The sequence below is a fragment of the Rhyacophila brunnea genome, unplaced genomic scaffold (assembly GCF_057557595.1).
Source record: "Rhyacophila brunnea isolate RB1 unplaced genomic scaffold, BYU_Rbru_1.0 scaffold_1, whole genome shotgun sequence".
Taxonomy (NCBI): domain Eukaryota; kingdom Metazoa; phylum Arthropoda; class Insecta; order Trichoptera; family Rhyacophilidae; genus Rhyacophila; species Rhyacophila brunnea.
The window spans coordinates 61,727,527-61,947,221 of record NW_028232751.1 but is presented as its reverse complement, the minus strand read 5'-3'; the positions used below and the strand labels follow the sequence as shown (position 1 = coordinate 61,947,221).

At 33.2% G+C, this 219,695-nt stretch overlaps 1 long non-coding RNA gene and 1 other non-coding gene across 2 annotated transcripts; both read right to left on the bottom strand.

The window, feature by feature from the left end:
- Window positions 1-16,307: 16,307 nt before the first annotated feature.
- Window positions 16,308-16,382, bottom strand: LOC147080035 (small nucleolar RNA SNORD36). The gene has a single exon (XR_015070837.1). It is a non-coding gene; the product is annotated as a small nucleolar RNA SNORD36 (small nucleolar RNA).
- A 59,090-nt stretch (window positions 16,383-75,472) lies between these two features.
- LOC147080034 (uncharacterized) lies at window positions 75,473-205,055 on the bottom strand. The gene is made up of 3 exons (XR_015071795.1): window positions 203,405-205,055; window positions 194,782-194,871; window positions 75,473-76,045 (listed from the first exon to the last, which is right to left on the bottom strand). It is a non-coding gene; the product is annotated as an uncharacterized LOC147080034 (long non-coding RNA).
- Window positions 205,056-219,695: the final 14,640 nt, after the last annotated feature.

Genomic DNA, 219,695 nt, shown 5'->3' with positions numbered 1-219,695 from the left:
TTGTCAGATACATCATAATTTTGCTTTCAATTGTTTGTCATAAATGTTGTATATTATTTTTTATTGTTAATACAAGTACTATCTAAAAAATCTACATTATACTTATTTTAATTTTCTAGTGACAACTACTACTTTTACGAATTTGTCACAAAAAAACAAGTTGAATGGTACCCAAAATAAGAAGGAAATTAGATGTAGCCAGCATCTCAATGGACTTGCCAATTAATGAAGATAGTTTGTTGGATGATATCCAAATACAGGTTTTTACAATGATGGAATCATTTGTAGACTTTAGTGACGATGACATTGCTGTTGAAGATTACATTCCAAGCCCATCTGATTCTTTGGATCCTTTATTGGCATAGAAAACAATATTCTGGAAATGCTATTATTCAACCTGACAAACAACAGCATGATACTTATGTCTATGATTTATACTGCTGAAGATAATAATTCTAGTGATCCGTCTATCCAACCTCAGCATATAGGTAATACTACAATAGATAAATATACCATTGAAATGTGTCCGAAAGAAATTGCTCGTTGGCGTAAATCTAAGCCAAGTACGTGGAAGGTAAATGTGGAGAAAAAAACGAGATGATTGCCTACCATATTTGGGAAAGCATAATATCTTAAGACAAGCAAAGCTCCCTAAATCAATCGATTGTGCTAAATGCCGCCATCAGTGTTCTGCTAATTTTTCAGAAAATGAGCGTCTGAATGTATGTAAAATGTATTGGGTAATTGGATCTCACGAGAGAAAAAAAGATTTCATTTTACAAAACTTTTCTCTTGAACAAACATGTATAAAAAATATTGCTAATAGGGAGAAATATGTTTTTTTTCTGATTTTTATACTTTTGATAAAATATGTTTGTGAAACCATTGTAAATATTGCAAAATTGTATGAAAAAAAATAATGATATAGCCACCATATCTGTGTTTTCTCTTTTTGTACTTTAATTTGTCACCGAAAATGCACTAAGTCAAGTATTACCTTCGTATTTTTTCCAAAAAGTAGCAAACCTGCGGTTATTTTTTAGTACCACATTAAGAAATTTGTAGCCAATAAAACGATCTGTAATTTGAAATGCATAACTACATGACCTTTTATATATATAAAAAAAGTTAAGACCATGCAAACTTTCAAACTCGATTATCTCAAAACTAATATTTTTGACTTAATGCCTTTTCGCAGTATACCCACGATATATACCTAATAAGAGACCACGGAGCACTGAGAGCCTATCTAAACAGGTTTTAGGAAACGAAGACGGGACGATGACTGCTGTTCATATGACGTCTACACGTCTCAAACAGTGTGGCATGTCATCAACGACTGACAAATATAAGACAAATTGCGATGGGCTCACGTAGCTCTGTGTATACAGCATAATAGATTCACTAAAATAAGTAGGTAGTCTCATTTGGATATAATAATTATCAACGTAAGCTGCCAATCATTTTTGAGAGGTGTTTGGCAGTGGATTAATTGATTCGAGCTGATATGATGATATTATGTGCTCAGAGAATGGCTAACGATTGATTTTTGTAAAAATATGCTGTTATTATATCTCTCTAATGGTATTTAGAAGAAATTTTAACTTTACCACGTTTTATATCGTCGCCTCAATACAACAACTAGATAACTCTGATTTGGTCTTTGTTGGGAAAATGAAATTTAAACTTTACTTGATTAACATAAATCTAGGCTATAATTATTATAAAAAAAAGAAAAATTGTGTTTGTCTATTTGAGAACGATTAAATAATGTTTAAGTAAAAAAATATTGGGACAAGGAAGTGTGGCACTAAAATCTTTTCATTCTGACACGTTTATAGCGTCATGAAAGGCAGCCGCGATTTGGGAAAACTCAAATCATTGTAGATAAGTATATTATTTTATTTATTTAATGCATTTATGGTTTTAAAGTTATCTAATATTTTCAAACACAAAATTAATACAGTTTCCATTAAATTCTGACTTACCTAGTTTTATCATTTTGTAGAGAAGGAAATGTAGAATCACATTCAATAGCTATCTCAAAAACAATGAAAATCAAGTTATCTTGTAATATTGAGGTGACAATAATACGATATTAAACAAAGGAAATCGGAACAAATAATTTATTTAAACTATGCATATAATATTATGACAATAATATTCTGTTATCTAATAACATAAACGTATAAGATTATTTTTTTCAAGGGTTAAGGTTGAATGAAGGACCCATTATTCCGATATGCCACACAGGTAGATTGAATTGACTGTTTTTTACTCTCATTTTATTTGAGCGCTGAGCGGGTTGGTCAAATGCATTGATATTTTATCTCGTAAGAGTGGGTGGATTTTGTTATAATATACTGTGACCATTATTATATTATGTGGAATCGGGCCATTTGGATTGGATGTAAAACATTTCATGTCATCATTCCTATCACCAGTGGCTATTTCCCAAGAAGCGCGTCGTGAACAGTGGTGTAGTTCTTTAACACTTTTTAAAAGCACAGTTTTACATATTATTTCGATGGATAGATTCGGATAAGAAATATGGAACTAATAAAACGGTAAGTAAAACAGGCAATAGGACATATTATTATATTTTTTACCAAAAATCACTTTGAAATCGAACTTATAAATCAATCAGTTCTCTTGAATTTTTACGCCCAATTTACTGGACATAAATAATTTGAATTTTAGATTTTTTTGCAAGTTAAAACCACTTCTCACAAAAATTATTACACACATTTGGTGTGCCGCGGAACAAATCCCATTCACCAGTGTGCCGTGAAGTGAAAAAGTTTGGCAGACACTGGTTTAGAGAGATACCAGAGCACGACCCACTACACTACTGCAGATGAAGCGATTGCTTCGTAAAGAAGTAGATACCAACACATTAAAGGATGCATATTTTTATAATTTGAAAATAAAAATCAAAGTATAAACAAATCCTATTTTTTTATTCAACGAAATAGTAATAATTATTCACAAGATTCAAGAATGTTACATGCTTTCTATTAAAAATACATAATTTAAAAAAACCTCAGATAATGTACACCTGCTAGCTTTTTTTGCTTTAAAAAATACGACGCAAGACGGGACTTATCTCATATCCGCTAGATTCGCATCAATATACTTTATCTATTAAGCCACAAAAGCCGATAGCCAAAAATGTATAAATAAGCATTTCAAGATGTAAAAACTATTAGTTACTTTCGTCGTAATTAGATATGAAGCCCGCCCGTTCAGCATAAAAATCCTCACACAAACATTCAACGAATATTTATCGCATTGACAAAACTTTCGCAATAGGGTCTCCGAACCATTCAATGCATCAGGGGAGCTTTTAAAATTAGCAGTGGCTTGGCCTCTATTTACCACGCGTACCATGGGTTCGCCACCGCTGAGTTAAGAGAAGATTTAACGCCTCCCGATTTAACAAATATTATTAATATAATTTGTCTGCAATTTATCTTTTGTGTAGGTGCTTAATGTAAGAATTTATTGTGGTTTTAATATTATAATCTATAACTTTGTTAAAGAAACTGACGTGCCTTGTGTGATGTTATACCGTACCACACTCGCCGAGACTACTCGAGCCTGAGCGCGAGAGTGTGGTAAGCTTGCTTGGCCTCCCTCGTCTACCAAATAGTATTTATTAGGGAATGTTTCGCATTGATTTGTGTGAGCCTTAATTAGGTAGGTACCTAGTTATATTTTATGATATAATAAAAATATTTTAAGGCATCCGTCTGCCATATTTTTAAGCGGGCTCCTTCTGTGCCTGTTTAGTAAACCAGCAATATTTTAACCCTATAACACTGGCTTCTTTGATAAGGTTATACTAAAAACCGTCAAACCTCTTTGGGTCGTATAGTAGGTACTGACATAAAATTCATGTCTAAATGAAACACAGTTCTTGTCGGTTTACACTTTAGGCAGGAAGCCAGCAGCAAACAAATTATGAAAATTACCGATATACTGGATTATTTGTTAGGTTAGATTTTCATTATTGAATTTATGAATTATGCCAAAATCACCCATGAAAATTGAATTAATGTTCATATTGAATCTAATAAAATTGTAGACCGTATAGTAAAGACATTTTAAGTCCCGCTTACTATCTCGTCGAACTAAAAGCACACTTTACAAGACACTTGTAAAGCCAGTGCTCACCTACGCATCGGAAACCTGGACATTAACTCTGCGAAATGAACGAGCCCTGAACATCTTTGAAAGAAAAATTCTCCGCCGTATATATGGACCGATCAGGGATGGCACCAATTGGAGGAGAAGATATAATGCTGAGCTCTACGGGCTGTACGAAGATTGCAGCGCAGTTCAATCAATTAAGATTGGGAGACTGCGATGGCTAGGTCATGTGCACCGTATGAATGACAATGAACCGGCAAAGAGAGTGATGTCCAGCAATCCAATAGGACGTAGAAGAAGAGGGAGGCCAAAGATTCGCTGGTTAGATGGAGCTGCCAGTGACTGCCGTATTCTGGGGGTACCAAATTGGAAAGCGGCCACACTGGATAGGGACAGGTGGAGGGAGCTGTTGGAGGAGGCCAGGACCCACACCGGGTTGTCGCGCCACTGATGATGATGATGATAGTATACGGGCATTTCTTTCCGATAAGAAAGCTCATGGCACGGCGAACTTTACCACGGTGAAATGTTTAACGTACAATTTACAAGTATCTAACCTTATTAATCAAAAGATCGTGAGTATTAAGTTTATTCAAATCCAATGTGACAGTGGTCACACTTTTGAATAAGTCCGACATAAAAAAATAATGAAAGGTACGACGCGTCAGAAGATCATTGTCGAAATTTGTTTCCCGGGCCATTGTCTCGTCGGGACCCTGCTTTTTTCATTCTATAAACATTTTATTATATGTCTTGCCAGGTCACCATAAATACAACTCCGACGAGTCCATAAAGGATCGATTAATTATACGGTTAACCGTACAGGAATTGCATAATTACGGGGTGTGACAAAACCGATCGATTCATGCGAATGCATCAATGGAGTATTATTTTACCACGTTTTTATTAGCTCGTATCCTTGTTCGTCCGGTACAGATTTTTTCTTGTGCAGTACAAATTTTTTCTTGTTTGCCCAAGATTTTTATCATAAGGTATACTTATCATATAAATATTATTTACTCTGTAGATAACGTCGTCAAAATGTTAATTAATAAAATATTTATTCCAGTGTTCTGTTTTATTAAAATAAATTAGAAAACATTTGCATATAAATCCAATCAGTGTAATAAATACTCTATTAAATGAACATTTTAAATTTGAATAAGTAGGTATATCTATTTTTAAGTTAAATCTAATTGTAATTAATTGGCATTACAAATTTTTTAGGTAATTATTTGGTATTCATAATGAGATTGGCGCGACAATAGGGCGCGCAAACAGAAAAATGGTTTGGGTGGGTGCATTAAAAAAAAATAATCCAATATATTTTATTGATTCTTAATGCGAAGGGAGGGGGTGAGGTTAAGGCTATAACTTCAGTTGAGGCATGGTCTAAAAAGATCGTGGCTAGGTGATGCGCGGATTGGGCAAATGACGCGTGCCGAACGAAATATAATTTGTCATAAAAAACCAACATGCGTCCATTTAATGTTATGTTTATTGTAATATTACTAATAATAATAGTATATTCATTGACTTGTTGTACATACGTAAAGTTTTTTTAGTAATCTTTACACGATTTAAGAATATTTTCATCCGACGCCATGACAAAACAAATCGATGTGCGGAGACCTCGACTGTCTGTCTCCGCTTGGCGAATAGTGAGAAATTTCGTCTCACCTACTGTTGAAAATTATTTGCCGTTTCTCTGAAGTACGCTCTTAACGAAATCTAGCAGGCCACTGACTACCACATTTACCCCACCCACTACTTATAGATTCTTGTCACTTCAACCACAGAAAATCGCACTTTTTCAGGGACATTCTTCATAGCCAGACACTCTACAATTTGAAACTAGCGATATACACCTGGCCTGCAGGCTACGGGTGTTCACCTACGTATTATTGCAAATTGTCGCATCAACAGGTGTCTATTTGATGTGCAAGGCTTAACAGTCATATTTATTAGGATCATTAGTCTCTATTTGTGTCATTCGCGATGTCTTGTCTTTTATACATGCCACATCGGAATATTAAAGCAAACATTGGATACCCCAGATAGTTGGGAAATTTATGAGTGCCACGGGTCTTTCAAGAGGTCACAAGCCGGTCCCGAAAATCTACCTCTTATGTGCACACAAAGCAGTTTTGTGTGTAAAGAGTTATTGTCTCGATAGTTTAATGTACACGCTTTTGCTGGCAGTAAATCCATGCACCTGTACAAGCACTAAAAATCAAGAAAATTTCCTTTTTGGATTTGTATTCAAAATCATATTACAGGAGACACTCCGATCCATACAACAATATGGTCAAAATTGGTTCAAATTTTATATTGTTATGGCGATTATTAATTTTCTTTAATATGACAGTGAACTGGTAATATACTTATTATGTTTTTTAATAAGCTAGCGTGCAATTGTCCGCACGGTTAATAATTGTCCGGGTACGATCTATTTTGAATCCTAGAATTTCTACGCAATGGCATCGGTATGCATTCTGACGTCTCGACCTTTAGCCATCGAGCGCCTTTCTATTTCAATTCACGGCCAATAAAGTACTGATTTGTGATTAATGATTTGCAAAAACACTAGCATTGCAATGTGTAAAATATAAATCAATGGAAGTTCGGACTATATAGTATAGTTAGCTAGCTACAATACTTATTAATTAGACGGCGCCTATATGTTTTTATGATGTAACTAAAGCGTGACATGCTGAACATAATTGGGTAATACTAAATCCAATAACGGAACACACACGGGTATACGATGTAATTAAAAATGTAACCTATAACTCGTTAATACATTTTTTTTTACATAATATAGTAAACTGTACCTGTCCTGATCCAGATTTCCTTCTGGATAAACATCGAGAGCATCGACAGCTTCAAATACCTGGGGGTACATATCACGTGATATGGAATTTTGTAAACAGAGCTCGCTTGTCGAATGAGAATAGCTGAAGCAACATTCAATTCGATGCAAAGTGTCTGGGACTCGGTACTGTACTCAGTCATAAATCAATACCGCCTATTCGACGCTTGAATTCTGACGGTGCTTATTTACGGTAGTGAATCATGACAGGGCCAGAGCAACCGAATACTGAGCTTTGAGAACAGATGTTTGCGACGGATATTGGGTGTGCGGTGTTGTTATGACTTATGACTTAACGATGAGATAAGAAAACGCACCCTCCACCCTCTCATCACGCTGAGTGAAGAGGCGACGTTGGACCTGGCTCGGCCACGTGCTGCGAATGCCATTGAGATTGATGAGATTCAGAGGCGCCGTCTGGTGTTCATAATATGTTCCAGCTAACGGTCGGACGTGGCCGAAAAAAGAAGAAGAAAGTTTACAAATTATAAAAGCAAGACGTTCATAACATGACATGGGGGGGGGGGATAAACAAAGACATATGTAACAGTATTAATCATATTTATACAAAAAACAATAATTATAAAACTTAACAGAAACATCATTAAAATAGACACTGAATGAGCTAAGTAAAGTAGACCATATTTAAAATATATATTATACCTATAAAACCACGACCATCCTCATGCAAGTAAAATATCTATATCAATATGGGAAGCGATTTGGTTGAACACAGCTACTGCCCTCCCAATTGGTATTACCAATGGAGAGTTAGTTCTGCACCTTTGGAGAACAAAAAATAACTATTACCCCCGGTATCGAAGGATCAAAATAATATTCTGAAGCATATTCATAAAATAACGGTTCCATCACAAAAAAGATCAGTGACAAAACAGAACAACGATAAATACAACTATGACCTTTCAGGAAAAATATAAGTTTAATATTGAAATTGTCCTATCTCTATTATGTTGATAGATTTTTAATAGCACAGATTTTCAATACGCCGTAATAAATCAAATTATATACCTAATTCTGCATTCCTAATCGCTAGAAAGCCTCAAATGAACGGGGCTTACCTCGGTGTTGCCGGAAAGCTTAGGATATCTCATCTTAATCAATATAATATGTTCAAAATGATTGGTGACTAGGTACAACAAAATAATGACCTAACCTAACCTAAATAGATTCCACAAAAAATAATGTTTCATTTTTCCCCTGGCTGTTCTGTTATCAAGTAGGTAGTGAATTTTTATATAGATTTGTAATACTAATAATCTGAGCTTGTAACAAAGTTGTGACTTGCCTTGACATGATATCCCGCGATCATAATACGCTTGTTTCGATGACAATATCGTCACATTCCATCCAGAATATCACAATACCCAACTTCTAATACAATATAACACTACGTTTCTACGTTTCTACTTACTACATTTCTACGTATATAGTACAATATTACGTAATATAAACTTTTTTTATGACATTTAATCAAATATGTTCATATCATATCTTTATCCATTGGAAGCAAAATAACAAATAAGTACAACATAAATGGTGCTAAATTGTCAAATATTTAACTGATTTAAAAGAATAATGCTCAGAGTATTTTAATTTGAATGACCTCAAATAAATACATACATTAAGAAACCAAAAATGTCTGGAAAGTTGTACGCATACAGTTGACGGTATTACAGTTCACCGCCAGATATTGTATCGAAAAATGATGGCCGTATAACATTGAAACAAAATTCCGGTCCAAATGAATTACTTAAAAATACGTAATAAAACCCACCGAAATACAATATACTTGTATTAATTTATCTAAATTTTTGAATGATTCAAAAGTAGGTTAGCAAGTAGGTACCCGTATATATCAAGTCGTACTACTTATCGAATATATTATAATATGACATCGTTATTATCAGATATTTGCTACCAGTCAAGGTTAAATCTATGTTCTTAGACAGCTCACGGTGAACTTTAATATGTACAATTTACCAGCGCTCGAAATGGAAAAGTTTACGAACCGGAGCGCTCGACAAATTTTCTGAAGATACTTACATAGTCATCAAATCGTATGTGTATTTTATAAAGATAAGTGTGTCAGATTTTCTATTCTATGGCCTATCTAGCTCAGACGGTCAACATATTTTTTCCACGAGACGGAGCGATAATTTTACAAATTTCACGAGCCGCAACGGCGCTCCGGTGCGTTCCGTTTCATTTCGAGCCCTGCAATTTACGTGTAATGTTACGGTAACCGTAATCCAGGCGGTGCGGTGCGTTTTATCAATGAAATTTAAAAAAAAAAAAAAAAAGGTAGTTTGTTTGAGGTATTCCAGGTTATATAGGGAATCTATTTAGGTTAGGTAAGGTCATTATTTCGTTGTACCCAGTCACTCAATCTTTTGAACATATTATATTGATTAAGATGAGATATCCTAAGCTTGCCGGCAACACCGAGTTAAGTCCCGTTTGTTTATTTTAGGCTTTCTAGCGATTAGCTATGCAAAAATTAGGTATACCTATAATTTGATTTATTATGGCGTATTGAAAATCTGTGCTATTAAAAATCTATCAACATAATAGTGATAGGACAATTTCAATATTAAATTTATATTATTCCTGAAATGTCATAGTTATATTTATCGTTGTTCTGTTTTGTCATGGAACCCAATATTTTATAGCACGTGCCAGTGCTGGTCTCCAAGGGCGTTTAAGGGCAACGAAAGTAAACCTGACATCGCGTAACCCGACAATAATAGAGTAATGTTAAACCTTCTACGTTAATTAATACATTTTATATCCACTTTCAATACCGAATACTTACATAGGTATTATTTGATTATTTGAAAACTGTTATTTCGGTATGGAAAAATACTGGGATACCGGTATTGTAATCCCTACCACTATCTAATCTAATATTGTCTTATTTCAAAATTTTCTCCAAAAAATGTTGAGAGCCTCTGCTCTAGAGAAAGCGTATATTTAAAACTTATCAATCCTGAAATCCGAGAATGACGGATGGGTAGTTGGTGAAGACATTCACACGAAGTACCTACATGTAGTTAATATTATTATCTCCATTGACGAACATCGATTTGATTATCAATTAATAGCTTTGATCGTCACCCATTTAAATCGGCGTTCCAAAATATGGGTTAACCTTTTAAAAGCTATACAATTAAAAAAAATAGTTAATATTATTTTTAAAAAGCTAATACAGCTCCCCCTGTGAGCGTATCTTTTAAATATTATGATCAGCAAGTCGACTGACGACTTTATCCAGAAGGTCAGGGGATAAAATAATTTATTTAAGTAAATCATTGTGTAAGCGCTTATTACGTCAAGTAAATTGACTTTTGTAAATGCATTCATGCGGTACACATCAATTACTTTATCTCACATTAGATATTATATAGCATTGAGCTAATATAATAATATCATTACCTAGGTATAACATGCTTCATGTATTAAACACAGGACCGTACTAATGAATTCTATATTCTCTACAGTCTACAGTGTTCTGCATTCATTATCAACATTATTAAATTTCTATGCCAGTACGAATTGGTGTCTGAGAAAATCATAAAAATAAATACGTCTTCCAAAGAATGAATGAGTCAATAATAAATTGTACATATTTTGTATTACAAATTTGTTGGCGATTTCAGAATGGTTTTAGTATGGTTGAATTAGTAAGGAGTAGTAAGTGAGATAGTAACAATGGAGAAATTAATATTATTGAATAATAATTCTGCTTCATTGTTTGCATCTAAAAATACAACGTATTGTCAAACTTTTACCGATAAAAAATAATAATAATCGAATATTGGAAGTAATTATTAATTGGAAAGATTTGTAAACACAACTATTTCGTAAATAGGTAATTAAATGTAGAATATGGTTTATACAATAAACATAAAGTATAAACTCGTTGTCTTATGCCGTTAACCTGTTTACTTAAATATTGCCTTTAATTATTCATTGTAACACATACTTCATATGTCATATAACTGCGTTAAACTATTTGACTTGTGTGTTTCGCAGATGGCCAAACAAAAATGAAGAATTAAATCATCAGTGAACTTTGGATTTAAGACGCCCTCTTGGGTTTTCCTGTACCAGTTTCTCCAATTTGGCCATATAACCCGCAGGAAGATGCCAATCAGGGAACACAGAATTAATGGAACTGTAGTATCTTACGGGTATGGAGTAACAGGCAATCGATCTCGAGTGTGGAATAATATGGGATGAACTTAAACACGTATCAAAAATACGTCTTTCTAAGCTTGTCCTTCGTTCTGATAACTACTCCCAGTTTATGCACTGACACTCATTCAATATTGGTGTATTTGAAGGTTGCAACACAGTATTACACGTCTATAATTGTGTGTTTTATTTTAGTAGGACACTCATATATTCAAAACCCTGCTTCAAAATGTAGTCTATTGGGGTATAGCTAGAGTTGGGTATTTCCCGAGAAAATCTCAATCTCGAGATTCGGGATTTCCCGAAATGATGAAATTTTGAATTCCCGTGATTTGGGATTTCCAGAAAAGAATTCTCGAAATATCAAGAAAATTCAAACAAGTGAAAAATCCTAAAATCAGTGTAAAAACAGAAAAAATCCAAAAAAATATTTTTTTTATTTAAGTAAGAAGACATACAAAATATAGAAGTAGGAAAACAAACATAATTCAAAACATTACTTATTAAAATAGGATTTCATAAAACACAGATTGTCAATGGCTGCGACGGACAATCGCGTACGCTTTTGAGACACAAAATTCCCAGATGTTGAAAAATTGCGCTCATTTTAAGTCGACGATGGCTTAATTGTGTTGAACTAAAATCACACGATCGCACACTCGCACACACTTGAACTCAAGTTTTGTTAATTTATTTCAATTAATTTTTGAAATTCCGAAACCCGAGAAAAGATTCTCGAGATCCGGGATTTCCCGAAATGTTACAAATTTTAATTCTCGAAATTCCCGAAACCCAACTCTAGGTATAGCCTATCTGAATAAAATTTATAAATTTGTTATGGATGCCAATCTAGACAAATTCAGGATATATAGTCCGCTTAAATACTGGAGAAAAATTCTCAAGACGATTTGAATGTTTGGTAAGGTAAGTGTTGGTTTCCCATATTTTAAAAGTTTGCTCATTTGCGCTAATTTCTTAACTCATTCACTAACTCACGAATTTCGTGGATTTCGTCAATTTATTTTTCAAACCCCTGATCTATAACTCCTTTAGACGTATGGTAAATTCGGTCCTGCTCGGGCTATAGTCTATGTGGCCCCGCCTTCAGCCATCACTGGCTCAGCCATAGTAGATGCTAAGCTTATTATTATCCATTTCGCGTCCTTTCGATTGACCTTTCACTCCGCGGAATTCTTTACAGATTGTATCGTGACGTATCATTTTTTATACCCTCACAATTTTAATAGCAATACAATTCTAGCACATAATATATTATTATATGCACATTGGCATACTTGCAATCCCATACGCATTCGAAACAGGGATCAACCCTCATTAAAAGAGACATTCAGAATTATAGAGTAGCATAACATGGTATGGAACAGTGGTTCCGGGGTATAACATAGGCAGGGTTTAATTGAGTTTTAAAAACTAACCGGCACCAATTATTTTCTTAGTTTTATGAAAATAAATAAGTAAAACTGACAAAATTTACTGTGCAGCCTACCTCCACCCCTCGTCACTGGTACCTACTTAATTCAATGGTGAAGGTTGGAGGTAGGCTGTCAAGATCCGATATAAATAGTGCATAATAAACTTTGTCAGTTATACGTATATGTTTTCATTGAACTAAGACTACAATTTACAGATGGTATTGGTTAGTTTTTAAAATTTAATTAAACCCTTCGAAAACCAAGGTATAATAGATAATAGTTAAAAAATACTCGTCTATCTATAAAATATCTATAATTATGACATCATACTTTTGGAAATTTTATTAATAGAATAATATTTTTATATATTGTGAATTTAAAAAAATCTGTCCAATAACATGTTTAATATTATGTATTTATTAATCCAACGAAAACAATTAAGTACCTATAAGTGAAAAAGAGTGCACAATTTTGTCGGATCGCCCAAACCATAGCAAAACTATTATGGTTTGGTTTAGGCAGGGTATAATTGTTTTTTTTTTATATTAACCAACTCCATCTGTAAATAATTATTGTAGTCTTAATTAAATAAAAACAAATACATATGACTGACAAAGTTTAATGTGCACTATTTACATCGGATCTTAATAGCCTACCTTCACCCTTCGCCATTGCAGTACCTCCTTACATATAAAGTATACTATTTTATAATGCATAATATATTGTATGTAATATTATAATATTGTAGTAGATAATTTTATTATTGTACATTGGATAATATCGTCACTGCAGAAGACACTAATTCGAAAAAATGACATAATGAGTTAGTTACACCAAAATGTTCCTTATTTCAAACTTTACCGTCTGGAAACCTTCTTAATAAATAAACCGTCTTTATTTTAAAGTCATCCTTTTGTCGATTACTTAATAAACTCACATGATAGACCATTTCAAACATTTTAACAACTTCAAAGTCAAATTACTAAAACTAGTATTCTCCAGTTAGTGTGTTCTGCCAGAACAGAGACGATATATTAATATTAGACCAATGTAGGTATATGTATTTGCTGTAGGTAGTTGATAAGTTGACGTGAACATTATTGGTTGATTGAACAATGCTGATTGCTTTTCAGTCCCTTGACAATGCGCCTGATTGAGGATATTAATTTCCGGCCAATAAATTTTGTTTGCGACACACAAATAAACCAACGTAGACGCGATGTTCTCGTAACAATAAAAAACCATCAGAGCAAACAAAGTTAATAGCATTTTCTGTATATTTTACGTTTATAATAAGCAACAAGCGTTTTATGAAGCATAAGCACTCTTGCTACAGTGGTTAAAACTTACAAAGAATATTTCGGTACTTTATATTTTTTTCGATTTTGTTATTATTAGGTAATACCTAATCCTATATTACGGGAATGGGACAACTGGACGCCAGGACAATTGGACGCCGCACTATCGTAGACAAGTATACAGAATGTAGACGAGGAATTTTAATCAGTTTCTATCTACTACTTAGTAGTTTTAATTCATTTTACTCTTAACATAATGTTTTTTTTATTGCAGATTGAGAATTACCTTGCCTAAAGCTTCATATAAAATAAATTTTAATTTTAAATTCGTTGGAACTTAAACATATGCACGATTAAATCATTATTTACATGTGCATATTTAAATTCTCACCAACTATTAAATCGTAATATAATAATTTAAATGTAAATAATAATATAAAATATTTTTTTTAAAGTACCTATAAGTTTTTTTTAAAGTACCTAACGTCTATTTAATTTCGAATTCCGTGGCGTCCAGTTGTCCCGGCGCCAAATCGTCCTAGACCCTATATTACCTACCTAGCTTGCAAAAACTATGTACCTACAGAGATAATTTTAAAGAATTCAAAATGAAAAATTTTCAAAAATAAAATAGGTACTCATCTGCAAAGTCTTCTTGGCTACCCTTCTAGGCGCTGTTGTCTACTAAATGAGAGGAGCTTATTAGTTTATAATGGAAGTGCGGTTAAAAATTAGCGGAACATGTTAGTTCACAGTTTTAATATGTAGCCAAGAACATGTTGCTGATGAGAATATATTATGTACTGATTTTTTACACCTTCTTATAGCATAGAAAAGGGTGGCTACACTGACGAACTTACATTTTTGCGAACAAGCATTTTCTCTCATAATATTTCTTCATAACTTACTGACGAGTGCATGCTTATATTAAAATTTCACATATTATGGTAATGTGGTGGTGGATATAGATAATTTGGCTAAATTAAAACAGTCACATAAAGCGAGGACTCAGGCAGTAATGTCAGATTTTTCTTCTTTAGAAGACGACACAGTTTTATCACATATTTTATGTAAATTAAAAAAAAATCGGTGTGTACTTATGTACGCGCGTTAGAAGTTATACTTTGGCGTAACAAAACAAAAACAAAACTAGTGATAAACTAGATTCTTTGACTAGCTCTTAATTATCTTGTTAACACACTCAAGAAAAAGGACCGCTTATTGGAACGCCGTTGGTTTATTTCTATACAATTTAACTTTTATTACTAAATTTTATAATGGTTTCTCGTTGTTTGACGTTTAATCGTTTGCAAGGAATTGCAAATGGTCGACAATAATAAATTCGCTGCCTAGGCAACGGAACAATTCTAAACTATAATACTGTATAATCGGCATGATTGCAGTATAATACTGTGGCGTAAAGATAGTGCGTTCGGCTGATAACCGAACAATCGGTCGTTCGAATCCAATCGAGTGCGTTTTTTTCGTGTCAAAAATTAAATTATGTGTTACATGTCACACGCCAAAAATACACTCTTATCTGATTTCCCAAACGCGCCAAAAGAAGTATAACTTCAAAAATTATCGTAATTGTAACGAAAACAAATATTTTTAATATTTCAGATACTTATTGTTTTATTAAAATTATAGTAATTATCATTTAAATGTATTAAATTGCATTTAAGTCGCACTACGACCATCCTTAAATTATTTATGTTTTTTCATTATCTATTGTTGCGTACTCTTCCGTTTGTTTCTTAAGTTCTAATTCCAAGTTAAGTTTGGAGAAGTAAAATGAATATTAATAAGTATAAAAAGGTACAATAAATATTATACATAATACGTTAAGCTGAGATTATGTATTAAATATTATATGGCAACTGTGCAATACATTATGTACGCAGACATAGCACCCGCTGAGATGGTTGGCGTTCAACAGGACAGAACCCGTTTGCTTTACTTTGCTCAGGATAGAAAATCGAAACTAAATTCTAAATTTATTAGCCTACAAACGGTCAGTATTTTAACATAGTAATAGTAATTGATACAGGGATTTTATGAAGAATGCAATACTTATAATAATATAATGTTTGAGACATAGAATTTCATGGCTGTTTATTATCGTAATAGATTTTGTTGTCACCGTGTTTCTTCCTCATTCTTTTTTCGACATTTCGAGATCGGTGAACAGACCATTCTCGCGAAATGTCGATGAACGGAGCAAGTGAAGACAACCCATAAATTCATTACGATAATGCAATACTTTACTGGCTTAATTTAATAAAATAAGTTTATAATAAAAGTATTCACTGCATATTAAAAAAATGTGACAACGGTTTTGCTCAGTTTTAAAGCTTATTATATGAGCTATATACGTGTCGTCAGACAATGTTTAACATACATCATTTGCAAATACCTCAGAAACATACATAATAGAAAAAAATCTTGGGAAAATATGACACCGGACAGGACTTGAATTTGAATCCATCGGATTTCGGCCAATGTGCTTTACCAATTACCAACCACCTACGACCTATCTAAATTTTTTACCATGGTCGATCCTAAGAAGATCATAAATACCTATGAGCGTTTACAGAGTGGATGTAGTTTGTATTATCAGATTTTTTGTTTTTACGAGATTTGGGTGTTAGCTACTTGCTCAACCTATTAAGTACATACTCTTGGGTCCAAATACACATTGAAAAAATACAATATATTATATTTTTTACTATCTAATTACGTCTACATTAAATAGATAAATATTAGGCACATATTGTAAATGGGTGCGTCCCAGGTTCGAATCCTGGGTCTGGCAAGTAAACATATTGTTTTTCAATTTGTGTATGAGTCAGAGATGGACCTAATAGGTTGAGCAAGTGGCTGACATCCATTTCTCGTAAAAACAAAATCTGTCAATACAAACCTCCACTCCGTGGAGGTCCATATGATCCTATTAGGATCGGACATGGTCGGAAGAATTGTATATATGTATATAATTTTCTGTCATTTTTTTAATCCACGAATAATTCAACGTGTCAAAGTACCAGACATTCGCATATAACTTTTTTCAATATGTATTTAGGATGACCAATTATAAAATAATGTATGAACATTTTTGTAGTATTAGATACTTTAATGTTTAAATGATAAGTATTTAAATAAATAAAAATATTACAAAATTAGAATATAATAATTACGACATGCAGTTTTCCATGTCATTCATAATTTTTAGGTAGGTAGGTGTGTTGCTAATTTTAGCTAAAAGAATGAATACATATTTTCGTAGCGGTTTCAATTAGTGCTAAAAGTAGAGCTTCCATATGGTTGAATCCTCCTACAATTTTCCTAATCGCATTTTGATCGCCAATTTTCCGTGGAAGATGGTACTAAGAAATAATACGTAGTTACCTCATATAACATCTCTGTGTCAGCATGCACCCGTGAAGTTATACATGATGAAAATATTAATATTCTGGAAACAGTTATTTTACATTAAGAGCACCCTGTGTTTACATGTAAGGCTATCGACTGATTATGCGACGCATTTGACCTTTCGGACAATGATTTAATGTGCGAACTAGTTTTTGGCTACGTTTCTGCATGAGGTTAGATTCGCTGAAGCATTGAAGTACTATATAACGGGAAAATAGGGGCTGTATTCTTAAAAATATGACATTCAAGCTACAATAATCTGCTTGACATATAGTTGATCGGTATATATTGATTATTATTTAAAGTATTATGTATATTGAAATTTATATTTGAGCTAATTTAGACAGGAGAAGGGGGTAAAAGATATTATTATGACGTGTGATGGTGGGGAGTTTAAAATAACTAAAATCGTGTGACGTATTTAACGGACTAAATGAGGACAAAGGTTAGTCGTTGAGTTAAACATCACCTGCATGAAAAATGAATCAACCAAATAGTTTGAACTATAATTATTATGAGTTTCCACAACATTTTAAATGCGCTTGAATTAGTTACTAGGCACAGCAAAATTATAATTTGTACATTGGCGCATTGAGAAAGCAAGAATTTATAAACTCCAAATTTGTTGACCTGTTTTGAAGTTACCTGTTAGAAAAAATGGTCAATGAGTATAGATAATTGTATAGCCTAACAAAAAAAATACCATTCATTCTTAACAAATTCAAACTTCAGTGTGAACCTAAAATGCTAAATGGCTTGTAACTATGTAGGTTTATTATAAGCCATAACCGTTGTTTTTCAAGTATTTTTTTTAATATATTATTTAGGCTCCGTGGTTCAGTGACGTGGGGGAAGGCAGATTGAGCGTCGCTTAGGGGCGGCAGTTACTCGAAGGGCGGCAAATCGGGGAGAAATAGACACCTAAATTTAGTAATAACGAAAATATCTTTCCATTAAAAATTTTGCTTACTGGTTGGAAACACAATGTATTAATTAACATAGAAGGTTCGACAGGATTGTAATTTTTTTGTTGGGTTCGCGATGTCTAGTTTCTTCCGTTGCCCTTCGGTGTCCTTGGTGACCAGAAACGACACGACCAAATTTTCGAATAAGTAAGTTTTCAAAACAGCATATTTCTTAGACATTGGAGTCATGGAAGCATGATAAAAATACTGTATAAAGAATGAGGCGGCATTTTGTCTAGGGACGTCACTGCCGTTGTTAGAGTAATATGGATCATTTTTATATATATGACAAACTACCATCGATAGCCGCAGATAGCCGCCTTGTGTATAGAATAGAATCAATGATTGGATTTAGCTATGTAACAAAATGTTTATCAAAATTTAAATTACATACCTAAAGTCAGTAATGACTCTTATTTAGTATTGCAAATAAAATTCCTACCGACGGAAAAAAATACAAGTGCACCAATGCTGTAGGTACATAGTGAATTTGTTAAAATTAAATATCATAATGTACCTACCTATGTTAAATTATAAACATAAAATTTATAAATTATTACCGAGTACAACATGGCATTATCTGCATTTTAAAATCAAAATGCAGCGATAAAAAAGTTTTATCGATTAAGTGATTTACAACAAAATCACATTAGCAGACTGATACCATATAGGTACCTATGTTATCAGTAGTAATATACAATCTACATCGAGTAGGTATAGGTAACTACATACTTAATATAAATAAAATATACTATTTTAAATAAGTACCTACGGAGTTAGGTAAACTTATTTTAAGTTGTAATATTAAATTTCACTTTTCAATATATAAATAAGGCATCTATTTCCTATTTTATATCTTTAGTAAAAAACGTTTTGGTGTTTCAAGCTTAAATTATTATTGGTTGTAACTTTACAGCGCGCTATGCAGAACCATACTAAGGCGCGTAAGTCCTTAAGATAGGCACATAACTCTAAGGGGTCGATTTCGACGTACTAAGTTCAATAAGAAAAATATATATAATTCTTATTATAACACATAAGTGGAAGAGAGAAAGAACATGTAACGTGCTAGGTGACATATCCTAGCGAACGGACGCACACTATACTATCGCAATGGCCACGGCTTCGCGCCTCGCTACGTGATTATTAGTCACCTCGTGAGTCTCCCGGCGAAAAAACGTGTTGGTAATTTTTATTGTGTCACCTAGTGATTTTGCAAGATGGCGGATGTTTCTTCAGTATGACAAACGTCAAACACCGTATATTTTGAGGTTATGAATAATGACGCATGGGATGAATAATTGACAGTATGCACCCGAAAAATTCGAACTTGATACTTTCGAAATTTTAAACTTAAATTCTCTGTGAGAAGTAGCTTTCTGGTTAGTTTTGAGAGTGACATATCGTTGTTGAGTTGAGCGCTCCAAATGTCAAATGAATTTGTACCTAAGCACGTAGCGTGCAATGTGGCAGTGTTGTTTTTAGTAGACAAGTATATCACCTAGCTTAGCACTAGCAAAGCACCTACCTATGTGGCCGAAGCCTTAACGTTAACGGTTATGCATTGCGCTTTTAGTTTCTTTTTTCCATCGTATTTATTTTTTAAGATTAAAACAATATGCCCATTTTGACCGGTCAATCGACCCTTAACTGTGATAAATATCTAAATAAATAAATACCACTAAATATTATTTAGTAAATACCCACAAGGTATACAATATATAGGTACGGCGGAGTTATGGGATTCTGGAAGCACCGTGTGGTCTCCATATGCTCTAACTAAGAAGTGGTCATGGAAGTCCTGGATTATTAACTCCGCATGCTCTAGTCCTAGTGCATGCCATTCAAGATAATGATTTATTGATTTAACAAACTATTGTCTGGAATCATCCTAGAACAATATTGAAAGCACTTGTTCTTTTACGCCACGGTTTACGGACAAATGGATATTTTTTTATTTTCATATAGAGTTTAATGGAAGAAGATACGTGATAATGTGTGACTGGTTCTACTGGATTGACGCCAAGCAAGAATTTGTAGCAAACCTCATTGCAGCGATGATCGCGTTTATATGTCGGAAGATACGGGCTACAGTAGTTTGGTATCAGAGATTGGCAGTAAACTGCAGACGACAGACGCGAGAGACCAAGGCCTATAGCACTGCTTTGGTGATGAGAGGTTAAAAAATCTTGTCAACAGATTTACAGGCAGTTCACCACAATAGATAGGCATATAAGAATATTGTTATTTCTGAGTATATAATATAAATATACGTAATCACTGTCCAAGCTATGAATAATAGGGGTAGGTACTTATATTATAATGTGTGTTAATTTTTGTAGAATTCAATTTGTGTATTTCAATGACAGATTAATTATTGTGTTGGAGACAGCGATGGACGTGTAGTCCTACCTAAAGTGACCGCTTATGAAGTCATGAAACCCGCGTCTGGAAAATTCTCGTTGTTTTTCAATGCGTGTTTGGCCCATAGGTGTTAAAGAAAACTTTATTTTATGCTATGAAAATAAGACAAAAAAAAATCAACTGATTTACTAATCTATATCAACTCTTAAATTGGAAAATACCTACCTACAATATATATTTTTTTACAACAATAACACTGGATAATTATAAAATATCTTTGGTTTGAACTAAGTTTTGTAGAGCCAATGAAAATAAAGATTCATTAAATATAAGATTACGTAGATATATCTTTGCAAATTCTTTGATAGAATGAGTGTTAAATAAATTTTAATTAAGTGTAAAATCTGGTTTAATTAAGTTTTTTTTAAATAAAATAAATTGAAAGTTTGTCCAGCAATTTCGTTGGCATACAAAAATAGTTGAACTAAATAATTAATTGCTTAATACAGATTCGTTGTAATATGGAGTTGAACACATCTCACTGAATTCCAAGCAACAAGTTTGACTAGTTTCAGCCGTTCGCCCGTACGGCTGCTTCATTAATAAGTATTAACTGGGGCGCGGAATTCTGACTCTGATAACAGATTACATTGGCTCCGAGTGATCAATATGTTAAAACATGTTTTTTTTTTTTTTTTTTTTTTAAATAATAACACAATATGACAAAAATTTATAGGTATTCAGGGAGTCGATTTCTATACTCGCAGATGATTACTTTTGGACAGTGTAACTCTACGCTGCAATCGTTCTAGCAATGATCATCCTATATGACCTGATTATCAGCGTGGTCAGGATATAGTGATTTTTTTATCCATTATTTTGCATACACTCCAATCACTTGTATAACCAGAATACCATTGTAATCAAATGCGTAACACAATGGCTTCTCATCTAGGGGACATAAAAGGGAACTGCCCTAAAATAGCAACATATATTAGTTTCCCCACTGATATTACTGTATGTGTCATTCTCGCCCTATTTAAAATGTATGTATGATTTAAAATGGTTAAAACTACGGGCCTGGGTTCCATGTTCGATTACAATACATCTATCAAGGCGTTAGTGTTCTGTTCACTACTACTATTGGGTACACTACTGTCATTGTGCCTCATGACTTATTGTAATGTTAAAATTTAAAATTAGAAAGCTCGGTGTTCATTTCAGGGATGGTTTGGACGTGGGAATATTATGCGGCGACACGCTGGAGTGCCGCACGCGCATCAATCCGCGAAAGCGCTGCAAGCACATGTCACGCCACCACAGAACAGATAATAAATAGAATTCCGATAGGATATATTCAATACGCTACATTTTGATGCAGGGTTTTAAATGCGTGAGTGTCCTACGAAAATGAAACACGCATTATGCACGTGCAATAGTGTGTGTGTGTGTGTGTAATACACCAATATTAAATGAGCGTCAATGCATAAACCGAGAGCAGTTGTCAGTATTCGATGTATGACGTATTTTTGACACGTGTTTAAGTTTATACCGGATTCTTCCTTACGTAGGGGAAGCTGTTGTACCTTGGACAGGGTTGTACCTCGAACACATGCATGTTTTTGTATATTGGCGCCATTTTATCTTAAAATTTACAATAGTAGTTTGAACACCTTCATCTTGGTGGATAATTAACGCTAGTTTCAGATGGCAAGCGGCACGCGTGTTTATGTGAAGTGAGTTTGAAAATTTTCGTTCGTAAAAGTAAGTTTTTTTCATTTTTTTTTTTGCAAATATATGCCATACTATGTTTCTTGTGTGAATAAGTAATAGTGTAATTGAATTAAATTTCCTATATCCATAACATTGGGTTATTATAGATTTTGTATTCCTTACCTAAAAAAAACTATTAATTGTTTTTGTCATTTTGGCGTGGTGTTGTACCTTGGACATAAAAAATGCGTTGTACCTCGAACATGTCCAAGGTACAACGCGTTTGCCACCCATATTGTGTATGACTATGATTATTATTGTTCATTCATTTAAACATTCAATTTAATTCAAACTATTGTTTAAACTTGTTCCAGGTGTTTACTTAATATGCCGGATATCGTAAAAATACACAGTGCGATCCGTTTAAAACCGTTCCGAAACTAAACAGGTTACTCAGAAGCACAATAAGAAAGTATATTCATCATTTTGAAAATACTGAAAAGCCTGCACCCTTTATGAAAATCTAGCTTTAAAGAAAATTTTCAGTGAAGAAGCAGAACATAATATGTTGCTGCTATACATTACAGAAGCTGCATCTTTGCAGTATGCCTTCTATGATAAGACCTCATCCCAAAGCTGCCCCGCGGAAAAATAATCGCCAGGGGCGATAAAAGGGTCGATCTCGTAGTCTGACTGATACACCGGAGAAATTAAGAATCGAGGATAAGAAGAAAACCAAGCTGGCGAAGACTTAAAATATTATTCCATCGAAAAAAACTAATTATGTTATTAAAAAAGTTTCTGCTGTTCGAATCTTCATCAGCAGAGTCATCGGCTGATAATTTTGCACTTTAAGACTCCAGCGATTCAGAAGGACCTCAAGAATTTCCAGATGAATTTTAATCTACACTGAATTTAGAATATCAAGTGGGGGATTTTATAATTTTTCTTTATGAAAGAGAATAATTATTTTCTAGGAAAGATCCTAGAAATATGCAAGGATGGAGCCAAGATTAGCTCAATGCGAAAATCGCTAAAGGATTGAAAAAGGTCGGAGAACATCGACTCGAAGAATTATCCTTGAGGTGACGTAATCCAGAAAATTCTACTACCTGAAAAATGCCAATCTAAATTTACTTAATTTACTAAATTTTAAATCTACATTTATCGAGTTGAGGAAATGGTCAAGTATTAGGGTGATAAGGAAGAGATAATTGAGGTTTTATTATTAAATACGATTCATTTTATGTGTTATAATATCTACCTAATTCTAATTAAGATAATTATGGTTTATAATTAAGTATAACTGTTATGAAAAAATGTTCTTCTGTTCCATAAAATATATTTGTAAAAAGCTTATTTTCTTTTGTCGTAATAAACAAGCGAATGCGAATTTAATAAATCTGTGTTTTTATTTAGCATAGGTACCTAAATATCCCCTTATTAGGATTTTTAAATGTATGTCCAAGGTACAACCTTCATATGTTCGAAGTACAACACCCCTGTTGTACCTTGGACCTAAATCCACATTTTTTTATATGGCCTAAAATCACCATAAATATCAAGATATTTAATTTGATACATGTATCAAAGCATGCGCAACAGATGCTAAAATCAAACCAACAAAAGTTGGCAATTTTACCTATAACCAGTAATTTATGAAAAATCAAAAACAGAAAATAGGTCCGAGGTACAACAGGTTCCCCTACTCGAGATCGGTTACCTGCTACTCCTTACCCGTTTAGTATTTAAGTTCCCTTTATTTCCGAGTTCCCTGAGCGCCACAGAGAGAGCCATATAAGTATTATATTTTTTTTTATAAAAAATATTAATAACCATGTCTTTGCTTTTTCGTACAAGGTGGTTGTTAGTAATTTTGAACAATCACAAACACCCAGGCTTTGATAAATTCACATAAATAAATTGTGTCCTCACTGGGAATCGAACCCAGAGCTCCCGGATGGAATGCCAGCGCCTTACGCACAGCACCACGAGAGCTATTATTAATAATATAATTAAACACTACTATCTGCAAATTGTACTCTTAGTTAAATGAAAACAAATAATTATTATCTAGGACTGACAAAGTTTATTGTGCACTATTTATGTCGGATATTAACAGCCTACCTCCACCCTTTGCCACTGCCTTATAATATATATTATTATGTACCTACCTATTTATATAGTAGGCTCGCGTTATATTGCACTAGGTAGCTAACTAAAATGATATTCGCTCGCACATAATATAAATCATCTGAGTCGATATATTATAATTTTACGTAATATCTTGTCCAGGTAATAAATTCAATATTGCAAAAAATATTAGCATAATATAAGTAAATTCACTTCTAAGTTCAACATTCACTTCTTACGTGTGTATGTTTTAAAGTGGATAAAAAAAACAAAACACAGGTAGGTACCGATCAGTTGTTTGGATGTTTTATAAGTGAAACCTTTCACGCTCGTTATGGCTATAATATAGTAAATCCCTCTGATAAATTATGTACTTAAGACGATGTCTTTACCTACCAGAGGCACCTACCGGAATAAATACGAAGCTTGCAATTTGAGACATTTTTTGATAATTTACAATTTCAACTGTATTAATTAATAAATATGTATCTGAAAACATTAAAAAGAAAAATATTTTTTCAAATATTTAAAGATAAACTTACAATTATTGTAAAAAAACGTGAATTTGTCAAAGGACCCCATATTATTATTGCATATATTTTATGGTGATATTTATTATTAAAATTTAGTTTATTAGGTTTCTAAGGATCGCCTGAGAGATTTTTGACTAATTCATAGTTTTATTATTTTTATATCTATTTTAAAAAACATTGATTTTATAAAAATATAAATGTGTATAACTTGAAATCCTTTTTATTTATATCAAATCGAGCTTCAATATTGGGACCATACCTAAATAAAATTTGAAATAATAGGAAATGTTATAACTAGCCAACATTTCGATCTGTAGTTTAATGATCTGCCACTGAGCCACAACCACAAGATCAGATTAACGAAAATAACTATTATATCCTGTTATACCCAATTATTTATTAGTTAAATATTTTTAAAAAATCACCCTCGATTGGTATCGTACTATCAAACTTTTTGTTTACAGTCTAACGCGCTACCAATAACGCCGAGGCTGTGGCAAAAACAACATTATTAGAGAACACTACGTGCACACAACTACTTTACAAATGCGTGTGATTCCTTGTCTTATTCAAAAATGTACGTATGTAGGTTAGCTAAATGGACGTGTATAAAATGTGTGAATAATTAAAGGTACCATACTCCAATCACTTATTAAACCTACTAGAGTCCATTCTTACACATCAATTCTTTCGTAAATGATAAACACAGATGAAAGTGTTTAAAAAATTATCTCTACATTTACTATACTGTTTTTTTCCCTTTTATTATGTTAACTGTCAATTCATGGTGAAAACATATTGTATTATTAATTTAATTTAATAAAATGCAATTTTTTATAGTACCTTTTCCACTTTTATTAATTATTATATCCGGACCGGTTTCGTCTGCCTCACAGGCACATTTTCAACTAAATAATCTTTATACAACAGGCATTTATCAACATAAATTCAAAATGTGGCACAAATAATCAACCAATCCATTAAATTATCCATCTAATAATATTATAATATTAAATTTAAATTAATGAAATAATTGGATATTTCATAATACCTCATTAAGGACACTAAGCCAACTTGAAAATGTCCATCTGATCGAACGAAACTGGTCCAGATTTATTTATTAAAAGTGGAAAAAATACTAAAAAAATGCATTTTATTAAATTAAATCAATAATACTGTACTGTTGTAGTGAGAGTAATAGCGAAGGTTGGAGATAGGCTGTTAAGATCAGTGCATCGTGAATTGATCTACGAGGGCCGCCATCGCCAATTTTTTCGAGATAGTAATTAATTTAAATACATAAAAATAAACCTAGTTGTGGCACTGACTTGCATATTAAGTAGGCACAAATAAACCATCGCTCGAAATGAAAAGTTTTACCTACCGGAGCGCTCGATAATTTTACGAAACTATTTACATACCTAGATAAATATATAAATACATAGTTAGGTATCTAATTTTGTGTGTACTTATTTTATAAAAATAAGTGTGTTAGATTCTTTGTTATATGGCTTATCTATGTAAGATGGACAAGACGGAGCGATAATTTTGGGAATTTAATGAACCGGAACGGTGATCCGGCGCGCTCCGGTCAATTAGCATTACAGTCCTGAATTAAATTAAATAATATATTCACAAGACAGGGTAAACTTAAAATAAGGGTTTAGTACTGATACTCTACCACCGGTACAATACAAGTACGAAGGTCTCAATTTTTTTTCAATACCGTCACTAAATGCCTCTTTAAATCGTTCCGGCATTCGCACGCTTAATCCAATCATTAGTTTTCAATTATTGTATATGGTTCCAAAATGGATTCCACGTTTAAATTAATGCTAACGTTATTATACCTAACAATAGTGGTATACCTATATAACGGTAGTCAACAATAGTCATTTATTATATTATATATAAAGCAAACTGAATAGCCGCCAATGAAAGTCGCTACATTTATCAATTGGTTTGACGAATAATATTAATACGGCAGTTATCTATATTAGATAATGTAATTGACAGAGAAGTGGATGTCAGTTGTGAGGTTTATGGAACCGCCCACTCAATTAACCAATCTATTTGCCTACCGCACACCATGTCACAAGAATAATAATTAATATGATTCGAGCATTATTTCCAGTTGGGATGCAATGACTGCAAACTTTGATTTTAAGGGGGATCATATAATATTATATGCCAACAGAGAACCTAGCGGAAAAATACGAAGCTTGCAATTTGAGATTTTTTTTTGTTGATAATTTACAATTTCAACTGTATTAATTAATAAATATGTATCTGAAAACATTAAAAAGTTTTTTTTTAATTCAAAGATAAACTTACAATTGTAAAAAATGTAATAAAATGTGAAATCTATTGCAGGGTCCCATCAGTTTTCAAATGTTCGCCGTTTAGATTTTTGACTATTATTTCATAGTTTTATAATTTTTTATATCTATTTTAAAAAACATCGATTTTTATAAAAAATATTAATGTGTATAACTTGAAATCCTTCAATTCACATTTTTTTACAATTGTAAGTTTATCTTTTAATTAAAAAAAAATCTTTTTGAGTTTTCAGATACATATTTATTAATTAATACAGTTGAAATTGTAAATTATCAAAAAAAAATCTCAAATTGCAAGCTTCGTATTTTCCGTTAGGTTCTCTGCTGGCATAATGGAAAAGGGCATGGTCAACAATGAATGATGTGAGCAGGTAGATAGATATATTATCAAATTCGCGAATTTGAAGATTACCTAGTATGTTGTAGGTGGTGAAACTATATTTTAGTGTATTGGTCATCCATCCATCCACTCGGTGAAGTAAACCAGCGCGACAACACTAAAAAAGTGTAAGTAGATTTTTTTTCAATGTGCGATCTTCTCAATTTTCCCATAAGGTGTTGAATTTGATGTGAAAAGAATCGACGTGCTTGAGATGTGATGTTGTAGCATGGTATGCATTCATTAGAGAACCATGTGCATAAATGTTGTTATATTGGAAGAGCTTAGAATCAAAGGATATCTTTCAGTCAGAAATCTTTCGACCAAATTGCTAGAAGACATCTGAGCAGCATTTAAATGAAGATTGTGTCAAAGGAAGGATATTTCGAGGGCTTTATGATAAAGTTAGACTATGAACGTATTACCTTGTTGACCAGCTAACCGTCGGTAGATTCTACAAATTGCAACGACTGCGATTTGTGGTCCATTTTCAAAGCATGCTAGACGATAAGACATAAAGATCCTTGTTTTTTGGATACTCCAGTGAAAGTTATCTAAAGAGAGATGAAGATTGACGTGTGGTAGAAGACTGGAGCATGATAGAAAGGACAGAAACTACAAATAAAATAGTGCCGACATAATCTTTTTGGCGGCCTGCTGGCGTGAATGCTTTTTTTAATTTAAAATGTATAATTTAGCCTTACCACGCGCCAGGCATTTTTTAAATTTCAATTTATTTATTTTTAACATATTGTGGACATTACAAATTATAAGTTTAAGACTTTCACAACATGACATTTAGAAATAGAGAAATATAAAACAGTATCACATAAAAAAAGAGATAGATCAGTATTAAGTTATTAAACAGTAGAAATGTGTAAATACAAAAAAAATAGATACGTTTCAAGGAAGTAGGTACACCGGATGAGTTAAGCAGACTCTATTTTAAGAATTTATAAAACAACGTCCACCTATACTCATCCTCACGTAAGTGGAATATATCAACACCCGAAGCAATTTTGTTGAGAATAGTTATCGCTCTCCCAATTGGCATAACCAGTGGCAGGTTGGTTCTGCACCTTGGGAGAATAAACAACTGATGCTCTCTATTTCTAAGATAGTTATCAGGGACACACAGGTCAACACTGCCCAGAATGGCAGAGTTCTCATTTATACCTCGTATAAGTCGAAAAAAATACGTAGCTAAATAAAGATTTCTTCTTAATGACGTGTGTCCGGGTTCGAATCCTGGGCCTGGCAACTGCACGTATTATTTTACAGTGACTGTTTGAACCCATAGTATGGAACTAATATTATGTTGAGCAAGTGGCTAACATCCATTTCTCGAAAAAAAAAAAAAACTGTTAAATACAACTTCCACTATGTGAAGGCCCATATGATTTTCTTAGGATCAGATACGGTTAAAAAATAATTAAAATTATTGTAATACAAATTAATTATACATTTATTAAAAATAGATATATTCAAATTTAAAATGTTCACTTAATAGAGTATTTATTACACTGATTCTATTTATATGCAAATGTTTTCTAATTTATTTTAATAAAACAGAACATTGGAATATATTTTATTAATTAACATTTTGACGACGTTATCGACAGAGTAAATAATATATATGATATACCTACCTACGTATATATTTTTATTTGAAATCATTTTGATTATACCCCACGTATAATAAATTTAATACCGGCTATCTATATTTAAAAAAAATGATATAATGAATGTAGTCGTGAAACTCATCGATTAGCATCCTACGCAGCGGCATTGTTAGTTCCCAAAGTCGGATTAAAACTAAGTGAATCAATTAGTGAACACGTTCCGCTACTGACAATGGATTATTTCCACATTCTACCGTACATAAACGCTATTTAAAAAACATAAAACACACACAACTGTAAGTACAGATCAGAGCGAAGCGTCGAACATAGACGACTTTTGCACCACTATATTCGAAGATTAATTTGGTAAGCAGGTTAATAAATAGCTGTGTGATTCACGAGATGTGTACCGAGAATAAAATATTAGGCAATCGATAAAAAAAAAAATCAGTCGGTGTGTAGAGGCTTACTCAACCCTACAACTGACGCATTATTGTCTATGCTCATTTATGTAGCATAGACAATAATACGAACAGGAAATGACACGCAATAAATCAGATGCATTCCGGCCCTTCAACGGTACCTATAGTCAAATTAATGCGCGCAACTCCGCATAACGTTCAACTTAAAATCAAATTCCAAAATACAATGTAAACATATCAACTCAACATAAAAACTAATGTGACAGTCCTGTATATTTCTGTGTGTATCCAAACTTGTTATCTACAATACAAAACCAAGAAATACCAACACCATGTATTATTCAACTGTGTCCCGAATATACCATGTCACGCATTACACACCAGGCAACCTTCAACAATACGAACATAACATCGGGGCTACATCTGTATCTTCGAGATACCCCCGATAATTGGTGACAGCCATTGACTTGTACTTTACATAGAAAATTTCATTCATAAAATTAATTCATTAGCAGAATAAGATAGAAACATTAAAGCGAATTTATTGCAATGTAAACTACAAAATGGAGAGAGGGAGAGACGATTGGCGACTACCGGATGTAATATGCATATTGAATAATTGGTAATATGGATATTGCATACACACATAAACTGAAATGTCCCTGGCATCTGAGAAAAAGGTAAATTCTCTTTTTCTCTTATATAAACTCTTTTAAACAGATTTTAAGGGATGGCCTGAATAGTGTATGCTCACACGGATGATAACATCCGATTATATAACATAGTCGCATTTAAAACCTTGTGAAATTTAATATTAATAATAAAATAATAGGGAATAGTTGGGAAAATGAGGAATCAGATTACTCGCGCTGTCATTCTAAGACAGCGATTTCCAAACTAGGAGGCGCGCCTGCCTGGGGACGCGCGGTGTGTTGCAAAGGGATGCGCGAAAAGTTTAACACAATTAATGTAGCCAAAGGTTTGCAGTTTGCAAATGCATAGCTTATAAAACAGCCGCTAGTTATTAACTACATAAAAAAACAGTCCTACAAAATGTTTTTTGCAAACCTGTCTGAAAAAATGGAGACTAATATTTTATAATACCTCACTTCTATACTATTGTGAAGCGCGCTGGCTATCTCGTGAAAAATTGAAATAAAAGGGTCAAATCATAATGTTGAAATTTGAGGCAAATTTTCTTAGGAACGATAATTTTGTTGTTAAACTTGTCTATTTGGTTGAATTTAAAAAAAATGAGTGAATAAATCAATTCAAGGACCACTAATGCATTCACTGATTTAAAAAGACAAAGTGAAGGCATTCATAAAAAATTGGAGCTTTAGAATTAAGGAAACACTACATTATAACACCACACTACCCTTAACCTCGGCGATAGGTAGGTGGGCCCGCTTCAGGATGTGGGGCCCATGTTAGAATCCATTTATCAAGGAACGATGATGAATTTGGATTGACTAAGTACTATTGAAATTGTTTGTGCTGTTGCGTTGCAGCACATTCATCGCAAGAAAAACAAATTACGTAATTTAAAAATGAATATAATATACTTAAGTAGGAAAAACCCTGTTTATTTTTATATTGTTTTTTCATTTTTGTATTAGTACATTGTTAGCTATTTTAAAAGGTGTCTGTATTATTTAATGAAATAAAGGAGGGGGGGGAGGTGCAAAGATTATGTTTTTTAAAAGGGAGGCGTAGTAACGTAATGTTTGGAAACCACTGTTCTAAGACATCTGATTCAATGGCAAATCGCGCATGTTTGTCGCTTCGCTACACTCTGTACATATACAAAAGAATCACATACACTCGACAATAATTAAAAGCATTAAGTAGGCAGAATAATTATTCATTCATTAGGCCATTAAAAATTAGCAGGGGCGGCGCGGTATTGGGCATAAGAATTCTACTAATTAACGAGATATGGCAATTAAATTGATCTACGCTAACAAATTGTCGCAGGTTCAGTAGTATGCACACCTTTCTGGTATTAATAATAAAGGTATACAGTTAAAATAGAAATAATGCAGTGTAATATAATATAATGTTAGTAAGTATGGCTGATCTTTAAAAAATAAAAAAATTAAATTAAATGAAACATAGAATTTCGATTTAAACGGTTCATGTACCTACCTACCTACAAATTATGTTTTAATAATGATACTGTTTTGTGAAAAATTTTATCGCGCAGCTATTGCACAATAAAGGTGAGTACCAACTCATCTATGTATGCTGTGGTGTTTTTTGCCTGTTAGTTTGTAGGGTATCGTTTATTTTGTTTAGATATTGTAAACTAATGACTTCAGATAAAATTATTAAAACAGCGGTCGGGCAAGATTTGTTAGAGAGGGTGGGTTTGATGAATTCAAAAACCAATCTCGGTGGCGCTCGGTGGCGAAGACTTTAAGCGATTATTTAAAGCCTACCTTCTTAAAAGAAATAAAATAATTTAATTTTCCAACGGCCGTGTAATGTATAAATGTATTATAAATATAATACTTACACAAAACCAGCGGTTAAAGCTTAAAAAATATGCCATAGCTCCATCTGTTTTTCACTATTGTATCGGATTATTCATCGAGGAATGATAATTTTTTTGTATGGATTTTACCTCACGTGACCTCAGCCTGTCTATCGTAATGTATGCAATACGGTAGGCTCTAAAGACGAATCCTAAATCCCTTTTTCATAATATTATTATCTACGACTGCAGTTTTGTCCAAAAATAAATAATAATAAGATAATTTCTATCGCATTAAATCACATATAAATAAATATAGATTGTTTTTATAAATAAAAATAAATTTTATGTAATAATTTTAGTGCATATAGTTCAGCAAACTACATTATTTAAATTCATCGCTCAATTTTATATCGTCAGTGAACTATTGAAATTTCATCAAATTAGTGTAGGCATCATTATCATTAGTGTGTACCTATTCACCCACGGTGGCCGCGCGGCTTAAGCGTTGGACTATAACGCTGTGGGTCCCAGGTTCGAATCCTGGGTCTGGCAAGTACACATATTGTTTTTCAATTTGTGTGTGAGTCAGGGTATGGATCTAATAGGTTGAGCAAGTGGCTGACATCCATTTCTCGTAAAAAAACAAAATCTGCTAATATAAACCTCTACTTTGTGGAGGCCCATATTATGATCATATTAGGATCGGACATGGTCGAAAAAAAAGTCATCAGTGGTAATATCGTATTATCTTTTTATTTTCCGTACATAAACTAAAAACTACAGAATAAGAATCCCGTATTACTTTGTATTCGTTTTTTAAACGTTTAATATTTGAGGTAAATATTAATTCATGTAAATATTGGATATGTGGTCTTATGTATTAATTTGTAAACGTAGAAACGGCCACAATGATTGATTAATTAAGATGTATCTATGTGGTTATAGTAAATATCATTACAATACCATTAGTATTAATTAATATTTAATACTAAGATAAGTTCTGACAGAAGTCATGAGATGATAATAATTGATAATGATATGATACGTAACTTCGTGACGATGGTCCACACCTTTCTGACGCCACAATCAATTAGAAGCTGAACATAACACTTATAAATAATATTTAAAAGAAAAATAATGGTGTGCCAAGAGTTTTAGATTGCACTGGGTCAGCAAGCCCGCTCATATGTTTTTACTATTAGAGAGAATTTGTGATGTGTGTTTATCTCACTTATCTGGTCGACTCTCGGGCCCCTTCTGAGCCCGGGCCCGCAGGCTAGAGCCCTATCAGCCCCCCCTTTGTGGGGGCCATGGTCCCTGGGTATGATTTGCACGAAAGCGGAAAAGTTTAGAGGGTGGCCAAAATATTTGTAATTATCTTCAGTTAATATTAAGCATTAATACCATGCCCCCACAAGACGGGCGGACAATGCTCCAGCCTGAGGGCCCGGGCTAAGAGGGGCTTGGCGTGGCGGGTCGACTAGTTGTGAGATAAACATTCACCACAATTTTGTTCTATTATTAAAAAAAAAAAAAAAAAAAAAAAAAAAATCGCCCACGGTGCTATTTCACTTAATCAATATTAACATTTTAAGCTAAGCATGTAGTCGTATAATGCAATTTGGTAAGTATGGTATGATCATATTATATATTCATCTACTAACTAAACTAAATGATAATTCACGCGTATAATTTTATATTATAATTATTTGTAATAATTCCTGAATAATAAAAATGGCTATTATTTATAAAATATCTAAGTCTCCTATGTTACTTAGCTACCACAAGAGTACCAGTGGTTCATAATAATATTATGCCCGAGTGCCGACAAATCAATAATTCAAGGAGATTAATTTAAAAATTTAAGTAGGTTAATCACGAAAAAATCTAAAATACTTATTTGTACATTATATAGCTACATAAAATTGATAATGTATTTCGAGCGCTGCATGATATGAATTAAAACTGCCATAAAACTATACTCGATACAAAATAATGCACCACACACGTAAACATCTGAATTAGCCAATTTGCGATATTGAGGTATATGGTACAACTGAAATATTTTATATGATTGTTAGAGAAAGGAAGATGGCGATAAGTTTTAAAAATTGAAAAATTAGTCAAATACCTATATCCAGGGAACTCAGAAATAATGTGAACTGAAATACCCAACGGGTAAAGCGATAGCAGGTAACCGTCTCGAGTAAGGAAGAATCCGGGTTAAACTTACACATGTGTCAAGAATACGTTGTACGTCTAATACTGAAAACTGCCCTCGGTTTATGCATTTACGCTCATTTAATGTTGGTGTATTACACACACTATTGTAAGTGCATAATGCGTGCTTCATTTTCGTAGGACACTCACACATTCAAAAACCCTGCTTCAGCGTGCGGCGTATTGAATATAGCCCATCGGTATTCTATTTATTATCTGTTCTGTGCCTATATCAAATCAACCATAATAATTATATAGATATGCACAAATGAGAAAAAGGATGAATCTAACCAACGCCTATGAATTTATTGAATTCCACACAGAAAAATTGGATTTTCAATACATACATTTACATACTTTTCGCACACATACAATCCACATGTCCAATAATAAGTATGTATTAATTATTAGTGTTAGCTAATGTCCGTATAGTTTAAAAAATATAACTATACTAGAATGGGCGAGACTGATGTGGCTGAAATGCAACACAGGAAACTTGAAGATATTCGGCTAAAATTATTGAAGATGGTCCGGGAAGGAGAAAGTTTATGTCGAAGACAAAGCCCTACCAAGTATTGGAGAGCCGAAAATGATCATGGTCGTTAGATTATTGTATTGTCAAAAGCTCAAAACGGAAGTGCTGTCGATATAACCATGTTGTCTTTAAATCTGCCATAAATTCTCAATTTGAACAAGAAAGACACAGCTTGTCTGTGAAAGTAAGTATGTTTTCATTATTGTCGGTACAGTCCCTATTATAATTATATACCTAACTGAGATATCAAAGCAAAGCAATCGATATATCATGAATAATTTATTGACTCTGTATAATGAATGATCAAAGTATCATTCGTAGCCCGAATGGAGATTTGATCATACTCATTATTTCCTTCAATGCTTATGTACAGCAAGCACAAAACTGATGAAATAGTTATCTGCCAGCAAAGTAAACGATAAATAGATTTTCTCGAAACAAATTAATTTATATATTACAAACCCAGTGGCGTGGTGAATTAGTTAAAAAAACTTTTTAAATAAATAAATTGTTATAATATTAAGAGTGGCCTCTTCTTTCCGAGGACATGTGAATGTGATACGTCTACTTATAAAACGGATAAACCCACATACCACGTACGGTCAAAATGCATAAAAAATTACACAGGTTATAATATTATGATATGTATTTTTTATCATATGCTAACTTCCAAAACCCGCCAAAAGCGTACGAATATGTTTTTAAAACTTAATGACTACAAAATGTCGAATAGCCAATTTGAAACGTCGTTTAACAGATAACTATATTGAATTATGGACTTATCCGTTTTTGAAAATAGTTCCATAAAAGTTCTCCTTTGTCTAATTTCATGTTTATAATAATATCGGTTAAAATTTAAAATTTAAAAGAAAGTGTCTATGGCAGAAGTAAAACTTGATGTTTTTCTCTCCATTTTCAGACACACTGTCGCCCTTTGTCAGGAATTTCCACAGACGTTTGAGAGTTTTTCGTTATTCGTGGCACTTTTTTACGGAATTTAGCGACTACGTCATTGAGACCTGCATCTTGGATATGACCTTTTTGGGAAACTTTCTGCCATCCACTAAGTCGATGAGAACGCGCTAACATGTAGGTATTTAGGGATTGCAATACTGAATAAAAATATCAATACCGGTATTTCTTATTGAATACCGGTATTCGTTAAAACATCAAAAAATATAAGAAGGTGCTTATCAGTAAATGTGGCTATCAAAACATTATTTTATTGCAAAAACCTACCTACCTAGGTACATTTATTATGTTGTCATTTAAATATGTGTATTAATCGTAATATTGTAGAACTGGTGATTTTAATTTACAAATAATATATTGATAGTTTTAACTAATGTTAACTAGTTCATCAATGCAAATAAGTCCTGCTGCAGGAAAAGTTTCTTAAATTCAATAATAGAACATAATATAAAATTATGATAATTCATCGCGATAATTACATAAATATATTTGATGACTTTTGATTTATTATTATTTCACCTCTGTTGGATTCAGTGGATATATTAATTTGAATTTTAGAAGCACATAACTTATAATTTATTTTAAAAAACGTAAACGAGTGTGCTTTTTAAATACCGAAAATTCCGGTATTTTTGATTTTTAAAAACGGTATTTCGATATTGATAAATACTGCAATACCGGTATTGCAATCCCTACATGTATTAAGGCTTTGTCGGTGAATTTATAGAAGAAAGAAACTAATTATTAGTAATGTGATTTTGTGTTGGTGACTGTGGTATGTTTATGGCTCTTTCTATTTTATCTACACCCTGCTGCCATATAAGTAAATGAAAGCAATCGGCACTCGACAGCACACCACTGTATTCACCTGTGCTTTGGAATTGTTTACTGGCGTCAGAATAATAGAATGGGTAAATGTCGAAGCTTGGGGGCATTTGGAGCGCAGGCCAGGGCTCCGTTGTGCAAAGTCGTGCCCGATGACTTAGATGAGATTGATTACAATATGTCAATTGGCGAGCTTTGTGGCTGTCTCCCGAGACTACTCGCATGTCATGAGATAATTAAACTAATTATGGAGCTCTTGGCATTCATGTCCACGTAATTTGTTTCAATTGATGATCGCATATCATTTCTATTCAACACTTATTTGATCATTATAAATAGTGATCGTTAATAAAATCGTTAATCAAATGGCAATCATCATCTGTTACCCTAAACATATTGGTGGGACTGCACTCGTGCTAATCACGATATTTCTTATTCCACGAAAAATGGTGTCAACGTCACATTTATACCGTTGATCTTTCCTTGAACATTAAATTAAAGGAGTGCTATACTTTTGTTTTCCCATGTGGCCAAGGGACTGTAGTTTTCTGGTGTTGATACTACACAAATCTTCGCAGTCCTCTAATATTTTGTTTGAGGAAACCAACATTAATTGTCATTCTGTTAAACGTTGGAATTTTAATGATCTGATTATACAGCCACATCCCAAAAACCTGACATCTCCCCGTGATATCTCTAGGTTTAGTGTCACTTATATTCCTCTGAAAAAGATTGGGAGAACACAATAAAACCAACAACCAATATTAACCAAAATTGAAAAACGTTTCGGTCGCTTAACCATCAGTTAATTCCGTTATAATAAGGTATGGTGCAGGTTCAACTTCTCGACTAGCTAGACATTTGAAACTTTTAGAATATATCAAAACACGACGACAATGCATTATTTTAATACTTTTGACCATCTTTAAGCAGAATTGAACATTTGACATTTTCAGTTCATTCTGTTTTGTATGTTTCGGAAAAAATTCTTTAAAAGTAATATTTACCTACTACTACTCACTATTATTAGTTGCTAAGTGGGTCCTAGAAACTAAATTATTAATATATACGTGCGTTACTATGGAAATCAATATGAAATGTAAAATAAATGACATTTCTGTATTCTATAATATTTATTCAGTATTTCTATCAAGTACAATAAACAGTTTTTATTAATACATAGAATAGACAAGTTTAGATTATGATTCAACAGAAAATTTAAAAACGTGATATATAAAAAGTTCTTTTTATCTTGTAATTATTATTTTATTATTTTAAAACAATCGATCTATCATTGATTCAGTTAAAGGCGATCAAGTTAATATTACCTACATGGTACAATGTATCAAACATAAACGGTTCGTATGTTCTAAAAGTGATGTATCAACTTGTCGATCTACTGCTCGGTGATACCATCTTTCTTACTTGTTATTCAGACGATAATGATCTGGTACAACATCTCAGAATGTTAGATCTCGGACCGTTTAGTTCGGTAAATGTGTAGGCATTTGCGCTTGGGAAAACATGCCGAACTAGATAAAAAATAAATTAGTCGAAAAAGAACACGGTGCCGTTTTGCAATCAATCATTTGGATTGAGAGCGTTCAAGAAATTTTGATAATAACGCCATTTCTTTTAACACGGTGAGACAGGTAACGTAATCAACAGTGAGCAACGTGCGAAAAGCATATAATATGTAGGTAAAGCGCGAACCAAACTGAGGTGCATGTAACGGACTATCACGTGACGTCACAGTAAGCTGCCGCTACGGGAAAAAAGTGTGTGATGTCGTTTTTCTTGCCGTTTAAAATGTTATCAGACTGATGCTCCCATCCCGTAACACATTTTGAACCTTTAAACTAGCATTGTCAGTTGGCAAAATCTGCCGAAATCACCAGAACAACAATGAGGTCACCTCACGTTGAACTGCACTGCATCGACACCTGCATGACTCAATATACGTTTTTATCATCTTCTACATGCCTACACTTTTCAACTATCATGTCAAAATCACGTTTTTTTGTTTTTAGCGGTTGGCACTATGTATTTTCTATAAGATTACTGTCTATGATCTATGGTCTGCAGGTTGGGTTCTGTTCAAAATATTATCTATGGATGTCATGTCGGAAGTCATTTTAGCGTACGCACATGTAGAAACTATTAACATTAATTGAAATTAGCATGAATAATTATTAAAAATTCAAATTACTGATACATTGTTGGCACTCTTGATCAGTGTCATTCTTCAATGAATTTACGGAGATGGTGCTCGTTCAAAATATTCTGCAAAATGACGAAACTATAGACTAAATTTGTCGCCGCGACGGCGTGACAGTAGGCGATATGCACCTCAATTTGATTCGCGCTTAAATATAAACTCTTGATAATATGTAGCTTTCTGCATGATTTGGCCATCCGACGGCTCTATGCTGTAACTCGGGACATTGAAGCCACTCGAAAAATGTCATTCCATAAATAAATATAAAAAGTCTTTTAAAAACTTTTTAAAACTTATATAAAAAAACAGATCAGTATGTTTAATTATACAAAAAAAATATGAATTAGATAGGTAGAAGGAAGTACACCGAATGAGCTAAGCAGACCCTATTTTAAGAATTTATAAAACAACGTCCACCTATACTCATCCTCACGTAGGTGGAATATATCAACATCCGACATAGTCATCTCAGATACGCCCCAATCTTTAAGGCCTTTTCCAGATGGCGCGTGTCTCACCGCGCGCTACGCGCGAGTACCAGAAATGTGCTGCGCCCATATAACGCGTTTCATTTGGCAGTGAACAAGCTAGGTGACGTAATTCACTTTTGAATGAGCATAAAAAACAAACACGAGTGCCAGAAGAAAGACTGCAACTCAGTCGTGACACACGGTTCCTGAGATTCTCGGCATTGTACAACCTACATGACGTAATTTATTTTGAAATGGCCATAAAACTGTTATTTGGATGGCGTTGTCGACAAACTAGCGAGTGCTTGCGCTTGTCGCGCGACAGATGATACGCCGCGAGAGCATGTGGACGGCTCAATGAGGTCACATGTACCAGGAATGCACGCGAGTTTTTACGCGCGAGTCTAATCGCGCTATATGGACAAGGCCTAAGAGGCCAATATTGGCAACTTAGATTGCGTCGCCTACAATGTCCATTATGTCTCACTCACCCTGAAGCGGGCCCCCAGGCCAGGATCTTTGGTAAGCCCCCTACCTATCACTAAGATTAAAGGCAGTATGGCGCTTTACAGTAACCTTTTACAAATCGTGTTCAAGGTAAAATTAAGAGTATTTAGTATATTTTTGCGATGGCCGCGCGGCTTAAGCGTTGGACTATAACGCCGTGGGTCCCAGGTTCGAATCCTGGGTCTGGCAAGTACACATATTGTTTTTCAATTTGTGTGTGTCAGGGTATGGACCTAATAGGTTGAGCAAGTGCCTGACATCCATTTCTCGTAAAAAACAAAATCTGTCAATACAAACCTCTACTCTGAGGAAGCCCATATTATTATGATCCTATTAGAATCGGACATGGTCGAAAGACGTATATTTTTTAGCGATTTTTAGTATTTATTAATACATCCACTTGAAATATTCAATTGTCGAGTATCGACAAACATCAAAAATTGCATCGCATTACCACATGTTTTAAAACCATAATCATAATTAATTTTAAGTAAATTAGCACCACAGGCGACCTTTTTACTATTAGGGTCAATTTGTGATGTTTGTTAATCTCACTTATTTGGTTAACCCACAACGCCGGGGCCCCGGCTAGACCCCTTTCAGCTCCCCCCCCCCCCCATTGTGAGGGCCATTGTGTCCATACATAATAATACGTCATATATTATATAGCAAGTAGTACATCTACGGAAAAAAACGGCAGTAGCCCAGAACACAGCCATTAAAAATACAGTCACGCCTAAATCGAGTTAAATTAGCAACTCTGGGTGGTGTTTATTCAAGTTTATTGCCAAGTTAATCCTGATGGCTCTGCATCGGGCTCTAAGTAAATTCTTACATAGGCCTCGTTTGTTCACATTTTATTTGGTACCTTTTTATCTCAAACCTAATGGAAATAATTTATTATTGCGATAAAAAATAACGGTTCATTGATATACACTAGAAATATTTGATGGATTAAATATGTTCATTAATATCGTAAAATTTTATTGTTTTTCTTTAACACGTTTCTCGTAGGAAAAGTATTTATACTTTAAATTAATAATGAACATAACTCACGCAAAGATTGTTTCGAAATGAAAAGTTTAATAAAGCGTTTGATGAATTTAGTGGTTTTTTTTTATTCTTGTGAGATAAATAATAAACTAAACAATGTTCGAAAACCGGTTTATGACGCCTGAAAGGTTTACCAACTTATTACTAATGCATACTGAGCAATATTACAGATACCTAGGTACATAATAGTAATATTATATCATACAGTGGAAATAAATCAATATTATATACTACCAACCTATTTCATAACGTTAATTTAAGGAGGTTTGCATCTTTTTTTCACTGTCTATTTGAAGAAAAAGTTTATCTACCAAGCATAGTTAAATTAAACTGAATCATATTAATGGATTTGTAACAAAGTTTTTTTATTAAATTATACATAGATCTTAGAAGATGCGTATTTCTTACAAATTAATTAAAAAAAAATATTACCCAAACCATAACAAAATCGTATAACCATAAATAACATTATTATTACATGTAACCTCTGTCACATTTTTAAATTACAGTTTGTGATTTTAGAAAAAAGTGTAGGTAGGTACCTACATTAATATTTTTACTGGCTAGATAAGATGTTTTGATCGAAGGAATTTATGGATTTTAGTTTATTTTAGGGGCCTCTAAACCGGTCAGTCCCTCGGACCTCCACGCCCCTAAGCCCACCACTGGCAATAATACAATATATATAAAAAATCTAACATAGATACGAACTTAATGGTAAATGATGATTGATAAAAACGTTGATGCTGTGGATTGGATGAGTCATTACCTCCGTGACTCACTTTATATAGAGAATATTAAATGTATTGATTAAAGTATTCATAATCAACATGGCGGTATTTTTATATTGGTATAAACCTGCATTTACATGAATTAATATAATATTATTATAATCAAAACGAAGCACCCAATTAATTGAATTAATAATATTTGAAAATAACAACATTTATAACACATACTTATTACTTTATTTATATGAATGACGAAAAAGGCGAAAATTTATAATGGGAGTGAGTAATTAAGGAAATATGACGTTTGGAGAGGTAACATTTTTATTGGTTACATATAGTTCCTTTCTATTTAAGTAATAAGCCCCCACGAGGTAGCGTAGCGATGTGTGGATTTCGTTAAAGGTATCTAAGATATTGGTAAGCGAGTTTGTTAATTGTTATCTCGAAAAGTAAATCGACTAGGCCTGAGTGATGTTACCTTTTTATTTTCTAAAACTCTTTCTTTAAGCACTAAGGTGCATGGTTGCTACATCAGTCCCGTACAGCATCGCTTCGGGACAAGGAAGTGTGACATTAAAATCATTTCATTCTGACACGTTTATAGCGTCATGGAAGGCGGCCGTGCACACCCGCGGTTGCATATAAATGGCGGGTGGAGATGAGGCAACTACTTACTGACCAAACAAAGGCGTTAACGTCATCGTTTCGAAGCTTCCTGTGAACATATCACATAAAATAAAAGGAAACAAACTGTATCAAGGACGTAGTTTTAACTCTGTCCAAGGGTTAAGTTTGTTTAGGGACGTCACTGTTCATTTAATCACCGGTGTAATTACCCAGATAATTACATCGGGGGAAAATTGACGATTCACAAGTTTATTCAAAATACTATAACCTATTCACTGTGAAATTTTAATATAATATATTACAATATCGAGCAATCATTTGATGCGTAAAAATAACATTTAATAATAGGTACACGGATAAGAGTGTCTCCTTTATGCTTTTAAATACATCGTGTTCACAACTTAATTATGTTGCACAGGTGCATTTTTATTTTATCCTCACTTGAATAATGCAGCAAGCACACAATAAACAAATCCTGCAAACAATACATTAAATTAGCCCCTTACCTTAGGACATTTATTATGACGTCACACGATGTTGGCTATTTTAAAGCCCCTCCCCCTCGTCACACAACCTTCTACCTCCGTCAATTTTTTACAAATTACGTCACATTACCGTACGTCACATTTTTGACAAATATTTTTTATTAATATTTATCCTCCGATCCACAATATTTTTTTGTTTACTTTGTGACGTTTTTTTTGGACCCCCCTCCCCTCTAGTGTGACGTCATATATGGACGGCCCCTAACTTAGCTATCGTCTACAATAGTGTTGCCAACTGTACTATATTTATTGTACAATACTAAAATGTGAAATAGTACGTAAGTTAAAATACTAAAATTTTGAAGAATTCAATACGAAAATTGTTGTTTCCGTGGTATTTTTTTTTCATAAATATAATGTTTTATGATCAGCATTGAAGCAGATTATTGAGCACTGGTTTGAAATTAATTTTTCCGTGAAATACAAATTATGTGTTAGATTAGGTTAGGTTACTTTGTTTCAAAGCCAATATAACGCACAATAATATTGTACAACCCAACAGTTAAGGCTATACTTCAGTTGAGGCATGGTCTAAAAATATCGTGACTAGGCGATGCGCAGATTGTGCAAATGACGCGAGCCGAACGAAATATAATTTGTCACAAAAATTCAACATGCGTCCATTTAATGTTATGTTATTGTTAAATATATTAATAATAATAGTATATTCATTGACATGTTTTCTTTTTCAAGTAAATGGGTAACGTTTTTTAGTAATCTTTAGACGATTTAAGAATATATTCCTCCGACGCCATCACAAAACAAGTCTCCGATTGGCGACGAGTGAAACATTTCGACCCACCTACTGTTGAAAATTATTTGCGTTTCACTTATGTATGCTCCTAAGTAATATCGAATAACTGCAGCTTTCTTTTGCGGTGCAATGAATTTTCAATCTCTGAAATCAACATGTACCTATACATAATATTATTATTCCGAGTTTTAGATATTCATATCACATCGCATTCCTCTCACAAATAAGTCGATTGAAAATGCAAATTAGTTATATGAACTACATTGTAACACAGGTATTCATGTTTTTGGCACATTCACGCATGTTAAATCGATTATGCTCTCATTCTACTCCCAATGTATTTCCAACTCTTATCTAATCGTTTTGATCATTTTTTTTTTATTTATTTATTTAAAAAATATACATTGATCACATCAGAAATTATTAATTCAAGACGTTTACAACAATACATTTAGAATAAAAGTACAGGTAAATAAAATTAGTAGAGAACAAAACAAACCAAAAAAATATTATAGTTAAAGAAATAAAATAATTCAATTTATTTTATTGTGTTAACTGTCAATTCATAGTGGAACTGCATTGTATTATTTTAATTTAATATTGTCCCTCTAAGGCGGACGAAACCGGTCCAAATTTATTAAATAATAAATGTGGAATAAGTACGTACTAAAAATGCGTTTTATTAAATTAATCAATAATAAAATAATTCAAGAAAAATACAAATTAAACAATAAAATAGAATTTTTAAGACAAAATATATAGTACATCTCTAGGGAGTGCATTGATCAGCCGCACAACCTTCGCTATTGGTGTCTGGTGAGCCTGATATGAGGAAACATTTTTTTACGCAAAATTGGTCATGGACCACGCATGTAATTGACGGGTGCATAGAAATTCTAATTTTCCAGAATATCAGGATTGGAAATTATACCATGTGAGAGCAGGGAAAAATGCTTTTAGAGCAGAAGTGACCTACGAGCTACAAGAGAATAAAATGCGAGCATGCATTGAATAAAGCTAGTCGGAATATTCTCATTTGAGAAACTGTCAAAAGGAAAATATTTATAAAAGTAAGTAGGTACATTAAAATAAAGATGTCGAAAAAAATTCTTCTGAACACGCTCTAAAACAAGCTTATAGGAAACCTCATAAGGACTCCAGATAATGGACCCATATTCAAGAATACTCAGTACCAACGACACACAGAGTTTACGTAAAACATTTGGATTTTTGAATGGCTTGGCTTGTCTTATGACGAATCCTAGAAGCTTGCTCGCACGCAAAGCATGAGCTTATGTACTGAGTGGAATGAAAAACCAATAATCTTTATAATATTTTGTTAATTAGTTAATAGTAACGATAAACAAGTACAATAAATGTAAAATTTCACCAACCGGCACGCATGCTAGTTTCCATTATTTTCCTTATAATATACTTTTATAGTGTACACATTTTTTTTGCTTCAAAGTCTTACAAAAATCAATCGGCGATTTTCTTTGACGCCGATGATGCAATAGATTCGTCTGACGATTTAAAAGGGGACCTCGAAATAGTTAAAACCATTCATACAGTTATTAAATTATACCAAAACTGTCTACCCATGCTAGTTTCGAACACATTGAATATGTACCTACCTACATATAAAATTAGCCAAAGTATATCAAAATAATATCAAATATATAAAACAATTATTTAAACAGACGAAAATCTACTTACGAAAATCATCACTGCAATCTTATATAATAATTAGATAGGGAAGAGATACCTACATTGCTATTTTTACTAGGTTGATTTTTGAAATGTAAGTAGGTACCTATGTCTTTTATTTTATTGTTTTTCGTGAAGGTGCTCAATACCAGTCAGTGTATTTTGCTTCCAAGTCTCTAACTAAGCCCACCACTGTCTATTATGTAGAGTGGCCATATTTCTCGGCCAGCTTCTTAAGGCGAAAGGCATAAAGCACATAACGTAGAAGCACTCTAAAGCCTAAACCATACGAGGCTACTGGAAGCAAAGACAACAATGTCAGATGTAGCCTTATGAAACATTTTTTTTTAATATTAATTAAAATACGTATTCTTCTCTATATTCTCAATTATTATCACCCACCTGTGTATCTGGATAGGTAACTACTGGAATGCTGCATTATAAATCCACAATTTATCTTTAATAATTATTTAATTGTAATTTGGGCGACCACATAAAATTTTCAACCAACGTTGTATTGCAGATAATATTATGATAATACTTTGAGTTCCTCAGTCTCCACCCGCCATGTAACGTGTCAGAATGAAAAGATTTTAGTGTCACACTTACTTGTCCCGACAATCCGGACTAAATCCAAATGCAAACCATATTTTCATCATATCGACTCCAAGGTATTTTTAGTAACAACTTGCATTTTATAGATATGTAAGTGATCGTGTGTACTCAATAAGTATGTAGGTTATAAATCAAGAAGTCACACTATAACCTCCCATATGGCGTAAGCTGCATATTATTTACCTGTCAAAAATATAACACTGTATCGATACATATTAGTTACCAATTCATTTTGTAATCGGTAGTGATCTGAGAAAGTAAATAATATCAAACAATAATAATAATTGTATCTGGAACATTTTTTTAGCGAATCGCCAGATACCCATTGTATACCTACAACGTGTATTAAATCATTTATATCACACGCGCTTTTATATAAAATTTATATAATACGTATTGTTATAAACATAATATATATTATCGATTAACGTGAAAATATTTATCATCTAAAATACGTTAATAATATTATAAACACCTACAATCTATGTTCAGAGTGAAAATAGTACCTAATTTTATGTTTTTACTTACCTTTTGCAAATTTTGTTTTTTAGTGTCTAAACGTGATCAACAAAATGAAATTAATTACCTATTTCAGATTTCAAATTCAAATTCAAATTAAAATTTATTTATTTTACGTATAATGAACATAACAAATTATAAATTCAAAGCGTTCACGACATGACATACAATAAGCGTTACTTAACAATTTTCCAAATAAAAATACTTGGCAATGTGAATTAATAATATAACAATAAAAGTACATAAATGTGCAGTGGTGTTAATATTTTTTACATTTATTAATTTTTAAACGCATTTGTAAAACCATCAGTATAATTTATATCGACATTATTTTGGTGAAATATTTACGATAAAAAATTATATTGATAATCTCTGTGATCCCAAATTTGACAAGAATTAGGCATTTTATTATTCAAAAAATGGGCAAGATTAACACATTTGAAGAAAATTCTAAAGATACTCATTATAAGCTATGTCTTTGACCATTCAAGCGTGATAAACATTCTACGAATAATGATTGCATTTAGTGGTATAAGTCTTGTTAGTAATGTATTCATACAACACATTTCTTAGATATTGGAGTCATGAAAGTATGATAAAAATATTGTACTTATAAAAAAATGTGGCGGTATTTTGGCGCTGCCTAGGGGCGGCATTTTGTCTAGGGACGTCACTGGTCAAATTTGACTGTTTGGAATCAAAGATTGTGTAAGCAAATTCACTCGAGACTAGTGTTTCGTATGCGGGTGGGTTAACAAATCATAACAGAGTAACCTGTATCTGTTAATCAAGCCGCGAGATGTGAAGCGGTAAGCGATAACGTGTTCACGTAATAATTACTGGTGTCAGTAAAATTCGGGAAACCGTTAACGACGCGACGTTCAAAACATATAATTACTAAACTTATACAAGTCAATGTCTATCAATTCTCAACCATTGAAGGTAGAGACGGTTTCACAAGAGGACTACATTTACTCATTAACTCCAATTTAACCTCAGTATTTTATTTTATTTAATAATAATAATTGAATAGATGCAGATTAAAATGACCAATGTGCATACCTACTTATATTTAAATATTCGATTAAACGTATGTTGTTATCAGATGTCTGCAAGCTCAGGGGGTGCGCAAAGCGGGGTGTTGGGATGCGAACCATAAATGAGACAAGATTTAGGAGGCGGCAAAAGTTAAAAAAAAACATTTCTATTGTACGACAACATCATCTTGGCTACATGAAGGAGGGCGCTGTTGTCGACTAAATGGGAGGAGCTTGTTAGTTTATAATGGAAGTGTGGTTAAAAATGGGAGGAGTATAGGGAGGGATATAAAAAATATCATATTATGTTATTCAATGACATAAAATTAATTTCATAATGAAAAAACTCGCCTGTGGCACAATTTTCACACACGTCATTAAATATACTTTTATAAATAATTAGTGTGCTTCCGTGCTTCATTCAATACATATCTATCGATTTAAGAAGCTCTACATTATAATGCCGTCGTCATAATGCAAAAGCTGAATATAATTGTACTTAATTAAGTACCTAATATATAAATTATGTCATAATTTTGATGATAATAATAAAAAAATATTTGTTTTATTTTAAGGGGTCGCGGCAATTGTTGACTGGCACCGGGCGGCAGTCACCCTTTTAGCGTCCTTGTGCGAACTCATCTGAATGCTATACTAGAAACGCATGACGATCACTTCACGTGATTACATGTGAGCTCGCGGCAAACTCACGACACAGGAAAAAAGTTTGCAACGTTGTTTTACTTCGTATTTAAAATGATAACTGCTGCCATCCAGTAGCACATTTTAAGCCGAAAATGAATTGTGTCAGTTAGACAAATCTGCCAAAATTAATCAGAACCACATTAAGGCCACCTCACGCGTATCACGTTACACCACCAAACTCACGTGATATATTTTTCAGTCACGTGCACTCATGTATATTTGATTTTAGTGGTTTGGAAGGGGCTATAAATGACAGATAATTGACACAATGTTTTCGCAAGTTGACAGTTTTATTATTATTATAGCACGTGTGCTCACATGACGTGATGGTGATGTGTTTCTAGCATGATTTTGGCACATATTGATTTTTTCAAATTGTGAAAAAGGAGCGTCTTTTTAATATGTTGAAAGAAGCGCTAATATAAATAGAAAGAATTTCATGTTATACACATTTATATTTTTATAAAAATCGATGTTTTTTAAAATTAATATAAAAATATTAAAACTATGAATTAGTCAAAAATCTTTCCGAAGAAAAATTGAAAACGTAATAAACTAAATTTTAATAATAAATTATGACCATAAAATCAATGTTGTAATAAGATGGGTACGTAAACAAAATTCACATTTTATAACTTTTTTTTAAATTGTAGGTTTATCTTTGACTTCAAATAAAAATAGAAAATCTAGTTTTAAGATACATATTATTTATTAAATACAGTTCAAACTGTAAATTATCAAAAAATGTCTCAAATTGCAAGCTTCGTATTTTTCCGCTAGGTGCCTCCTAAGGGCTCAGTAAAGACTTCAGCTTAATAACTGCCACTAACTAGATAATTAATGTAGCCTTTTTATAATATGATTATTATTTTTTAATAAAATATAATTAAATCATCTATTGGAATAACGCCATGAAACAGAGTCTACGCAATAATTATAACACTCGAACAAATTCACCATGTTCAGTTCCTAAAATACGAGTCTTAGAGGCAGTAGATTTAATAATACTTAATACTACTAAACTAACCGCTTTGAGTAACACTATCAACAGGTTTTAATGGGTTAACGGTATGTACCTATATTATTTTGATTGCAAATTACAATGGCAAATTTCTCAGAACACATACAGCAAAGTAAGTAAATTACCATGCCCGATCCAAAGCGAAGCATATGGGCCTCCACAGAGTAGAGGCTGTATTAACCAGTGGCGAAGGGTGACTTTTGGAAAGAGGTAGGCTGTTGATAAAAAGAACACACTTGTCAGGTATATACGATACTATACAATACGATATCACTAATAATGAATAGGTACACACTAATGACAACGACACACTAATTTAATGAAACTTCAAAAACTCACTGACGACATAAAATTAAGCAATCAGCTGTTTAAATTATGTATTTTTTCAAAACATTTATACACATCAAAAATCATTAGATAAAAGTTCTTTTTATTTTTAAAAACAATCTATATTTATTAATATTCGATTAAACACCATAGAATTTTTTTTTTTTTAATTATCTAATTATTAATTATTTAGTTTTACGCTCTGCGATCGGAGCTTACCTTAGTTCATACAATTCGATAGACTGGGTGGGGCTACGTGACGTAAAGTCCATATGAAAAAAATTGAGAATTATTTGAAATAAAATCCGACCTTTATTTACATCAAGACAGATGGCGAGCTGTGGTATATTTTTAAAACCTTTGCAGATTGTTTTATAATTATGTGTGTAATACATTCCTACACATACACATCGTTGGCAAAATAAATTATTTTATAGAATATGTAATCAAGTGATTATATAAATAAGTCAATATGCAATTAAAAAATATTTTTCTTAAGAAGGTAGGCTTCAAATAATCGCAAAAAAACTGCTCCCTCCAAACGTAGGACCTCGTGATACGCTCGATTAAGACCGAATCGTTTGGGTGGATCTATGTTTGTATTGTTCGTCAAATCTGTCGGATCACGATCCTCTGTTCTCACGAAGAGAAAACACGTTCAGACGAAGAAACGGGAGAAGCTATATTTTTATTTATTGACCGGCATGCTTAATACATAGATATGGAAAAAATGTTGTGTGATAATAATTGTTCCACATAGATAATAATATGTGAATTTTTATGATCACATCATTTATGATTTGTGTGCGTTGTACCCACTATCTGAGATGCGATTTCCGGAAACTTGTACGTACTTATGAAGTTCGCCGTATCACACTTCACCGTGAAATGTTGTATCGGAAATATATGACCGTATATTAAAGACCGTCCAACCTCTTTGGGTTGTATAGTACTGACATAAAATTCATGTCTAAATAAAACACTGTTTTTGTCGGTTTACGTTTAAAAGAAGCCGGCAGCAAACAAATTTTGAAAATAGCCGATTATATTGGATTATTTGTTAGGTTAGGTTAGGTTAGGTTTTCATTCTTAAATTCATGAATTTTGCCATACCAGCTATGAAAATTGAATTAATGGTCATATTGAATCTAATAAAATTGGAGACCGTATAGTATACGGTCATCTCTTTCCGATAAGAAAGCTCACGGCGAACTGTGCCACGGTGAAATGATTTACGTACGATTTACATGTAACCCATTTTAATATGACCTCAATGCAGTTTTACCTACGCAGTGCTTGGCATACACGGGTAACTATTGAAAAAGAATAATTAATTACAAATATATACTTTTGTCTTTTTCTGGGAGCAACAAAGTAGGTAGGTTTTGTTTAATACCCGGTACATGGCGTTTATTATAATATATCTTCGGTACATAATATAAATCTCTTATTAATTGCCTTTTTTTTTTACATATTAGAAAGTGAAATTCCAAGCTTTATACAACCTACTCGAATCCTTGAAAAGTTATGTTGTATCCTATTATTAAACAAAAGGTCAAGTAATGTGAACGAGATTAGCAATATGCAATAGGATGAACTGTACTGGTTAAAAAAATATTATCTATTTTATTTTGATAACATTTAGAAAATAACATTCATTACTCTGCTTCCAGGTCTGAACGGATGGCCCGGTAGCAATGACATTAATATGGACGACGCATCTGGAAAGAAAAATGACACTCACTTTTTTGTCGGGTCTGCCGAATGGCATAATCTATTCTAACGCCATTACAATAAAGGTGATATTGCTATAAATTCCCGATGCTTTGTGTCGGGTCTGCCGAATGGTTCGGTTCGAACGGGTTCGCTCAAATGATGATTGTCATTAGAAACACTGTTCTAACGCCATTACAATAAAGGTGATATTGCTATAAATTCCCGATGCGTGATGTCGCATAATGGAAATTGCGTGACGTCTACCTATACATGTGCGAATGTCGCTATGCGTGAATTTATTTGCTAACTACTGTATTGAGTGAGTTGTCCATTAATAATGTCATTGCCCGGTAGCCATATTGTTGGTTTCCATATTCGTTCTCGGCTCGAACCCGTGCCCCATAAACGTAATTATATCACAACTGAGTCGTTGACTCGCATAAACCGCTCTGGAAATTTTGCAAAATCCGATCAGGACATTTTTGAAACAAGCTTTTTTTTTAAATTACACGACGCTTCCTTGCAAATTGCTGAATAAATAGTATCATCATCCAGTGATACACATGAGATGATCAATTTTGGCGAAAGTACATGACAATTAAAAATTAACTACCAAGAAGAGTGAATACAACAGGGAGATGCCTTCATCTATAATAGCAGTAGATCGAGAGTGACTAAGATGATAATGACAATAACATGATTGGATATTTGTTTTTTTATTTGTGTTGTCATCATAGCGTTTATGTTTCTTCTATAATTATTGACAACCTGCCGCCTTACTAATGAGTTTATATAGGTATCATGGCCCTCACATTCTAAAGCGGGCTCCCAGGCCAGGATTATTGTCCGGCCGACCTACTTATCACTGAGGTTAAGGGCAGTGTGATGCTCTAAATTATACACGGTCATTATCATTAATTTAATTGCAATGCACAGCCAAATATTTAATATATTTGATAGATGTAACTTGTTTTTTTAAACTTTTGGAGTAAATTTGTTAATCTCACTTAGCTGATCGACCTGCCACGCCGGGCCCCTGCTATGCCCGGGGGTCTAGGCTAGAGTTTTGTTAGCCCCCTTTGTGGGAACCATGCTATACATACTTCATCTGTAATGAATATGGTGATCAAAAATATGATAATTGCTGCAAACACAGTCACGTATTTTAAAAGTGTACACCAAAATGTTTTTTTCTTCTATTGTTATTAATTTTATGTTCAGATATGAGTAGGTAAATTAAGTCGGAGCTAAACATTATGGTAAATACCTATTGATAACCGCTTTTTTATTGCACGAATCGAGTTTTTTTTTCGAACATAAAAATTCCGGTATTTGTTAATGAAAATCCGTCACCTTTTACGATAAAAAAGCATTGCCGAAATGTGATTGGTCCGAATTATTGTTTGCGTTGAGGAAAAACGTGAAATGTATTTTTTATTCAAAGCATGAAGATACGTTTGTTCATTCATAAAATTGTGGTGGTTTTACATAATATTGCAATTAATTATTACGTTTAAATTTACATAAAAAAATATTTTATGAGAAACGTAATATTACCAAATTGGATGGACAAGATACAGTACAAACCAGCGTTTCTATTTTTTTCAAATATCAATAGATTCGGTAAACTACTTGCGACAGTGAAAATCCTTGTTTTGTTTTAGACATTGTCATTTTAATATTCCACTGAAAATTCGTGGAAGGTATTATAGATATTATTAATTGATAGTATAATATTTAACGGTCGAGTAGGTATACTAAATGAAAATGACGTTAATAATAATTTGTAATTTTCACTTACAGCATGCTAGAACGGGAATAACTTTATTAAAATATCTAGAGTCAACCATATTGACAATCTGCAACTTTACATTTAAACAATTTTAAATAATATACCTAGATCTCGTCAATAAGCATATTTAAATGATAACCCCACGAAAGAATAGTTGTATTTTTGTGATTTTCACTGTCAACTCATGCACTTTTGATACTCATTCCAAATTACTTAATTATTATCTGGACAGATTTAGTATTGTTATCATGATCAGTTTAAAATGTAATGTCATGTGGAAGAAACTAATCCTGATGTTTATTAAATAATTATGAATAAGAATCAGGTATATTGCGTTTAATTTTAATGAATAGTAATATATCTACTAGCAATGTAATTCGAAAACCTTACCCGAAATTTATAGCGAATTATATATTTAACCTACCTATATAATTTTTATGATCTAATATTTTTAAAAAGTATCACTGCTAAGTAAAATTAATACAAACACTTGACCTCAAAATATTACATACATTACAATCATGGCCTCCATATCCTGAAGCGGGTTTCCGGCTAGGATCTTTGGCGGGCCCCCCTCTATTTTTATTTTTATTTTAGGGTAATTAAGGGTAGTACCAATTCGGTGTAATATTAGCGATTTTTTTGTATTTTTGATACATCTACTTTAATTATGGAGTTATCGAGTATCGACACACAATAGGTACAGTACTCTCAGTAATTCGCCACCCCCAAAACCATAAAAGTGCCCAATTAGTGAAAGCGCCGGATTATAGTTCATATATACAAAATATGGTAAAAATTAAAACAGATAAGTATTTCGTAAAAATAGTTTTTTTTTTTAGGAATTTGTACTAGCAAATTACGGTTTTATTTATGATCAAAATCAAGTATTTACGAAATTATACATATTTATAAACGCAGGCGACTTTTTTTACTATTAAAACAAATTTATATTGTGTTTTATATCATTTATATGGTGAATCCGCCACGCTGGGCCACTAGGCTAGAGTAGAGACCTGTCTGCCCCCCCTTGTGTGGGCCATGATTCCAATCACACTTGATAGTCTTTATTAACATCTCCAAAATGCAAAACAGTGAAAATAGCATACGCTCTCTCCAAGATGTCCATTATGAAAAGACGTATGTATAATATTATAGTAGATTCGTACTTAGTTGTCCGCCTAAATATCGTCACATTTCAACGCATCCGGTTAAACGACATCGTACCTTTCTGAATGATTTTACAGCAGATTAATCATTCATAAATTCATTGTCATATTTTGATCTACAAATTCATTTTTTTTAATTTAGTAATAATTATTAATATTAAAAAATAGACTATTGTTAAGCTTGTTGTGAATATAGTGTATAACAATAATATATTTTAACTGACTGGTGTTTATCATTGAGAGTGGTGATGTAACATTTACATTATTTGGTTTGTTTTGTTTTAAACATAATTAATATCGGAAGTACAAGGTCGCCCGGATGATAGATGAAAGCTTCGCCTCTGAGTTCTACAATAAATCTACCAGAGTGAAACAATTTAAATTTATAAGACAAAATTCTCATTTCGTCAGAGAGAATTTATTGTTATTTTTACACAATAAAAGTGACAAAATGTCAAGGCTGTGAAATTGTTTTTTTTTGTTTTGTTCAATGCACCAAAACCTTTCTAAGCTATTTTTAAATTAACGTAATCATAAAGTTTACAATGCCATTAAAATCTTTATCCGCCGAGCAGTTTGAGAAATAATGAAACAAATAGTAAACTAATAATATTTATTCCAAAATAAAATAAAATATAATACATACTATATGTTTTAAGATATACATAATAATATATTATGTATATCTTATGACTGGCATTTAAATAACCAACTGGATTGGAATAATTAATAATAAAGTTTTTATACTCTCGTTTCACAATTCTACAAAATATACCACAATTAATGAGTATAATTAATTACTTATGATATTAATATAAATAACTTACAATACATTATTATCATATAATGTATATTATTTTTCCAATCAAGAATATATTTTTTTCGACAATACACTGACGGGCTCTCATTATTAATAAATTATGTGATTTCCAGTATCGAAGAGTATAGTTTGAGGCAGGTAAACTTTATATAGTCTGGTCCTATCAGTTATTGTCAAGGGACAAAGGTTTTATTGACTGAATTTGAATCCATTTTTCAGCTGACTACAATTATTCTGCTGGGTGCCACTTCACTACCACGGAGACATCGACGACTAATTGGTAAAGTAAAATGACGACCAAAAACGGTTTTTGGGTAATAATTTTCATTAACGTTATCCTTACAGAAATTGTATTCAGAAATAAATTTTACTTAAAAAAGTATGTTATATATTTTTAGTAAGTAGTTTTACCATGCTGTTTTCTCGTTATTTCAACCTCTATTGCTAAAATAAAGCATACAATCTGTTATATTTATTGTATTATTATCAGTCTGTTTCTACACACTACTAGATGAAAACTTAGTAAAAAGCCCTTTCCATCCGACAATACCAGGTCACGCTACGTTCGTATGATCTGGCCGAGGGCGCGCCAATCTGGGGTGTTAGGGGTGCGAAACACCCGGGGTTTAGAGTTTAGGGGGCGGAAACAAATTGAGAATATCATATAATAAGTATTATAAAAAAATAGATGTTATTCAATTACATATAGTACAAGTCATACAAAAAGTCGCCTGCGGCGCATTTTTATTTTGATTTTTGTTTATTTTATTGAAATGAAAATTGATTTTTCTTTTGAAAGCGTCATTTATCAGTACATACTACATAAGAAGGTACAAAAATTTATCGTTAAAATTTATGTAATATTATACTATTTATTCATTAACTCTTATGGCGATAGGGTGTTAGCGACACATATAGATATTCAAAGAAATACATAGTCACAGTAACACAAAATTATATTGTCAAAACAACAGCACTACAGAGGCACCGGTAAAACCTCGTTTCATTTCATCGGCTTGGTGGATGACAAAGACTCCCTCAGGGGAGGCATGGAGGGTCTTATTGTCAATAATGTGAAGGTATGATCAATGAAAGGAAAAGTTTTTGCAATAGATATGACAAATTATCAGAAATATTATGAATTTATATCAAGTAAGCCCTGAATCAGTTGAATAGATGAGAAATATTATTTTAAATAGTGTCTTTGTAAAATACCATGTCAACGTTTTTCAGGGGAAGTAGATTAGATTAGTAGATATTTAAAAAACTGCCAATATAATATACAGTATACAGTATAGAATAAAGATAGTGGATATTATTATGTATGCCATATCGTCGTCACAGTTGATCAGAGTATTAGCATAATTACAGTCATTAAAGACGTATTATATTAAAAAAAACTTATTAAAAAAGTATTGCATACATTATAAAAATGTTATAATAAAAAGCGATTGTTTGGTTGCACCATATAAAAAAACATAACTTAAAAGCTTCTAAAATAATTTCGCTTCGTAGATTGGTGCGCAGATAGTATCAAAATATTGTGTCAGAGTTATTTATTATGGCAACAATACATATTCTACAATAATATTATATTAAAATATACATTTAATATTATATACTATGTTGTGAAAGGATTAAAGAACATTATGAATCAAAAATAGTCACCGGTCGTCAAATGTGACTGCAAATTAATTGCGTCGGCTGGATTTACAATGAAAAATGGTTAAGACTCGAAAATGCTCCTCAGTGTCGTGAGAACGGTATGCAATGATCAAATAATATCTCTCAATGATTTCTAACGCTTTAGTCTATCTAAGCTAGTCATATATTTTACAATAGGTACAAGATTTAAAAAAAATTATGTATATTTTAAATTATTGTACTTTCAACCAGAGTTTATAAAACAATGCTGTTGAAACCACCAATGTTTTCAAAGGTTCGCCTCAAGTAAAAAATTCAAATGCGGTTAGGTTCCATTCAGTGCTCGAAATGGACCGGAGCGCCGTTCTGGTTCATAAAATCCCCAAAATTTTCGCTCCGTCTCACGAAAAAAAAATGATTTAACCGTCTGAGCTAGATATGCCATAAAAAATCTAGCACACTTATTTATATAAAATACACATACAATTAGATAGGTACTTAACTATGTTAATATTTTCGTAAAATTAACGAGCGTTCCGGTTCGTAAAATTTTCGATTTCTAGCGCTGGATCCATTAATGATTAAATCAAGAATTAGAACCCCGATTCTGGGATTCGGTTGTGGTTCCGGTTCTTTTAAAAAAAACCTTATACGTAGCTATCTAATACTTTCCTCCCTAGTTATAGATACGTCATTTTGGATATTTTAATTTAATTTTAAAATTCAAAAAGGTTTGTTTACTATTTTTCAAGATTTTCTTATCAATTAGAGCACAATATCTAGGCGGGTAATACCTAAAATAAATTTAATAAGTAAAAAGAATAAACAATATAACCTATGTAACCCCGTCACTTTTAACGGGTTCCGATTACGGTTGGAAGTTCTTAAGGATCGAAATGAACGGTTTCGGTTCCAAAATAATAAAGAGATTCTCAGGGTTCGATTCCGATGCAATTTCCAACTCTTATTAAACGCTCCGCAACTTAAGTTAAATATATAATATTAATAGTAAAAATCATTGCTTTGCAGGTCTATTTATTACAGAGTTATTTTAGTTTTGCAAAAAGTCCATTAATAATAAATTATCATAAAAATATTGAGGATAATAAAATAAATTAATAATAGCTCATTGACAGTGCCTGACGCAAAGTTTTGCTGTATCGAATAACATTTCACCCATCAAAATGCATCCATCGACAAGACATGATTATTAACAAGTCAGTTGACAATGGTTCACCACGCCGATAAAATCGGTTCCGAAAATTAATTGTTAAATAATTCCTATCTATTTCACCACGTTTTTATTGGCTCGTATTCTTGTTTGTCCGGTACAGATTTTTTCTTGTGTGTCCAGTATAATTTTTTTCTCGTTCGTCCAAGATTTTTATTGGACGATTGAAGATTTTTAACTAACTTCCCGACTAGCTAGACATTTCAAACTTTTAGAATATATCAGAACACGACGACAATGCATTCTTCTAATACTTTTAGCCATTTTTAAGCAGAATTAAATTCATTTTCAGTTAATTCTGTTTTCTATGTTTCGGAAAAAAATCGTTAAAAGTAATATTTACTACTCACTATTATTGGTTGCTAAGGGGGTCCTAGCAACTAAATTATTAATATATACGTGCGTTACTATGGAAATCAATATGAAATGTCAAAATGACATATCTATATTCTATATTTATTCAGTATTTCTATCAAGTAGAATAAAAAGTATTTATTAATACATAGAATAGTCAAGTTTATAATATGATTCAACAGAAAATTTAAAAACGTGGTAAGTATATAAAAAGTTCGTTTTATCTTGTAATTATTTATTAAATTTAAATTATTGTATCATTCCTCTTGGGTAGTATATTTCGATAATTAACATTATGCAAATAATACGAAAAAAATATACTTAGATAAATACATGTAACAATAATAATAATGCTCAATAAAAATGTAGGTACGTACCTACTACAACAATAGATCACGAAGTAACTTCGGTGTTATAAATTTCTAATAGAACAATAAACTTGCTTTGGTGAGTTTAGTTCATCAATATAAATTTATGGGCCCATTGACATAAGTACTTGCATATAAGTCGAAATTGATAAAATGTTCGTTTTATTTCGTTACCAGGTGTACTATATAAAAAATAATAATAATTAAACTGGCACATTGTAAAACTTTTGTATCAGATGCAAAACAGTTCGCCCAACAGTATTTGTATATTATATATGTTACGCCGAATGTGCAAAATTGACTATTACATGAAAAGGGAAAATTTTTGCCTAATTCATGTAATAGTCGAGCCTGTTGCCTTATTCATGAATTAGGTAAATTATCTGCCGAGTGCATGAATTCGTCAGGGTATGGAAATCTTAAGCTGTCAACATGATAGTAGAAAAAGTAAATTTAACACGGATGGTTTTATTAGTTATAATTGGACATAATATAATAATTATAACATATATTATTAATATTATTAATATAATATAACAGTTTTAGTAAATTTTCTGCATGTGGTGACATTTAGGTAAGTAAATATGAACTAATTGTGATATACAATTTTGAGGCTAGATTAGGTTAGGTTAGGTTTTGTAATTCTGAATTCAACTGAATGTCCATTTTGAGGTTATCTTACAACTGTCAACATACTATCAGATCATACTATCACAAACAAACAATTGACCATTGATTGATACCCAAGCACGAATCAAATCGCGAAAATAATTTTTAATAAAATTCTTCCGTTATCATATTATAGTTCTAGATTTTTTTTTGGGCATAGTAAATGAAAATGAACGTCATTGTAGTTATTGATTGGTATGTTTGATATAATCAATGACATTTGACACATTTGGTTAGTTTGATTAGTTGTAAAAAACACCACCGGAGCAGCCTCTATCTATTTTGGCCAATGCATGAGCATTTGACACATTTGGTTTAGTTGTAAAAAACACCACCGGAGCGCTACTATCTAATTTGCCCAATGCATGAACTAAGCAGAAAAATTACTGACGAATTCATGAATAAGACAACGGGCTTGCATTTTTCATGATTTAGTCAAAATTTTGCCCATTTCATGTAATAGTCAGTTTCGCACATTCGGCGTAACATATATAAACTTATGGAAATAATATATAGATTTTTAAAATACAACAATGCACGAACATCTAAAAGTCTGATTGTAAATACACATACGCATTTGCAAACATACAAAAAATGTCATATTAAATTATCATATTCCGCTGAAAATTTGCTACAATAAACGAGATTTAACAAATATACACAATACTCGCAGTATGGGGTGTAGTTGTTATTTGTTTGTCAACTACCCCCGTTATTATTTTATATTCCGACGGTTGCTTTTGCGTGTGATATGTGATATTATATAGGCAGTGTTGAAGGAAAATACGAGTTGGTATTTTTTGTATCGTTTATATGCATGGCCCCCACATCCTGAACCGGGCCCCAGGCTAGGATCTTTGGCGGGCCCCCCTACCTATCACTAAGGACAAAGACAGTTTGACGCTCTACGTAGCGGTTTCCAAATGGTGTACGCGGTAAAATTAATATGTATATTTATTGTATTATTTTTGCATATTTTATTGCATACATTTGAATCATGGAGTTGTCGAGTATCAATACACTATTAAAAAAATATCGTACAACCACATAATTTTAAATAATAACATTATTGAAAGAAGCAGGCGACTTTTTTTTACTATTAAAGCAAATTTGTTATGTGTGTTTATCTCACTTATCTGGTGGACTCGCCTTGCCCCCCCCCCCTGAACCCGGGCCCCTAAGCTAGAGCCCTGTCTCACCCTCCCTTGTGGGAGCCATATGTATATGGCACAAACACATTAGTGGTTATTACACGGCAGATAGCATGAAGTTCTATTAAACTATGCCTTAAGTGTAAATGTTTATAATGACTACTCTAACTTGATAATTTGGAAATACAATTAAAAGATTAAATCCGTGGTCGACTTGTCCGTGATCTAGAGAAAACAGCGTGATTTGATAAAGGTAGAAACTGATGGGTAGGCGCGGGCGGGGGAAGGGAGAGAAGTTGTACAGGTGGGCGGATTACTCTGGTGATGCCTACTATCACTGCAATGCGCTGTCTGTAACACAATACGATATTATCACAGCAATACCGATAATTAAATAAAACAGAGACAGAAGACAACACATAGTGAAACGCTTTACTTTCACTTCACTCAAATTAGCGACAACGTGATTCTTTATTTAATTTTGAATATACCATTGGGCCATTTCATATACAATTAGGTATGGTATAAGAAAACTACCCCAACATTAATTACCTAGATCGGTACTTTTTATATATTTTATAAGTGAGTTTTTGGAACTATTCACATTCAAATATTATTAATATTTATCATCGTGATAGTTTTACATGCTACAATTTTTTATGTAAATATTTTGATTGGAATTTTACTGTTTCAAATAATCTATTCTTTAAAATGTAAAATGTAAATGCCAGTAGGTACCTACAATAGTAATATAATCGTTCTACATAAATAATGATCTGCAACCAAACTTATTTTAAATTAAATATTCATTTTATAAAAGTTATCTCTGAATTTTATTAATCATATTATGTGTAGGAAAAAAAATCTATCTAAAACAGTTGAAAATCTTCTTTCTATGGTTTTTTTTATGTGTTGCGTTTATAGTAACTTTATTGGAGAAGTACTTAATTAGATACACGATGGCCATGCGGCTTAAGCATCGGCCGATAACGTCGTGGGTCCCAGGTTCGAATCCACGATGTGGCAAGTACACATATTGTTTTTCAATTTGTGTATGAGTCAGCATATGGACCTAATAGGTTGAGCAAGTGGCTAACATCCATTTCTCGTAAAAACAAAAATCTGTTAATACAAACTTCTACTCTGTGGAGGCCCTTATGATCATTTTAGGATAGAACATGGTCGAAAGAATAAAAAGAAAGAAGGTAATATGTTTTAAGTGACATCATTAAACTTTGGTTGTGACTATTATACATACTTATGTATGTACATATACGTCTTACGTATCTATGTATTATTATTACCTTTAATCTAGGCTACGGAGCTTGCATATTTTGATAGTTGCATCCACCGTACCGAAGTGATAATATCACAATGTTCCCAAGAGTCACGACCGGAGGGCGATTCTAAGTCAAGAATAAAATTATTAGTTGGGTACATTTTTTTAAAAGATTCACCTCGTTTAGTTCCGGCTGTGTTCGGCATCATTCGGCGGACCACAAGCGATGCGAGTTTTGACGATTTTTCATTCAAAACTTCTCCTTATCGCACATTAATCGTGAGAATGCCGTTTATAAATTGGCATTCGATAGCTGAGTGCTGGATTAAGTTTCAATAGCTTCAAATATAATTTATCACCTCGTTGCATTAACTTGACTTTACCCCGCACAGAGAAAAACCTGTTCTGAGACTGGCGAATTCTTGCTCAAATGTAATTGAAAATTCTTGTATCCTATGATGTCCCTCTAGGAAAACTAGTCGAAATATCACATATTATAAGTACCACTACGTTCGAATATAAATAAGCATAGATGTTGCTATATTCCCAGACAGTGCTGCAGGCGATATTTTTCATTGTTCGTAAGCAATCCTACGAAAACTTCATTTGAAAAACAAAGTTTGTTTTTGTAATATTTTGATGAAAATCTTTTCAAAAAATACACAATTTTAAAAAATATCAGAAACAGACGTAACAGACCCGTGATTTTTTTTAACCTAGTGGGATTCGATCTCACATCTCTAAACTCTTAAATATTGCCAAATACCATATACATTATAGGTACCTATAATATGGTATTTGCTTGAAAAATTAATTCCATCTGCAATAAGGGTGATTGGAAAATAGTTTGCGTCTATGTACCCAATTGATTTATTTTGCCAACATGTTCACCTTAATTGAGATTTGTAAGTACTCGTAAATAAGAGTGTTAGACATGGGCCCCACATCTTGAAGCGGGCCCCCGGGATAGAATCTTTGGCGCCCCCCCTACCTATAGCTAATGAGAAAGGCAGTGTCACGCTCTAAGGTATACATCCATTTGAATTATGGAGCTGTCGAGTATTGATACGCAATTAAAAATTGTATCTTACAACCACATAATTTAAAATAATAATATTGCCGGAAGGAAAATTGCGCCGCAGCCGACTATTTTAACTATTAAAGCAAATTTGTAATGTGTGTTTACCTCACTTATCTAGTCGACTCGACTCGCCGGGCCCCAAGGCTAGAGCCCTCTCAGCCCCCCTTGTGGGGGCCATTGTGTTAGGTATAAACCATAGATCATATACTATAATGTGGACGGCTCTCGTGTGGAGCTACGTTGAGGACACAATATATTTATGTGATTTGAGGTGTTTATGATCGTTTAAATCACTACTAGGAAAAAGCAAAGGCATAGTTAATAATAAAAAAATAGTATAATGTGGAAAGTACTAATTACTAATCTATTTGTTTGTACAATGTTATCCTCGTTCAACATAACTATCTTTATTTTACTAGAATAACTATAATTATTTATATATGCAGTAATTCGAATACCAAATACAACGACTTACTTACTATGTTATATAAAATAAATGTTCAAACAATATTTGAAAAAAAAACAACTGTTTACAATTTGGTAAATAATCAATTTTAATCTAATTATTAAAATGACGTGAGCGGCCTTGTCATAAATATTTGAAGCCCTTAGGACCTGTTTCTTTGTTTTATTTATATTATAAATTCGACCCTGATCTCTATATTATATATTATTTTGCTTTCCCGATGGGTATTAGAATCTGTTTAAAAATTAAATTAAAAAATTGCACCATTGAATACTGCTAAGCTTGAGATACCAGGGTTGGACTTTATTTTGTATTTGGTCTTATTGTTTAATTTTATTATGTAAACGTGAATTTAATGATATTTTTAGTCTTCTGTGTATAAACATCGCATGTGTGTATTATGTGTACAGTTTTCTAGAAAGGAAAAAAGAAATGAATTTTTATTAGGTATATATGAATACTTAGAATTATTCTTCAGATTGCATTTTTCGTAATAACTAAAATAAGATAAATTGAATTTATGGTATGATAATTTATTTTAATCGTTTTGCTAACGCTGCGATACTAATATACAATAAAAAATAGTGAATCCAAAATTATGTTGGTTATGTCCAGATAGTTTACGGCTCATATACTTAGCACCTACTTCTAAAAAAAAAATATCGGTCCAGTAACAATGAAGTAAAGACGTAGTCTTGTCTATATATTAATATGTAACGATGAACGATAGCGTGAAAAGACGCCTTTATTCGAGTAAACGCACAACGGAAGACTTTCGTAGTTTTGTTAATAAATTCACCTATCCCTTCCCTGATCTAGCTGACCCGCCGGCTTCGTTACGTGTGATGCATATCGGTTCAGTGTTTTTAACATTTTTCTGATATTACAACATGTTTTTTTTTATTTTTATAGATTTATGGAATTGAATGATTGAATCTACAATTATTGTGTTGAAATACTTGCTGATTTTGACAAATGCAGGTGATAACAATAAAGTTGGTTGCACCAGAATCTGCAATGTGAAATGACTTGCAACATATTTGATAGTAAGTATTTGTTTTCTTCTTAACTTTCATTCATCTATTAAAGCTTCGTATATTATAGAGAGAGCTTCATTTAACGTTTTTGGCTTTTATAAATATGTGTTTTTTCAATACCAAAATACCGGTTTTCACCCTACCTACCGATATATTCGGTATTGAAAGTGGAAAAAAAATGTATTAATTAACATAAAAGGTGTAACAGTACTGTATTTTTGTCGGGTTACGCGATGTCTGGTTTACTTCCGTTTCCCTTTAACAATGGCACGTGCTATACGTTATTAATATTTTAAAGAGTTATATACTTATATAATATCGTCACTGTTCTGACAGAAAACACTAATTCGAAAAAATGACATATTGAGTTAGTACCAAAATGTTCTTAATTTAATTGAAAAACCTTCTTAATAAATAAACAGTCTTTATTTTAAAGTCATCCTTTTTACGATTATTTAATAAACTCACATGAAAGACCATTATTTCAAACATTTTAACAACTTCAAAGTCAAATTACTCAAAACTAGTATTCTCCAGTTAGTGTGTTCTGCCAGAACAGAGACGATATATTATGGTCGATACTACTGTTTTCTATATATTTTACGAATACCGGTATTCGGTATTGCAATCCTAGCCACTTATACCTAACCTACGGTCAATGCATGACATTTTTTTTATTATTTAATATTAAACCAACCAATGGTGACTATGATTAGATTCAAACGAACGAAAATTTGAGTTTGGTTCTACTTGTCTTATTATAAATCTTAGCCCATCTGGACAAAGACCGGGCACGAGCGAGATTTAAAAAAAAACACAACACAAAAAAACCAATGAACTTCCTTCTGCCTTCAAACAACATTTTTTCAAGAGTTAAATTGCGGACCCGATGAAGAATGAGCTATCACCCTTCACAATAATAATTAATCGTGAATATTATAATAATATTATTATTTTCTAGTTACTTCTTGCGTGAGCATAAAGATTAAGAGAATACATAATATTATTATAGCAGGTTTTGTAAGAATCAAAATTATTAATGAATATTATTTATTTTTTTAAAATGATTTCATTATCCACCACTGTGTAGATATTATAATCGTGTTATCATGATATGAACTTTTTTTCTGTATTTTAATAACAACTATGATGTGTAAATTGAATTGATATTAAAATTATCTAAAAAAGCAAGATTTCTTTTTATTCAACGAATAACACTTATATAAATATGTTACATACAAAAATCTTAAATAATTCGTTGAAAAAAAAAAGTTAACTAATTAAATCATTAGCAAGTGCATGTAACGTAAGGCATAAAGCCCACCAAAAAAGCGTTCGGTGCGCTCACTACTGAGTAGGCCCCCTCCCACCCGCGCATTACCCTTCACCTATGTAATAAGGGGCTCAAGAAGCACAAAATAATTATTGTTATCAGCGTCTCTCATAACAAAGCAATAAAAATATTATTAAATTTCTCGGGGCTTGTAATTAATATCGGACACGCAATAACTAAACAAAGAGTTCACTGTTCTTAAATAATGGCTTCTCGCCCGTCTATCAACGACGCTTCGAGGAGCGTGATTTTGCTTGCCGTGTTCAATGAATCGATTACGTTGTATTTTCGTTAAGTCGTATCGCTGAGAAGCCAAAAAACGGTGACTCATGGGGCAGGCGGGTACAATGCGTCGACAAACCCAGTGTGCGCTGGCGTATTTGATTACGATGTATTTTCGATGATTTACACGCCACTTGTGAAATTTTGCTCGAGAGCCCCGTTAAGTGGGTTTTACGCCTAAAGATTAAGTTTTGGAGAGATCCTAAGGTGACCTAGGAATCAAGGTAAGAAATATTGGTATCCTGATTTAAACCACAAAATCGGTTGCAAATATGAAAGCAATTTAATAAACACTCCATTTGTATATTGGTACTATTAATTAATTTCGTCGTAATTAGGTAGGGCGCAGTGACTCAATTAGTAAAATCGCATTGGCTAAGATGCCGTGGATTAATGGTTAAAATTGGAATCCAATGGATGTGGGATCGAGTCCTGCTCGGTATCGTTTGTTTTACGGGAACAAATTATATTGAAAGAGAATCATGCCATTTGATCACAAATTAAATCATAGAGACGTTTAATTTCTTAGTTATATATTAATATGTTATAAGATGTCGAAAACACTAGATTTAACGTCATATGCCAAATGCGTATTTTTCAAGTATTCAAAAATTCTAGATCTGGCAAGAAAATGCAATGTTGGCAACGCTGGATGACAATCCATAATACCGCAATTTATAACGCATAATATTTACCGATAACTGTATCATAATAACTGGAAAATATTGGGAAATTTATTACTAATTTCGTAGGTACTTACCTACTTAAGTTCAATGTTAGTTTTAATTTGAAATTATTCCATGATTCACTGTCATATAAAAAGTATTTTTTATCATTTAAAAAATATAGCACGAAAAAATCGTAGATCACGATTTTTTATCAAGAACGTAGTGATTAATGAAGAATGATTTTCATTCATAAGAATAACATTATAAGACGGTATCGAATAAAAGTATCGTTCCTCTAAAGTGGACGCTTTTTGGCTTCAATGAATGGTTATCGTTGTTTATTTTATCTGAGTGTATAATTTAAAACTTAAATCTTATAATACAATGTGTAAACTTACTACAGAAGTTACTATTGGGCATCTGGTTTTAAATTTAAACCAATTCAAGTAAAGTGTTAAGTAAATTATAAAAGTAAAGTAATTGTTTAAATTATTAATATTGTCTTTATATATAATAATTTATTATATTATCACACATCCATAATGATTAAGAGACTCTTATTTACCTTTGTACGTAGGTATAATATTATGATATTGATTTTACCTTTCCCTTTCTTAATGACGTCTTGTCCAGACCACGAACATGTATCTATAATCCGTGTATCATACGAATTTTAATGAAAATGTATTAAGTAGCTACAGATTTTATAGCTAAATATATTTTAAGGTCAATATAACAGTACCTATATATTTTATAACAGAAAACAGAAACATGAAAATTCCAAAATCAAAGAGCCGAAAGTCCATAGACATCAAATACGTGGCTAAAAAATCTTCAATTGCGTTTTTGGTCATCTGTCACGTACAAAATGTTATAATATAAAAAAAATCTTACTATGAATATAAATCATTAAATTTAATCCAAATTATTTTAGAAGAAATATTAAATTTTTTTTGCAACTAAGAAATAAAATAATATGTAAGCAATAATAAAAGGCATTACTGGAATATTATACAATCGTGTTGCATAAATCTAATTTCTCATAAACTATAATTTTGCCTCACGGATTCGCTATTCACAGATTGATTAAATATGTTTATTGTTTTTTTTTGTTGTATATTGCAGGTACAGATTATTATTGTCTATTGCATGTGCAACTCTATCCTATAGTGATAGTATCTCTATCTATAAAACATTATTAATAAAATAAGCGATCAATCTATTTATTAGTAGTATGCTCTCATGAGAATTGAACCTACGCAAATTTAAAAATTATACTATTCATCGGATTGTCTGCATATAACTAAAGCCATTGGCTGTCAATTCCTACCAATATTTTCCAATTTAATATTTCCCAATTCAATATTAGTAAAAACGTCTGTAAAACAATTTACATATATTTAAAAATTTCTCTTGCCTCCTTAAACTTATATTTTGAGGGGTCTAGGACGATTTGGCACCGGACAACTGGACGCCACGGAATTCGAAAATAAATAGACGTTAGGTACTTATAGGTACTTTAAAAAAAACATTCAATATTATTATTTATATTTCAATGATTATAATATTATGATTTAATAGTTGGTGAGAATGTAAATATGCAGACGTAAACAATGATTTAATCGTGCATATGTATAAGTTCCAACGAAAAAAGAGTTTTTTATTATATATAAAGCCTTAGGCATGGTAATTCTCAATCTGCGATAAAGAATACTTTATGTTAAGAGTAAAATGAATTCAAACTAATTAGTAGTAGATAGAAACTGATTAAAATACCTCGTCTACACGTGTCTACGACAGTGCGGCGTTCAATTGTCCGGAGGCCAGTCGTCCCATTCCCATTTTGAGAGCTTTTTGTCAAAACGTCACCTACAGTTTTTAATGTTGCTTCTACGTACTCCTCTCTCTCGTGGACACTCTTAATATTATTAGGGTTAATAGGATTATGTAAATTCAGTTAAAGCACACTTGAGTGGATGGTGGCCTCAGACTTGAATAACTGCTTCTGAGATATTTTCAGTCTATACTGGTGCTTCACATCAAGGGTAAGTTCCTGTTATTCGCCTGATGGTGTGGTTCGGGGCGTATGTGATTTGGTGGGGCCATTAACTACAATATTAATTCTCTTGTGAGCTGTATACTTCTATGTGCACACGCATATATTACGTAGTGCAAGCGAAATATCTCAATCATTCAATTTATCTTTAAAGTTGTGTACATACTTTAAATAAAAAGAAAATTACGGTACAAATCGGTTATGTGGAATACAGCGGCAAACACATTTTGAAAATAGCCGATATACTGGATTATTTGTTAGGTTGGGTTAACCAAATCTAACCTAACCTAACCTTACCTAAACTAACCCAAACTAACAAATAATCCAGTATATAGGGTATTTTCAAAATGTGTTTGCCGCTGTATTCCACATAACCAACTACAACCAAAATTACATTCTTAATAGGCATAATAATATAGTCAATAAAAAATGTGTTTGATCAGATCACAATATGCAGTTGAAATATTTTAAACTACATATGTGAAACGTTTTAAAATCTCATGTCAAACGCATCAAAAAATCTATTTTTTAAAGAAAATTATATAATGTAACCTTTTGTGGATTTCAAATCGAAGGAAGGACTTCAAAATCGCTTTCTTCTCAAGCCAAAGAAACATTTACATACCTACTAAATAATATATGCATTTATTGAACATACATAATTTTAAAACACCTCAGATATATTTATATAATAATATGTACTATTAGAAATAATTTGACTATCTGAGATGTTTCACATTATGTATGTTCGATATAAAACATTTTACATTTTCGAATATTCTGCATTATTCGTTGCATAAAAATTGTAATTATGAGTATTTATGTATGTTACAAAAATTCAGGAAAGAAAAATTCATTTGACATCTTTCTAATTATCTATATTTAAAAATTCTGTTCATTTAATTCAGGGTTAAACATCGTCTGTAATTTTCTACAAACAAGTATCTCAATAATCACAACTTGTCAGCAGAGGCAAATAACAACTTTATTCTCTTAGTTTTTAATTTAGAAATAAAATTTCTTCTATGAAATATCCATTTATTATAGTTACACATATTTTCATGAAAAAAAATGTAATGTTTCTTCAATTTATCGCACTATACTTTCAACCGATCAGTCATATTGTCGGAGATACGAGAATGCGTTGCAACTTTACTGTGACTATTACTGCAGCAAACACGTATCTTGACTTACGAGAAAGAGCTTCAGTACAATTATCTGTCGAAGTTTAGTATTCTGTATACTTACAAACACGTAACTCAAGAAACGAGTTTATAATATTTTTAAAAGTCTTTAATTGTGATACTAGTTTTTGTTAATGCTTAAATCTAATATGTTGTAAAGTATGTTTTGAGATACGTGTTAGCGTATTCAAATTCATTACATCAAACAACTCAAAACTGATAAAAATTGAGATACGTGTTTGTGGAAAATTAGCGACGATATCCTGACATATTCATGCTATTCTGATACTTGATAAAATTTCGTTACAAATTTCGGTCTCATTTTCCAATTATTTTCTCTTAGGTACTTCAAAAAATATAGTTTAATAGATTGTCCGCAGTCAACCGTTTGGACAGCCGCGTCTTCTTGCAGCATCGCATAATAAATTTACCGCAGCGGTTTAAGATCGAAACTGTATTTGCCTTACGAGTAATTTATTGCGTTTTATCCGATTGAAACGATTGGTAATAGAATTATTACAAATCATAGAATAGATGGCGAATATTTTAAACTATGTAAGTGTACATGGTATCGAGACGCGTAAAAAAACTAGGTTAGCTTTTCTTTCTATAATGAGCAATTATTATTATAATGCGATGAATATTATTTTTTAGACAGTCGTAACTATTACAAAAATATTAAACATTTTAAAAGTATCAATTTCAAAATAAAAACAAAAAATTCTGCAGACAAGATAATAAATTATTTATTTAACTTGTGATTGCTGTATGCTGTTATTATTACTTACGCAAAAAGCAAAACAAAAGAAAATAATTACAAGATAAAAGAACTTTTATATACAACGTTTTTAAATTTTCTGTTGAATTATTATGCTAAATATGCTCAAACTTGTACTTGATATGAAGTAAATAAAAAACAAACAAATATAGAATACTGAAATGTCATTTTGACATTTCATTTTGATTTCCATAGTAATGCACGTATATATTAATAATTTAGTTGCTAGGACCACCCCCTTAGCAACCAATAATAGTCTTTTACTTTTTACGGATTTTTCTGAAATAACTTTCCATACAAAACAGAATTAACTGAAAATGAATTCAATTCTGCTTAAAGATGGCTAAAAGCATTAAAAGAATACATTGGCATCGTGTTCTGATGTATTCTAAAAGTTTCAAATGTCTAGCTAGTCGGGAAGTTAGTTAAAAATCGATTGCAAGATTTGTACTGGATAAACAACCACCGGACAAACAAGAATATGAGCTAAGGAAAACGTGGTAAATTATATGAAGAGACCAATAAATTCGTATTTCAAATCAGTCTCCTGTAAAATTTCAAGTTACATACACAGTAGCCGAGCTCAAAAATACATGTTATTTTTCAACCAGTAAATTTGTTTATATTATTTAATATCTACTCTAGGTCCCCGAATATTAAAGACACGTAGCTTGAAAAGCTTACCACTGCCTCATATAAAGTTTTCTTATCCCAAAGGACGTATGTAACAAATTGCAATTTTAAAGTAAATTTGGTAAATTGTGGTGATTTTCATATGTCGAGTTGAACATATGTAGGGATCCCAATATTTTTCGATACCTAAATACCGGTTTTAAAAATCAGACGATACCGATATATTATATATTGGAAGTGGAAAGAAAATGTATTAGGTAACATAAAAGTTTAACAGCACTATATTTTTGTGCCAGGTCATGCGATGTTTTGTTTGCTTCGCGGGTTTTAGAAATTGTCAAATGTATTTTTTAAGTAAATATATCTAAAATCCCGGTTAAATACTGTTCGTTTGTATTATCATGAAGAAATTTCAAACACTAGGTTTTTGTAAACATCAGCATCTCTACCAGTAGCGAAGGGTGGAGGTAGGCTGTTAAGATCCGCCATAAATAGTGCACATTAAACTTTGTTAGTCATACGTATTTGATTATATTGAACTAAGACTAAACTTTACAGACGGTGTTGGTTAGTTTTTTTAAATCAATTAAGCCCTGTGTAGCCCAAACCATAATATAGTGTTGGCAAACTTTGGGCGATACGACAAAATTGTGCACACTTATTCATTCATACTTATTTGTTTTCATTGGATTAAGAATACATATTACACATATTGTTGGCTCTTTTTTTAAAATTCATTATGCCCTGCCTAAAACAAACTATAATAGATAACAAATAATATTCTATCTATAAAATATCCAAAGTTATGTATGATTTAATTGCATAATTTTAGATACTTTGTTGATATATGAGTAGTTTTTGATTATTATTATTTATTTTTGCTTAGTTTTGCAGGGTTGAACTGAGTTTTAAAAACTAACCCACACCGTCTATAAATTATTGTAGTCTTATTTCAGTGAAAAAAATACGTATGACTGACAATGTTTAGTGTGCACTATTTATGGCTGACCTTAACAGCCTGCCTCCACCCTTCAACACTGATCTCTACCATATCTTACCTTTATCTATTTTTAAAAGTTTTCATATTATAAAACAGGTATTATATAAATATTTATTGGTAGATACTTCTGTTTTTTTCCCATATATTTCACGAATACCGGTATTCAATAGGAAATACAGAAATGCCGATATTGCTATTATTTTCTTTCGATATTGCAATCCCTAAACATATGATTATAGATCACAGTGTTGAAAATCTTTTAAAAATATTATGGAATATGATATAAATTAATTATAGGATGTAATATCGCATATTTAATTCAAATAAGTATGTTAATTCTTTAAATTAATTAGGGATTTGGAAAGGCGTATGTAACAAATCGTAGTTTGTTACATACGCCCTTTTGCGTTTGCGTACTTCATATGAGGCAGCGGTAAGATTACAAGGAATGTTCCTTTGATATTCGTACAAAGTAATAATATATTTTATTGGAGTGCTTCAGTCATTACCATCGTATTAACGACATTTCGGCTTAATTTCCTTTATCCGTCAACGCGGGGATTATGTGGTTATAATAATATTGATGTCGCACTTCATTTCGACATCGGAAATACGATGATGAAACAATTTTACTGATAAAAAATAGTTTCAATTTGTAACCTAAATATGACATTTTAACTTATCGTCAGGCCCGCCCTAAGAAACAGGGCCGCTCTCATGTGAAATCTCAAAAATCCGCGCCCTTATCTAAAAAACATGATATAAAAAAATTGCAGATATGAAAATTAATGTGAACGGGCTACGTATCTCGAGTGTGAAACAATATGGCATAAACTTTTACACGTATTAAAGAATATCTTTTTTTTTTTACTACGTTTTTATTAGCTCGTATTCTTGTTTGTCCGGTACAGGTTTTTTCTTGTGTGTCCAGTACAATTTTTTTCTTGTTTGTGTAAGATTTGTATTGGACGATTGAAGATTTTTAACTAACTTCCCGACTAGCTAGACATTTGAAACTCTTAGAATATATCAGAACACGACGAAAATGCATTCTTTTAATACTTTTCCCATCTTTAAGCAGAATTGAATTCATTTTCAGTTAATTCTGTTTTGTATGTTTTGGAAAAAAATCGTTAATAGTAAAACACAATTATTGGTAGCTAAGAGGGTCAGCAACTAAATTATTAATATATACGTACGTTACTATGGAAATCAATATGAGATGTCAAAATGACATTTCAGTGTTCTATATTTATTCAGTATTTCTATCAAGTACAAAAAAAGTATTTATTAATACATTGATTTGTCAAGTTTATATGATTCAACAGAAAATTGTAAACTGTAAACTTGTAATTATTTAATTATTACGTCTGTATCATCATATGCATTACGATTAAAGTGTCATGTAAATAGCGCGCATTCAATTTTTCAAGACATTCGGCGTGCTTTGTGTTGTTTGGGTTATGTGAGCTGACCGTAGTAAAATAATAAATCTTTGTCTTTGGCAACTGGCATTTTATTTATCTGTGCATTCCGTAAGAAAATTGCTTAGTACATGTTCGGAAAAAGGTGATATAAGTTTTAAAAAGCCGTAGATAGTTATAAAAAAAATTCGATCTATTCAACTTTATTAATAAAAATGAACATATTTTATCTACTCGTATTGTTCTAATTTGAAAATACCAACAATAAGATTGAAAAAATATATAATAATCAGGGAAATAGCTGGTAAAGGTCAATACCATCGAGGATGATACAGTTATCATTGAGAAAGATTGAAGATGTTGATTTTTTGGTTGATTTGATTTTGTGGTTTGATTTCTTCGTACTTGATGTTTATTGGAAAATAAAAGTATAATTGAATCAGTAGCAGCCGCATTTCATGGCTTAAAAACTATATTATTATCAGTAAAATATAAAAGAATACAAAAAAAGAATTTAATTTTCAGGTAGGAATATAATATAATATAATGTCGAGGGTCCCAGAGTCGAATCCTGGGTCTGGCAAGTACATACATTGTTTTTCAATTTGTGTATGAGTCAGAGTATGGACCTAATAGGTTGAGCAAGTGGCTGACATCCATTTCTCGTATAAATAAAATCTGTTAATACAAACGTCCACTCTGTGGAGGCCCATATTATCCTATTAGGATTGGACATGGTCAAAAAAAAAAAGATATCGCTAGTAGGAATACGTAGATAGGTAGCCAGATAGAGTAAAATATAACGCGATTTGCAACAAATGTGTAATACAAATTTAAACTTGTAAACAGTTTTTATACTTACAATGTTTGAAATATATTTACAAAAAACATAATTTTGAAAAACTTTAGGTAGGTACCTACATAACAGAAAAATTTAGAGTGGGGCCCGATCTCACATTCGGATGAGTGCTCTACGCATGAAATACCTCTGAAAAACGTAGTCATTATAATTAATTCAATCAATATCATAAATGCTAGAGCACCCACCGGGAAAGTGAAAGATATGAGTCCAACCATTTCTAAATTTTTGTATATATCTACTTATATGTTTCTGAGGTTGTTCCTACAATAAATATCCAACATTCTTAAATCTTGTAATATTGAATAGGTAGATGTATGTGGTCCTCAAACTTTGTCGACTCACGTAACCCTCAATAAGTTTTTTTCGGGGAACCCCATCCCATCCTTAGAAATATATATCTTGAAATAATTACATTGTTTTACACAATATGTCGAAGTCTAGGTCTATTTATCGATTTTGATTAACCCCCAGAGAGGTGCCCCGGAACACAGTTTGGAGACCACTGCTATATAGCAAACAGAAAGAATATATTTTCTTACTAAAGCTTAGTCGAGACCAAGAGCGTCTGTATATTAACATGGAACATGTTCTACTCATTATCTCCGACGCAAAAGCGTTATGAAAAACAAACGTAGAATAACTATAGACGCGCAGTCCGCCCGCGCGCTGATTATTTTCATTTTACGTTCAGTAGCCTACATTCTATTTTTAATTTCAATTTATTTTTATTTTCTTTGACCAATAATTTTCTTTCGAATTTGGGAAACCAGCATTTAGAGAATCATTAAACAAAGCATGTTCCATGTTTAATAATTTTAGCAGTCATAGCTTAAATAACCATCATCTGAGGGGCCCAGGGGGGCGAAGCCTCCCCGCGTGGTGCAAAGAGCCGAGTTATGTTCAATGCTTCCCATCCGTGTTGGGAAACAAAAATCAAAAATTGAGAACATATTAAATGTTCGGAAATAATTTTGATACAAGTTTTGAACAGTTTGTATACAATGTTCAATGTTCAACGATCTGATGTATTTTGATCTGAACTTCAGGGAACACAATTTTCAGTTTCTGTTCAGAGCACAAAAAAGTACTGCGCTGACTCTGTGAACTGTTTAAACAAGCACAATATTAATTTGTAATCACACTAATATTTTATATAATTTTGACTTGGTCTCGTTTTTATTGGCACCGTAGATATTTAAGAAAATATATAATTATTTGAAAAAATACGACTTACACATCGGCAGGCTGTTGGCTATATAATATGTCAGATAACATTGTGATCACCACGGAATGGGTTTGAAGGTCTTACCTGCAAAAGAAGAGAGCATAATATAAATAAACCAGATTATCTTCTTATATAAAGTAGACATACATACACGATGAAAAAATAGACCAACTCGATTTGATAGACAACGCACGTCCAGTCAGTGACTTTAGACATGTTCATTAGTACCTATAATATTCAAGTGAACCTGCGTGATTGACAACGGCTGTATGTAGGCGCTTCTCTATCCGTATCTCATGTCATTACTTCACCCCTTTAATTTGGCTACTATATCTAATGATGAATTGTTGCAAGTGCATTATTTTAGAGAAGTCTTATGTTAACTTAGGGACAATCTCGACGTGAAAATCTACTAAATCGAATAATGCGAATTCCACAATATTGGTACATAATTATAGTATTTTTTAGCTTCAACAGATCAAGGGAATAGATACAACCTTTGTTATTGAAACAGTCAGAACTCATTCAGATCAAAGAAATTTACTATCCCTCGCAAATCCAATAAGTCCCGTGTTTCGATAAATTCAATCAACAACTATGAGCTCTACGATGAGATTTGTAGTAGATTTTTTATTAACATAAGTAATTACTACCTATGTCTCTCTCGACCATGTCCGATCCTAATAAGATCGTATTAATGGGCCTCCACAAAGTGGAAGTTTGTATTAACAGATTTTGTTTTTACGAGAAATTGATGTCAGCACCTTGCTCCACCTATTAGACCCATACTCTAACTCTAACAAATGCACAAATTGAAAAACGATATACCTATGTACTTGCTAGACCCAGGATTTGAACCTGGGACCCACGACGCTGTCTCTACCATTTTTTTAGTAATATTTAACTTGTTATCGTCTAATTCTTAAAACGTTGGTATGACATGATATGTTCATATTACAGCTCATCACTATTATCTAGCCAGGGATTCCCAAACAATGTTCCGCGGAACTTGAATAAGTGATCCGTAAATAGTAGGCCAGTGTGTCAAAACAAGCTAATATTGTTTTAGTTCCGTTTACTACGACATATTCATGCGAAGCAGGATTTTTAGCATAATTATGCTAAAAATGAAGTCAAGTCTATGAACAGGCTCGACGCCACACCAGATAGTATGAGAATCAATTTTCTAATATTGTGCCTGATATCAAGATGAATCGCAATTTAATAAAACCAAAATCATCGAACTTATTAAGAATTTTATTCACTTATATTGTTATGTGTTGTTTTAAAAATAATTATTGATTTTCCACATTTTTTTAAATTTATTGATTATGTACCTATTATTTACCCAAGATCGTTTATTATAAGTTATATTAAAATGTCAGGATTTACAAAGTGTTCTATTGCAGAAAAAGTTTTAAGAATTCTTGTAAACAAATTATCTTCTTTTTTTTAAAATTGTTTTAATTTAGCCTATCAATAAAATCATATTTTAATATTAAGAAAAAAAGGATTTTCAGAGCGGTAGAGCCTTATCTCTTGTTTGCGGACCCAAGAATAAGGTCGTTTGTTAAGTTGGGACACTCAGAATGAGCAGATTGAGTAAGATTACTGCATACTACTGACAACAAATACTTGGTGAAGAATATAAATTGTAAGACTAGGTAATTGTCGTGATTGTGTTAATAGAGACGCGACTATACTGGATAAAGATATGAATACTTGGAGAGATATGTGATACTGGGGAGATTTCTGCACGATTCAAGATTATATAATAGCCAATAATGATTCATGAAACCAACGGGATCGATACTGACCATAAAAAAATATACAAAATTAAAAATATTATCTAAAACGGACTTCATTCTTTAATAATACAAATAGTAACTTGAGCGCGGTCTAACTTGTGTACTGTATTATTAATGGCAAAATAGTGAGCTCATCCCCCTTCGTTTGGATGGTTGAAATATTGAAGGTGTAATAATTTCAAGTTAAACATTAAAGTCACCCCTTCGGAGTCACGGGTCACCCGATCCCCCCCCTGGTGTTTTTACGCTAGGTCGTAAACGGAACAAAAATATCAATTTGATCCTAATTACGGGAAAACATTTAGGGGGCTAATACGAAACGTGCGCAGGGCTACATTAGGCAAATTTATTTTTATTAAGAAGTAAAAAGTAAAATATTACAATATTTTTTTATAAAATATGCTTACCATTCACCATATTTATTATACGAACTTATAATAATTTATAAGTATTATTAAACAGATTGCAATTTTAAATTTTGGTGAGTACCTACATACTCATACGTTTTAATAAAAAAAATAAGGACCCATTCATATGATATTTTCGTGTTGCTTGATTCGAACCCGCTACCCACAGAATCAAATTAGTGCATTTTATAAGTACACCACCGTGGCATATTACTAGCTTGATTCGAAAAAATAAAATAGAAGATTAAGACTGTACTTCAGTGAAACGGCAAATAATTTTCAACTATAGGTGCGACTAAATTTCGGACTGGCTGGCAATCGCAGAGCGAAAGTCGAGCTGTGAATACGTCAATTTGTTTTGTGATGGCGACGGGGGAATTAATTCTTATATCGTGTAAATATAACTAAAAAACGTTACCCATTTACTTGAAAAAGAAAACATGTCAATGAATATAATATTATTATTAGTAATAGAACAATAAAGATAACATTAAATGGACGCATGTTGACTTTTTATGACAAATTATGTTTTGTTCTGCACGCGTCATTTGCACAATCTTTGCTTCACGTAGTCACGATCGTTTTAGACCGTACCCCAGCTGAAGTATAAGCCAAGGACGAATGTCTCTGTTCTGGAAGAAATAATGGTAAATTTGGTGTAAAAGTAAAATGAGTCTCTATTAAGTTCTGCAATTCCTTGGTCACATGGCCAGATGCCAAAATGATACTTAATTTAGAAATGCTCATTGAAACAAAAAAAAAATGTGAGAAATTGCAAATATGCATAAGATCGTCGGTATCAATAAAATTTGAAATAACATCTCAATTGCATCTTAATTGTTAGAGCATTTCGTCGTACATAAGTAGCTAAAAATGGTAAACATCAGCGCCTGGAATGCGATGGTTATGAAGGTATTTTTATTATTTATATATATTATATTACTAATAATTATATATTTTATGTATATGCATTAATTCAGTGCATTATACAGGGGAGATATATAAGTAAAATACGCATATGTTGGTCTGTCGTTCAATCAAATCAGAGCCGCAATAAATTAGAGTGAGTAGGTAAACGATACGGACATTAAAATAATAATGCCCAACTAGAACTGTATCCATAATTCGATGAATAGCGTGTCCGAAAACTAGTACAAGTGCAGTTCGCCGTATCACACTTCACCGGATAATATATTTGGCCGTATATTAAAGACCGTCCAACTTCTTTGGGTCGTATAATACTGACATAAAATTCATATCTAAATAAAACACGGTTCTTGTCGGTTCACACTTTACAGGAAGCCAGCAGCAAACAAATTTTGAAAATAGCCGATATACTGGAGTATTTGTTAGGTTAGGTTAGGTTTTCATTCTTGAATTCATGAATTTTACCAAAATTAGTTATGAAAATTGAATTAATGTTCATATTGAATCTAATAAAATTGGAGACCGTATAGTATACGGTCATCTTTTTCTGTGCCTCGGTGAAATTCACGTACAATTTACATATTGTAAACCGATGAATAGTATTTTTAAGTTCCGTGAATAAAGTAGACTTAGCGGCGACTTTCTTGCTATCTAAATTAGTATATTTCGGATAATCTGAGTCAAAGTAACATTCTCACGATATTCAGAGTAATAATATTATCATCTTATCAGTCGACTAGTTAAGTACAAGGATAACTGATAAGCTTAGTGCTTATCAAATTGTAACTTGTTACTTACCGTGAATTCATTGGCAAAACGTTTCTCGTAAATTGTATGATATCATTCATTATATATATATATACTAGGGATTTAGAATAGGCGGCATTTGAAAATGCCGCCTATTCGATAATTGCATTTTGACGATGCGGTTTTATGGTAGCACAACTTGGCATCTTACAAATAGTAAGGGCAACCGTATACTAAGCTTCTATGTAAAATCAGCTATGAAAATTGAATTAATGTTATACATATCAAATCTATTAAAATTGGAGACCGTATAGTATAAATGGTCATCTCTTTCCGATAGAAAACTCACGGCGAACTGTGCCACGGTGAAATGTTTTACGTACAATTTACATGTAACCCCACCGTACGGTTGCCAAATATTAATTTATTCGAATTTTTTCAACAGAAATTAATCGCCGCATGTTTTAAAATTCGTCAATTTTCTTTTAGTCTGAATGCGTTACTGCCAGTATTTGTGATTTAACCTGGTAATTTCGGTCAATATTCATTCGCACAAGTGTTTTCATCCAAATTACTGGTTGTGTCGATTCCATATAATATCCTTAATTTATATTCCGGCTCTGTTGAAGGGTAAAAATGTTATTACTTATAATAACATTAGTGTAGTATCATTTCGTTAGGGGAAGGTGGCGTTAAATCGACGACTCACGGGGTCACTAGCTTTTTATACTGATTGGGGTTAGTTTTAATACTTACTTGTAAATATGCGACTCTTTCATATACACAAATTCATTTGTTCGGTTCTTACTGTGATAGGAAGTGCTTACGTATGGCAATGGGACATTACATTTTTATGCATATTAGCAGAACCAGAAAAAGCACTAGTTTAAAGCTCGTTGTAGAGCAGGGATTCTTAAAACCGCGTGCCTGCGGGCGCCCCGCGCACCTTTTTCCATGCGCTCCCGGCAAAGCATTAAATAACGAGAAAAGAAAATATTTTAATAAAATTATTTATTGAAATCGCAACAAAATAATCATATTTTTGAGATTTGAGATATTTTAATTTTATAACATTCGAACAATTAGATAACCATCATTGGCTGATGGACTTGGCTGATATTTATGAAAAATTAAACAATTTAAATCTTGAACTTCAGGGAAAAAATAAAGATATAGCAGAAATGATTAGTTCTAGAAAAGCCTTCAAAACTAAAATTTTTGTAAAACTTTTTAAAGTTTTGGATAAATATTTTTTCGAAAAATTCTCTTGTAGATTTTCCAAGAATGTAAAAAGTGATTAGTGAAAATACTTTTGACGTAAAATTATTTACTACTCATCTTAAGACGCTTTTAGAGTAATTTGAAAATAGATTCCAGCAATTTTCCAATATCGAACCGATGGTTACATTTTTTTTAAATCCTTTAATACACATTGCCATTGCTAATTCCATAGCGGAAATTCATCAAAAAGACACACCAAAAATTGAAGAAGAAATTTTAGATACCTATTCAAGATAATGTTTTGTCGAATTTTTAGAAATCCGATGTGCGCCCGCCACTATTATCCCAAATCTCAAATGCTCCCACCACTACATGTACAATGTAATGTGGTGGTATTAGTATGTAATCATTTTGATTGTCATTCATCGCAATCAATTACTATAGATTTTTGCAATGTAATTAACAGACCACTTGAATAAACCAAAAGCTTTTAATGAAATAACACAACCAAAAACAAAAGCTCATAATTCTTACAATAGTAACATAAAATATTTAAGAATACTTGAAACCAATTATGAACGAGCAAATAGGTAAATAATGTTCTTACACTGTACCTAGTTAATAGAAGTTGATTGGTACGATAGCGTATTTCCTGTTGATCAATGGCATATAATAATATTATACTGTACAGTCCAGAGCTTCCCAACCTTGTTCGCGTCACGGCATTCCGTTGAAAGAATAAATTCTTCGTAGCATACTGAACAACACTTTTTTATATGGTATAACATCATCATCATTTATGGCACTATAACCGTTGACGGGTTTTGGCCTCCTATCAAAACTTCCTCTATCCGACTATTCATCTAGCCGTCTAGCCCATATGATTTTATTAGGATCGGACATGGTAAAAAAAACATTGAATAAAAATAATTTAATAAAAAATATCAAATTCAAAAATCTTTGTGGCGGTCCAGCAGCGCACAACCCCCCCCCCCCCCCCAACCCCTCTCGACCACACCCGTGTGAGGGAAAGGTTCGAAAGAGTACGTTCGTTTACGCAAGCCAGTGACTTGCATGTAATGCGTTTCGCAAATGTTGTAAACAGTGCAAATTAATCTTTATAAAGGCTGGCAAATAATAAAAGCTAAACGGCGGGCAATTCCGAGCACGCGGATGGCCTATGGATGCAATGTCAGAACACAGAAGCGACGCTCAACAATGACCGTAAGTGTTCACTTTTACTATGATAATATTATTTACATCACAATGGTGAAATGTAAATTGTAGATGTTCAACATTAAGAATAGCAGCAGATCTGCGCCAGAAATGGAAAATTATACGAACTGGAGAGCTCGATAATTTTCAGGAAATACCTATAAAAATTATTTACCTATCTAATTTTATGTACCTATAGTATGTACAAATAAAGTGGTTTAGATGTATTCTCTAGTTTAAACGGTCATATGGAATAACAGTATTTAAACCTTTGTCATGCAAAACGGGGTTTAATACACGTCATAATGAGTAATTTAATTCAATTACTTTTTCATATTTCACGAACCGGAGCTGCGTTCCGGTGCGCTCCGGTCATTCCTCTAAACCAGTACGGGTTTTCCATGTAGCAGGCGGGGCAGTCGCTTGGTCGGTAAGTAGGTATAACAATATTAAAGAGATGCATATTGTTACCAATAGGTATAATATATAACACATTCATAGTGTAAAATCAGACAAATCTTGCTTATTTGTGGCGTTTATCGCATAGGCAAAATATATGCAAGGGTGCCTCCAAACCTATCATTGCCGTCAAGTCAATACATAAATACCTACGTTGAGTAAGTCAACTTTAAAATTAAGTTTAAGATTATTAATTAATTGTCGATACGCCATGACGAATTCTTCTCTAATGATCTATTAGTACTATTTCAATAAAAATATATTTAATTTAGGATTTTAATACTTTAGTATCTACAATTATTTATATCAGACAAATACATTCAACTTAGATAAGTTTACTATCGCAATAAAAACATGCATTTTTAATTAATCTTCACATAAAAATAAATGGGAAGCTGTAATATGATAGCTACAATGGCCGACCGGTAGCGTCTCGGCTTATAATATTGAGGATTCCTGGTTTTAATCCCGGGTCTGGGAAATTCACAGGTTGTTTAAGGATCTAATAGGTTGAGCAAGTGGCTAATATCAATAATTTATCGTAAAAACAAAAATCTGTTTTTACAACCTCCACTCTGTGGAGGCCCATATGATCCGCTTAGGATCGGGCCAAGGCCGACTATATTCAGGCCGGGGCACGAAACTGTGAATTTCGATCGTAGTGCTAATAGAAAACTGATTGTTGGGAAATGGTAATAAATTAATTGACTTGAAAGAAATATTCAATTTAATGTAACTGTTACCGCATTGCATTTGAAGATAATCGATAACTACAATCGTAACTCGCAATTCAGTGCCTCGACCTTACTATGATCGAATATGATGATATAATGCAATTCTTTTGCAACGTGTTATCGGTTGCAAAGTTAATATGAAATACATACAGACAGTACCAGAGGACACTTCATGTCATTAAAGACAAATGACGGCAGAGCAAGTCAAGATTCTTTTTATTTTCTAAAACTCTTTCTTTAAGCACTAATGTGCATGGTTGCTCATCAGTCCCATGCAGCATAACTTCGGGACAAGGAAGGGTGGCACTAAAATCGTTCACGTTTATGAGTTTACGTGCATAAACCGCGGCTGCATATACATGGTGGGTGGAGATGGGGCAACTCAAATCAATCAGTACCTAATTAAAAATGTACCTACCTACATTACAATAGGAGTGATTATAGCGCATTCTCGGTTATGTATTTGACTTATTCTGGCACATCGTATTTCCACTTTATTATTGGGATGTTATATAGCAGAGTATTCAAAAATTATTAAATAGGTACCTATTCCATTTTTAATAAAATATTTTTTATTCAACGAATAATTTTATTATATTATTTATTATTATTATTATATTTCAAAGAAGAAATTTCTAAGAAGTGTTTTAAAATTATGTATATTCCATTTTTATTTTCACCTGTTGAAAATGTTAGCGATCTCTTTCATAGAGAGTTGGTCCGCCGTGCTGGTTACTTTTCCCGGACAGCAGATACCTTATGTTTTACCCGATGCACTTTGGAGATACCGATAAGGTGAAATATGCCCGACGGTGTCGATTGCACCACTGCACTATGGTGCATTCGCTAGTTGCCAATTATTACAAACGGCGAGAGTGAATAGACCTCTAGACCAGACAGACTTAAAGATTACAATTTAAATACAATAATCAAGGACTGCTTCTTGAATCGCCCATCTTTTAATTCGATGACACTACCCCACAGTGAGCACTGGCCTCCTCAATACTTTGTCTCTACGACACTCAGTCATACTATTATGATGTTCTCATCCAGATGATCAACAGTAACAGCTCCATGCCATCCATCTATGTGGGGCTGTGTGGGACTTCTGATGACTCGATGTTTGTCGTATCGAAATGGAAAGTAACCAATTTGTCATAAGGATAGATGAAAACAGAAGTAGGAGAAAGTGGTGTGATCAAAAAATCTCGTATCGAGAATTCTCGAGAAATAACCATAAATAGCGATTCTCGATTCTCAAGAAATTAATTATCCGAAATCATCAATGAGATTCTTGAGAATTTGAGAAATTGTTAACCAAAATAAATAAAAATAAGTCAAAACGGAGGAAAAAAACCTGCCGAAAAACTAAAAAAGAATTCTCAAATCACGAAAAAAAAAATTGAATATCCCCAAGCTCTATTATGACTTATGTAAAAGGAAGCCAGGATTTACCTAAGGTTGTCGGGATAATGATAGTGATATTTTAGCATCTCATATTATTTATTGTGGGTGTGATGCAATACCTCATTTAACTCTGACTTGTAATGTGCCGAAGAACGCTTCATAGTTATCCGCCTATAGGTACAATATATCGCGTTGCACTTATTGTCCTAGTGATGAAATTGTATTTCATTGCGTCATAGAAACGAAGTAAAATTATTGTTGTATTTGCGATGCGTACTATTATCGTTTAGAATCCTTGCAACACCAGTTTCTGTGTAACAATCACTAAATTTGCTTGTCTTCTAGAATCTAGACAAATAAAAATGTCAATGTGACTCCAAAAATCCTTGTGAAACTTCACTTGGTGTCCATCTTCCTTTAACGAGTGAACGTGGAAGAAAAGTAGGTATAAGTAAAAAGTATTACCTTATTTATATTCAGACCTGGACCTAAAAGAGCTCCAAATCCGCAGGACCCTCGATACTTGAAGAATAATATTTTAATTGTCATGAATAAAAGTAGTTTTCGAGATTTCCATGAATTAAAAGTCATCAAAAATAATTACAAGATAAAAATAACTTTTTATATACCACGTTTTTTTAATTTTCTGTTGAATCATATAAACTTGACAATTCTATGTATTAATAAATACTTTTTTTGTACTTGATAGAAATCCTGAATAAATATAGAATACTGAAATGTTATTTTGATATTTCATATTGATTTCCATAGTAACGCACGTATATATTAAAAATTTAGTTGCTAGGACCACACCCTTAACAACCAATAATATTGGTATTGTTGTTTTAATTTAATAAAACGCAATTTTTTTTGGATTACTTATTCCACTTTTAATCAATAGATTAGGACCGGTTTCGTCCGCCTCAGAGGGACATTTTCAACAATTTTTAGTTGAAAATGTCCATCTGAGGCGGACGAAACCGGTCCTAATCTATTGAAGAAAAGTGGAATAAGTACTACAAAAAAAATTGCGTTTTATAAAATTAAAACAACAATACAATGCAGTTCCACCATGAATTGACAGTTAACAAAATAAGAAAAATCAATATTAGTGGATTGGATTACGGATTTCTTCCAAAAAAACTTTTCATACAAAACAGAATTAAATGAAAATGAATTCAATTCTACTTAAAGATGGCTAAAAGTATTAAAAGAATGCACTGGCATCATGTTCTGATATATTCTAAAAGTTTCAAATGTCTAACTAATCGGGAAGTTAGTTAAAAATCGATTGCAAGATTTGTACTGGATAAACAACCACATGACAAACAAGAATATGAGCTAAGAAAAACGTAGTAAAAATGGTTTCGCCTCCCGATATCTGATACAAATATTAAACCAGACCCCCTATAAAAGTACCTAAATCAGAACTGTAGATTATAAGTAACCACTTTGTATCCTTATTTTAATTATGAGAAATTTCTCTGTACATATTTTCATGTCATATATTAATTGTCAACAATTATATTGGGCAAGTATATCAAAAGTTTCTCAGTTCTGTTCCTGAACTGAGATCATATTTAATTTGTTGACTTTTCGTGAAAATGTAGGTATAAAATGCGCTCATCATAAAAGGTTGTGTTGGCCGAAAGAGCTAAAAAACTTTCGCTTTGATTATTAACAAAAATTACGAAATACATTTTTAAAAAAAATGCTCGCAATTTTGATTCTGAACGTAATTTATTAAATATCCCGATCAAAAATTTTCTTAACTGGAATCGCTAAAAACATTCTTGATTTCAAAAATTCTCGGATCTCGAGAAATGAAAAAAAGTAGTGAAAACTCACACCACCAAACATGCTAGGACTGATGACTAGCCATTGATGTGCATAATATATTATTTTTATTATCTCGTCATTTATTTCGTCCAACAGGTACTCTTCGCCACTGTCAATCGGTACTGTTGAGAACCGGGAAGTTCTATAGGTAGTGGATAGCGCGAGAGATACATGCTATACGTTTCACTTCACGTCACTCGTTGTTCACATTGCACCAGAACTGCATTCTGCATTTCGTTATCGAAACTTTAATGTTACCTTCGGTTTATTTTATACTTCCTTGCTTATGCACATTATCAATGCACCTAGATGCAACTACAAGTACGATAATAATCATTATAATAGTGTGAACTTGACATTACTATTTTAAAATATAATTTATTAAAACTACATAATTCCTGTCAAATATTCGGAGAGCATTAAACGACCTCAAATTATTTAAACTAATGTTTATGTACATTCATAATTTTGAAAACACTTCTGAGAAAATATATTATAACTTCACTATATTTATTTACTACATTATGACGTCACGGATCACTCCAAGATTTTTTGTCGTAACCTACTTGAACTTGCTAATAATTTTTAATTAACTATATTTTTTATTCAACGAATAATTCGCAAGATTTAAGAATGTAACATTCTAATTATTGAACATGGTCACGCGCCAAAAGAAGTATAACTTCAAAAAATTAACTTTATAAGGAAATAGATTCAAATAACTTATGACAGATCAAAAAAATATTGCATTACCTATTACATTGGTTTTATACTCTCTTTTCGTTATCTAATTGCTAATTTAATATAATTTGTGTATAAAACTTAACTGTACTATAAATAATATTATATTATTACACTTAATGTGTTCACCTTTTCACTTTATTTACATTTAACTGTGTAATAAATAAATTTTATATTAGGAGTAACACCTCATTTCCTGCAATATGTAAACACTGTCGAATATTATTTATTATAGTTACCAATTGTCTTGATTGATAAATAACCAATATTAATTATAATCTGTCAGGTATCACTCAGTTTAAACCGCATTATTAATCAAATACCTAGGTATATCTAGTTATAATACTCTACTGACTATAATTAAAGTGGACATTTACTGTAACCATAGATATTTTTTTCTGCGATATCAAGGCTCGATATTTCTATACACTAAGGCACTGTGTAATTATTAATACTTAGCTAATATTGACATTTAAATACAAAAGCATGAATCGTGCAATTAAACAGAATCAACTGATATAAGTTATGCGTGAGTCTTGGTCGCTCAGTAGTTCAGAGTGGTCACGATCCTCAGCCATGAGGGAACAACCGAGAAAAGATAAAATATATTATAGAGTGTTTCGATTTATCAATATGTATCGAAAAAAACATTAAAAATAAATGGTATTTATTAATTAACAAACCTACGAGTCAATGGCGAAGGGTGGAGGTAGCCTGTTAAGATCCAACATAAGTAGTGCTCACTAAGCTTTGTCTGTAAAACGTATTTGTTTTCATTGCACTAAGACTACAATGTGTAGATGGTGTTTGTTATTATTTTTTAAATTTAATTATACCTTGCCTAATCCAAGCCATAGTAGATAATGGTCAAAAAATATTCAACAAAATATCTAAAAATATGGCATTAAACCATACATAATTTTAGATATTTTATAGATAGAAGAATATTTTTTATCGATTGTAGTTTAGAGTAGGCAGGGGTTAAAAAAAATCGGTGTGTGTACTTATGTACGCGCGTTAAAAGTTATACTTCTTTGGCGTAACGAGTACAATAAGTACACACACCGATTTTTGTTTTATATTATTAAATTAAAAAAATACTTAAACAAAATTTTATTTTGAATATGAAAATTTTAGAAATTTCTTTTTCATTTAAGTATTATCTTTTTATCCATTCGAGCAACGCCGAAAAATTCAGATCGTACTATACCTATAAATAATAGGTTCTTGTCGTTTTAAGGGAAGCCAGCGGCAAAGAAATTTTGAAAATAGCCGATATAAGTACTCGATTATTTGTTAAGTTCAGTTAGGTTAGGTTAGGTTTTCATTATTGAATTCATGAATTTTGGCAAAATCGGCTATGAAAATTGGCGCGGTTCCCGCCTGGCTTCCCGTAAACCGATTTGTACCAAATAGCATTTTTTATTTCTGCGTTAGCGGTCCGCAAAACGTTTCTCCTATTTACAGTGGTCCGCACGTATAAAACAAAACTTTAAAGACAACGACCTAAATTTCTTTACAACGCAGTGCGACTGGTTTTGAAAACACATTATATTATTTTAATGAAGTGCAGAGAAATTCCAAAAACAGACATAGTAAATAATCATGCACTATCAAAATGTACAGCGCTCGGAATGGAAAAGTTTACGAACCGGAGCGCTCGACAAATTTTCTGAAGATATTGACATAGTTATGAAATCGTATGTGTATTTTATAAAAATAAGTCTATCAGATTTTTTATTCTATGGCCTATCTAGCTCAGACGGTCAACATATTTTTTCCACGAGACGGAGCGATAGCTTTACAAATTTCACGAGCCGGAACGGCGCTCCGGTGCGTTCCGTTCCATTTCGTGCCCTGAAAATGTATCGATCTGTGATGAAATGAGCGATTAATTGCTATCACCGGGAGCAGGATTTTATGCGAAGTGACGGCGAGGGGGAGCTGCATTCGGTCGGCGGGGGGGTGTGACGACCAATCAGGTGGCAGAACTAAGTTGCGCACGCGCGTTGCTAACTTTTACGCTTACAATAATCAAATATCCAGTTTTGAGCGAGGAATGCCAACTATTCTCCCAGCAGTGCCGTGCCACTGTTTTTAGTGGGTACTTAGTGTTTTGGTATTTGAATATTGTTTACTTTATAGCTGCTGCACCATTCAGGAATGGACAAAAGGAAAAATTAAAAGCAAGTGTCCGAGAATAGTTGAACGACCGTGGGGAGATATAACGTTATTCTTGTGGTGAAACAAACACACAATCATTCTTGTTTTGGTATGGTGATTATAAAAAAATACTCAATACGCAGTGAGTATGTCAGTAGGTACTAGTTGTTTGAATAACCATTTGAATCTGTCGCGATTGATTGTCTGAATAAGAAATTTAGTGCATTCTACAGAATGGGATATTTGTACCCATTCAATAGACGAAGAAAATATTGTAAATTATTATTTTCGCTCCTAGGCTGATTATTGGGTATCCACAGAATAAAAATAGTTTTAAAAGATTATTTAAGATAAAATTAAGTATGTAGGTACTTGCTCTGAATCACACACATACTTATAAGCTATTTACCATTTTCGCTCCCAAGTTGAGTTTATTCAAAGGTCGATAGAATAATGGTTCTATTAACAGAGTTTGTATTGTGAATAGTTAATATCCTTTCGTCTAACCCTAACCTTACCCAGTATGTATGTGAGTTCTCTGAACTGCACAACAATATGAAATTTTTACCAAATGTACGATTCGAACCCACAGTTTCAAGTGCGAACGCTTTGCCACTAGGTACTACAGAAAGAAAACAGTTTACAGTAAATTGAATAAAAGATCGAAAAGTATCCAGTACCTACCTAGTGAAGTATGCAGTCGAAGAACACCTGCCTTAAATACCGTGGGGAGCAGGTTCTAATACCGTGGCTGATTCATATGCAAATGCTTTTGGATGTTGATCAAAATTTATAATATCGCATTCGAGCTGTATGCAGAAGTAGGTACATGAAACTGTTTTGTGAATACCAACGAAATCACATCGACATATTCGACGTGTTGCAGTCGGACGAGTATGTGCGATCCGGCTAACAACCACTAGTTATATATTTTAATATGAAAAAATAATATGATTTTCTTTCAAACGACCTTGTTATACCTACGCAGTGACGTCCCTAGACAAAATGCCGCCCCTGCGTAGGGCCATAATGCCGCCCTATTTTTTATCATCCGTGCTCGTGTCGTTTCTGGTCACCAAGGTCATCGAAGGGCAACGGAAGTAAACTAGACATCGTAAACCCGACGAAAAAAATACAGTCCTGTTAAACCTTTTATGTTAATTAATACATTTTGTTTCCAACCAATGAGTTAATTTTTGAAAAGGAAAGATTATCTTCGTTATTAACTAGGTACTCAGCTTATTTAGCTATTTCTATATATACCGAATGATTCTCCTCGATTTGCCGCCCTTCGAGTAACTGCCGCCCCCAAGCGACGCTCAATCTGCCTACCCCCACGAGACGTCACTGGTTATACGACCTCATAAGTATGTAGGTATATAGGCGTGCGGGTAGTGAATGGAAAATCCACGTATGTATAATAATTAATAGAAATTGAATAAAAATAAAAACTCTGAAAATGTTTGTGTTGGGGAATCTTCATGACTGTTGCACGCCCTTTTGTTGATATGTACTATACGTTTTGAATGCACACCATAATATATGGGGAAATAGTATTATTGTGTGTGGTAACACTGTGCAAGCATTTATTTTAATACATCCAACTAATCGTTGAATCCGATTGATTTCAATTTGAATTGCAGGCGATCGATATGATAGTTAGTCTCGCTCCATGGTCAATACAAATTCGTGATTGATTAAATTATTCAGAAATCGAATAACATCCATGAAATTACATCTAACCGAACAACATAATTTTATTGTCAGTACAACGAGAAAGTACCTAGTGTCATCTCCCGTCAAGTCGAGAATGAGAAGACGCATTCCTCTCCTCGCTCAGTACGCTGGTTGCTGGTCATCGTCTGTCATTAGGACTTGGGAGTCAACAAATTAATAACGCCTCAGAATTGTCGAAAATGGCGATTTTTTAAATTTAGTTACTACTATTTGGTTACATTTTATATAGTTTTAATAATTTTTGCGGAAGACGAAATGTATCTGTTTACAATGTCGATATCTGGAAGCGTCTGCCCGCCAAAATCATGTTTTCGCTTTCGACCGCTTTCAGTGAAAAAGTGCTTTTAGATATCGCTCGAAGCGAAAAAGCACTTTAGCGCTGCAAGCGATCTCTCACCACAAAAGCGGTATACACTTGCCTTTTTTGACATTCGGACAAACAACGTTGCCAGGTATTTTTATTTTCTCGTAATCGACCATTACTATAAGTCAGCTCAAAAATGGTTCCGGCCTCTCTAGACCCCCAGAGGACATCCCGTAATTGGTGACAATTGGGGGGGGGGGGGTGACACTAGGTACCTACTGTAAACTATTTTTTCAGGAGCTTCCTATCAATCAATGGCGAAGACTCCATACTAGGCGATTATTTAAAGCCTACCTTCTTAAGAAAAATAATTTTTAATTACATATTAATCTAATCACTTGATTATTTTATATTATATATACAAATAGTTTAATTTGCCAACAACATCAGCTGTCGTATAATATGTAGGGATGTATTATACAAATTACAGAACAATCTGAAAAGGTTTCAGAAATATATACCATAGCTCGCCATCTGTCTTAATACTTTGGACGCTGAAGACGCACATGCGCGTAATGACCAGGCATCCGATCGATGTAATTAACGTGCATTTTAAAGGTGCTAATTAAAATCTCATTATCTACTCAGCAGCGAATGCGTTAACGTAAATAAATTTAGGATTATTGGTCAAGGAATGGTGATGTTTTTCGTATGGACCACAAAATAGATAATAAAATGGACTTAACGTCACATGATTTCAGTCAGTCTATTGCATTGTATGAAATATGGTAGGCTAGTAGACGAGGATAAAATACTTGGCCGTGGTGCCTCATATTATACCTATATATTACAATAAAATAAGACAGTTCGAAAAATAGATATCGCTAGACCTAGTGGAATAAAACGTTCAAAGGGTAGAGATAGAGATTGGTAGTTCGACGAAAATCAGTTCTGCGGAAAATTCCAACATGACAACGGAATGGACATTCTAGAGAGTCGAGAGTAATAGAAACAGCTTGGAAAGAGCTTTGAAGAAGAAGGTTAGGGCTATCTGTTAATCACTGCAGCGTATTTTAATAACAAGTACTATATAAATCTTCCTGCTTTAGAGACAGTATTATGACTGACGATTATTGATTCACTTGCCGCTCTCGAAACAATTTGGCCTGTTGCCAATTTATTATAAAGTAGGTAGGTGGCTACAGCGAAGCGAGTTTATTGTCTTCAGTGGAAAGCATTTATTGCGAAATCTAAATGCAGATAGCGACCTATTGCCCAACTCGTTCTGTAATTTGCGAAATATGTTCGACGTGAATAAATTATCATCCAAAAAATTACACTTCGACGGCTGTAACTAGTCGGGACGACTAACAAAAAGTGGATCGTATTATTGAATAATAAAATTGTATGATGTAAGTATATCTAACGTGGACCGTGGGCATCGCCTGTTGTGTCGCCTTATCTCGCTCGATAACACTTTCACTTTTTCTTGTTTTCTATCAAAACTATTGAACCTTACTGGTAATTATGTGCGTTTATAAATAACTACAAATTGACCGTCGGGAACAATAACATTGCACCTGCGGACAGATTAAAAAGCATACACTACTCACTTTTATGTGGAAGAAAGCTAAAACTCACTATTACATACATCACATAGTTTTTCGTAAATAAAGATTTTTTTTACGATGCCCTGAATAATTTTCCGTATGCCGTTCGCACTTCACCGTGAAATATTGTATCGTATGTTTTGTTAGTAACTTGGTATATTTAACTAAAAAACTTCAAAATTGCAAAATATGAGTTATGGCTCTAGGGCCTAGGCGACTCAATTGTAGAGCCAGTTTAAAAAAGAATAAATACAAACCCAGGGAACTCAGAAATAATTTGTGGACAAATCATTGTGGCCACGTATAATGTTGCTTTCTACCATACTCTCAATTTTCCTGGATTACCAGTTGACCATACCTAGAGTTTGGAGGTAATTTCTACCCCGTCTAGCCACCTAGTCATGATGTCACAGAGATGTCACGGAGACTTGAAGCTTTCGAGATGTGGCTGTATAGACGCATCCTCAAAATTCCTTGGACTGACCGGGTGACAAATCTTGAAGTTCTCAATCGAATGGGGAAGGACCGAGAAGTTCTACGTAGTATCAAAACCAGGAAACTACAATACCTCGGCCACATTATGAGAGGACAAAAATACAGCATTCCCCAACTTGTCATTCAAGGAAAGATCAGAGGACGGCGCCGCATTTCGTGGCTTAAGAACCTCCGTGATTGGTACGAGTGCAGCTCCACCGAACTGTTCCGGGTAGCAGACGACAAATATAAGATCGCCTTGATGGTGGCCGACCTCCGCTAGGGGATGGCACAATAAGAAGAAGCCACTTAGTCGGTAGTCAGTCAATGAAAATAAATGTAAAATCATGATTCAAAATTAAATTAATTCTATTTTATATATAAAATTTAATTGTCACTTGGTATTCAGAACATCAGTATAAAAGATTGGGTGTTTCATGTTTAGCTGATAAGAAGAACTTTGTCAAGAGCATTAGGGCCGTATGTATGAGATTCCCCAATTCTTTATAAGCTATCTAACCGATGTTCCATCATATAACGTATAACACTGTTTGTTACGTAAGCAATCTGACGTCACGCGAAATTCAAAATGGCTGCTTCAATCTGTCACTTTCACGTCAAGCTTTACCGGCAAAAACTGTATGTATTGCCATATGGAAATGTTTACTGGTAAAACTGTATCCTTTCGTACAGTAGAATTATAAAATAAATGTGATAAAATAACTGATAAATTATTTAAAGTTCATAATACTTATTCATTTATAATTATTAAATTTATATGGTACTGTTCGCACACTTTCAGACACATTTACAATTTCAAAATTTTGAATTATTCATCGGGGAATGAAATTTTATAAGATTGCCATAATACGAACACCATGACACATGAGATATCCCATTCGTGACGTCACTTAACAGCTAATTACGTTTGTACTCATGCATACAAACGTGCAGTATATAGCCTATAAGGTTTTTGGGAATCTCATGCATACGACCCTTAGAACCGAAATTTCACAGAAATAACACTATAATAATTAATAACATTTTCAACCACAATAATTGCTTTCTACTCCTTACGATTTCCTCATTGAAAACTTTCAACCCTTTTATTCAATTAATACTTTTGAATTTTATCATCCTTTTTTTATATTACATACATAGCTCTTTTTCTATCCCCACCACATAGTAGGTATGTATTGACCTTACATAATGTATTAATTGAATTTTTTGCATCTTGGAACTCCAATATAATGCTTTTGTTAATTCTACAGTACTAATGAGTCGCCTAATCATAACTCACATTTTACAATTTTTTTTTAATTTTTTAGTTATATATACTGTGATTCTAAAGTAATTAATTAATCTATTTTGCTATCAAAAGTCACATTACACCATGTGAAAATCGTTGACAAAGTTGACTGTTGGTGTGAACAATGTGAGTTCTGTCATCAAGGCTTTTCTAACCAATAAAAGATCTCTATTTCTCATAGTTTGCTATGTGTCTGCAGCTTTAGGAGTATTATATATATATTTTTAAAAAAATAATGAAAATCGACTCACTGATTCAATTCAAGGAATTGAGTTCAATACTTTACTTCTAATTACAAGAAACAGTGCTCTGGTCGGTTTTTTTTTTGCGATTATCTTAAATCTCGATTTTTTGGAATATGTGAGTTATGTTATAACTCTAGGCGACTCACTTAAGTTATTGTCCGACATATAAAACCATCTTTAAAACGATAATAAACTAGATAACAAGTAATTTCAGAAAGAAATAGCTGCGTTGTGCTCTTTCTTTACGAAACTCTACGAAAGCAATACTGTTATTGTTTTGTGCCAAATTTTACAATTCTAATAAAAACTGAATGAACTGGCTATACCCGTCGGTCTATACAAACGTGTGCAGCGTTTTTTTCATCTAGATCAGGCGTTAGATTTTGTTTTCTCACTATCATTATTATTATATTTTAACCAAGCTATCGGATTAATGATGGCTTACTGGGTGTACGATTATTATGCCATAAAACTTAAACAAGTATTCCTTGACACTTAATATTAATAGATAATGTATTAGCTATTATATTATTATTTTATAATATGCAAAACGTTGCACTGCGAAGGAAATTTATTTTTACTACATAATATTACGATGTATTTACATGGCGAATATGATTGGAACTTATATTATAATTATAGAAATGGGAAAATATACGTATTTTCAAAGAAGTAAACGTCAGTTGAATATAAGATAAAATTACTACATACCTACTCGATGTAATTTTTTAAATTTATTTTTAAATTCATTCAAATTATTTCATCGGCAAAGAGCTCAACGATGAAAATTCAATTTGGGTGAATACTATTCTGCCATTTGTAAATCAGCGTTCTGGTTTCGAACAATCTTCTTTCGTACAAATGACAACATGTAAACGAAATCCACATAATCTATTGACATCAACCAAAGTGGACCGGAACCAGACACGTGATACTGAGCATATTCATTATTTTTGTTGATAAATAATAATTTATTCAGAATAATAAGAATAAAATTCTGAAATTTTCAAGTGAAGCCGAAAGTGATATAGGTACAAAACAAATTCCCGTTCGTTACGAAATACGAACGTCGTACATACATACATCACCATGTTCAACAGATGATCATAATATATTATGTGCCTTCACAGAGTGGGGTTGTAATATTTTTGTTTTTACGGGAAATGGATCTTAGAAACTTGCTCAATCCACTAGGTTCATACTCTGACCCCTAGCGCACATTGAAAAGCAATAAATGTTAATTTGCTAGATCTTGAATTCGAACCCATTAAAAACTGACATGTTACCGCTCGGATATCCTGGGTAAATCGGTACGATATAGGTACTGTAAAATGTAGATATACATATTATTATACTATAATATAACGCATAAGGGTCTTCCATAATTAATAAAATTATAAAGCTCTATTTTCGTAAATAACAGAAAATTAAAGAAAATATTATCTTTTAGCAGAATTTTCACGATTAAATTTCAAGAAAGCTGATAAATTTGATGTTGCGATATTGATCTAACAATTGTGTAAGAAAAATCGGTGTTACCTCAAATAATAGAATGGTCCATTCCAGACACCCGCAATGTAAGTTTCGAGAAACTGTATAATTAAGCAACCTAGATTTCATATCATCATCATCGGCCGGGGGCAATCCATTGCTGGATGAAGGCCTCTCCTCGCTCCCTCGATTCTTCTCGATCCCTAGTTAGAATTTATGTAATTTAATTTAAGTACACAAAAAAACGTAATATTTGCAAAAAAAATGTCCTCCCCATTGAATTACGAAATGCCTCACAGTCAAATAATATACAGTCACCACTCATCACTCATCACTCATCACTACCGGTGCATTTATATTCTGTCTGGAGTGTCTTGTGATTATTAGAGGTGGTGATAGAAAAATAATCAGAATTGTGAACCCCAAAAAATATTTTCCGAAATTTCGAGAATTCTCATTTCCAAACCAGGGAACTCAGAAATAATGGGAACTGAAATACCCAACGGGTAAGACGATAGCAGGTAACCGACTCGAGTAAGGAAGAATCCGGGTTAAACTTACACACGTGTCAAGAATACGGTGTACGTCTAATACTGAAAACTGCTCTCGGTTTATGCATTTACGCTCATTTAATGTGGGTGTATTACAGTTGTATTGTGTTGTATTCATTTTCGTAGGACACTCACACATTCAAAAACCCTGCTTCAACGTGCGGCGTATTGAATATAGCCAATCGGTATTCTATTTATTATCTGTTTTGTGGTTCAAACACTTCTGGAAATCAATAAATAGTTAGTAATTAATATCGACGCGTCTGAACCGTGGCACAATACCGGTCTCAACAGTGTTTTTATATAGGTACATTACGATTATAATATACTCAATCTATAAAATACCGCTTTGGCAAAATGCTTATCGATAAAAATTCCACTCGGCTTGATGATTTTAGCTAATTTTCTTTCCAGTAAATTACCTGACACCATCTTATCTGAACGTCACAGTTTAGAATGAACAAGCAGTTTAGCGTGGGGCCAGATAGAATTTTGGGAATATTCGTAGGCAGGCAATGTTGGCAGCCACTAGCCAGCCTGTCGTCGGAGAGTAGTCAAGTAGTGCAATGTGTCACCTCGCATAACTTCGCGCCGGTCGCGGAATGCACCGCTCGCGTACCTATGCCTTTCTCTTCCCAATTGCACGTCCCCATGAAACGACATAACATTATGAGAAAAAAGTGCATTCATTTAATAAAACTGCACTTTTAGATCTCGTATCATTTTTATAACGTTTGGTACAAGTCGGTTATGTGGAATACAGCGGCAAACACATTTTGAAAATAGCCGACATACCGGATTATTTGTTAGGTTAATCTAACCAAACCTAACCTAACCTAACCTAAGCTAACCTAAACTAACCCAAACTAACATATAATCCAGTATATAGGGTATTTTCAAAATGTGTTTTCCGCTGTATTCCACATAACCGACTAGAACCTAATGTTTTATTACATTACATGATGTCCGGTGATCTAAAAAAATGACAAATGCATATATTTCGAATGATGATTTACTCCTCAAAATGTCATCAGCAGCGCATCTATTCTATACACCAGACTGCTATAGGCTGTTATCGGCAGCTATCGAAGGTATTTTTTCATATTTTGTATCGAAGTATTAGCACATATTGTAACAATTACAATAAGTTAGCCGTTTAAACTGTCAAAACTGTCTATCTCGCTCAAAAATTTAACACAGCTAAGAGATGTGCTGTTAAAAAATAGCATTTATTGTATCAATAATTACAACTAGCTTACTGTAATTGTTAAAATAAGTGATAATACTCCTAATCCTCGATAGCTGCCGATAACGGTCTATAGCAGTCTTGTGTATAGAATAGATGCACTGGTCTATTCTTAACGGTTATCACTTATCAGTACGTTTCCGTTATTTTCATCGGGAAAAATTAACACGGACGGCATTCTATAAACAAAACAGTTATCGGCCGCTATCTCTAATTCATAATACGGCAAAAAATTAAGTTGGTAGACATGTCGGTCAAATTCGGTTAGGTTCGTGATGCCGAACCCAAGCGGAAAAGACCGAATACAAGCGGATAAAGCCGAACGAGCGCTATCTAGTTGGCAATGAGCCGAACACAAGAATGTTGTATTGACACGTCAGACATTTAACATAACTTACAATTTTCTTAGTCATGTTATTGCGATTGCAGCAAAACAATTGGATCTTGCGTCTCAATTCTCAATATGTAAAATTGTCATCCTCTGTCTCGTTCTCAAAGTTAGCTCGGCTAAGCGAGGGCTGTTAAAAGATATCACCTTTTGACAGCTCAGACGGTTAACTTTTTTACGTAATTAACCACCAGAATACGTAAAGTACAGAGCCAAGAACTTACAAAAAGAGTAGGTACTTCAACAATGATTACACTGGCAAAAAAATCCTACTACGGTTTACAGAGGCATTTTAGAATTTAGATCAAGACTCGTCTCCAGGGACGCGCTAGGATGGTGTCAGCCGCCCGAGTGTCAACCCTAAACTGAAATATAATGCAAAGCGACATGGAACGATTGTTATGTTTTATCGATGGAGCACGGAAAACCTAATTTATAAAATAATCTTTAATGATATGCAAGAAAATTGCACTATTTTTTACTATCTGTGAAATAAGCTGATGAGACAAATTGACTAGTGACTGGTTTTTGGAACTTTTGCCATCGCCTGCGAACTCCTAATGCCTGGAGCGCCTTTTCTCCACTTAAAGAAAATTAAAATAAATCTATACAACACTCTCATATTGAATTACATATCAAAACGCGATGCAGAACCATCTGAATGAACATGAAATAAACACCATCCAGAGATGCTAATTTAGCTCGAGTTAGTTAAAAGTGTCTTGACATACCTATTATAAATGATTTCGTTCTGAACCAGTGCCTTTTTATCATGTATTTACCACGTATATGACGTTTATGACGTAGATATTATTATGTATGGGTAATTACTGTAGGCGACGAAATTTAATATGCCGAAATTGGCCTCCTAAAAATAGGTGCATATCGTAATGACTTACAGTGTGTATTTCCCGTGTGAAACATGGACCCTCAAAACCTCAAATTGAAAAAGATTGAATACTTGGCTCGAAGTAGGGATAATCGTAGAAGTAAAAAATATCTGAAATTATCGAATAAATCGTTAAATTTTGCGGAAGTACAAGGCGGAGAAGTGTGGAATCAGCTTAGACAGGCTTTCATCCATCAGTGGATGTATCCATCTGTTGTTGAGATACCTAGTTAATAAGCTAATGGTCACAGTAATCGAAACGACCGTTCACAGGCAATATTTCATGACGTGCGAACGACATATTCTGAGCTGTAGTGTGTAGTAAAACTGGTTTAGAGGGAGATCACACAACGGCTGCTCGCGGAACAAAAAAGCGGGACAGTGCTAGCGAATCGATGAATGAAGCTGCGTACAGTCATGGGAACGCCTTGTAAATCAATGGAGTACAGTTAGGAAATACCGTTTTGGACGATCGAGAGGTTGCGACATACCACAGCTGGTCAGCTGGCATCGGACTAGTGTGATAATAGGCTGTCCAGACAGGAAAATAACATCGGAAAATAATAGACATAAAAATAGGACGCCGACTTCTACAAGTGCGCCTTACGATGCGTTATTTACTATTAACCAATGCGATGGCCAAATTAAACTGTGTTCATTTATTAACTTATCAAGTGATATATGTATAGGTACATAAAAATAAATTATAATCGATTTAAGTTTTATAATTAACTATTTCTTTTATTCAACGAATAATTCAAAAGATTTAAGAATGTAACATTCTGATTATTGAACAAACATAATTTTGAAAAACACTATCTGAGAAAATATATTATAATCAATAGAAAAAATCTTTTTGAAAAAAGTAAGCCACCCCGGCAGGGAATCGAACCCTGCATCTCCTGGGTTTACGCCCCCCCGTTCGTCGCATTTACCTCTATGCTACAAGACGACGTGGTTTTTTAGTTTAATTTTAAGTTGATTTAAGTTTTGTTCATTTGAGTATATTTTTGCGATCCAGGTTTGCCTTTCGGCATCTTCAGTTACTATCCGCATTTTCATGCACATTAACACACTAATATGATACAGTTAATTCTCATTTAAGTACGAGTATATACTTAACAAATTAGGTACTTAATACCATCACAGAAAGTGAAAACCTTATTACTAATTACATAAGCAAATATAAAAAAAACTAATGTTGTAAATTTCATGTATTTGGAAAAACCGTACAACATACAATAGATACCTACTCACTATTAATATAATATTCAGAAAGCACATTAAAAATTACTATCAACCATGCGTCGTAAAAAGTTTCTTGAGATCACCTTCACTCTGCGGAGATGCTTACATGCTCAGCTTAGGGGCGAATTTTTTTTTATATGTCGGCTCACAATAATCTGTCAATAATTCTCGAGAAAGAATGAGAGAAGTTGATTCTCGTTTCTCAAGATTTTTTTCAGAAATTTCGAGGTTCTTATTTTGCGAGAAATCATCGATGAGAACCTCGATAATTTTATAAAGTTTTACCAAGGTTTAAAAGAATAGAGGTTTGAAAGTTCGGATTGAATTTAACTTAAGTACATAAATATTGTTGAAGGAACAGCTTAAATATTTTGGAATTTATTAAAATCGCAAGTGATATTTTTTATGGCTGGAAGAGCTAAAAAACTCTCGATTGTGAGTGCAGATGGAATTTTTAATGCGTTTGCGAGAAGAATTTTCAAAAAAGCTCTCAACATCAGTCTCGGAAATCAGAAAAAGTCGCCGATTTTGAATCTGGTTACATTTTTATAAGGAGTAATTTTACAATACCTATAAACCTGCGTAGTAGATAAGTAGGTATCTACATTAGAAAAAACCTCGAGAATTCTCGAGAAATCAATACTAATTAGACAAATCTTAAATTATTGAGAAAGAAAAATATTCTTGAGTTCGAGAATATTTGAATCTCGAGCAATCACAAATTCTACTCGGGATGCGGTCCACTGAGTTAGCTGTGCGGTCCAGGCGGGTGGCTCAGTGTGATATTTGCCATAGACTAAGCGATAAGTGCGCGTTTAGTGCGCTATTTAGTGCGCGCGGTAATCGCGAAACTGAATGACCCCGTCTCGAGCGTTTGGTCGGAGCTCGCCGGACCGGTCAGTCGAGTTTTGTCAACTTTCAACCGAAAATCTATCCGCGTGAAGCCAGTTGCCGAGAGGTGCCCACTTCCTTATACTGGATATACTTATAACTTAAAACCAAACTTGGTAATGTTTACAGCCTAAGCGAAACACGTTTCATATAAAATCGAAACGATTTCACTTGTAATACAGTAATACCACAACGTTCAAATATTTGTAAGTAGGTAAATAATAATATATCCGCAAATGTCAGATGACTTGTGAGTTGCATAACTTACTTATTGTCATAACTTACATATTATTCCAAAAAACAACCAGTCATATTTATTTGTTTTCGTTGGATTAAGAATACATATTACACATATTGTTGGTTCAATTTTTTTAAATTCATTAAGCTCTCCCTAAACCAAACTATAATAGATACAAAATATTATGATATCTATAAAATATTAAAATGTATATTTGATTTAATTGTATAATTTAAATATTTTATAGATAGGCGAGTATTTTTTTTCCTATTATCTATTATGGCTAAATTTTTGCAAGGTTTAATTGAATTTTAATAACTAACCAACACACCATCTGTAAATTATGCTATCGAGTGTATTGTTATTGATAAGATAGGGTTTTTACTAATTAGATTTTTTACCTGACAATTCATATTTTTTTTTATTGTATTTTTATAACCTTTGACTTGATAGGTAGGTAATGGAGTTTTTACCAACTTTATTATATTGATTTCTTATATAAGCTAGAGTTAAGAGTGTTCGTTGTCAGTGTGTGTTTACTTTTGGTGAGTGTACACGGCGCCTGAAGATGCCGAAAGGCGAAACCCGAGTCGCAAAAAACGACTTAAATGGAATAGTACAGAGCTTGAATCCATTAGAATTATAGTATTATTTCAATGAAAACAAATACGTTTACGAAAAAAAATTGTGTGTACCGTTTATGACGGATCTTAACAGCCTATCTCCACCCTTCGCCACTGCCACACACAATATTACTTTATCGGCCAAGATTCAATTAGTTACAAAACTTATGTACTTAATGATGTAGCAAATAGTACCAATGTAATATTTTTAAACATAACTTCTAAAGTCACCACAATCAAAAGTCACCACATGCGACTACTATTAGGTATGTAGGTAGGATATGTCTTATGAATTTACAGACGAATCGATCTCCTGAAATTCAATTTGTAGAAAATTTGGTGTTCAATACCTACTGACTAAGTAGAGACTAAGACTTTTAAGTGGAATAAGTACTACAAAACAATGCGTTTTATTAAATTAAACAACAATATAATAATTATAACTTTAATAAAAATTAAAAAACAACTCACCTTCTGTAAGTCTACATTAATACAACGATAATAAAATAACACGCACAATGTATTTGTTTCTCAGTTTGATTCTGAAACAATTTTTGATTCAAAAATATTGCCTGTATATTAATTTCATTACAAACTTTGCATTCATTCATATAATTTAAATAATTATTGTCCATTGACATTAATTATTGTTATTTAAAAAATTCAAAACATGTTAGTCAAGAATACAAAAAAAAAGATTAAATTTATAGATTATAGAATATGGAAGGGACGTTTTCTTAAAATTGCTTTGACTAACATGGTAATAAATTAAATGTTGACGTTTTCAAACGAATCTAAAAGGACCGAGAAGTTTCGTATAGTATTAAAACCTAAAAATTACAGTAGGTACGCCAGCCGGTTACATGTAAATTGTACGGAAAGCATTTCACCGTGGCACACTTCGACGTGAGCTTTCTTATCGGAAAGAGATGGCAGAAAACTATATGGTCTCCAATTTTATTACATTCAATATGAAAATAAATTCAATTTTCATAGTTGGTTTTTGGCAAAATTCATGAATAACTCAAGAATTAAAACCGAACCTAACCTAACAAATAATCCAGTATATCGGCTATTTTCAAAATTTGTTCGCTGCTGGCTTCCTGTAAAGTGTAAACCGACAAAAACCGTGTTTTATTTAGATATGAATTTTATGTCAGTATTATACGACCCAAAGAAGTTGGACGGTCTTTAATATACGGCCAAATATATTTATTTTTTTATTTATAAGTTTCCGGACATGCTATTCATCGAATTATGGATACAGTTCTAGTTGGCTATTATTATTTTAATGTCCGTATCGTTTACCTACTCACTCTAATTTATTGTGGCTCTGATTTGATTGAATGACTGACCAATAAATGCGTATTTTAATTATTTATCTCCCCTGTATAATTCACTGAATTAATGCATATACCATGCACGACCCAAAGAGGTTGGACGGTCTTTAATATACGGCCAAATATATTATACGTTATACGGTGAAGTGTGATACGGCGAACAGCATACGTACAAGTTTCCGGACACGACGCCAGCCACATTATGATAGTACAAAAAGATACGAGTAGCACACCACAGTTCATCGAACAAGGAAAAATCAACCTCATATGTAAAAGAGGAAGGCGTCGAATTTTGTGACTAAAAAACCACCGTTATTCGTACCAGTACCACCGAATTGTCCCGGGTAGAGATCAGATACGCACACAGAATACACAGATTTCGGGGGGGGGGGTCCATGTCGAAAAAAAACCATATTTTTTATTATTTTTAAAAGCGACTGTAAGGGCAGGGTTACCAAAATCTAGCGGTGCCACTGACTTCAATCGGTATTTCGCGATATCGGTATTTCCAGGTACATCCACAAATGATTATCGAAGGGCGTAGCTTAACGGTCATAATTATTAGAATCGTAAGTGTCCGTTCTTTTCATCCATACTATTATGCTGTATCGTAATATTCAACCAAATATTGGATGAATCAGATAGTTGCACCAATTTATGCGTGCCACGGCTCTTCCAGTGTCATCTGGATTATGATTCTCGGTCATTAGGTCCTGACGAAGAAGAAGAAAAAAATGTTTGTTTTCATTTCTGGAGGGGCGGTCCGGACCTGAAAACCCCGTGTGTGCGTGTCTAGGTATAGAAATAATCACCCTGGTAATGGACCACCTAGGATATAGGATGGCACATGAAAAAAAGTTGTTCTTTGATATCTTGGGTAATCAATCTTCAATCGAATGGGCTCGTAAGACATGTATTCTATTCTCTAGTTACTCTAGTAGGTACCTATTAAAAATGCGCATGTGATATACAATGAAATATCAATATGGATACATGGTCCTCGGATCTTAATTGGCTAAACTCTCATCCGTAATACAATAGATGTGGTTTCGAATCTGATTGGTCGCTGACACGTTGACGACGAAGATAAAATTTTATAGTACCTACATTCATTTTTAGCATACAAATTTCACACGAATATAATTCCAACTGCGGATAAAAACTTTTACCTCAGTAATATTTATTACTTATGTTAAAATGCATTTCTCAACGAAGGCATGGGATACTCAGTAACAGCATTATTCAATAGTGAGAAGTTCAATAAATAGCCTATCACGATTGAATGCATATCTCACTCCGCTTTTATCTTGAACGTGTAACTCAGTATCTCCAAGCCTCGGGATTGTCACTATTTTTTATGTCTTATATTATTGACTGTATTATACCTATGTAAACTGCACTTGTTAATTATTAGGAAATAAACTCGCCATCTCCACTTGTAACTACAAAGTGTTCAGTGTCCACTCATACCTCGCTCTCCTCCATCATCATCCGTCTCAACACACTTACCCCAAAATGGGTATGTTATTTCTTCACTACCGAACTGTTTGTTTACCTCTTTAAAATAAATATATATGAATAGGTACCAACGTTTTACATTTTCTACTTTTGCGGCGTATAGCCGCAATTATAATAAGCCAATCACTGATGTTCAAAAAATCTGCATAAATAAATAAATGAATCCTGGTAACTATACTTACTGTTATTGTAAATACATAATATTATCGGTATGTACGGCGCATGTGCAGGTGTTTTGTTTAATGAGTGAGGCGCCATACTTACCATCCGATAGGCGTGGGTTCAATTCCCACCAAACGTGTGAAGCATTAACACTGTTCAGGTAAGTGAGATTTTATTTTATAAAGAAATACTCACATCATATATTATTATCATGTATACTTATTACTACCATCGATAGTACTCGTAGTTGTGTAGTAAGTACCTGAGTACACGAAATTATTTAATTGTGATTAACAAATTTGAATAAGCTATGTCTTTGACCATTCAAATGTGATAAAACATCCTACGAATAATGATTGTTTTATAATAATTATTGACCTAAGAATAAGGTGGTATTTTTTTGAAATACGCCATTTCTTTTGCTGGAATGAAATGCCAATAGAAATGGTGTATTAAAAAAACATGCTACCTTATTCTTAGGTAAATGATTATTATAAAACAATCATTATTCGTGGGATGTTGTAACACATTTGAATGGTCAAAGACATAGCTTATAATCAGTAACTTTAGAATTATCTTCAAATGTGTTAATCGTGCCCATTTTTTAAATAATAAAATGCGTAATTCTCGTCAAATTTGGGATCACAGAGATTATCAATATAATTTTTTATCGTAAATATTTCACTATAATAATGTCAACGTAAATTTTACTAATGGATTTATAAATGCGTTAAAAAAATTATAAATCAAAAAAATCTTAACACTACTGTACATGGATGTACTGAAATACGACTATATTCAAAAACATTAAATCGAGAGGTTTAAAAGAATACTATTATAATATGTAATAAAAATACTTTATGCAGTCATCAAATGTTTAAATAAATATAAAGGATAATAAGGCTTCCAAATTATATAAATAGATTATCTACAACATTTTTGGAATGTCAAGGCTTACGCTCTAAAAATACCATATAATCTCCATTTTGACCCACGTGGCGCATGTGGGCCGTTAAAGAGGAGTATAATGCCACCGAGGCTGACTAAGGACATCTACTGACGGGAAAACAATACATATGCAATTGAATAGAAATTACTGAATAGTAAAATTATACAACAATACGTACGGTGATTAGGCCCCTATATACATACTTATTTAAAAACAATAAGCAGAATAATAAGCATGTGTTTATTCAATAGTAATGGGTACCATACATAACTTTTGTAATTTTTTTTATTACGACTATTTTTATCATTCTATAAATAATTTGATATTTCCAAAATGAAGCCCGAAATACGTACGGGCGTTCTGCTCAGTTCCAATTTTAAAAACATTATTTTTAAATCGATGACAGATGAACAAAGCAAACGAAACTTGCTTTGCCGTCATTCGTGTTACGCACTACAAAATAGTTATATTAATTAAATTATCTTTACATATTTATTAATAATTATTATATGATATTGTGACGGGTCTTTGGAATAATAATTAGAAGTTTAAGAAGACATTCTGGCAAGTTGGTAAAAAAAAATGATTAGGTACCTACCTATCTATCAACTTTATAGGAAGCTTTAGGTAATATTTTCTATAAATTTTCACGAGACAAATTTCCAAATTATAGATGCCGAAAACTACATAAAAAAGAAGAAGAATTTAGATAATTGTTTCATACATCCTTGGATGGGGTTTCTACATAGTTAAAATATAATTAATTTGATGGTTCGTTTATAAGCTCAGTATTTTTAAAACTTATTTTTTGCATCAGCAACATTCTTACCGCAAATTATGAAGGCATATTATTTTAAAGGGCACCATTTAAGACATACAGTCGAACTTGGTTATTACGAGGAAGATGGGACCGACTGAATTTGCTCGTTATAAGCATTACTCGTTATATTGTTACATATTATTTTTCGCGTCACGTTTTATTTAAGCATAGAACATAAAAAATCTGAAAACCATCGTAAAAATCCCCGAAACAAGCATGGCATTCATAAACTACAAAAAAGAAATTGTTTATTGTAAAGAAAATTTCTTTTAATGCTGAGCCGCCGGCGCTAGTAGGTACCTACTGACTTCACAAAGCTTGGATTTTTTTACATGCATTACAACCATATGCGTGGATAATTTTTCAATGTTGTTCGCGAAAACACCAATTAGGTACTTAGACACTTAACTAGTAGGTATCATAAACCTGATCCGATCCCGGCGGAATCGGTCTAGTTAACTGCCCGGTCGGAGTTTATTGCTTTGTGTCGAAAATGTTGTTTTTAAACGATCGACACATTAAAAGTTTTGCTCGGGATACCCGAGAAATAGCTCGTTATAAAATTGAAAAAATGTATGGAGAAAATCATAACCTAAAATGTCAACGAATGTTTCCTCATTACATCCGAGATCTCGTAATTTCCGTGATCGTAATAACCAACTACGACTGTATATTACTTTATAATATATTGCAATATTATTTTAACCGCATCACGACACGTTTGTATGGATAAATGCGTATTCTAACACCTCACATAGCGTGGTCTCATATAAAACAAACTTGAATGAAATAGGTCATCCATTCGCGATGAAAACGACTCTTTAAAATTAGTTTTTATTGGATTAACAGTTTGTGTAAGAAAAAAATGCATTCAAAAACTACTAAAATCAATCATATTTTATATGAGTTGCTACATCTGTGTCATTGCGTAGCTGAGGGGGATATTATAACTAATATTTTACTCGCTTCACCATATCATGACTATTAAAAAATAGCGGAATTTAAACAGTGGTGTCAAACAACCGGATCTTATTTTAATTTGAACCAAGTGGATAGTAGACGTAGCTTCAAACATATTTCCAAAAAATCAAAAATATTCTGTAAGTTTCGTGAAAAGTATACAAAAAATGTTAATTTAAAAAAGGGTTAGGTCTTCTTCTTCTTCTTCTTCTTCTTCCACCCTGTCACGTCCCAACATTAGGGCATAGGGCAAGCACAAGTTGGCGCCAATTCCCTCGGTCCATCGCCAACTCCTGCGCCGCCCGCCATGTCAGACCTGCAGCACGTAGGTCGCTTTTGTAGCACAGCTGCAGGGCGAGGGAGCGCCGGCCACGGCGACGGAACCCTTGAGGCTGTGCCACAAGAGTACGAAGTGCCGCACTCTTTGGCGGCATCCGGAATACGTGTCCTAGCCACGTAAATCGTCTCTTCGTGATAACTTCAATCACCGAAGGCTGTTGTGTCTGCTCACGAACTCGGGTGTTTGTAACGCGGTCGTACTAATGTACCCCTAAGATTTGGCGAAGATATCGATTCTCAAAGCTCAAAAGCCGAGACTCTTGAAGCTTAGTAAGATGCCATATCTCACAGCCATACAGGAGCACAGGTAGCACGCACGCGTTAAACAAACGACATTTGGTCCTCACAGAATACAGCCTTGACCTCCATGCGACTCCAAGTTGGTTGAACGCAGAGCCCGCCACACCCATGCGGATTCCAAGCTCACTAGAAATACCACCATCATCGGCAACCGTGGCACCCAAGTATTTGAATCTGGACACCAGCTCGACGGGCAGACCGCAAACCCGCAGAGGAGTGTCGGCGTCGATGCATGCAGCACTGCACATGCACTGCACAAAAAGAGTTAGGTAGGTACATACATATAAAATATTTTGCTGATGCGTCTTGCAATAAATGGATAATTTGATTCACTAATAAAAATGGGCATATTTGTCTAATTTGAAAATACGTACCTAATCTGGTAAAAAAAAACGTAAATTAAAATGAACATAGAACACTTAAGCCCGAATCAAATTGAGGTGCATGTCGCCTACTGTCACGCTGTCGCGGCGACAAATTTAGTCTATGGTTTCGTCATTTTGCAGAATATTTTTAACGATCACCATCTCTGTAAATAAAAACTGAAGATTGACACTGATGAAGAGTGCCAACTATAATGTATTAGTAATTTGAATTATTATTAATTATTAATGCTAATTTCAATTAATTTTAAGAGTTTCTACGTGAGCGTGCGTTAAATTTTCTACAGAACCCAACCTGCAGACCATAGATAATAGACAACATTCTTATAGGAAATACATAGTGCCAACCGCTAAAAACAAAAAACATGATACACCCATATTGAATGAGCGTCAGTGTACAAACCGAGAGCAGTTCTCAGAACGAAGAACAATCGCATTTTTACACGTGTTTAAGTTTATCCCATCTTCTTCCACACTCGAGATCGTGTTACCCTACACCCGTTAGGTATTTCAGTTCCCATTATTTCTGAGTTCCCTGGTCAACACCGAATGGATTATTTCTAATAATTGAAGACGTCTAGCTTGACGTACATTTTTATTATTGACAGTTCATACACTTCTTCTTTTTCAAAATCGGTATAAGAAAAAATCTAGGTAATTCAAATTTGTCATTTTTTACTATATGGTACCTGGAATATAATATATGGTAATTAAAACTAATAGAAATTACAATGTAGTAAATAACGTTTTCTTGGTTGATTAATTTTAATATTGAAGTATTATAATTATTATGCATATTTTTTTCTAAACCGCAATCGCATGTTAATTTTTTATTCAACGAATAATTCACAAGATTTAAGAATGTAACATTCTAATTATTGAACATACATAATTTATGCATAGTGGTATATGTGTGTGGGCGCGAAGCCCAATAGATGCTGGTTCGATTCCTGCGGGGTGTCTTACTTTAAAAAAAGGCATTTTTTCTATTGTTTATAATCTATTTTCTCAGAAGTGTTTTCAAAATTATGTATGTTAATTTATTAGATTTTTATCTAGAACAAGAATGGTATTTTTCTAAGATTTAAAAAATATATATCGTAACAAAAAGTAGTATAAAAACTATTTGCAATCATTAATTTATTTACATTAGACATTATTTTATACAAATGACTGCTGTTTGTTTCAAATCAAATCATATTTGATGAACATAACAAATTATAATATCAAAGCTTTCACGACATGGCATAAAATAAGTGTCAACATTTTTTTAAATGAAAATACAGAGAAATCTGAGTTAATAATACAATAAGCAATAAAATAAGAAATAAAATAAGAAAAGAAATAAAATTAAATTAAAAAAATAAAAGTAGATTGAAGCACACAGAGTGAACTTTGATAGACCCTATCTTAAATACTTTTAAAACAACGTTCACCTAAATACACCCTCACGTAAGTGGAATATATCAATATCCGAAGCGATTTCATTAAACATGGTTATTGCCCTCCCAATTGGCATTACTAATGGCAGGTTAGTTCTGCACCATGGGAGAACAAACAACGGATGCCCTCGATTCCTAAGGTAATTATTAGAGACACAAAAGCCAACACACCAATAATGGCCGAGTTCACATTTATGTTGTATTCCGTCGTAGACACACGTGCAAATCTATTGAATATGAATACGCGGTCATATTTTTTGATAGAAAACTTTACTGTTTTTTGACAATTTTGGCGAATGTTGTTTTTATTGATGCTCGCAAATTTGTACGATGTTGGTTATCAGGTTATCCAAATTTCATCTAATTTTATAGCTATGATTGCAGGCGTGAACGTACTTTATCGTGCAAGTGTATTTATGTATTCGTAAAAGTTTACAAACCATCGTATAATTTGTATGTGATTATTTATGTGTCGTGGTCCTAGCTAGATAAGGCACATGCATTTTTTTTTATGAAAACTCATCACAAAATCCCGGTATTATAACATTTTCAATCCCGAGATTTCATGTTTAAGAAATCGAGTTGAGTACCGGGATTGCAAGCCTTAATTTCTACAACGATAAAAATGGTTTTCAAAAAGATTTACTGCTTCCCAGTTCTCACGCAATACAAGACGGAATTCTCTAAAATTCGAGTCGAGAAATAATAACGCGAGATGGAGAAAGAAACAATTTATTGCCATTCATTTTTTTTAAACACAGGTCCGACTGTCAGTTGTTTTTCTTACCGTCACGACTTTATTCATACCGTATGCAATGTGTGCTCTTATAAATATTTTATTAACATCATAATTGACAGTAAATTGTTACACTCTAACCCATTGGTTTTCTAACTTAATCAATTCCTATAAAAAAAAACACGATCCTCCATCTTTTTCGTTGTTATTTAGAGAAAATCACTATTCTAGGGCAGTTTGTTGAATTTCAATAAACGCGTCGTCCCTCAAATCGACCATTGATTGCAGTGGCGAAATTTCAAGAATCTGGCTTCTAATTGGTGTCTCATCCACCATATTCCGTTCGAACTTTTACCCGTGCGACTTCTACCTTTTCACAAATTTAAAAAATTGTCTGGTAGGATATAATTTTTCGTCAAATCAAATATTTTCAAAAACCCAACTTTACGAACTAAACTCGAAAAGGTCGAGAGCTCTTTTTGGGGTTTAAATAGTTATTTAATACGTCCCGGAGAGTTGCTCACGGCGAAAATTTCCCGCTTAAGCATAGCCCCCATATCCTGAAGCGGGCCCCAGGCCAAGATTTTTGGCGGGCCCACCTATCTAACACTGAGGTTAAAGGCAAGTGTGTTCTACAGTAATTTTTCCTAAATTCTTCACGGAAATTATAATTTAAGTTTATCATATCACATCAAAATGCAACGCACAATCACATTTTAAAATATTTAATAGCCCTGAAGTAAAGTAGCGACTTTTTTTACTATTAGAGTGAGTTTATTTGTGATGTGTGTTGATATCACTTAACTAGTTGACCCACCATGCCTGGGCCCCAGGCTAGAGCCCTATCAGCCCCACTTGTATGAGCCATGGGGTTAATTATCTGGGATTAATAATAATTTTCCAGGGCATTTTGAGTATAAGTACCTAGTGTATCACTGGGTAGCTGTGTCTAGTTTAATTCCACGATTTGAGAAACAGCTTGGAGGAACAAGAAGGTCAACGAACTCCCTAATCAGTATTTTAAAGTGCCATCAGAAAATATTTTGACACGAAGTGCGCTTAAAGACGAAAAAGTTTGAAAATCACTGTTGTAGGGAACAATAAAATTGTGTAGATTTAATTAATAACAATTCGCTTCTGAATGCAATCATTTTAAATCGTGGCGCATATACTTATTTCTATTAGATAGAGATGTTTATGAAATAAATGATCAATATGTCTGCGGAGTTCTTGGTAATCGTGGATTTGTAAATAAACAATAAAATTAATAATAAGTGAATGCTTCAATGCGGTGGGATTTTACGAACTCAAAATAAACAGAAAGCCTTTGCAATCGGCCATTTATTATAAATTGCATGCCGATGATTGCCGATATGAAGGATTTACTTAATACTGAATATAAACATACTTGGAGATATTTTCACCATTCGTTACGTACAATTTATTTAATTGTATTAAAATGCATTAATACTTTTACCAACAATTAAATTACTTATATAAGTAACAGGAGGTAAAAATAATTATGATGTACTTAGAAGTATAGTATATTATAATTATTATTTTGTACAACGTTTTTATTAGCTCGTATTCTTATTTGTCCGGTGGTTGTTCGTCCGGTACAAATCTTGCAATCGATTTTTAACTAACTTCCCGACTAGCTAGACATTTGAAACTTTTAGAATATATCAGAACACGATGCCAATCTTCTTCCACGGGGCTACGTCCCGGGGTGGGATTTGGAATCCTCCACAACCGCTCTCCATTCACTCCGGCCTCTCGCCACACTTCTCCAGTTACCGGGTCTTCCTACATGAGTTCACGCAACTCCAGATTTTACAACGTTTTTATTAGCTCATATTCTTGTTTGTCCGGTACAAATCTTGCAATCGATTTTTAACCAACTTCCCGACTAGCTAGACATTTGAAACTTTTAGAATATATCAGAACACGATACCAATGCATTATTTTAACACTTTTAGCCATCTTTAAGTAGAATTGAATTCATTTTCAGTGAATTCTGTTTTGTATGAAAAGTTATTTCGGAAGAAATCCGTAATCCAATCCACTATTATTGGTTGCTAAGTGGGTGGTCCCAGCAACTAAATTATTAATATATACGTGCGTTACTATGGAAATCAAAATGACATTTCAGTAGGTATTCTATATTTGTTTGTTTGTTTGTTTTTTTATTTCCTTCATATCAAGTACAACTTTGAGCATATTGAGCATAATAATTCAACAGAAAATTTAAAAACGTCAGGTATACATAAAAAGTTCTTTTTATCTTGTAATTATTTTTAATACTAATAATGATTAGTAATGGTCAAAAAGTGATATAATATAGGTATATCTGATATGCTCGAAAATCAGAACATTATCTCTGTGAAATCAAAAAGGTCTAAATATTATAAAATAGAATTTTCAGACGTAGGTATCTATCAAGGACGGCAACAACTTTATTAGAGAAGGGACGAGGAACCTTTCGTGTTGTAAGCTGGGATTGAGATAATATAATCAAATGCACTTTAAAAACTACCCCTACCTTGTTTTGTAAAACGATAATTTAACTATTTTTTTAATTAATAAAAAAATATAATTCACATATAATATATTCTTTTTAACACTACAACACGCCATATAGGTAGGTATTGTAACGTAGATCTATACCTGCAATCGTGTGCAAAATATTACATATCTACCGATAATTGTCTTATAACCATTTGGTGTAACAAATACTTTAAAACGCGACCACTTTGATTAAGGACAGATGGATTAGAGTTTTTGGAGGACTTCAGCACGCAGTCCTAGTTGTCGCGATTGTTGATAAGTATTTTTCAGAATTTATAAATGACTTACTTTTCAAAATTGATGCAGATACTATAGAGTAGATGTACCTATATAATGTATGATACTTTCACGGTTGTTTGTTATCCTATTTAGAGATTTTTGGGTTTCCACCGCGTGTACTTCTATGCGTGTATCTAGGTCGACACAATTGACGCAGTATATTACTCGGAGCAACGTTTGCTATCAGCTAATCAGATTCCTTTTGAAGCTATAGCTGTACTCTAAAGTTTTTATTATTTTATGTCATTATTTATTATGTAATCAATTTTATTCAATAAAAATATTTTAAACTAATACTTGCATTTGCATAATAATTGCTGGTAACCCTGTATCATGCTGAAACAAATGTTAATTTGTTACCATCGAACGGCGCCAAATCCAACAGTGATTACTTACTAACTCCGCCAAATCCTGTGATAACAATCAAACTCCGCTACCTCCAAACGGGTTTTGCATTTTTTATACCATAAAACAAAAATATTTCGGCAATTTATTGTTTAATCATAAAGATTCATACTTTTTAACATACGTGCATTTTTATTTGTAAAATTTAAGCATGTAATTTCCTTATACAGAAAATGTCCATTTTCCAAAATTGCTTGCGTGTGGATTTGGCGGGTATTGGAAATAGACGCCTCATATACACTTGACAATTCTATGTATTAATAAATACTTTTTTTGTACTTGATAGAAATACCGAATAAATATAGAATACTGAAATGTCATTTTGACATTTCATATTGATTTCCATAGTAACGCACGTATATATTAATAATTTAATTGATAGGACCCCCCTTTGGAACTAGTAATAGTGTTTTACTTTTTACGATTTTTTTACCGAAATAGCTTTTTCCATACAAAACAGAATTAACTGAAAATGAATTCGATTCTGCTTAAAGATGGCTAAAAGTATTAAAAGAATGCAATGTCACCGTGTTCTGATATATTCTAAAAGTTTTAAATGTCTATCTAGTCTGGAAGTTAGTTAAAAATTGATTGCAAGATTTGGACAAAGAAGAAAAAATTTGTACTGGACAAACAAGAATACGAGCTAATAAAAACGTGGTAATATAAATATATGCAAAGTTGTGGAGAAAATAATGTAAATATATTAATGTTACAGAGATTAGAGTCTGTCACGATGCGACGCGTGTGTTTATGACACTGCAGGCCGTCGGACGTCTACGCACGTCCACGGTCATGAAAGGGTTAATTGTTTTGATTGTGTGCGTGATACTACGGCATGTGCAAGTCAACTTTACTGTTATTTTTTTCACATTTGATTCGAGAGTAAAAAGAATGCGGCCCGCGAGCCGGTGTTGCCCTCGCCTTACGTGTGTTCTTCATTACTTAGTGTAGTAATCTTCCACGATAACTACCTACCTTTCAAAAGCTTCCTGTACCAAAATACATACTTTTGAAAAAGCTCAGTAACACACATATTTGAAAAAATCTAGAAAATAAAATCGACCTAGTAAGATTCGAACTCACATCTCTTAAGGCTATACCTCAGCTGAGGCATGGTCTAAAAATATCGTGACTAGGTGATGCGCGGATTGTGCAAATGACGCGAGCCGAACGAAATATAATTTGTCATAAAAATCCAACATGCGTTCGTTTAATGTTATATTACTAATAATAATAGTATATTCATTGACATGTTTTCTTTTTCAAACACATGCGGAACGTTTTTTAGTCATCTTTACACGATTTAAGAATATATTCCTCCGACGCCATCACAAAACAAATTGACGTGCTCACAAGTCGCCTATCGCTCTCCGAATGGCAACGCGGCCGAAATTACGTCCCACATAGTGTTGAAAATGATTAGCCGTTTCACTTATGTACGCTCTTAAATATCAGTTTGCCTATAACTCGTGCGAATTCATTCTAACTTGGTATTCGAGTGTTTTTAAATTCCGACAATTGAAGGGAAACCAATTTTGTAATTTATCAATAATTAACTAACGATGTTACTAACAAAATTATAGATGGCGTCTGATGTCAACCATTTTTTGTAATAACGCATGTACATAAGTACACACACCGATTTCCGCGTAGAAAATAAATAAATAAATGGTAGCTACGTACTCCAGTCCTGAGACCATGGGTTCAATTTCTGTTGAGGTCACAATATATGTATCGACACCTCTTACGTTAAGGCTGGAACTGTGTTTTTGACTATTTTGACTTAAGTAATTGATTAAAATAATTTTATAGATATTAAAACGATGATAGATATCGAAAAAAAAACAAAAATGCAATAAATATTTTATCAATTAACTAAAAAATATGATTCTAGCATTTAAATTAACGTTGTAGTGACATTACAATTTATTAAAATCGTACTACTGAAAAGTTAGCATTTTGCAGTTTCAACCTTATGTCGGTATGTGATTTTCTCAAAGCCTTACTATTTATGATTGTTTCACTTCTATTAGTAATTACATCACTGTTTCACTACACTACTGTCGTTCGGCTTCATGTCCTGTAGTAGTATATATTAAATAGAATATATAACTACTTAGTACTTATATAATATCATGTAAACAAAAATGTGACGACCGGTAAAATGTTAAATTAATAATATAAGTAGATCTGTAACATGCCCTGGCTTTAATGCAATAGAGTAACAGTTGTAGGTACTAATGTTTGATAAATATGGAGAAGCAGGACAGTCGAGTAAACGGTGACTCCAGATTCTACAATAATTGAAGAAAAAACTTTCGACACGGCGCAGTTTTAAAACAAACATGGCGATTGTTCAATCTCGTATCGTCGCACGTAAACTTAACACCGTTATACTAAACGGCCGCGGAATACAATGCTATTTATTAACCAGACAAGTCGCAATCGCAGCGGTTCCCAATATAGGATGCCAGCGCCCCTAGGATGTGCGATAGCTTTTGCAGAGATACGTCCGTTGGTTGTCACATGGACAAGCTTTAAACCACTTCTTTTGACCTTGAAGTTAAAGACGCCACCAAACCACACCCTGTGTTAATCGGGCGTATCCCGGGACTATACGTTAGGATGTAAAGCATCAGTATTTTTTAATGACTGGGAATGTCTCAGGAGCAGTTACTCAAGACACATGTCGCCATGAACTCAGTATGCTTTGACTGAATTTACATGACTTTAGAGTGGAGCACAAAGAGGCAAATTAAAAAAAGGGTAATTCTAGCAAAAGTTATTACAAAACTGCCGAACAATCTAAGAAAAGAGATGTTCATGTTGACGGGGTATGACGCCGCAAATTTTCTAAATGCAACATAATTGTCCTTTGTGGCGACCAGGTCGGACGGCCCAATGGGCCCAACAGCTGGCTGAACCAACTTGAGCAGACCTTCCCTTGCGTACACATTTTAGGATGTAGTTTGCATCCTGTATTTCTCCGCCACTTGACAGTGGGAAGTAATAAAAAAATAATTACAAGATAAAAAGAACTTTTTATATACAACGTTTTTAAATTTTCTGTTGAATTATTATGCTCAATACGGTCAAACTTGTACTTGATATGAAGTAAATAAAAACAAACAAATATAGAATACTGAAATGTCATTTTGATTTCCATTGTAACGCAAGTATATATTAATAATTTAATTGCTAGGACCACCCCCTTAGCAACCAATAATAATCTTTTACTTTTTATGGATTTTTCTGAAGTAACTTTCCATATAAAACAGAAGTAACTGAAAATGAATTCCATCTGCTTAAAGATGGCTAAAAGTACTTATTAAAAGAATGCATTGGCATCGTGTTCTGACATATTCTAAAAGTTTCAAATATCTAGCTAGTCGGTAAGTTAGTTCAAAATCGATTGCAAGATTTGTACTGTACAAACAACCACCGGACAAACAAGAATACGAGCTAATAAAAACGTTGTAAAATCTGGAGTTGCGTGAATGTGATTTAGTCAAGGCATTAAAATCACAAGAATTCGGCAAAATGCTGCTTACTTTGCTGACAATTTTACTTGTATGGATAATTATTATCTTCAAGCAAAAGAAATACTTCTAGGATTCTGAGGAAAGCTTATTGTAAGAGGTACCTAATATGAATTGTAAGACGTAATAAAGATTGTAAGCGATGGTGCCCACAGAACGCGTCGGGCGCGCGAAGTCCGCGTATGCAGTGTTTATTCATAACCATAATCACACGTCTCTCGCCGCGCATTACCCTTCACCTATGTAGTAAGCGGCCCAAGCAGCACAAAATAAATATTATTACAGCGCCTCTCATAACAAAGCAATAAAAATATTATATTATTTCGGGGCTTGTAATTAAAATTTACGACGACATTATTCAACCAGCGATAAACTGAACACGCAATAAAATAAAACAATGACTTCTCTGTAATTAAATAATTGCTTTCCGCCCGTCGATCGACGATGCCTCGCGCAGCGTGTTTTTGCTCGCTGTGTTCAATGAATGGACTCCATTGTATTTTCTTTAAGTTCGTATCGCCGAGAAGCGGTGATTCGCGAAAAAACGATGATTCATGCGGCGCGCGCGTATAATGCGTCGCCATATCCAGTGGGCGCTGGCGTATTTGATTACGTTGTATTTTCAATGATGTATGCGCCACTTGTAGAAATTTTGCGCGAGTGCGGCGCCCGACGCGTTCTGTGGGCACCATCGCTAAGGGGTAATCTTTCAATTAAAAAAAAAATGGCTAATCGACTCATAGCTTATAGTGTGTGTGTGTAAATTGTGACTTATTTGGAAACGCTGTGGGAAGCTTTTTATGAAGATTTTGCCACAGAAGAGTGGATATTAAATCCATATCCCTACGATTTTTAGAAAATGTCACATGGTTAATAGCTGAAAAGAAATCTTATTACTTATTATTGAAGGGAATGCGAACATTATTATAACATTTTCTACGGTTGAGTGCCATAGAAAAGGTTGGAAGTCATTCGAGATATTGTGCAAACTCTTTGGATTATCTACATTTTTTCGACAAACGTGTTCCATTACTTATATCTATACTTAATAAAATTATTTCTTCGATATATTCAGAGAACAACATTTCTACTTTATAATAATAGCAGCTAAGAGTGAATTAAATCCACTATTGGCATCGATTCAATAACAAAACAATAAAATAAATTATGATAGATAAACAACAAACAATAATAAATAATATTACTCATTGTTTTGGAATTCATCATTACATATTAGTGCAGCGTTTCCTAAATGAGGTTCCGCGTGGATTGTTGGGTTTTGTGAGAAATGATTTGGAATCGGTATTAACGAAGCGGCATGGCCCCTACATCCTAAAGCGGGCCTTCACGCTAGGATCTTTGGTGGCCCCCCTACCCATCGCTAAGGTTACAGGCAGTGTGACACACTATATTACCATTTTTCAAATAATTATGTTTTAGCTATAATGAAGGGCATCTATTCAGTGTATTATTAACGATTTTTTTCTATTTTTAGTAGGTACCTGCCTTCATCTACTTTAATTATGGAGTTGTCGAGTATCGACACGCAATAATCAAAAATTACATCGTTCAATAATATAATTTAAAATGTTAATGGCCATGAAGTGTAATAGCGCCGCAGGCGCTTTTTTATTATTATTAAAGCAAATTTGTGATGTGTGTTTATCTTACTTATCTGGTCAACCCGCCACGCCGGGCCCCCAGGCTAGAGCCCTGTCGGCCTCCCTCCCTTGTGAAGGCCATGCAAAGCGGTCTAGATTATTAATTTTATTAATTTATTAAGAGACAATCGCTGGACAAATCTAGGCATCCAAGTGCTATGGAAGTACGTGTCAACGCAACGAAAATGACGGAGAGAAGTGGAATCAGCTTGGAGAGGCCTTCATCCAGCAGTGAATAGATTCAGGCTGATGATGTTGATGATTTCGTTCAAATTATTACCATTTATTTCAATATACATCTATCTTTATTTTCTACAGTTTAACAAGGTTCCGTAAGTAAAATTAATTGGGAAACGCTTTGTTAGTAGGTATATGTGCAAAAAAAGGACTCGAAACATTTCATATTATAATATTATTCCTGTATCGTGATTGAAGTTTAACATTTTTTTTTTGTAATCAAATATAAATGATTGTATTGTACCTATGATCAATATGGTTTTGTAACAATTTCACAATAATACTGAGATATTGAAACAAAAGGAAGCCATTTGCAACTTTATATGAGAGTATTTTGAAAAAAGATTATCATTGATTCGTCATATTATATTAATTATTGTAATTTCGTTAAGGAATAACTACAACTAAGTTGACATTCTAAAAAATCTCGTAAATAACTCATTTTTGACAAAATGCTCCTTACGTCCTTTTCGCTCAACAATGTCGATACTTATTAATTCTTCTTCTTTTTTTAATGCATAATTTACGACGATGTTTTTTGTCAAGTCTCATGGTATACCATCTATGCATATTCATAGATACGTATAGAGCAGTGTTTCCCAACCTTATTTGTGCCATGCCCCACTTCTACGCTTCAAAAATTTCCATGCCCCCTATCAAAATTTTATAGTTACCTAACAAGAGAATAATGATTGTATGTTCATCTATTTCAAATTTTTCCTTCATATTCCTGCCATTTTTCAGTAATATAACAGTACTGCCGTCTTTTTTTCGGAAAGTCAGGGTTGCAATATCAAACAAATTATTTCGAAAATGCGTTTTCCAACAAAAAAAAATGTAACAAATATTAACGATTTGCACACTGCCCCCCCCAAAACATTCAAATTGACCCCCGATGGGGGGTATGCCCCAATTTGGGAAATACTGGTAATGGTGGTGGTGCACCCTTGGCCTGCCAAATTTCCTGGAAATGCTGGAGGCGTCCCCCTTTGAACGTGGTGAGGGAGACCCGGTCACATAGAGGATGCTAAGCCTAAATCAATAGGTAGAAAAAACTACATACCAGCAAGGCGGGCTATGTACCTACATATATATGTATAATATCGTCTCTGTTCTGGCAGAACATACTAACTGGAGAATACTAGTTTTGAGTAATTTGACTTTGAAGTTGTTAAAATGATTGAAATGGTCTATCATGTGTGTTTATTACGTAATAGTAAAAAGGATGACTTTAGAATAAAGACTGTTTATTTATTAAGAAGGTTTCCAGATGGTAAAGTTTGAAATAAGGAACATTTTGGTATAACTAACTCAATATGTCATAATTTCGAATTATTATTATTATTTACATTTATTAATTTTAAATTAATTTTCGGTGTCTTCTGCCAGAACAGTGACGATATAATATTATAATACATGGACAGCCAAAACCGAGATGGCTCGACTGCACGATTAAATAATATCTTGCCCAAGTAATTTATAATTCGGCTATGCTGGCTCATTCTGGATGGAAAAGTTTCTAGAAGAACAGCTTTGAAAGACAAAGGACCAACGAGGGTTCTAAGTTTCTGTAATGGATACAAATGGAAAGCTACCCCCTAAGCAAAACTTCAAGCAAAGTATCAGGTACATATAAGTAGTGGGTACCTACACCTTAACCTATATGAATCGTTTTATATGATTTTAAGTCACGGGACTTTATGGATTCTATGGATTTCCCAATATATTTAAGTAAATTGAACATTACTTCTTCTACGCCAGGACCTCATGACTGAAGATCGTGCCCCAGATGACTTGACTGCCGAACAGCTTTTTTAATCAGTTATCACATCTGCTCTCGGCACTCTACAATACGCAATGCCTGTGATAGTGAAAGAACCGTGGCACTCAAGAATTGGTATCCATGAATTGAAGTATCCAATGTTTGCTTTAATAATCCAACGCGGCAAGTCTAAAAGACGAGACAATACGGACGATACAGACGGACACTAACGATCCTAATAAGTATCCTAATTAGTACGTTAGGCCACGTTATCCAGTAACTACTTGTGAATAACTCATAGGTAAGCACTCATAGTTATAGCCACAGTGTTTTCATCGCTATTGTCAAAGTGTCTGGATATCAGGAATGTCATCGAAAAAAAAGTGAGGATCCTCGGTTGAAGCGAAGAAAAGGCTAAATAGGTAAATGTAAAAGTCAGGGGCACCTGACACAATATTTTGTTAACTTAGGCCCGTTTCAGACGGGACACTGGTGTCGCGCTCGATATACTATAGGAGACTTTTGTATACGAATAAGTGGGCCTTTGTATTATGTTTATGATCGCCCCAGAGCTAATGAGTCAACGCGTATCCGATACACTTTTTCGTCGGCCGCTACATTGTCAAGCCGCCAATGTACTTGCTTTTATTAACCGCAGCCAGTTTTATGTTCTAATTTATAACGCGAAATTATGCGGTCTCATTAGCTCTGGGCGTTCATAAACATAATACAAATGCCCCTTTATTCGAATACAAAGGCCTCCTATATTATATCGAGCGCGACACCGGTGTCCCGTCTGAAACGGACCTTAGCGTTAACCCCCTTAAAAATCAATATTACGTTAGTATTGATATTTTTTTGAAATGGACCCATCTGTTAGTTTCCAGTGTGAGAGCTTGCTGTGTGTTTTACGGAATTTGTGCCCACACTGTTATGATTTTCATTAATTTTATACGTGTATATTATTTGTAAAAGTGTTGTCTAATGCGCGGCCCTTAGACAGGCGTAACGGATTGTGTTATTGTTAAATCGTATCCCTTGCTAAACTATCAATTGTTATACAAATAGAATAACGATCAAGTGGTCACAATAAAAGGCCTATTACGTAGCCAGCATGGTGCCGAATCCTCTCAGGTGTGTGAGTGTATGGGCCACCTGGACGCACACATTGACAGCATTCACTTAATTTACACATTCTTCCACACAAAACTACTCATGGCGCAGTCGTATGGGAGATAATAAAAAACCGAACAAGACGCTACGGCAAAACCAGTTCTTGGTAAAATCAACTCTCAAGATAACTGAATGAACGTCTCACAACAGTGCCAGCCGTGGCCAACATTTTGGCAACATGTCGCTGTGACCCGAATAAAGACACACATTGACTTACCACTGGACGTAACACAATTAAAAAACAGAAGTAATAGTAAATTATCACGTTTACCCTGAACAAAAACGAACAATAAGTGCGAGTGAGAAAGCATTTGGCACACGTTTATTAGGCCATCCATGGACTGTAACCGTATGCGGTTTCGAACCGAGTGCTATACTAAGCTTATCTTTTCTGGTCATGGAAATATATTTCCACAAAGTACCTATATTATAAGCGTCTGATAGTATCTGTTTATACCATACACTTACACTTGCAAATTTAGTGAAAATATATTTTCATGAAGAAAAATCATAAGCTTAGTACGGCACACAGATCTAAACCGCATACGGTTTCAATCCATGGATGGCCTCTATGTCTCAGTAATATGCGTTAGAGTAAGATATAATTTCAACGGCTGAATTAAAAAAAATTTGTACACGTCGACGGTAAATATTGATTTGAATGACTACATTCATTTAAAAACTGCGACACGTGTTGCTGAAATTTACTGCTTTTGTGTTAAAAATAAAGTTAGTGGTTATTATTTTCAGTTAATTTAGTAGAAAATATGGTAAACTCTGCTGTGTTTAAATTAGTAGCCGTACTGAGAAACAACATGATGGTATATCGTTTCATAGTTAATTTAATAATAATAAAATTGAGGTTCTATTGTGCGTTATATGCAAGAAACACTGCTTCATTTTGCCGAACAATAATCATTCTCTTTATATTATTACTCTGAGCGTTTAGAATAAATTATAAACATTTTTTTAATGAATAATTCTCAAGATTTGAAATTGTAACGTTCTTTATTGAACATACTTAATTTGAAAAGACCTCAAAGAAAGCCCTGTTAAGTGCAAAAAAAAGTGTTTTTGGTTTTAGTGAAATGAGAACCCGAGTTTTAAACTACCTTTCCTATTATTGTATATTTAAACAATCATATAATTTTAAAGAAATTATTAATTCAATAATTATTGTACTGTTTTTTTACTTAGCAGGGCAGAATATAGGTACAACCGCTAGAAAAAAATATTTTTAAAAAAATGCGACACTCAACGAGATTCTCTCTATATATGTATAAGATATTTTGGTTAGGTAGCTACTGCTATTTTAGCATAGAATCTTGTCACAGTGCATCCTTTAGACACAACGTGTTTTTAGTCGTGTACAACGTTATTATCCAATAAAACCTATTTTGAAAAAACCGAGGGCTACGTCCCTTTTCCTTTCTACAGTCGATATGAAAACTACCCTCGATAACCGCCGATAGCAGAGCAGCTTGTGTATAGAGTGGATGCGCAGGACTGCACGGCGCATACAGCAGATAGCAGTAGGCTATCTTGAATGCTCAGCAGTGAGGGAAAAGACTTGTCGTTTAATATGCCACTTTTGACTGTGGTACCTTATTGTTCATGATTACTGCCGTTAAAGGTGATGTTATGTCTGTTCAATGCAAATGGCTCAGCGGGATGATTGGGCCTTTTGTTAAAAAAGTCGATTCATGCCTACATTCGTACATACCAGGATGGAGTTTCATTTTTTTTTTTTTAATTTCTTCTTCTTCCACGTTTCAATTTTATGATCACTCTCAGTCTCTCATTCTCAACGATAGAATTGGAAGAAAAGGTGATTAATTTTTTTTTTTTTTTAACACAATGAACTTTACAAATTAAGACGTACACAACATGACATTAAAATCAGAAGGAAGTAGTGTTAAAACAGTATTAAAAAAAACAAAGAAATAGAAGCAGTGTAAAAAGACTATAAACAGAAAATATAAAACATATTATAAAGTAGTATATTTTAAGAATTTATAAAACAACGTCTACCTAAAGTCATCTTGGTCAAACAGTGTTATCGCTCTCCCAATTGGCATCACCAATATCAGGCTGGTGGAGATGTACGGATTGTTAATTGTAATGCATATTGTAGAGGAGGATCGCTGATTGGCAATGATCCAGCTAAATTTTCTTGATGACTGCTAGTTGACTGTGTAACTACGCAATCAATTTAGTATATTGTTTGCACATGTCTGTACACGTGCATCTATAAGGTGTGAGAGAGACAGAAACATCTTCTGTCGTATGAGCAACATGGTTACGCATGCGCTTGAACGCATTTCCGTTTCAATTTTTAAGAAATTTTACGTCAATAATAAGACATGTAAAAATAAAGGAATTTCCCACAAGGACAATATTATTTAATGTTTATCGGTAAACAGCATTATCGACAAAGTAAACAGAGTAAAGTCATATAGTATATTATAATAATATATACCTGCGTTAAGAATGTCCTTATTCATTCGCAGAATAAACATATGACAAGATATGACAAAGTTTCTTAGCTATTGAATGATAACAGGTAACGTAACATTTATTTTTATAACACAAACCATTCAATTTGACAACAAGAAAAAGTAATTCTGAATAATTTATTAATACATTGAATTAGTCAATTGATTATAATAATATGACACTACCAAGTAATTAATTTGGTTTAAAAACATTATTGTTTATCAATTGTTTACTATTTCTAAAAGCATGAATCGTTATTTAAATGTGCATTCTTGAGGTTGTTCCAAATTCAAAATTTGTTCACCAAAATTCCTCATCGTATTATGTATCCGGATCCCCCAAATGCAATAAATTAGCAGGAATCATTCGAAATTTGAAAAAAAAACCGAAACATAATAAGAAAAAATAATTATCTACTTAAAATAACAACTGACCTGTTTTGACTACTGTAATGTGTGAATCATATGATAATATACTGTATTGGCGATATTTTTTGATTGTTGATTTAAGTAATTATTTTAAATATTGATAGTTAGTTACCTGTATTCTGCCCTTCTAAGGAAGAAGGCAGTAACTAACTCTCACAAACTTTCAAGATAAATGACATAATGTGTTTTTTTCAAACTTTAGTACCTACCTACTGTGAATTAATAAAAAACGGTGATAATTTTAATTAATAGGATGTTAAAATAAAAAGTAATAATAAACAAGCAATAACTGCAATGAATAGGTGCAATTACTGCCCTTTTGCTAAAAAATTGTATTATTTTAGAAGATGTCTATTTTTTCACTAAGGATTTTAACGGTATTTTAGTGATAATACTGATTTTAAAGTAAAAAGAATATATAGCTTTCAAAATTACCCAGCGGGTGGCATTCATAACTCAATTTCACAAATTTTGCAAGTTACAGCCTTCTGCAGTATTATGCTTGTAACACTAACGCCAGATTTTTTTATCTCAATAAAACCACGTCAACAAAGGTATGAATATTATGTAGTTAATCATTTTACAATATAATTATTATATAATGTTTGAGGCTTTCACGGTCGTTTTTTATCGTAGTAGATTTTTGAGTTTCCACCGTGTGTCCTTCTTCCTTCTTTACTCGACGTTTCGGGCTCGTTGCAGAGGCCATTATCAAGAGATGACATGTTTTATGATGAAAATGTAGTGTAGGTATATGAATGTAAACATTGCTCTAAGAGTGTCAAAAGGAATCCGATTAGTTAAGAACAAACGTTGCTCAGAGTAATCTGTCAATCGTTTGTTTGTTTTTGCGTCTTTGGTTTATCGGGTTCACGGTATTGCATAATAATAATAGTAATAATATAAAAATAATAATGCATTTATCGCTCCACCCGTTTTACGATAGCTGTGGTACTCAAACCCGGGACACGGACCTCACCATCAAACAGGATTAGTAGTGATTGAAGAGATTGGAGCATTATAAATTGTAATATTGTATAATGGCGATTATGACAGGCGTAACGCACCGTAGGAGCTGATTTTATTATTACAAGTGTACCATCTCACCGTAATAAACTTATCCATAAATCTATTTTCAAGTATCTACCATTATGTATTTCGATTATCCCACTTTACCTCTCGGGGTTTCCTCTATTCCTATAATGTCCGGAAAATTGTACGTATAGTTGGACATATCACGGTTCACCGTGAGCTGTTATATTAAAAACCGATGACCGTCTAGCATTTATTAGATTTATTAGATTAGCACTGACTTCACAAAGCGTACGCTGACTTCACATATACGTGTATACTTTTTCAATGTTGTTGGCGAAAATATCGATTAGGTACTTAGACACTTAACTAGTGTCATAAACGTAATCCGATCCCGGCGACATCGGTCTAGTTAACTGCCCGATCGGGTTTTATTTCTTACGATCGAAAATGCTGCTTTTAAATGATCGACGCATTAACAGTTTTGCTCGGAATACCCGAGAAGTAGCTCGTTATAAAAGTGAATAAATGTAGGTATGAAGAAAATCATAAACTACATTGTCAACGAATGTTTCCTCATTACATCCGAAATCTCGCTATTTCCGTGATCGTAATAACCAATATCGACAGTATTTATTTTCTTATTACTATATTTATTTTATAGGTAATATGGTATAGGGCGTATCAGTGTAGTAAAAATTGCAAAATAAGTTATAAAGCGTATATTCTACTTATTAATCGAGTAGGCAACTGAAAAAAATCAAAACCATATTAAAAATATTGTACTTATATGAATTATAACATATTTTTTTAGATTGATATCTTTTTCTCTATGAATAACCGTAACTTAAATGTCAATTCAATGAAAAAATACGTATGCAATGTTTTATTTTAATTATAATATAAAGTAAAATGATGTAGTGCTAAACTATTGCCAAAAAGGGCTACAAAGTACTAGCGATATTATAATGCCAGACCAACCAACATCGACAGATGATTATGCTAGTTATTACAAATTTATATAAAAGTGTATACAGGAATCGGTCGACAAACTCATTCTTTTTTATGGTAAATTAATACCACTGCATCAAAAAGGTGACATGTCATTCAGACGCGTGCCGGTGTGTGTACACTGGACAATTCGACGCCAGATAATATTATAATATATTGAATTTTATATTCGTTCAAATACGTTATTTTAAAATAATGCACATTTTATTAATATTTCTTGTTATGTTACACAAATGTATATACCGTACAAGCAAGAAACTTACAAAACCGGGTAGATTTACAAAGGTAATACAGTTATTGACTGAAAGTAAGTAGGTACCTACATATCTACTTGATGTAAAATGTATAATTATAAATATATATATAATGATCGCTTTTTGCGAACCTGGCTTTCTTTTGGCACCCACAGGCAATGACATTTCCCACAGGCCTTATTAATATCTACACAGTGCCAGCATATGCTGAAAAACGAAACCAGGTGCTCTATTTTTTTTATTAAATTGTTCGATAGATAAATTTTGTAAAAAAGAATATAAAACTTTGCAGAAGGCTTAGAGAACAAAAAATAAAACTGAGCTATTATAATATATGTCTACTTTATAAGATACAATTAATTATACTTGCATAGGTACTTTTGATAAATGAATTTGAAATTGTTAGGAATTTACAGGGCTAGGTAGGTATATTGTTTTGAATGTAATCTTCAGCATTTCAAAAACCACTACAGCAAGAGTTATTATATTGTCAATGTTGTTGAAACCTTGTGACCAAATTTTAATTTCATCCAAAGGACAAACAAACAGTTCTAACTGCACAAATATGAAGGTTGTTATATCATTATTTTTTTGTAAGTGAGAGTCAGAGAGAAGAGCTAATAATTTGATTCACCTGAATCACAGAGCAAAGAGTTCTTCACATTAGAGTGTTTATTATGATCCAATGAGATTATTACGAAAATTAGACATATTACGGACTTATTAAAATGAGACATAATAAAATTGGAGATTTCTATGATTAATTTATATATTAAATGGTGTATATCAGTGGAGTGGGTGGAGGTAGGCTGTTAAGATCCGACATAAATAGTGCACACTAAACATTATCAGTCAAAATTATTTGTTTTCGTTGAATTAAGAATACAATTATTTGCAGAAGGTGCTTGTTAGTTTTTAAAATTCAATGAAGCCCTGCCTTACCAAACCATTACCTTACCATTAACCATACATTTTATAGAGGGTGTTGGTTAGTTTTTTTTTTAATTCATTCAGTCATGCCTATACCCAACCATAATCGATAATAAGTATTCTTCTATCTATAAAATATCTGAAATTATGTATTGTTCAATGTGCATAATTTTAGATATTTTATTGATAAACGAATATTTTTTCAATATTATCTACTATGGCTTGGATTAGGCAGGGTTTAATTGAAATTTAAAAAGTAACAAACACTATCTACAAATTGTAGTCTTAGTTCAATGAAAACAAATACGTTTGGCTGACAAAGTTTGGTATGCATTATTTATGTCGGATCTTAACAGCCTACCTTCACCTTTCACTACTAGAGTATGTTTATATAAGATTGACAGTTTTAGTAAACTATGCGATGTAATAATTAAATTAACAGATAATAATATAAATATATATATTTTTAAAAATTGTCGCATCGTAGGTTTTAACGACGATATGGTCAATCTTCTTACATCCTTCTGACTTAAATTCGATATCTAGAGTAAAAAATAGTTGTTAGTAATTACACTCTGAAACGCTGGAAATGCGGCGTAAATACAATGCCAAATTGTTCGTGGACGAATCGTCTTCTCGATGAAACATATATTTTTATACAAATCATTGGCCGTGTATTGGTTGATCTCCTGATTTACAAAAGCTTCTCTTGAAATGTAAACTGACTACTGTGTAATCCTATTACAGTGGCTACCGTTCAGCTGATATGGATCGGACATTTTTTCTTGCCCACAAGATGGATGACATCCATAGGCGGCTGAAACCCGAAGACTCGATTATAATTTGTCGAATCACGAGTCACCGGTGCGGCCAGTTAACGAACCGGTTGATGCCATCGATGCTGTGAGAAAAAATAATAATCTATTCCATATTATTAATTGGGGAACAAGAGTAAAAATCGTCTTCTCTTGGTGTCCATCTTCAATTATTGAAAGTTAGCTACTTGATTTCAGTATGTGACCACTGGCGAAGGGCAGTGATGTCCCGTGACGGTAGGCAGATTGAGCATCGCTTGGGGGCGGCAATTACTCGAAGGGCGGAAAATCGAGGAGAATCATTAGGTATATATAAAAATAGGTACCTAAACTTAGTAATAACTGAAATATCTTTCCATTAAAAAAGTCAGCTGACTGGTTGGAAAAAGAATGTATTAATTCATAAAAGGTTTAACAGGACTGTAATTTTAATGTCGGTTTCACGATGTCTAGTTTACTTCTGTTGTCCTTGGACATCACGTCCTTGATGACAAGCAATGACACGTGCACATTTGCGAATTATATTTTAATCATAAGTAAGTATGCCAGTTACTCATTTTTAAATGTATCTGAAACCGTGGACTCGCAATATTGAAAATTAGTATATTATTATAGTGGTATATATTTTGTTTGTAATGTATCCATTCAACACATTTCTCAGATATTTATGCCATGAAAGGATGATAAAAAAGTATTTGTTTTCATTGAACTAAGACTACAATATTCATGCCAAAGAGTTTGAACTATATAACAAAAGTGTTTAAGTTTAATGGCTATTACAGTACTTTATGACGATCATGCAATAGTGTAGTTGAATTGGTAGAAAAAATAATATACTGGACTGAATTTAGTTGCCTTTTTTAGCAACTGTGTTAAATTTCAAAACTATGCACGTACGCAATTTTTGTGAGTATTAATCTAAATATTCTTTTCTCATAAGTCTCGCCCACGATAATGACGTGCCCCGCAATTAGATCGCCAACCTTCGATATAAGACGGTACAATGAGTCGTCAAAATCGTCTCTCGGACCTGAATGAAATCATTTTTCTAACATGTCAAAAAAAGTGTTCCTAGCAGTTCGGGATATGGTCACTATTAAATTATTGTAAAAGAAACCGACAAATTATACTTATAGTATTAATAATTATATCATTGTGAACTAACTACCCGGCAGTGAACTAAGCGTTATGAAAAACTTTAACAAAACTAATTTGATTCATTTATATTATTATAGTATTGTGACCATACCGAAACTCGATTCGATATCAATATGAAGAATTCTAAGTAAAAATTTAAAAATAAATTAATTATGTATATTATTATGTATGAAACGCTCAAAAAGTTCCTGCGCATCTATTTTATACACAAGACTGCTATCGGCAGCTATCGAGGGTAGTTTTGTATCGAATTATTAGCTTTTAATAATAAGTGCTATGTTTTAACAACACCTCTCTTGGGTGTACTAAATTTTATAACGAGATTTTGACAGTTTTGACTGTTTAGACGGCTGACTTACTGTAACAATTATAATACTTCGATACAAACATATGAAAAACTATCCTCGATAGCTGCCGATAGCAGTCTTGTATATAGAATAGATGCGCTGGTACGTATGAGAGAATTTGATTTGCTATAATAATTTTAAAATGTTCAATGAACACACTTTTCAATTGATAGTTTATTTTGACCATTTTAGATACGTGTTGGTTATTTAAAACACTTTAAAATATAAATTATGAGTAAAATCGTTTAATAAACTGCATCTTTTGTCTAATGTTGCTAGACGCTACACAATACGACTAATCAAAATAGGTAGGTACCTACCTACAAAAATCTACATTTTTAAGAACAGAGTTTTAATAATTAATGATTCAAAACTATTACACAATATGCAATAGTTATTTCACCTTGTTTAATAATTAGTTTCGATCGCTTCAATTTTCTTTAGTATAAACAACTTTACGATTATTTTGTATCAGTTGCTAATGTCCCATTGAACCGGACGTGACCAATTGTGTTGATTATTCTACTATGTGGAGTAAATATTAAATAACATTGTGTTTTATTTTAATTAAAGCATATACTCGTATTATTATATATTATGTTCCAAGTTAAAATTAGTTTCTTTTATTCTGAATTTTGTAACCCATTAGTAGTTGCCATTCATTCACGAGTACATTATTCGTGTAGACAATTTTATACCTACGTATGGTTGGCTCGCTCACATAGCTTAACACAAGTATATGTTAGTATATAAAAAAATAACACTGTTTGCATAATTTTCACATTAGGTCCAGTAATAAGCATACCTCGGGAGGCAAATGAAAACGTTATCAGATGTGCCCGCTCACCAATAATAAGCTAACCTGTAAGAAGAATTACTCAAAGCCCAGGTAGATAGAGCTTATTTAAAGCTTGGCAGGTTTTTTCAATCATTTTTTCCCCCTCAAATATAATAATACGATCACATCGCTGTGATAAACCAAACGGTCACCATTGGGTTAACAATGAAAAATTTTGTAAAAATATTTTAACGTTTAAAATATTAACATTGGGTATATTTATTATGTATTTATAGTAGGTATCTAGGAACATTCTTCGTACGCAATAATTCTACAATTCTTACACCACAACAATATAACGATTTTTAAACATAATTTTAAAAGTAGTAACTGCACACAACAGTTTTGACTATCCATAAAAATGACTTTCCAAATGAAAACACTTTTATAAAAACTATTTTTTCCAGCATATGCGGCCAAGAATCGTGTAATGGAAGAATTGTGCGAAAATAATCTTCCATACACCGCCAACTGTACCAAATTACTGGATGCCGATCACATCATATGGAAGTTTCCCCATATATCGATTGAAAGAGAAGAACTTTCCTCTCAGATGGACCGGTCGGCCATTCACGTTACGTGTCCAAACCATTGGCGCAAATTCTTTCGCCAATAAATGCGGACCAATTATTCTTGGTCTTGGTTTCAATTTGTAACAAATAAAATACTCAAATAATATTTTTTATAAGCAGACGAAACCGGTCTAGATCATAATCCGTCATTCTTACAGTTGAATCGGGAGCTTAATGGATAAAGATATCGCCAAGAAAATGAAAAATGTGAGTTCGAATCCCACTGGACCCAAATTTATTAAGAATTTATTCGATTTTTTTTAAAACAATGTATTTTCAATAAAAAAATCTTGCATTATATATATATTATTTTACTTACCTATGTATATATAGCCTAATATACTGTTTTATCCAGGGGTTGAAATGGACCGGAGCACCGTTCTGGTTCGTGAAATCGGTAAAATTATTACTCCGACTCGTGGAAAAATATTTTGACCGACCGGTCATATAATATAAAATCTAACACAATTATTTTTATAAAATACACATAAAATTTGATAACTATATAAATATCTTCAGAAAATTGTCGAGCGCTCCGGTTCGTAAACTTTTCCATTTCGAACGCTGGTTTAATCTCATTTAATATTTTTATGTTTCATTAACAATTATTATTGATACTAAATCGTATTTAAGAGAACATGCAACAAATTCATTCGTATAAGTAATTTAAATTTTTAGCTTTATTTTGTTAGCTCAAAATTCCCTGGCAGGGTGTTTATTTCGTTACAACTCGACCTCTTTATTTATTGATCCAGTGGAGTACGTATTTAGTGGGAGCTCTAAATATGATCGGGGTCAGTAGGTTAACTTTAATTTATTTCTCTTCGCCTCCACATTGTTTGCATGTCATGTTTATGATAACTCTTACCCCACCCTTCAGTAACGTGATCGAATTTGGCCGGCCACTGAAATTAAGTACATATCGATTTTTTTACTCACTGAAAAATTTGATCTCTTGTAATAAGAAAAATAAATCCTAAACTGGAAATTATAAGTGGAATAAGTACCTACCAAATCATTCGGAACATTTGTGAGACGCAAAGACTGCGATGGGCGGATCACAGTAAATGCTTGATGTCAGGGAACTAAAGAAACTGACCAGGTTAGATTGACCAAGTGGAAACGGCTTAGAAAGAAGTCAAAAATGATGTGCAGTGGCTGTGAGGAGGAGAACTGGAGACGACTGGCAAGAGATAGCTGGAGTTAAATGAGTCCGATTTTGGAGGAATCTAAATCCAGTAGCGAAGAGGCTGTTAAAATAGGTAGGTACACTACGCTTACAAAAAATGAAGTAGGTACCTAGCTGTTACAATTAATTATATTATTCCAGTAACCCACTCAATCTATTGATCTCAAAATTCTAGGATTTAATAAACTGTAATATCGGAATTTAAATTTACTACATAAACAAACCTAATTTTGAAAAACCTTCGGAAGATACATAATATTTGAATTGATTCTAGAAAAAAATGTTGGACCGAGTGGAACTCGAACTCACGTCTTTCACTTTTTGGGTGAGTGCTTTCACCTCTAATTATCAATCTGAGCGTGCTTCAAATTATCAAAAATATTCACCTAGGGCCTAAGCATATAGGGAAAGACGGTTAAGAAGGAAAACTACATAAAAATACTTTGATAGCCGTACAGAAAGACTGTAACCCATATCATGAGATTAAGATCAAGATCTGAATTGAGATAGCAAGAAGAAATTTTGATTAAAAATATTAAACATATATTCTACAATCGAGAGATAAATCTAGGTTCTCACTCAATGGAGACTATTAGGTATATCGATTTTAGAACTGATGTACGAAGTCGAAACTGAATATTAAATGGGTGAACCATCAAACGTTTTGTGTATATATTGTTGTACAATATTTGATGACATTACAAAAGGAAACTTTTAAGATAAACCAATAAACTAAGAGAACTTATAATAGCTGCATGATGGAAAGGCTGCATATTTCGGACATATTATATAAAAAAGTATGATTTACTACAGCTCATAACGCAGGCAAAGGTAGAGGACGACAGATTTTTGGGCAGAAAGAGAATCTCTTGTCTACACGACTACGCGTACGGAAAATATGCTCAAGTCTGTCCAACCATGAGTTGTTGGGCCCATCGGCCTGTCCTGCCTTGGCTTGGTCGCTACAAAGGCCAATTTTATTCAATTTAAAGAAAATGGCGTCTTATCTATTCACATAGTTTTAGATTTGTTTATGTACTATATATATATATATTAATTAGAATCATTTATTTTTGTTAGTTCGCCGTGCTCTTCTCTCTCGTGGGCACTTTTATTAGAATGTTTTTGAACACTTGCGACCTTAGTTTTGTGTAGGTATCTGCTCTTAAGTCATTCCCAATCGTAAAATACTTCACACCAAATGTAGGATCGCTTTATACGCTCGATTAAGACCGAGTGTGGTGCGGGGTGGGTCGGTTTTGACGGGTCTATGTTTGTGTTGACTACGCGACTTCAGTAAATGGCTAAATGTCCAAGGTGTTGTCCACGTCTCCACACCCGTTATGCAGGCGTATACCAGTGGCGAAGGGTGGAGGTAGGCTGTTAAAATCCGCCATAAATAATGCACACTAAACTTTGTCAGTCAAACGTATATGTTTTTATTGAAATAAGACTACAATTTACAGATGGTATTGGTTAGTTTTCAAAATTCAATTAAACCCTGCGAAACCAAGCCATAATAGATAATAGTCAAAAAATACTCATCTATCTATAAAATATCTAAAATTATGCAATTAAATCATACATAACTTTGGATATTTTATAGATAGAATAATAATTCTTATCTATTATAGTTTGGCGTAGGCAGGGCTTAATGGATTAAAAAAATGATCCAACAATATGTGTAATATGTATTCTTAATCCAACGAAAACAAATAAGTATGAATGAAAAAGTGTGCACAATTTTGTCGTATCGCCCAAAATATACAAAAACTATTATGGTTTGGTTTAGGCAGGGTTTAATTTATTTTTAAAAACTAACCAATTCCATCTGTAAATTGTAGTCTTATTTCAATAAAAACATACACGTTTGATTGACTAAGTTTAAGGAGCACTATTTATGCCGGATCTTAACAGCCTACCTCCACCCTTCGCCACTGGCGTATACTATGGCGTAACGAAGCGTAAGGAGGTTTTTCTTCGATATAAATTAATAGTAGAATTTTTTTTTCACCGACCCCCATGTTTTATAATATAATATGATTATGAATTAAATATAATTGTTAGGACCGCTCACGTATATCTAATAATGTGTGTGAGCGACTAGAGATTGTTGTACTCCAAAAATGGCTTTTTCGGCTCATATGACCCGAATTCTTAAAAAAATGTTGTATGTTGTAAAAAAAGAATCATTTTTCTTGGTACGTGACCATTGCAAATTGCGAGCAAATTCATCATGAAACCGAAACAATGTACCCAAACAAGTATATAACATAATCCGACGAACAAACATAATTATTTACATGTTCTTAACGTGCAGTGGCGTAGATCAGACAAATACCCATTATTTTTTTTTTAATATCAAGATTTCAGAATGTTAAAAATTATGAAAAATATTTTTTTTTTTTAATTTCTGAAAAACGCCTACTCGTGTATTAGATAAACATCCTATAGAAAATATTATGTACCGAGTTGGACTTGCATTTTTCACTTTCTGTGTTCTGAGTGACCTAACATTTTAGGCTTTGTCCACATGGCGCGTTTTGAATCGCGCGCATTCCAGGTACACGTGACCTCATTGAGCCGTCCACAATCACACGCGCCGTGACGACGTCGCGCGCGGTCGAGGTGTCCGCATTCACTCGCGGCGAGACACGAGCCATGTGGGCAAGGCCTAAGCAATCGACACGTCTAAGATTCATTAAAAAAAAATTTAATAACTACGTTTTCCTAAGTACTTCAAATTCTTACATTTTAAAAGAGATTCGTTTTGTAATCAATTAACGTAAATGAAATGACATTACTAACTTAATTATTGTAGCTGATGTCTGGAGTTAATCAAATTTTTATTATTGACGATTGTTCTTGTGAATAATGGTTTTTTTAATAATGAATATTATAGAAGATTTGTGAATGTTAAATTCTTCATTATATGAAATAAACCCATTTATATAATTTGAATAAAATTTAAATTAAAAACATACAATAATAACGGATCACGAATAGATACTAGAAAAGTAGACATACAGAGGGCAAAGAGACTACCTACATACATAGTCGAGATTAATTATATTATTAGTATGGATATAATTTTACATTTCCAAAAAGTTAAATCTTATATATACACGGGTCTTATGCACACTTTCAATTTTCGATGACCAATGAACAAAATAAATGAAAAAAGCGTTGCTGCCATTGAAAGTTTAGTTAATAATTACATTATAATATGTGCATATTAGATAAATATATTATTGTGGTGGATCCTAAAAATAATGGGGAGCATTTTGCAAAGCATAAAAAAGTTTATTGGAAGGTTTTAGAAGACATTCTAGTCATTTTGATGACTTCATTAATTATTTATAAAATTGTGGAAATAAAGCTTGTATATAGGTATGTTCGCGAGATATTTTTTTTTTTGTAATGGTAAAAGGTAAAACATGATATTGGAATTCGGTACCAACTCTATAGGAGGACTTTAGGCAATCTTTTTCTATTATTTTACATGAGAAACGTTCCTTAAGTATAAATGGGAAAATAATGTTCCCAATAGGTAATTAACAAGAATTTTAATTGTTTTCATTGTCATCCTTGGATGGGTTTTCCATCGAGTTGTTTACAAGACAAGTATTCAATTTTATCCTACTCAATACAATCAGAATGAGTTCAAACACACAAGTTTCTAGGTTTCAAAAATTGACGTCATAATCGTGGCTGAGTCTCAGTGACGTCCCTAGATAAAATGCCGCCCCTAAGCAGCGCCAAAATGCCGCCTCATTTTTTATACATTATTTTTATCAACCTTTCATCCAACATCGACAAAATGGGTTGTATGGATACATTACTAACAAAATATCAGACTAATAAGAACGTCGGAGGGCAACGGAAGTAAACTAGATATCGCAAACCCGACAAAACCAGTGAGCTGATTTTTTTAATGGAAAGATATTTTCGTTATTACTAAGTTTAGGTAGCTATTTCTATATATTCCAAATGATTTTTCTTGATTTGCCGCCCTTCGAGTAACAACCGCCCCCAAGCGACGCTCAATCTGCCTACCCCCATGGGACGTCACTGCTGAGCCTCCTTCTTCCTACGACGATGCGACATGAACAATCTGAGTTAACATGGCAAAAACTACGGACGTGGCGCTGAATCATATAATGAAGTTGCACTCGCGCCATGAGAATGAACCGTGGCATAGTGAATGAAGTTAGTAAGCTACATTCGTAATTACTTTTAATACAATAGTTTCCAACAAGCGACGATTTTAGAGAGGACTCTAACAGTTCAAACCGGTTCAATACTATATGGCCATATATTTACAATACACCAGCTTACACTGAGCTGTGATACGGTAAACTGCAAAACTGTTTCGTCCATCCTTTCCAAGTGTGCATATCGATTTTTTTTACCTTTTCCATCTGACCCAATCGTCAACTTCGTACATGTATCGATCTATTCTTTTTGTATATAATTTTGAACGTCCTCGTGTGAGGCATGCCAGGCTTCGCAACATAACTAAACAAATAATATATTATGCTATGTTTGGAATTTAAAAAATCTTGAGCACGCCTTTCTTGAAACGAATATTGTTATCACTCATATATCTCAATATACTTTCATTACAAAGTAAACAGGACGTTTAATATGTAATAAACTTAAAAAGTATTGGGTTTCGAGTGAAACTTAACGAATGAGTGATGCGTTTCTCTACAGATTAACACACAACGACTCATCGCACTAAGGGAATTACTAAACTGCCTTGGCGAAAATATATAACTTCTAAACAAAATTAAACTATATACATATTAGCTACGTATTTTTTAAAGATTTTATAAATCTGGCGTAGGCCATCTTTCATTTATCTAAGGCAATATTATCACAAACGTCAAGGGGCAAACTAAAGAGAAAACCTCGAAAAATAACAGACCATACACACTTATAAGTGCTGCCAAAAAAGAAATGATTTCTCTTGCAAATGCGCGTAAATTAAATTTCACCATATCTAATTAAAGTACCTATATAAATCCATCAAAGCAGAAAAAACATAATATTATGCTAAAATTAGGTATCAATAAAATTGAAACATATTTCGCAAATTAAAATAATATATGAAAGCAAGTTTATTAGCATTTAAATGTTATTAATTTATATGTATCTGTTTATACATTTATTTAAGTAAGCAAAGTAATAATATTTAGAAGATATCACTTACCTATTTAGTTGGTATATATTGATAAAAATACAGAAGGTAATTTCGAATAGCATTTCTCATCCACATACCTGCAAGAAAAAGATAAAAATTATAAGTTTATATCTATATACAGAACCATTTAATTATAAAAGTAAAGATATTATGTATGCTTGTAAGATCATCTCAGTGAAAAAAAAAAACAGTTAATATTGAAAGCATGTTTTATGTAACAATACTAAGTTAAAATAATAACAACTATTAAGTGTATTTGTTTATTTCTTATATTGTTAATACTACTGTCAGATAAAATAGTTAAGAAAAACTCCTGTCCGAATATAATTTCATCGTTTCACTCACACTAGAAAATTGTCCTCGTAGTCCAGTGCATAAGGCGCTGGTTTTTTATCCGGTGATCCCTAATACGATCTCAGTGAGGCTATTTTCTCAAAGCCTGGGTCTTTGTGATTCTTTCTCTTCTATTACTAAGTACACTACTGACATTGGGCGCCATGGCCTGTTGTAGTTTTAAAAAGAATATAATATATATTACATATATACCTACCAATAAAGGCTACTATTTTTTAAATCCGATAAGTTCACTTATAGTCAAAATCTAACCAAAATAACACCTACCTACATATTCTACTCATGTTGTACGAGTATAGGTAACTTCTAAAACCAACCAAAGAAATAATTACAAGATAAAAAGAACTTTTTATATACCACTTTTTTTTATTTTCTGTTGAATCATAATATAAACTTGACAATTCTATGTATTAATAAATACTTTTTTGAAATACTGAATAAATATAGAATACTGAAATGTCATGTTGACATTTCATATTGATTTCCATAGTGACGCACGTATATATAAATAATTTAGTTGCTAGGACCCCTTTAGCAACCAATAATAGTGTTTTAATTTATACGATTTTTTCCGAAATAACTTTCCATACAGAATTAACTGAAAATGAATTCAATTCTGCTTAAAGATGGCTAAAAGTATTAGGTACAAGAATGTCATTGTCGTCGTGTTCTGATATATTTTTAATGTTTCAAATGTCTAGATAGTCGGGAAGTTAGTTAAAAATCTTCAATCGTCCAATACAAATCTTGGACAAACAAGAATACGAGCTAATGAAAACGTGGTAAAAAATGTTAAAACTTATACATAAACCGGTTATTTAAAATGATACAAATAAGTGTCAATGAATCCAAATTTATTTAATTGCAATAAAACATTATCAGCTAATAATAATTGGACATATTGCTCTAATAATTTGAAAATAGAAAACAATGGATAAAAATATAGTACTTAATGTTAAAACCTTACTCTATGATCAAAATCAACTAGTTATCCTTTAGGCCTTCCGCGCACGAGAATACTAAAAAACGACGAGACTTAAACTAAAATTCTAGCCAGTATCTAGCTCAGAGGTTCTTAACCTTTTCGAAGTCAAGGAGCACTTTAGACCATAAGAAAAATTGCGGTGCACCAAAATCAAACGGTCAGAAACCAAAGAAAAAAATGCCTACATATTTTTTATTATAGATTAAAAAATTAAACAGATCGATTCGGCAAAATCTAAATCTTTCATAATTTAGCGAAGGACTTTTTCGATTTTCACTATTTCGCGGATTTTCCTGTTTTTATCATTTTTCGTGGTGCACTTGCATCAACCGAGCGGTGCACCGGTTAAGAACCACTGATCTAGCTAATGTATTTCAATGGCGGCTCGCTCAAGGCAAGACTGGAATCTCTCAATTTCAAAACGTTCGCAACTAAACTGAAGAGACGCGACATGCTAGTGCCCTGGTCTCTCAGTTTCCAGTTCCCCATAAAACAGTGTTGCTAATATCAGTAGATTCGATGAAAAATCATATTTTTTTTACACAAAATTGGTAACACGTCAATGCGTCAAAAGTTAAAAATGTGCGAACCTATTTTTAATTTAATATTTGTGGCATAAGTTGAGAAATACCTTTGCCCGTATAATTAATTACGGGCTGTCAGAATATTCACGTAAAGATATCACGGGATGCGCTTGAAATGAAGTAGGAAAGACAATAGGTTTGTCAGTTTGAAGTTATGAGATTATTATTTCAAGAGGGTTTCGGTAGAGCCGTGTGCGAACATCAATCATTGGCCAGTTTGTGAGTTCCTTCAGCACCCAGGGGCCTTATGTTGTAACTTGCGAGTTGAAGTCGCCCGGTCGACATGACGTCATATGACATCATTGTGACGTACTACCGGAGTGATAATAGCATTCGAGAAATTAACGCTACTCAAATACTGGCGTTATTCATTGTCCCCATACACAAATAGGTGTTTCAGCATAATAATATCTATGGTGAGCCGTGTGCTTGGGCGGCTCGCCTCAATGCGTGTATTGAGGTTACGTCACAATTACGTCATGTCGTCCGGTGACTTCATGTCACAAGTTATAACATAAGGCCCCAGTTCGTCGGATTTTAGTTTCTCCATGAGCGAAAGGCCTTACAAACAAGAACTTCGTGTAACACAAATATTGAAATGTGGACTTATCGGTTTTTGAAAAAAGACGCCTCAATTAACCACTGTTGCTAACATTATCACGTATCACAAATAAGGAAAACATTACAAACATAAATAACATAATAACTACAAAAGACAATGCACGTTTACCTTAAATGTGTGAATTTGATGTATACTTACATGAATGTAAGTAGGGATACCAATCCCGGGATCCCGAGCTATTTTCGATACCTATAAATCCCGGGATTGATAAACATAATCCCGGGATTTCGGGATTGATTTTTTTTATCAATTTTTATGGAAAATAAAATAAAAGCGAAAATATAACAGAAAAAATACTTTTAATAAAAAATAACTACATTAGAAATAAACTGAGTTTGAATGAAGTTTGATTTATACCCATGTGTAGGTTGCCGATTCATTTTATTTTTTCACATAAATTATTAAAAATGGAAAGATTGGAAAAAAACAATGCTTCGTACTTTTAACAAAGTAATTCCACCATGATATCATACGTTTTACGGCAATTTCATATTTGGCTGACTAATTAGATTTATGAAGCGGAAAGGCCATCAGTACGCCATGATTATTTGCTTTACTATTTTAAATCTCGCTAATCCATTCATTAAGTCTTTACTATCAGATTATTAAATGCACATTATTATTTATATTACAATATTATTTACTCCATTAAACTTGTGTATTTCCAAGATTGAACGTATACAATATTAACAATAAATGTCTTAAATAGTATAAATTATACTAGATTTATTTTTGACCGATTTTATCAATGTTATTTGTAAATATAAAATTTTTATATTAACAATGGAAAAAATGCCAATCCCGGGACCAGTCCCGGGATCCCGGGATTGTTAAATTGTAATCCCGAAATCCCGGGATCAGAATTTTGGCTCGGGATTGGATTCCCTAAATGTAAGTAGGTATATACTTATTTATTTATTTATGTGTAAACGGTCCATGCACATTATATAAAAGAATATTTAATACAATAGTGAAATAGAGCACCTAGAATAATAAGTACCTAATTAATAAAATATTACAATTAGATACAGTTTATAAAATAACAAACAAATACAATTTATCGTTAAAACTTAAATTAAAAAAATCGGTGCGTGTACTTGTACGCGCGTTAGGAGATACTTATTTGGCGTAACAAAACAAAAACGAAACTTGTGATAAACTAGATTACACACTCAAGAAAAAATACCGCTTATTGGAACGCCGTTAGTTTATTTCTATACACTTTAACTTATATTACTAAATTATATAATGGTGTCTCATTGTTTTTATTTTTAAAGTACCAACTGTCACTCTTAATAATTTGTTTACGTAAGGAATTGCAAATGGCCGACAATAATAAATTCGCTGCCTAGGCAACGGAACAATTCAAAACTATAATATTATACTGTATAATCGTCACGATTGCAGTATCATACTGTGGCGTAAAGATAGTCTGCTCGGCTGATAACCGAACAATCGGTGGTTCGAATCCAATCGACGGCGTTTTTTTTCGTCTGAAAAAATAAATTATGTGTTACATGTCACACGCCAAAAATACACCCTGATCTGATTTCCCAAACGCGCCGAAAGAAGTATAACTTCAAAAAGACAAAATAAAATAACATAAAAGCACCTTCTCAAATTGTGAAAACAATGCAACAAATTCATTATAGGTATGCGGTGCTAGATTGGCTGAACAGAAGTATTGAGCATGTCAATAGAAGAGCCATTCAAAATAGAATGAATCCTAGGCAGTGAAGAATAAAAAGTTGGCATTATAAAAATCAATATGAAAATTTTGTGTCTGTTTAGTAGGGACGTGAAACTGGAACCATGCATGACAGTTCGGGGTAGTCGAAAGTTGATTTTACGGTTTTAAACATACCTAACCAAAATATTAACGTCATATCTGAGCGGTATTGCAAAAAAATATTTTATAATCAGTTAGATTCATCATTGATCCGTCTGATAGATTACAGATAACGGAAGTAAATATTCAAAAATACCCAAATAATTAAATGTACATAAAGTCGAAATACTCTTGGCCAATAGAAAATGACACAATGTTTACAAAGCGGGTTTTAAAACTTGCGTGTTAACAATTTAAGTTTGCTTTATTTTAAAGGAAATAACTCATCGCCGGATGTAGTAATAACTGATAATACTGATAATCACTGATGAGTGATAGATAATATAGTTTTTTGTAAAATTTTAGCGCGCAGTAATAAGGTACTTAACACAGGTGTAATAAATAAGAATGTGTGAATCCATCCGAATGAATTACTTAATGTTCATCATCACGAATAAATCGCCTGATTTTACTTATTTGTTTTTATGGAGTTCATTAGATATCCAAATACATTATGTGGTTTACGCATAAAAAAGTAAAATAATTAATCCCAATTATTATTAAAATTACTAATTTTTATTCAATGAAGACTTAACAATGTAGCATTCGTAATTAATTAATGAATGAATACATATTATTAGAATAAATATTTCCACTTGAACCACTTGAATGCACTGGATTTCTGTTAAGATGCTTTACCAATTAAGCATCGGTGCAATTATAATTGAATAAAGATGGTGGAATGGAAAAAATGAACTTATTTTTGTTAATTCTACTTTAATTTAGTCATTTACATTGACAAATGTTTCGGGCTATAAACCGACTTTCGGAACAGTCGAATGTAACAACTATTAAAGTTAGAAGCTGTAATCGATCGTTCCGAAGATGGTTTTAAAGAACGAAACCGCTGTCAACGTAAATCACTCAATTAAAGTAGAATTAACAAAAATAAATTTGTCTCAAAGCAATTATAATGTAGTTCTACCATGTAAACGCCAGTTCAAATAATAATATCTTATACTTAATTAATAATGTAATTTTAAAAATTGAATTTGAATTATTTTTACAACGTTTTTCTTATCTCATATTCTTATTTGTCCGGTGGTTCTTTGTCCGGTACAAATCTTGGTATCGATTTTAACTAACTTTCCGACTAGCTAGATATTTGAAACTTTTATAATATATCAGAACACGATGCCAATGCATTTTTTAATACATTTAGCCATCTTTAAGTAGAATTGAATTCATTTTCAGTTAATTCTGTTTTGTATGAAAAGTTATTTCGACGCCATTATTGGTTGCTAGGGGTCTGGGGTCCTAGCAACTAAATTATTAATATATACCTACGTGCGTTATTATGGAAATCAATATGACATTTCAGTATTATTTCTATCAAGTACAAAATTTTTTGATCGTTCAAGCTAGTCAAGTCAAGTTTATATGATTCAACAGAAAATTTAAAAACGTTGTAGGTATATAAAAAGACAGAGCCCCGGACGAACGGCCAGTACCTTTCGCACTGAACTACGACGGCACATGGTGTAGATTTGTGCCTAGTTTACATTATAGCCGTTTTATAGTCAATCCTGGCTCACTACCATATACCGTATACGTACATTTTTATTTGTGATTGAGGTATCCGGCAGCCGGGAGACCTTAGCAGAATGCGAAATATACGCCCAGGTCATCGCAGAGGTCACCACTAGACCTGGATTTGCACGAAACATATTGGCGTACACTTCGCTTCAGATACGGAGACCTGTCCGTTAAACATATGAATGATTCACAATAATAATTATGGATCAAGACGATCAATTCCAATTTTCATAAAATTCGATTTTTTTTTGTTTCAGTGGCTAGATAAAACAGATTTCCATTTCACAATCTTAGCTCTACAATTTTCCGCATAAATGGTAATACTATTATTGATAAGACATCAAATTGAATGTGAATCGTGTCCATTTTGACAGTTCCTTCAGTAGTATAAAGAGGTATTTGCTAACATTAATTTGTTAATATCAATAAAGCCTGAATATACTTTATGTTTCGACTATTGGAACGCACCGGAGCTCAGCTCACGTTTGTGAACCCTTAATGATTACTGCTGTCTCGTGGACAACTTAAAAATAGCGTTCCGGTTCGGGAATTATTATGAAAATAATTACATTTATTTAAAACCAAATTGTTACATACTCAAATCATAATAATTATCTATCGATCTACATAATATAGAATATGAATGCACGCCAGTATTAGTTTCTATACCTAATAAATTATATAAATTTTGATTAATGAGTGTTTCGTACCATTCTATAAGATGTTGATTTAGTATTACAGATCGCCTTCCGACGCCTGAAATATGTGTGGATAATATAATATTGTATGTTAACTACTATAATTATTTATTAATTACACAATCATATATAATACAAAACAATGGACGGCTCTCGTGGTGCAGTACATAAGGTGCATGCTTTCCACCCGAGAGTTCTGGGTTAGATTCCTGGTCAGGACATAATATTTATATGTTTTTCTCAAAGCCTGGGTGTTTGTGATTGTTCAAAATTACTAACAACCACCTTGTACGAAAAAGCAAGGACATGGATATAAATAATTAAAAAAAAAATACAAAACAATGACCGCCAGTGGGGTAAACAAGCCATTGACTGCTTTATAGGTGGTACTTAAAGAAAAAAGAACATAATAATACAATTTTTGGTAGTATATTTCGTGGAAATTTGTTGTTTTTCGCCTGCGGTGCTGAAAAGCGTGGCCTACCAAAATCTTCAATTATTGTGTGTATCAAATAATGCTTAAATACAGTTATTGCATTTTCCCGTGCAAGGCATCCACTATCCTTCATGTAACCTTGCCATTGTACACAGTGACAAGGATTTGTATGTATACGCAACCGTATAAATGAATTAGTAAAAGCCGGGCACCCGATTGGTTTAAACACGTACGCCGTATAATATTGTATTAGTAAATTTGCACTTGATTGGTTTATTCACGTTTTCATTCAAAAACTTATATTCCAAATGGCAAGGTTACGTGACAGAGAGTCTACCTAGGTTATATTATAACAAAAAACACGTTTATATATTTTCAAAAATTTATCAATACTCCGTTCGTCTAATTTTCTATTTCGAGCACTGCTTAATACACAATGTGTCATGTTTAGCAGTTTTCTCCAATATCATAAAAATGATTTTTTTTCTTATTTGATATGTTTGTCACATCGTGATAGACATAAACAATATATTCATAGATAATTTCTATATGTAAGTATGATACATCAATAATTAAAAGGTATAATACATGATGAAGTTCAATTACCTACCTAATGATTTATGAACTTTTTGTTATATAAATCTAATATTGAATAACAATATTCAAAAATAGAGACTCGTTATTTGTGTACCCAACTATATACACAATTTTGGTAAAAAAATAATTGACAAATTAATGTTTGTTTACTATTTGATACAATCTTTTAATTCACATTTTTGTAACATGTTTTATAATATGTAATAATTTTGTATATTTCTTATCATATTGTACCTATTTACCATTTAAATTATTATAAGTACCTACCTGTTATCAACGTAATGATAAAATGAAATGTGCCGATAAAACTTTTTGGCGCGCAATTCAATTGCGATGTATAACTAAACTAACCATCGATGAAATTAAAACAGTTATAAATATTATAACATAGCGATTGCTAAACCAAAAGATTATAAATATGACAATATTTTTTAACTTTACAGGGGAGCAATTTCATTATACATTATCGGTTAATTATATGTTTACCACTAATTAACTCACCAAAAATTCTCATAATTTTGAAATAGGATAACGCTCTATGATGCACTTTTGGGGCGCTGTAGGTGATATTCTAAACAATCTAACAATATAAATAATAACCTCGTAAATTTTCTTTCAAGTTTTTTAGCTTAGCAACATCGATATTTTGATTCATTAATTTACTAATAAAAATGTACATTCACAAAAGGGGCTTGTGTACGGATTGCAATACCAGCATTAAGAAAGCACACTCGCTTACGTTTTTGAAAATGAATTATACGTTATGTGCTGATAAAATGCAAATATATTAAGTGAATCCAACAAGGTGAAAAAATTATAAAACAAATTTCATCAAATATACCCTCCTTCCCCGGAGGAGTTTCAGCCATACCTACACCAGGCCAAACCGGAAACTAAATTACGTGAATGATGTGACCTTTTATATTCCTAGTTCTGTGACTTTGTTTCCCAATGTTTTTCTCCTTATTTTAGAACAACAATATGTTTTAAATAGGTACTTATTTATTTTTTACTACAGCCATACCTATGAATATTTGGATGTGGGTGATTTGGAACGAATCACGTCGGTAGAATAATGAACTAATACTTTAATAAAGCTGTGAACGTGGAGATTATAATCGCGGATAATGATGTAGTGATGAGATCAATATGATTAAGAGATTAATTATATTAATGCAATGAGAAACTTAATTCGAGTGGAAAAACGAATGTAGGTATTATGTCGAGTGAAGAACTTGTGACAATAGTAGTACGTCTCGTGACGGACTCGATGAGTTGGGTGAGGATTCATAGAGTGTCCTTCTTATTTATATTAATGCAGTATATTATTACAAGAGATATTGTCGTAATTACCAATCAAAACTGACCCTACCGATCTGGATACGATCGAGGAAACGCTGATAATTATTATTGCTCAATTGTTTTGTTTTAACAACAAAACCTACATATTAAAGTGTATCACTCATTTAATACTGAGTGGTATGATTGCTACAACAATTATTATTAAGTATATATACTGGTAAACAAATGAATATGGTTGAAAACTGAACTCTACCTGCATTGCAATTGTTGTCTTTTTGCCATGTCCGATCGTAAGGAGATCATATGGGCCTCCACAGAGTTGAAGTTTGTAAAAGATTTTTTTTTTTTGCATTTGCAATTTTCATTGGAATAGGTTGCATATTATTATAAATACGCTATCATGCATTTATAGAGTTGTTCTATTTTGATGTGTCCGCTTATGTACCACATAAAAATACAGTGCATATTGTAATTGGTCTGAAATGCATTACATCCATATAGGTACATTGCAATAAATTTGCGTCCATGTTTTTGTATAGGTATACGGATCGTTCACTGGAGTCGTAGCGAAAATCGAATGAATCCTAATGTTCACTCACGACTCAATCAACGATCGGTGATAGTTGAGTCGACGATAATCGTATGTTCTGAGTAATATTAAACCCGACTGCAACTGATAATCGATTAAGGTGACACATCAGTGAAACGGCAAATAATTTTCAACTGTAGGCGCGACGAAATTTTGGACTCGCTCGCATTCAGTGAGAGAACGTCGAGCTGGAAACACGTCACTTTGCTTCGTGATGGCGACGGGTCAATTAATTCTTAAATCGTGTAAAGATGACTAAAAACGTTATCCATTTACTTTAAAAAGAAAACATGTCACACATTGTTACTAATAGAGCATACGTTAAAGTGCCCACCACCACCTGTCATATATGCACAACCGTGGATATGCACGGCCGCTTTCTATGACGCTTTAAACGTGTCTGAAAGAAGTGATTTTAAGTGCTCATTCCGTCCCGAGACGGAGCCGCACGGGACTGATGCTGCAACCATGCACTGTAGTGCTTAAAGAAGAAAGTTAAGAAAGAAAATGTTTGTTTTTGGACTGGCTCTGCTGTCCGCTGACGTTAAGCGCTTTGTGTACCCGCATACTGAGTGTCACGAATTGAAATGGATGAGTCTACAGAAGAGTCGGGACTATCCCGCACCCCATACGACGCTGCAAATTTCTCAAATGCCGCAAAGTTGGCCTCGGTTGCTACCAGATCTCCATGACCAATTGGGCCCGTGTGAGGACGGACCCTGGCAAACAGCTCCGCTCGTTCGAATTCCATAAGCGGGCAATCTCGGAGGATGTTTTCAACATCTTGGTGGTCATGCCCGCAGGTACAACCCGGCCCATCTACTATCACAAACTCATGGAGTCTGGCGGCGAAGTTGCCATGGCCGGTGAGGAACTGGCTAATCCAGTGCGAAGGTTGGAGTCTTCTAGTTTGGTGCCTGCAGAATACGTCTGGAAAAAAACGGTAAGTGTGCCGCCCCTTGGGGGAGGCGGTCCACCTCGCCGGCCATGCCGCAAATGCGATCTTGTACACAATGTCACTTACAGTCTTCCTGTAAGGAACGTCCTCGGATCTCTGCGGTGGTGTCAGATGGACACCGGCGAGTATTGTGCTGATCCCCCTCAAGAGGAGGGTGATCGATCCTCTGACTTGGACGTGCAGATCGAGGGGTAGCACCCCCGTGAGTACGGCAAGCGCGTCAGTAGAAGTTGTGCGGTAGGCTTTGGTAAGCGAGATCAGCGCAAGTCGCTGCCCGCTTAGTAGTGCGCGTCTCACGAGAGTTAAGGAGTTTACTCGGGAATGCCAAATGCTGGAGGCGTAACCGGCAATTCCCATAGGCCGAATTGGCCTTAGAGACGGCCGTCTTGGCGTGGTGAACGAAAGACAGCTTGTCATCAAGAATTACTCCCAGATACGTAACCCTTTCGGAGAAACGCACTGACGTCTGGCCAAAACGAACCGTGGGCGGCCGTCGAGTTATGTTGACCCGAGAACTACCCCTGAGGAGGACAGCTTCCGTCTTGATCGGGGCAAAGGTCAGTTTGTTCAGCAACCCCCAATTAAGGATTCTGCCCAAGGCGTCCGTGGCTGCACCCTCAAGTGCCGGTCGGCTCGTCGCCCCAACAAGCAGGAGCAAGTCGTCAGCGTACGCAACGAGCGTGCAGAACAGAACATAAAATGGACGTATGTTGGATTTATATGACAAATTATATTTCGTTTGACAGGCGTCATTTGCACCCGCCACCCGCAATCCGCGCATCGCCCAGCCACGATCTTTTTAGACCGTGCCTCAACTGATGTACGGCCTTAAGCTATGCGCGAAAAAGGGAATCATTCTATTTTGGCCACAAAATGATGCAAAATTACATTGTCGCAGTCATGACCTCTTCTGGGTGTGAACTGTTTCTTCGAGTCAAGCCTATCAAGCATCATTAGCGTGGCGTGCACGATTAGTAAAAGCGCTACCTAAAGACAGACATTTTCAATGATGTAAGTAGGTACTTTGCATTATGTTTTTGAAACTTTATATTATTGAATAAATTCGTAATAGATTCTTATGTTTCCACTTCTTCCTTCTTTCCTCGACGTTTCGGGATTGTTGCAGAGGCCATTATCAAGAGATAATATGTGTAATGATAAAGTGTGGTGTAGGTGTATGAATGCAAATGTCGCTCTAAGAATACCAAAAGGAATCCGATTAGCTAAAAGCAAAGTTGTACAGAGTGATGCGTCAATCGTTACGACTAGAGATACTGGATCAAATATTGGATTTTGTTGACAGTGCCGGAAGCCATGATGTTTTTAACCGTAATCCATCATCCCTATTAAAATGTTCACGGTTTCTATGGATTTTGAGGAAAACATCGAGATAAGATTGAAGAAATACACGCGGTGGAAACCCAAGAATCTATTACGATAATAAACATCCGTGAAAGTCTCAAGCATTATATAAAATTGTTTATGTTTTTATTGTTGAAGTTATACTTATTTTGGGGCGTTTGGTAGAGAGTGAAATTGAGAGCTGCGCGTGCACACCGTTACGAAAGTGCGCGACAGTACGAAGTTAGCTGCGAATCAGTCAGCTGTATACAGACGCAATTTTGATAGTAGAGTTATTCTTATTCAAACGAATTTATTATTGTCGGCCATTTGCAATTCCATACGTAAACAAACGATTAAACGTCAGTGACAGTTGTTACTTTAAAAATAAAAACAACGAGAAATAATTATATAATTTAGTAATATATGTTCAAGTGTATAGAAATAAACTAATGGCGCTCCAATAAACTCAAGAAAAATCTTGTGTGTAATTTAACAAGATAATTAAGAGCCAGTTGAAGAATCTATGTTATCATAAGTTTTGTTTTTGTTTTGTTCCGCCAAAGAAGTATAACTTCTAACACGCGTACATAAGTACACACACCGATTTTTATTATTGTTATTTTCTTCTTCTCTCTTGAGATAGTAATATTTTTTTTAGAATTAATAATAATCATGTTCTTGCTGTTTCGTACAAGGTGGTTGTTAGTAATTTTGAACAATCACAAACACCCAGGCTTTGAGAAAAACACTTAAATATTGTGTCCTCGCCTATAATCAAACCCAGAACTCTCGGGTGGAAGGCGAGCGCTTTACGCACTGCACCACGAGAACCGCCGAGAGAGTAATATTTGTTATAATGTAAATCTCATGTTGTAAACTTATGTCCAGATTATTTTGTTTTCTTAAATAAATAATAAATAAGGCATCGGCTCAAATGATTAACTTGAGGATACCGGTGTAATTTGAGCTTTATATCGTAACCTTGATAGATTATTTAAAATAGCCTTGAATTTATTTACCTTCGATTTACCTTATAATGTTATAAACTACTAAAGTACCCTGTTCGATAATGTTCTGGAACCGCTAGTGGCAAATGTGCATTTAAATACACTATTCATGCCTTTGACGGTGTTAGCCAATGTATCAATATTTACAATTAATTTTGATGTAGGTAATAATGCAAGTACTTTTTCGTATTTAAATATCATTTATATGATGTTGATGTGTCACTTAGTTCAAACATAGTATGCTTTGCCCGGCGATAACAGACTTAGATACTTACGTGCTATTTCACATAAAAACTCAGTATCTTTATGGCAAGTTGACGAACAAAGTTTACCAAGAAAACCGGTCGTAAAAACACAATCGTGTCGGTATTTCTTAATATTTATGTAAATATTTATCGATATATCCGATCAATATCGTACTTTTGCCGTGGCTCTATATCCCGGTAAAGTTTTACTTAAATATATGGGCGTGGTAGCAGTGGCGAAGGGTGGTTGGCTGTTAAGATCCGCCATAAATAGTGCACACTAAACTTTATCAGTCAAACGTATTTGTTTTCATTGAACTATGACTACGTATAAAGTGTGAATAGTGTTTGTTATTTTTTTTAAATTCAATTATACTCTACCTAATCCAAACCATATAAGATTAGATATTACATAATGTCGTATGTGTACGCAAATATAAAATAAAAATAATTATTTAAATAAATGTTTCACTAGAAAAGACCAGTAATATGTTGTCAAAATAAAATTTGTTTTTATGTGCATACCTATAATTATTTTAATCACAAAAAATCGGTTTACAATCGATAGCGTTATATTTGACTAAGTGTATCCTAAAATCATTTATTTCAAGTATTTGGCAAATAAAAAATATATGTTTGTATTTCAATTTAGCATTCTTATCTGCCGGTCGGTAAAAAAATCGATTTCAAATCGGAAGATAATAAACAATTTTTATCGTTGGTATTTAACAAAATTATTATTAATATCAACCGACTTGTAACTGAAATTAAGAGTGATATTCCATAAATTTTACTGAGTTTTATTTTTAAAAGAGAGAAACACAGTTTTAACAAGGTTTCGATTTATTTAAATTAAACAGATCCGACACACTGATATGTTCAGTGTAGTAGATCAAATAAATTAAAAAACAAAACAAAAATTATAAAGAAACTCCTTTTTGAGAGCCGGGCGTCGATTAGTAATTAAAGTAATTAATATTCCTTAATTTAATACACAAAAACCGAGAGTCAATAAAACGCAATTTGATAAACATTTCATGTATGACCTACTAGTTAAACTTGTCGTCATTAGATAGGAGGCTCGTAGCATAATTGGTTAATGCACAGATTGCCGCGACACCAATGGTTATACGGGCTCAAATCCGGCCGACTTTCGTATTTTTTTCAAATATGATTTTTTTTTTCTAGTCTTAGGTGGTTTATTAAAAACTCATTTTCACTAAACCTACTCTCAAAAAATGTAAAACCCGGACTCCTATGTTATTTGCTGCTCTACTCAGTGGATCGCTTGTCTACCCCCATAGAATGTCTCTGTATATATGAATACAATATAAATCAGTGCCAGTAAATAAACACCATTGGTTGAAGCATAGTAACTAGTTCCCCTTATTACACTATTAGTAAGAAGGCACATGCATTCAATTCAGTGTGATACACCCCTTACATACTCTTAAGCTTTGATTATTTACTGACTACTGCACGCAACTTGACAAAAGTTATATTATATACCACTGTATGTGTATAGCACTGTCTAGCTAGGGGTCGGTGAGGGGGCAGTTGCCCGGGGTGCTGCTGCTCGGGTGGGGTTTCATTCGACGAGCAAAATAAAAATATACAATTTATATAAGTACCCCGTTTACACGTGCATGGATTTACTGCTGACAGTAGGTACTAGGTACGTATTATCGCGGCCATAATAAAAAAATTCACATATTATCGTGCAAATTGCAAGATTGCATGTATAGATTTAAAAAAGTTCACAAGCTTCAGAATTGTCACGCGACAATTTTATTGAACTGTGCGATATCTGCGCTTACGCAGTAGAACGATAGTGGCGAATAGGGATCCCGAGCTATTTTCCATACCTATGAATCCCGGGATTGATAAACATAATCCCGGGATTTCGGGATTGATTTTTTTATCAATTTTTATGGAAAATATAACAGAAAAAATACTTTTAATACAAAATAACTACATTAGAAATAAACTGAGTTTGAATGAAGTTTGATGTGTAGGTTGCCGATTCATTTTATTTTTTCACATAGATTATTAAAAATGAGAAAGATTGGTAAAAAAACAATGCTTCGCACTTTTAACAAAGTAATTCCACCATGATATCATACGTTTTACGGCAGTTTCATATTTGGCTGACTAATTAGATTTATGAAGCGGAAAGGCCATAAGTACGCCATGATTATTTGCTTTACTATTTTAAATCTCGCTGATCTATTCATTATGTCTTTACTATCAGAAAGAGCAATCTCATATTAAATTCACATTATTATTTAAATTACAATATTATTTACTCCATTAAACTTGTGTATTTCCAAGATTTAACGTATACAATATTAACAATAAATGTCTTAAATAGTATAAATTATACTAGATTTATTTTTGACCGATTTTATCAATGTTATTTGTAAATATAAAAATTTTATATTAACAATGGAAAAAAATCCCAATCCCGGGATCAGAATTTTAGCTCGGGATTGGATTCCCTAGTGGCGAATCTAACGATAAAAATCGAACTACATCGCGCAGAGACTCATTTTGAGGTTAACCAATATTCACAGCCTGTCAAATAGTACGATAAAATGACGACATCTAGGCGAGACAGTCAGCACTTTTACGTGTAAACAATATTATTATCGCAATAGTTTAAAATACACACTATTGGTGCAAGTAAATCCATGCACGTGTACAGGCAGGGGCGGCTCTTCCTTAGGGTACCTAGGGGACAGACCCCGGTCCCCTCATCATTCTATAGTCAATATTCAATTGAATATTCATGTTATACGCTCCTACCATAATACATTGATTTTGTATAAATTAATTAAGTATATATTTTATTTGTACTCTTTGCCCATCCTTGATTCTTGTTTCTTGTACCGATGCTGGACTGGAAACACTGTAGTAAATACCTGGTCTTGCATAAGTGTGAGTTTATAATATATTATGAAGTTATCTTGTCGGTCGGCTGTAAATTCATATCCCATGACCCACAGGTTTAGTTTATTAGTTAGTTTGCCAGTAAGTGATCAAATATGTTATCTATCTCCTTAAGTTTTAAAATATATTTGTTAATACATACTATAATAATTTATAATACTATCTTGAATGATAATAACAAAGGGAAGGTATGTGTTATTTCAGTTAATTAAATCAATAATAATTTTTATTACCTCAATATTAATTATTGTAATGTACTAGTTCTGGATAGTTGAATTTCACGTTAGTAAAATAATTTTGATAAATAATATTAGGTATTATGATGAATGAGGTGGTTCATTTATTGAAATATAAGTTCAGTACATTGACATTTGAAATCAAACTAGAATTGAAACGATTAGGACCTCACCAACCAGTCACCAACAGATTTAGTTATTGTGTATGAACTAATCAAAACAAAAAAGTATTTAACTCCGAAAAGTTTACCAAAAAACTTAGTGGACGGCGAGTGTATCCTTGAAAAGACTATTTTGTTTTTCTTGTAGCAATAAGATTCTCTCGAACGCAGGAGGCATATAAAGATGAAGTAATAGCTACAAAAGATATGTTTTTTACGCTTTGATTAATATTGATTAGGTAGGTATGTATTAGATATTTCACGCCATCTGACCCCACTTACTAAAAGATGCTAGAGCCGCCACTGTGTACAGGCGCTATTAGTTATAGGTTAATACCTATTCAGAGTCACTGGTCAGTGAAACGTTTTTCAGAAGAATATTAGTTAATAATGTTGCACATTTTAACGGCGGCGATCATAACAAATGTGTCTATCATCGCATGCTGTTCATTAATATTCTACCTTATTCTCGGCAGCATACATTTTCAACCTTTAAGATTCGAAGAACCTTTGAAAAATTTTGTTAAATCTTGGGGTAAGTAAAATGGGTGATACAATATAACATAGTAACAGGACACGATGGGTAAAAAAAATATTTTTACTTTAGTTACTTTGACTTACTGAAAACAAACCTACCTATAAATCTGCCTATTATTGGGACCATTACATATTATTTTATTCTATATAATACTTACTAAACTTATTCTCTGTGATCGATCCTATTGGTTGACCTAAATAATAAACAAAAATCTTTACTACATTTTTTGAAGTGATACTTCTTTTGGCGCGTTTGGGAAATCAGATCAGCGTGTGACATGTAACACATAATTTAATTACACTCGATTGGATTCGAGCCGCTGATTATTCAGATATCAGCCGAACGCACTACCTTTACGCCACAGTATGACTGCAATCGTGACGATTATACAGTATAATATTATAGTTTAGAATTGTTCCGTTGCCTAGACAGCGAATTTATTATTGTCGGCCATTTGCAATTCCTTACGTAAACAAACTATTAAAGTCAGAGTGACAGTTGGTACTTTAAAAATAAAAACAACGAGAAACCATTATATTATTTAGTAATATAAGTTAAAGTAAACACGCGCGTCAATATCATTTTACTCCCTACTTCAATTATAGTTTGTCAATTTATGGCTACGGCCGTATGTTGTAGCTTAACCACTGGGGAATGACAAAAGAAATGGCGTATTTCAAAAAAACACTACCTTATTCTTAGGTCAATAATTATTATAAAGCAATCATTATTCATAAGATGTTTATCACACTTGGATGGTCAAAAACATAGCTTATAATAAATATCTTTAGAATCATCTTCAAATGTGTAAATCTTGCCGATTTTTTGAATAATAAAATGCCTAATTCTTGTCAAATGTGGGATCACAGAGATTTTCAATATATTTTTTTATCGTGAATATTTTACAAAAATTATCTCGTAATAAATTATACTAATGGTTTCATAAATGCGTTTAAAAATTAATAAACGTAAAAAATCTAAACATCACTGCACAGTTATGTACCGAAATATGACTATATTCTAAAACATTAGAGCGAGAGGTTTAAAAGAATACTATTTTATGTAACAAAAATACTTTATGCAGTCATCAAATGTTTAAAATAACTATAAAGGATAATAAGGCTTCAAAATTATATAAATAGATTATCTACAACGTTTAAGGAGTGTCCAGGATCATGGTTTGAAAATACAATAAAAACTCAATTTTGACCTACGACGAGCACGTGGGCCGTTAATCCAACGAAAACAAATAAATATGAATGAAAAAGTGTGCACAATTTTGTCGTATCGCCCAAAATTAAGCAAAACCATTATGGTTTGGTGTAGGCAGGGTTTAATTGATTTTTAAAAACTAACCAATACCATCTGTAAATAAATTATTGTAGTCTTGGTTCGATAAAAACAAATTGGTACGTATGACTAACAAAGTTTAATGTGCACTATTTATGGCAGATTTTAAAAGTATACCTCCATCTTTCGCTACTGGTATGTGCTGAAATAAATAGTGCTGTATAAAAAATACAATATTATGTTTAAAATGGTACTTTATTTTTATATTATTGATTTTCACACATGATTGTTAGCATGCTAAAAGTGAATTTTGTACCATACAAATATTTGATTTATGTAAGTTTGTTTATATTTGGTATCTATAAATTCTATATTTAGATATCGTATTGATAAGTAGTTTAGTATTATCATCGGTTAGATATTTTAACAAATTGAAAATTTATAACACGATATCATAAAATAATGTAAACAATATAAATATTATGAAGTTTCCACGATAGCGGATTATTGATACCTATCGATTGTCGTAGATTGCAGTTGATTTGTTTATTCCTTAAACCTAAATGTGTACTTATTCTTTATCAATTTTAAATAACTGTTATACGAAAACTGTGTATTTAGCACATTAAATATTGAAGGAAACTTTTATATAAATACATAACGCACATTGTTTTTATTGATATTATAAACTTTCTAATTGACGTAATGCTATGTTTACAATTAATACATAATGATATAGGTATAAAATAAAATAATGGCAACAAAAATGTTATCACCTAGGTAACTTCTTCAGTTCTGATTATATTGAGATGCACGTCGCGTACTATCCACGTGACGTCACAGTAAGCTGCCGCTACGGGAAAAAATGTATAATGTTGCTTTTCATGGTGTTATCTTTTTATTTATATTATATATAAATGTTATCAGACTGATGATCCCATCCCGTAGCACATTTTGAACCTTTAGCCGGCTCTCACATCTAAACTCGCCCGTCTACCGCACAGCCATAAATCAAAGAACGGCGATCCGGTGTTGCATATGAAGACCGCGCAGATCTACAGCACGTAGCCTTCGAAACGTATAGATATTTGAATGCGGCGATCGACGAGCCGGTATAAAAATGACCGATTCGTTGGTGTTTGTATTCGATCTGACGTCATCGACTCCGAGCCCGAGAAGCATGCAACTTGTCGATTGCAACAGCAGATGTTTTTTTCAAACTAAACAGTCGTATTCGACCAATCGGCGGAGCTCCATTTGGCAACGTGTGTTTTGTGAATAACGATGACGTCACATCGAAGTATTCGGCACGTTGTAGGCGAGACGAGTTTTGATGTGAGAGCCGGCTTAAACGAACATTGTCAGTTAGCAAAATCTGCCGAAATCACCAGAACAACAATGATGTCACCTCACGTTGTACCGCACTGCATCGGCACAATATGTATGACTCAATGAACGTTTTTTTATCATTTTCTACATGCCTACACATTTTCGATTCATGTCAAAATCGCGCGTTTTTTGTTTTTAGCGGTTGGCACTATGTATTTTCTATAAGAATATTGTCTATTATCAGTGGTCTGCAGGTTGAATTCTGCTCAAAATATCATCCACAGATATAATATCACAAGTAATTTTAACATATGCACACGTAACAACTGTTAAAATTAATTGAAATTACCAAGAATATTGAATAATAATTCAAAATACGAATACATTAGAGTTGGCATTCTCCATCATTGAATTTACAGAAGTGGTGACCGTTCAAAATATTCTGCAAAATGACAAAACCATATACCAAATATGTCACCGTGACAGCGTCATTTTGACATTTCATATTGATTTCCATAGTAACGCATGTATATATTAATAATTTAGTTGCTAGGACCCACTTAGCAACCAATAATAGTGAGTAGTAAATATTACTTTTAAAGAATTTTTTTAGAAACATTAAAACAGCATTAACTGAAAATGAATTCAATTCTGCTTAAAGATGTCCAAAAGTATTAAAAAATGCATTCCCGTCGTGTTATGTTCTGATATATTCTAAAAGTTTCTTAAGGGGGGACATGCTCGTCGAAGGTCAAAATTGAGTTTTTATTGTATTTTCAAATCATCATCCTGGACACTCCTTAAACGTTGTAGATAATCTATTTATATAATTTTAAAGCCTTATTATCCTTTATAGTTATTGTAAACATTTGATGACTGCATAAAGTATTTTTGTTACATAAAATAGTATTCTTTTAAACCTCTCGCTCTAATGTTTTAGAATATAGTCATATTTCAGTACATGAATGTGCAGTGGTGTTAAGATTTTTTACGTTTATTAATTTTTAAACGCATTTATGAAACCAATAGTATAATTTATTACGAGATAATTTTTGTAAAATATTCACGATAAAAAATTATATTGATAATCTCTGTGATCCCAAATTTGACAAGAATTAGGCATTTTATTATTCAAAAAATCGGCAAGATTAACACATTTGAAGATGATTCTAAAGATATTTGTTATAAGCTATGTCTTTGACCATTCAAGTGTGATAAACACCTTATGAATAATGATTGTTTTATAATAATTATTGACCTAAGAATAAAGTAGTGTTTTTTTTAAATACGCCATTTCTTTTGTCATTCCCTAGTGATTAAGCTACAACATACGGCCGTAGCCATAAATTGACAAACTATAATTAAAGTAGGGAGTAAAATTATGTTAACGCGCGTGTTTGAACATGTACTTAACCGAATTTTTTTTTATTTTTTTTTAAACGGTACATGTTCAAATACGCGCGTCAATATTATTTTACTCCCTACTTCAATTATAGTTTGTCAATTTATGGCTACGGCCGTATGTTGTAGCTTAACCACTGGGGAATGACAAAAGAAATGGCGTATTTCAAAAAAACACTACCTTATTCTTAGGTCAATAATTATTATAAAGCAATCATTATTCATAAGATATTTATCACATTTGAATGGTCAAAAACATAGCTTATAATAAGTATCTTTAAAATCATCTTCAAATGTGTTAATCTTGCCGATTTTTTGAATAATAAAATGCCTAATTCTTGTCAAATTTGGGATCACAGAGATTATCAATATAATTTTTTATCGTGAATATTTTACAAAAATTATCTCGTAATAAATTATGCTAATGGTTTTATAAATGCGTTTAAAAATTAATAAATGTAAAAAATCTTAACACCACTGCACAGTTATGTACCGAAATATGACTGTATTCTAAAACATTAGAGCGAGAGGTTTAAAAGAATACTATTTTATGTAACAAAAATACTTTATGCAGTCATCAAATGTTTAAAATAACTATAAAGGATAATAAGGCTTCAAAATTATATAAATAGATTATCTACAACGTTTAAGGAGTGTCCAGGATCATGGTTTGAAAATACAATAAAAACTCAATTTTGACCTTCGACGAGCATGTCCCCCCTTAAAGAAGTTAGTTAAAAATCTTGGACAAACAAGAAAAAATCTTTACGGGACAAACAAGAATACGAGGTAATAAAAACATGGTAAAATGAATGGGGACGTTATTCTAAGTCTGCCTAAGGCACTTTGACTAAGAACGTCACGTTCCAGAGTCCGGATGGACGAATCAAATTAAGAGTGACACTGGTTTCCCAGGTTACACGTAAATTGTACGTAAAACATTTCACGGTGGCAAAGTTCGCCGTGAGCTTTCTTATCGGAAAGAGATGACCTTATACTATACAGTCTCCAATTTTATTAGATTCAATATGAACATTAACTCAATTGTCATAGCTGATTTTGGCAAAATTTATGAATTCAAGAATGGAAACCCAACCTAACCTAACAAATAATCCAGTATATCGGCTATTTTCAAAATTTGTTTGCTGCTGGCTTCCTGTAAAGTGTAAACTGACAAGAACCGTGCTTTATTTAGACATGAATTTTATCTCAGTACTATATGACCCAAAGAGGTTGGACGGTCTTTCATGTAAGGCCATATATTTCCGATAGAAAATTTCACGGTGAAGTTTGATACGGCGAACTGAATACGTACAAGTTTCCGGACACGGGTTTTGCACTGAATGCTGACTCGTGTGGACCCGAGCTGTTTCTCGACGGTCAAATTATAAGGACTATGAATTATCAACGAATACGAAGTCTATGCTATATCACAATCTTTATAATGTTGCGTTTAGGACTATTAATAGACAATGTAAGACGTAAGATTAATGTCTTTGGAGATGTGGTTTTGTTATGGGTTCTGTGCAGGGAAAACTGGACGAATATTCCAGCTCTGAGATATCAATATGTCTACAAATCACTCTGCAATTATTTGATGACATGACCCAATGACATTATTAATGGACAATGCACTCAATACAGTATACTACAGTATACAGTAGCTAGCAAGTAAATTCGCACATGTATAGGTAGACGTTATGCAATTTCCATTATGCGATATCACGCATCGGGAGTTTATAGCAATATCAAATTTATTGTAATGGCGTTAGAACAGTGTTTCTAGTATCAATGTTCATTTGAGCGAACCCGTTCGAACCGAACTATTCGGCAGACCCGACAAAAAGCATTGGGAATTTATAGCAATATCTCCTTTATTGTAATGGCGTTAGAACAGATTATGCTATTCGGCAGACCCGACAAAAAAGTGAGTGTCATTTTTTTCCCAGATGCTTCGTCCATATTAATGTCATTGACATGGCCAGAAGGAAAAACAATAATTTGGAAAGGATCGACGCTGAAGAGTGAAGTCGCCAACGTGAAGAATTAGGATCAACCCGGTTAACATGCTTTCCATACGACAATAATTGTATCATCACCATTATCAGCTGGGATCGATCCACTGCTGGATGAAGGCTCCCTTAACTCTCTCCATTCTTCTCGGTCCCTAGTTCTTTGCTGCCACGTACATCCACCGAACTTTATGAGCTCGTTTATCCGGCTGGTTTTAGGGCGTAGGTATTTGTGGGCGTTTAGTGCCCCTCGGTTGCCACTGTATGACGACGGCATTTCTCCAGCGGTTATCTACTCGCCGAGCTACATGTATACTCTATCACATCGCGTGCTCTTATCTGTTTCTTTTGTGATCAATGTGCGTTATGCCCAACATACACTTTCCCTTACCACGTTGCGTTACTCCAAGGCCTGAACAAAAACGATGCATGAGTGCGAGTGAGAAAGTATTCGGCACCCTTATAATCTCTGCGACATGCGCTAGAGTAAGATAAAAGGTCTACATCATAGACTATAGATACGTCTACATATGTTTTAGTTAGTTTCCAAAAGTATCGCTGACAAATCGCGGTGAATCGCTTCACGTAGCGTCGTAGCTCGTGTTGCTAAATTGCTATTTTTTGTGTTAAACATAAAGTCAGTGGTAAATATTTTTAGTTAATTAAGTAGGAAAGATGGTTCTGTGTGTTGTATTAAAATATGGTAGCCGTACTGATAAGCAAGAAGATGGTATTACGTTTCATAGGTAAGTTGATACATGTTCGTGATAATTTATTTGTATATTATTATATATTTTAATATCAGTGACCTAGTGTTTCTTTAAAATAACTTAAATTATGGATATCTTTACCTAGTGGTTGCATTTCGACCGCTTAAAAATACTATATAACGTAAAAAAATAGAAAATTATATTTTAATTCTGAGCGTCTAGTGCGAGCACTTTGGGCGAGCACTACCGAAATGGTCTATGGTCTCGAACATTTGTAAACGAATGCGTTCGCTCGCTCACAAACCAAACGCATGGCACGCAACTTCATTTAGCAATGCAACGGGTGGCGTCTAGATGTATCTATAGTCTATGCGTTACTCATATTTTTTATTTAACTGTATGACTGGTTTGAGCTGTTTCGAGGCCCCTTTTAATCGTCTGTTTAGCGACCTCTATCACGTCGCATTTCTTTTGTGCTATTTATGCGTTATGCCCAACATACACCTTACCATGTCACGTTGCGTTACTCATTTTTTTTTTAAATTAATTGTATGACCGGTTTGAGCTGTTTCGAGACCCCTTTTAAATTATTTGACGAATTGATTGTGTCATTTTCGTTTTAAGAAACCGCCGCTGGCAAAAATACTTCTCTTAATATTGAGACTAATCCTGCGATGGTTGGATTGTGCAAAAAAAACACAATATTCCCGGTTATACCCAGGTGGAGGAAGGCGGCCAATATCCTACCGTGTTGTAGTGCCGATGACGGTGTTGATTTTGATTGCATGGAGTTACTGTTATTTACCATTTTATATTATTTATATGTCAATGGCCCAGGTTACGCTGGAGTTTTCCAAATTGCGTTTGAATACAAATTATGCAATTTATTTTAGTTTACTCCGGCGCGATGTATGGTTGGGTATGCAGATCGCGGCGAAAAAATTCTTCTGCCGTGTACTCTCGGCTGGGACCGCATCGCATCAGGTCATGAGCTCTGTCAGCTGAATACGAAATCGACCGTGACAATGTGCTCGAGCCGTCGTCAACCTTGCACACTGTCCGGTTATACGAATAATGGCCATACTGTACCGAAAGGCCAACCCAATCAAGTATGACGTGAAAACCCGAGACGTCTACTTTTAATCTAACCGACAAATCGCGGGCTTTTATAACGTTTTTTTTTATATATTACGTACGTGTAAATATGTCTCCAAACAAACCCCCACCACCCTCACAAAAATATACTTAAACAATCTATTAAAATGCGACAAAAAGCGTTAGGCGAAGTTCTCCGTGCAGTGATCACGTGGAAACAGAGATATTCTCGAATAATCAAGGAAAGCCGTCTTTTATGGATTCTATCGCGATTGGAGTCGCGCATTAACGCATGGAGACATGGCGTGATAATATAAAATAATTAGATAGATAAAAAGAACTTTTTATATACAACGTTTTTAAATTTTCTGTTGAATCATATAAACTTGACTTGACTAGCTTAACGATCAAAAAAAATTGTACCTGAGAGAAATACCTACTGAATAAATATAGAATACTGAAATGTCATTTTGACATTTCATATTGATTTCCATAGTAACCCACGTATGTATTAATAATTTAGTTACTAGGACCCCAGACCCCTAGCAACCAATAATAGTGTTTTACTTTTAACGGATTTCTTCCGAAATAACTTTTCATACAAAACGGAATTAACTGAAAATGAATTCAATTCTACTTAAAGATGGCTAAAAGTATTAAAAGAATGCATTGACATCGTGTTCTGATATATTCTAAAAGTTTCAAATGTCTAAGTTAGTTACAAATCGATTGCAAGATTTGTACTGGATAAACAACCACCGAACAAACAAGTATACGAACTAAGAAAAACGTGGTAATAAAATACGTTTGGAAGTTCTATATTATTGTCTGCCAATGTCTTTACTATGTTAACCCATTCTACTTACCTAACCTAACCTCAAAAAATCAACGTATATAATAATATTGCCTGCAAAAGGAAATAAGTGATTAGCAAATCACTATTTTTAAGAGTATCCGAAGAATATTGATTTTTGGATAACTTTTATATAAGATTCTACAATTCTGAGTAACCGGGGAAAAAATGGGAAGTGGGTTGTCATCTAGTTTTGGTTGTAACAAGTTTTAAATATCGTGTGTGGAGAAATATGGGATAAATTTTAACACGTGTTAATAATATGTTATCAGACACTCGGCACCACAGAATAGATTAATATGTAGAATTCCGATAGGCTATATCCCAAAACAGTACATTTTGACGTAAGGTTTTGAATATGTGAGTGTCCCATGAAAATGAACCACGCATTATAGACATGCAATAGTGTGTGTGTTGCAACCTTCAATACACCAATATTAAATGAGCGTCCGTGCATAAACCGAGAGCAGATGTCAGTATTCGACATATGACGTATTCTTGACACGTGTTTAAGTTTACTCCGTATTCTTCCGCACCCGGTATATATATGTAACCCCTAATAATTCAGTGCGTAAGACACTGGCCTTTCATTCGGTGGTTCGGGAATTGATTACTGGTGAGGTCACAATAATATTTATATGATTCTTTCAAATACTATGTGGTGGTGATTGTTTCGCTTATATTACTGTTATACTACACTACTGCCATGGCTTGTTTTAGTGATAAAAAGAATAAATATAAAAATAATAGAATGTAGGCGGCATCATTACTTTGTCGTCGTTCTATGTTACTATGAACTATTCAAAAAAATATTGTTAGAATTCATTGTTTTATAAAGATTATTATTAATAACATTTTTGTTTAATATTTAATATGATGCAAAATTACTTGACATGACCCACAGTATCATAACACACAAGAATTTATACATATAACCATGATACCTAATTACTATTCACACATTATGTTTAAATAATGACTTAATGATAAATTAATTTATAAAACACTAGCTAAAGCGGGTAATCGATGATTAGTGCCTTACTTAAATTTATTTAATGTTGTAGCACTATATTGTCTTTAGTTGTAGATGCAGGTTCGAATTCCGCGTGTATATTTTTGATTTTTACTAAACAAAGCGGAAAAATCGCTGTGACCACTACGTACCTACCTTAGTAGCGGAGTACACTACAAGAACCCGTGCGATGTGCACACGACGCAGGGTGCATTATATGCCTCTCGCGCCACGCGCACTTCGCACGGCCACTCGCAGTGTGCTTTATCGCTAATTATTATATTATATACTATCCAAAACCAGTGAAATGCAGTGCTAACAGGAGCACACGCACAAGCATCGGGTATCGATTAATTAAAATGATACAAATAAAAAAATACCCCTATGTTATGTTGTTTGCATATTATATTTATAACAAAAATGTGTTTATTAGTATAGCAAAACGGCCACATTATTCTAATTTGAGAATAATACTACCTAACGTTAAAGACAACAATTTGAAACGAAACTAATGCTGATGTAGCCAGTTGAGGGTTTCTACTTGCAACACCAATGCGTTCCTTCATAGTAAATATATATTACGAGTACCTATATTGCATAATATGCGTATTAATAAAAGTAGGTATTAATTCCTTAAATACACTGTTGTTTCCCTTTCGGTATGGCTTTAAAGTATTATGTATTAATGAATAATATTAAATATTTACCTATTATCGTTTACCTTTTATTGCACGTTATCTTTTCAGTCGGTTTTCAACTCTCTTTTCTATAAACATTTTTTTTGATAGTCAAAAAACCTTTTCTTATTTTGACAATAAATATTTGAGAAAAGATGACAACTCTACAGTAATTAATTTATAACAATTTTTACTAGTCATTTTGATAATAGTTTTGTAAAAAAAAATGATTTCAATAATTTTAAACGTTTTCGGACATTGTTGCACAATTATTTCGATAAGTAAGTCAGCAAATAGCTTGAAACACTAAAACTGCATTTACAAAAATATTGAATTATTGACTTCGGTTTTTGAAAATGGACGCCTATATGTCTCACAATTTTCAGATTTCCATCATTCACAGTATCTATGATAGCTTTTAAAATAAAACTTCATTATATGCTTCACCCCGGCTCTAGGATGAATATTTTTTTACATAATTATATTATCTACTTATTTATTTTTTACTACATATTATATAAACACAAGTGAATATCATTTGATCTAATTTTACGCGAGGTAATCAGGCAAAGAAGCATATTAGTGTACTAAAAAGTGCAAGAAAGTGCAAAGTTAACACAGTTTTTTTGACAAAACACCTTTTAAAAAATAAACTTTTATATTGTATTATTTTAAATTGTTGCTAGTCCAATGAAGACTACCTCTGACAATGTCAAGAGACCCACACTGGAATGTTGCAAAAATATAAAAATGCATTTACAATAAAATTGATTGTTTGCGAGCGTGCACACAACTTGGCGTGTAGTGAGTGTATTTAGAGAACGTGACCACAATACTGGCATCTCAATAATATATATCTTTATCGAATATTGTGATAGGCTTGATAAATAAATAATTCAGTAGCTGGCACACGTAATCCAACAACTCATCATCATCATTTTTGGCTCTACAACCCTTGGCAAGTATTTTTTTTAACACCACAATCCACAGGCCATTGGGTCCAATGTCAGTCGTAGGTATAATTAGTAGTAAACAGCAGTGGTACTAAAGAAATAATCACAATTATACCGACATATTAAATAAAAACCAATAGCGTTCATTTTGAAAAATGTTAAAAATACACATAACATAAAAAAAACCCTAAAGGTACGATCAACTCATTTGTTTCACTAATCCAGGTGACCGATTCTATTGATTAAGCTATGCTAGCGTCGTTATTAGCAATAATTTGTGTGATTTATATAAAGATATATAGGTACTTACCTTAATATCATTAATAAATAGGACCACACACACGAATATAGTGAAAGATGTAAGTTCAAATCCCACTTGATTCAACTTTTTTTCTAGAATGTTTGTATATGTCTAATGTGTCTCAATATTGAAGCCGTTGGTTTTAAAATCGGCTACATCTATGAACAACCATTTTTAAAAAATCCAAAAATAAAAACATCAATCGTATTATTTAGAACTGCAAATAAAATATTTTGTTTTTGCAAACATATTATTAATGTATTTAATAATTAGCAAAATAAATTGGTAAAATAAAATTACTTTAAACATATTATAATTATTTAAAAAAAAAACATGTTAAGGTACGTAGGTACTTTGACTGGGACTTTGAAATCAACCTTCTCATTAATACTATGCAAAAAGAGGTGGATTTGATAGTTGTTTTTTTTAATACACGTGATGTGATTATTGAGAAACATATCAACGGCGATCTGACAATAGTATCTATCTATCTGACATATAGTCAATTTTTCAGAGGGTACAAAAACGTTTTTTGTCGGTATTAATATTATTTTTATTTTTCAAGTGAAATGATTTAATATTAGTAGGTACTTACTAAAACAGTGATTTAAAGAAGGGGTATGGAAATTATAATGTCATATAATGAAATAAATCATCCAGATAGTATTTCTCTTTACTTCAGACACTTCTTCCAACACTATTTTCCGCGTCCAATTTGAGCACTTTAGGATTTTTTTGTAGAACAATAATATTTCTATTCGATCCGTCACAAAATTTTATTCAAAATACACAAATGACCCAAAATTCGCCAAAACTGCAGATAGATACTATTGTCAGATCAACGTCGATATTTAAAAAAAAAAACTAATAATTGAGGTAGCTAACCGACTTTGAAACCAATTCTATTCTCACGTCCACGTTTTTCTTATCCTGAGTGCTGAGTACACAGGATTTTCGTAATTTTACTTGATCATCGCTTACAGAACATACGTGTTCGCCTGGCACAATTTGCGAAACTCTGACCTAATTCAACAAAATCTTATTAATTAATCAAACACCCTGGTGTTTTGAAACATGCGAGTGCCGCTAAAATGTTTATCTTGTTTTAATGAATTGCTTGAAGAATAGCTGCTAATGCTTTCATCTTTAATCACCAAGACGAAGACGGGACAGTGAGCCGCTTGGTTAACAAATCGCTGACCCATCAATCAAATTGGATAACCAGGTAAGTACTTGAGATACTTATTCATTTATCTCAGGTTCGTGCTATGCTAGGCAGGCTGACATGTCAAAAGATACTTGGATACAACTACAAATTTTATTTTAATACAGTCAATTTCATTTAGCAGATAATCTTTGTTTTTTTTCCGACCATGTCTGATCATAATAGGATCATATGGTAGCCTCCACAGAGTAAAGGTTTGTATTAACAGATTTCGTTTTTTTACGAGAAATGGATGTCAGCCACTTGCTCAACCTATTAGGTCCATACCCTGACTCACACACAAATTGAAAAACAATATGTGTACTTGCCAGACCCACGGCGTGATAGGTCAACGCTTAAGCCGCGTAGCCACCGTAGGTGTCTTTGTTAGAAGACCATTATAACTAATGAAAGTTTTTTTTTATCCTTGTCAACGATCAAGAAAATCAAATGATTTATAATTATTGATAATTGAGTTAGCATTTCATTTCATTTTACAGGAAATGAAAATATAAATAGTATTAAATTCTATGAAACCTGTAGAATTTAATATTATTTATATTTTCATTTCTTTATTTACAATTGCATTTAGTTAATGCGCATCTATTCTATACACAAGACTGGTAGCGGCCGCTATCGGCAGCTATCGAGGGTAGTTTTGTATTGAAGTATTAGCACGTATTGTAACAATTACAATAAGTTAGTTGCGTTATATTTTAACAGCACCTCTCTTGGGTGTGCTAAATTTGAGAGCGAGATAGACAGTTTTCACAGGTTAGACTAGCAATTTATTGTAACAATTATAATACTTCGATACAAACATATGAAAAACTACCACCGATAGCTGCGGATAGGAGTCTTGTGTATAGAATAGATGCGGTCATATGATTTACAAATATGCCAACAGTATTGGTCAGGAAATTCCCATTTTCTAAAGAACCCACTATGGCCGAGCGGCTTACGCGTCGGTTTATAATGTCGTGTGCCCCAGGTTCGAATCCTGGGTCTGTCAAAACACATATTGTTTTTCAATTTATGTTTGGAGTCAGAGTATGGACCTAAAAGTGGCTAACATGGATTTATCATAATAAAAAAACTCATAAAATCATATTATGCTCCTATTAGGGTCGAAACTGACCAAAAGAAAATAATAAAAGAATCAATCGATAGAGCACACCATCATATTAATAATGTATTAAAATCATCTTCCGGTTGGTTAGTCATATATATAAAAAAAACATTAGGGGTGTGTAACCATTCCAAATTCGAAATGTATTAGCCAGATAGGTACCTACAGACCTACAAACTTATCTGTAGAATGGCCAAAAATGGAACTAAAAACTACCATAGGACGCCATTTTGAAAATTTCATTCGAATGCCAGATTTTGTCCAGTTACGAGTCTTGATTGGGTAGTTCTCACAGTGGCTCCCCCATCCCATTCTTCAGATAAGTTTATAGGTCTGTACTATCTGTATACAAGATTAATAATACAAAAGAATGTCACACCTAATTTATTTTGTAATGCCAGAAAGTATTATTTTTAAAGCGCATTTTTACCACGTTTTTCTTAGCTCGTATTCTTGTTTTTCCGATGGTTGTTTATCTAGTACAAAATCTTGCAATCGAACTTCCCGACTAGCTAGACATTTGAAACTGTAGAATATATCAGAACACGATGCCAATGCATTATTTTAATACTTTTAGCCATCTTTAAGTAGAATTGAATTCATTTTCAGTTAATTCTGTTTTGTATGAAAAGTTATTTCGGAAGAAATCCGTAATCCAATCCACTATTATTGGTTGCTTAGTGGGTGGTCTTAGCAACTAAATTATTAATATATACGTGCGTTATTATGGAAATCAAAATGACATTTCAGTACTCAATATTTTTTTGTTTGTTGCAAAATAGCAAAAAAATGATTTGTTGACAATTGCCTTATTTGCCCTAAATTATTAATACATTGAATTGTCAACTTCATATGATTCAACAGAAAATTTAAAAACGTGGTAATTATATAAAAAGTTCTTTTTATCTTGTAATTATGATTATTGATTGCTAATTTAGATTTTGAAACAGTAAACTGATGTAAGATGCTTATTTAACTAACTGCAATTTATTAAGATTAAGATAAAATTCGAGATTTTATTTTTCGTGGGTGAAGTGTTTTTTTTTATATAAACTAAAAAATAGACTCCAGACAGACTGCTCGATGTTAATTATTAATATGGGGAAAGGGTATATGCTTCGTGGCACACTAAATAAAAATATCCCAAAATAACCTTTTATTAATACGAATAAAAATAATTAAATCGTACTATAGGTAAAGAAGCATAAAATAATATTGTTTTATCGATATATAGATTTGTATATTTGTATAGAAGGAGAAAGAATTACGTCGAATTGCGGCTCTAAATTAGATAAACAAACACGTAACTTTTCATCTACCATCTGTAATTGTTCGGGTTTTTGTAAAATTCATTTCCATGAGCGCTGAGAACCTTGCAAAGAAATAACGATCCAAACAGCATATTAATAATGAATATAGTAGATAATCGAGTACTCCAAACCGAAATCAAAAATTTCGCAAAATGAGGCTTTGTCATTAAATTTTCTTCCACTCTTAATGACTGGTTTGTACCGTTGTATCTTGTGAAAGGATTGATGAGCCACCGGTACATTTCATAATCAAGTGTTGGAAAATTCATAGGTTTTCTACGGTCTTCTGTATTTCTGACAAAAAAATTGCGGCACATTTGGAACCCCAATACAGTTTGGCAAACACTCTACTAACCTTTGAAAATGAAATCATTATTTTAAATTCATTTTAAAGAAGAGGTTTGATGGCTTCCAAGATGTTGACGGTTACTATGTGCAAAAGTATCCAAACACACTATCACTGGCTTAAAGTTTCCCGGTATTTGTACAGAGTGCGCCGCAAGCGGGTCTACGCTCCACACAAGTAAGCGTGGACGCATTCTAACTAAATTGCCCGTTAAATTAATAAGTGGTATCAGTGTGCTGCTTCCTTTAACTTTTAACTCGTGCCACAACTAGTTTTTATAACGTCAGGCTAACCCTAGAAGTAAGACAGACAATGGAATTTCACTTAGAAATGAATCACTTATAATTAAAGAACATATTATTACCTAAGTCACAAAATTCAAAATTTCGGATTTTCAATAAATATTTACCATTCTACATTAAAACAATTTCAGCCAAACATATCTTTGGTATAAAACCAAGACAAAAAAAGCTGTTGACTTTTAAAACAACACAAGTACTGGACTTCATCATTCATTGGAAGTCTTGTAGAACATACATTTTGTTTGCGGGATCGTAGAATTCCAATAACAATGCCGACTTCTAAGGCCTATCCTCAAGTTATGTACCAATAAATAATAAAACATTAATGATATAAAAAGCTTGATAAAATATATTGATTTTTACAATGAAATAATCAGCTGGAAAACGACAGAAAATGAAGGAAGACACGAAATCGAAGTTTTAGATTAAATGTGTTACCAAATTTATTAAACATGATAATAAAGAAGTTTTTCGAGATATGTCGGTAAAATTAATGTTATTATTTTAGTATATTTTTTGCTTCATAATTCAAACACCATATGTCCAGCATTTTTAAACAACTCTCTATATTTGATTTTTTTTAAATAAAGATTTTTTATACAATCTAATGTGTTTCATTATTTATAGTATTAACTCACAATTTTTTTTATATTTTTCCCTTTTTTTAGTGAAATAAACAGTTTTCTTTCATTGTCTCGAAATATCCTTTTTTGAACTTAAGTATCTTATAATATTAAGTGATTCAATTATTAATGGTAAGCATGGTAATTTGGAGCAAAGAATGAATATTGACTGTGGTGCATGCACCACCATAATTCAAACCACCAAAAAACCTCGACTGAAATTATCTGACCATATTCTACAAATGGAAATGGGAATGGTAGACCAGTGTGGAAAATGTTTGATGCGGAGCCATTTATGTTGCGGAAGAGAGTTGGAAAACCCAAAATGCGATGGCTATATGGCGTGGTCCAGGATGGATATGGGATTGGAATACCGGAAGATTGCGAAAAATATACTGTCAGACTGGGAAGATGACTTGAAGTGGCCAGAGCCAATACAATCTTCTTTAAATGCAAAAAATACTTCTTCTTAGATATTTAATTATATACTTAGTTTGTATCTGACGTAATGTGGATTAAATATAAACATGTAATTCGTTCACTTCTTAATTGTTGAGCTCCGAAGAAACATATTATTAAACTCAAATATTCATAAAAAATCTCAACTTACTAGGTATAATTAAAATATGTCAGTATTTTTTTGACGACGTCCAATCGTAATAAGATCATATGGTCTCCACAGAGTGAAGGTTTGTATTAATATATTTTTGTTTTTACGATAAATCGACGTTAGCCACTTGATCAACCTATTAAGTCTACACTCTGACCCCAAACACAAATTGTAAAAAATATGTATATCAGCCAGACCCAGGATTCGAACCTAAGACATTATAAATCGACGCGTAAGCCGCTAGGCCATTGTGGGATAGTTTATTAAAATATTTTAATTCAGCACTTACGCAATACTGTCGAAAAATAATGCAATATTTAATTAACTTAGGTATATAATTTAGAAAAACACTTTCTGAGAGCACATAATATAACCAATAGAAAAAATCTTTTTTGAAAAAAAGTAAGCCAACCCGACGGAGAATCGAACTCCGTATCTCCCAGGTTTACGCCATGATCCGCGATTACCATTATTCTACGAGCTGACATAATAATAGCGACAAATTTTAACTATTGGTCAATTTTAATACCTACTCATCAGTGTTCTTCCAAATCAAGCTACTTTGGCAATCGATATTACTGATTAACGATCATAATAGTAAAGCAGCGGATCAGGGCGTAAACCTGGGAGATACGGAGTTCGATTCCCCGTTGGGTTGGCTTACTTTTTTTCAAAAAAGATTTTTTCTATTGGTTATAATATATGCTCTCAGAAAGTGTTTTTCTAAATTATATATGTTCAATAATCAGAATGATATATTCTTAAATCTTGTGAATTATTCGTTGAATAAAATAAATAGTTAATTTAATTAACTGATTCAGACGTGTTGATGTTTGAATCCAACTGAAATACCAACTAGGATTTTTATAAAAATGCTTTTAAATAAATTCTGAGCGTAATAGTTAAAAATGTGTTATTATATTGCATCCGTCTAAGGCTACCGCTCGTAATTCTTACGCTCTCCTTCATCTCTCCACCTGTTTTCCACATTGGCTGCACGGTAATCTTTGACCACAAAAAAATATTGCGGAAAAATAATATGTTTGTAAGAAACATAAGTACGCACGTACATACATAATAATAATATGTATGTATATCAGAGTTAGTGCGTTGTATGTGCTATTTTGCAGAAAATATTTTAGTGCTAATTCAGTACCTTTGAGTTTATTCATGACAGAAATATGAAATTCCTAAAAATAAAAATCCTAAAATACATAAAAATCTTATATTATAAACGTTGGAATTTCAATTTGTCAGAAATCATAATAAGAATTGATTATATTGTTTTATTAATTAAGTACTATTATATTATTCAACAGCAATTTCTTGACATAAAATCGCATACCTAGGAATGTTTTCATGACACGATTTGCATAATAATATGAAGGGTTATTAATTACTTACTATAAAAAATTACCAGGTAGTAGTGCCACGTCCTGTCAACATTATTGGATGTGGTTTAGTTCTACAAGAAAAAATATTTTTGTTAAATTCACATTTGGACTTCATTTATTACTTTCCATTATACTCGATAGACGATATGCTAGTACTGCACTGTAGTATCTGTCAAACTATTATGAGAATGTATTGGAGAGTGTAAGTGTATCTTTTCTTTCCCTGTTACACCATTTAATACGTCTTTTCCCTGTCTTGCTGACTCTTACATATTTACATAATATGTTTTCTCTCATGTGTTATAGATAAATCAAGACAAATATATTATATTATAAATAAATTAATTATAAAAAAACATCTGATCGCATATATTATATATGGAAAGCTTCTAAGAATACGAAGAGAATCATACTGTAGATAAAAAGAAAATAACAAAATTACTTTTGTGAGCTTTACGTAATAATAGGTTTGATCGATTATTTGGCTCGATTTTCATTGCACTGTCAATTGAAATGAGGTCACGCACCTCCACCATGTCGAGCACTGATTATTGAAGTCAGCAAACTAAACTATGCTTAACAGGTGTTTTCAAATAATATGAAGCAGTTATTCATATTTTATACATTATTACAACAATACTATTATAATATTTCTTCAACTTTGGGAATTGTTGGTGGTTTAATTTAATAAATCATTTTTTCTTTTATTCGACGAATAATTTTTAAGACTTGAGAATGTAACATTATTTAATATATTAAATATATTAAGTATAATTTAAAAACACATAAGATAATGTATTACCTAAAATGTCTAATGATCCAGGCGTCGGTTAGTAATTAGGGCACTTGATTTGTATCTTGACTTAAAACATAAAAAACGATTGCCATCCAGTGGTTCAAATTAAAATTATTTATTTTTAAAAATAATGAACATTACCTAAAAAATAAGTGTTAACAATATTGAAATAAAAATACAGGGTAATATTAGTAAATAATACTTAAAATAATAAAAATAAAAGTACATGGAAGCACAGAGTGAACTAGGTAGATAGACCCTATCTTAAAAACTTATGAAACAACATTCAGCTAAGCTCACCCTCACGTAAGTGGAATATATCAATATCCGAAGCAATTTGATTGAATATAATTATTACCTTCCCAATTGGCATTACTAATGGCAGATTAGTTTTGGACATTTGGAGAACAAACAACGAATACTCCCGATTTCTAAAATAATTGTTAGAGACACACAAGTCAATACCAAGAATGACAAAGTTTCCATTTACCGGTTCAAGCTCCATCGGGTGTCGTTTTTCTTTTTTTTAAAAAGATGTTTTTCTAGTGGGTAGGTTTGTGCTGAGGTGTTGACAAATTATGGATATTCGATTAATTTTAAACTAAAAACACAGTGCCATATAATTGGATTTCATTAGAATTATTCTTTGTCATAACAATGTTTAGTTATCTTGTAAAAACCGATAAGTTAGCAATAACCAGGTAGAATAGATATTATAAACATTCATTACCTATTATTTTTAGAAGTAAGTAGACACTGTAGATACACAGTTATAGAATTTACGGAATGTAAAATTAATATTATTATAAATACCTACATAACTATGAATGTCCTCCTTTTTGATACCATATTATACGTTACATATTATATATTTATATTAATTCTGTCGGTACCTACGATATTTTTGTTTGCCTAATTCTTGTCAAATTTGGGATCACAGAGATTATAAATATATATTTTTTATCGTAAATATTTCACTATAATAATGTCAACATAAATTTTACTAATGGTTTTATAAATGCGTTTAAAAATTAATAGAACTAAAAAATCTTAACAGCACTGCACATGTATGTACTGAAATATGACTATATTCTAAAACATTAAATCGAGAGGTTTAAAAGAATACTAATTTATGTAATAAAAATACTTTATCCAGTCATCAAATGTTTAAAATAAATATAAAGGATAATAAGGCTTCAAAAATATATAAATAGATTATCTACAACGTTTAAGGAATGTTCAGGCTAATGCTTTGAAAATACCATAAAATCTCCATTTTGACCTTCGTTGGGCATGTGGGCAATTAAGGAAAAATTGGTTAGTACGAATTGTGCATTGGGCTCTTAGTATCTACTTCAAATAGAATTGCTCACATGTAAAGTTATATATACGCTCTTTTGGTTTAGTTGATATCAATAATAATTGTCATCATAATTAACATATTTTATTTCCATGATTGTATTGTCAAATATATTATGCTAGTCAGTTAGGCATCCCTGGTAGAGAGATAGAAGGAGAGAGAGAGAGAGACGCGAGAGAGGAGAGGAGGCATTCACTAGGAAACGTATCGCGTGCAGGTGGACGAGCAGAGAAAGTTCTTTTAGTTGCCCTTAGCGATTTGATTATTGTGATGTTACACTATTAACAGAATACGCAGAGCTGTACTCACCATAATATCGAAACAAACTATCACTTGTATAAAGACAAACTCCATGTGAATACGTGTATTAATTAAGGCGCTAAGTACCATAATAATAAAAACTGACATGTTTATAGAAAAATGTTCTACATACCAACGCCAATAACTTCAACTATAGTCTAAGTGCCTCAAGCAAGTCAAAAAAATACAGCAAAATAATTAAACCTGTCGACGTTGTAAGTCCGTTGGCGTGTTTTATTTATAATGGTGTAAGTAGCACTGCAGTGGTCAACGGCATTCAATATAAAATAGCTGATGATGGTGTGTTGACACTTGCGAGTTCTTAATACCTAAAATTGTAGAAGCTGCCGTGATTGCTTCACACTGTAAAACTACATTTTTCAAAAGGTCCGCTTCATGACATTTTACTGCAATGACTCGGTATTTTGTAACTACAGGCAATACTACTTTTTGGTACTTAGAGCCTTATTTAATACACGTATTCATGTTATGATAATGGGAAAAAAGCTGTGTTTTTGTGTACAAGATTAATACTGTTTTTTTATTATCTATTTAGTAAGGTTAATTTCATTTGGGTATTCATGAGTATCCATGACGTCAAAAGTGGAAGACACGCCGCACTATTTTTTTTTCTTTCACATAAGTAAATGACATTAATGGAAACTGCCATTCTTGGTAGTATAGATTTGTGTGTCTCTGAAAATTAACAATTAACAAAAAAATACAAATCGGGAGCGTCCGTTGTTTATTCTCCCAAGGTGCAGAACTAACCTGCCATTAGTAATGCCAATTGGGAAGGCAATAACTATGTTCAATCAAATCCTATTCGGATATTGATATATTCTACTTACGTGCGGGTGAGTTTAGGTGGACATTGTTTTATAAGTTTTTTAAGATAGGGTCTATCTACCCAGTTCTCTCGGTGTGGTCCCATGTACTTTTATTTGTATTATTTTATTATTGTTCCTTCATTCGTCACCCTTTATTGTGTGGTTACCATGTGGAACGCATAACCCACCCATCCCCATGGGACGTCACTAGAACGGTAACACTGCAGCTATCGAAAACCAAGGTTATTTTTTCCTCAAAAGATGGCATGGTTATGTTGACGTACCTATCTGACACTAACGAATTTCAACTCACAATAATTATTATATACCTACCTACATATTATAAATTTTCAAATTCACAAGAAGATTTCTTAAAATTTTATAATGGCGTAAGATTATTTAATACAAATTTAAATTTAATTTTAAAAACTAACCAACACAATCTGTTAATTGTAGTCTTATTTCAATGAAAACAAATAAGTATGACTGACAAAGTTTAGTGTGCATTATTTATGGCGGAACTTAAAAGCCTATCTCCACCCTTCGCCACTGGCTGATAATGTATTTTGAGTGGTTATTCTAAACATTAGTAGATAATATGCTAAATGTTTTTTGCCTTCGAAGAAGTCATACAATATAATAGATAATGGGCTATTATAACATTTGACACTCAAAATGAAAGAAATTATAAGTATAATTATAGAAATTTCTCTTAAATAATTCAAATTCTATTGGGCCATTATATAAAATTAAATTCCTTATATCTATTATTATAACAGTTGACTAATTTAATATCTCGGAATAAAATTGTATGGAGATAACTGATTTTTCAATTAGTATCCTCAATTTTTTTTTCCGACCATGTCCGATCCTAATAAGATCATATAGGTCTCCACAGGGTGTGTATTAATAGTTTCTGTTTTTACAATAAATGGATGTCAGCCACTTGCTCAACCTATTAGGTCCATACTCTGACTCGTATTCAAATAGAAAAATAATATATAATATGCATATTTGCCAGACCCAGAATTCGAGCTTCGGACCCACGACGCTATAGGCCGACGCTTAATGTTTAGGTCGGTGTAAATTATATACCTAATCTTAGTTAATATTGTGCGTTTCGAATATATATTAAAAATAATAATAATAACCACCACGTCATAGAAAATGTAGATGTTTTCTCATACACATTTGTGTATTTTACACCTCATTTATACATATTATCTCACTGTTACTATGTTTATAATAATATATAAACCAACCAATTGTTATATATTTTGTTTCAATTATGAATGAAAATCTCAACAGATATCGTGAAATTTCCATCAATGCTAAATTCAATGAAAAAATACTGGTCCATTTGAACATTGCCTAATACATCGGTTACATTATTATACTAGCGGGAGAGCGCATTAAAACATTCGCCCGGGGCTTTTGTTTTAAAACGTAAAAAAAATAATTGGTACACACAGTTTATTCACAGGTACATTTAAAATATAACCGTACTGCTCCAAATTACTCTATTTACTCCGCTTTCCAAAAGATAAACACCCGTAAAGCGTCTCTTTACCCTTTGATTATGCGACACATGGTAATGGTGTACCGCTCATATTGTAAATGCCGCTAAATTTTATTACACCTATCAGTGTGTTAATAATAGGTAGGAATGGTGCCTGCGGTGCTGTAATAGACAGAATGCCTATCCCTAGATCTGTAGGTCGGGAAGTTCGGTTTCCGTGTCTGCATCACAATTAAAATATATATATATTTTTTTTTAACTTATCCAGATATTTTACCACGTTTTTCTTAGCCCTATTCTTGTTTGTCCGGTGGTTATTTATCCAGTATAAATCTTGCAATCTTGACTACTAAAAATTACAACGACTTCTATCAAACGGAGCACAATTTAGTCTCACAAATTATTTTATTAAAAAAAAAATTATGAACCTCATAAATATTTATGTAGGTACAGGGTACGAGTAATATTTTTAGGAAAAATTACAATTTAATACGTTTAACTTAATATTTAAAAAAAAAGAAGATATTTTTGAGTTAAAAACTATTGTGTGCGTTTATTGGAAATCCAAATTTTATTTTTACCTATCTGCATCGTATTTTATAAATATTCGAATCATTTAAAATGGTTTGATAAATTCTTTAGAATGTGATATAACGATTTTTGAAAGTTCGTAGTTTTAAAAATATAATAAAATAAAAATGCCCCAGCGAGTGAAAATTCACTCGCAGATTCATTGCTAACACTCTTCATTATAGGTAGAATAATATACGAGTATATTATAAATATTGGATGGTTAGAAAGCGAAAAATATGACGAACCCAATAATATTTCTACTTGAAATTGCACTCCTATGAAATTACAAATAGCTCTCGAATTTTAAATACCTACATACAATTCTCCAGAATAATAAGCGATGCTAATTATTACTGTATTATCCCAAATACAATGGCCCTAGCATATAGGTTCATTTTGGACAGATTGAAAAGAAATAATTATAAGATAAAAAGAGCTTGTTATATACCACGTTTTTAAATTTTCTGTTAAATCATACTTGACAATTCTATGTACCTACCTATTAATAATTTATGACAAATAAGGCAATTGTCAACAAATATTTTTTTGCTATTTTGCAACAAACAAATAATATAGAATACTGAAATGTCATTTTGATTTCCATAGTAACGCACTTATATATTAATAATTTAGTTACTAGGACCACCTCCTTAGCAACCAATAATAGTGAATTGGATTTCGGATTTCTTCCAAAATAACTTTTCATACAAAACAGAATTAACTGAAAATGAATTCAATTCTACTTAAAGATGGCTAAAAGTATTACAAGAATGCATTGGGATCTTGTTCTGATATATTCTAAAAGTTTCAAATTTCTAGCTAGTCGGGAAGTTAGTTAAAATCGATTGCAAGATTTGTACTGGATAAAAACTACAGGACAAACAAGAATACAAGCTAAGAAAAACGTGGTAAAATATAAACCAATAAAATCCTAATTATTAATATTGTCATGAAGGTAACGGCTAAAATCGTCCTTTACGTCTTTTGGCTCAGCAATATCATCATTATTATTATTTTTTCAGGTGTCAAAATAAAATTCGATAAATTTTCTGTCAGTATCAAATAATAATATATTTGGGCGTCAACTACTGCTGCGGTGATTTATATTCTCTGCGAAACAAGTTTTAGAAAATTCATTTTTTAATTGTATTTTTTTTTATGAAACATTAAAACCAATTATGTTTGCGCGTGGCTTCAAACGCAAACGATTCGAAGAAATTTAACGTAATTAAATTGTTGGTTTTTTGATAGGTTAGCATTGTGGTAATCTAAACTTTTGCGACTTTACTCAATTTAAACTCAATGTTTCGCACTGGAAGAACTCATTGTTTAAACGATGGTGAATAAGCCGGGTCGCACATCAAACGTCGGCCGTCTGCAACGTGTCGAATACGTAGATGTGACGTAATCGTTATTCACAAAACACACGTTATTTTATGTACCTTCGCACACTGCTGGAATAAAACATTTTAATTAAAAAAAAAAAAAAACATCTGGAGTCACTATTTTAACCTGATATGCAGCACTGGTATTATCCCGGAATTTTGCACTTCGTCGTTCATTTTGGCTTGCCATTTATACGCAGATAAGAAAGTTGCATGTTGAACTCAATTTTGATTTATGACTATTATCCCAGTCGATTTTCAATGTGCGACTGGGCTAAGGCGTACTGCATTCGTAGAATTTTCCGGATACGGTGCATAAGTACTGTTACCATCTTAATTATCTATCGGTAACATTTGTAAACCTAAGCCGTTTATTTTTTATAAATTGAAATGGTCACAATGTTTTATCATGGGAACGTTCGAAAAAAAAAAACCAGCTTCGTCCAACTTCAGACGGCCGGTTTTATCTTAGCTATTTAACCTTGTCTATTAACAGCAGTCCTCAGTTTGCCTTATTAATTTTAATATAACAAATTTAGCCCCGCCATATTTCATTCTTTTGTAAGCTGGGAAGGATATGCAACCACCCTCCTAGCCAACCTTCTGTAATTAAATATGTTTTTTAATTTTAAAGTTTTAAAATAAATAAATTATTTTCTTTGAAAAATTTAAATAAATACTGTCCTATAATTTACCACCGAACCCCATCTAAGGAAGTTAATTCTAAGATAACTTTAAAACCCAGAGGTATCATTACTTAGGTACCTACATATATCACTTTATTAATTCGAAAAACCCCAGTGGCATAATAAAAAATGCGCGATATTTAGTGGAAATTCTCAGTACCGCTACCAAATTTAAACATAATTACTATGTAAAATCATCAGTAGCCTGATAATGTGTACCTCCGCTACACATAAGTACATTGGAACATGTATATATCTTAGAGCGGTTGAAGACACATATCCACATTCCAATGTACTTCCATGTAGCGGAGGTACTCAGGATTTACCCACTACTTGATTGATTTTTTTTACCCAGTCTCTCAAAAGGTTACCAACCACTAAGGTAGACAGTGTTTGTTACCTACTTATTAAACCCTAAATCCAAGTCATATTAAATAGTAGTCAAAAAATATTAATTTATTTATTAAATATCTAAAATTATGCCTTTATACCATACAAAATTCTAGACATTTTATAAATAGAAGAATATTTTTTATCGTAAATTTAGTCTAGTATTCACTTATAAACGTATATTTGGTTAAAAATATAAATTAATAATTTAAGAAATACATATTTGTAATAAAATAAAATATAAAAATATTTGTCGGAAGTTGGATTCGAACTCACGCGAACAGAACTTCAATTCAAAATTATTGCAGCCTTAAACCTCTAAGCTACCGTGCATGTCGCGATAATGTGAAAAATTATAATAAAATAGTAATGGTAACATTTCTGCGTTACATTCGAATTTATGCACACAATTTTAATTTCGCGTCGAGCGGTAAAACATATACATGTTAAAACTGCTAGATTAATAAAAGACAAAAGGTTGCCTACCCGGTAGGAATCTTTACTAAAGAAAGTGGTTATTTACTTCATTGCCCAGTATTTCACTGCACCTAATCGTATGATTATTTGCCGATCAAACCATTGTTTATTTACAGTGGTCTGGTCAATGACCAATTGACTCTTGGCCGACCGCAGTTTATTTACTGCTTTATTGCCCTTATTATTCATTACTATACTATAATAAAATAATATATACTATATTTGGCGAATAATGTTTGTTGCGTGGACGTAAACAATGATATGACTGTCTAGGTACCTACCTATGCACGTTACAATTATGCATACAAATACAATATAAGACTAAAAATGAATAGGGACGTTATTCCAAGTCTGCCTAAGGGCAGCACTTTGCTTAAGGACGTCACGCTCCAGAGTCCAGATAGAGTCTGGAGCGTCATCAAATTAAGAGTGACACTGGTTTCCCAGGTTACATGTACGCCGTGAGCTTTCTTATCGGAAAGAGATGACCGTATAGGTACTATACGGTCTAACATTTTATTAGATTCAATATGAACATTATTAATTCAATTTCATAGCTGATTTAGGCAAAATTCATGAATTCAAGAATGAAAACCTAACCTAACCTAACAAATAATCCAGTATATCTGACATTTTTTAAATTTGTTTGCTGCTGGCTTCCTGTAAAGTGTAAACCGACAAGAACCGTGTTTTATTTAGACATAAATTGTATGTCAGTAGGTACTATACGACCCAAAGAGGTTTGACGGTCTTTAATATACGGCCACATATTTCCGATACAACATTTCACGGTGAAGTGTGATACGGCGAACTGCATACGTACAAGTTTCCGGACACGCATCTCTGTATACCTACTTCAGCTTTAAGGGCACATTGCAGTATGCTCGATGGCATTCTCCGAGCGGTGAGTGGAAGAGATGTCAACATCTGCGCGGATGCCAACTCGCAGTCATCATTTTGGGCACCTGTGGATCACCCATTGTGCGACGTGGACATCATTGAGAAGTTAGTGCAACAGCACAGCCTAGTTATCATCAATTAACCAAAAAGTGAACCCACAATTCCGTAACCACTTGCATCTACAACACTCTGGCCACTGGGTCCGTTGCAAAACGAATCCACGGTTGGAAGGTCCATGGGGATGCTTCCATGAGTGACAACGTAATATGTAACGTTGGTAACATATTATAATACAGAAACATGGTGCCTATCTTAGAAAAAAGAAGAGAAATTAGCAGTCTTTGAAACCACAGACGAATATAGGGCTTACAAAAATAATATGAATTGGGTGGACAACCCATAATGCATTATTTGGTTTACCGCGACAATATTCGTTTGATGAAAAAAAAACACTGAACCTTACGCACAGTTTTACCAAAGACAATAATAAAATTATTCCTTACAGTACTTGTTTCCATTAGAATACTAGTAAGTGTAGAACTCAGTAGTTTTGAGATGTGATTTCAAAATTTTGTGGATGGAAAATAAATCAATAATTAAGACTATTTGTGACAACTAATATCTACAAGTTTTATAGTCATTAAAAAAATTTACATATCAAGGTAAGTAATATTAATATTCCTTTAGTATGTTTATATATCGTACCTACATTACGGAACAGAATGTTCCCTGACCTATATACTAAGTCGTCGCCAATTCTGTTTTTCAATTTTCCCAAAATATAAATTTATTGGTACCAAGTACCTATGTGATATTTATAATATAGGTAAGTAGCTAGTGTCCAATTCTATTATATTTAATCACAAGACATTGTGCTCAACGTCGATCTGTAGAAGCATTTAGCAAAAGACCTTTACATCGGACAAAATGCAAACGCTACAATATCGGATTGTGGTTTTCTTGCAAAATGCTAGGTGTATAGGTAGGTATGTACTTATTTAGATCCATCCACCTCTCGTTTTGCGAGCAATATCGCATTATATTTCGAAATATTATTCTATTATATTTTATGGATATGCAGGGGCGAACTAGTTATATTAACAAACTTTGAATTAACTACCGCAATAAAATTGTTATGGTTTTCGAATTCTTATACTTGTCAATAAGAAAGGCATGTACCTACATAATTCAGCGCTTCCCAGGTGGATTCCGCGAAAATTCTAAAATCACGAGAAAAAAGTTTGCATGACCCTTAAATTTAATAAAGGACGAATGAATGATTTGATTTCGTCAGAGATCGCGTCTAGTAACTAATGAGAGTTTTACCTGGGAAATAAATTTCTTTTATTTCTCTCAAAGCGTTTAAATTTGTATGTTAAAATTACAATTACAGTATTGATTTATTGCTGTACTATTTATTTTAAGTGTAGGTATTTGCATGCCCGTTAATTTTGGCCAACATGGAATTATGGATACCTAAATCGCATACCGAAACTGTAGACAAAAAAGTAATAATTAATTATTATTTGCTAAACTACCTACTGGCAGTGAGGCCCCATGGATATATGCATACAGGCCATGCAATGCTTAGATACGTCACAGCATAAGGAAACTGCAAGGTAAAATTTTTGTGAGTAGAAACGTGTAGAAAATAATATTTTTATATTTTTGTGGATTTGTATATTTTAAAGATTCATTGCGCGTGGGTGTGCGTTTACGACAGAGACGCGGAAATAGTCAGGGGTGGTATGTAGGAGCAAGTTGTGTTCCTTTGGATAGTGGTGTTTTATCGTAAACGGATAATCATATTTTTCTTCTTTCAACACATTTGAACGCACATTTTTCCACCAGGCAAAACTGTCTTGACGTTTAGTCTCATATCTCAAAGTGAAAGTCAATCATAGTATTTGTCCTTTTTTCAATGAAAAAGTGAGTATTTTTGTTTATAATCAATTGACTTTTTTATTGTAAAGACTCCTTGTATGTGGCACTTTTTAATGTCATATAATAGTGTATTGTTTTAGAATTCTTTACAGCGAATTACCTTTTTGATAACTTGTCTTCAAAAAGTAAAATATTAAAAACCGTTAAAAATTTCCATTATAATATGTTCCTCTGAATAAATATTTGAATGTTCCTCTGGACACGTCCAGAGGAACAATGTATCATATTTTTCTGGACAAAGTATCTAACGTAATCTCCAATCAGTTATTTTAGTGCCATGCAGCAAACTTGGAAAGACAAGGGATCGTGGATCTCGTGGATCATAACTTACTGACAATCAGTCGTAATCAATGTTAAGTTCAACGATGCTATTTTTACAGAAGATGATTTTTTATCAGCATACGTTAAAGATCGTCCGCGAAATCTTGTACCAATTATAATGAACCACCAGGAAGACGGCTCTATTTCAGTCATGGAAACAAAGAATTTTGAGTCAATCGAAATTGTTCAGATGCCAACTGAGCAGGTGCACGAGACATTTTCTTCTAACCTTGAGTTGCAGGAAAATGGTGCATACAAGGAAATTACCTGAAATAGTTGGTACTTTCCTAAAAACACCCTCAAGGAAAATCGTTCGTGGTAGGAAACCAGGAAAATCCCGAATATTGACCAACACACCAGAGAAAAATGCATTGATATCAGTGACATTGAAAAGAAACATAACTGAAAAAGAGTACAACTGATTCAGTCGATCTCGGTATGAGCCAAATGCCACAAAACATGCATCGAGAGATCTTAAGTAATGCGTTAATGGTAACTTGTGGCATTTGTAAAATGTATGGTACTGAAGCTAATGCAATAAAATGTGAAACATGCCAGAAATACGTTCACAAGTCATGTGAGAAAGCTAAGAATCACAGAGGAAAAGGTTTTTTTTGTGTGTGAAAAGTGTTATATTTGAAATGATGAATCGGACGAATCTGTTACTAGTGAGTATCTATTGATTGCAGATGTACTTACAAAGAGATAAAATTTTACTTTGCTTGTCTCAATAAAAGTAGTACTTATGTATATCAAAAAGGTTTTATTGTTATTGTCAATTTAACGAAAAACATTTTGAGTAATAAGTATCGTTTTATGTATAGGTTATTCGTAAGTTAAAAAATGATTGATTATATGCTATCCAGAGGAACAATACTGTCCATAAGAACAATTATTTATTTATTTATTTAAAAAATACACGTTGAGTACATAACAAATTATTAATTCAGAACATGACACTATGCCGAAAAGAACATAAATGGACATGCTCCTCTGGACAATTTAAGGGGTTTTATAAAAGCGTCTGTATCTCGTTTATTAAAGTACATTCACTGAAACAAAAAATAAAAGGTGATGCATCATTTATATGAGTTCCAAATAGTTTAAACTTTTTTTCTAATTTTTTTATAGTTTTTGAGAAAAAAAATCAAGAATGCTTAAAACTGGAGATTGTCCAGGGGAACACAACTTGCCCTAATGAATTTACATAACATTTGCGACAAAAAAGTAAGTGGGGTCACTTTACCAAGGTTATTTAACTGTAATTTGCTTTAGATTTTTTACCCAAGACAGAGGGCACGAGACACGGAAGTGTAATTTGACTAGACTTTAGAACCACGAGTGTCCATCGAAAAGAAGGACACAGCGCAAACAAAAAATGATTTATAACAAAAAGCTAACACAAAACCAGCGATCGAAATGAAAAATTTTACGAATCGGAGCGCTAAATGATTTTTCGAAAATATTAATATACTACATCTAATTTTATAAAAATAAGTGTGTAAGATTTTTTTGTTTTATGCCATATTTAGCTCAGATGGCCAAATTATTTTTTCCGCGAGACGGAGCGATAATTTTGGGGATTTCATTAACCGGAACGGCGACCCAGTGCGCTCCATTCCATTTCGAGCCTTGCACAAAACTCTCGAACAACATAAATAAAGAGATTTTTACGTGCGCCTTAAATACCTACTATATTTTCAATTTTGTAAAAACTAAAGGTAAGTATTTAATTAAATTTTTCCACCTATTTATCGTTATGCGTTATTTCTTATGTATCCGAAAATCCACTGACTAGAGCAGAAACTGCCTTATTTAAATAAGTATTAAGCCTCTACACATTAAATTTATTTTACTTGATCCAATGACTAATTCGCCCCTGTATATGTATTTTAACCTCTGTGAATGATTGCGAAATGTAATACAGGTTAGCGTAATATAACAATAACATGGCTGCGTCAATGTAAGCGCATTGCTCTGCTCGGGTTGTGAAATTAAGGCACCACTGTCATGCCATCGTGAATTCCTTACCCTCTCATATAGCCAACTCCAGGCACGGGCGAAAGTTCATTTGCAGACTGTGCAACCGAGTTCGGTACAGACCTGCGGACGAAAACGGGCCATGACTATGATGCAAGCAGTCTGAGCAGCCATAGCGATCGGACTATAACAACGGATCTAACACACAGAAGAGATTTTTAATTGTTATTCATATCTACTCGTATATAATATATAAAATTGAATGTTTGTTTGTCTGTTCCGTGTGCTTTCCTATACCATTCATCCGATTGTGACGAAACTTTGGTCAGTTGTTGTGCACACTATGGCCCCCACAAAGGGGGGGGCTGACAGGGCTCTAGCCTGGGGGCCTGGGCTTAAAGGGGGCCCAGCGTGGTGATTCTACCAGTTAAGTAAGATAACCATACACCGCAAATTTGCTGTAATATTGACAAAAAGTCGCCTGCTTACTTAACGGCCCACATGCTCGTCGTAGGTCAAAATTGAGTTTTTATTGTATTTTCAAACCATGATCCTGGACACTCCTTAAACGTTATAGATAATCTATTTATATAATTTTGAAGCCTTATTATCCTTTATATTTATTTCAGACATGTGATGACTGCATAAAGTATTTTTGTTACATAAAATAGTATTCTTTTAAACCTCTCGCTCTAATGTTTTAGAATATAGTCATATTTCGGTACATGAATGTGCAGTGGTATTAAGATTTTTTACATTTATTAATTTTTAAACGCATTTATAAAACCATTAATATAATTTATTACGAGATAATTTTTGTAAAATATTCACGATAAAAAATTATATTGATAATCTCTGTGATCCCAAATTTGACAAGAATTAGGCATTTTATTATTCAAAAAATCGGCAAGATTAACACATTTGAAGATAATTCTAAAAATACTTATTATAAGCTTTGTCTTTGACCATTCAAGTGTGATAAATATCTTATGAATAATGATTGCTTTATAATAATTATTGACCTAAGAATAAGGTAGTGTTTTTTTGAAATACGCCATTTCTTTTGTCATTTCCCAGTGGTTAAGCTACAACATACGACCGTAGCCATAAATTGACAAACTATAATTAAAGTAGGGAGTAAAATGATATTGACGCGCGTGTTTGAACATGTACCGTTTAAAAAAAATAAAAAAAAATCGGTTAGGCCTGGGGGCCCGCTTCAGGATATGGGGGCTATGGTGCACACACCCGCGAAGGCTTCTGAATTAGTACAACCATCTTCTTCTTCTTCAATTCGTATGGGTTCCTATACCAAATGTGGAAAATCCATGTTTCTCACATGGACAGCTGTATGTGGCCTGCTCACGCGTTGGAAAACCTTCTGATTTATTCGTGTACGCACCAGACGGAAAAACAAGAGCACTTCAATAAATACAACTAAAACAATTTATTTGAGTGGCATTGCAACGCATGCCGGGTACTCGCTAGTACTTATATATAATATATTCTTTTTCAACACTACAATCAGTGTTGCCAACTATCGTTGAGAAAAACAAGCCAGACGGTGTATTACAATAGGCTATTTGGCAGGAAAAAACGCCAGAATTTGTGAAAATAAGATTGCAAGTAAATGTACTTATTCTACCTAAAACGAAGCCAATATCTATGCTTTCGCGTATCGAAAAAAGTGCAAAATCGAATAAATGTCGATACGTGTAAAAACCACACATTTTACCAGAAATATATTGAATGATTGTTTAATTATTATTTTATATCTACATAATATACAAAAACATTAAATAATGCATGAAATTGTTTCATTGTGTTTTATTTCTCAATAAAATGGGTACCGAAATACCGGCATTAAGTATCCGATAGTTGGAAATTTGATGCGAATGAAAATAAATAAACCAAAAATATATCGTTTTTTTTAGGAAAAAAACGCTAGTAGGTAACAACGCCACAAGTCAGATGCGTTTTTTCCAAGTTAGATGCCTATCGAAAAATGCTAGATCTACCAAGAAAAACGTTAAATTGGCAACGCTGACTACAATAGGCCATAAAACCCAATGCCAGTAGTTGAAATAGTAATAGAAGAGAAAGAATCACACCCAGGCTTTGAGAAAACCGATTTTATTCGAATATGAAGAAAGGTGTAGTGTCTTTAACAGAATTTATCGCGAATTACTAATATCTACCTACTATTTAAAAGAGAAACGTGCAACAAATGAAAACATATACCTATTTATTGTTGAAGCAATTGACACAGTCTGTAACAACGAAACTGTGAGGTTATATTGAAAAATCTCTTCACAATAAATAATCATAAAAGACTGAATTTTGAGAATTCTCATTTCTCGAGATTTTTTACAATGCCAAGCTGCCGGCCGAAACCAGAATTTTCAAAATTCGCCGGTAAAAAAAATTGGCATAAGATTTTTGTTTTTAAATCTAATCATAGATTCTGAATGGAATTTCTTTAAAAAGTATCTTTGTCACTAGTAGAGCTAAAAAATGGCTATCGACTTTCATTCTGAACAGAATTTTTTGAAATTCCCGGTGAAAAAAAAATATTTTTTTAAATTTAGATTTCTATTAGAGAAATCAAATAATTTTGATCCGAGAAATGAAAAAAAAATGAGAAATCACAAACTTTAGTAGAAAGTTATGGTCTGTGACACATTATAAAATAATCAATTTAATCGATATTGTCCTATTTGATGTGATTTTACGTATATTATTAATGGGGCGGATAAAAATTATAGTAAGTAGGTCATGGGCCCCGCATCTTGAAGCGGGCCCCTCTACCTATCGCTAAGGATAAAGGCAGTGTGACGCTCTACAGTCCATAGGACAACCAAAATGATGATATCCATAATATGATGAATGCGCCGCGGTAAAATTAATGTTTTTTTTGTATATTTTAATACATATACCTATCCAATTAAATTATGGAGTTGTCGAGAATCGATACACAATTAAAAATTGTATCGTGCAACCATATATTTTTAAATACATAATAATATTATTGAAGGAAAAAAGCGCACCGCAGGCGACTTTTTTTGCTAGTAAAGCGAATTTGTGATATGTGTGAATCTCACGTATCTGATCGACTCGCCACGCCGGGCCCCTCCTTACCCCGGGCCCCTAGGCTGCGGCCCTGTCAGCCACCCCCCTTGTGGGGGCCATGAAGTAGGTACCTACATATTTAAAAATACAAATATTGACTGCGTCGTTTTAAGAAATGTATATTTAAAACAAAATGCTTGTGTTCTTGGTGGGTAGATATCAAAAAATATGTTTCAACGGAATTAAGCTTAAGGTAAAAATTAAAAAAAAAAAACTAAGTGTTATTCTAAAAATGTGGCAAGCCACTGCCACTAAAGACCTATGATCCGTTAAATGGAAGCAAAGGTAAATAATAATGCCAGCACCGGAACCACGCTTCACACGGAAATTACAATAAGCATTGCCCATTACACGGTCTGTACCTACATATATATATATTATGTCAGTTAAATATATGTATATATACATTACACATATTACGTATTAGCAATTATTATTATTCGACTCTTGTGACTGATTTCCATTGGGGAGTTTTTACGCAACATTTGCTGTCCGACAGTGGTTGTATTTATACACTGTGCTTCTCAAACTATATTAATTCTTGACACCGTGAATAATTGTTAAAAACGATAATTAAAATCTTAATACTCTTGCGGGCGTTTCAGATTAACAGGCAACACCGTCCGCCTGTACGTCTTCAGAGGACTACACATTTTTATAGTAAGTAAATTCATCCATTTGTATTTTTGTGAATTAGGTATATCAATACAGATTACATTAGTTTTAACCAGGGAACTCAAAATAATACCCTCCCGGGTGTGGTAGCAGTTTTTAGCCAGGGTGTGCTTTATTACTTTAGGTCATAAAACCAAAGGACACAAAGCGCACCGACTGTCCTCAAATATTGAATACGCGTTCTGTATACGTGACTAACTTTAATATATACCTAAGTATTATGCGATAAATTTAACTATTGAAAATAACATATTCTTTAACAAGTGCTCAAGAGAATCCCATACTTTTCTAGTCTAGGTTTAGGGATGATTCTAGTTTTTTTATGTTTTTAGGGTTCTTTCAAGTTAGGTTAGGTTATAAAGTAATATCCCTACAGTATACTTATCAAAATTTCAAATAAAAAGACCTTACGTGACAATTTGCGATTTTAAATTAGAATTTTATTAGTTTTGGCATATATTTTTCACCAACTTTAAAACACTTTAAAAAAACAAATGTTCTAACTTAATCACGGACTTTTGGGTCATAGAAGATAATATTTTAAATAATCTAACGTCAATAATTAATATTCACTAACATACCTCTTACTCTGAAATAAAGGGTGAGAAACATTAATCATAATGCAGTGTCTTAAATTCTCTTTCTATTGTATGAGAATAGTTTTTATGTATTTTAATTTAATTTTGTGATTATGACATGATAAAAGTGCTACGATAGTACATAATGGTACATACACTAATACAGTATTAATATTATAATTTTAAGGAAAACTCCATATGCTATCATTGTGATTGTAATAATAATTATGTAAACGCATAGTAAAATTGAATACGAATATTATGACAATTGCAAATAATACATAATTAATTATGTGAGTTGATGTTATGTATTAACCGGTAAATCGATTACCCGATGAATTGATTTTCCCATCAACTCGTAGTGTCAATAGTATTCTAATTATAAATACCCGAATATTAGTAAATTTTCGATGTAATTTTCTTTAAAAATATTCCCTTGCAATTAACTTTTAAATTTACGGATAGTTATTTTCGATGTTGAGAATCACTGTGTGATAAAAAAAATCAACTCGTGGGACCGGACCGAGAAACAAATAAAAATAGCGCTCAAAATCAGAATTAATTTATTAACAATGTTGCTGGAGCGTGTAAAATATAATTAAGTAGATATCTATTTAAATATGTAGTATAAATAGTGCCTTACTTATAAAACTAAATGTTTAATGGAAGTTGGAACTCTTATTTTTCCAATGAATATCAATATTAAGTTTTCGTTAGTAGGTACTTAGGTAAATAAAATTGTATTGGTTTCGTTGATGTGTACCTATATTATTTTTACAAAAACACTAACATTATCACTGGATAACTCTCTTGCTCATGGAATTGGGTTGGGAGACTTGAATTGACGACATAGCCGTGCACATTTTCTTCGTTTTTTTTCATATTATGTTTACCCATCTATGCGCAAACGGAATCGACGAAATTCATGCATACATGACAAATCGCATTGTATAAAAATAGCAGGCAAATCCTTTTCAATAATAATCATTACGTTTAATGTGACTATACAAATTCATATGTCGGTCGGTCCTTAGGATCGGACAATTAAAAAAAAATATTTAATCCACAAAACTTATGAAATTAATTAACAGCAGTAATTCAAATATAACAACTGCTTGTTATTTTGCCTCAAATATAATCTCTAAAAATGAAAAACTGTTCAGTGATGGAGAATATAATATGAAAGAAGAGAGGTTTAAATACTACCACGATCTCTTTGAGAAATTTGAAAACAAGGAAAAAAATATTCAAAGAATAAACGATATGCATTCGGCTAGAAATACAGTGAAAGATAGAATATCAAGAACTCAATTGTAATTTTTAAACTTTTTAGTAGAATTCTTAAAAACTATTTTTTTGGAAAACTTTTTTTTCGCCATGAAACACTTTTTGGCAAGTCAGACAGTCGAAAAATATTATATGGGAAATTTTGGCACACGTACGTAAAAAAGTTCGCCAACCCTGCACTAGTGCCTCTACTGGGGAAGCATGTGAAACTCAGAAGCATACATTTGCATAAATCGAAGCAGAAATAAAATTTCTCATACAAAAACCAAGCGGGCCGCTTCAATAGCTTTTAGATAGTGTTTCATTCAAAAATTGCCCTCCTGAGAGGAATAATGTGAGGACTCACCTGCATTTGGATCCAAGCGTCCGCAAACGGGCTGCTACTTTGATACGGAGGCGGGGGTGATGCCCAGTGGTCGACTGCGCCTGGTACAATCTGTGAATAACAGTACGATAAAATAATTACAATGCAAAAAAAATCATGCATCTAATCAGTATAAAATAACAGAGATATTACAAAGACGGTTCCATGACAAAACAGAACCCTCGATCTAGAAAACTTCACAAGAGTCCGACGCTCAGTCCTCGGGACCACGGAATAAATACAACACGTCGAAATTTATAATACAAAAAGGGCATATTAGACTTAATAACAAAAAGCTTCGGGTAACGTGATAGAATGTCACTGGTTTTGACATTGTGTGTATGAATTTTTTACAATGGGTGTGTGTAATTGTTTGTTGTCAGCTTCTATTGAGAAAAATATGCCAGATAGGGTAAGAAAATATGCTAATTGGCAAGAGGAAATGCTAGATTTTTTTTAAATTAAAATAATGCATAAAACTAGCACTTAAACACTTAGCACTAGCACAAAAATGAGTCATAGCTATTTGACTATATTGAAGAAGAATTAATTCTTTCGCAACGTATAAATTAGAGGTGGGAAAACTGGTCGATTTTGAAGACTTAGTATACTTACTACCAGTATTAAAAAATACTTAGTATCGAAACTTGTTCCAAAATACTTACTAGTATTTGAAGTATCGGCTATAATAGAATCGTTAAAAATACATCCGCTTTTTGAAAAGTCCCATTTTCGAGACAGGTTCAGCTGGAACTATGGCACTAGTCACTCCTGTTTCAGTAGAAAATACTAAAGCATTAAAAGCACTGGTGTCATTTATCTGTAAAGCATTTTCATTTACAGGTAGAGCTATATTTTGCCTGGCGAAGTCAATATGAATAGTTGGGTGCTTGCGCTGTAAAAGTTTCTTCAAATTTGACATTGACTTGTATGAATTTTTTATGTTACAAACATTACAGATGGCATAATTTGTAACTATTTCTTTGGAACGATTCCACACGAAACTTAACCTTTTAGTAGCCATTTTTACACAAATTGTTTATTAAGTATAATATAATTATTATCCATTTATACAATCACGCATACAATTTGAATTCAGTTTATGTTTATAAGTTCCAATTATAACACTAAAAAATCGAGAAACTCGACGTGACAAAACCAGATAAACGCGTAGTCAGTTAGCGTTATCAGAACTCCGCTATGCCGGCTTGCGACTGACGTCAACTCGATGTAAATATCATACTCAACTTAAACTAAAACTAATTCCGTAGTATTATACTAAACATACGCGAGTCGCGAAGTCCGAGGCGATGATTTCATACGTAGCAAGACTACAAACTAGCTAGCGGACGGCGAGATCTCATACCATGCGTCGAACTCCTGGACTCGATAAAGTCTCATACTCAACTGAAACTAAAACTCTTAAAAACTAAAACTAAGGCGAACTCAAATAGTATACTATAAAACGAACATGTGACCATTTCTGTCCTTCACTATACCAACTTTACAACAGAGGAGAAAGGGAGAACAATGACAGTTGAGTATAATATCACGGCTAGACATACGTGTATCATGATATCTCGCTCGCGCGCATTTAATATCAATAGCGTTGAAAGTCAACCAGCATCACCGAATGGCGAGTCACGGCGATGAGATCATCGAATGCGTTCGAATTCGAACATCTAAACGTTTCAAGTTTCTTGAAACAAGTTTATTGGGCCACAAATACTTAGTATGGGTAGTTTCATCCGAAACTTAAGTACACAAACTGGTGACAGTATTTCCAACTCACCTCTAGTATAAATACCTAAGTCATACAATCTAAACACGATCAGGTACAAAATTTGGTCACCACATTATATATGTTATATTAAATATACTATATTTGGTAAATTATAAATACAAGAGGTCAGTATGTTGATTTTCAAGGAAATTGGAATAATATTATAGCTTTTTAATGAGAAATTTAAAGCTGTTTTGCTGTCGTAAATTGCTAGATTTAACCAGGGCTCGAAATGGACCGGAGCGCACCGGAGCGCCGTTCCTGTTCGTGAAATCGGTAAAATTATCGCTCCGTCTCGTAGAAAAAATAATTTGACCGTCTGAGCTAGATAGGTCATATAATAGAAAATCCAAAACACATATTTTTATGAAATACACATACTATTTGATAACTATTTAAGTATCTTCAGAAAACTGTCGAGCGCTCCGGTTCGTAAACTTTTCCATTTCGAGCGCTGGATTTAACGCTATACGCCAGAAGCGTATTTAGCGAGCTAGGTGTCTATTCAAAAATACCAGATCTGGTTAAAAAAAAAAAAACGCTACGTTGGCAACGCTGGTGTTGTGTGCGTGAAATGTACCAAATTACTTGAAGTTTTAAGTGTTATTATGTTGGTTTCTGCTACGTGTACCAATACTATTGGGCCAATAGGACTAGATACAATATGTCCGTCTAACCAGCAGTCAATTTACAATACATTCCTACATATACAACAGATTTTGTTTAAAAATTAAATTATTTTTGTAGAATATTTTAATATTTTAATCAAATTATAATTATTTAAATACGTTTATAGGCAATTATTTTTTTTCTTAAGGTAGGCTTTAAATAATCGCCTAGTATGGAGTCTTCGTCTGTAGTAGAGAATCCAATCCCGAGCCAAAATTTTGATCCCGGGATTTCGGGATTACAATTAGACAATCCCGGGATTGGCATATTTTTCCATAGTTAATATTAAATTTTTATATATACCTACAAATAAATTTATAAAATCGGTCAAAAATAAATCTAGTATAAGTTATACTATTTAAGACATTTATTGTTAATATTGTGTACGTTCAATCTTGAAAGTACATAGGTTTAATGGAATAAATAATATTGTAATATAAATAATACTGTGAAAGTAAAACAGTTTTATTTATTTATGAAAAGATAACAAATAAAATACAATTTCAATTAAAATAAAAAATAACATATTGTGTTGAAAAAAATAAAGATTTAAGTAATTAATTATTATTATTCTATTAATAATTAATAGATAATTACCATTATCTATATTTATTATTAATTAATATTTTGAAAAATGTGCCTGAAGAATCTCCAGAATAGTATTTTCTGGTAGTGCGCAATGGTTTACTCTCTATAAAAAGAAGACAGCTTATGTATAAATGACTAAAACGTCTAACTAAATGTTTCTTGATTTATTTATTCTATTTCTCAAATTCACTTGACGGATGTTACCTGCATCGTACATATTATTATGTGGAATTTTTAATTTATGTTAAACTATTTACAAATATAAACGATTTTCATTTATAAAATTTCGTAAAATCAATATTGTGTTTAGTGTTTCCATATATTATATGAGATTACTGTTTCTGATAGTAAAGACTTAATGAACGGGTTAGCGAGATTTAAAATAGTAAAGCAAATCGTGGTGGAATGAAACAGTCGTAAAACGTATGAGATTATGGTGGAATAACTTTGTTAAACGTGCGAAGCGTTGTTATTTTCCAATCTTTCTCATCCAATACAAATCTTGGACAAACAAGAAAAAATTTGTACTGGACCTTTTAAAAATACGAGCTAATAAAAACGTGGTAAAATATGGTCGCTTTGATTCGGCTAAAAATATCGTCTTGAGTATATTTAAGTTAGTGAGAATCTCCTGAAAATCTTTATTATAAACATGATAAAGATGATTTTGAAAAATGGGATAAAATTGTCTACTGTTCAAGAAAGAGATTTCAAATGTTTCACAGATAAATACTTAATTTAAATTAAAAATTAAATTTTCCCTTGTAGTTATCATTCACTTTTTCTTGGAACGGCCTGATACACCCAATGCGCGAGGCCCGATTGGGCCCATTCGGTCCTATATCCCTAAGTTCGGATCCACAAGTTAGGTCACAACTTACAACGCATTAAAAATGTCCCATATGTGGGTAAATTTTACTGATTTATGTTCATATTATTTTTTATGAATAATAAGCGTAGGTAGGTATATAATATATGGAGAAAAGTAATAACATTGCAGAGAGTTAATTTAAGATGTTAATTTACTCTGTCTTGAGGAATTACCTCAATTCGTGTCGCTTTTCTTCTTCACAAAACTTGGCAACATTTGAAATGATATTTTTAACCGACGATCGCTAAGATTTAGGTATTATTACATATTACATCGATAATCGATAAAATGACAGCAAGAACTCTTCGATACTGACTAAAATCGTGGACCAGTATAGGTACTTATCGACCGCTAAAGTGTTAAAGTGACAAATACGACGGCTAACTAGGGTAGGTTTGTATCAAAGTATTAGCATTTATTGTAACAATTACAATAAATTGGTTGTAATTGTTGCAATTAGTGCTATAGTTTAACAGCACCTCTCTGGCTGTGATAAAATTTAGAGCGAGATAGACAGTTTTGACTGTTTAGACGGCTAACTTATTGTAACAATTATAATACCTCAATACAAATATATAATAAATACTATCACTTTATCACGTTAGCTGTCGATAGTCACCTCGTGTATAGAATAGACCCGCAGAAGCGGTAGATGAGACGCTCTGTAAGAGGGGGTGCATCTATTATAGTTTCGACGCCCAACTCAATTTCCGTGCGCACTGGTTAATAAGTCAGACTATAACATTATTCGCAAATCTGTACGTGTCGTTTATGGTCACCAAGGAAGTCGAAAGGCAATGTAAGTAAACTAGACATCGCGAACCCGACAATAAAAAATACAGTCCTGTTAATGAATACAATTTATTTACAACCAGTGAGCTGAAATTTTTAATGGAAATATATATTCGTTATTACAAGTTTAGGTAGGTACCAACGTTCCCTCTAATTTTTCTGTTGTCTGTGCGGATCATCAACGCATCTGAGCAGTGGCGTAACTAGGGTTACCCGGTGCGGTAAATTTACACCCCCGCCCCCAAAATACACACATACATTTTTTCATTAAAACTTATATTTTTAAGGTATTTATTAATTTCAGTGATTTTATATAATAATAGCACTAACAATAATAATTTAGTAGGTACCAAGTCATTATTAAACACTAAAATATGTATCTTCTTTTTTTTCTTTTTATATACTTTGGCTCGTGATAGAATGGGACAGACACAGCGATCCCGCTTGACGTAAAATTTCATTTGCGTGCTCGCGTTAGTCGCAATTGACCTTCGAGTATGAGTCGAAGAATTGTGCCTGTGATGGTTTCGTGTATTCGAGAACTAAAATCTGACTATGGAAACTTTCTTTTACAATATTTTTATGTGAGGACTGTGTGGGGGATGAAAACATGTGTGCAGACACATTTTGGTAGGTGTGCAGGCGCACAAGCGCACACATTACAGGGAACATTGGTATGTACCTACCTACCTATTTCTATATATACGAAATGATTCTCCTCGGTTTGCCGCCCTTCAAGTAAATGCCGCCCCCAAGTGATGCTCAATCTGCCTACCCCCACGGGACGTCACTGATCGATTGAAGCCGTTTTGTTCTCTTTCTAATTAAGTTTTTCCAAAATTCACGACTAATTGTATTTGGACGACGGCTTTTTTATTGTATTTTTGTTTTCTTTTGTTGCCTGTTATCTCTAAATATAAGTATACTTTCTTATGCTTTTCTTATGATTACTACCAGTTAATGTATTTTTCTTGCTTTTTTAATTACTCTCTAATTATATTCTTTACAGCTGTAGGTAACTAAAATTTCAACTAATTTAAATTGATGTAAGTATCTAAGTACCTATTTTGCTTTTTGTGTCAGCCTATTACTGGGACCATCACATATTATTTTATTCTATATTATATTTATACCTACTAATTATTCTCTGTGATTGATCCTGTTAGATTACCTAAATAATAAAAGATATAATTAGGTATATATCGGCCCTGTATTGGCAGAAAGTACCTACTTGATTCGGCTTTACATACAAAATCTCAACAATCTCAATACCGAAGCAGACACGTTAGCCGAAGAAGTCAATGACACGAACATGGATTATGGATTGGCAATGTGCACACTAATTATAATTCAGGTAAAATTATTTTTTTCAGTCACATTCATATAATATTAGTGTTCGCAAGCGTAGGGACCTAAGTCCATTCTGGTTATTTTTGGGTAAGCTAGGTTCAAGCATAATATTTGAGTATTTTTAATTTTGTAAGGGTATAATTGTAATATTATTTTGAGTACAATTAGGTTATTATGTAAGGGAAATCATACCCTTACAGAATAATAAATACTCAAATATTATGTTTAAGCCAGTGGTGAAGACTCCATACTAGGCGATTATTTAAAGCCTACCTTCTTAAGAAAAATATTTTTTAATTGCATATTGACATATTTATATACTTAATCACTTCATTATTTTATGTTATATAAAAATAATTTATTTTGCCAATGAGAGATGTCGTATATGTAGGAATGTATTACAGTATTACACAATTTACAAAACAATCTGCAAAGGTATTAAAAAATATACCACAGCGCGCCGTAAATAAATAATAAACGCCGCGACGTCTCGATGTAAATAAATCTCCGATAATGTGTGAAATAATTCTGATTTTTTTTCGTATGGACTTTACGTCTCGTAACGTCAGCAAGTCTGCTGATTTGTACGAAATAAGGTAAGCTCTTATCGCAGAGCCTAAAACATTCGCGCATAATATTGTTGTCACGACTGCGCACTTTGTCCAAAATCATTAATAATTAGATAATTAAAAAATTAATTTCAACGACGTTTAATCGAATATTAATAAATAAGTAAGAATAGATTGTTTTTATAAATAAAAATAAATGTTATCTAATGATTTGTGATGGGAACAAGACATGTTTTGAAAAATACGTTATTTAAACACATCGCTCATTTTTATGTCGTCAATGAATTTTTGAAGTTTCAATGAATTAGTGTGTCGTTGTCATTTATTAGTGTGTACATATTCATAAGTAGTAAATATCGTACTATTCTCGTAAGTATACCTGACAAGTGTGCTCTTTTTATCAGATCTCCACAGCCTACCTCTTTCCAAAAGTCACCCTTCGCCACTGGTTTAAACATATCTTACTCAAAAATAACCAGAATGGGCTTGGTTCACTATGCTTGTGAAACACTCATAATATGTAGGTATTCATCACTTTGCCTAAGATTAAAAATTGTGGGAGCAGACCCAGGTACCTAACTATTAACAAGGTCGCTTACGAGGACCGTTGTATTATTTTGATTATTCGTTCACTAGTGATTTTATTTTTTAAGAGGTAATTTCATAATAATGTTGATTTCTCGAGAATCATGAAAATTCTCGAGAAATCAATAAACCAATCTCGAATTCCCGAGAAAACAAATGTTCTTGATCTCGAGAATTCTTGAATCTCGAAAAATAAAAAAGTCCGATATATCACGAGCTATATGCAGTAGTAGTAAGGCAATGATTAAAATATTGTTTTAAAGCGTAAACTCTCCGCAATGAATTGTGGCTTAAATCACTGGCGGTTTTCCATGAAATAGATACGGCTGTCGCTTCATCAGAAAGTACCTACCTTTTCACAATCTGGGTGTAAAAAATCGATAAAAACGTTAAAAACTGCGCTACCTATCTAACTAATGCTGTATATTTAACAGATTATGGACAAAACCAATCTAAATTCAAGACGTCCGCAACATGAGATTTACATTATAACAAATAGTATCCTCACGATAATAATAAAAACATAAGTAGGTACTTACAATATACAGAAAAATAGAATTTCGATTAAAAATACATAGCACGTTACTGAAAACGTCTTTGGGGAGCGCATTGCTAGTCTTGCAACCATCGCTAATGGTGCCTGATATACTTGATACGAGGAAACGGTTCCGATCCAGAATAAATCATGACTGCGACGACGTAGGTACCTAATTGACAGACGCGTGTAAATTCAAATTCTTTAGGTCACCAGGATTGGAAGCCATCCCTCACGATAACAGGCAAAAATGTTTCAAGAGCAGAAGTGGCCTACGAGATTCGAGAGAGTGAAAAGTAAGCATGCCTTGTAGAAAGGCAGTCGGAAAATAATCATTTGACGAATTGTCGAAAGGAAAATAGTTTTAGGTAAGTATGTCTTAAAATAAAGACATCGAAGAAATTGCGAGGGGGCTCCAAAACGCCTACTACCTACCTTACTTATCAGAACGACGAAATTTCTCGCAATTTGATTATTGAATTTTAAAACTGACAAACACTATCTACAGCAGACACATTATAGTTTTAGTTAAATGTTAATAAACATCTACATTTGACTGACAAAATTTAGTGTGCACTATTTATGTCGAATTTAGTCTACCTCCACCCTTTGCCACTGATATAATATATATAAGTATATAATTTTACAAGACGCAGGGCTAATCAATAATACCATAAATAGCAACCCGTTTTAATTTATTTAATTTGGGTCATAACGATAATTTGGCCACACGACCAGGAAAGGTTGCCCATGCCTGGTTTAGTGGCCCACTGGTCTTGAAAGCACCTTTGGAGCTTTCCAATGGTTGATAAAGGTATTGTATTTTCCTGTCAATAAGTGCATAAATAATGTAATTTTTGTACCTGATCCCCCAGTGAATCCCCGGAGGCTCTGATGAGACAGCAGGCCGCCTCCATGCCCCTCCCTCCGGACACGGCACCCGCCGCAAGTTCACACACTCTCGCCTTTTTGTATGTGCGTTTTCTTCTTCTTCCTTCCCTTGATATGAACCAATACAGCAATAATATTGAGCAAGCGGACGGTCAAACTACCCCCAATTCCAAAGAACAGATCGAGACACTTTTTCGAAACTCTCTCTAATGAGCATTATAACTTGAAACTTTTAAAATAGTTTTGTGCCAATGATCTTTTTGAATAATATAAATACTTTTATTAGATTTTTTTCTTGTGCATTTTTAAAATGGCCTGGTGCTTTCCAATAATACCCATAATAACTAAGTAGGTTTTAGGTTTTGTTTCACTTAATGTACAATTTTATAAATTTTCTGCAAAAAAAAAAAATTATTATTGTTTTCTGTCATGTTTGGAATTATATGTAGGTACTTTTAGAATATTTTAATTTCATTCATATGATAATAATAATTAAAAGTCTATGTTTTAGATAAACTGTACCTACATAATAATATAATACCTAAGTACATTAACTTTAATCTGATAACATCTAAAGACTACTTTACTATTAAGGTTTCCAAGTAAGTACCTAATAGGTAGATACATTAAATATTATAGTTTATCGTATGTAGATATAACTAACAGTATGGGTACATAGATTGTTTACGCATTATATTTGTGTTTCTAGATATTCAAGTGATGGGTAAATATGAAATAAGTAGGTAAGTACAAGTAATTACTTCAATACTTAATTTTATATGCAACATTATCTACCAATGTACCTACATATTAGGTAGGTATTGCCATTATCCATTGTGATGTATGTATATTGATTGATTTATTAAATGTTAAGAACTTTTTGTTGTGGAAAAATATCAAAATATCAAAAGGTAGACAGACGATAGGTATTATTAACAATCCAGTATATGTACCTACTTAGATTAACAAATTATGAAACTATGATACTACTTATATTAAAAAAAAAAAAAAAAACAGATGTGTTTAGGTGAAACAGATATTTTAGTTATAAAATTATACAGACGCGCACACGGGAAACGTATCCAGGCTCCGGACCGCTGTTAAGTTTGGATGTAGTGAGGTATTTAAATCTAATTGTTTTAGTTAGAACACGTTTAGTTTTATTAATTACCTCTGGAGAGAGGTGGGAAATAATTTATCGCACATGTTTTACATTTAGATTCTATGCAACGCAATTGTTCGGACCGCCCCCATATAACATATATTATTATAATGCCTAACGCAGGTTACAGGGTAGAACCTAAATGTTTAGATTAATTACGTGTCGAATGTGAAGTAATTTGTCACTTTTATTTTACATTTCGATTCTAAGCAACATCTTTTCGGACCGCCCCTGTATAATATATTAATGCCTGTGTGCGCGTCTGGAACGGAATAAACAATGTCTTCACTGACGGCCGTAACTGTAGAGAACAGGGCGCGAAATTTTGATAATGGTTATTGATTTTGTCAAGAACGAACAACTAGTTTTCGGTCGATGGGATCGCGTTGAAATCTTCGCGGGTCACTCGCGTATGCTCAGCGGAATCGACGCGCGACATGCGCAATTGTCGACGCACGACTGATTTGGGGGCAGGGCGAGCTGGCTGGGCGGGACCACGGCGCAGCTGGTGGGGGGCTGCCACCTATCCATTAATTGGACTCCGGTGAAAATGTTCAGAATGCTCCCACCGAGGGGAAAATCGCACGGAAAATACGCCGCCCTGCTGCAACGGCGCAGCGTCGCGACGACATCCGCCACCGTCGAATGGAATCGACGACGGTCAACGTTGACAATTTACCAATTTCTTGCCAGATCTAACAATTTGGAATAGGTATATAGTTAGCAACAGACGCATCTGAGGTATGGCATTAAATTATACTTAAGTATATATATATACCAGTGGCGAAGGGTGGAGGTAGACTGTTAAGATCCGCCATAAACAGTACACGTTAAAATTCGTCAGTCATACGTATTTGTCTTCATTGAAGTAATACAGTATACAGATGATGTTGGTTAGTTTTTATAACTCAATTAAACCCTTCAAAACCAAGCCATAATAGATAATAGTCAAAAAAATACTCGTCTATCTATAAAATATCTAAAATGATGCAATTAAACCATATACTTATAACTTTCGATATTTTATAGATAGAATAATATTATTTTATCTATTATAGTTTGGTTATGTAGTGCTTAATGAATTAAAAAAAAAACAACCAACAATATGTATTCTTATTCCAACGAAAACAAATAATAAGCATGAGTGAAAAAGTGTGCACAATGTTGTCGTATCGCCTAAAATAAACAAATACGCATGGCTGACAAATTTTATTGTGGACTATTTATGTCGGATCTTAAGAGCCTACCTCCACCCTTCGACACTCATATATACTTAATTAATAAAGCATGAGTCATCCAATAAGGGAAAGATGTACAAAATGGCATAGTATTGAGAAAAATAATATCAAAACATGTAATTTATTACAAAAATGGAGCATGACTGTAGAGTAGTGTAAAGTAACACTATTTTTGAATACCTATATTGGCATATTTTAAAAGACTTAGGACCTAAGTGATAGTAAGAAAAAAGAAATCAAAATGTGTAGCTGAAAACCATTTTACCCCACCGCATAAATATTTGTCAAAAATAGGAAAAAATATGATTTCAAATAAAAATTACATGTTTTACGAAGAACAAACTTCGCAGATTTTTTTTTGCTTTTTTATCTAAACCTGCTCAGTCAGTATGAGCCTATTTTCCACATTTCATGCATCTTCGCCAAGTTGCTCCAAGTTTAGATCTTGTGTACCTACACAGTGACGTCCCAAGACAAAATGCCGCCCCTAGGCAGCGCCAAAATGCCGCCCCATTTTTTATACCGCATTTTTTATCATCCTTTCATGCCACCAATATCTAATAAATGTGTTGTATCATACAACTTGTATGGATACATTTCGAAAAGAGATACATACATACCACTAAATCTAATTTAAGTGCCATCTCTGCTTCAATAGACAATATTGCGACTCCACGGTTTAGTGGTGCACCCAAGGGGGGGGGGGGCAAGGGGCCTTGCCCCCCCCGAAAAACATTGGAATTGAAAGCCAATAGATTAGACAAATAAAAACACGGCAAAAAATGATTTGAAATTCTCCAGCACCTCTTTAGAAAAATTTCTTAGATTTTAATTTCTAACACAAAAATTTCGAAACACTAATGTCGGGTTTTTTTTGAAACTCAATCTCTAATGGAAATGTCAATAATTCTCGGTGTCCACCCGAATTCCGGAGAGGTTTACACCAGTGGCGCACCCAGGGGGGGGGGGGCAAGGGGCCCTGGCACCCCCCAAACATAAAAATTATCAGAATGATGAATGAATGAATTTAAACATTGACATCGAAAGCCAATAAAACACGGCAAAAAAATGATTTGTAATAATTCTCCAGCACCCTTTTCAGAAGAATTTCTTAGATTTTAATTTCTAGCACAAAAATTTCGACCACTAATATCAGGTTTTTTTAGAAACCCAATACCTAAGGGAACTGTCAAAAAATTCTCGGTGTCCACCCGAATTCCGGAGTGGTGTAGGTCATGGCTGGGAAGGGCTGACAGGGCTCTAGCCAGGGGGCCCGGGCTGTGGGGGGCCCGGCGTGTCGGGTTGATCAGATAACTGAGATAAACACACATCATAAATGAGCTTTAATAGTAAAAAAGTCGCTATTACACTTCATGGCCATGAATATTTTCAATCACTATATAACTCTGCAATATATTTTTTGATTATTATGTATCGATACTCGACATCTCCATTATTAAAGTAGATGTATTAAAAATCGCCAATAATTCATTGTATAAGTACCCTTAATTTGAACTAAAACACAATTTGAAAAACGTTAATGTATTGTTTCACACTGCATTTAATCTTAGCGGTAGGTAGGGGGCCCGCCAAATATCCTAGCCTGAGGGCCCGTTTTAGGATGTGGGGACCATGCTATAGGTACACCGAGTGCAATAGACAAAAGACCGATAAACTAGAAATTAAGCTGTGAAGAAGAAAAAGAGTCTATGGGACTAATTTACATTCTCCTCCTTGCCCCCCCCCCCCCCCAATATTAAATCCTGGGTGCGCCACTGCCACGGTTTCAGATACATTTAAAAATACACCTGACAACTTCCAAAACTCGCGAGTGACTCTCAAAAATATTTGGATAAATTTTAAATTAAGTATATACCTACCTATAATTCAATTATAATTCGCAAATCTCCACATGTCATTGCTGACCACCAAGGACGCGACGTCCAAGAAAAATGGAAGTAAACTGACATCGCGAACCCGACAAAAAACTATAGTTTAAACCTTTTATAGTAATTAATACATTTTTGTTACAACCAGTGAGCAGATATTTTTAATGGAAAGATATTTCTGTTATTACTAAGCTGTTTAGGTATCTATTTCTATATATATATATACCTAATGATTCTCCTCGATTTGCCGCCCTTCGGGTAACTGCCGCCCCCAAGCAAAGCTCAATCTGCCTACCCCCACGGGACGTCACTGACCTACATCTCAGTGTCCGCAATAAGCGGGAACTACTCGTTCAGTAAGGTTGTTTGTTACATATTTTTGAAAATGCTCCAGCCATTTGACAAATACTGGCTCGGTCATCTGGCCTGTTTCTTCAGCAATATTCATTTTGCCCACTATGCCATTTTGTACACCTTTCCCCTACCTACTGCTCAGAATGCGATGGATGTGGGTTCAAGTTCTATTCGATATTTTCTTTCTCTTATCCATTGTACCTATAATGTTTAAATCCTGTGTGTTATTTGCTGAATAATAAAAATATTTAATTAAGTATATTAAATTTTATGATTAACATAACATAGATAACTTGTTAGTAAGAATATAAATAGATTTGTATCAATGCCGGGAGATTTTTTTACATATAATATAATATTTTAATCTAGGTTAAAAAGCAACATAATGTATCCTAATGTAGGTAGAATTATTTTTTCAACCATGTACCTACAGCATGGCCCCCACATCCTGAAGCGGGCCCCCAGGCTAGGATTTTTGGCAAGCCCTCCTACCTATCGCTAAGGATGAAGGCAGTGTGATGCTCTGCAGTAGCGTTTTGCAAATGGAGTAGGTACACCAGTGGTGCACAAGCTTTTTGAAAGATGGGCCGATTTATCCATTTTCTAATTTTTCACGAAAAATAATGATATATTACTTATACTAGATGAGATATACATTTTATGATTTATTTTTAATTTTATAGTTTCATAATTTTATCAGAAACTTCAATCACTCTCCACTCCGCATTACGTCCGTGTTTGCACGATGGAACTTGGTAGTGAGATTTCTGACACTGCATACTGGCAGCAAGCATTTTGATGTCAGGTTCAATGTTTGTGGTTGCTATCCTCAGTACAGCACTGAGGATATCATTGTTCAAGCGGTTTCTGTGTTGAGACTGGTTTAGTTTTAATAAGGAAAACGCTTGCTCGCAAATGTATGTGCTTCCAAAAAGACTTGCACAAAGCGCAGCCTTATAGGTGGGTGGGAAACTGCTCTTCAGGAAGATATTATTTGTAAAAAATCTACAGATCGCCTTCCTGATATTTCGATCTCAATTGGTCGTTGTTCTGCAAATCGATCAACTCTAGTTGCAATGATGAATCGGCCTCGTTGATGAATACTGAGAAGGGGTTGGCAAATATCTTAAACATGTATCGGTTACGATTAAAATCACAAAATCTCCTTTCAAAAGATTCTTGAACTCGGACGATGTGGCTAGCATACTTCTGGCTGGAATCAATGCCATATCAGAGAAACATTTCTTTGCAGTGCGAAAAGTGGCACAATTTATTTTCTTTCAGCTGTAAATGAAACATTTTAAGTTTTTCCTGGAAGGCTGATACATTGTTTGCTAAGTCTGAAATATAATGATTTTCCCCCTGCAATCGAAGATTCGGATCATTAAGATGTGTTGTAATATCTGTCAGAAATGCTAAGTCACACAGTCATTGAGGATCTTCCAAGATATCGATCGACGTTCCCAGTGACGTCCCTAGATAAAATGCCGCCCCTAGGCAGCACCAAAAAGCCACCTCATTTTTTATACAGTATTTTTATCATCCTTTCATGAGTCCAATATCTAAGAAATGTGTTGTATGGATACATTACTAATAAAATATCAGATTATTTATTCGAAAATCTGCACGTGTCGTTTCTGGTCACACAAGTACGTCGAAGGGCAACGGAAGTAAACTAGATATTGCGAACCCGATAAAACCAGTGAGCTGATTTTTTAATGTAAAGATATTTTCGTTATTAGGTAGGTACTAAGTTTATGTAGCTATTTCTATAGATTCCAAATAATTCTTCTCGATTTGCCGCCCTTCAAGTAACTGCCGCCCCCAAGCGACGCTCAATCTGCCTACCCCCACGGGACGTCACTGGACGTTCCTTTGTTGACAAGGAACATTTTGATTTCATTTAAAAATAACATACACCCAGTCAAAACCTTGCCTCTCCTTAGCCAATAAACTTCGCAGTAGTACAACAAGTCATTGTATTCAGCATTGATCTCATCAAGAAAGGTTTTGAACTGTCGGTGAATAAATCCGTTGGATTTAATAAAGTTTACTGTGTGCACTACAGTGGCCATAACATTTTCAAACCCCAAATCTTTTCCAACCAGATTTTGATGGTGTATAATGCAGTGAAATTTAATTAGTGAGTTTTCGTGGCCAAGTTCACGCAGATATTTTGTGAAAAGGGACACCATCCCATTATTTGCCCCATCATTGCTGGAGCTCCATCTGTCGTTATGCCGGAAAGTTTGGATAATTCTAAATTCATTTTTGTCGTGCTTGGAAGGATGCCATGCAGCAGATCATAACCTATTGTCTGTCCATCCATGGAGTGCAGAGAGACGATTTCTTCATAACTTTCGAATTTTGAGGTCACACCTCGAGCAAATATGCTCATTTAAGCGGTAGAAGTAATGTCAGTGGACTCATCTGCAGCTAGTGAAAATATACGAATTTGTTGGAAATTTCTGAAAATTTCGACGCAACGTTGTCTGCAATATCTGTGACATGACGTTCAGTGACATCCCGTGGGGGTAGGCAGATTGAGCGTCGCTTGGGGGCGGCAGTTACCCGAAGGGCGGCAAATCGAGGAGAATCATTATTTATATAGATTAGCTACCTAAACTTAGTGATAACGAAAAATATCCTTCCATTAAAAGGTCATTAGTGAACAGCAATAACACGTGCAGATTTGCAAATAATATTTGAATTATAGGTAGGTACATACTTACATAATTTAAAATTTATCCAAATTTAATATGTTTGTATGAATAGTTGTCGGGCGTATTTTTAAAAGTACCTATCTGAAATCGTAGACATTGTCTATTGAAGCAGATATGGCATTTAAATTAGATTTAGTGGTATGTATATTAAATAGTAATTTATCCACCGTACAACACATTTCTTAGATATTGGAGTCATGAAAGGATGATAAAAAGTACTGTACTTAAGTATAAAAAAATGTGACGGCATTTTGGCACTGCCTAGGGGCGGCGTTTTGCCTAGGGACGTCACTGATGGCGTTGCACAGTCATTCGATTAAGACGTCATTGATTAAGACGCACTGACTCAAACTTCTTCACGCAATTCATACAGCAAAGTTTTTGAGATGCGATGCGAACACTTCTTCACAAAGTCGCCATCAGTAAAAACGACCTCGATGTCTTCGCTGTTAACTGAGAAATATCAAAACTCACTTCTGTTACTGCTGTTGATATATCTGATGACATGATAAAAAAAAATTTGCTGTGCCGATAAGGATTTTATTAGAGACGCAATTATTTGTTTACGAAGTTCTCCCTGAAACTTTTCGTCAATTTTTTTTATGTTTTATTTGATAGTGGCGATTCAGATAATATTCTTTTGGTAGTGCAATACTTTGTTCACATATCAAACATAGGATTTTTTATATTCAATGAAACAGTACTTGTCCGTTCATTGTTCTTGAAAAGTTTTATTTTCTTATTCGATTCTTCTTCGTTTTTTAATGTTTACTGCCATTATAAATAAATGGGGAGAAAATTAGTTCAGAAGTGTTTTCAAAATATTAATTATGTTTGTCTGTTCAGTTGATACAGAGCAAGTGTCTGTATATCTTCTCATATTTCTAAAGCTTCAATTACTTATATATTCTTCAATTCTTCAATTGTTTGTTCGGAATGCCATATCTATTATCTCTATAAGTTAAGAAAATGTCGTAAATATTTATTTACGAATTGAACAATACCGCTGAAAAATAATTTGCTACTACTACAAATTTTAGCATTTTGACATTTAAATGCCTATTATCCACTAACATATGATAATATTTGTCTTTAAAACAGTCTCGTTATTCAATTTAAGATGAAAATGATTTCGAGACTTACCAACTTTTGGCAGTAACCCTGCGACGTGGTGTTACTGCCAAAAGTAGGTAAATATCGAAATCATGTTATGAAGTAATTGCAATTTGAAGTTTGACATGCCCTCTAAAATCAGGCATAATCCTAATTTTTTTGTGCTTTATGTGCATGTTCTATGTATCGGATAGCATACATACCTATTTATATATTATAGACCAGTAATCCGTTGTCAACTCTATACTCGAACAACATCTTCTTGGCTACGTGTTAAAACTGTGAACTAACAAGCTCCTCCCATTTTTAACCGCAATTCCATTATAAACTAACAAGCTCCTCCCATTTAGTCGACAACAGCGCCTTCCGTTTTTTGCCTTAATCTTCTTGTTGGAGAGTAATTACCTAAATTATCGACTTATTACCAACCATTTCGCAGCACCCCACAATATATTGAATATACATAATTTGAAAACATCTCATGCATACCTATACCTACACACTAGAAAAAATCATTTTGTAGAAAAAATACGGCACCCGATGGGACTTGAACTTGATTTTCCATAAAGTTATACAAAATTAAAATAGTAAACCTTCCCGGCGTATGTACCCTGTACCCTGTATAACTAATGAACCCTGTATATCACAGAATGAATGTTCAAATCAGTGAAGTCCCGTGAGACTAAACAGGTGATGCGCTGCTTAGAGACACCAAATTAAAACAGATACCTACTACCTACAGTACCTACCTAAATAGTTACAATATTATATTATACATGTTAGCAGATTCCTTGGACATGATTTTTTTCGCTAACGTCATACTCATGACTCATGACCTGCTTTATTGGTGGAAGTAGGTTCATAAAAATAATATACTTATAGGTACTTATTTTTAAAATTTTAATTAAAGGTAAATACATTTTTTATTGTTATTCATGGACAAACTTTATATACCTACGTGTTTTAATCATAAAAAAACATAGAAGTTTTTTCTCCTTTTTGTCTTAAATTGTCATTCTGGAATATGATAAATAAAACTATGTAGGTATTGGATTCTGATAAAAACACAAATGTATAATAGTACAGACCTACAAACTTATCTGAAGAATGGGATGGGGGAGCCACTGTCGAAAACTACCCAATCAAGACTCGTAACTGGACAAAATCTGACATTCGAATGAAATTTTCAAAATGGCGCCCTATGGTAGTTCGTAGTTCCATTTTCGGCCATTCTACAGATAAGTTTGTAGGCCTGTAGGTACTTACCTATATTTTATGACTTTATACAAAATTACGATTACAAAATATTTTTTATTTTATAAATCTTTACTATTTTGTGAAATAATGATACAATGAAAAAATATTTTTAGAAAAATGAAAAAATTTGGAATTTTACGTGAACTGGTGATTACACCGAATATTAACGTTAATGACATCTATTGACTGAATTACGAGATATTATCATACGCTTCGTTTATGTTTTAATCATATTATCTTACATATATATCAACTAGATGTCGTTTTATTTATCCTATTATATTATTATTATAGTTTTTTTTAAATTAATTATTGATTAATAATTTTAATTTTTAAATTATGATACGTCATTATTTTAAATTACCTAATTAATTTTTACGAACATGTATTTAATTTCAAAATTACTCGAAGAATATAAAAAATATATTATATTTATATCTATATTCTTTTGTGCGATAAAAATACACAAAGGAATAGTATTATTTTCTGTAATAAGATGACAAAACACGATATTTTAATTAGGTATGGTCCCAATATTGAAGCTTGGTTTCATATAAATAAAAAATCGGTGTGTGAACTTATGTACGCGCGTTCGAAGTTATACTTCATTGGGGTAACAAAACAAAATTAGCCGTTCCCTGAGTCTATTAATATTACAGTGGATTAGGTTGATGAAAACGTACACGATTCAGCAGTTGAAGGCCTCCTCAAGTTTCCTCCACCTCTCTCAGTGCTGTGTCGTTCACTGCCACGTATTGCCACCGAACTTTATCAGTTCGTCAATCCAGCGGCTTTGAGGGCGACCCTTGGGTACCATTGGATGACGGCATTTGTCCAGTGGCCGTCCTTTCGACAGGCAATGTGCCCCACCCATCTTTATTTCAGCTGTTTGGCAACGTCTATTACATTGCATACTCCTGTCTGATTCCTAACCCATTCGTTTCTCTTACGGTCCGTATCTCCGCCGTATATATGGACCGATCAGGGACGGCACCAATTGGAGGAGAAGATATAATACTGAGCTCTACGGGCTATATGAAGATTGCAGCGCAGTTCAATCAACTAATATTGGGAGACTGCGTTGGCTAGGTCATGTGCACCGTATGAATGACAATGAACCGGCAAAGAGAGTGATGTCCGGCAATCCAATGGGGCGTAGAAGAAGAAGCAGGCCAAAGATTCGCTGGTTGGATGGAGCTGCCAGTGACTGCCGTGTTCTAGGGGTACCGAATTGGAAAGCAGCCACACTGGATGATAGGGACAGGTGGAGGGAGATGTTGGAGGAAGCCAAGACCCACACCGGGTTGTCGCGCCCCTGATGATGATGATGAAATAAAAAATATGTTTGCAAAATACAAAACAATTGAGAGTCATCTATCGTCAGTATTTAGAATACCGTTTAATTTAGTTGAGTCTCGAATAAAAAATAAGTGTTGTGGCCACAAGCCACAATCTATTTTCAACTGAATTAGCTTCGGATTCCGATTGATCCAAACTACATTTTGTATCGCTATGACGTTACATAACATCAAGCATGTCTGTACATTTGAACCGAATCTATAAGTGCTACAGAATACGCTTACTAGGCCCTACAGTCTTTAGGAATATGTTTATTGTCGATGTCTGTCGCTTTAAGCAAATAATAAATACATAAGATGATTTAAAAAAATAATTTCTATTGGATTCAATGAGATATAATTAGAAATTGTTTTTAAAAATAAAAAAACAATTGTACGAGGGTGGGTCAATAAGTCCTTAGAAAAGCCGACAGGTGGCGCGACTAGTACTGTAAGCGGTTTGTTTTCATGCAGCGGCACTACCGATTCAGTATGCTGCGAAGTTTCAATCAGATTGGTCGGGTTGTTGTTTTTTATTTTCGTACATTTAAAAAAAAAATTTGCTTGTTTACAAAAATGGAGAAAATTGAGTTTAGAGCTGTTATTAAACATTTTAATATAAAAGGGTTAACAACAAAGGAAATAAAAAATGAGTTGGATTTAGTTCACGGCATATCTGCTCCTTCACTTGCAACTATTTATAACTGGTTAAATGAATTTAAACGTGGTCGTACATCAACAAAGGATGAACCACGCTCAGGACGTCCTGTAGAGGTGACTACACCAGAAATGATCAATCAAATCCACGATATGGTGTTAAGTGACCGAAGATTAAAGTTGAGTGAGATAATTGAGGTTACAGGGATCTCAAAAGGTAGCGTCATTTCTATTTTACATGACAAATTGGGCATGAAAAAAGTTTCTGCAAGATGGGTGCCGCGTTTGCTCACAGTCGACAATAAACGCAATAGGGTGGTGGCCTCTAAAGCCCTGTTGTCGCTCATGCAACGCAATCCGGATGAATTTTTTCGTCGCTTTGTGACTGTAGATGAAACATGGATACACCACTATACTCCCGAGACGAAAGAACAGTCAAAGCAGTGGATTGCGAAAGGCGAACCATGTCCAAAGAAGGCGAAAACCGTAAAATCAGCTGGTAAGGTTATGGCTACTGTATTTTGGGATGCACGTGGAATTATTTTCGTTGACTATTTGGAAAAAGGAAAAACAATAACAGGGGATTATTATGCATCTTTATTGGACCAGCTAAAAAACGAAATTGAAGAAAAACGGCCTCATTTAAACAGGAAAAAAATCCTCTTTCATCAGGACAATGCCCGTGTTCACACATGTTTACGATCAATGGCTAAAATTGAAGAATTGAAGTTCGAATTGGTCGACCACCCACCGTATTCGCCAGATTTAGCCCCCAGTGACTTTATCCTTTTCCCAAACTTAAAAAAATGGCTAAGTGGACAACGTTTTTTTTCAAACGAAGAAGTCATCGATCGGACAAATGCTTATTTTGAGGACCTTCCGAAAACTTATTTTTCTGACGGTTTAAAAAAAATTGAGAAACGTCTAACCAAGTGTATTGAGCTCCAAGGAGATTATCTTGAGAAATAAAAAAAAAATACAAAAATAAAAACTGTTTTAATGCTTTTTTCTAAGGAATTATTGACCCACCCTCGTATCTCGCAATTCTTATTTATCAGTTAGTTCACTAGCGTAATTTATTCAGTCAGTTATGTCAGTTGATGATATTCATGAACGTTATTTTGATTTGTGATCTAAATTCAGCGTATTATTGTGTTTTCTGAATGTGGATAAATTATCCGATATTGTACCGAAGTCATTCGTCAGTGTTTTAAATATAAGTATTTTAAAATATCTAGTGAGACTGGTAAAATTGTAAATTGTTGTGGAGCAGATACCATATAACAATGAGTTTTTTCGAAGATGACATATTGAGACCGTACGTTGCGTGTATGAATGTTTAGGGAAATCCATAATTTAAGCTCATCGTTCAGTTTTATATCGTTAGTGAGCTATTGAAATTTCATTGATTTAGTGTGTCATTGTCATTAGTGTATACCTATTCATCAGTAGTAATATCGGAATATCTTCTTATTGCCTGTAAGTATATCTGACAAGTATATTTTTTTTCTCATATCTCCACAGCCTACCTCTTTCCAAAAGTCACCCTTCGCCACTGCAGGATATTCAGTGCCAAATCTATATTATGTTTTCTGAGTTTTCTTAATAGGCTAATATTGAGTGATTGTACATTAAAAACAAAATTTGTCAATATGGAACTCATGAAGTTTTTTATGTCGTTAAAATATGATGAACATCAGTTTGCCGAGTACTAAACGCTCAGCTAAACCAGCAGCTTAATCCAACCAACTGCAAGTATTCCAAATCATGATTATATCAACGACAAATGTGTTGCTACAATTCAAAATCAGCCAAGTCCACCTTTAGGTATTTTTGACATTTTTGTGAATTGCTGAAGAAAACTACTGCTTTCTAACATTTCTGCATTATCAAAATGTGGAATTTATTAATTTTAAATATTCTATACTCGAAATAATATAAACTTTCACCGTTGTGACTGTATATTTGAGAAAACAAAAAGCTGTTTTTCTCCTATTCATCTATTATGGACTTGGCTGATTTTGAAATCTAGCGACACAAATATTTATATTTTACCCATCTTCGTATCGCGGAAGCTTGTGAATGATTTTGCAGGCAGGATATAACTCGCGAGATCTGTAGACTGTGATAGCATTTATTTGTTTAATAACAATAAAAAAAAATATATATATATTATATATGTGCATAATATAGTCTTTATAACACTACAACACGTCATGAGGCCCAATGACAGTATGTAGTGAAGTTAGTAATAGAAGTAAAACAATTACCCGCAGCCGTCGTAGGCCAGTGCATAAGGCACTGACCTTTCACCTGGTTCAATTCCGGTGAGGTCACAATATATTTATGTAAATTACTTAAGCCTGTGTGTGTTTGTAATTGTTTCACTTCTATTACTAAATACAGTACTGTTTGACTACACTAATGTCATTGGGTCACATGGTCTATTGTAGTACAAAAAAAAATATTGAACCCAGGCAATGAGAATTAACATAAATTATTGTGACCGGAGCCCCCGGATGAAAGTCAGTGCCTTATGCGCTGGACTACAAGAGCCACTCTTACTGCCAAATACCTACCATTAATTGTATTGTAAATATCTTTTAGTAAAACATGTCAATTGCAAATCCACTGTCATTTTATAATTTGAAGCAAATATTTTGAGTTTACCCAATGACATTTCGTATTCTCTAGTGCGCATGCGCACCCCAATGTCGTGAATATTTTGTGAAAATGCGCATGTGCAAAAGATTTGCCATAAATACCAATAATTTACCCAATTGCAGGGTTGGCGTACTTTTTACGTACGCGTGCCAAAATTTCCCGAATAATATTTTTCGACTATCTGAGTGCTAAGCAGTTTTTCATGGCGAAAAAAAAAGTTTTTTAAAGTTTTCAAAAAAAACATACTTTTTAAAAATTAATTCTATTAAAATAGCATAAAAATTACAATTGAGTTCTTGATATTCTATCTTTTATCGTATTTATAGCGGAAGGCATATCTTTTATTCTTTGAATATTTTGTACCTTGTTTTCGAAATTCTCAAAGAGATCGTGGAAGCATTTAAACCACTCTTCTTTCATATTATATTCTCCATCACTGAACGGTTTTCCATTTTATTATGTTTGAGGCAAAATGAGTACCTTGGTATCAAAGTGGGACATAAGCCATCTGCAATAATTTACAGGAGAGGTGATTCTTCATTTCATATAAAAATTGAAAAATAATATAAATAATGAAAATACAGAATCACATTTATTATGTTAAATCTAAGATATTCATTTGGAAATATCAAAAATAATCGATCAAAATTGCTTATGTCCGATTTTACACAAACTTTTGCGTTTGTCCGTGTTTGATACGCAAACAGCCATATGTGTCCGCTTTTGACACAAAGTTTAATTTTTTTAAATAAAATTTCAAGGTAGTTCGGATTTCTTTTATTGACAAAATTTAACAATAAATGAAAAGCCGTTTATAATGTGACTCAATTCTCTTGAGACATTTGATGAAATCAATGACAGAATTATTCATCTTGTTTTCAAAAAGTTTATCCTTCCTTGATCCACCTCTTGTTTCAATGGGTACTAACATGTTATATTTTTTAAACCTTTGAAAGACTCCGATAACTCTATTTAAAGCTAATAAAAACGTGACACATTCCCAGCAGCGTTTAAAATGGTGTATTGAAATGTTGCCATTTTTTGTTGTATATACACTTGTTGACGGCGTTGTTTTGGTACGAGAGTCCTACAGAATTTCAATATAAAAGAATCCTGCTTGTCGTTTGCTGATGTAGAATAAAATGATTCGTGAAATTTCCTTATATCTTGCATTGTCAATAATCCGCATTGAAAACCACGACGATGGCCGCATTTAGGAAAGGAAGGTACGCCTATTGCAGAAAATCTGGAAAAAAATAATATATTTTTGTGTTATATTCAACTTAGAAACCACGGTTTGAAAGAAACATTTTGTTGTTGAACCACCCTTTTCGCGTCCATAGTATTGATATGGAGTTAATATATTCCGTATACATTAAAGGAGGATAGGAGGAGGGAGCAGGATAATAAATGAAACAACAGTACTTACATATTTATAACATTTCAAATTTATTTAAATCCTGATTTCAGTTGAAAACATATTCAAATTAATAACACAATCACTGCTGACCTGTTAATTAATATTTAATAACCACATTTAAATATCATGTTAATTATATCTAATGGCCAGTCGCGGTGTCAGCACTGAATGAGCAGATTGTCGTTGTCCTTCATCATTCTCCGTTTCCTCTTGGTATTGATTGATCTAATAAACATTTCAGGTGATTATGTGATTATATAATTCTACTGTACGAAAGGAGTATTCCTTGTAAACATTTCCATATGGCAATACATACAGTTTTTGCCGGTAACGCTTCTTGACATTTCTAATTGATCCGATTGATCACTTCAAGCTATCATAATAATTTAAATAATGAGTCCATCAATCCAGCAACAAATGTCTGCTGCATAGCTGTTAATATAAGTATT